Source organism: Leucopleurus acutus (assembly GCF_964270905.1).
Source record: "Leucopleurus acutus genome assembly, chromosome: 19".
Classification (NCBI taxonomy): domain Eukaryota; kingdom Metazoa; phylum Chordata; class Mammalia; order Artiodactyla; family Delphinidae; genus Leucopleurus; species Leucopleurus acutus.
In genome coordinates, this window is record NC_139161.1 from 21910888 (window position 1) to 22199245 (window position 288358).

At 44.1% G+C, this 288358-nt stretch overlaps 6 protein-coding genes and 1 long non-coding RNA gene across 10 annotated transcripts; 5 read left to right on the forward strand and 2 right to left on the reverse strand.

Moving 5' to 3' along the window:
• Window positions 1-2136: 2136 nt before the first annotated feature.
• Window positions 2137-17182, forward strand: GPR179 (G protein-coupled receptor 179; the record flags this gene model as incomplete). The annotated part of the gene is made up of 11 exons (XM_082859847.1): window positions 2137-2930; window positions 4268-4376; window positions 5974-6061; window positions 6501-6736; window positions 7536-7604; window positions 7991-8100; window positions 8389-8627; window positions 8798-8936; window positions 9585-9690; window positions 10475-10621; window positions 12095-17182. 11 exons carry the CDS (start codon window positions 2137-2139, stop codon window positions 17180-17182), a joined length of 7125 nt encoding a protein of 2374 aa, XP_082715973.1.
• Window positions 17183-20401: 3219 nt separating this feature from the next.
• MRPL45 (mitochondrial ribosomal protein L45) lies at window positions 20402-37709 on the reverse strand. Of its 2 annotated transcripts, XM_082860996.1 has the most exons (8): window positions 37609-37709; window positions 36539-36716; window positions 36023-36140; window positions 31965-32063; window positions 22821-22869; window positions 21782-21931; window positions 21262-21435; window positions 20402-21056 (listed from the first exon to the last, which is right to left on the reverse strand). In XM_082860996.1, exons 1-8 carry the CDS (start codon window positions 37672-37674, stop codon window positions 20970-20972), a joined length of 921 nt encoding a protein of 306 aa, XP_082717122.1. In that variant the 5' UTR covers window positions 37675-37709; the 3' UTR covers window positions 20402-20969. The 2 variants fall into 2 exon arrangements, with proteins under 2 accessions (XP_082717122.1, XP_082717123.1); XM_082860997.1 differs by lacking the exon at window positions 21782-21931 and having other exon boundaries at window positions 37609-37684.
• Window positions 37710-69192: 31483 nt separating this feature from the next.
• On the forward strand, window positions 69193-166696 carry NPEPPS (aminopeptidase puromycin sensitive; the record flags this gene model as incomplete). 2 transcript variants are annotated; one of them, XM_082861341.1, is made up of 23 exons in its annotated part: window positions 69193-69494; window positions 79917-80001; window positions 125345-125422; window positions 133751-133872; window positions 136467-136574; window positions 137835-138035; window positions 138489-138585; window positions 138698-138731; window positions 139573-139687; window positions 141814-141978; window positions 142790-142894; window positions 143322-143382; window positions 145245-145354; window positions 147710-147773; window positions 150135-150274; window positions 152104-152238; window positions 153492-153711; window positions 157709-157851; window positions 158985-159041; window positions 161873-161980; window positions 162469-162624; window positions 162895-162942; window positions 165189-165341. In XM_082861341.1, exons 1-23 carry the CDS (start codon window positions 69234-69236, stop codon window positions 165339-165341), a joined length of 2766 nt encoding a protein of 921 aa, XP_082717467.1. In that variant the 5' UTR covers window positions 69193-69233. The 2 variants fall into 2 exon arrangements, with proteins under 2 accessions (XP_082717467.1, XP_082717468.1); XM_082861342.1 differs by lacking the exons at window positions 69193-69494; window positions 79917-80001 and adding an exon at window positions 80071-82357 and having other exon boundaries at window positions 165189-166696.
• A 6495-nt stretch (window positions 166697-173191) lies between these two features.
• Window positions 173192-187505, reverse strand: LOC309975504. The gene is made up of 3 exons (XR_014326949.1): window positions 187305-187505; window positions 176481-176567; window positions 173192-175451 (listed from the first exon to the last, which is right to left on the reverse strand). It is a non-coding gene; the product is annotated as an uncharacterized lncRNA (long non-coding RNA).
• A 574-nt stretch (window positions 187506-188079) lies between these two features.
• KPNB1 (karyopherin subunit beta 1) lies at window positions 188080-212642 on the forward strand (the record flags this gene model as incomplete). 2 transcript variants are annotated; one of them, XM_082859910.1, is made up of 22 exons in its annotated part: window positions 188080-188422; window positions 188527-188585; window positions 190781-190963; window positions 193420-193620; window positions 194523-194675; window positions 196357-196416; window positions 197193-197282; window positions 197630-197740; window positions 198499-198600; window positions 199847-200071; window positions 201285-201476; window positions 202280-202410; window positions 203473-203620; window positions 203967-204038; window positions 205263-205407; window positions 206992-207074; window positions 207566-207673; window positions 208056-208199; window positions 208313-208418; window positions 209079-209193; window positions 209851-210012; window positions 210681-212642. In XM_082859910.1, coding segments are annotated over exons 1-22 (2631 nt in total). In that variant the 5' UTR covers window positions 188080-188382. The 2 variants fall into 2 exon arrangements, with proteins under 2 accessions (XP_082716036.1, XP_082716035.1); XM_082859909.1 differs by lacking the exon at window positions 210681-212642 and having other exon boundaries at window positions 209851-210016.
• A 10172-nt stretch (window positions 212643-222814) lies between these two features.
• TBKBP1 (TBK1 binding protein 1) lies at window positions 222815-237026 on the forward strand. The gene is made up of 9 exons (XM_082860230.1): window positions 222815-223054; window positions 223464-223586; window positions 223821-223925; window positions 224961-225141; window positions 225752-225924; window positions 226119-226180; window positions 234608-234726; window positions 234943-235679; window positions 236743-237026. Exons 1-9 carry the CDS (start codon window positions 222830-222832, stop codon window positions 236869-236871), a joined length of 1854 nt encoding a protein of 617 aa, XP_082716356.1. The 5' UTR covers window positions 222815-222829; the 3' UTR covers window positions 236872-237026.
• Window positions 237027-258920: 21894 nt separating this feature from the next.
• TBX21 (T-box transcription factor 21) lies at window positions 258921-268724 on the forward strand (the record flags this gene model as incomplete). Its single annotated transcript, XM_082860679.1, has 6 exons — window positions 258921-259411; window positions 266232-266386; window positions 266771-266892; window positions 267494-267652; window positions 267807-267868; window positions 268106-268724. The coding sequence occupies 6 exons, from the start codon at window positions 258921-258923 to the stop codon at window positions 268722-268724; spliced, it is 1608 nt and encodes a 535-aa protein (XP_082716805.1).
• Window positions 268725-288358: the final 19634 nt, after the last annotated feature.

Below are 288358 nucleotides of genomic sequence, written 5' to 3' on the forward strand. Positions count from 1 at the left end.
TGTCTTCACCCAAGGTGTTCTGTTGGCCCTGGGCTAACAGTAAACAGTAATAATACCAAGAACGTGGAACGGAGCACTTGCTCACCCCACCCCACCCCCTACCATCCCCCTTTCTGTTGGCACACAGGAATCAGAGAGGCAATGGATGTGTGGATGTGTGATAGAGGTCTGACCCCCCAGACCACTCGCTGGCTTTGTGGCCTTGAGGAGGTCACTTAGCTGACATTTGGTTTTAGTTTTCATTTCCTTCTCTATTAGAGAAAGGTCTGGGATATAGGCACTCTTAGTTCTGACATCATAGGGATTCTGTGGAGGTTTGTCCTCTAGCCCCCATCTCTTCCTCCACCCCTTACGTTCCCAGTGAAGGTTCCAAAGCAGAACTATTGCTTGCAGAGGCCACCAGTAAAGCAAGAGAAGTTTTTAGCCACCACCACCCAGCCCTCCCTACATAAACTCAGAGATCTGGGACATCAGAGGTTTTAGAAGCGGGGATGGGGGCAAAGTGAGAAGGAGAGAAACTAACAGATAGCACATGCACATGGGGCCAAATCACTGGGCAAGCGATCAGCGATGGGAAAGTGGTGGAAGAGGGAGGGAGAGGAAGGCAGGGGCTTTGTTCCGTGGCTGACTTCAAGAATCCACACCCTTCTGGATCCGAGGAGGCTGCCTCAGACGGTGCTAACTCTGAGCTTTCCAGTTATTGTGTCCGACAGAGGGAAGGATGTGAGGGGTAAGAAGACCTGGAAGAGCAAGAGAGGTTAGCCATGGTTTTCATGAAGAAAGGAAGAAGACAGGGCTTAGAATGACAAAATGAAGGGGGAAGAAGCAGAAGCAAAACTGTTCATTCTCTTCCCCCCTCCCCACCATGACCCCCTTACTCCGGGCAGTGGTTAACTCTGTGATGCAGGAGAAGGCGGGCTTCCCTGGCTGGGGAGGTGGAGACCTGGTGGAGGCTCCTGCTCTGTCAAGAGCAACAGTGTGGTCCTAGGGAAGTCCCTTTATCTCTCCGGGCTATAGTTAGGTCTTCTTGAGGTCTCTAAGGATGAATAACAGGGTGATGGTGGGGGTTTGATGGGGCAGTGTAGGGGAATCAGAGCTCTGGGTTTGAGTCTCAACTCAAATGAAGCAGCTATGTGATCTTGGGTGAGTCTCTGAGCCTCACTGTCTGCATCTGTGAAATGGGGATAAGAATATTCAGCATAGGTGGGTTGGGGAAGAGTCACTGAGATAACGCACATGAAAAACACTTTGTAAACTGCCACAGTCTGTACAAATATCAATTATGGTTCTATTGGGCTCTCTTGGGACTTCCCTGGTGGTCCAAAGGTTAAGACTCTGCACTCTCCATGCAGGGGTCCTGAGTTCAATCCCTGGTCAGGGAACTTGACCCCACGTGCCGCAACTAAGAGGCTGCATGCCGCAGCTAAGACCTGGCGCAGCCAGATAAATAACTAAATATATATATATTTAAAAACCTATACTTATTGGGCTCTGTTGCCCACCCCTCGCCAACCCCAATCTCAAATTCCAGTTCAGCAGCATGGTGTCGGGGGTACAGGCAGCTAGAGCAGATTGCCAGGAGCTGCAGCTTGGCCCTTTATCATGGCCGTGGAAATTGCTGCCAGGAGGCTGAGTGGAGCAGAGGGGTGGAGAGAGGGGCACAGGCTCATCTGCGGTTGCTATGGCGTCTCATCCCGGATTTGCCCATCTCTCCTAATGGAGCAAAGGGCAGAGGGAGGGAGGGAGGAAGAGAGAGAACGGCTGGTCCCTTCTATCTCTCCCTGGAGCAGATGTAGGGTGGGGAGTGAGGGGAGGGAGCCTAGATATTGGATAAGAGGGGGAGGGAAGAGTGGTGTGCCAGGATTAAAAGGGTTTGCGATGGGGGGCCACACTGAGAGAGCAGGGAACAGAGCCCTCATGCCTACGTCCAGAAGCCAGCTGATGACGTTAAAGAGAAGAAAAAAACAAGTAAGACAGCCTGAGCATGAGAGAGAGGAAGAGGGGAAGAGAGAAAGCCAGGATCGGAGGCGTGCAAGCAGGCAGCCCCAGACTGCGGCCAGCCTCTGCCTGGGATCTCCTGAACCTCCAATACCCCGGGCAGCCTGGACCCCAGGGTCCCTGAGAGCTGCCCCAAGGATGGGCACCAGGGCAGTGGTCATGCCTCCTCCTGTGTGGGGGCTGCTGAGTTGCTCTTTCCTCTGTGGCTGGGCTCTGGGGGGTCCAAGGCTCCTCCGCTCTCTTCCCGCGCTGTCCTCCCAAGTCAAGCCAGGATCTGTACCCATGTGGGTGCCCCCGGAGGGGGCTGAGGCAGCCCTAGCTTTTCTCTACTCTGGAGATGCCCAACAGCTATCGGGGGCTAATTGCAGTCAGCGCTACGAAGCCCATGGGGCAGGAGCCAGACCAGGGCTCCCCCCAATCCTATGGAGGGCAGCGGGCACCATTACGCAGGCTGCCAATTTCCTCAACATGCTGCTACAAGCCAACGACATCCGGGAGTCCAGTGTGGAGGAGGATGTGGAGTGGTACCAGGCACTGGTCCGCAGCGTGGCCGAGGGGGACCCAAGGGCATACCGGGCTTTGCTGACCTTTAACCCTCCACTGGGGGCCAGCCACCTGCAGCTGGCCCTGCAGGCCACCCGGATGGGGGAGAAGACCATCCTTCAGGATTTGTCCGGGAGCAGGGTGCAGAAGGAGAGCCCAACCGGGGCCCTAGACACCCCTGACCTGCAGAAGCGGGTGCTGACCAACGACCTAGGGAGCCTTGGCAGCCCCAAGTGGCCACAGGGGGATGGATATGTGGGGGACTTGCAGCACGTGAGGCTGTCTCCTCCCTTCCTGGAATGCCAGGAGGGCCGGCTCCGTCCGGGCTGGCTTATCACACTCTCAGCGGCCTTCTATGGACTCAAGCCAGACCTCAGCCCGGAGATCAGGTAAGTGGTTTTTGTGCAGGGTTTGACGCTGTTGTGGATTTGTGGGGTGGGGGGGCCCAAGTCCAGCCAGCTGTGCATAGGCCATTTGGTATGCACATGTGTGGGGGACACAGATGTGTGTACTTGCATTCAGCTGTGTATATCTGCAGTTGACCCTGGAAATCTGTAACTGTGTGTTAACATATACAGGTGTGTGTATGTACTACATATAAATCACTCCATTTACAAGTAGGCATACACGTGTGTGTGTACAGATGTGTGGACATAGCTGGGCATAGGTCCTGGCCTCCAGGTCTGAGTAGTGGGTACAAGGCAGGAGAAGGCTTGGTGCGGGAGACAGTGACAGTCCATGCACTGGCTTCTCAGAGGACTCAGATGGGCGCTTCGGGAGTGAAATGCGCTGCTCCCTAGCAATCTACAGCTGTAGAAGGCGGCTTCTGCAAAGGAAGGAGAACACTTGCAGGGAGGCTTGGCACCACTGCCCTTTCTGCCCAGGAGTTGGCCAGATCCCCAGGGTCACTCCCAATGGCTGTATTCTTATATCAAGTCCTGACCCCAATAGCCTATGATACTCCTCAAATAACTGACTGCCTCCCTCAGCTGGAGTAAAGAGGTGATTGGGAGCCATGATGGGAAGGAGGGAGCAGATGGATAGTGTACCGCAAGGCATTCAACAATCAACGTTGTTTTCCCAGCTCTGTGTCCCCATTCATTGTCCCTGGCAGAGTTCCTCTCCTGGCCACAGGCAGCCTGGCTCCTTGCCAGCTCTCTCCCCATTCAGCCCAGAGCAGGGGTTGAGAGCCCTTGGGCCAGGCAGCTCTGACTCTGGGCCCCTCTATTCCATATCTCCTTTGCTGTGATCAATTCAGACCTGGTTTGGGCAGAGTGAGGGGGTGGTTAATAGCTGCACTTTGAGCTTTGCGCGCGTGCACGTGTGTGTGTGTGTGTGTGTGTGTGTGTGTGTGTGTGTGTGTATACATGCAGTGGGGAAGTGTGAATATCCCTTTCAGAAAGATCATCAGAGCCGCAGCTTCTGTATGTCTCACCACCTCCCTTTCCCATTGATAGAAATCAAGAAATGCTAGGATGTTGAAAACCTGAGGGATGGCGGGGTGGGGGCAGGGAAAAACCTAGGGGGAGGAGGATTGTTGCTGCAGAGACAGCGAGGGTTAATAGCACTGGAGAAATGGCGTGCGTGTGTGCCCTCTCTCCTGGCACACTGCAGCCACTGTGCTAAAGTTTGTAGAGCTTGCATTGCCTCATAGTCTGGGGTCGAAGGACACACGTCCACCTTGGCATCCTTCACTGTACCCCTAACTGCCAATTCACTGCCTTAGGGGGCAGGTGCAGATGGACGTAGATCTTCAGAGTGTGGACATCAATCAGTGTGCCAGCGGCCCAGGCTGGTACTCTAACACACACCTGTGTGATCTCAACAGCACCCAGGTAAGGATACAGAGGGTGGGGGTTCTGGTGTCCTGCCTCCCTCCCCTTTCCCATCACTGCCATCAGGAGCAGCTGACAAAGGCACACCACCCTCTCCGGCTTCAAGGAAGTCCCTACTGATAAGATAGATAGAGATGAGATACCAGGCTTTTTAAGAGTGAGGACACATACAGCCTAGCCCCATCCCCCACCCGAGACAGCCACCTTCATTCCTTTGCATCCTCAGTGTGCTTCTCTGTCTGCTCTCCCTTCTGGTACTAGGTGCTCCAGGATCCCTTCCCAGGACCGCCTCCTGAGCCTCTATTAATTGTCCCCTTTCCTTCTCCTGAATCACATTCTCCATGTCAACAGAGCTCTGGGCTCCTTCTGACACACAAAGGATGCTCTGTTGGGTGTTTGTTGAAATAAGTAGAATTGCTGGTTGGGGTGTAGGAGGAGACTAACCAGAGAAGGAACTTGAAGAGCTCCGGGACTGGTAAAGGTGATGGAACCCAGGTGAGATGCTGGCAAAATCAAAGCCGTGGATGCAGGAGAATCTGGATAATGGAAAGCAATGGTTGATAATCCTGCAAGCCCAGTACTGGGAAACTGGCAGGTCAGTGAACTAATCCTCTCCACAGTTACACTGACTGCATGCTTGTTCCTGAGCTGAACCAAAGCCAAGGGGAGCCCTGCAGCCTGCTGGGAGGTGTGGTGGGTTTGGGCATCTGTTGCTCTTCAGGGCTCATGTGTTTGGAGCTATCAGTCCAGGGATGGATAAGGGCTCCCATTGTCCAGTGCACTTTTAAACACAGCCACATTCGTGTCTCTGGGTATGCATTTGTCTATGGCAGGAACAGAACGTTTTCCAGTGGTCTGAGTAAGAGGGGAAGCTGGGCCACGATTTCAGAAGCACCTTCTAGGGGCTGGATATGTAATCTTCCTTCCTTTGCCCCACTGCTGTCTGTTCCCAGCCACTCCCTACAGTAGGTCTGACCTCATCCAAGGGCTCATCTTCCCTGCCTGGCTCTGAGGTCTGCTCTGTCCCCTGCTGGGCAAACATCAATGGGTGGAGGTGGAATAAAGAGCTGGCCTTGGCACCCCACCAGCCTGGCATTAGCCTGGCATTAGGGCTGGGCAGAGCAGTCCTGCGCCGAAGCCAGATGGCCCTGATGGAGGAAGCTGCTCCTCCATGGGGGCCTTTTCAACCCACCTGTGTGCCAAAGAGGGCGGCTGATGGGGACCCTTGAAGCAGGATGTAGGCACACAGGTGTGGTTGAGCTCAGATGTCTCCCTGCTCCCACCTCCCCAGCACCTTGCTCTAGCATCAGCTGGGCACTGGGAAATGGGACCTGTGAAGCTCCTGTCAGGGCCAGTCTGAATAAAAGGGTGATCCGTCTCCATACTCTTTGCTTGGAGGTCTCTGAGAAGAGAGGCAATGGTGGGGGCAGAGTAGGGTTTCCAGGGATGGAAGGCTTCCCAAGGGCTGGGGTGGCTTTCTGGTGGGGCTCCCCGGTGTAGACCCAGGGGCCGTGGATAGGAAGGTAGAGGCACCCTCCATCTCTTCCCAGGAGGGAAAGCCTCATATAAATACCGAGTGTGTTTGTCATCCCCACAGTGTGTCCCCCTGGAGAGTCAGGGCTTTGTCCTTGGCCACTACCTCTGCCGCTGCCGACCCGGCTTCTATGGGACAAGCAGCTCCGGGGGTATGTAACTATGCGGAATGCCAGGAAGGTGTTTTACAGGCTGGGCTGATTGGAGGGGGGCATCTGGGGAAGAAAGGCAGGTTGGGGTGAGACACTGGGAGAAAACTCATGGAGCAAGGGAAGAATGTCGAGAGAAGCAGGAGAGGCAGGCAGGGTCCAATTTGGGGGTGTCTGTTCCTTCCGAGAATGAGCTTATAACATGCCAGTCTGATGCAAGCTGACCTCGCAGTGAGTCCTAGCCTGGCATCGCCTCTTCCTGTAACCCTGCCTTCCCCTGAAAGTACCCACTTCTTCATTCCTACCCATCCCGACGCTACCCCAGGGGCCACAGACCGTAAGAGGGCAGGGAGAGAGCTGTGGGGACCATTGGGAGAGAAGGCTGGGGTCTCAGGTTGTCCCAGCCATGCCCCTCTCCCTGCACACATCCTGTTCTTTATAGGCTCAGAGGAGAGGGCTGCCCAGCCTACCGGGCAATTCGGGTCCCCTCAAGGCAGCTCCGGGAGGCTGCTGCGGTGCCAACCATGTGCTGAGGGCTGCTCCAGCTGCCTGGATGCCACGCCGTGCCTGGTGGAGGAAGCCCCCGCGCTGCGGGCAGTGGTGCTGGCCTCTCAGACGTGCTGCATGCTGGCCGTCTTCCTGAGCATGCTGGTCTCCTATCGCTGCCGCCAGACCAAGGCAAGGAAGGCCCCACATCTCTCTTCTCACACGTGTCCTACCCATCCTGAGTCTCTAGCATCAACCGGAGACCACAGACTACCTAAGACCAGAACTTGAGAGAAATGGGTTCTGGCCCTGATTCTTAATCTAACTCACTATGTGACATGAGGCGAGTGACCTCACCATCTTAGACCTGTTTCCTCACCTGCTCAATGAAGGCATTGGGCTTGATTCAAAACACTGTGTAGGCACTAGGGGAAGTGATCTGCCCCCTCAGACATGTAAATAAAATGACAGCACAGCAAAACAGGGGCCAGGATAGAGGTGTCAGTTGCTGTGGCAGCTCAGAGAGGGGACCCAGTCACCCTGCCTGAGATGGCGTGGGAAGACTTTCTGGAGAACATGACATTTGAGCCAAAGTTGACGGTCAATTGACAGAGAAGCGAGTTTCCAGACAAGGAGGCAGTCTGACCCAAAGCTTGGAGGAAAGCCTGAGATCCCTTCTACCTCCAGCAACCTCTGATTCTAGCCCAGGTCTGCAGCAAGGCCCAGGCTGGGACTGGGAGGGGCATGGGCCTGCGGTGGCAGGAGCTATATGAAACCTTTGCCTTAGCCAGGCTTAGTGCCAGTGGAGCTAAGAGCCTATGGTGAGAGTGGCTGTGGATGGAGAGGGCAGAGCTAATGTTACAGGGTGAAGCTTTAGCTTCAGGGCCATGGGGTGACTCCTCAAACAGGCCTGAGACCCTCCTGTACCATCCTCCAGGCTCTGTCCTCTTGCTGCCCTGCTTACATACCTCTCTCTTTCCTGGGTTCACAGAGGATCCGGGCATCTGGAGTGGTACTGCTGGAAACCATCCTTTTTGGATCTCTGCTGCTCTACTTCCCTGTGAGTCTGTGGCCAGAGGCTGACCGCACCTCCCAGGATCCCCCATAGTCCCAACCTGGTACCCTCCAAGCCCCAGAATCCTTCCTCTCTGCCCTGTTGGGGGGATTCAGAGACCTCAAAATCCTCCAACTCATACCCACAAATGACAGGCTGGTCTAGTGAGCTCTGGAACCAAACAGCCAGGCTTAAAAGGAGCTCTATGACCTGCTGTGTGACTTAGGACAAGTTACCTAACCTCTCTGATAACAAAGCTACTCCTTTGCAGAATGGAGGTGATAATGCCTCTAGGAAAAGGCGGTTAGGAGGATCAGCAATGTGTTTAGCATAGGCCTGGCACCCAGTGGAAGTGCAGTGGAGAGCAACTGTTTTTGCCCCTTCCCCACCAGGTCTTCATCCTGTACTTCAAGCCCAGTGTATTTCGCTGCATCGCCCTCCGCTGGGTCCGGCTGCTGGGTTTTGCCACTGTCTACGGCACTATTATACTCAAGCTTTATAGGTAGGGTCTGGGGCAGAGCTTGCTCTCATGCTGCTCACTCCAGGCTACCCCAGCTCATTCATGGAATGAAGTTCTTCACAGCCAGACCCCTACCAGCTCTACTCCTCTGTGCCCCCAAGGCCTGCTCCCATCACTATGGCCCTCCCCTCCATGTAACGTTTTTGGGGGTAAGAGGAGGCGGTGAACCATGGAAGGGATGAGAGGACAGGGATGTGCGGCGGGGAGGGAAGCAATGGCCAGGGGCATCTCCCCTCCCTGCATCCACCAGCCACACTCTGACCCTTGTAGAGTGCTCCAGCTGTTTCTGTCTCGAACGGCCCAGCGGGGCCCTCACCTGAGCAGTGGGCGGCTGCTGCAGCGTCTGGGGCTGCTTCTGCTGCTGGTGCTGGGCTTCCTGGCTGTATGGACAGCGAGGATCCTGGAGCAAGGCAGTCAGCACGCGTCCCTGGTGGCGCGAGGCCACACCCACACAGGCCGCCACTTCTACCTCTGCCACCACGACCGCTGGGACTACATCATGGTTGTGGGTGAGCTGCTTCCACTGAGCCCAGCCTCACTCTGGTCCCCCTCCCTGTACCTCCAGGGGTCCTCCTGCCTTGTACCTGGACCCCTGGACCGGGGTCCCCCCAGCACGGCCTACAGAGAAAGGGGTGCATGGCTGCTGAGGTGGTACCCGGCTCTCCCTATTTCCCCGCAGCTGAGATGCTGCTCCTGTGCTGGGGCAGCTTCCTCTGCTACGCCACCCGGGCTGTTCCCTCAGCCTTGCATGAGCCGCGGTACATGGGCATCGCCCTGCACAACGAGCTGCTGCTTTCTGCTGCCTTCCACGCAGCCAGGTGAGGGCAGGCCCTCCTACCCACCACGGCTCCCACCCTAAGAACACTCCTCACCTCTCCCAGGGGAGGGTACCCCCATCCCACAGCCCTCCTTGCAACACCTACGACGCCTCAGCAAGGAGGAGGAGGCCCCCACCTGTAGCCCTCTCCCTACCCCACAGATACCCTTCCTGTAACCCATGTCTCACCCAACACCTGAGAAGAGGAAGCGTGCTCCACTCCTAACTCCTCTCCCATTCCACACGCCTCCCCCCACCCCGACTCTCCTCCACATACAGGCTCCATTCTCACTGCCTTCTTCCCCCTCACACCCCAACTGTCCTTGCAGTGGGCCTGCTATGAGTGTCCACAAGGATCTGGCCCTGTGGTGAAGGTAGAATCAACCCACAGGGTGGTCCATAACAGAGTTAAGTGCTATAAGCAGCCGGAGAAGGCAAGCTGGAGTAGTCTGGGAGGGCTTCTCAGAGGTGGAGATTAATGTGAGCCCTGAGGTGGGAGGGCAGGAAGAAGGAGGAGTGCCCTCCTCACTGCACGGAGCACCTCCAGGAGATCAGGGTGGGGGCTGGGGAGGACAGCCACTGAAACAGGTGAGAGGAAAGAGGCCACTCCCACCTGTAGCTAACCATCTCCTTCCCACCTCACCCTCAGGTTTGTACTGGTTCCCTCCCTGCACCCAGACTGGACGCTCCTCCTCTTCTTCTTTCACACCCACAGCACAGTCACCGCCACACTGGCTCTGATCTTCATCCCTAAGGTGAGGTCTTCCCCTGGTCTCAATGTGAGGGAGACACAGCCCCTTTGCCAGGGGCACTGTGGAGCTGCTATGCCCATAGCACCCTCTCCAGGCCAGGGTGAGAATGACACCCTGGGCCCTGAGGGATTTGGGCCCTAAGCAAGGAGCCCACTTAGGAGTCACAGAAGGAATCTCCGTCTCCAGCTAGAGCTGGGACTTCCCTGGTGGCACAGTGGTTAAGAACCCACTTGCCAATGCAGGGGACACGGGTTTGAGCCCTGGTCCCGGAGGATCCCACATGCTGCGGAGCAACTAAGCCCATGTGCCACAACTACTGAGACTGCGCTCTGAGAAGCCCACGCACCGCAACGGAGAGTAGCACCCGCTCTCCGCAACTAGAGAAAGCCCACACGCAGCAATGAAGACCCAACACAGCCAATAAATAAATCAATAATTTAAAAATAATAATAAAAAAACACTTGGAGTTTAAAAAAAAGAGCTAGAGCTGAAGGCAGTCCTTGTAATACAACTGGAAGGTTGGGAGACTCTGAAAATCAACTCAGAAGCAGTTACAGAAAGATAGGTGGGGGGGGGGGGTAGCCGAAGGACATGGCTAGGAATTGTGGGGGCAGGGCATTGAGACCCCTGGTCTCTGAGCTAGAGAAAATCAGGAAGGAGAGGGAACAATACTCCTTGGACCCCCAGAATCAGAGAGGGGGTGAAGATTTATGGAGTAAATACATATGCCACGGAGCAGGGAGCCAAGGTGAGTCTTTTTCCCGATCACGCCCACCACCATGGCCAGTTCCGGAAGCCAGGGGCTCCTCCCCGAGAGGAGATCTTGGATGAGGTGTACGAGGACGAGCTGGACCTGCAGCGCTCAGGCTCCTACCTGAACAGCAGCATCGCCTCAGCCTGGAGCGAGCACAGCCTGGACCCTGGAGACATTCGGGTAGGTGCTGCCCTCCCCACCTCCTCTTGATGCTACTTAGGGACTGGGCAGGGGGCACAGCTGCCCTGCCACCCGGGCTGTGTGCCACTGCAGGTCCCCTCTCCTCCCCATAGCTTTTCCTCTAAGACCCGGCTCCCTCTCTTCTCCACCACTGCCCTAAGCTGCTTCCCCTGACTCTACTCAAAGGAGGCCACACAGTGGATAGACCACCCCCACCCTGCAAAACCCCAGAACCCAGATTCCTGAGGCCCACTTGGCAAGGTAGAGGCAGAACCATGAGTGGAGCTCAAATCCCCTGTGTCTCCTGTGTCCTCCACTCCCACTCAGCAGGGCCACCATGAGGGGCAGCCTAAGAAGCCCCTCAGTCCCCAACATACCAGGTAGTTAGTGACCCTAGGGCCATTGGGGCTGGGTAATTCAGGCAGTGAGTGGCTACCAGGCATTTCCACACCAGGATCCCCTTTCCCTGGCCCCAGCAGTGTTAGAGAAAGGAAGTTCTTCCTGAGTCTTACATCAGGAGAGCATCCTTACCTTATTTTTCTGCTTAAGAATATCATTATAGTCACAGAAACCCTAATGAGAGGCTCAGAGAGTAGGAAATAAAGAGACCTGGCAGTAAAGCCCATTATCTTATAGAACCTGCATGTGGGAACAGTCCCAGGAAGCCATTTTGTCCATCCCTCCACCTCCCCTGGGGCCCCCTCCACACCTGACTTGTTTACATCCCCCAATTCCTTCCTTGTCTCAACTGCCTTTGCCTCTCTTTCCCCCGTATCCTCCTCATCCTCTGAGCTCTGCCTGCCCTGCCGCCTGCCCCCTGGGGATAGGCTGAACTGAGACCCCAATCCAGCAGGCAGGCCAAAGAGTGGAGGCACACTGCCACAGAGACACCATCCTTGACCCTCCAGTATGGGGAGCAGCAGCCCATGTACCTCCCCTATGCTGGCTGCGGGGAGAGATCCAAAGTACAAAAGACTTTCAAAGCCCCATTCCGTCACTTACACCTGAATACGGCAGTTTTCACGCCCACTGGTCCCACCACCAATCTCATATAAGCCTCTTAAGGAAGTGAACACTAGGCAGCCAGTTCTCCTTACTTTATTGAAGCAGAGGCTCAGAGAAGGCAAGAAAATAGCCTGAGGCACATGACGGGTCAGCAGCCTCAAACCCAGGTTTCCCGTCTCCCAAGCTGGAGACTTCCCACCAGACCACAGTGCCCAGAGAAGTCAGTGGTGCGCTGAGGCCTCGGAGCTAAGTGGGTCGGGCTCGGAAACTAGGTTGTTGGCCCTGCAGGACGGAGAGGTGAATTCTGAGTTTTAAAAGCTGGGAAGAGACACAGCTTGGTGGGAGAGAGATTCCCCCAGAGAAAATGGTCTGAGCAAGGGCTGAGAGGCAGAGCAGCGCCGCCAGGGGATGGAGAGCTTGGCCCTCACCGCCAGCTCTGCACCCCCGGCCCCCCCCCCCCCACCCCAGGACGAGCTGAAGAAGCTCTACGCCCAGCTCGAGGTCCACAAGACCAAGGAAATGGCCGCTAACAACCCGCACCTGCGCAAAAAGCAAGGCAGCTGGCGCCAGGCCCTGGGCCGCTCCTTCATGAAGTACCTGGCCGAGTTCCCCGAGGCCCTGACCCGCCAGCACTCCCGGGACTCGGGCTCCCCGGCCCGCGGCAGCCTGTCCGGGGGCTCCTCCCGCCGCCGGCTGCTCAGCGCCAGGCTGCCCAGCGCCAGCCTCCGGGAGCCCGCCGCGCCGCCGGGTCTGCGCAAGTCCCGTAGCACCTGCGAGCAGGACCGCGCTCCCCGCGGGGAGCAGTACCCGCCTCTGCTCGACTCGCTGCTGAGGAGGAAGCTGGCCAGGAAGGGCCCGCAATCCGAGAGCCGCGAGTCGGCGGCAGGGCTGCCCGCGCTGAGCTTCAGGTCGGCCAGCGCCCACAATCTGACGGTGGGAGAGCGGCTGCCCGGTGCCCGGCCCGCCTCGCTGCACAAGTCGCTGAGCGTCGTGGCTGACTCCAGGGAAAAGGCCCTGCTCGAGGCCAGCCAGGCCTACCTGGAGGAGACCTACCAGCGGGCGAGGGAGCGCGAGGAGAAAAGGAAGGCAGAGGCCGCCCTGGCCAGCCCGGCGCGGAGGCCCTCGGCCTGGAGGCTGGAGCGAGCCCGAGCGACTACCCTGTCGGCCCCACCTTCCCCGGCCAAGAGGAGCAGCGTGGACAGCTCCCACGCCTCCAGAAAGCTGCGCGAGGAGGCCGCGAGAAGGCTGCCTCACCCGCCCGTCCAGCACCAGGTCTCCACACCCATCATGGCCACGTCCGGGGTGGGCCTGGGGGAGCCAGGGATGCTGTCTCCCACCTCCACCTTATCTCTGGCTCTGCTGCCAGCTCCCGCCCCTGCCCTGGCACCCATCCCAGTACCCCCACAAAGCCCCAGCCTGCTCACCTACATCTGCCCCTGGGAGAATGCAGAACTGCCATCAAAGAAAGAAAACGTGGCTCAGGAAGGCCCCTCGGGGCCAGAGCGAGGCAACCACTCTCCCGCCCCAGGTCGGGCCAGGCTCTGGAGGGCCCTCTCTATAGCAGTAGACAAGAGGGGGGCTGGGGAGAATGGGATGGACACGGAGGACGGGTGTCTCCAGGGGGAAGCTGATGAGGATGAGGACAGGCCCAAGGTCTTCTCTAAATCTAAATCCCACAGCCTCAAGACCCCTGTTCAGCAGGGTTCCATGCGTAGTCTGGGACTGGCTATCAAAGCTCTGACCCGTTCTCGGAGCACATACAGAGAGAAGGAGAGCGGGGAAGGATGTCCTGAGAAGGAAGAGAAGGGCCGAGCTTTGGGAGAGGGTGTGGGGGCATGTCCCAGATCTCCCAGGTCAGGCCGCCCCAAGGCGGTGAGTAAGCAGGCCGCGCTTGCCCCCCGTGATGACGAGGAGTCCCTCCAGAACCAACAGAACGCTCACACAAGCAGAATGCTCCAAGTCTGTCACCAGGAGGGCAGCAGGGAACAAGCAGACAGAGGCAGGAGGCCATCCCAGGGTCTAGGGGAGGGGCAGGTTGCGAGAGCAGGTAAAACAGGGCCTGCCACACTGAGGCAAGTCAGGCAGGGCACCGTTAGGGACAAAAATGTTAAGCAAGCAAAAGAAGCCCCTGGGGGGTGGCGGGAACTGCCCAAAGCTGGCCTCCGGCCCCTGGGCAGTGCTGACCAGAGGGTGATAGATGTATGCCCCTGGGAAGTCACCGAGTCAGGAACGTGTCAGCCTGACAGTAGCAACAAGGCCGAAATCTGCCCCTGGGAGGTGAGTGGAGTCCCCGAGGAGGCGGCACTGAGGCAAGATCTAGAGGCCTCCCAAGATGAGAGGGGGAAAGCCTCAGAAAAATCAGAACCCAAAGATGTGGTTGCCATTGCTCAGAAAAAGCCAGAGAGACTGGTCAGGGGACAAGAGGCAGTATGTCCCTGGGAGAGTGCCGATCCTGGGGGTCTGTCCCCTCGGTCAGCCCCTCAGGACTCTGACAGAACCAAGGGCAGGTCTGAGACACTGGGCAGTGTGGAGCCTAGACAGGTAGAGACACGACCGTGGGAAGCCGCTGGCCCAGGAGCTTGTACATCTGACATCACCAAGGCAGGGCTCTGTCCCTGGGAGGCAAGTGAAGGAGGAGAGAATGAGAAACCGTCCCAGGAGGGAGTAAAGAAGCTCCCCCAGGCAAAGCAGAAAACTCCCAAGAAAGCAATCTTCTTGGAAGAACAGAAACTGGGTGAAGGGTTGGAATCTCTTTGTCAGTGGGAAAGGACAGATTTCCGGGGCCCCTCAGCAGTCTCTACTCAGGCCCCGGGAACCTCCGGGTGCTCGGGGAGTCTGGGCAGTAGCGTCACTGAGGCGTGTCCATGGGAGGCAGGAGATGCTCCTGCTATCGGGAAAGCAGAGATTTGTCCCTGGGAGCTGGGTGATGAGGTAGTAGGGAAGGAAATGATGAGTCAGAGGACAGGTGGAGAACCTCTCCAGGAAAAGGGAAAAACCTCCAGAAAAGGGAGCTTTGGAGAGACGTGGGAACAAACTGGGAAAGCAGTGCAGAAATGCAGTCAACAGCAGGAGTCCGTGTGTCCCTGGGAGAGCACAACCCCTGGGCACTCCAGCCCACATCTAGAAAACTCCTCATCCAAAGCTGATGGCCAACTCCTCAGCAAGGGAGGAAGCAGAGCAGTGCAGGTATGTCCACGGGAAGATCTCAGGTCAGAGGCAAAGGAAGCAACACCTGCCAAGGCAGAAATCTGTCCCTGGGAGGTGAATGAAAGAACGACAGAGGACTGGATGTCGGGACAGGCACCAAAAGGAGAATCTCAAAAGGACAAGAAGATGCCTGGAACATCAGGAATCAAAGATAGCACAACTTGGGAAAAGCCTGAGGGACAGATGCAAAAGCCGGAAGCAGTCTGTCCCTGGGAGAGGGTGGACCCTGGAAGCTTCTCCCCGCAACCTGGTCCTCGAGACACAGATAGACCCAAAGCCACTTTCCAGATGTCAGGCAGTACGGGAAGCAAAACTGCTGAGATCTGTCCCTGGGACGCGGAGGAAATCCTGCCTGCTGAGAAGGCAGAGATCTGTCCCTGGGAGGTGAGTGCTGGAGCAGGGGAGAAAAGGGCTTTGGGAATTGAGGCCATTAGGCAATTTCCAAATGATACAGGAAGGGCTTCTGCAGATTCTGGACCTGAAGAGATAGCTGTTACTGCTCCAAAGAAGCCAGAGAGGCAGGCCTGGGAGCGGGAGGTGGCCTGCCCCTGGGAGAGCTTGGATCTGGGGGGCTCCTCTCGGCATTCAGATACTCTGGGCACCGACAGACCAAAAGCTGGGCTCCAGGTGGACCGTGTGGGGTGCAGGCCAGCTGAGGTGTGTCCCTGGGAAGCAGAGGGAGCGCCTACCAGTGAAAAAGCCAAGATCTGTCCCTGGGAGGTGGATGAAGGAGCCCCCGGGAAGGAATCGGAACAAGAGATGGGGACTGATTCCATGGGGCAGAGGGAGAAAACTCTAGAAGAGGGGAGACTCACCTCCCTGGGAGAAGACATATCAAAATGGGAGACAAAACTGAGTCAAGAACAGGAAGCTATGTGTCCTTGGGAGAAGGACTTGAGGACACCCTCTGCTCAGGCCGAGGTCTCAGACTCGTCCAGCAGCGGGAGTAGCAGAGTGGCAGAGGGGCACTCCTTGGAAGTGAGTGATGAAACAGCACAGAAAGGGGACCTGACACAAGACCCAAAGATGGGCTCCTTCCCAAAACAAGCAGAAGTCACTGCTGAACATGGGGAGAAAGCAAGCAACGAGCTACGACCTATCTGTCTACAGGAGAGCGTGGCCCCGGCGGGCTCTTTCTCCCACCCAGACAGTCACTGCCCTGACCAACCGAAAGCCGGTGCTCAGACACTGCTCGGCGTCGGGGGCAGGCTTGCTGAGCTCTGCCCGTGGGATGCGCCTGCCATGGATGCTCCCAAACCTGACAGCGGCGCCAAAGCTGAGACCTGTCCCTGCGAGGTGACTGAAAGAATCCCTGAGGAAGGGGTGTCAAGACAGGATGGAGAAGGGGAGCCTCAAGAGGAGGAGAAAGCCCCAGAAAAACCAGAGCACAAAGTTGTGGCCGTTCAGGCAAACTCAGAGAGTGCAGATGGGAAACAGGAGGCTGTGTGTCCCCAGGAGAGTCAAGACTGTGGGGGTCTGTCTCCACAACCAGCCCCACAAGCTTCTGACAGAAGCAAAGAAAGTTCCGAGGCAGCAGGCAGCATGGGGGCCAGAGTAGCAGAAGTGTGTCCATGGGAAGCAGAAGAGTCTCCCTCTGATAAGAAAACAGAAATCTGCCCTTGGGAGGTGAGTCAAGGAGCAGCAGAGAAAGGGGGACTGGAACAAGAGTTGGACAGAGAATCTCAAGGGCAAGGAGAGATGTTCCTGCAAAAGGCAGGATCTGGAGGGACTGAAGAACACTTTTCAGAAGAAGTAAAAGTCAACAGAGAGCGAGAGACGGTCTGTCCTGGGGAAGGCACAAGGTCAGAAGGGCTCTCCCCCGAGCCAGATGCGCCAGACACGGATGAACCCAAAGTCGGTCCCCACAGAGCAAGCAGTATGGGGAGCAGGATGGCAGAGCTGTGTCAATGGGAAGTCACAGATCCAGAAGGAAATAAAATAAAGGGGACCATGGCAGACATCGATATATGTCTTTGGGAGGTAACTGGAGCCCCATCTGACGAATCTGGCCTCCTGGCTTTAACAGAAACTCAGACAGAAAAACTCTGCCCCACAGCCCCTGAGAACCCACCATGCCTTTTAGTCCACAGACCTCTGGGTGGCTTCCTTCCAGAAGGCAAAAGCCCCTGCCCCAAAGTGAGCAAGCCAGCCAGTACTTTTACTCCGGAAGGTGTCAGAGAACTCCAAGTACCTTCAGAACTTGGGCCGAGGACCAGCTTAGTCCCAGAGCCAACTCTCCAGGAAGCTAAGGCTCAGGAGTCTTCCTCCTTAACCGAAGACCAAGGAGAAGTAGCTTCTAAAGCTCAACACGAAGAACTCACCCCTCCAGCTGTCTATCCTTGGGACTAGGAGGAACAACTCCATCAGGTGAGGTGAAACATTGGGTGGCTATCTTTTCGAAGCCAAAGTCCTTTCCAAGTCCTAGGTGTTTCCAAAAAATGGAATCAAACACACTTGGCCACTTTCTCTCTCCAAGGTGGACAGAAGTCAACTCATTCCAAGACAAATTGTACAAAAAGGGTTTTGCTCGGACCGCAAAAGTTAATCCCATCCCCTCTTTACTTCCAACTCTTCTTCCTGCTCCAGAGAACAAGGGCCGGACCTTCCACTTCTAATGAATCCTCCCATCCAGCTAGAATACTCAACACAAGCTGTCTGTGACAGGACACTCACTTGTAAAGCCAATGTTAGCGATAAAGGCAAGTCAGCTGTGCCCAGCCCACATTTTCTCAAAAGGAGACCCATTCTTCTGTGAAGTCTACAAAGGACATTTTTTGGGAAGAAACTAAACCACGCAAGGCATTGGCAACATAGGGGCTGAGGAAGGTCACCATAGGAAGCTTAGAAGCCACTTATTCAAGTTCAAAGATAAATCAGGGGGAAAACTTAAATGGCTCAAAAGAGGTGCCTGAAATGCCTCAAAGATCCTGTCATTTTGACTTTGGATCTCCAGGTTCTGCTTTATTCTCTCGTACCTGCCCTGCTTGACTGCTGAAGTACAGAGAATCAAGCACACTTACGTCAACATCTGGCATCTAAAGCAACATCAGAGACGGAGAGCATAAAGGGAAAGGCAATTGCTCCAGTTGAAGCCCAGTTTAAGAAGTATGACTCTTACAAGCCTTTTCAGATGGCCTTCCCTCCTTCCTGCCCCATCTTTTGCCAATCTGCAGAGTTCACCCCACTGCCTCATTCTCCTAGCCTTTCAGTGCTGTCATCAAAGGGACCCCTCTCTGTTGTCAAATGCAACTGGAGCCAGGGGGAATTTCTGGTTCCAATGCAAGAACCACTCCAAATCACTTGCTCAGTAACAGGAGGCCCACATCAGTCTCTTTCCCGAGAAGCCCGAGAAAGAAAGGAGGTCCTGTTTACAGCCAGCACTTTAACTGCCCTCAGAAAGAGTAGTGCTATGAGGCACGTTAGAGGCCTGAGGGCCAGGGAAAGGGCATCGTGTAAATACAAAGCCTCCTTTCTTAGGGAGCTCTCTCTCGTTCTTAGCTCGGTTCAATTCTCTCAAGTCAATTCAGGCTACCCTTACTTAAGTGGTCCTAGATAACAGAGTGCTGGAATTAAGTGATACTACCAGAGGGGAATGAGGAAGGAGAAAAACGTTGGTCACAGACGTCCCAGGATCGGCAGGGGTGAGGTGGGGGTGGAAATAGGCAGACTAAACATGGCACAGGGGCCCACCCTCTAACTGGACAGATACTGATGCCATTCACCAGGAGGAAAAACACAAAAGGGAACCAAACACCCAATGGGGAAAATACCAGTCTGCATGTAAATACTCTGGGCAGCTACAGGGCTTCACAGAAATAGGAGCAAAGTGCTCCATTTCCAAAAAGAAGAAGGAATGGAGTAACCCACTTTCAGAGACCAGAGGCCCTTGTTCCGTATCTAGGCCTTCCCTCTTACCTAGGTCCCCTGCCCTAGGCTTCCAGAGCAGTAACTAAAGTGTGTTGTTTTTCTGGGCTCTAGCTAGTTAGCCTCACAGCTTGCGAGCCAATGCAAATTCTACACCTCAGAACAATCCCACTGGGTCTGGACTAGCTGGGAACAGAAAAGTTGTCTCTAACCACAGTTGTGAAATAAACCATGGGGAAAAAAATAAAGAATGCTTCTTCTTGACTATTGCAGTTGTTTCTAGCTTATTCATTATGGTGATTTTATTTTTTCAATGTTTCTAAATATTAATAGTAGATAGATAAGGAAAGAACAATGCCTGCTCTAAAGCCCAAGGTAGCCACATGGCAGCCTTCAGGACAATGGGACTGTGGCTAATTCTCAGCCAGTGCCCAGCTACATGGGTGGCACTGCAGATGGTCTCCGCCCGGCCCTTCAAGCCAATCCTGTACATCTGGGCCATTTGCTCAGCTGGATTTGATCCCAAGGGGAAATGAAAATTGCACTTATCCTCTGGCTCCCTGGCTTAGCTGCTATTTAGGATTATCTAGAGACCCCTGAGCCAGGGGAGTGAGGGGAGTGAGGTGGAGTGAGGTGGAGTGAGGTGAAACAGCTTATGTGAAACACTGTGTTTTAATATATTCAGAGAAATCAAGATGTCGTTTAGCCATTAAGTGTGCTTTGTGTCTGTTTCCCTACCCTCCCAGGATTGCCTCCCCTTACTCCATACTCCCCAGCTGTGGATCCTACTCAAAGCACTTCCCTTCTCATTTTGCCTTAATCCAGGGCTCAGGCAAATAGGATATGATCAAACCTCACTTGGGCAACAATGCTGGAAACTGATGTACATTTTAAGCCAAAAGGGTTGAAACTAAGTAGCACGATGAGGGTGGCTGCTGTGGATTGACCTACTAGTGCTGCCTCTTCCCTAAGCATACACATCTTGTGTCTATGGTCAGCACTCAGCAGCTGTAATTAAAACATCAGTTTTCCCCAGGGAGGCCTGGTCTGTTTGCTGCTTTGCTGAAATGGTAGCTTTACAGAGACTGAGGGGTCAGGTTATTCTCAACCTGATTCCAGTTTCTTTGGGCTCTACTCTCAAGACAAGGTCAGAACAGATTAATCCTTAACCCAGGTGATAAACTCCTTAAAAGAAAATACTAGATTTGAAAAACAGAAACACAAGAATTAAGGTCCTGATTTTTAAGGGGAGCCCTCATGGGCTGATCAAAGTAATAGTACTATAAACCGAGCTTGCTGCTGGGACAGTGATTTCCCTTGTCATACCTCAGATGACCCAGGACACGAGCATGAGAAGTCCCACATCCTCCCCCAGCTTGAGCTAAGGAACAAGAAGGGGCTGGGCTGTTTCACTCTACATGGGTCCATATTCTGGTATCTTTGCCTCCAAATTCGGGATGGAAAAAAAGTCACCATCTCCAAAAGGTGCTAGAAATCAGGGAACGAAGTCTTACTGATGGATTTCCCAAATGTATCCACACTACCATGGCCCCTTCCTCCTCTAACGCTTCCTGGGATCACACCAGGATGCAGCTGATAATTAAGAACAAAATCCAAAGGCTGAGGGCTAAATGATTTCTTTGGATTTACATTCATCTATGAAATACAAATATTGATTCAGTGAGTCAGTGTATGCGAAAAGACCCTCTTAAATGACGCCACTTTTATAAACACTAATTATTTTTCCCAAGTCTGGATTTCCTGTAAGTCACATCACTCACAATTAAGATAACTTCCACTTCTGCCCTCTGAAGGCTGGTCTACTTCCATCCTGAACCAGGAGAAATATACAGAACCCACCACATTTGTCCAATACCTGATAGTGTTTTATTTCAAACTCTGATCCTGCCCTGTAATTAGAAAGAAAGTTCTGCCAGTTTGCTCCTGACAGTTCTTGCTGCCGGAAAAGCTGGTATCAGATGTTCTCTGAAACATATTGTTTTTCATCTGGAGTTAGAAGCTAGATATAAGATTAAAAAAAGAAGAAGTAGGTCCACTGCTGTGCACAGGACCAACCCACTAGGGCCCAACCATCAGCAGTGGTTACTGAGGATGAGACTGCTAAAAAGACCCAAGCAGGGCAAGAGAGAACAAAGGTAGCTCTTTCTACAGCATGAAGAAAATGGATGACTTCACAGCTCCCAGACTCCCAGACTTCACAGCTTCCAGCCACATCACCACCCACGCTTCACCCGAGGAGTCACTTTTGCCATCACGCTAGCTGAGGCTTATGGGCCTCTCCTTGTGGCTCTTCATACTCTTCCCAAGGTTTCATCTGGGGGCCAGGGATCATCACCGTCTGAAAGAGCAGGATACTGAGTTATCTACTATCCAAGTTCATGGCTTACCTAAGAGCTTCACGCCCGCCTCCACGCCCACCTCCGTGCCCACCGCCAACAAGAGGACTCCTCTTCCTGGTGGTGCATCACCCTCTCTGTCCACTAGGTGGAGCCCAACAGGAGTGGCTTAGAATGCCATGTCTTAAACCATGCAAGCTGCTTTACCTTAAGGATAGGCTGCTTAGGGGGTGCCCATGGGGGAATGATCTTGCCATGCATTCTCCAGCTCCCATAGGGATTCACCAGATGCTTTTCAAAGACAACATACTCCAGGACATCCCTGGGCACATCTTCCTGTCCATACATCAACCGGCCAAACCGATCATAGATGGCCAGAGTCTGAAAATGAAAGCACATCTAGTCGGTTAGTCCTCAGAGTTGTTTAATTCTGAATCTAGACTAACAGATCAACCACTGACACTTTACTCTTAGAGGGTTTTTGACTGGGGGGCGGGGGGGCGGGGTGGTGGAAGGAGGTGGGAGGGAGTCCAGGAAGGGTGGGGAAGAATATCCCCACACCTGTTTTAGTACAGCTAACATCCAGCAGTGGGAAGGGTGCAGTGACAAGGTAAGACAGACCTTTCCTTAGAACTCAGAGTCCCGGGCAGCTGTACCCAGAAATCAGAGGGAGGTGCCCAACCTGAGAGTGAAGAAAGCTGGGAGGAAAGCAGACTGGTGCCTCTACCTGCCGGGTGTGCATGCGGATGGTGACCTGGCCATACGCGTTGCCCTGGTTCAGCAGACTTGAACAGCGAACCTGCACCACCTGGGGTGGCTCTAAAGATTCTACAAAGTTCCAGCGGACGGTCTTGTATTTGATGTCCCAGACCATGTCCTGAGGGCAGAGGAGAATAGTTCAACTGGATTTTTCCCTCCCTGTAGGGAAGTTGGAGCTTATTTCTACGCTTGCTCTTCTTGCAATACCACAGTCAACGTGCAACGTTTCACATCTCTGGTGCTTATTTTCTCTCACCTTAAGCTACTGCTCATGCTCACCTCACAACAACTCTCTTTCCATTTCTAAATCACAACTCAAGACCCACCTACCTCCTTGAGGACCCTTCTCCAAATCAACGAAGGCCACACTCCAACCTGCCAGCTTACCTAATACCCCATTATCCCTCCTACACACGTCCATAATCTGCTCATTATTGCATGCATTTCTGTTGACTGCACATGTTTGGTTTTTTTTCCTCTCACCTTTTGGCAATGAAAGGTGGGATTTTATAGGAATTTTATAGCCTTTTATAAAGGCTAACCCGCTAAGACTAGGATAGCGATACTTGTCCCTGGGGAGATGAAGCAAAACTGACAGAAACTGAAGTTCTTATTCTTGAACCTCTAACTGAACCACAAAGTCCTCATTGTTAGGGGTCTCCCAGAGTACCTAGCACCACTGTTACCACACAATGTAAGCCTCACGAACACTGGTTAAATCCTTTACTGTAGTATAGGTATGTGCAGGGCTGGCCTCATGTGACCATACCCTCACCTCAGGATCTGCAGTCTCAGTACTGCTTGCTGAGGGACTTCCTCTTTCTTCACCTGCATGGCCTTTACCAGAGTCCATATCAAGTCATTATCATTCAGCCAAAAATAATGGAACTTCAGCTTTTGCCTTAGACTTCCTGTATTCTCAAAACTGATCCTTAAGGAAATCAGAGGGGATAGCTAGAATCTGTCTACTCAGGGGTCCCACAGTTCTAAGGAAGATAAGAACCTACCGGAAAACAGTTTTCAGTTACCAAGGTATGAAGCCGGTCATGGTCTGAGCTAAAAAGGAAAGAGATATATATCACTGACTCCTCCTGCTTTTATGATACTGTGTATGAAAGCTGAAAATGGCCCTGAAAATAGAAAACAACTCCCTTCATTTTTATAAACATTTTCTGCACACCTACTATAAGCCAGGTAATATACTAAGTCCTGGTCCTAGTCCAAAGATGAAGAACAACATGATTTACCGGAAAACCATGAGATCTAAGAGCAGCGTAAAGTTATGTTTGAATCTCAGGAGCAGAAAGAAATTTCGCTGAAATTACTATACCTCCTTGAGACGGGCAAGAAACCCCCACTGGGATGTGGGGACTGATTTTTGTTCTAAGTTGGAACAAAATCCAACACAAATAACAATCAAAAGCTCAATTTATCTCCTCTTACCATGGACACATCATCAATACTGACTGCTTAGCCTTATTTCTTACACATTCATCTTTGAACCTAGCCAAAAGATAACCATCTGTTTTTTCTGGTCTTTTCTACACAAAACTGCCCCCCGCCCCATCTTTGTTGCTGCCAGAGTGATCTAGTTATGCTGATTCTATGCAGTAACAGTAAGAAAATAGTTGGCAAACCCCAGCTCCTGTACATATTTTAGGAGGGGTCCTAACTGAAGGGCTTCAAATAAACCTAAGACCACAGATTAGTTTCTTTCAGATACACATTCATGACTTTTCCCCACAATTTAATACTTTCTGAGCAGTTTAAGTCTTTGCCCTTTGAAAAATTGTGTCTCTAATCCCACAGTGGGTAATGGATTAGTTCTGTCTACCTGCTTCCCTTCCACTTCTATTCCAAATACAAAAGATTCCGAGTCATTTCCCCCACTGTAGCTCTAGACTAGACTAGACTGAGGTGTGGTGACAGCTACCACAACCACCACGCTTGCCACCTCAGAATAAATTCTTCCTCGTCACTGTCCTGGTCTAGAAATCTTCAGTAGAAATAAATTCCCCGTTTTATGAGTTCACTCAGTATTTTGCAATAGAACTTACCCTGAAAAATAAAAGGAGGACATCTGCTTTGGGCAACATAATAGACTGAGCTTATGTGAAACTGCTCCCACTATAAACATCCAGAAAGGTTGGAGAGAATATAATACACACAGACACACACACATTTTAAAATCTCTAGCCTAGTTCACAAGAAAGGAAGGTAAGTTCTTAGATGCCAGAAAGGAAGAGTGAGTTAAAAGCAGAATGGAAAGAATACAACCTGATACCACAACAGCACAGAGATGATTTAGGGATCTAGAAATAGGATCTGATGGCTAGAGCTTGACTTTTCCTAAAACCTTGGATGCTGGAAGGACAGGGAGTTGGAACTGAGATCCCTGCATAAAGCTATGACCCTCAAAAAGAGTTCTGAAAAAAAAATAAAAATAAAAAATAAAAATAAAAAAAATAGTCCACCAACCTAGATATAAAGTTTCTCTCACTCTAGGGCTTGGGGTGGGGGGGTCTAAAAAACAAATTTTAAAAACTCCCACAAAAAATTAAAGCCTTAAGTCCACATTATACCCAGAGGTGGACACAGAATTTATGGTATCTGTATGATGTAAGAATTCCTAAGCTAAGAAATTAACATAGAAACTGATACCTGGGCTTCCCTGGTGGCGCAGTGGTTGAGAGTCTGCCTGCCAATCCAGGGGACACGGGTTCGTGCCCCGGTCTGGGAGGATCCCACATGCCGCGGAGCGACTGGGCCCGTGAGCCATGGCCGCTGAGCCTGCACGTCCGGAGCCCGTGCTCCGCAGCGGGAGAGGCCGCAACAGTGAGAGGCCCACGTGCCACAAAAAAAAACAAAAAAAAAAAACCAAAAAAACAAACTGACACCTGGCCAATGATATCCCTAGAGTATCGGCAGAAACACCCCAAAAACCTCTCTGGGATCATATTCATAACTTAGGTTGTTTGGACTTCCCTCAGAAGAAAAACTCTCCATTGCAGATGAGCTCACAATGAAACATTACAAAACATCTGGAAGCCAGCAAAATCAACAGACACAGACATCAAGCAAAATGACAGAGGAGGAAGCACTAGGGTTGGGTCCCTCCATTGAAACAACTGATAAATTAGAAAAAATAACCAGAACCACAATTTCAGAACTCTGGATGTTGACTGGACAAGTATAACAACTAGGGAAGTGCTTGACGAAGGGAGAAGCCAGTGATCTTGAGTTTAAGAACATGTGCAAACCACCTACCCTCCTCTTTCCCTCAGCCCTGCCATTACTGGTGGGGATAGTAGCCTGTGTTCCTGGAGTGGATGGCTGGCGCAAGGGCAGGCAGTAGGGACCCCTCCCTCCAAAAATTTGAGTTGCACATTTTGGTCAGGCTGGTGGATTGCAGAGAGACCAGAGCAAATGATGTCATGGTTTCAGCCCTGCTGGCTGCAGCAGCTTTTCCCACCAACAGATTTAAAGGGATAAAGGACCAAGAACACCTGTTTTGTTTTTATTCAGCCAGACAATTTAGGAAATCTTTGTCAGGTCACTGGCTGATTGCAGAGATAATGGAACAGAAACTTCAACGACTACCCACAACAAAGAATACACACTTAGCAATACTAGTTTGGAAAAGTCACAAATGGATGGCAGTGGCACTGATGAGCAAAGTCAGCAATTCCTGAGAAGCAGAGGAATCTGATTTCCAGAGTTACCACATAATAATACTCAGAATGTCCAGTTCTCAACAAAAAAATTGCAAAGTATACAAAGAAACACAAAAGTATGGCCCATCCACAGGAAAAAAATTTTTTGACAGAAACCATCCCTGAGAAAGCCCAGACACTGGAATTATTAGCCAAAGACGTTAAATCAACTATCCTACTTACGCTCACTGAGATAAAGGTAAGCATGGACAAAGAACTAAAGGAAATCAGAAAACAATGTATGAAATAAGAACATCAATAGATCCACCAGAGGGCAGACAGCAGAAGCAAGAAGAACTACAATCCTGCAGCCTGTGGAACAAACACCACATTCACAGAAAGATAGACAAGACGGAAAGGCAGAGGGCTATGTAGCAGATGAAGGAACAAGATAAAACCCCAGAAAAACAACTAAATGAAGTGGAGGTAGGCAACCTTCCAGAAAAAGAATTCAGAATGATGATAGTGAAGATGATCCAGGACCTCGGAAAATGAATGGAGGCAAAGATCGAGAAGATGCAAGAAATGTTTAACAAAGACCTAGAAGAATTAAAGAACAAACAGAGATGAACAATGCAATAACTAAAATGAAAAACACACTAGAAGGAATCAATAGCAGAATAACTGAGGCCGAAGAACAGATAAGTGACCTGGAAGACAGAATGGTGGAATTCACTGCTGCGGAACAGAATATAGAAAAAAGAATGAAAAGAAATGAAGACAGCCTAAGAGACCTGTGGGACAACATTAAACACAACAACATTCACATTACAGGGGTCCCAGAAGGAGAAGAGACAGAGAAAGCACCCGAGAAAGTATCTGAAGAGAGTACAGCCGAAAACTTTCCTAACATGGAAAAGGAAATAGCCACCCAAGTCCAGGAAGTGCAGCGAGTTCCATACAGGATAAACCCAAGTAGAAACACACTGAGACACACAGTAATCAAATTGGCAAAAATTAAAGACAAAGAAAAATTATTGAAAGCAGCGAGGGAAAAATGACAAATAACATACAAGGGAACTCCCATAAGGTTAACAGCTGATTTCTCAGCAGAAACTCTACGAGCCAGAAGGGAGTGGCATGACATATTTAAAGTGATGAAAGGGAAGAACCTACAACCAAGATTACTCTACCCAGCAAGGATCTCATTCAGATTCGATGGAGAAATCAAAAGCTTTACAGACAAGCAAAAGCTAAGAGAATTCAGCATCGAACCAGCTCTACAACAAATGCTAAAGGAACTTCTCTAAGTGGGAAACACAAGAGAAGAAAAGGACCTACAAAAACAAACCCAAAACAATTAAGAAAATGGTAATAGGAACATATGTATCGATAATTACCTGAAATGTGAATGGATTAAATGCTCCAGCCAAAAGACACAGTCTCGCTGAATGGAAACAAAAACAAGACCCATATATATGCTGTCTACAAGAGACCCACTTCAGACCTAGGGACACATACAGACTGAAAGTTAGGGGATGGGAAAAGATATTCCATGCAAATGGAAATCAAAAGAAGGCTGGAGTAGCAATACTCACATCAGATAAAATAGACTTTAAAGAATGTTACAAGAGACAAGGAAGGACACTACCTAATGATCAAGGGATCAATCCAAGAAGAAGATATAACAATTATAAATATATATGCACCCAACATAGGAGCACCTCAACACATAAGACAACTGCTAACAGCTGTGAAAGAGGAAATCGACAGTAACACAATAATAGTGGGGGACTTTAACACCTCACTTACACCAAAGGACAGATCATCCAAAATGAAAATTAATAAGGACACACAAGCTTTAAATGACACAACAGACCAGATAGATTTAATTGATATTTATAGGACATCCCATCCAAAAACAGCAGATTACACTTTCTTCTCAAGCGTGCACGAATATTCTCCAGGATAGATCACATCTTGGGTCACAAATCAAGCCTCAGTAAATTTAAGAAAACTGAAATCATATCAAGCATCTTTTCTAACCACAACACTATGATATTAGAAATCAATTACAGGGAAAAAAAACATAAAAAACACAAACACATGGAGGTTAAACAATACATTACTAAATAACCAAGAAATCACTAAGGAAATCAAAGAGGAAATCAAAAAATATGTAGAGACAAATGACAATGAAAACACAACGATCCAAAACCTATGGGATGCAGCAAAAGCAGTTCTAAGAGGGAAGTTTACAGCTATACAAGCCTACCTCAAGAAACAAGAAAAATCTCAAATAAACAATCTAACCTTACACCTAAAGGAACTAGAGAAAGAAGAACAAACAAAACCCAAAGTTATCAGAAGGAAAGAAATCATAAAGAACAGAGCAGAAATAAATGAAACAGAAACAAAGAAAACAATAGCAAAGATCAATAAAACTAAAATCTGGTTCTTTGAGAAGATAAACAAAATTGATAAACCATTAGCCAGACTCATCAAGAAAAAGAGGGAGAAGACTCAAATCAATAAAATTAGAAATGAAAAAGGAGAAGTTACAACAGACACCGCAGAAATACAAAGCATCCTAGGAGACTACTACAAGCAACTCTATGCCAATAAAATGGACAACCTGGAAGAAATGGACAAATTCTTAGAAAGGTATAATCTTCCATGACTGAACCAGGAAGAAATCAAAATATGAACAGACCAATCACAAGTAATACAATTGAAACTGTGATTAAAAATCTTCCAACAAACAAAAGTCCAGGACCAGATGGCTTCACAGGTGAATTCTATCAAACATTTAGAGAAGAGCTAACACCCATCCTTCTCAAACTCTTCCAAAAATTGCAGAGGAAGGAACACTCCCAAACTCATTCTATGAGGCCACCATCTCCGTGATACCAAAACCAGACAAAGATACTACAAAAAAAAGAAAATTACAGACCAATATCACTGATGAATATAGATGCAAATATCCTCGACAAAATACTAGCAAACAGAATCCAACAGCACACTAAAAGGATCATACACCACGATCAAGTGGGATTTATCCCAGGGATGCAAGGATTCTTCAATATATGCAAATCAGTCAATGTGATAAACCATATTAACAAACTGAAGAATAAAACCCATATGATCATCTCAATCAATGCAGAAAAAGCTTTTGACAAAATTCAACACCCATTTATGATAAAAACTCTCCAGAGAAAGTGGGCATAGAGGGAACCTACCTCAACATAATAAAGGCCATATACGACAAACCCACAGCAAACATCATTCTCAATGGTGAAAAACTGAAAGCATTTCCTCTAAGATCAGGAACAAGACAAGGATGTCCACTCTCACCACTATTATTCAACATAGTTTTGGAAGTCTTAGCCACAGCAATCAGAGAAAAAAAAGAAATAAAAGGAATACAAATTGGAAAAGAAGAAGTAAAACTGTCACTGTTTGCAGATGACATGATACTATACATAGAGAATCCCAAATATGTCACCAGAAAACTACTAGAGCTAATCAATGAATCTGGTAAAGTTGCAGGATACAAAATTAATGCACAGAAATCTCTTGCATTCCTATACACTAATGATGAAAAATCTGAAAGAGAAATTAAGGAAACACTCCCATTTACCATTGCAACAAAAAGAACAAAATACTTAGGAATAAACCTACCTAGGGAGACAAAAGACCTGTATGCAGAAAACTATAAGGCACTGATGACTCCCTGACCTCACACTATACTACAAAGCTACAGTAATCAAGACAATATGGTACTGGCATAAAAACAGAAATATAGATCAATGGAACAGGATAGAAAGCCCAGAGATAAACCCATGCACCTATGGTCAACTAATCTACGACAAAGGAGGCAAGGATATACAATGGAGAAAAGACTCTTCAATAAGTGGTGCTGGGAAAACTGGACAGCTACATGTAAAAGAATGATATTAGAACACTCCCTAACACCATACACAAAAATAAACTCAAAGTGGATTAAAGACCTAAATGTAAGACCGGACACTATAAAACTCTTAGAGGAAAACATAGGCAGAACAGTCTATGACATAAATCACAGCAAGATCCTTTTTGACCCACCTCCTAGAGAAATGGAAATAAAAACAAAAATAAACAAATGGGACCTAATGAAACTTCAAAGCTTTTGCACAGCAAAGGAAACCATAAACAAGACCAAAAGACAACCCTCAGAATGGGAGAAAATATTTGCAAATGAAGCAACTGACAAAGGATTAATTTCCAAAATTTACAAGCAGCTCATGCAGCTCAATAACAAAAAAACAAACAACCCAATCCAAAAATGGGCAGAAGACCTAAACAGACATTTCTCCAAAGAAGATATACAGACTGCCAACAAACACATGAAAGAATGCTCAACATCATTAGTCATTAGGGAAATGCAAATCAAAACTACAATGAGGTATCACCTCACACCAGTCAGAATGGCCATCATCAAAAAATCTAGAAACAATAAATGCTGGAGAGGGTGTGGAGAAAAGGGAGCACTCCTGCACTGCTGGTGGGAATGTGAATTGGTACAGCCACTATGGAGAACAGTATGGAGGTTCCTTAAAAAACTACAAATAGAACTACCATACAACCCAGCAATCCCACTACTGGGCATATACCCTGAGAAAACCATAATTCAAAAAGAGTCATGTACCAAAATGTTCATTGCAGCTCTATTTACAATAGCCCCGAGATGGAAACAACCTAAGTGCCCATCATCAGATGAATGGATAAAGAAGATGTGGCACATATATACAATGGAATATTACTCAGCCATAGAAAGAAACGAAATTGAGCTATTTGTAATGAGGTGGATAGACCTAGAGTCTGTCATACAGAGTGAAGTAAGTCAGAAAGAGAAAGACAAATACCGTATGCTAACACATATGTATGGAATTTAAGAAAAAAAAAGTCATGAAGAACCTAGGGGTAAGACAGGAATAAAGACACAGACCTACTGGAGAATGGACTTGACGATATGGGGAGGGGGAAGGGTGAGCTGTGACAAAGCGAGAGAGAGGCATGGACATATATACACTACCAAACGTAAGGTAGATAGCTAGTGGGAAGCAGCCGCATAGCACAGGGAGATCAGCTCGGTGCTTTGTGACCGCCTGGAGGGGTGGGATAGGGAGGGTGGGAGGGAGGGAGACGCAAGAGGGAAGAGATATGGGAACATATGTATATGTATAACTGATTCACTTTGTTATAAAGCAGAAACTAACACACCATTGTAAAGCAATTATACCCCAATAAAGATGTTAAAAAAAAAATGCAAGTGAAATAACAACAAGGTAGAACTTAAAAAAACTAAATAACAATAACACAGGAGATGTATGAGGCAGTGACTGAAATTCAAGTGTTTGAAGCTTCTTGTGATATTGTCAACAATACATGCTAAACATTTTAACAATAACTATTATAAGAACAGAAGTAGAATGTAATAGTTCCAAACAAGTGGAAGGAATAAAAAAGTTAGAAGGAAATTATATCAATACCACAAATGAAAGGAAAAAAAGAAACAAAGAAAAATCATGGTAACTAGAATGCAAAAAATAATGTGGTAGAAAAAAAATATCAAATATAAAAAAACTACACTGAACAATAAACAGAGGTTTCAGAAAAATACATCATTCATGTAAATTTTCACAACACATTAAACAATACTGTACATTGTTTATACACATGTACATGTGGTGAGTATAAAAATGTGCATGAGAATAATAGGGAAGATAGTGGTTCTTTCTAGGAAGGAAAAGAATGGGGAGATGGGGCTTTAGCTGTATCTATAATGCTTTATCCCTGTCTCTTCCCCCAATTAGGCATTCAGAAGCAAATATGGCAAAATGTAAACATCTATTACCTTGCAAGGTATTTTTTTACATGTTTGAAATATTTCACAATTAAAAACTTTTTTTAAACAAATAAAAGTAAAAGGAAATAATTAATGGATTTGAGAGTATAGGTTTGGGATCCTACCTGAAGCCTAGCCACAGCAAGCTACAGTTCAAAGAATGTCGGCAACAGTCCAAGGACTAGTACTTAAGGTTATTCCAGGCCCCTCATGTTGATTTTTCATCTACCTAGCAGCCCTGACTTTTCTCCCTTGGTTGAATCAAGAAAAAGTTGGAAAATTTTTAAAGAAACTTATTCAAAATAATTAAGGAAAGGAAATGTACATATACAAGACAAACACACAAGAAGGGTCAGGATGAATTAGGGATCAGGCGGGTGAAAATAGCAGCCGTTCAGCAGAGTCTCAACACTTGCCAGTGGAGCTGAGCCAGACCAAATGGTGAAAACTCGCAGAAGCAGTGAGAGGAGTCAAGGACAGCTCCAGGCTCCAATTTCCCACAGAGGAACATCTCCCACTCTAGAACTCTTACCTGAAGAAAAAAAAAAGACCTGTGCCTAGAATAATAGCTGCTGAGAACATAACGGGTATAAGACAGGGAGTTCACGTACTTGTTTAGACACAGGTGAGCTTCAATGAAGATATCCTGGGCTTTTTCAGGGAAGTCCTTTATTTTAAAATTAGGATCACTTTCTCTTATCCTCCGGATTCTGTAAAATTAAGCATGAGAATCATTTCTAAAGAAGACTTCACACAATTTCCATAACTTACAGCTTACTTTACGTCCGTTAATGTCTGTCCATTTATTCAATAATTGATTTTTGAATGTGCCAAGTCCTGTAAATTCAACCTTCTAACTCGCACTTAAATCAATCATTCTAAAGAAAGGCCAAAGTTGGGACTTCCTGGTGGTGTAGTGGTTAAGAATCCACCTGCCGGGCTTCCCTGGTGGCGCAGTGGTTGAGAGTCCACCTGCCGATGCAGGGGACATGGGTTTGTGCCCCGGTCTGGGAGGATCCCACATGCCGCGGAGCGGCTGGGCCCGTGAGCCATGGCCGCTGAGCCTGCGCATCCGGAGCCTGTGCTCCGCAACGGGAGAGGCCACAACAGTGAGAGGCCCGCGTACCGCAAAAAAAAAAAAAAAAAAAAGAATCCATCTGCCGATGCAGGGGACACAGGTTCGATCCCTGGTCCGGGAAGATCCCATATGCCACAGAACAACTAAGCCCATGCGCCACAACTACTGAGCCTGCGCGCCACAACTACTGAAGACCGCGTGCCCTAGGGCCACGCACCACAACTACCGAAGCCCGCGTACTCTAGGGCCCGAGTGCCGCAACTACTGAGCCTGCATGCTGCAACTACTGAAGCCCACACGCCTAGAGCCTGTGCTCCGCAACAAGAGAAGCCACCCCAATGAGAAGCCCGCACACCACAACAAAGAGTAGCCCCCACTCACTGCAATTAGAGAAAGCCAGCGCGCAGCAACAAAGACACAATGCAGGCAAATATTAAAATTTAAATTTAAAAAAATAAATAAAAATAAAGACCAAAGCTTTTCATAGTGAAATTTCAGAATTTTGGCATCGAAGAAAAATCCTATAAGCACTAAGAAAAAAAAAACAGGTTTCATACAGAGGCTCAGGAGCCAGAAAGACACTGGGCTTCTAACTAGCAACATTAGAAGTTAGAAAGACGGGACTTCCCTGATGGTCCAGTGGTTAAAACTCTGTGCTCCCAATGCAGGGGGCCCGGGTTTAATCCCTGGTTGGGGAACTAGATCCTGCATACCGCAACTAAGAGCCCGCATAATGCAACTAAAAGAGCCCACATGCCGCAAGTAAAGATCCTGCACGCTGCAACAAAGATCCCTCGTGCTGCAACTAATACCTGGCACAGCCAAATACATAAAAAAAAAAAAAAAAAGGAAGTTAGAAAGACAATGGAGCAGTGCTTTTAATTGAGAAAACAATGACTCCCAGCCCAGAATTCTATACCTGGGAAAATTATAAATGAAGTGGGAGACTAAAAAGAGACTTTTCCTTAGCCTTGCAAGATCTCATTTATCTACCATCCACCCGTTCTCAGGAAGCTGCTGGGGACTGTGTGCCACCAAAATAACTGAATGAACCATGAGAGAGAGAGGTAAAATCCACGACACAGGGAGTACTTATGAGAGCAAGGCAAAAGGAGCATCAGGAGGATGATAAAAGTGGATCCCACGGTGCACAGTGAGCCGAAGGAGGGATCAATCCAGACTGAAATAGGTAAGAAGGCTCCAGGAGGGCTCTCTTCTTGAAGATGGGATTGATAAAATACTTAACGTTTTCTATGTACTGAGAGAAAATTAACACAACCAGGGGTTCCATAAGCAAATGAGAAAAAAAGACACGACACTAGAAAAAAAAACTATTATGCAGGAAATGTAATAATAATGTGCATGACTGCATGACTCTGCTGCATGACTCTGCTGTCAATGGCATTTTCGTAGTTATAATGTAAACAGGGAATTCTGATCTAATCAAAGTGTTACTATAACTATATTAAGAGGATGGGGGACACCATAACCCAGTGGAATTTATCCCAGGAATGTAGGATTGGTTTAACACTAAAAAAATCAATTAATGCAATATACCATATCAATAGAATAAAGGACAAATATCACATGATCATCTCAACAATCAGGGAAAAAGCATGTGATAAAATCCACTCCTTTGCACTTTTCACCTCAGAGCCTTGCCTGTACTGTTTTGTCTCCCTAGAATGCTATTCCTCACTATACCCCTCTACTCAGCTAACTCCAAGCAACCCTTTAGGTCCCAGCTTTAAATGTCATTTCCTTAGGGAAGCTTACCTTTAACTCCCAGACCAAGTTATCTTTCCCTGCCATATGTTCCCACAGCACTCATACTTCACCATATCTGTAATTATTTGTATACAATCAGTATTTAATAACTGGTTTCCTCTCCTAGATAATAACTCCATAATAAAACCACCTGTGTTCTGTTCATCATCATCACGAACCCTTCCACCAAACAGCTCTTAGGCTAGGAGAGAAATACATGAGAGGAAATCATCACAATACAGAGTTATCAGAAGTAGTAAGAATATGCATACAGTTACAATTATAACAAAGGCAGCTCCAAAAAGAGTCAGAGAAGGCTTAAAAGCAGACAGAGATTACCATACTTAGCGAAGTAAGTCAGAAAGAGAAAGACAAATACCATATGATATCACTTATATGTGGAATCTAAAATACAACACAGGGACTTCCCTGGCGGTCCAGTGGTTAAGACTTTGTGCTCCCACTGCAGAGGGCACAGGTTTGATCCCTGGTCAGCAAACTCAGATTCCACATGCTGCGTGGTGTAGCCAAAAAAAAAAAAAAAACACACACACAAATGAACATATCTCTGAAAGAGAAACAGACTCACAGACATAGAGAACAGACTCATGGTTGCCAAAGGGGCTGGGGGAGGGAAGGATTGGGAGTTTCTTATTAAAAAAAAAAGTGAGACTTCCCTGGTGGCGCAGTGGTTAAGAATCCACCTGCCAATGCAGGGGACACGGGTTCGAGCCCTGGTCCGGGAAGATCCCACATGCCATGGAGCAACTAAGCCCGTGCACCGCCAACCACTGAGCCCACGTGCCATAACTACTGAAGCCTGCACGCCTAGAGCCCACGCTCCGCAACACGAGAAGCAACCACAATGAGAAGCCCCCGCACCGCAACGAAGAGTAGCCCCTGCTCACCACAACTAGAGAAAGCCCGCGCACAGCAACAAAGACCCAAAACAGCCAAAAATAAAAATTAATTAATTAAAAAAAAAAAGCAGACACAATACTTGAGAGAAAAAGACATTTTTCAGGCAAAGGAAAGGATGTGCAAAGAGACACAGCACAACATTTGTCAAGGAACTGGCAATTAGTTTGGAAAGGTTAAAGTTTAGGATGAGAAAAATGGAATAAGGAGATGATGGTGGAGAGGAAGGCAAGAGACAAATTATAAAAAGCCCTGAATACCACTGAAGAAATTTGGATTTTATTCTTCAGATAACAGGGAGCCACAAAGGAGTCTGAGACAGAAGAGCTGATGTGATAAGATCTGTATTTAGAGAAATAGGTTATGGCCACATGAAGAATTAACACTGACTCAGTATACTTGTGCATAGAAATCTATATATGACCCTAAGAACCTATCATTTAGATACAGTTAGAGCTAGAGTGACAGATACTGAAAGTCTCTTTAAGAAGAAAGTTCTGGCTCTGCTCCTTAACTAAAGCCCAGTTAGCTCCCCAGAACACGTCTGTCTTTTTAAGCCTTTTTGGCTTTTCTTACTCTCTTAAGTTTAAACTCTAAGGTAGTTCTCATAAAAATATGCTCTCTCTTATTATTACTTTAAATTTTAAAATATGTGATCAAGAAAGTGTCCTACAAACTTCAATGTGAACTTCCTAAATGATGTGACAAAAACGAACAATCAAGGTTGAGATGCTACGATTCAGAATGCCCATATTATACATTAGCTCTATTACAGAGAAAGAATATACTGTCAAGTTATCAAGGGAGTTACAGGCAACGCAATTAACCCAAGATGACCTCTCTGGATTATGCAGCAACAAGAAATTTTTATTCTAATACTGACTCCCAGCTGTCTCAGACACCTACGATAATTGTGATGCCACATTCTTCTTCAATCGCTCAGTTCTCTGTGCCAGTCCTTCCTTAGAAAGAGATGACACTCGGGCATCACCCTCAGGAGGAACATAGGCGTCAAAGATACCAGCTGTAAAGAGAGACGGAGAAAACTAAAAAAGCATTGAAAGATTGAGAAAAAGTCATCCTGAGGTCATACAAAATTGGGAGGGCTCCTGGATACAAAATAGACTTCCATGTAAAGGGAATCGTGTTGCATTAGAAAAAGTAGAATAAGATCATTTCAGCCTTCTCTTAGAGCCTCAGCTTCTTCTTGTACAAAATGGAGAAATTTTACCCTGGTCTTCTAGGAACAGTGTGAAAACAAGATCAAAGATGACCTCATGAAATATAACGTATACAAATTATTGAGACTGAACCGATTTTATAGTTAATTAAATGCTATCATTCATACTCCAAATCATTCCACTTTCCAAGATCTCTGACAGAAGGGGATTGGGTCAGGGTCTCAGAAATACCATGTCTCACCTGTACAGGCCAGATGTATGGGACGCTCCAAACGTTCTGGAGGAATGACCAGTCCTGCTTTCCGGGCATATTCTACAAACTCCTTTTCTGATTTATATTTGGGTTGATAAGTAGGGGGTGTGAAACGTTTTTTAGTTCTCACTGGAAATACTGCTGTGGACTGAGTCACCAGGACTGGCTGGAGGATGGTAGAAAAAAGTTAGGTAACCCGGAAAAAAATCAAGCTTGTACAAACTGTAAGCAAAGATAGAATGGGCACATCCAAAGAATGACTTAGGAACAATTACAAAGCCACATATATCATGGGGGAAAATGCACAACTATCTTAACAATTATGGTGTCTCTTACTAAAAGCCAGTAAGCAACTTTTACTAACACCATTCAACGTTTACTAAAGGCTTTCCTTTATTTAGTACTTTCCATAGTATAGGACTGTGCCAACTCCTAGAGATGCAGAGTTAATGAAAGCAAGGCTTCTGCTTTCAAAGAACGCTCAGTCTGATGGGGAACTTAAACACCAACCCAATACTGAAATGAGCAGAAGAAAAGTCCTCTTCTTGGCATCTCCTCTACATTTACTCAGATTCCATTCTGCTCATTCTATTGGGAGCCTCAATGTAAACTTTATTCTGTCGTTCTAGCTCCCAACTGATCAATAAGCTCTTCAAAGGCCAGGTCTCTTTCTCTCTGACCACGAGGTTTGTTCAGGCAGGTACGAGACTCCCTTCTTTACAGCTACTGTTCAATTAAGGACATTTATAAAAATCAACGGGAAGCGAACGCACCTTCCAACCATAACTTCTTCCCCTTTAACACCCCCAGGCCAGTCAGACCCAGACCAAACCGGAGAAACTTAATCCCCGAGAACTTGCCCGCTCTCATGGCCCTAGCAAGGCTCTCCCCACTCAGCCACATAGTTAAGTAGTTATGTCTCGTCTACCTCAACTCTTCCCTAGCCTAGGTACGACCTGTAACGTCCAAGTTCACCAAGGACAACTGCAAAGCGAGTATTTCCCTCCACTCTTTTCCCCTCCAGCCCCTAGACTCCTATCTACCCCGTCCCTACCCACCTGCCGAGACCACCATCCTAAAGCCCTGGATAACCGAGACAAATCCCGCGGCAAGGGGACTGCCATTTTGCTCACGCAAAGGCAGCCGGGATGGAGACAGTAAAAAGCCTTGGGCCGGAAAGGAGGTGCATAGGGCGGAGCTAGCTCGGGAGTGGAATTTTCCAGGGCACGCGCCCGCCGCCGAAGTGTGAGCGGCGCGAACGCGCACGTACACGTCCGGGGTGGTGGTGGCGGTGTGGGGGGAGTTGGGCTGCACATGCGCAGTAAAACGGCGTTGGGGGTAGGGTGGAAGCATGGTTGTCACGCGCCAGGCGGGGCGTGCAGCCGAAGCTGCGCCTGCGCGCCGGGCTTCCTGGCTGCCAGGAGTTACCGCATTCGAGTAAGAGTGGGACATTGCTGCACCTTGTGAACGAAAAGATGTTTCCGTTCTGAGATGACTATTTTTCTTCAGTGCCTTCTTGGATCCTAGAAGGGGCAAAAATGACTAGTTTCTGGGTCTGTATCCGACCTCGATATTCTGGGTAACCTTAATCCGGAGGTCTAGTTTTACCAATCTGTACCGTATGAAGAATTCTTTCTTACTAGCAAATTAAGGAAATTAATGACTACTATGTTTATTGAAGCAAAAGACACGTGGACTGACAAAAGCATTTATCTGTTTGCCATTTTGGGACAGAGGCATAATAATATGAGGCACAATAATATTTTTATTAACAAAAAATAGCTTATACTTAGAAATTGTTTACCGGGTGCCAGGCATCTTTCTAAACTTTTTACATATATTAACTCAGTCTTCACCACAAACAAGCAATATGCTCCTTTTACATATGATGTTGCATAGAAATTAAGTACGTAATTTATTTAAGGTCGCACGGCTAATAACTGGCAGAACTGGGATTCAGGTTCAAGCAAACTCCAGAACCCATGCATTGAATACTACGCTGTATTGCTTCACATTAAGTGGTTAAAGGATTCATGTTGTTGGCGTCATCCTGGAAAATCCAGTGCTGTAATCATCGTTGAATGACAAACACTTTTCATACGTACCCTTGGGTTTTTCTCATTCTGTCAACGTTTATTGAGCATTTACCTGTGGTATTTTGCAGTGAGTTGAGAGCTATGGGCTGCACAGGTTGAAATAGAATAGCTACTAAGGTCCAAATAAAATGCTAAGGACTGTCAAAGGAAAGAGAGATTACTTTTGAGTTTAGGGATCTCATGTCTTAAATCTTGACTTTTTAACTATACTGTGTGTGTACACACACACACACACATTGATTTTTTTTTCCTTTTTTTTTTTTTTGGCTGCGCAGGGCATCATGTGGGATCTTAATTCCCCAACTGAGGATTGAACCTGCACCCCCTGTAGTGGGGGCACAGAGTCTTAACCACTGGACTGCCAGGGAAGTCCCTGTATATTCTTCAAGGGTAAGAATTCCCCCACAAGTCCTAGCCATAGCATAAAATCTATAGCATGATACATTAATAGTGACATGAAATTAGGTGTTATACATATGTGATAATTAAAGAATATATATTAAGCATTTAAATGAGATATATTTAATTATTTCTCTCTCTCTTTTTTTTTTTTTTTTTTTTGCACTACGCGGGCCTCTCACTGTTGTGCCCTCTCCCGTTGCGGAGCACAGGCTCCGGACGCGCAGGCTCAGCGGCCATGGCTCACGGGCCCAGCCGCTCCGCAGCACGTGGGATCTTTCTGGACTGGGGCACGAACCCGTGTCCCCTGCATCGGCAGGCGGACTCTCAACCACTGCGCCATCAGGGAAGCCCTCTCTTTTTTAAAAATTTTTACTTTTTTTAACATTTTCTTGGCCACCCTGTGCGACATGTGAGATCTTAGTTCCCCAACTGGGGATTGAACCCCGTGCCCTTTGCATTGCAAGTGCGGAATCTTCACCGCTGGACCACCAGGGAAGTCCCAAGATGTATCTAATTATTTCTTAACAGAGTCTTGTCAATCTACTCTATGCCCCAGAAAATAAAACATGAACTTTTTTTTTTACTGGTTTTCCTGACAAAGTGGGGAAACCCCAATCCATGATGAGTGGTTATTAATACAGAACATTGATATAGTCTTTCTGGGATTATCTGCTTCACTGTTGAGTTTTATGTTTGCCTCACATGGTAGCCAACACATCCCAGACCATCTCTGCCTGCCTTCTGGTCAGCTTCTCAGGGAATGCAAACTTGTTCCATATCAACCTGGATGAAATAATAAGGGAAGTCAATCTTGTTTAATTCATTCTGAGATGAATTATAAGTGGGTTTTATTAGCTGCTGTTTTGGAAAATTCGTATTATCTTCCTATCTCATTAACTCCATGGAAAATTGGGAGTTGTCTGCCTGGGGAAGTTAACACGAAAAGGATATTTCGTAATCCTACAACCCAAGTAGTTCACATTTCAGAAAAAGCAAAGTAAGAGTAAGAGAAGGAAACTCATTGTGTAACTAGAGGAAGGAATAAGGTGGTTAGGGGCTTAACCTTGCAAAAAAACAGTCTTGCACATAGTAGACACTCAAATATTTATTCAATAAGTGATCATGGGGGGAAAAAAATAAGTGGATCAGTAGAATCCCAGATAAAATATGATGAGGCAGAGGGCAAAGTTGATTTCCTGTTTCCCCAAATACGGGGGGTTCCTGGAATCACTCGTCTTATTGAAATTTCTAAATGGATCCAAAGAAAATGGGATATCCCATGAGCAGTGGGATATGTACTGTATTTGGATTTTTTTCCCTCTCAGTGGCAGATGATATCAAATATTGGAACTTCTGAAATTCTGCCTGGTAGTCTACATTCTAGGAGAAGCACTGTTGATTTGAACACGGAAGATCCTTCCGGAGAATTGGAAGAATCTGATTACAGTATGTTTATTGATTACCGTAAACAATATGATACTTCGATTGAAAGCTAGTGATAGGCTTGCCATGTGTTTATGTTGTACTTCCCTCCCTTGAGAGAGCGCGTGAAGAGCAAAGGAAGTGAAGTGAATTGTCCAAGATAAGGTGACATAGAAGAAACCAAGAATTCTGACTTTCTAAGAAATGTTCTCAACTGATCTTTAGCTAACAATGTTAGCAGAGCTTCTTTGTCACTAGGAGAGTTGACTATCTGTGACTCTCACATAGTGGTGCCTGAGTGTACATCTTAGCTCCACTTCTTTTCCTCACCATAGAGAAGGGGTAATTGAGTACCTAACTCATAGAATTGTTACTAAGTCATTAAATGAATTAATACATGTTCCCACTCTGGTTAGTTATGGTAACTGCTTCCAAGCCCCGTGATAGCCGTGGAAGGGATATATGGAGCCTAGCAGAGTCCTAGTGTCTGCTCTTTATGCCGGACACAGGTAACATTGGCAGTCCCAGAGTCCACCCCAGTGCAGTGTTCCTAAATAAAGCACAAGAGCCCATAACCTGGATATGAATTGGAGATCCTCAGGAAGCCCTATGTGTGTTAGCTCTTTTCCTCTAGGGAGCAGTTCTCAGCTCTGTTAAAGTTAAAACCATTGAAATGAAGGTTGTTTCCATGCCCAAAAGTGATTCCTTATTTCTGTGCTGCATGACTTTCTTCTAGCTGCTCTTCTGTCTCATCCATCCTTGCATTCATCCCTGCTGATGAAGACAAAGGCTTTTTCCTTTATCCTTTGCTGCCTGCTTCAGCCTCTTTATTTCTAAAGGTATGTTAAGGAAGAGATATTGCTCATCCTGGCTCAGCCAGAAAAGAAGCCCATGCACCCCGCTGTTCAAGCTAGGTCTAGAACTAATCCCTCCCCGCTTCTTGCGCTTTCGCCCCAGCTGGCTAAATCAAGTGATAATCCTAAAAGGGAATTTCAGGCTATTTGTGACTTCCCCTCTCCCTCACCCCGGGCCCTCCCCCACCCCACCACGTTCAGGGAGGAGAAAACAAAGCCCCTGGATCAGAGTAATCTGTTTCTAACCCACTTCCATTCCCAGGGATTACCTCTGCGGGAGGAGGGAGACAGAAATAAATCTGACATCTTGGCACTGGGAACTTGGGGAAGAAGCTCCAGGAATGCCTGCAGGGTTGTAGGCATGAGATTCAGGAGCCTGGGAGCTTGTTCTTATAGGCTGGGTTCCCAAAAAATGGGAAGTGTGAGACAATGGGAAGAACTCTGGTTTGGGAGGCAGGAGACATGGGTTCTAGTCTCACCATTGCTGACATTGACTTCCTTGTGGCCTTGGGAGTCACTTTGCATCTCTGATCACTAATTTCCCCCATTAAAAAAAAAAAATCACTCTCTTGAGCCCTAAAAACCGACAGCCCCCACTGATGTGTATTGAGCTCCTATTAATAATGCACAAAGGCCTAACAAGGACTCCCTTTGGGGAGCCTTGTGAACCAATGGCTCAGCACACCTTCCCTCTGGTCTGTATTCTTTCCTCTACCCTCCATGGGCCCTGACATACAAACATGTATCTTCCAGTTGGCCATTCTTTGGGGATGCTCTCCAGTGGCTGGGTGAGGGCTTCCTTTCCAGCTCTTCGCGGTTGAAGCCAGGAAAGCTGTGTGAATGCAGGAAGCTTCCACTAGAGGGTACCAAGGTTTCACTGGGATCTCAGATTGCATAGACGCCTGTGCAAACCCAGCAATTCCAGGGTTTTTAAGTACCTACGTTCAGAGATTTAGGGGTCTGCATTCATTGTTCCTTACCTGGTCTGCTCCTTACTGTTCCTGGCAGGCTTAAGAAGTCTCTACTATTTTGACATTATTTTGGTTTGATTTGACTTCAAATCAAAGGCAGCTTGGTACAGGGGAATCCAACTGGCCAGGTCCAAACTCTATGGGCAAATTCCTTAAGCCTTTTGAGGCCCAGTCTACCCATCTGTGAAATGGGATAATAAAACTTACCTTGTAGGACTGTTGTAAGCACTAAGTGAAATCCTATGTGAAAACATATGACTGGTACACGGTAGGTGCCTCAAATTGTTTTTTCGCTAGGGGAGACTTCTCAGAATTGCCACAAACTGGGAATGGTTTTGACGGATTTGTGAGAACTGAGTACCTCCACACAAGAAATGTGACTTTTTGCCATTTTGCTCTTGAGTCTTACAGGATTCCAGGCTAGTGCTGCTTGGTCCTGCTCAGCCTGTTCTCTGTGTCAGCCCAGCCATGGCACTCTTCTGCCCTTCCCTTATCCTGGTTTCCTCAGTGGTAAGTTCAGTTTCTACTTCCTCGTCACCTCCTTGACAAAAAGTCCTTTGTATTTTGCCCTGTGTTTTCTTTTTTAAATTTAATTTTTTTGTACAGCAGGTTCTTATTAGTTATCCATTTTATACATATTAGTGTATACATGTCAATCCCAATCTCCTGATCCATCCCACCCCCACCCCCCTGGCTTTTCCCCCTTGGTGTCCATACGTTAGTTCTCTGCATCTGTGTCTCTATTTCTGCCTTGCAAACCAGTTCATCTGTACCATTTTTCTAGATTCAACATATACGTGTTAATATACGATATTTGTTTTTCTCCTTCTGACTTACTTCACTCTGTATGACAGTTCTGAGACTGAGCAGAAGTTTGGGAAAGGGGGAGGACGAGCATGTCAGGGCTTGCGTGTCAGCAGACACGTTACAGCTGCAGGGCAAACCAGGGTGAAACCACGAGTCAGAGGCCCCAGGGCAGGCTGCTGTGAGGCCCGCCCCTCGGCTCCTCTCTCATCTCTGTCTCACCCCAGAGGTTTCCTGGCAGGAGTGGGAGAGGTTGGTATCGAGTCCTTGAGCCCTGACTCATTCCCTGACTTAGTTGGGTGTTACCCAGTTATCTCCCAGATCTCTCTCCAGAGGGCTTTACTACACAACAGTGTCATCCCAAAAGACAGAAGAGGCAGAAGAGGCAAGCAGACCACTTATTTATTCCATGCCCATGTGAGGATCTCAACAACAAATAAGACGTTTGCCACCTTCATGGCTTTATATACCACCCAGGAGGTTACACTGGTTATAAAATGAACAAAATCATCTCATAATGCTGCCCTAAGAGATCGGCTGTTTTCCAGATAGCTTTATAGAAATAATCATGGTTAACTTTCTCAAGAAAGAATAAAGTTGTGGTTTTATTTCTCTCAGGCAGGGAAAGGGCCCCGGGAAAGGGTGGACGGGGACTGGAACACTGAGCCAGGAAGTGACCAACCATTATCACATAGTGAGTCAGGGGCCTATCTAGGGACTAACTCAGGTTACCTAACCCCACCCCAAATTCCATTCTCTTTACCTCAGTCTAGTTGTGGACTATAGTAATGTTCCAAGTTTTCTGGACCTCACAAAAGTTCTTTTTTTTTTGCGGTACACGGGCCTCTCACTGTTGTGGCCTCCCCCGTTGTGGAGCACAGGCTCCGGACGCACAGGCTCAGTGGCCATGGCTCACGGGCCCAGCCGCTCCGCAGCATGTGGGATTTTCCCGGACCGGGGCACGAACCCGTGTCCCCTGCATCGGCAGACGGACTCTCAACCACTGCGCCACCAGGGAAGCCCTGGACCTCACAAAAGTTCTTAAAATCTCCAGATTCCTGAGGGCTCCATAGGAAGTGAATTGTATTATGCTTCTAGACCTCATACATGTCCCTTTCACTGTTTGTCCTGTGAAAATGTGAGCTGCATGTCTGTTGCCTCCCTGACAGATTGTTGAAAACACTTTAGAGTTATTTAAGATTCAAAGAAGCCCAATGTAGTAGTCTGTGTGAGCTTAGATCTTAGAGACAGGAGATTCCATTTTTAAATCATTTGTTGGTGGTCACATCCTACTATCCTTGTGTGTCACCATACTAGTGGATGCTGAAAATTATTTTCTTATCTCCCCTTTACGCAAAGGTCCCAGTTGCTCCCTAACTAGGGTCATGCTTCCTAAAGACATGAGCTGGTTTCCAAGAAAGCAGATTTCAGCTTTATCCCTTGGCAGAGAGAATGGAGTCATTGCACACAGGCCAAAACATTCTTTCTGCCAGAGCTTCCCATCTGGAAGAAAAGAGAAAAAGAGTTTCAGAGTTTCCATAAGGGCTGCCTAAAAATGGGAGGGAGGAATAGTGAGCCATAGGGAGGGAAGAAGAAAGCTACAGGGCTGGAACCCCAAGCTCCATTGTCTGGAAAGAATGTCAGATTCCACAGGCCTAAAACCCTGGCCTAGCAGCACCTACCTTTCCCTTCCTCCTAACCCTTAGCCAGGATTTATTTTGTACCCCATTCCTTTACCTTTCACACGTATTTATCTGTCTTGCCTATCCCATCTCAGAATTTCCCCTCTATTCTTTGTTCTTTATGTACCTCCCTTCCAATTTTTTGCTTTCTGTATGGACAACTCCGAAATGTTCCTAGACTACTTTAATGCGTCTCACAAAAATAAGATTGCAGTGTTAGAAGGAACTTTCTCATAACCTGTGATGTACAGAAGGACTTCAGTGGGTCCAGGAAGCCTCTGAAATTGAATGTCAGTTTAGTCCATATATGCATCTTTCTGGCAAGAAGGCCTGTAGCTTCTATCAAGTTCTCATATCTTCTGTTCAAATCCCTGCTGTTGACCCTGTAGTTCAGTGTGTTTCGGTGTAAGGCTGGGAACCCAAGTTAATTTTGGAACCTAGATCATGGCTTCCATTTTTTAAAATGAATAAAATAGAAAATATCAATGTGGGACTTTCCTGGTGGTGCAGTGGTTAAGAATCCGCCAGCCAGTGCAGGGGACATGGGTTTGAGCCCTGGTCCGGGGAGATCCCACATGCCGCAGAGCAACTAAGCCCGTGCGCCACAACTACTGAGACAGCGCTCTAGAGCCCGCGAGCCACAACTACTGAGCCTGTGTGCCACAACTACTGAAGCCCGTGCGCCTAGAGCCTGTGCTCTGCAACAGGAGAAGCCACCACAATGAGAAGCCTGCGCACCGCAACAAAGAGTAGCCCCCGCTCGCTGCAACTAGAGAAAGCCCGCGTGCAACAATGAAGACCCAATGAAGCCAAAAATAATAACTGAATAAATAAATTTATTAAAAATAAAATATCAATGTGTATTACACATAGTAAGGATGTTAGTTTTGATTAACATTTGATTCAAAATGCATATGTGTAATAATTTTTATTTTATGTATACATATATGTAAAATCCAAACATCCAGCCTCATTCATTTAGTGAATATTGAGCATCCAAAGACATTGCTCTAATCACTGGGAACATGGAAAAGGAAAGAGACTTGTTTCTGGCCCACAAGCAGCTCACATTCAGTAGGAAAGAGAGAAGTTCACAAAACATTTGCAAAAGAACAAGTCCCACTGTAGAAGTAAGCACAAGGTACAAGGTATAAAAGAGAGTATGACACACCATTTAGAGTTCAGGTGGAGCCACACTTGAGTTGCATCTGGAGAGATGAGTAGGAATTTGCAGGGTACATAGCAAGGAGATGTGCAGTTCTAGGCAAGGGACTGACATGCACAAAGACACAGCAATGTGAGAACACAGGATGGCCAGGGTGGCTGTCACAGTGGTCTCGTGTGTTGTCTCTGTACTGTAGAGAGGTTGGATGCTCAGGCCAGATCATGGAGGGTCTCCCACTTGAATGCAGAAAATGCTAAATATTCCTAACAGACTGTCACCCAGCTCTGCTTGGGCTCTCTCAATGAGACAGAACCTAGAACTCTGTGAGGCTGCTCATTCTGTTCTTGAGCATCTGATTGTGACAGATTCCTTCCTGTGCTGATGTAATATTTGCTTCCCTCTTTCAACCATTGATTCTCATTTGCCCTCTGCAGCATTACAAAAGGAGTTGACGTCGTCTTCTATTCGGTTGACCCAAATTAAATTGCATTTTTTTTTTTTTTTTTTTTGCGGTACGCGGGCTTCTCACTGTTGTGGCCTCTCCCGTTGCGGAGCACAGGCTCCGGACGGACGTGCAGGCTCAGCGGCCATGGCTCACGGGCCCAGCCGCTCTGCGGCATGTGGGATCCTCCCGGACCGGGGCACGAACCCGTGTCCCCTACATCGGCAGGCGGACTCTCAACCATTGCGCCACCAGAGAAGCCCGAAATTGCATTTTTATAGATCAAGATGGTTGGATACTGACAATTTCGTGTTGTTGGCCCGTACGTAAAAAAACAAAAAACAAAAACACAGCTAATTGAGGATATCAATTCTTTATCCACCTTAGTCTTTTCTTCCCAATATTTAATATCTTTTTTTTTTTTTTGCGGTACGCGGGCCTCTTACTGTTGCGGCCTCTCACGCTGCGGAGCACAGGCTCCGGACGCGCAGGCTCAGCGGCCATGGCTCATGGGCCTAGCCGCTCCGCGGCATGTGGGATCTTCCCGGACCGGGGCACGAACCCGTGTCCCCTGCATCAGCAGACGGACTCTCAACCACTGCACCACCAGGGAAGTCCCCAGTATTTAATATCTTTAAACTACATCAAATTATTCCTCACATAAGTTACTGGATCTTTTCCAACCTGATCTCTCCCCGGGCATACACTGGTTCATCAATATCTTTTTAAATATGAGGTACCCAGTGGATGGACCTAGAGTCTGTCATACAGAGTGAAGTAAGTCAGAAAGAGAAAAACAAATACCGTATGCTAACACATATATATGGATTCTTAAAAAAAAAAATGGTTATGAAGAACCTAGGGGCAGGACAGGAATAAAGATGCAGATGTAGAGAATGGACTTGAGGACACGGGGAAGGCGAAGGGTAAGCTGGGATGAAGTGAGAGAGTGGCATGGACTTATATATACTACCAAACGTGAAATAGATAGCTAGTGGGAAGCAGCCACATGGCACAGGGAGATCAGCTCAGTGCTTTGTGTCCACCTAGAGGGGTGGGATAGGGAGGGTGGGAGGGAGACGCAAGAGGGAGGAGATATGGGGATATATGTATATGTATAGCTGATTCACTTTGTTGTAAAGGAGAAACTAACACACCATTGTAAAGCAATTATAGTCCAATAAAGATGTTAAAAAAAAAAACTAAAAATTTTCTCCGCTCAAAAAAAAAAAAAAAGCCCATGGTAGGTGTTCATTAGAAGAAAATAATAAATTATAGTATTTGTCAAATAAATAAATATGAGGCACCCAGAATTGGTCAGTTTAAAGCACAGTGATGCTATTATCTCTTTTGATTTGACCTTGTGTCGTTTCATGAAACTGTGACTGCATTGGGTTTGGTGAGTCCTAAACCTTTTTCACGTAAAATGCCGTCAAGCCAGTCCCATGCCTTCCTTGTACAATTGATTTTTTTTTTTTAGCCTAAATGTGAGTCTTTACTTTATCCCTGTCAAATTTCATCATGTTGATTTTGGCACTTTGTTCTAATCTGTCATGATGATTTTGTTCTTTTTTTATTTATTTATTTTTTATTGAAGGATAGTTGATTTACAATGTTTCAGGTGTACAGCAATGATTCAGTTATACATATATATATTCTTTTTCAGATTCTTTTCCATTATAGGTTATTACAAGGTATTGAATATAGCTCCCTGTGCCATACAGTAGGTCCTTGTTGTTTATCTGTTTTATATATAGTAGTGTGTATCAGTTAATCCCACATTCCCAATTTATCTGTCCCCCATTTCCCCTTTAGTAACAATAAGTTTGTTTTCTATGTCTGAGTCTATTTCCATTTAGTAAATAAGTTCACATGTATCTTTTTTTTTTAGATTCCACATATAAGTAATGTCATATGATATTTGTCTTTCTCTGTCTAAGATGATTTTAAACCTTGCTTCTATCATCATCTAAGCTACTGATTTTAAAAATATCTAATACAACAGTGAGGCCCCTCTCTTTATTGATATCAACTTTTTTTTTTTTTGATATCAACTTTTTAAATCAATATCCTTTGAGGTCAGTTGAAAAGCTAGTTAAAAATCTACATAACTGTGATTATCCACCCACAACTCCCAGGCTCATTTTCTTAGCCCCATCTACCTGCTCCTTTACTACCTTGCTCTGATCTGTCCCTGGTCCATTAAGCAAACCAGACCCAGGCATCACACAACTACCGATTTCTGTGTGGGACCTACAAACACCAGCTGCTTTTAAAGGAATCATCAACGACCTGCCCGCTCGCTAATTCCCCACCTGCTCTCATGCTGCTCTTCCCTCCGTGCAACTCTGCAGAGCCTTTGTGATTCCCAACTCTCATTACTCCCACCAGCCACTCCAGGCATGATGTCCCTATTCTTCTAGGATGTAGACTCCAGCTTGGACTTGGGCATTGCTCCTCCAGTTGGCTCTTGGTGCTCTCCCTCTGCCTACAATAGAACTCTCTTCTTTTGCTCTTGGCTATTAACCATAAATAATATGTATAACTTTGCCTCAATCTTTTTAATGGCTACATAGTATTCCATTGCATAGATAGACTATGCTGATGGACACTTAGGTGGTTCCCCAAATTTTGGCATTACAAAGAGGCCATGAGTCTGTTTGCAAGTACCAAGGTAGGATAAATTCCTGGAAATAGAATTGAAGGATCAAAAGATATGTACCTTTTTATTTTGATAGTGCCAAACTGCTCTCCAAGTTGTACCATTTTACCTAGTGGTGGTTTAGAGCTCAGCAACATAAATAATTTCGAATTAAATATACCTATTCTTAAAAGATATCTTGCTGTTATACTATTGGAAACTTGAAATGGCTTTTAATTTTTCTCTTCTCCCTCATTTCTTCTCCTTACTGTCCCCTCTGATTTCTATCCCACCCTGAACTCCAAATTCTTCTCATTCATTTGTACAAAGTAATTCCACTGTCTCCAGACCGTAATGATTAACTCTCCCCATCCCTGCATTTGCACATACAAACCTCAGCATATTAAACCTGCTGCCATCCAAAGCCATCCTGTTTAGTAATAACAATGTTGAGCACGAACATGTATTAACTGATTTAATTCTTTTAACAACCTTGTCATGCAGGTACTATTACTATCCCTACTTCATGGGTGAGGAAATTGAGGTACAGAGAGGTTAAGTAGCTTGTCCAAGGTCACACAGTTTAAAAACTGCACTAATACTATTTGAACCTAGATTGCAGGTCTCTAGAGATCACACTCTTAACCCCTACAGACAGATATCTCTCTTCAGAGATTAGTCTACTTAGGTTCTTATCAAATTCTAACCTAACTTTCCTAGTGCTTCCTATGATATAATTCATAGGTCTCTACCCTGATGCCTATCTAGCCCACAGCATGTTCTATTAGTAGCTCTGCCCCACAAACGTGTCTGGAAAAAACAAGTTTCAGGATGGCCATATTTACAGAGGAAAAAGTGTGGGGTGGGATCACAGGCAGAGGGGGACATCAGTCAAGCCCTCTCTCTCCCTCTGCAGAGGTGCGGCCTCCTGTTCTGGTCTCTGGGTGGGTCTCCCCAGACAGGAAGGGAGCAGTTGGCTTAGTCAGTCTAATTTTCCCTAGAGCTCGGCACACTGTGAAATTCAGGAGGTGCCTGAGGCTAATTTAGGCAAATTCTATTCAACCAACATTCATTGAGTCCCAACAATGGGCCAGGCACTGTGCTGTGTAAGGGTGCAACATGAATAAGTCACAAGCTCTAGAGTGAGGATAAGCACTTCCATTACCAGTTACCTACAGTGTGATAAGTGTCTTAATAGTTAGAACCTTGACTGCATTGTTTGGAGTGGGGGAGGGCAAGAGGAGAAAGGGAAAAGGGAAAGTATGGATAAAGTCCGTATCCCTGGGTGTTTTAATTTTAAGGAAACGATCCAGATTAGGGAAAGAAATCATAACTCAGTCTCAGTAAGGATTTCTGACGGAAGGGCAGTAACTCTCAAGTACTGAGGTCTTCAAATGCAGGTGAGGTCAAATACCTCGCCTGTTTATCTGGACTGGTGTGGGAAGGAAGGTATGAGGGCAAAGAGTAGTCAGGAAAAGTTCCAAGATCCATAATGGTGGGGGGAGGGCGATCTGTGAAATGCTAATTCCTACTTTTTCCTGGCAGCTTTCCTGGAAATTGTGATGACAGCTGGTGGTAGGAAAAATGACGGAAATCACCAGTGACCACAACAATTTCCCTGCCCCTAAGTGGCTGGCTATCACCTGAGCCATTCCAGATGATGGCAGGCTGCTACGGATCCTTTCTTTTCTTCCTTCCTTTCTTTATTCCTTCCTTTCTCCCTCCCTCCTTTCTTTCTTTCTCTTTCTTTCTTCCTTTCCTTTCCTTTCCCTTCCTTTCTTTCCTTTTTTTTTTTTTTTTTTTTTTTTCTGCAGTGCAGCTGACAGGATCTTAGTTCCCTGACCAGGGATCGAACCCAGGCCCTGGCAGTGAAAGCGCCGAGTCCTAACCACTGGACTGCCAGAGAACTCCTCTTTCTTCTTTTCTCCCTCCCCCTCCTTCCTTCCTTTCTTCCGTTCTTTCTTTCTTTCTTTCTTTCAGGGAGGAACAGAAAAACAGGTTCATTTTCCAAGACCAATGAATAAGCAAGCCACATCTTCTACATTAACTAGACAGCTTCTTGTAGGATAAAAAGGCCTGGTCAAGAGACTCAATCAGCAGAGAGACCCAGTCTCTGGCTTCAGATCTGGTCCAACTTAATGAGAACTTTGGAAATTCACGACCTATCTGTACATCCATTTCTCATTTGTGCTGTGGGAATAATAAGTTCTTGTCTCTCAATGATATTGCAAAATAAGGAAAGAAAGGAATAATAGATAAACATTTAAAGGCCTCAGGAAGAGCTTCCCTGGTGGTGCAGTGGTTAAAAATCTGCCTGCCAATGCAGGAGACACGGATTCAAGCCCTGGTCCGGGAAGATCCCACATGCCACGGATCACCTAAGCCAGTGGGCCACAACTGCTGAGCCTGCACTCTAGAGCCCATGAGCCACAACTACTGAAGCTTGTGTGCCTAGAGCCCATGCTCCACAACAAGAGAAGTCACAGCAATAAGCCCGTGCACCACAAGGAAGAGTAGCCCCCGTTCGCTGCATCTAGAGAAAAGCCTGCGTGCAGCAATGAAGACCCAGTGCAGCCAAAAATAAATAAAATAAATAAATAAATAAATTTATTAAAAAATAAAGGCCTCAGGAAATAATACTCAACAGGGATATTTTTTATTGTTTTTAATAATTTCACAGATTGTTTCAGTAAAGTCAAAAGGCCATGGTTGATGTGCTGTTTTATTAAATGGGTGCTGAGAGTTGCTAAGGGGCCTCTCTTGAGTAACTTCCTCTTCTTAATTGGGACAGAAATTCTGGCTGTGGATAGAAACATAGAAGGGCCAAAATAAAACTCAACTGTTCTACAACTTGTGGTTCTCAATAGACTCCACTTAAGCATTTTGTTCTATTTCAAAGCTAAGTCATTAAAACAGGGGCCAGTTCTAATGAAGAGCATACTTATGAAGAAATATGGATAACACAAAGAGAAAGGAAAGGCAAGAAAAAAAATTCGCTAATGAACTACAAGTGGCCATAAATCTGGAAACGTGAGTGAATATACTTAAAAGATTTGTGAATATTACAATACGAAACATGCTATGTTCAGTAACGTTACACAATACGTTCCTCACTAGGGATGCCTTGTTCGATGCGATGGGCCAACGACCCACAGCACATGCAGTGCTAATGCATAGTTTCTACCATTCCTTGCAAATGAGTCTGTGATACCTTGTCTCGTATAATTTATCTTTGATTTTCATTTTCACTGTATAAACATACATACCCCAGAAGAAGTAAACAAGAGGGTTCAATCTGTAAAAATATAAACTGTTATCTATGTTTCCAGACTTTATGGCTATCTTGTAACTTCTACAGAGATGAACACAGAAAATAGATGCAAAGAGAATGGTAAAGAGTCTGGAGAAAAAGAGTCTAGGGTAAAAGTAGAAACATACAGAGTGTGACCATGGAAACAAAACTGGGGTGGGGAGGTGAAATATCCAAATCCAAGCAGGGAGAGACAGAGACAGAGAAGAGAGACAAAGAGATCCTTTGGAAAATAGGCAACATATCAAGGGGACAGGACAGTGAGAAGGACAGAAAAGCAGGTCAAAAAGGAAAAAAGCATTCTTAAAAGGAATTTCCTAAACTTCACAAACTGTCAGATGCAGCCTTCATTAGCCATAGCTGATGGATGGAAGCATACTTTTTACACAGAAAATTAGAAAAATATAATTTAAGAACTAGAAAGAAATTAAAAGTTTATCTAGTCCAACACCTAATTTTACAAATGAAGAAATTAAGGCACTGAGAGGTTCTAGAGACAGATTTGGGTGGCCCTGTTGGAAAGGTGGGAGAGTCTGATGACCATCAAGAGAAAATAATGGGGCTTCCCTGATGGCGCAGTGGTTAAGAATCTGCCTGCCAATGCAGGGGAAGCGGGTTCAAGCCCTGGTCCCGGAAAATCCCACATGCCGCGGAGCAACTAAGCCCGTGCACCACAACTACTGAGCCTGCGTTCTAGAGCCCGCGAGCCACAACTACTGAGCCCGCGTGTCACAACTACTGAAGCCTGCACGCCTAGAGCCCATGCTCCGCAACAAGAGAAGCCACTGCAATGAGAAGCCCGCGTGCCACAACGAAGAGTAGCCCCTGCTTGCTGCAACTAGAGAAAGCCTGTGCACAGCAACGAAGACCCAAAGCAGCCCAAAATAAATAAACTAAATAAAATAAAAAAGAGAAAATAATGTCTTTTCACAGTTCTCAATATTCATTCATTTATTTATTTATTTTATTGCAATATAGTTGATTTACAATGTTGTGGCAATCTCTGCTGTATAGCAAAGTGACTTAGTTTTACACATATACACATTCTTATTTAAATATTCTTTTCCATTATGGTTTATCAGAGGAGATTGTGTATAGTTCCCTGTGCTATACAGTAGGACCTTGGTGTTTATCCATTCTAAGTGTAATAGTTTGCATCTACCAACGCCAAATTCCCAGTCCATCCCTCTCCTCCCCCCACCCCCCGGCAACCATAAATCTGATCTCTATGTCTGTTCTGTAGATAGGTTCACTTGTGCTATATTTTAGATTCCACATGAGAGTGATATCATATGGTATTTGTCTTTCTCTTTCTGACTTACTTCACTTAGTATGATAATCTCTAGTTGCATCCATGTTACTGCAAATGTTATTATTTTGTTCTTTTTTATGGCTGAGTAGTATTCCATTGTATATCTGCACCACATCTTCTTTATCCATTCATCTGTCGCTGGACATTTAGGTTGTTTCCATGTTTTGGCTATTGTGAATATTGCTGCTATGCACAGTTCTCAATATTTAAATGAAATAGGTGATGGAAACTCATCTACTCTTTTTTAAAAATTAATTAATTTATTTATTATTTGGTTGCACCGGGTCTTAGTTGTGGCCTGCAGCCTCCTTAGTTGTGGCTCGTGGGCTCCTTAGTTGCGGCAGGTGAACTCTTAGTTGCAGCATGCATGCGGGATCTAGTTCCCTGGCCAAGGATCAAACCCGGGCCTCCTGCATTGGGAGTGTGGAGTCTTAACCGCTGTGTCACCTGGGAAGTCCCCTCATCTGCTCTTTTTTTGTTTTGTTTTGTTTTGTTTTTGTTTTTTTTGCAGTACGTGGGCCTCTCACCGCTGTGGCCTCTCCCATTGCGGAGCACAGGCCCCGGACGCGCAGGCTCAGCGGCCATGGCTCACGGGCCCAGCCGCTCCACGGCATGTGGAATCTTCCCGGACCGGGGCAAGAACCCGCGTCCCCTGCATTGGCAGGCAGACTCCCAACCACTGCACCACCAGGGAAGCCCCCCTCATCTGCTCTTGAGTGGGCCAATTTATGCACCATCTGTTAGGGAAGAACTAAATGGGAACTCAAGCTCTAGACTTGTCTTGTTCCAGCCATTCTTTAGGTTAAATTACATCAGCCCTGGAGTTTATGGAAAGAGATCATGGGAAGACTGAGTGTTGAGGTGGAAAGAGTGCCTGTCCTGTGTCAGGTTAACCTGGGTTCTTGCACTGGCTCTGCCAGTTACTAGCCACTGAGATCCCAGGCAAGTCAATTAATCCATGCATTTCTCAGTTTTCCAAAATGAGAATAATACCATGTGCTTCATGTGGCACTTGAGGAGATAAGTGAAGGAATACATAGTATAAAGTGCATAGCAATTCACCAAAGCAATAAAAGTGGCCAATGTTAAAAAAAAAAGTTCTTCCTAACTAGGAATCAAAGAAATACAAGTAAAGAGCAACGGGATACCACTTTCGCCTACCAAACTGACAGATTAAAAGAAAACAAAGCTAATAACATGATGCTGGAGGGTGTGGAAGCAGATATTCTCATATTTTGCTCAAAAGAATGTAAATTTGTACATTTCTGGAGATCAGTTTGGCAACATTTTTAAGAGCCTTAAAAATGTTCGTGCTGGGACTTCCTCATGGCGCAGTGGTTAAGAATCTGCCTGCCAATGCAGGGGACATGGGTTCGATCCCTAGTCTGGGAAGATCCCACATACCGCTGAGCAACAAAGCCTGTGAGCCACAGCTACTGAGTCTGTGCTCTAGAGCCTGCGAGCCATAACTACTGATACCGCTACCGAAGCCCTCGCGCCTAGAGTAGCCTAGAGCTACTGAAGTCCTCACGCCTAGAGCTCGTACTCCACAACAAGAGAAGCCACCGCGATGAGAAGCCCACGCACTGCAAGGAAGAGTAGTCCCCACTCGCTGCAACTAGAGAAAGCCTGCATGCAGCAACGAAGACACAATGCAGCCAAAAATAAATAAATAAACAAATTTAAATGTGGCATGTTTAAAAAACAAAAAAAGAGTACATAACTGGCGGGATTATATTTGCAGAAGAGAAAGTAAATATTATAAAAAATAATGTTCATGCTCTTTGATCCCTGATTTTACTTCTAGATATTGAGCCTAAGGAAATAATCACATGTAGGAGGAAAAAGATATTGTATATCTATAAATCTGTTCATATAAGTTCTTTATATCAGGGGTCCCCAACCCTGGGGCCACAGTCCGTGGCCTATTAGGAACCGGGCTGCACAGCAGGAGATGAGCGGCAGGTGAGCAAAACTTCATCTGCCGCTCCCCATCACTTGCATTACCACCTGAACCACCCCCACCCACCTTCTCTGTGGAAAAATTGTCTTCCATGAAACCGGTCCCTGGTGCCAATAGGGTTGGGGACCACTCCTTTATATGACAGAAAATAATATGGTAAGTATGAATTTTCACAACCTTCCTCTCTCCCACAAGGCAAAAAGAATGTTTTGCTGCTCGATTGGTAAAGTGAGGGTATTGGGTCCTGGAGAAAATGCAATAGAGCTTCAATTTAATTAACATTGAAAAAGGCAGATATTTATAGGAGAGTGGGAAGAATTTTATCAGACTGTGTGGCGTCAGGGACCAAAGAGATGATGGGAAAAGGAAGGAAGGAAATGGAGAAACCAGGAAAAGCCGAGCTATTTGGGAGGAAGTTTCAAACAACTGTCCTCTGCATGAAGTATTAAGAGAAGGAGGGAGAAGAGAAGAGAGGATTTTGAGAAGCTTTGCTATGTCTTATTAATGGAATCTCCCTTTGGTTTTGTTTTTTTAAATATATTTATTTATTTTATTTATTTATTTTTGGCTGCATTGGGTTTTCGTTGCTGCGTGCAGGCTTTCTCTAGTTACGGCGAGTGGGGGCTACTCTTCATTGTGGTGCGCAGGCTTCTCATTGCGGTGGCTTCTCGTGGCGGAGCACAGGCTATAGGCGCGCGGGCTTCAGTAGTTGTGGCACGCAGGGTCAGTAGTTGTGGCGCACGGACTCCGTAGTTGTGACACACGGGCTGAGTTGCTCCGCGGCATGTGGGATCTTCCCGGACCAGGGCTCGAACCCTTATCCCCTGCATTGGCAGGCAGATTCTCAACCACTGCACCACCAGGGAGGCCCCTCCCTTTGGTTTTATCTTGAGAAAGTGAAGATTTACTTTTCTTTTTCTTTTTATTCTCATTCTCCTCCTTTTTCCTTGATTCTTTCTTTTATTTTTAAATGCTGGAATGATGTTTCTGTAAAATCTTAGCTTGAGCTACCCGTCAGCTTGGTTTTATAGGGGTTATATTTAAAACAGTAAACATAATTAGACACACTCTGAATATCCAAGAATAGGAAATTAGTTAAATAAGTTAACTAGTTTATAAGTTAAATAAGTTAGCACATGTCTATAGCCATTGACATACTGAAGAATATTTAATAACATGAATACTTGAATAATATATTAAGTGAAACAGGTTATGATTCCAACATGGGGTGTGTGTGTGTGTGTGTGTGTGTGTGTGTATTGTTATGTATCATCAAAAAAGACGGGAGGTCAGTATACTAATTATTAACAGTGATATGTTTAGAATTAATGATTATTTTTATTTTCTTAATGCTCATCTAAATTTTCTGAATTCCCTACATTGATCAAGTAATACTTTTATAATCAGAAACCTCCTTACCTTAAACCTTATTTTTTAAAGTGAGTAGCACAAGAACTATACAGCTTCTAGATAAAGTACAGAAGAGTATCTTTGTGACCTTGAAGGAAGCAAAGATTTCTCAGCAGCACACAAAAAGCACTAGCCATAAAAGAAAAAATTGAAAACTTGGACTTCATCCAAATTATAAATATTTACTCATCACAAGACATCACTGGGACTTCCCTGGTGGCACAGTGGTTAAGAGTCTGCCTGCCGATGCAGGGGACACGGGTTTAATCCCTGCTCTGGGAAGATCCCACATGCTGCGGAGCAACTAAGCCTGTGTGCCACAACTACTGAGCCTGTGCTCTAGAGCCCGCGAGCCACAACTACTGAAGCCCGTGCACCCTAAAGCTATGCTCCACAACAAGAGAAGCCACCGCAATGAGAAGACCGCGCACCACAATGAAGAGTAGCCCCCACTTGCCACAACTAGAGAAAGCCCAGGCGCAGCAGTAAAGACCCAACGCAGCCAAAAAAAAAAAAGACATCATTAAGAAAATGAGTAGACAAATGATAGACTGGGAAAACAGTTTTCATTTTACATATACATGACCAAGGATTCATATCCAGATAATTTAAAGAGTGCTTATAAATTAACAACAAAAAGTTGAGCTACCCAATTAAAAAATGGGCAAAAGACTTGAAAAGATGCCTCACAAAAAAAGAGATATAAATGGCCAATAAGCCATGAAAAGTGCTTGTAGTAAATGCTATGATGTGCCACTCTGATTCTCCTTTTGGAATGAAGGACTTACTCCTCAGCTGTTGGAAAGGCTGCCAGCAGACAGCTTTCAATCAGTCCACTTCAGTGATTGCCTCTGCTGAAGAGCCCTGACTTTCCCAAGGTCAAAGCTTATACACACATACACACACAATGAATTGCTCTAGGCACTAAGTAAACGTTTAATAAACAAGAGCCTCTTCTCGCAGTGGTCTACATCCAGTGACTAATCAACATGGGGGTACAAAAGCCCAGCCACTTGTCCAAACTCAGAACATTTTTGACGGCTCATCCCAGTTTCAGCGCTTTCTGTAAGGTCAGCTGAGGCCTCTGACACTACATTGTATAATAGCTCAACTTCTTCCCTTGCTCAATCATGCTCTGTCTCTTCTCTTCCACAGATGTTGAGCCCAAGTGCACTCCCTAAAAAACCTGCCAACTAGTCTCCCAGTGAGTCTGCTTCCAAGGGAATTCAACCTGTGACAATGCTCAACATCAGTAATCATCAGAAAAATGCAAATTAAAACCATAAGGAGATGCCATTTTACATCCACTAGGAGGGCTAAAAAAAGACAACACCAAATGTTGGTGAAGATGTGGAAAAACTGGAACCCTCATATAGTGCTGGTGGGAGTGTAAAAAGGTACCACCATGTTGGAGAATTGTTTGGCTATTTCTTATAAAATTAAATATATGTTTAACCCGTGACAGCAATTCCATTCTTAAGTATGTAGCCAAGAGAAATGAAGACATATTTATATAAAATTGAACAAGAATACTCATAGGTAGCCTTAGTTATAGTAGCCCCAAACTGGAAATAATACAAATGTCTATCAATAAGAGAAGGAATAAATAAATTACAGTATAGTCCTACCATACTACTCAGCACTATAAAGGAATGGAGTACTGATACACACAACATGTGTAGATTAAAAACATTATGTTGGGGCTTCCCTGGTAGCGCAGTGGTTAAGAATCTGCCTGCCAATGCAGGGCACATGGGTTCAAGCCCTGGTCTGGGAAAATCCCACATGCCGCGGAGCAACTAAGCCCGTGCACCACAACTACTGAGTCTGTGCTCTAGAGCCCATGAGCCACAACTACTGAAGCCCGCGTGCCTAGAGCCCGTGCTCCGCAACAAGAGAAGCCACTGCAAAGAGAAGCCCACGCACCGCAACGAACAGTAGCCCCTGCTCGCTGCAACTAGAGGAAAGCCCGCGTGCAGCAACGAAGACCCAACGCAGCCAAAAATAAAAACAAATAAAATAAATAAATTTAAAAACAAACAAAATTATGTTGTATAAAGCCACACACGTACACACACATACACCCCCCCACACACACACACAACACATACTAAAAGATTCCATTGACATGAAGTACGGGAACAGGCGAAACAAATCTACAGTGACAGAAATCAGAAAGTAGTTGGGTTGCTCCGGTGAAGTGGGGGCAGGAATGGGGATTGACTGAAAAGGCCATGAGGAAACTTTCTGGGGTGATGAAAATATTCTATATCTTGTTTTGACTAGTAGTTACACGGTGGTTACAATTGTCAATATGCATTGACCTGAACATTTAAGATTTCTCCATTTTCATTGTATGAAAATTATATTTCAGTCAAAGCTTATACACACATACACACACAATGAATTGCTCTAGGCACTAAGTAAATGTTTAATAAACAAGTGAAGAGGAGATGACTTTTCTAAAGAGCCAAATTATTAATAATTATGGAAAAGATTTCCCTTTCCTGGGTTATAGTAAAATGTGATTCTCTTGGGATATTCCTTGATTAAAACTCTGAATATTTATTCTTCACAGTGGTGTTTTTCCCTTCTGCATTAAAATGGTTAAGCTTCGATCTCTCCCAAAATGGCAGAATCAGGTCTATAATGTCTGGCTGCATCATTTGCAGGTGAGTGGAAATGCTAAGAGGATATTAAGATAGTAACAGTGGTGAGAGAAAGAAATAAAAAACCATCATTGGTTTCCCAGTGCGGTAGATCAGCATTTGGCTACGATTCCACATAATCGGGCCAACATCACTCTCAAAGCAATTTCTCTTAAAAAATATGGCACAATCGCCACCCTATTTTGAACATGGGTATTTAATCTCAGAAAAACTATTTAAAGTATTTGAAATATTTGAAGAGACAAGTTGATTTTTATGGAGCTGGTTGATATCAACCTATGCTGTTTTCCGCTAAAGTTAATACCCTGGGGAATATGAAAATTAGAAGAAGAGAGTCAGAGGATCTTTTTAGGGGTTTCATAACCTAAAAAACTAAACATGACAGAATGCCAATGACTCTCAAGAGAAAGATTTTTGTAAACACACAAAGCTACTTTAAAATTCCCTTTAATAAAATCAAACAGTTCAAAAACCATTGTCTGCCATCTTCAAAATCTGAAAGACTACTGGTGGAGTTGCCAGATTTAACAGAATCTTCAATTAAATTTGAATTTCAGGTAAACAATGAATAGTTTTTAGTATAAGTATCCCCCCCAAATATTGCATATTTTAGTATTAGCAGGTCCCATGAAATATTTGAAACATATTTATACTAATAAACAATTTATTAAAAAAAATTTGTTGTTTATCTGGAAATCAAATTTAACTAGGCGTCCTGTACTTTATCTGGCAACCCTAGTACTGGGGAGAGTTATTTGGCCTCCTCTGCAGAACATGAGGCCCCACCTGGCTGATGAGAATGTGCCTTTAGGGTTACTACATGGAATTACAAGGTTAGCAATGGTCATGGTTAAAGGAAAAGAACTGAACCTTTCTTCTGCTCCATGGATTTCTACTCTCTCTTTCACACTGAAGAAATACTGTGAAAAGCATTTCAATGTATTTCTAATTATTTAGAGTGGTAATGGATTAGTTGTACTAAATAAAGAGTATACTTCATTTGGATCTCTAGGGTTTGTTTGCGTAGGGGCTAAGAGCCTAGGATTAACCGTATGGATTTATGAAACTAGAGAACTTGTTTCTCTTGCTAGGTTTGCTAGTCCTAGTGAGGAATGAACAGACCTGGTTTTGTAAAGCAGTTGGAAGACTTCGAAGTTGCTGCATGCAAATATTTTCTAATGAAGTTATTCTCACCACCTCTTTCCCTAAAGGATTACCCACATTCTTCTGGTTTTATAGGAATTGTTACTGTGGCAGATCTCCCTATTTGACAGATCTCATCCTCTTTAATGGAGGCTGGAGTACTAGTACTCCAGAGGTAGGTTGAAAACAGCAACATTGCTCTGAGTCTGTTTTGAACGCTCATGGAGGGAGCATTCTTTCTAGCAGCAGCTGATGCTCTGCAGCGTGGGATTCTATTACCTTCATTTGAGCTGCCTGGTTATTCTAGCAATCAGATCTTTCTGTCTCCTTCCTGTTACCTGGCCTTGACACCAGCTATCATGTGCCCACTTTGCCTTGACTCCGAGGCCCACAATTCTTCTTTCATTTTCTTTAAACTCATATGCCAGAATATTGGAATTTCTAGGACATTTACATGGCTATGACAACAGTGGAGAATATTTGAAATCAGGACTGTCCAGTAAAATCTAGGGCATGTAGTCCCCCTAATATTTCAACACTTGTCCTCTGACAGTTACTTAGGACAGCATGGGTATTTGGAAAGGAGACAGGACTGGGAATCAGAAATTCTTCTCTTCATGGCTTTTGTCACTGCTTTGCAGTTAATTTTAGGCAAATTACTGCGTCTATCTCTGTCACTTTCTGATCCTTTTTATTTGAAACCCCTTATAAAAATAATAAAAAAGAACAAAGCAAAAGGAACTCATTTTCAACTTACTCTGCCTATCCTTAAAATTTAAGTTTGAATCCTAGTGTTTGTAATACAGCATATTGGGCTTCTCTGTCCATTTACCATGAGGGTGGGGAAAGTTAGGGAAAACTAAGGCCTTAAAGACTTTACCATTTAATTTTAACTTCTTGTTTAGGAGGATAAAACGAGTGTCTGCTTTCAGGAGTGCAATTTGTAAACTTCAAGTCTGAACCCAAGCTGGATAGAACCATAGTATTCTAATTCCCGGAAAAAATAAAAGAGGCTTGTAAACTAAAGAAAGTGATTTACTCTGTCAGACAGTAAGAATGGCACAATCTGTAAAACAATGTCTCCTTTTTCTCTTTTCTGCCTTTTCAATTCCTTTGATCCTGTCAGCCTCCCCTCCACATATGATATCCTCTTAAATTGAGATAAGATAGTGATGAATCATGTTAGTAAAAGTACATAGGGCCAAACAAAGATGTCATATTTTGGCATCACTTGGCACTGAGACACATCAGGACAGGGCAGAAAGAGTTCAGGATTTCCTGATGCAAAGTTCCTAAAACTGTGGTTCCCACTAAGTGGTTAATGTAGGTTTGGGGCAAGAAAAATACAAATTTCTCCTGAATGTTGGAATTATGCCTTTTTGCCTAAAGAGTTTTGTCTTTTTTTTTTTTTTTTTTTTGGCCTGCCCTAATTCCTGATGTCAGGTCCCCAGGGTATCTGTGCTCTGCCTCATTCTCAGTGAATGTATATTTTATACAGTGTGATCACACTTTGAACTAAAATAGACCATATCTAGAAATCTGCTGGTACAGCTTCCCAAGGACTAAAGAATATGAACAGTTTGAATTGTTTTTTGTGTCTGTGGCTTCTTCTTGAGTCAATTCACAATACAGAGATGTTACCCTCTAGATTTTATTTCGGAAAAAAACTGCATCAGATCCCAAAGGCTAGCCTCCATACCAAGACTATTTTCCTAGTAAATGCAGAATATCTGCAAAGGAAAGGGGCCTAGATGACTACTTTTCAGTCTCTCTTCAGCTCTGGCATTTTTTTTTATTGAGGACAAGATAACTTTCAGTTCAGTCCTGTGCGTAAGCAGGCCACAAGCCAATTTCTATTTCCCCCTACGCTTTTCAAGTGTTTATTAATCTTGACTCCAATGCAAATCCTGTAGGGAGGCTGGCAGCAGCAGATTTTCATCCTCAGTTATTTAAGATGTGGCTAAAACTTCAAAGGCAAATTGCTCTCATAAAATCACATCCTGTAAGACGTGATTTCACCAGGTTGGCAGGCCTTAGTGTTTTGAGTATCTTTTCTTCACCCCACCCTTAACCTAGGGTTGGACAGAGGTGAGATTATTCTCTTTGCTAGGTATGGGGTCAGGTCTTGAAGGAAGACTAATTCTGATGTAAATTCTTTCTTGTCAGGGATTTAAAAAACAAATAGAAATAGAGCCAAGGGTGGAGAAACTGAGGCTATCTGACTGTTGCCAAATTGCTGAGACTAATCCTTTTGGCTACTTCACTGGTCTGGTTCAACCTAAGCCCTCACTATTTTTTTTTGGATTTGAAATCAAGGCAACACCATTGCTAAGTCAATTCCAGCATGCCAGCTCCAGAACACTGTAACCTTTAAAGTCTTGGGATTCCGTGGGAAATATAGCAGCATTCCAGAGACCTACGCATCAGACACAGACATATGCATTCTTCCCTGCAGCAGGGGCCGTTGGCCTTACTCCCTAAGTGATGTCCTCAGGAGTCCAGCCGCTGATCCTTCATAAGAGGACAGGGTCAAACAGGCTCATCTCAACTTGAAGATCACCAGCAAAGGGCCTGGGTTTAGTCATGTAGTTGCCCAGTCACTTGGGATTGGTAAATAATCCTGGAGTAGTAGTAGTAAAAAAGGAAGCAGAAGTACTGAAAAAAGGGGCGGGGGGAGGGTCTAGAAAGGAAGTAAGACAGGTGGAAATGCATGACTTTTTCAACTTCCTGATGGAAAGATCCAAGAGAAATAAAACTCTTTCCGACTCTGAGGACCTTTCTTTGGCTATATTTGGATGTATATAATGTCATATTGCCACTCTCAAATAAATAAATAAATGAACACATACAGATATATACACACATACATATATCACCTGTTACATCAAATATAGTTATTATCCATCAGTATAGTATACATTTTATTTTATTTTATTTTATTATTATTTTTTGCGGTACGCAGGCCTCTCACTGCTGTGGCCTCTCCCGTTGCGGAGCACAGGCTCCGTACGCGCAGGCTCAGCGGCCATGGCTCACGGGCAGCCGCTCCGCGGCACGTGGGATCTTCCCGTACCGGGGCACGAACCCGTGTCCCCTGCGTCGGCAGGCAGACTCGCAACCACTGCGCCACCAGGGAAGCCCAGTATACATTTTAAATAAAGCATATGGAATTAATCTACTCTCTTTCATGAAGAACACAGGAGGGGTAGGCAACATTCCATCTACTCCCCACATTTCCAACGGTCATTCCAACAGCCATTTTAAGTTAGAGAAAAGAGTGAAGCTGGGATCTCATGGCATCAGCTTCCTATGGATTACTCTCCAACTTTTTGTCTCCCTGGTTTTTGGAACTCCTTCACCATCTTCCACAGGTAAGACTCATGTTAGTGGAACTGGAGTTACACGCTTGAAACTGATGTTGAAGGCTATAGTTTCTAAGTGAGGCTAAATAGTAACAGTAATGCTTTGTTTTCATCTAATGTGGTGGGTTTTATAATGGCCTCCCAAACTCTTCGACCTGTTTCTCTTCCCCTTTCAATGTTCCATGGCCAGTGTGTCTCGCCCTTCTGCCTGAATATTTTGGCTTCCTAACCCGATTCCTTTATATTCTCTTTGCTTTGAAACATCTTCAATTTCTTACATTTGCTCTATACAGTTGACCCTTGAACAGCATGGAGGTTAGGGGCACTGACCACTCCCTCCAGTCAAAAAAAAAATCCATGTATAACTTTACAGTCAGTCTCTGCATCTGAGGATTCAATCAACCACAGATCATGTAGTCCTATAGTTTGTATTTTATTGAAAAAAACCCATGTATAAGTGGACTCGTGCAGTCCAAACCTGTGTTGTTCAAGGACCAACTGTATATCCTTTACTCCAACTTTTTATCTACAACTCATGCTGTGAAGATCATTCTGATATTAAGCACATGACAGGACAGTGAGAATTTGCCTGCTAATGCAGTGGACACGGGTTCGATCCCTGGTCTGGGAAGATCCCACATGCCGCGGAGCAAATAAGCCTGTGCACCACAACTATTGAGCCTGCGAACCACAACTACTGAGCCTGCGCACCACAACTGCTGAAGCCCACGCACCTAGAGCCCGTGCTCTGCAACAAGAGAAGCCACTGCAATAGGCCCGCACGCCGCAACGAAGAGTAGCCCCCGCTCGCCACAACTAGAGAAAGCCTACGCACAGCAATGAAGACCCAACGCGGCAAAAACAAAAAAGAACATGACAGACTTCTTTTTTTTAAAAGAAATTCCCAAGCCACAAGTAAAATAATAATACTTTTCTTTAAGAAGAGTATGTATTATGCACTTATCTGCTTTACAAATGTGGAAACTGAAGCAGGGAAATTATAAAACTTGCTCTAGGTCATATATAAAAATTGGGACTATGTCCTCAGACTCTCAGACTGGTGCTTTAAAACTAAAGACAAAAGGGACTAAGATGAAAATGAATTTGATTAGTTTTTTTTCTTTCTTTTTATTGAAGGATACAACTTGCATAGGTTTTTTTCATTTGCAGATTTTCAAGGGCTTTGTTAAACAGAGAAGCCGAGAAATCTTTTAGAAGTACTGCTAATGACCTTGAGATATTGCTGACTTCCCTACTCTTTCTGAAGCCCCATTGGAGGGAAATTAATTTCCAAGAGGCTTAAACTTCATTTAAACTATGCCAGAGAAGACTGCCTGGAGCATATGTTAGCTCCTTAGTCTTCTTAATGGGAACTATATCCTACCTTCCATTCCTCTATCCCAAGTAGGCCTGGGTTCAATCTTGACTTGCTGCATTGGAACCTCGTGGGTCATGGGACTAGGGATGTGGCCAAGTAAGAGTCTCCTCTTTATTACTGTTGCCATGAAGTCTATGGCCCTGGTAGGTTTTTTGTTTTGTTTTTTAAAACATTTCTGTGATTTTATAAAAGAGTTTGCTTCTAGCCTTAGGTTCACATAGGTTCTCTGTGGAGCACACAGCTTGTATACAAAGGAAAGGCTACAGACTGGGTAAAATATTCTCACTTGGTCAGTTGGTTAGTTGGGTCAATAAAAATTGAGATGTACTTTGTGCAGGGCTCAGTACTGACAGTTACAAAAGAATAAGAAGTCAAGCTTTTGCTAGTAGTACATCTTAAAAAGATATCCATATAAGACAAATTAAAAATACAATTACAGAAAAACAGAACAAGTCCAAATAAGTCAGCAAAAGCCAGTACTTGAGAGCTGATGGGAAATGGGTTACAGTTGGGTGGAGTTAGTCAATGAGGACTTTCTGGAAGAGGTGAGTTTTGAAGGAAGGGAGGGGCATGGGTTTGCGAAGAAGGATGAGGAGGCCTTTCCTAGCAATAATGCATGAGCAATGGTAGAGAAGAGAGTGAGCAAGCTCTAAGGACCAAGTGGTAAACAGCTTAGCTTGCTAAGACTGGAGAATCTATGTTAAAGGGTAAGGAGAAACAAGTCGGAGAAAATGGTAAGGACAGTGCATGAAGAGCCTTAAATGGTTATGTATCAAATTTGCTTTAACAGAAAAGAGGGAGCCTCAAAGGTTCTTGCATAATAAAAATTACTTTTTAAGAAGCTGAGGTACAGATGAATTAGAATAAAACAAAACTGGAGAAGTAGAAAACAGGGGAGATGCTGCAAAATTTTCCAGGAGAGAAAAAAAATGGCTGGGTCCTAATGCCAGCTCTGCCATTTATTAGCTATATGACCTTGGGCAAGTCACTAAATCTCTGTGTGCCTGTTTTCTCATCTGTAAAATGGGGATAATGGTGTCCACCTAACAGAATTGTTGAATGGATTAAATGAATTAATACATGAAAAGTGTTTAGTAAGCACTCAATATATTAGTATGCAATTATTAATTACATTATTAATATATTAGTATTATATTATTATTTTATGACCAAAAAGTGGGCATAGAAATGCATCCATGTAACAAAAGGCCCCATCTCACATCTTACTTTGAAATGATTGCAGCTTTTCAGTCTGTTCTAAAAGGTATGTAGGATTCAGAGGATAGGAGGGCAGGCCTAGTGTCCGAGACTGTGCTGATCAATATAATAGTCACTAGCCACATGGGGCTGTTGAAAACCCAAAATGTGCCTAGTCAAAACTGAGATGTGCTGTAAATTGAGATGTGCTGTAAATACACACTGGATTTCAAAGCCTTATTATGGAAAAAAAATCATATACATTTATTTTTTTGGTCACCCAGCTTGCGGGAACTCAGTTCCCCCACCTGGGATTGAATCCAGGCGGTGGCAGTGAAAGCCCAGAATCCTAACCACTAGGCCACCAGGAAACTCCCTCATTAAAACTTTTTTGTTGATTGCATGTTGAAATGATAATATTTTGGATATATGGGGTTAAATAAGATGTATCAGTTTCACCTTTTTCTCTTTTTTTTTGAATTTAAAGTTACGTAGCTGGCTTGCATTATATATATATATATTTAAAATAAATTTATTTATATAAATATTTGGGTCTTTGTTGAGGCGAGCAGGGGCTACTCTTAGTTGGGGTGTGCGGGCTTCTCACTGCCATGGCTTTTCTTGTTGCGGAACGTGGGCTGTAGGTGGGTGGGCTCAGTAGTTGTGGCTGGCGGGCTCTAGAGCGCAGGCTCAGTAGTTGTGGTGCACGGGCTTAGTTGCTCCGCGGCATGTGGGATCTTCCCAGACCAGGGATCGAACCCGTGTCCCCTGCACTGGCAGGCGGACTCCCAACCACTGCGCCACCAGGGAAGTCCCTTGCATTATATTTCTATTGAACAATAGTGGTCCAGTACAACTTTCAGCACTGAGTTTTAAAAATTAAGCGGTTCTACATGAGAAGGTTCTATAAAGGAATATGGGGAATTATAGACAAAATCTCCTTGTCCTTGACACTTTAAAACATATATTTAAATATACACACATTTATATGTAATTAATATATATTTATATTAAAAATATATATACCTCAATTTGCGAGATACCTACAAAACTGAGGGAGCCACAGCTAATTTACCTTTAAAGAGGCCACAATTGGTAAAAGGTCTTTTATTTTATTATTATTATTTTTTTTGGCCCCACCACGAGGCTTGCGTGATCTTAGTTCCCCAACCAGGAATCTAACCTAGGCCCTGGCAGTGAGAGCACAGAATCCTAACCACTGGACCGGCAGGGAATACCCAGGTCTTCTATTTTTTTAAAAAAAGCAGAAACAAAGACGAAAACAGAAAAAAAGGTGAAGCACATCTTACTTTTGAACATTAAATCATGAAAACAAAAATCTTCTAATTTCTGAAATCACACCCTCAAAGGTCCAAATCTTATTGGTTTAAGTAACCTGAATTATTAAAGGGTTTCTGACAAAATTTTTCATATCATCCCCTGAAGTTACTACTTAAAATAACAGAAATAATTACGGCCAAAGAGCCTCCCATCAGGGTTTTCTGCGGGTCTGGAGGTAAAAGTCTAGTTTGGGGTTTTGCTCTTAATTGATATTTCAACATTTTGCCCTGACTGCACTGACCAACTACATAGGCTTCTATTTCCAAAGATAGCCCGGGGGTTAGCGGGGTGGGGGGAAAGAGAGAGGGAGAGAGACAGAGTGAGAGAGAGGTAGGGGTGTGTGTGTGTGTGTGTGTGTGTGTGTGTGTGTGTGTGTGTGTGTGTGTGTGTGTGTGTGTGTGTGTGTGTGTGTAGGTAGGGGGTGGGGGGCCCTCACGCCTGTGTGTGTGTGAGAGGTAGGTGTGTGTGTGTGTGTGTGTGTGTGTGTGTGTGTGTGTGTAGGTAGGGGGTGGGGGGCCCTCACGCCTGTGTGTGTGTGTGTGTGTGTGTGTGTGTGTATGTAGGGGGTGGGGGGCCCTCACGCCTGTGTGTGTGTGTGTGTGTGTGTGTGTGTGTGTGTGTGTGTGTCTAGGTAGGGGGTGGCGGGCCCTCACGCCTTTTCTGTGCTTCTCAAACCCTTCCGGGCTTCTTCCAGCTCGCAGGCGGCCTGCTCCCCGCAGCGGCGGAGACAGGTGCAGCGCCGGCAGCCGCCTCCCACCCCCAGGGCTCGCCGGCGACCCTACATCCCGCCAAGCTGGCCGCGCCCTCGCCGCTCCGCCCCCTTCCCGGCGCGCGCGCGCACACCGGCGGAGGCGCGCCCGTCCGGCGGGGCCGCGCACGCAAAACTGTCGCTGCCGCCGCCGCCGCCTCCTCCCTCCCTCCCTCCCTCCCTCTCTCCCTCCCTCCCTGCTGGCCCTCCTCCCCTTCCCTCCCCTCCGCCCCCTTCCCTGTAGGCAGCCGGCCCGCCAGCCCGCGCGTCCGTACTGCCTGCCTCCCGGCCCCTGGCGATCGGGCTGGGTCTCTCCCCCGCCCCCAGGCTCCCCCGGTCGCTCTCCTCAGGCGGTCGCCGGCGCTCGGTGGATGTGGCTGGCAGCCGCCGCCCCCTCCCTCGCTCGCCGCCTGCTCTTCCTCGGCCCTCCGCCTCCTCCCCTCCTCCTTCTCCTCCTCAGCCGCTCCTCTCGCTGCCGCCGCCGCCTCCACAGCCTGGGCCTCGCCGCGATGCCGGAGAAGAGGCCTTTCGAGCGGCTGCCTGCCGACGTCTGCCCCATCAATTACAGCCTTTGCCTCAAGCCCGATTTGCTGGACTTCACCTTCGAGGGCAAGCTGGAGGCCTCCGCCCAGGTACGGCGACCCTCGGGTGCCGGGGGCGAGCTGCCGGGCAAGCAGGCCGCGCCCACGGGCTGGGCTGGGGGCCCGGTCGGCCGGGCGAGCGGGCGCGCGGGCCTGGGCGCTGCGGACCTGGGGCTGGGGGGGGCCGGCTCGGGGACGGGCGCGCCCCTCTGGGGCGGCCGCGGGGCGCCCGGCGGCTGTGCTCTGCCCTGCCGGCCTGGGGCCCGGGCCGTGCTGCAGGGAGCGCTGCGGGAACCGGCCGGCCCGGCCCGTGTGCCCCTCGGGGCCAGCACACCTGTGTGGAGCCTCCCCCAAACCCCGGCCCTTCCGGGCTTGGTCTTGGTCTGGGAGAGGCTGGAGGGTGTTGGGGAGGCCAGAGGGGTCATCGGAGTCCATGCGTAGCCTCCTGACTCAGTTCTTTTCTCTCGTTCTCCCTACGCCCCATGGAGGACACATTGGAAGGGGCAGTCATCTGGGACTCCGGCCGCCGCGCGTTAGCCAGGAGGGGAGATTCTAGAAGGGGGAAGAGGGTGAGAAGGAGAATGTTAATCCCGGGCAGCCTTGCTGAGTTCTCCCCGCCTGCTCCGGCCCAGGGGCTGGGTTTCTAAGATGATCCGCCCCCTCCCCCTTCTTTCCCTCAAGTGACAGTGCAGCATTGACTTTGTTCTCTCCTAACCTCTAAAGAAGCTGAAGGAGGACCCCCATCTCCGCTTTTCCTTCCATCTTCTTAGCTTTGCAGCCTTTAAAGCAGGTGGATTTATTGGTACAGCGATGGTTGCTTAGCAGTACCCTCCTCTGAAAGAAGCTATTGGTTTTAGCATACCACCGGTGAAAATATTCCATTACTCTTCATTGCAGTTTTTGGTGAATCATGCTCCCCCCGCCCCTCCCCCCGCAGATTATCTAAAGTATTGTTTGATTTTGGAGATCATTAGTATTGATGCCCTACAAAGATCTAGAACAATAGACATTTGTGATACCATGTTATATGATGTATTATGTGAAGTCTGTAATGAAAAATGGGAACTGTTTAGTAGTTACCTTTAAAAAGAATGATGGTAAATACATTTTGTTTCATTTCTTTTCCTACTGCAGTCAGGGGGAAAAAATCAGTAGGCCTCAACCTTAAAGATTAGGGTGTATGTAGCAGCGAAATGAAAGAAATGTAGACTACTGTAGCGTTCGAATGAATTGAAAGTTGGCAGTTGTTTTTGAAAGCCGAGTACTCAGATTGAAAATATGTCTAAAAGTGTAGAATTAAAAAGTATACTGTCAGATTTGGAGTGCTTGTACGAAAGCATGAGGGCTCTGTTGTCTGGCTGCATCAAAAGGCAAAACTTACCCCTGTGAAAGTCAGGTGATTTAAAAATTTTCCATTAAGAATATGAATCAGAATGAGTGCATCTTGGGTCTAAATTAGGATTTGAGAGGGTTATTTGGGAGAGACTGTTTATTTAAGCCAAGTGACTAGAGTGTTTGATATATATTGGCTGTGGGCAGATGGGAGGGATTGTAAACAGTAGTGTGTCTTGTGACTTGGCAGACCTGTGGGAAGAAGGACCTAGCAATGAATGAGTTTGCATTATGTGCAAAGACTAACATTAAAAAAAAAAATCATTTGTTTCTTTACCCCAATAGTTGGTGTACCCCATAATGCATTCATAATTTTGAGAGGTATACATATTTAGGGAAAAGTTTCAGAAAAAATATTATCAATAATAAAGATTTTCAAATGATTATTTTATTGGGAAATGATAGTTTTGTTTGTGTTAGGGTATAACAACAAGCAGTGACATGCTTGTCCTTACCCCTTTTCTACTTGCTTTTGGAAAGAAATGAGAAATAGTTGGTGGACTGGTTTGTGCCAATGAAGGAGCGTGTGGTAATGTACTAGGTATTAGCAGGGACTCATTAATTTGATACAAGGAAATAAATGAATCTTTTTTTTTTTTTTGTAACTAAGTTTTCAAAGCTTTTCAGAAAATTTTTTTCAGGCAAGGTGGCAACACAAATGAAAGATGGCACAATAGAGAATTCTAACAGGTTTTATTAAAGGATGATTGGACTTTTTAATTGTATGCTTTGCCACCTTTGGAAGTGTAAAGAGGAGTTAACATTAGTAAAAAGTTAACATTAGTAGTAAAAAGCATATATTGATGTTTTTGAAATCCATAGATTGGAGCAATAAGTTTAACTTGTGGCATTAGGTGGTATCTGATTGTGGAAATATAAAAATGTGGACAAAATTATATCTCTAGAAGCCTAGATTGATAATTGGTATTGTGTCAGTTCCCTAACAGTTTGGAATTACATTGCACAAAGTATGCAAGTTGCTTGGTTGCTTTAGTTGCAAAATTTTATGATAAGCTCAGAGTATTTGTACAGGTTACATATTAGAAACTTAGTGGATTTTTAACCTGGTCTGGGGTGTGGACTTCTGGAGAAGATGAAAATTAGTCAGTGTGCAGTGATTTAAAAGTAGTTGTCTTTTACGTAAGTGCGTGTGGTCTAATTCAGCAGGTTTTGAAAATGTGTTATCATGGGCCTAGAAAAATGGGACATTCCCTTTCCTCTCCTTTTACATTAGGATATTTGAGAGGAACAGACTTCGTAGCTATTTAAAATTCTGACTCTCTTGCTTTGTGGATAATTAATTTAAAAATAGATTACAAGTTTATGTGAGTGGCTACAGTTCCTGGTTATGAGTGTATAGTGGTTTATACAGTAATTCTCTTATGGAAATATTTCACCTGTGCCAGAGAAATTAACTTTATCCTTCAATGCCAGAAGTCAGGATATACTAAACAATCCCTGGCCTCCGCCAACAAAATATTCATGATGGTGATGACTAAATTGGCACGTAGAGGAGAGTTTCAGATACAGTAGATTGTTTGGCAGGCTACAACTTGGCGCCTAAATGGATGTTATTGTCACCCTGTGTTATGGAATTTTCTGCCCAAATTTTGCAGATATTCTATGCAGTCATTTTAGTAGTTTTTTATTACTTAAAACAGATAAAGTTAATTAATTTGTACAGCATTGTGCTAGATCACTAAATGGTCTTAAATTAAATTTGAAAGATTGGTCATAAGGAATTGAATTTGTTCAGATTTTCTATTCTGTTTCTTGAAATGTATCAATGAGGAAACACCTGGGTATAAGAAACTTTTGTATGGTAAGTCCAGTATCATCTGGCATTGAATTTTGCAGTGAATTTTCCAGATAAATGAAGCTTACCCTTTGAGGCACTCAGACTTTAAAAAATATGTAAATATTTTGATGGAAATGTTTATCTTTTTAAGCTCCATAATTCCTCATAATCTAGGTTTCTATCTTTTCTTCTTTTTCTAAATACTGGACAGCATTCTAACATGTCATTGATACTTATAACCATAGATTACCCAAAACTGTGTACTATAATTTATTAGTTTCATATCTTTTCTTTAAAGTTTGTTTTCCTTACTCTCAGGTTATTACTTGCTGCTTGTTGTGCCTTGTTGCTCCCTATTGTGCAATTTCTTCCCTCTTCTATTTTACTGAACTTGATCTGAAGAGGTCTAAGTAACCAAATAAACAAGCTTGTTTGAGCTTAAAATTTTTTTCTAAGTGAGGGTTTGATGGATTCTCTTCTGAGTGTAGGGTATGAGCTTTATTGTATGGACTTTGAATCATCTATTCTGGCTTCCATAAAGGCTTTTTTTTTTTTTAAACTTCCTGGTTCTTGATAATTGATATTGTCCAATACAACAATACAACCTGGATAAATGCAGTCTTGAGTAGTAAATTATCTATGAAACTTCTCTGAACTTTGCTACATAAATGAGCCTGTTCTTATTGTAAAGTAAATCTTATTCTAATCTGTATTTGAGTCTGTGGCAAAGGACTGAGTCTTCAGATAGCTGTTTTGTTGTTAATTGAGATTGGTTGTCTAGATCTTGGAGATTCCATTTTGAACACCATACAAGTATGTAGCTCTCAGTTTATTTGGCCATATGTAATCACTTTAAAATTTTATTTTAAATTAGGAAACATTTTAAATACAGAGAAAGTAACCACCACCCAGATTTAGCAGATATTAATGTTTTGCCCCATTTGTTTTAGCGTGTACATGATGTTTTTTGGAAAATAAAATGTCACAGAAACCACTAAAGTTCATTTCCATCTCTTCTCGCCCTCACCCTGAGAGGTAAATTCTCTTTTTTGGTAGGTATTATTCCTATGTATAGTTTTAAAGTTTTAGGGTGTACAAAAGTAGCTACAAACAATAAATAGTAATGTTCTGTATGTTCATGTGTTTATGTGTTATGTTTGACTTTCTGCAGCTTGCCCTTTTTAATGTCTCTTTTGTTAGAAAACTCAGCTCAATTTGTGTTTACTAATTATTTGCTCCTTATTGTCTTTAGAAATTATAGCCCTATTCCACAAAGGCAGTGATTATTACAAAATTTTAATGATGAAATCACTTTTTAGGCAAAGTGACTCAGGCTTCAGACTGACTGGTATTTAGAATTATCACACTGGAGATTTCCTTTTACTAAAATCGCAGGATTTTAGCAATCAGAAAAAAACCCTTTTGAGTCTTTCTAGTACATGTAATGTGTATTCCTGAGTGATTGTAGTAAAGACTTATTCAGGAAAAAATTGTCTCAGATTGCTGCTTTCCTAGCTCTTAGGAAACTTACATTGTAAAATTGTTACCAATGGTCAAGCTGTCTCTTCAGTAGAACCATTACTTAACATTTGGTTCAGTTGAAGTACAGTCTGTATGGGACGCAAAGAAGACTTAACTAACCCTGGGTTTGAATCAAAGAAAGGATATGCTAACGTTCCATTCATTAATAGCACCAAATGGAAAAGTTGAAAATAAGCTTGTTATCAACACAATTTATATGCCAGTTTTAACATTCTGCTTCTATTTTAAGTTTGGAAAGTGAAGATTTTTTTTTAAAGGATTTTTAAAATAAATTTATTTATTTATTTATATTTTATTTTTGGCTGTGTTGGGTCTTCGTTGCTGCGCGTGGGCTTTCTCTAGTTGTGGTGAGTGGCGGCTACTCTTCGTGGCGGTGCGCGGGCTTCTCATTGCAGTGGCTTCTCTTGTTGCAGAGCATGGGCTCTAGGTGCATGGGCTTCAGTAGTTGCGGCATGTGGGCTCAATAGTTGTGGCTTGCGGGCTCCAGAGCACAGGCTCAGTAGTTGTGGCACACAGGCTTAGTTGCTCCGTGGCATGTGGGATCTTCCTGGACCAGGGCTCGAACCTGTGTCCTCTGCATTGGCAGGCGGATTCTTAACCACTGCGCCACCAGGGAAGTCCAGTGAAGATGATAATGCTGAAATTCCTTTGATTTATTACCTGTTTTTTTTTTAAATTAAAGTATAGTTGACTTACATTATTACCTGTATTTTTGACAGTGGAACATACAGGTAGTATTCAATAACATGATGATGTTAGTGTGTGAGAAATCATATTGAATCATTAGTCAGTGCTCTTGTTGGGAAAGCATCAAAAAGATCAGTGTGGTGGTTGAATACTTAAGCATACGCTTAAGTCCACACGGATATTTTAAATTACATTCCTTGGTTGGTACATAGAGTATGCTGATATCCAATATAAGATATAATATGTGCTATATAATACAGCACATTGTTCTTAAATTTTATAGCATTTTGATTAGGTACTTTATAGACTGTTAGGTGCACATTTAGTCTTGGTCTCTGTGCATGGGTTTTTTTTTTTTTTAATTTATTTATTTTATTTATTTATTTTTGGCTGTGTTGGGTCTTCGTGGCTCTGCGCCGGCTTTCTCTAGTTGCCTCCAGTGGGGGGCTACTCTTCGTTGAGGTGTGCAGGCTTCTCATTTAGGTGGCTTCTCTTGTTGAGGAGCATGGGCTCTAGGCACGTGGACTTCAGTAGTTGTGGCATGTGGGCTCAGTAGTTGTGGCTTGTGGCTCTAGAGTGCAGGCTCAGTAGTTGTGGCGCACAGGCTTAGTTGCTCCGCGGCATGTGGGATCTTCCTGGACCAGTCATCGAACCCGTGTCCCCTGCGTTGGCAGGTGGATTCTTAACCGCTGTGCCACCAGAAAAGCCCTCTGTGCATGTGTCTTAATAATGTCATCTATTAAGTGATTACTATGTATCAGGCACTAAGTGGTAGAAGCCCTTTCTATGGATTATCCTGTTGTTTAAAATGCATCTCTAGGGGCTTCCCTGGTGGTCCAGTGGTTAAGACTCTACGCTTCCACTGCAGGGGGCACAGGTTTGATCCCTTGTCGGGGAAGTTCTGCATGCCGCGAGGTGCGGCCAAAAAAAAAAAAAAATCTCTAATAGGAGACAGAATATACTGTCTGTTTTTTAAAGTTTGAGTGGAGTTCTATTATTAAGATAAGTATTTTTGTTCCTTTAGTTCTCCCCTTCCACCCTTCCAGAAATGGCAATACCCTGAAAAAAAGAATTAATTGGGCTTCCTTGGTGGCGCAGTGGTTGAGAGTCCGCCTGCCGATGCAGGGGACACGGATTCGTGCCCCGGTCCGGGAAAATCCCACATGCTGCAGAGTGGCTAGGCCTGTGAGTCATGGCCGTTGAGCCTGCGCGTCCAGAGCCTGTGCTCCGCAACGGGAGAGGCCACAACACTGAGAGGCCCACGTACCACACACACAAAAAAAGAATTGCTGTTCAACAAGCAGCTTAATTCATTAGTATAAACAGGTGGGTTTTCCCTAAACCCAGGAAGAATTGGAATGTACTTGTAACTAGATGTTGTTGTGCCCTGTACCTTTCCAAAGTTAACGAACACTTTCCCTCAAAATGGTACAATAGTAGTGAGATAAATGTCATTTGGCATATGTAGTGTAGTACAGGTATCTTTTTTTTTTTTTTTTTTGCGGTACGCGGGCCTCTCACTGTTGTGGCCTCTCCCGTTGCGGAGCACAGGCTCCGGACGCGCAGGCTCAGCGGCCATGGCTCACGGGCCTAGCCGCTCCGCGGCACGCGGGATCCTCCCGGACCGGGGCACGAACCCGCGTCCCCTGCATCAGCAGGCAGACTCTCAACCACTGCGCCACCAGGGAAGCCCGGTACAGGTATCTTGACATGGTAGATTAACTGCTTGGCTACCATTAAATTCATTGTAGATGTTGGTGGATGAAAATAGGATTGCCTAGGTAAAGATTAAGACATGTAACTAGGGACTTCCCTGGTGGTCCAGTGGTTAAGACTCCGTGCTCCCAATGCAGGGGTCCTGGGTTCGATCCCTGGTCAGGGAACTAGATCCCGTGTGCCAGAACTAAGACCTGGCGTAGCCAAATAAATAAATAAATATTAAAAAAACCAAAACAAAACAACAAACATGTAACTAAGCCACTGTTAATGATTTTGTTGGCATAAACGTCAAACTCTGGAAGGTTTTTATTCATTTTACCCTTTGGAGCACACCCCAGTGCTTCATTTTTGTGTTTCTGAAAATTTTTTTAAAAGTCAGTTTGTGAATAGGCAAAGAGTTGTTCTTTTCTTTTTGTTCAAACATAGTGCTATAAACAGCCAGTTGAGATGTAAAAGTTTTAGTGCTGTTTAGGTATGTTCTGGTGAAGTAAACAGTGTGAAGGAATATTATCACTTACAAAAAAACCCCCAAAAAACAAAAACCCAAAAAACTGTTCACTAAATGGCATTTTTGTTTAGAAACAGGAAGATTTATGAGAAGAATTTTTTTTTTTTAAATGAGCCAAAATAGTTTCACTTTATGTGTTAGAGATTTTGACAGTCTGTTACAGGCTTAATAACATACTATCTGTAGTTTAGGTCAGGTAATTTTAGTTTAATATTAATCATTTATGTATTGGTTATTAATAAAATAATTACTCTTAGGTATAGCTTTTTCATACAGATTTTATATTACTCTGTGTCCTTACCTAGTTCTGTGGTCCGTTCAGTGACACTCAAGGCACTGTTGGGTTTTGTTTGGTCTATACAGTGTTTTAGAAAATTTTGAATTAGTTGTCATCAATTAGAAATTGGGAGATTGCACATGAAATCTGAATTTGTGGCTTTTTTAAATTGGAAGATCTGTCAACACTGAGTCTGTTTTTTATTGTATATAGCAATAATTGGTTAGCTCCAAGAAATGTCTACTTCCCCCTTCCTTTACACATAGCTTTCCTTTATGCATAGCCTTCACCTGGCCTACTGTACTCATCTGTTTCATTGGCCTCTGTAAGCATATGTGATTTAGGACATCTGTATTTTTGTTATTTTAGATTTAGACCATTAAAATGTCTGAAAATGAATTTGAGATTTTGTGTAATGCAACAGTTATAGAAAGACAAGGTTCCAACCAAATGGAAAATGAGCAAGGGTTGTGAATGAGCAAGTAGGAGAGGAAAAACTTAAGGGTCAAAAAAGAAAGAAAGAGAGAGGGAGGGAGGGAAGCAGGGGTGGGGGAGGCAGAGGAAGAGAAACAGAAAGGAGAAAGGGAAAGAAAGAGAAAAGAGGTAACTCATATTACTAGTAATCAGAGAAATTCTAATTAAAACAATAATGGAATACCATTTTTTAAAATAAATTTACTTATTTATTATTTATTTTTGGCTGCATTGGGTCTTTGTTGCCGTGCACAGGCTTTCTCTAGTTGTGGCGAGCGGGGACTACTCTTCCTTGCTGTGTGCAGGCTTCTCATTGTGGTGGCTTCTCTTGTTGCAGATCACAGCTCTAGGGCGCTCGGGCTTCAGTAGTTGTGGCACATGGGCCTAGTTGCTCCATGGCATGTGGGATCTTCCTGGACCAGGGGTCGAACCTGTGTCCCCTGCATTGGCAGGCGGATTCTTAACCACGGCGCCACCACGGAAGTCCCTGGTATACCATTTAATACCCACCAGACTGTCGAAAAATTAAGTTTTTTGCAGGTTGCTGAAACTGGGATTTCTTTATTCTTTGCTTATCGGAGCGTGCGTTGAAACTACTCTGGAGGATAATTTTAGCAATTCTTGGTAAAGAAAATGGGTGCACAAGAAGACATGGGCCAAGATGTTTATTATAGTACTCTTTTACATAACAAAAAAGTGGAAATAACCTAACTTCCTTCAGGAAGGAAATGGATAAATAACTGTGGTTTATTTATAGAATGGAATACTACTATGCAGAAGTAAAATTAATGAGTTAGATTTACATCTATCAGCATTTACCTATCTCAGAAACAATGTTAAATTAAAAAAGCAGGTTGCAAAAGGTTATACACACTTTTGATACCATTTGTGTAAGATTAAAAACAGTCTTTGCTGATCTTTATATATGTAACAAAAGTACTAAACATATATGAGAGAGATATACATTAGCCTTAGGATAGTGGTTATCTCTAGGGAATGAGGAAGAGAGGAATGGGCTTTCATTATATCTGTATTTTATTTTTTGGATCTAAATCAAGTAAGACAAAGTCTTAAAAGTTTATTTAATCTTGGTGGTGAGTCATTAGTGTCTGTTATATTCAAAATGTTTCTTCAGGAAAAGAAAAAATTTAGAGAGTGTTTTATGAAGTTCTGACATAGTTTATGATACCAGATTTCTTCCTTTATCCTTACAAAAAGAGGGGACCCTCATGATGGTTTTGATGTGCAGGTTGAAATACATGATTAATTGCAACATATAAGAAATGTTTCCTAATTAAAATTTTTTTGAAATTAAAAAGTTTAATTAAGAAGTTGTTTTAGGGCTTCCCTGGTGGCGCAGTGGTTGAGAGTCCGCCTGCCGATGCAGAGGACACGTGTTCGTGCCCCGGTCCGGGAAGATCCCACATGCCGCGGAGTGGCTGGGCCCGTGAGCCATGGCCTCTGAGCCTGCGCGTCCGGAGCCTGTGCTCCGCAGCGGGAGAGGCCACAACAGTGAGAGGCCTGCGTACAGAAAAAAAAAAAAAAAAAAAAAGTTGTTTTAAATCAAGTTTAAGTAGAAAAAAAAAGGCTTTTATTTAGCTCATTGGTTAGATCTTTGAATTCTGTGAAATACCTAAGTATTTATTATTGCTTTTAATATAATCCAGATATTATAATATCTATTCAGAACTAGTCATTAATTTATACCATTGATGCATATATATTTAGTATTGGTTTAAGTGGTGTTTGGCAAGGGTCCCCAACCCCCGAGCCTTGGACTGGTACCAGTCCGGCCTGTTAGGAACCAGGCTGTACAACAGGAGGTGAGCAGCGGATGAGGGAGTGAAGCTTCATCTGCTGCTCCCCATCGCTCCCATTACCGCCTGAAACCCGCACCCCCCCCATCCATAGAAAAATTGTCTTCCACGAAGCCGGTCCCTGGTGCCAAAAAGGTGGGAACCGCTGATGTATGGGTTTTTAAAAATTGCCTGTGACATATTTTAGGCTGAGATGAAGATGTACGTATTATTAACCTAGGCTATTTCTGACATTGCCGATTTTTTTTTTTCTCCTTAGGTGAGGCAGGCAACCAATCAGATTGTGATGAATTGTGCTGATATTGACATTATTACAGCTTCATATGTACCAGAAGGAGATGAAGGTAAGCGCTGTTTTCCCTTTTAATTTGCTGTCTCTGTGTTTATGTATAATATGTACTTGTATGTGCTTTTGTGTGTGTGTATACATAATATATACACTTGCAAATTAAGATATTAATGTTTGTTACTTTTGAAATAGGAAAATTCTTTAGATGTTCATAGGAGATATTTGAGTAATGTAAGATAAAGGAAATGTAACAATTTAAATTCTGCTTCAAACATTAACTTATTTTGTGACCCTAGGCAGATCACATTTCATGAGTGTAAAATAAATATAATATCAATCATGTAAAGCTGAAGAGTTATTTAAAAATTAAGTACTTTGGACATGAAAAGTTTCTCAGGCAGGCTTAGTTCATATGCGGTTTTCTTAAAGTTTTTTTTTTTCTCTTGAAAAATAGATTAAAATTGAGATAGTGTTACTCATAATTGGGAGAAAAATATTTGCTTTATGAGATCTAATGTGAAGGTTAGAAACTAGATGATGGAGTTAATTACAGGGGAAGAATATGTTTAAAAGAAACATGGTATAGAATGTGAGGGAACTCAATTAGCATCTTTAAAATAAGAAATATTTTGGACCTTGTAATTACAGTAAGAATTAAATTGAATAATCAGTTTTGGCCTGAATTCTTATTCCCACATAAACTGCATTTTAAAAAGTTATCAAGTTTGGTATAAACTCACAAGTGTATTAATATTGGATCTGAATTACTTTTTACTCTTGACTTCTTCACATTCCTTGTTAAAATGGCTTATTGGTTAGCCTCTACTACTCAGACTTTTCCTCTTAGAAAGTCTTCTCATTTGATATAAATTAAGTTAGAAATTTGACCTTTTAATTTACATTTTGTATTGCTATTTCCCTTCTTTACATTATACTGAAAATAAGCATACAAGTAATATTTTAAGGCCTGGCTATATTTATTTTGTGGATTTTTCTTAAAATATCTTGTCCATAGAAAGATTAAAAAATGCAAGTAGCAGTTGAGCGTATTATTGCCAAGAAGTACTTATGTTCAGTTGATCGTAATTGAGATCAGCTGCTGCCATTTTAAGTTAGAGGAACAGATCCTTCAAATGGACTTTGATTGAGTGCCAACTTTAAAAAAATTGTTTGGTAAATGAAAGAGAGACTGTTTAATTTCTTTAGCTGAAGAAAAATGGGAGCACCTTAGCTAGGCATATCAAGGCAAGCTTTCTTTGTTGTAGATAGAGAACATTTAAATTCAATATAGGGTTTTAAAATGTTGTCAAGTTTAGATAGGTAGAACTAGTAAAATAAGTGTGTAACCTCCAGCTGGCATGGTTTCAGCTCAGGTTTGTTTTTTTATCCTCCTCTACTGAAATGCCAGGAAAGAATTCAGAGAATTTAAATGTTTGAATATGCATAACTGAATGGTGCCAAGCTCATAATGATCTGAATCTTAAGGAAGCAGCGTTAGTGTTCTCAATGAAAATTCATACAGTAGAGAGGATTTGGAGAGTGATTCATATAAAACATTAAATTTTTTTACATACATAAAATATTTTCTTCAGAACTAGCTAAGGTACATTTCTCAATTTGTTCTCCTATAGCAGTAGGAAATACCTGGAGTCGTGTAAACCCGTTTAATTTTAGAGTATAAAAGAATGGGGAGTTGTATTAATTTCGTGTTTTAAGGAGCCAGAACAGATAGATTTGGCCTTCCAGATATATACATAGCTTAATTTTGCCCTTAGATAGAGAAGCATTTCTTGATTTTTATCTTATTTGGAGAGTATAATATTGTTTCTTTAGAAACTAATAGTTGTGAACTTGACTGTCAGCTCCTTCTAGGGCTGTATGCTGGTGACAGGGTGATAAATGGGTTAATAGGAGAGATACCATTTTTTAACCCAGCTAATCTCATCTAGTACCTATTTATGATTGCCTTCTAGAAGACTGTTTTACATATCTGTAGCCAAAATCTTGGTGCTTTCAGGTAAAATCAGAAAATGATTTGAAGGCGTGAAGTTGTTGCTTCTTTGTGTAAGTTTTTAATTGTTGAAAAAGGCCATCTTGTGATATGTGCAGTAACCCAGAAAGATCTATTGGCGTGTGTCTTTTTTAAACTAAAGCACTGCCTTTTAAACAGAAATAATTTATTTTAAAACCTATTTGAAATCTTTGTAATATTTTTTAAAATGAGAAATCAGTAAGAAAAACGGCTGAAAACTGTTTTTTTACTGTTCTGCACTTCAAGGGTTGGTGAAATCATTAGCACTTAAGCCAGTGCAAGGAATGCACCTCCCTACACAGTGCAGGGATTAGTATTGTCATCAGCTTCTGCAAGAGAAATACGAAACTTTTGAGTGCCTGAACTCAGGTCCTGACAGGTAAAGAGTCTTTTAATTTATCATTAATAGTTGATGGCTTGGGCATAACCACATAGAGAATGATCACTTGAAAGTTTTGTACCAACTTTTGCCTTAGTATACTCTGTCAGGTATGTGTTTGCAGAATTAGCTGTGTAAGAAAAAATTTTTCCATTGGTTACATCATATTTCATGCAGAGTTCTAATATATAGTTTCAGATCCACCAGCATCACTTTGGTTTATCCATAGAAGGCATGTAAATTTTAACACATTTATTCTTAAAGTAGGATTGTATATTTCAGTGTTACGCATATGTGCGTGTGTGTTTAATGGAAGGATAAAACAAACAGCTTAGAAATACTGCCAAATATTAATTTTGAGCAAAACTATTCACTTCAAAAATAGGAAACGTTCCTCACACTTGATCATAAGCTTTTATCCAACTGTTAGTAATCTATATTCTGTCACACAGTTATGTGTGGATTAGTGAAAACATTAATAAACCATCTTCTCTTTGCAATAGAATTGTTCATGGCATTGTTCTGAAAATACATATGTGACTAATTAAGTGCTAGCCCTCAAAGTCAGGAGGATTGAAAGAGAAGGGAATATATTCCTTTCTAATACAAATGTATTGAAATATATCGTATTTCATAAGGAAATTTTCAAAGAAGTCTGAGTATAACTTTAGTTACACAAATAACAATATAGGGTAGTGGCCTAAAACCAAAGTTACTGTGGGGTTAAGCAAATAACAACCTTGAATGAATTGGGCTGGATGTAGGAAAATAAGAATGTTGGGGCAGAGGCTGAACCAGAGTCCATGTCTCACGTAAATCTACTAACATTTTAAAGAACTTTTTCTGGCCAAACAGAACATTTTTGTGGGCCATATTGAGTTCTGTTGATTTTGCAACCTCTAAAGAGGGATTCCAGAGAACTGTGGTGTGTATGCATATTCTTATCACTTGGACATGAAGATAAGACTTGAACATAGTTAGATCCCTGGTTGGGGAACTAAGATCCCACATGCCACGCAGTGCGGCCCCCCCCCCCCCCAAAAAAGAAACGTCCCTGGTGGCGCAGTGGTCAAGCATCTGCCTGCCAATGCAGGGGACACGGGTTCGAGCCCTGGTCCGGGAAGATCCCACATGCCACAGAGCAACTAAGCCCGTGTGCCACAACTACTGAGCCTGTGCTCTAGAACCTGTGAGCTACAATACTGAGCCTGCGTGCCACAACTACTGAAGCCCACGTGACTAGAGCCCGTGCTCTGCAACAAGAGAAGCCACCACAATAAGAAGCCCACGCACCATAACGAAAAGTAGCCCCCACTCTCAGCAACTAGAGAAAGCCCGTGCATCAGCGAAGACCCAATGCAACCAAAAATAAAGAAAGAAAAAGGAAAACAGGGCTTCTCTGGTGGCACAGTGGTTGAGAGTCCGCCTGCCGATGCAGGGGACACGTGTTCGTGCCCCGGTCCGGGAAGATCCCACATGCCGTGGAGCAGCTGGGCCCGTGAGCCATGGCCACTGAGCCTGTGCGTCCGGAGCCTGTGCTCTGCAACGGGAGAGGCCACAACAGTGACAGGCCCGCGTCCAGGAAAAAAAAAAGAAAAAGTGTTTTTTTTAAAAAAAAAAAAAAGAGAAAAAACCCTTATGAGATTCTTCTAAGTTCTTAATTGAAACTGATATAAATTATGTATATTATGCCATATCACTATTAAATATGTTAAGCAAATTGTTTTAGTTTGCTATATGAGTTCCAGTGGTATGTACTTTAAAAAAATTCAGAATCTAGCATAATAGCTCTTTTAGGTAGCTTTTAGTTTTTCGAGCACTAAAATGGCATTGTTTTTGAGAACTTGTTTTTATTTTGTCTCTCGTTTATTTACTATTCCCAGGTGTATTGAGTTTGGGGATTTTATTTATTTGTTTGTTTATTTATTTTACTTAGAACTCCCAGATTCTCTGGGGTGTTCTTTTTTTCTTTGTTTTTTAAATCTTTTGGCCATGCTGCGCAGCATGTGGGATCTTAGTTCCCCAACCAGGGATCGAACTTGCATCCCTTGCATTGGCAGGGCAGAGTCTTAACCACTGGACTGCCAGGGAAGTCCCTGGGATTTTTTTTTTTTTTTTTTTTGGCCACACCGTGAGGCTTGTGGGATCTTATTTCCCTGACCAGGGATTGAGCCCAGGCCCATGGTAGTGAAAGTCCCAAGTCCTAACCACTGGACTGCCAGGGAACTCCCGAGTTTTGGGAATTTTGAAAGTAAAGTCTGTTATATGCTATTACTGTTCTGAAGAATAGATGAATTAATGCATAAGCTAACCATAGTGTCCAGGCTACATTGAGGAACCAAATATTTTCCCAGTTCTTTGGTAACTATCAGAGCTGCCTGTTTTCTGAATTAAATTTTGTTGATTTTATTTTTTTAATTAAAATCTTTATTTTTTAGGGTTTTAAGTTCAGTGCAAAATAGAGTAGAAAGTACAGAGATTTCTCATAGCCCCTGTCCCCACACATACAGCCTGTCCCACTATCAGCATCCCAAACCAGAGTGGTACATCTGTTACAGTCAATGAGCCTACATTGACCTCATTATCACCTAGAGTCCATAGTTTACCTTACAGTTCACTCTTGCTGTGATACATTCCATGGGTTTTGACAAATGTATAATGACATGTATCTACCATTATAGTCTTGTACAGAGTTTTTTTGTTTTGTTTTGTTTTTTTGCGGTACGCGGGCCTCTCACTGTTGTGGCCTCTCCCGTTGTGGAGCACAGGCTCCGGACACGCAGGCTCAGCAGCTATGACTCACGGGCCTAGCTGCTCCGCAGCATGTGGGATCTTCCCGGACCGGGGCACGAACCCGTGTCCCCTGCATTAGCAGGTGGACTCTCAACCACTGCGCCACCAGGGAAGCCCTGTACAGAGTTTTTCAGTACTCTAAAAATCTTCCGTGCTCTGCCTATTTACCAATCCCTCCCCTTGGCAATCACTAATCTTTTTACTATAGTTTTGTCTTTTCTAGAATTAGGTGGAGTCATGCCTTTTCAGATTGGCTTCTTTCACTTAGTAATATGCATTTCTTCCATGTCTTTTCATTGCTCAGTAGCTCACTTCTTTTTAGCTCTGAATAATATTCCCTTGTCTGTATGTGTCAGTTTTTTTTTCCATTCACCTGCTGAAGGTCCTCTTGGTTGTGTCCAAGATTTGGCAGTTATGAATAAAGGTGCTGTAAATATCCATGTATAGGGTTTTGTGAGGACATAAGCTTTGAACTCCTTTGGCTAAATATCAAGGAGCATGATTCCTGGATCCTATGATAGAAGAGTGTGTTTAGTTTTGTAAGAAACTGCCAAACTGTCCTCCAAAGTGACTGTCATTTTGGATTCCAATCAGCAATGAATGAGAGTTCCTGTTGCTCCACATACTCCCCAGCATTTGTTGTTGTGTCTTGGATTTTGGCTATTCTATAGGTGTGCAGTGGTATGCCATTATTTTAATTTGCAGGACCCTAATGACTTCATGTTGATCGTCTTTTCATATGCTTACTTGCCATCTGTATATCTTCTTTGGTTTAGATATCTGTTTAGGTCTTTTGCACAATATTAGTTGGATTGTTCTTTTTTTTATTGTTGAGTTTTAAGAATTCTTTGTACATTTTGGATAACCGTCCTTTATCAGGAGTGTCTTTCACAAATATTTTCTCCTACCCTGTAGCTTGAATTCTTATTCTCTGTAATGTTGTCCTTCTCAGAGCGGAAGTTCTTAATTTTAATGAAGTCCGGGTTGTCATTTATTTCTTTCATGGATTGTGTCTTTGGTGGTGTTGTATATGAAAAGTCATCACCATACCTAAGGTCAATTAGATTTTCTCCTATGTTATCTTCCAGGAGTTTTATGGTTTTGCATTTTACATTTAGGTCTATAATCCATTTTGAGTTAATTTTTATAAAAAGGGTAAGGTCTGTCTAGATTGATTTTTTTCTTTTTCATGTGGATGTCCAGTTTCCAGCACCATTTGTTGAAAAGATAGGTCCATTGTATTGCTTTTGCTCCTTTGTCAAGATCAGTTGACTATATCTATGTGGGTCTATTTCTAGGCTGTCTGTTTTGTTCCATTGATCTATTTTTCTCTTGTTTCTCCAGTACCACATCATCTTGATTACTGTAGCTTTATAATAAGTCTTGATATTGGGTAGTGTCCTCTGACTTTGTCTCCTTCAGTATTGAGTTGGGCATTCTGGATTGTTTGCCTCTCCATATAAACTTTAGTCAATTTAAAAATATCCACAAAATAACTTTCTGGGATTTTGATTGGGATTGGTATTGAGTCTGTAGATCAGGTTGGGAACAAGAAATATCTTGACAGTATTGAGTCTTCTTATCCATGAACATGAAATATCTTTTTATTCATTTACTTCTTTGGTATCTTTCATCAGATATGAGTCTTGTACATATTTTGTTAGAGTTATACCTAAGCATTTCATTTTGGGGGGTGATAATGTAAATGATAATTTTTTTTAAGTTGTTCATTTATTTTTGGCTGTGTTGGATCTTTGTTGCTGCATGTGGGCTTTCTCTAGTTGTGGCAGGTGGGGGCTACTCTTCTTTGTGATGCGTGGTCTTCTCACTGTGGTGGCTTCTCTTGTTGCAGAGCATGGGCTCTAGGCGTGCGGGCTTCAGTTGTTGTGGATCGCCGGCTCTAGAGCGCAGGCTCAGTAGTTGTGGCACATGGGCTTAGTTGCTCCGCGGCATGTGGGATCTTCCCGGACCAGGGCTCGAACCCGTGTCCCCTGCATTGGCAGGTGGATTCTTAACCACTGCGCCACCAAGGAAGTCCCTAAAATATAATTAAAAAAAATTTTCAGATACCGCTTATTCATTGCTGGTATATGGGAAAGCAATTGACTTTAATGTGTTAACCTTGTATCCTGCAACTTTGAACTTTGTATCCTGAAACCTTGCTTTAATCGCTTATTCGTAACAGGAGTTTTTTGTTGATTATTTTGAATTTTCTACATGACCATATCATCTGTGAACAAAGACAGTTTTATTTCTACCTTTCCAGTATGTATACCTTTTGTTTCCTGTCCTTTTCTTGTCTTGTTGCATTAGCTAGAACTTCCAGTATGATGTTGAAAAGTAGAAGTGAGAAGGGACATCCTCGCTTGTTCCTCATCTTAGCTGGATAGCTCAGAGTTTCTCATTAAGTATGATGTTAACTGTAGGGTTTTTGTAGATATTCTTTATCAAGTTGAAGAAGTTCATCTTTATTCCTAGTTTGCTGAGTGTTTTTATCATGAATGGTTGTTGGATTTTGTCAAATGTTTTTTCTGCATCTATTCATTTGATCGTGTGATTTTTCTTCTTTAGCCTGTTTCTGTGATGGAGTACATTAATTTAATTTTGAACATTGAAACCGCCTTGCATATTGGGATAAATTCCACTTGGTCATGGTATATAATTCTTTTTATATATTGTTGGATTTGATTGGCTAATATTTTGTTGAGAATTTTGCATCTATGTTTATAAGAGATATTTATTGGTCTGTAGTATTCTTGTAATGTCTTGTAATGTGTCTGATTTTGATATTAGGGTAATGGCTGGCCTAATAGAATGAGTTAGGAAGTGTTCCCTCTGCCTCTATCCTCTGGAAGAGATTGTAGAAAACGGGTATAATTTTTCTTAAATGTTTGGTAGAATTCATAAGTGGACCCATCTGGGCCTGGTGTTTTCTGTTCTGGAAGGTTATTTCTTCTTTGACCTGTGTCTTATCTAGACATGTGTTTAGTCTCCAAGTATTTTAGTATTTTTTCAAGCTATTTTTCTTTTATTGATTTCTAATTTAATTCCATTGTAGTCTGAGAGCAGACAGTTTATAAATTTTTATTCTTTTAAATTAGTTAATGTGTGTTTTATGACCCAGAGTGTGGTCTGTCTTGATGAATGTTCCATGTGAGCTTGAGTAGAATGTATAATGAGCTATTGTTTGATGAAATAGTCTATAGATGTCAATTATATCCAGTTGATGGATGGTGCTGTTTAGTTCAGCTGTAACCTTACTGAGTTACTGCTGCTGGATCTGCGTGTTTCTTACAGAAGGGTGTTAAAATCTCCAACTGTAATAGTAGATTCATATATTTCTCCTTGCTATTCTGTCAGCTTTTGCCTCATGTATTTTGACACTCTGCTGTTAGAGGCATACATATTAAGGATTGTTATGTCTTCTTGGAGTATTGCCCCTTTTATCATTATGTAATTCCCCTTTTTTATCCCTGATAAGTTTCCTTCTTCTGAAGTCTGTTCTGTCTGAAATTAATATAGTTACTTCCACTTTCTTTTGATTAATGTTAGCATAATATATCTTTTCCCCATCTGTTTATTTTTTTAATGAAACATATTTTAAAATTCTTTTATTTATTGTAAAAAAATTATTTATTTATTTATTTATTGGCTGTGTTGGGTCTTCATTGCTGCGTGCAGGCTTTCTCTAGTTGTGGCGAGCAGGGGCTACTCTTTGTTGTGGTGTGCGGGCTTCTCATTGCTGTGGCTTCTCTTGTTGTGGATCATGGGCTTCAGTAGTTGTGGCTCACGAGCTCTAGAGCGCAGGCTCAGTAGTTGTGGCACATAGGCTTAGTTGCTCCATGGGTTGTGGGATCTTCCTGGCCCAGGGATCGAACTCATGTCCCCTGCATTGGCAGGCAGATTCTTAACCACTGCACCACCTGGGAAGTCCCATCTCTTTATTTTTAATTTATATGTGACTTTATATTTAAAGTGGGTTTCTTGTGGACAGCATGTAGTTAGGTCTTGTTTTTTGATCTGCTCTGACAGTCTGTTGTTTCATTGGTGTATTTATACCATTGATACCTTTTATGTTTTGTTTTTTTTTTTTCTTTTGCGGTACGTGGGCCTCTCACTGCCGCGGCCTCTCCCGTTGCGGAGCACAGGCTCCGGACGCGCAGGCTCAGCGGTCATGGCTTACGGGCCCAGCCACTCCGCGGCATGTGGGATCTTCCCGGACCGGGGCACGAACCCGTGTCCCCTACATCGGCAGGTGGACTCGCAACCACAGCGCCACCAGGGAAGCCCCCTTTTATGGGTTTAATTGAACATTATATGATGCCATTTTCTCTCCTTTCTTAGCATATCAATTATATTCCTTTTTTTAAGTTTTTTTAGTGATTGCCTTAGAGTTTGCAGTATACATTTACTACTAATCTAGTCCACTTCCAAATAAAACTATACTGCTTCACAGGTAGTGTGAGTACCTTATAATAACAAAATATTCCTAATTCTTCTCTCCCATTCCTTGTGTCATTGCTGTCATTCATTTCCCTTACACATTTGCATCCACACAGAAGCCAACGTAATCAAATACATTGCTGCTGTTACTATTTTGAACAAACTATTATCTTCAAGATCAATTAGGAATAAGAGAAGTAAACATTTTTATTTTTCTCTCATTTACTCATTCTCTGATGCTCTTCCTTTCTTTATTGTAGATCTGAGTTTTTGACTTATATAATATTCCTTCTCTTTAAAGAACTTTTAACATTTCTTGTAAAGCATGTCTACTGGCAACAGATTCCCTCAATTTTTGTTTGCCTGAGAAAGTCTATTCTCACTTTGTAAAAAGACTTTATTTTTTAAGAGCAGTTTAGGTTCACAAAAAGATTGGTTTTCCTTCACTTTGAAGGACAGTTTTGAAAGGTACAGGATTCTAGGTTAGTAGTTTTTCTCTCTTGATACTTTAAAGATTTCCTTCCACTCTTTTCTTGCTAGTATGGTTTCTGAGAAGTTGAATGTAATTCTTATCTTTGGTCCTCTGTAGGTAAGGTGTTTTTCTTTTCCTCCAGCTTCTTTCAAGATTTTTTTTTTCTCTAGCTTTGATTTTCTAAATTTTGACTCTAATATGCCTAGGTGTAATTGTTGTTGTTTTTTTTTTCTTTCCCCTCCGTTATCCTTCTCTGAGCTTCCTGGATCTGTGGTTTGGTTTCTGACATTAATTTGGGGAAATTCTTAGTTATTGCTTTAAATATTGCTTCTGTTTCTTTCTCTTTTTCTTCTCCTTCTGGTATTCCTGTTACATGTACGTAACACCTCTTGTACTTTTCCCATAGTTCTTGGATATTTTGTTGTGTTTTTTTTTTTTCAGTCTTTTTTGTCTTTGCTTCTCAGTTTTGGAAGTTTCTAGTGTCAAGTCCTCAAGAGCAGAGATTCCTTTCCCAGCTGTGTCTAATAATGAGCCCATCAAAGATATTATTTATTTTCTGTTACAGTGTTTTTGATCTCTAGCATTTCTTTTTATTTCTCAGAATTTCCATGTCTCTGCTTTCATTATCCATTGTTAGATATTAATCGTACAGGTCTGATAATTCCAACATTCCTGCCATATCTGATTCTAGTCTTGATGCTTGTTCAGTGTCTTTAAGCGGTGTTTTCTGCCTTTTAGTGTGCCTTGCCATTTTTTGTTGAAAGGCAGACATGATGTACTAGGTAAAAGGAACTGCAATAAATAGGACTTTAATAATGCAGTGGTAAGGTAAGAGGGGAGCGGAAGCATTCTTTAGTCCTGTGATTAAATCTTAGTCTTTCCGTGAGCTTGTGCTCCTGGTCTGTGAGCTTCACTGGTGCTTCTCAGGTTTTGTTACCCCCTTAGGTAGAATATTTCTTACCCCCTTAGGTAGCCCCCTTAGGAGGAGCTGGAGTTGGGCATTTACTTTACCCCAGGTAGGTTAGGCTCTGATGGAACCCCAGCAGGTTAAACTCTGGTAAAATAGTTTCTTCTGAGGGCAGGTTTTGTTAAGAACAGAATATTCTAGCATATTTCAGAATGGTTTCTTTTCCCCTCCCCTTGCCGGAAGCATGAGAGGATTTTTCTCTGATATTTACCTTTAGGACCTGGTACAGCTCCTGAAGGTAAGACTCATAAAAAGCATGAGGGTCTCCCTATGACTGGGTCCTCCTGGAATTTTAAACTCTCAAGCTTGTCCACACTGAGCCTCCAGCACTTCATCAATTACAGTTCAGGTATTCCTACCCCAGCACTAGTTGCCAGGGGTGATTTCTTCTTGTGGGTTTCTGCCCAGGTATGTTGTGATTTTCTGTATCTGCCTGTCTCCAGTTTTTTCAGCAGTGGTTTGCTCTTTGTCCTCACTTCTCTGGTGGATCTAAGGAGAGTTGTTGATTTTTCAGTTTCTCCAGCTTTTTACTTGTGTTGTTAGGATAGAGTGGCAACTTCTAGGCTCCTTACATGTAAGACCAGATATCAGAAATCCTCCTAGTGATTTTAGTTTTATTTCCAATATAAAAGGTTGCATTCTTAAAATATAAAAGCAATATGTGCCCTTTTGTAGACATGTGCTTTCATTTCTCTTGGGTAAATACCTGGGAATAGGACTTCCCTGGTGGCACAGTGGTTAAGAATCTGCCTGCCAATGCAGGGGACACGGGTTCGATCCCTGGTCCGGGAAGATCCCACATGCCGCAGAGCAACTAAGCCCATGTGCCACAACTACTGAACCTGCACTTTAGAGCCCGCGAGTCACAACTACTGAAGCCTGCTCACTCTAGGGCCTGCATGCCGCAACTACTGAGCCCGCGTGCTACAGCTACTGAAGCCTCCGCGCCTAGAGCACGTGCTCCACAACAAGAGAAGCCACCGCAATGAGAAGCCCGCACACTGCAAAGAAGAGTAGCCCCTACTCACCACAGCTAGAGAAAGCCCACGCGCAGCAACGAAGACCCAATGCAGCCAAAAATAAATGAATGAATGAATGAATAAAAACACTTAAAAAAAATACCTGGGAATACAATGGCTGCATAATATGGTAAATGGAGAATTTTTAAAGAAACTGCCAGTTTTCTCAAATGGTTGTACATTTTATATCCCCATCAGCTGTGTGAGATCCAGTTGCTCCATATCCTTGCTAATGTTTCTTTTTTTTTTTTTGCGGTACGCGGGCCTCTCACTGTTGTGGCCTCTCCCGTTGCGGAGCACAGGCTCCAGACGCACAGGCTTAGCGGCCATGGCTCACGGGCCCAGCCGCTCCACGGCATGTGGGATCTTCCCGGACCGGGGCACGAACCCGTGTACCCTGCATCGGCAGGCGGACTCTCAACCACTGTGCCACCAGGGAAGCCCTCATGAAACTTTTGTATTTTCTTCTAAGAGTTTTATAGTGTTAGTTCCCACATTTAGGTCCCTTTTATAGTGTTAATTCCCACATTTTGATCCATTTTTGTATATGGTATAAGGGGTTCAACTTCATTCTTTTGCATGTGGATATCCAGTTTTCCAAATAGTATTTTTTGTTTGTTTGTTTTTTCAGTACGCAGGCTTCTCACTGCTGTGGCCTCTCCCGCCGTGGAGCACAGGCTCCGGACGCTCAGGCTCAGCAGCCATGGCTCACGGGCCCAGCTGCTCCGCGGCATGTGGGATCTTCCCGGACCGGGGCCCGAACCCGTGTCCCCTGCATCGGCAGGTGGACTCTCAACCACTGCGCCACCAGGGAAGCCCTCCAAATACTATTTTTTGAAGACTTCCCTTTTCCCCAATGAATGAATGGTTTTAGCACCCTTGTTGAAAATCGTTTGACTGTATGTGCAAGAGTTTATTTCCGGGCTCTCCACTCTATTCCATTGGTCTATATGTCTGTCTTGATGCCAGTACCACACTTTTTGGGGTTAGGGTAGCCTTGTAATCAGGAAATGTGAGACTTCCAACTTTGTTCTTTTTCCAGATTGTTTTGGCTCTCCAGGGTCCTTTGAGATTCTGTTTGAAGTTTTGGATGGGTTTTAAAATTTCTGCAAAAAACACTGTTGGGCTTTTGAGAGGGATTGCATTGAATCTACATATAGATCACCTTGGCTATTGTGGACATCAAACAATATTAAGTCTTCTAATCCATGAACAAGGAATATCTTTCCATTTATTTGTATCTTTAACTTCTTTGAGCAACATTTTGTAGTTTTTAGTGTACAAGTCTTTCACCTCTTTGGTTAAAGTTTTTCCCTAAGTATTTTATGTTAGTTTTGATGCTATTGTAAATAGAATGTTTTATTAATTTCCCTTTGAGATGGTTCATTATTTTTAAAATAACTTTATTTATTTATTTATGGCTGCATTGGGTCTTCGTTGCTGTGTGCAGGCTTTCTTTAGTTATGGCGAGGGGGGGCTACTCTTCATTGTGGTGTGCGAGCTTCTCATTGTGGTGGCTTCTCCTGTTGTGGAGCACGGGCTCTAGGCCCGTGGGCTTCAGTAGTTGTGGCACGTGGGCTCAGTAGTTGTGGCTCACGGGCTCTAGAGTGCAGGCTCTGTAGTTGTGGGGCACAGGCTTAGTTGCTCTGCGGCATGTGGGATCTTCCCAGACCAGGGCTCGAACCCATGTTCCCTGCATTGGCAGGTTGATTCTTTTTTTTTTAAAATAAATTTATTATTTATTTATTTATTTTATTTTTGGCTGCGTTGAGCCTCCGTTGCTGTGCACGGGCTTTCTCTAGTTGCAGCCAGTGGGGCTACTCTTTTTTGTGGTGTGTGGGCTTCTCATCGTGGTGGCTTCTCTTGTGGAGCACGGGCTCTAGGCGTGTGAACTTCAGTAGTTGTGGCACGCGGGCTCTGTAGTTGTGGCACGTGGGCTCAGTAGTTGTGGCTCACGGACTCTAGGGCGCAGGCTCAGTAGTTGTGGCGCATGGGCTTAGTTGCTCCGCGGCATGTGGGTTCTTCCCGAACCAGGGCTTGAACCCGTGTCCCCTGCATTGGCAGGTGGATTCTCAACCACTGTGCCACCAGGGAGGCCTGGCAGGTGGATTCTTAATCACTGCGCCTCCAGGGAAGTCTTGAGATTGTTCATTGTTAGAGTATGGAAAAGCAACTGATTTTTTTTTTTAAAGAAGGTTATCTCCCTTTTAAATTTATTATTTATTTATTTATTTATGGCCGCGTTGGGTCTTCGTTGCTGCGTGCAGGCTTTCTCTAGTTGCGACGAGAGGGAGCTACTCTTTGTTGCGGTGCGTGGGCTTCTCATTGCGGTGGTTTCTCTTGTTGCGGAGCATGGGCTGTAGGTACGTGGGCTTCAGTAATTGTGGCACGCAGGCCCAGTAGTTGTTCCTCACGGGCTCTAGAGCGCAGGCTCAGTAGTTGTGGTGCACAGGCTTAGTTGCTCCGCGGCATGTGGGATCTTCGCGGACCAGGGCTTGAACCCCTGTCCCCTGCATTTGCAGGCGGATTCTTAACTACTGCGCCATCAGGGAAGCCCCCTACAAAGCCATTTCTTAATGTTGCACATATTGGTTATCCCTTCCTTTTTTGGCTGTTATAAACAGTAGTGCAAAAGACGTCTTTTGTGAACCAGTGTGACAGGTTTTGAATAGCTGTATTGCCGGTTTACTGGATGTTATTATGAATCTTTCTATTTTTTCTCATCTGAGAAATGAAAAATATATTGTTTACATTTGAACTTTTTATTAATAGAGTTGAATATCATTTCATATACTATTGGCCTTTTAATTTTTTTGGTAACAATTTTATATTTGTAATTTTTTTTGGCCTATTTTTGTATTGCTTTGAACATACATGATATATATTGTAGGTACACCCTTTGTTATCTATCATTGCAAAATTTCATTGTGTCTGTCTTTTGTGTTTTAACTTTGCCGTATTAGTTAAATCTGTCAGTTGAGTGAATTTATTAAGTTAGCTTTCTCCCACCTTGCTAATCTGCAGCTAACTGAAAGGCGCATTTTGGTTTAGAATTCTCTTTTGTCGTGTCTTTCTAGATTTTTATATTCTAGCTAATGTTTCTGGACTTGATTCAGTCTGTGGTATTATGAGTCTACAAATTAAAATTTCTAATTAGCATCCTGTGACCATTCAGTCACTTGAGACTTATCCAGAAATCTTAGAACTTGCCTTAAAATAACGCATAATAGGATTTATATTACCTATACTGAGTATGAGTTGTCTACTCTTCTACCCGCTTTCCCTTGGAAAGAGGAAAGTGAGACCATTTCAAATAGAAACTAAAACTTTCTCATATCTTTTAATCCAGATATATTAACAGTTGATCCTTTTTTTTGTTTTTTTTTTTTTGGCCACACCGTGTGTCTTGTGAAATCTTAGTTCCCCGGCCAGGGATTGAACCCAGGCTCTTGTCAGTGAAAGCCCGGAGTCCTAACCACTGGACCGCCAGGGAATCCCCTACAGATTGTGTCTTTAGATGCTTTGACAACCGTAAACAATTCAGTGACAATTTTGGTGAGTAGGTTGTTTTTTTTTTCCTCCCCACATTTTCCTATTTTCCACTTTAATGGAACTTTACTCTGAAGGTATATATATTCTAACATTTAAGCACTGGTTCCAAAACCTACATTATTTGGCTGCTTTATAAACATTTAACATTTTGGTTTATTTAAGTCTTTTTTTTTTTTTTGGCTGGGCCACACAGCTTGCAGGATCTTAGTTCCGCGACCAGGGATTGAACCTGAGCCCACAGCAGTGAAAGCACCGAGTCCTAACCACTGGACCGCCAGGGAATTCCTTATTTAAGTCTTATTGATGTGTACATAAATAATTATTTATGTAAGCATCATAATTAATGTTAAAATCAAGTACCTTCGATTATTGTGGAACTGCAAGTAATATTGTACATAATGTTTCCCTCTATCTCCCAGGTTCTGCCTGTCTGCTCACTTTTCAGATAAATTAACTAAAGGAAGTTTAGTTTATTATTTATTTGAAGCCTTCCCCTCCCCATATCAAAGTTTTTTGTTTTGTTTTGTTTTGTTTGCTTAAGTGGTCATTTGTATAGTAATTCAAGGAGTTTTTATTTAATATCCATTTTAAAAAAGTTTTTTTTTTTTTCTTTTTGGCCACACTGCGTGGCACGTGGGACCTTAGTTGCCTGACCAGGGATCGAACCCATGTGCCCTGCAGTGGAAGCACGGAGTCTTTTTTGGCCACGCCAGGCGACATGTGGGATCTTAGTTCCCCGGTCAGGGATTGAACCCGTGCCCCCTGCATTGGGAGTGTGGAGTCTTAACCACTGGACCATCAGGGAAGTCCTGAAGCACAGAGTCTTAACCACTGAAACACCAGGGAAGTCCCAATATCCATTTTTAAGTAGTAGTTTGGTTAGTGTGAAAGCATGTCTGAAGTATCCTTTATGTACAAGAAACTTAAAACCAATTGCAAAGACAGTAGAGACAAACAGAAGACATATTTTTCAAGGGAAGAATTTATAAATAGTATTAACATTAAGATAAAACCTCACATTTTTAAAAAAAGATTTATTTATTATTTATTTATTTTATTTATTTTTGGCTGTGTCAGGTCTTAGTTGCGGCATGCAGGATCTTTCGTTACGGCACGCGGGCTCTTCGTTGTGGTGCACAGGCCTCTCTCTAGTTGTGGGGTGCAGGTTTTTCTCTTCTCTAATTGTGGTGTGCAGGCTCCAGAGCGCGTGGGCTCTGTAGTTTGTGGCACGCGGGCTGTAGTTGAGGCGTGCAAGCTCAGTAGTTGCGGCACGCAGGCTTAGTTGCCGCGCGGCATGTGGGATCTTACTTCCCTGGTTACTGATCGAACCTGCGTCCCCTGCATTGTAAGGTGGATTCTCTATCACTGGACCACCAGGGAAGTCCCAAAAGCTCACATTTTAAATTCCTGATCTTGTTGGGATTTCTGAGTTTATCTGTGAACTGTGTTCTGCTTTCTATGCAGAATGGATCCTTTTTTTAAAAAATTCTGGTCACACTGCGGCTTGTGGGATTTCAGCTCCCGACCAGGGATTGAACCTGGGCCACAGCAGTGAAAGCACCTAATCCTAACTACTAGACCACCAGGGAACTCCCGGAATGGATCCATTTTAAAATAAGTAATCTTCAGGAGTTCCCTGGTGGCCTAGTGGTTAGGATTCCAGGCTTTTACTGCCATGTTCCAGGTTCAATCCCTGGTTAGGGAACTGAGATCCCGCAAGATGTGAGTCATGGCCAAAAAAAAAAACTGGAGTCCCATTGAATAAATCCTTGCATTAGAAGGAACAAATGATAACAGTAGCCAACCTTTTTATTCCTTTTTAGTACAGGTCAGAGAGAAAGAACATGAACTTTGCAATTGTACATACTTACATTCTTTCACTTTCACTTTAGTTGGTTTTGAGTGATAGTGAAAGACTCGCTGATGAGGAATAGTTAAGTTTCCATATGGCTGTGTACAAATATAAAGTATATGAGTGTATAATGGTTTTCAAGTTTTATTTGTATTTGGCAAGTTTTAAAACATATTTAAACAGCTTTAAGCTGATATGGATTGCTCTAGTGACTGTTGTTTTAAGAATTTAGATGACTTATCATTTGATTATACAAGGTGTATTTGTCTTCCTAAGTTAGGTTTCCTAACCTTCAGACCAGATCCAACCAAGGGTATAATTTTTCTTAATAATGATAATGTTAATAGTGATGATAATAAAAAAAGTGAATTCATTGTTTAGTGTATGCTAGGCACTAAATGCATTACATAATCATATAGCTAACCCTAGGTACAGAGAGGTTATATAACCTACTATAGGTCATAAAATTGGTAACTGATTCAAACCTAGACAGTTCAGCTCCTTGGGTCCGTGCACATCATCACACAGTCTACTGCCTGTCATTAAAAACCGCACCATATATATATATATGTTTTTTAATAAATTTATTTTATTTTTGGCTGCATTGGGTCTTCGTTGCTGTGTGCGGGCTTTCTCTAGTTGCGGCAAGTGGGGGCTACTCTTTGTTGCGGTGCACGGGCTTCAGTAGTTGCAGTGCATGGGCTCAGTAACTGTGGCTCGTGGGTTCTAGAATGCAGGCTCAGTAGTTGTGGCGCATGGGCTTAGTTGCTCTGTGGCATGTAGGATCTTCCTGGACCAGGGATAGAACCCATGTCCCCTGCATTGGCAGGAGGATTCTTAACCATGGAGCCACCAGGGCAGTCTCCACACCATATTTTAATTATCTGTTTGTGTCTGTGCTACTTCTTATTAGAATCTAAGTTCCTTAAGGACTAAGAGCCATGATTCATTCTTTTTCACCTGTGGTCTTCCATGGTATCTGACGTATAGTAGGTGTTCAATAAATACGTATTGAGTGAACTAAAGCAAAATGTAAAGAAATGCAGTAATAAGTCTGTCATATTTTTTGGGCTTGAATTTCTTTTTTTTTTTTTAATTTATGTATTATTTATTTTGGACTGTGTTGGGTCTTCATTGCTGCACGCGGGCTTTCTCTAGTTGTGGTGAGTGGGGGCTACTCTTCGTTGTGGTGCACGGGCTTCTCATTGCAGTGGCTTCTTTTCTTGCAGAGCACGGGCTCTAGGCACGCGGGCTTCAGTAGTTGTGGCTTGTGGGCTCTAGGGCACAGGCTCAGTAGTTGTGGGGCACAGGATTAGTTGCTCCGCGGCACGTGGGATCTTCCTGGACTAGGGCTCGAATCCATGTCTTCTGCATTGGCAGGCGGATTCTTAACCACTGTGCCACCAGGGAAGTCCCCTGAATTTCTTCATATGCTTATTCTATTGACTTTATGTGTAACAAACAAAATTATATTTGGACTACTTTTCATTAGCTTTAATTTGTATTTTATTTCCCTTTGAGGAATACAATCAAGATATTTACTAATTGTAAAGATTCTGTACAGTGTTTTAAATATTAAGGAAATGCAGAGTGTAAAAATTGTAAATTACGTACTTTTTAGATTAAATGGAGAGAAAAACTGATTCCATAGCATTATATAATATTGTATTATATGCTATTGTTTTTTCCAGTTTTATTGAAATATAATTAACAAAAAATTATATATCTTTAAGATATACAACTTGATGTTTTGATATACATATACATTGTGAAATAATCATCACAAGCTAATTAACATGTCCATCACCTCACACATTTACCATTTTCTGTTTTTTTTGTTTTGTTTTTTGTGGTGAGAACACTTAAGATCTACCCTATTAGCAAATTTCAAGCATGCAGTACAGCAATAGATACATTGCTGTACATTAGATTTCCAGAACTTAGTCATCTTGTGTAACTGAAACTTTGTGCCCTTTGACCAATATCTCCCCGTTTCCCCTTCCCTCCAGTTCCTGGCAGCCAGCATTCTACTTTCTGCTTCTGTGAGTTTGATTATTTTAGATTCCACATATGTGATATCATGCAGTATTTGTCTTTCTGTGTCTGGCCTATTTCATTTAGTGTAATGTCCTCCAGATTCATCCATGTTGTCACAAATGGCAGGATTTCCTTCTTTTTAAAGACTGAATAGTATTCCATTGTGTGTATGTATATGTGTGTATATATATATATGTGTGTATATATATACACAGACATATATATATATATACATATATATGTCTGTGTGTATATATATATACGCACACACATAAGCATAACATATTTTCATATATATATATGTCTGTATATATATATACGCACACACACATAAACATAACATATTTTCATATATATATACATATATATACGTATATATATACATATTTGTATATGTCTGTGTATATATATGTATATGTATATATACACGTACACACATACACACATAAACATAACATATTTTCTTTATCCATTCATCCATCACTGACAGACATTTAGTTTGTTTCCATATCATAGCTATTGTGAGTAATGCTGCAATGAACATGGGAGATATAGATTTCATTCCTTTATGTTGTATACCCAAAAGTGAGATTGCTGGATCATAAAATAGTTGTTTTTAATTTTTTGAAGAATCTTCATGCTGTTTTCCATAATGGCTGTACCAATTTACATTCCCACCAACAGTATTTCAGAGGTTCCCTTTTCTCCATATCCTTGCCACCACTTGTTTAGTATGTTTTGTCTTTTTTCATAATACATATGCTTGTTCTTAAATGCTAAACTGAAGAGTTAGTTCTCCAAATCAGTGCTTCTTAACTTTTTTTTTTCCAAGATGTTAATAGAAAAGGATGTTTTCTTGGTGCACCAGAAAGAAGAGGCTCACACAAGGAGGGTGTCAGAGGCCTCTCATTGCTCAAGACCTGTTGGCTGCCCCAAGGGCCAAGGAAATCAATATTTTGGCAAACCTGTAATTCATATTTGGAACTGCCACAGAATATTGCTTGGATATTCTCTGCTGTAAATCGTTTCAAACTTTTAGAATTACAAGGGATCTTCTTTTCCAGATCCCTTATAATAAAATATTATTTTATTTTTCTATGTATATATTCTATTATAAATAATAATTTTATAAACATATTTATTTATATATTTTATTTATTTGTGTCTTCTCTTTTTCCTGCCCTTAATCCCCAGATATTTGTCCATTTTATTAGTCTTTTTTTAAACATTTAATTTAATTTATTTGGCATTGGGTCTTAGTTGCAGCACACAGGATCTTCATTGTGGTGTGCAGGCTTCTCTCTAGTTGTGGTGTGTGGGCTCCAGAGCACGTGGGCTCAGTAGTTGTGGTATGCGGGTTAGTTGCCCCCCGGCATGTGGGATCTTAGTTCCCTGACCAGGGAGCGAACCTGCATCCCCGCCTGCATCCCCAGCATTGGAAGGTGGATTCTTAACCACTGGACCATCAGGGAAGTCCCTTATTAGTTTTTTCAAAAAACTGACTTTCAATTTTTTAAATCCTCAACTGAATGTTTATTTTCTATTTCCTTAATTTCTGCTCTTATCTTCATTATTTCCTTCTACTTTCTTTGGGTTTATTTTGTAGTTTTTTTTTAACTTCTTGAGATGGATACTTGACTTATTAATTGCTTTTCTAGTATATTCACTTAAAGCTGTAAATTTTCCTCCTAAACATATATTGCTTTTAGCTGTATCCCCCACTTTTTTTGGTTTGTTTGTTTTGGGGGAAATTCTCCAGGCAGTGACTGTAGCTCTTGTTCCTCGCTGCTGCTGCTGCTCCTCCTCCTTCACTCCTGTCCTCCCCCCCCCACTCCCCTTAATAGCTTTGTGAAGGTGTATTCAATATTCACATACAATAATCAGCATATATTAAAATGTGTAATTTGGTACTTTTTGACCTATGAATGCAACAAGGGTAATGAACATATCCATCACCCCCACAGCATTTCCTCATATCCCTTTGTAATCCATTTCTCCCCTTCTCCTCATCCCCAGGCAACCACTGATCTGCCTCTACAGTTTTTGACATTTAGTGTTTTTTTCATTCAATTTAAAATATTTTGTGATTTTTGATCTGGAATGTTTAGATGTACCTGGAGATTTTCTAGTTTACTTGTATTATGGTCAGGAAACATATGATTTCAGTCCTTTAGACTTTTAAGACTTGCTTTATGACCCAAGATATGGTCAACTTTTAAAATGCTTGTGTGTGCTTCAAAAGAGTATAGCTGTTGGATGTAATGTTTTATGTATGTCTTACTAAGTCAAGTTTGTTAATTTTGTTTAAATCTTTCATTTTTACTGATTTTTTTTCTCTTGCTTGTTTTGGTCAACGTTTGCACGTAATTTTTTTCTCATTCTTTTTTTTTTTTTTTTTGCCGTACACGGGCCTCTCACCGCTGCGCCCTCTCCCATTGCGGAGCACAGGCTCCGGACGCGCAGGCCCAGCGGCCATGGCTCAGGAGCCCAGCCGCTCCATGGCATGTGGGATCCTCCCGGACCGGGGCACTAACCCGTGTCCCCTGCATCGGCAGGCGGACTCTCAACCACTGCGCCACCAGGGATGCCCTTTCTCATTCTTTACCTTCACTATTTTCAATCTTTATGTTTTAGGTATATCTCACATAAACAGCTCATTGTACTTTTTTTTTCTTTTTAAATCCAGTCTGAAGATCTTTGCCTTCTAAATAAAGCATTTATTAATCCATTTACGTTTAATGTAACTACTGTTATTTGGCTTTAAATCTACCATTTCTTATGTACATTCTCACATTCTCTTAATTAGAAAAGTTAAAAAAAAATTTTTTATTGTTGTTGTTTTTTGGATGTGTGTCAATACCCCAGGAACTATAACAGCCATCCCTGACTTAAAAAAAGATCCAGTGTTAATTGATCATTTACCCTTCTCCTGGATAATACAGGAATCTTAGAGCACTTAATCTCCATTTATCTCCCTCTGATTTACATGGTATTATTGTGGTGTAGTTTAATTTTCTTATGTATGTATGTGTATTTAGTTAAATACATTATTACTGTTATATAGTATAATGTTCATTTAGCTTTACCCAAATATTTACTGTTTTTGTTGTTCTTTATTCCAGTAATCCTTTTAGAATCATTCTTTTTGTGTTTGAAGAATACCCTTTGTAATGTTTAATGTAGGTCTGTTGATGGCAAAGTCTGTTTTTGTTTCTTTGAGCATATTTTTGCTTTACCTTATTTTTTTACCTTCGTTTGGAATCCCTACGTTGTTTTTTTAAATAAATTTATTTATTTATTTATTTATTTATTTATTTATATTTGGCTGAGTTGGGTCTTTGTTGCTGCACGCGGGCTTTCTCTAGTTGCGGTGAGTGGGAGCTACTCTTCATTGCGGTGCGCGGGCTTCTCATTGCGGTGGCTTCCCTTGTTGCGGAGCACGGGCTCTAGGTGCATAGGCTTCAGTAGTTGTGGCATGCAGGCTCTAGAGCGCAGGCTCAGTAGTTGTAGCACACAGGCTTAGTTGCTCCGCAGCATGTGGGATCTTCCCAGGCCAGGGCTCGAACCCGTGTCCCCTGCACTGGCAGGCGGATTCTTAACCACTGCACCACCAGGGAAGCCCTCCTACCTTGTTTTAATTGTAGTTGATTTACAGTATTAGTTTTAGGGGTACAGCATAGCAATTCAGCATTTTTACAGATAATACTCCATTTCAAGTTATTACAAAATAATGGCTCTATTTCTTTGTGCTATGCAAGATATCCTTGTTGCTTATCTACTTTATACATGGTAGTTTGTATTTCTTAATTCCATACCCCTGTCTTGCCCCTCACCCCTTCTCTCTGTCCATTGGCAATCACTAGTTCTTTATAACTGAGTTTTGTTACATAAATTCATTTGTTTTATTTATTTTTATTTTTATTTTTAAAATAAATTTATTTATTTTTTGGCCGCATTGGGTCTTCGTTGTTGCACGTGGGCTTTCTCTAATTGAGGTGAGTGGGGGCTACTCTTTGTTGCGGTGTGTGGGCTTCTCATTGCGGTGGTTTCTCTTGTTGCAGAGCACTGGCTCTAGGCGCACGGGCTTCAGTAGTTGTGGCACGTGGGCTCAGTAGTTGTGGCTCGCAGGCTCTAGAGCGCAGGCTCAGTAGTTGTGGCACATGAGCTTAGTTGCTCCGCGCCACGTGGGTTCTTCCCGGACCAGGGCTTGAACTCGTGTGCCCTGCATTGGCAGGTGGATTCTTAACCACTGAGCCACCAGGGAAGCCCTGTTTTATTTTTTAGAATTCCAAGTATAAGTGATAATGTACAGTATTTGTCTTTCTCTGACTCATCACATATTGCAAATGGAAGGGTTTTATTCTTTTTTATGGCTAAGTTTCTGTTGTATATAAATTACATCTTTCATTCATCTGTTGATGGACACTTGGGTTGCTCCCATATCTTGGCTATTGTAAATAATGCTGCTGTGAACATTGGGGTACATGTATCTTTTCAAACTAGTGTTTTCATTGTTTTTTTTTTTGATACATAACCCAGGAGTGGAATTGCTGGATCATATGGTAGTTCTATTTTTGTTTTTTTAAGGAGCCTCCATACTGTTTTCCATAGTGACTGCACCAATTTACATTCCCACCAACCGTGTACAAGGGTTCCCTTTTCTCTGCATCTTTGCCAGCATTTATTATTTGTAGACTTTTTGATGATAGCCATTCTGACAGGTGTGAGGTGATATCTCGTTGTTTTGATTTGTATTTCTCTAATAACTAGCAATTTGGGACATCTTTTCATGTGCTTGTTAGCCACCTGTATGTCTTTTTTGGAAAAATGTCTATTCTGGCTTTCTTCCCGTTTTTTGATTGGGTTATTTGTTCTTTTGATATTGAGTTGTAAGAGCTATTTATATATTTTGAATATTAATCCCTTGTTGCTCATGTCATTTGAAAATGTTTTCTCCCATTCCAAAGGTTGTCTTTTCATTTTATCGATGGTTTCCTTTGCTGTGCAAAAGCTTTTAAGTTTAATTAGGTCCCATTTGTTTATGTTTGCTTTTATTTCTTTTGCTTTGTGAGACAGACCCCCAAAAATATTGTTGTGATGTCAAAGAGTGTTCTGCCCATGTTCTTTTCTAGGAGTTTTACGGTTTTAAGTCTTACATTTAAGTCTTTAATCCATTTTGAGTTTATTTTTGTATATGGTTTAAGGAAATATTCTAATCTCATTGTTTTACATGTAGCTGTCCCATTTTCCTGGCACCACTTACTGAAGAGACTGTCTTTTCTCCATTGTATATTCTTTTTTTTTTTTTTTTTTTTTTTTTGCGGCACGCGGGCCTCTCACTGTCGTTGCGGAGCACAGGCTCAGTGGCCATGGCCCACGGGCCCAGCCGCTCCGCGGCATGTGGGATCTTCCCGGACTGGGGCACGAACCCGTGTCCCCTGCATCGGCAGGCGGACTCCCAACCACTGCGCCACCAGGGAAGCCCCATTGTATATTCTTTAAAAAAAAAAAAAATATATATATATATATATATATTTATTTATTTATTTATGGCTGTGCCAGGTCTTAGTTGCAGCATGCAGGATCTTTTAGTTGCAGCGTGTGGACTTCTTGGTTGCAGCATGCAGGCTTCTTAGTTGTGACATGCATGCGGGATCTTGTTCCCTGACCAGGGATTGAACCTGGGTGCCCTGTATTGGGAGTGTGGAGTCTTATGCACTGGACCACCTGGGAAGCCTCTCCATTGTATATCCTTGCCTCCTTTGTCATACATTAATTGACCATAGGTGCCTGGGTTATAAAGTTTATTTTCGAGGATTATTTTTTGCTGGCTGTAAAACTCTAGATTGCAATTATTTTCTTCCAGTACATTCACTCTTTTATTCAAGCTGTCCTCTTTCTTCCATTGTTGATCTTAAGAAGTCACCTCTCAGGCTGTTATTTCTTTAAAAATAGCCCTCCTCCAAACCTCCCTACCCCAGATGCTCATAGTCTTTGTTTTTCTGAAGTTTAACTATACTGTATGCACTTGGATTCCTTTTTATGTAGCCTGCTTGGGATTTGAAGGGCTTGGTGAATCTATGGCTTAATATCTTAAATTGGTTTTAGAATGGTCTTGGTCATTATCTCTTCAGATACTGCTTCTGCTCCATTCTGTCCTCTCATCTGCGCTCTTGGGATTCCAGTTAAATATGTTTGTTCTCCTAACAGATCCTCCATCTTTCTTATCCTTTCCCGTATTTTTTATTCTTTTGTTATTATGTGCCTTGTTTGGATCTTTTATTCTGGTTTATCTTCCAACTCATAAATTCTTTCCTCAGCTGTATCTAATCAGCTTTTTTAAAAAAAATAAATTTATTTATTTATGGCTGCATTGGTCTTTGTTGCTGCAACCACAGGCTTTGTCTAGTTGTGGCTAGTGGAGGCTACTCTTTGTTGCGGTGTGTGGGCATCTCATTGCGGTGGCTTCTCTTGTTGTGGAGCATGGGCTGTAGGCATGCAGGCTTCAGTAGTTGTGGCACGTGGGCTCAGTAGTTGTGGCACTAAGGATCAATAGTTGTGACTTGAAGGCTCTGGAGTGCAGGCTCAGTAGTTGTGGCGCATGGGCTTAGTTGCTCCATGGCATGTGGGATCTTCCCGGATGGGCTCGATCTCATGTCCCCTGCATTGGCAGGTGGATTCTTAACCATTTTGCTACCAGGGAAGTCCCTAGTCTGCTTTTAAGGTTGTCCATTGAAGGTGTTTTTCTTTGTGTTTTGTTTCAGTTTTTGTCATTGTATATTTTTGTTCCATAATTTATTTTTCCAAGTGTACAGGTTGTTTTTGTGGGTTTTTTTGGCGGGGGTAGCTTGTCATTCTCTGCCAGATTTTTCAAGCTTGGGCTTTTATCTTCTTGAACATAGTAAGAAAGTATATAAATATATCTGCTAATACCTGGGGACTCCTGTTTTATCATCCATTGTTTTAACTGTTTTCATTTAATTTGTCTTGTCCTCTGATGTGCCAGGGTTTATTTGATTATTGTATGTTAAATTAGGAAAATTATATGGTCAAAATAACATGATATTTTCTTTGTCTAGGGAAGATTTTTGTTTACTTCGTCTGGGGGTCACTAGTACTAGTCATAATCTTTTTCCAACATTAGGGCTTCAGATTTTCTGAAGTCTTATTGCATTCCATGTGTGGACTAGTTTTCTTCTTAGTCACCTTTACTATGAGGTTATCACCTTTTGAGGTTCAGGTCCAAAGGAGGAACTGGTTTGCCAAGACCCCTCCCCACCAGTCTTGATGGACCCTGAATTCCAACTTTTGTCCCAAGGGCCTACTAGACTCAGCCTCTAATGCATGTCTACCAAATCAACAAATGACTCTAGAACAACAGTGGCCTGGCATGGGATAGCTTCCTACTTTTGTAATCCTATTTCTTTTTCATCTTGACTTCCTTATCTGGTTGCTTTTTGATGCTTTTAAGAAGAGATTTTTCCCCCATCTAACTTTTTTAGTTTTGAGGGAGTTGGGTAAGTGAAAGGGAGAATTTGTTTACATTGTATACTACACCGTTACTTGAAATAAAGTTTCTAATTGTTTTATAGGTGAAGAAACTGAGATCCAAACAGGTTAAGTAATACTGTAAGACCACATAATCAGCGGCAGAACCAGGTCTACAATCTATGTCTTTGTGTTACTCTAGTACTTGTACTAATGATAAGTCATTTTAACTAAATATACAACAGTCATTTAGTTAAAATAGGTGTACTCTAGAAGGGATTTCTTCGTTCTCTTGGGCCTGATTTGTATTTGGTATATGTCTAATTCTCTTTAGAATTTTTAGATAGCCTAATGGGGTAGGATCATTACTATATTATATAACTCCATTTCAAAATATGGAACTGTGAATATAGTTACTGCTTGATCTGTAACTGTGCAATACACCAGAATGGTTTCTAAAACCACAGAAACAATATGGTAGGTAGGTTGCCAGAAAACAAAATAAAACCTCATCACATGTTTAATCTAGTACTGAACTATACAGGCGTATGTGGGCTATATAGAATTAGTGGGCTAGGTTTCCTGTTACTTACATACAGCAGTGGCTTGGAGGAAATGACATTCTGAGTTCCAAATAGACAATATATAAAGGAACTTTTAAAGTACAGTTGAACTGGAGCTTCTAATGTTGAGATTTTTAGAAGATTTTACATTTGAATCTCAATATAATATGAGAGCAGAATCCATTAGAGGCCTGTTTATATGACATAAGCAATGACAACTTTGGCTGACTTTCTGTATGTTTTTTCTATTTCAGTCTTAAAAAATGTGGCCTCCTGAGTGTACCACCTTATAGTTCTCTCTTTGTACTTCCTTTTCTGTGGTTAAATTTCACCATGTTTAAACATAAAGAGGGAGAAAAGTGTATCATGGCTCAACTAATGATTACCTTTCAATCCAAGATTATTATGCTCAAATATTTTATTTTATTTTTTTATTAATGAATCTATTTTTGGCTGTGCTGGTCTTCGTTTCTGTGTGAGGGCTTTCTCTAGTTGCGGCAAGCGGGGGCCACTCTTCATGGCGGTGCGCGGGCCTCTCACTATTGCGGCCTCTCTTGTTGCGGAGCACAAGCTCCAGACGCACAGGCTCAGTAGTTGTGGCTCATGGGCCCAGTTGCTGTGCGGCATGTGGGATCTTCCCAGACCAGGGCTCGAACCCGTGTCCCCTGCATTAGCAGGCAGATTCTCAACCACTGCACCACCAGGGAAGCCCTCAAATATTTTTAAAATAAATTTATTTATATATTTATTTTTGGCTGCATTGGGTCTTTGTTGCTGCATGCAGGCTTTCTCTAGTTATAGCGAGCGGGGGCTACTCTTCATTGTGGTGTGGGAGCTTCTCATTGTGGTGGCTTCTCCTGTTGCGGAGCACGGACTCTAGGTGTGTCGGCTTCAGTAGTTGTGGCACGTGGGCTCAGTAGTTGTGGTTCATGGGCTCTAGGGCGCAGGCTCAGTAGTTGTGGCACATGGGCTTAGTTTCTCCGTGGCATGTGAGATCTTCCCAGACCAGGGCTCAAACCCATGTCCCCTGCATTGGCAGACGGATTCTTAACCACTGCACCACCAGGGAAGTCCCAATCATGCTCAAATATTAATATAAGAAGGCTTTTTTGATGCAGCGAGAGGGAGAATTGTGTGTATATGTGTATATAGAGGGCTAACATTAAAATGTTAAATGAAGTGAGGAAGAAGAGGTGTTGTTCTAAACTTAAAACTTATTGCTTCTTCCAATAAAAATTAATTTAAAAAATCTGATTGCTTCTGCTAAATTTTACTGTTGAAATAACAACTTTAGTTAATTGTAAACTTCCTTCTTGATATAAATGTAGCATCTTCTGAAAAACTGTTCTGTACTTTGCTTATCTTGGAGCTTGTTATAAATCAGTACATAAAGAGCTTCCGGGGCTTCCCTGGTGGCACAGTCGTTAAGAATCTGCCTGCCAATGCAGGGGACATGGGTTCGATCCCTGGTCCAGGAAGATCCCACATGTGGCAGAACAACTAAGCCCGTATGCCACAGCTACTGAGCCTGTGCTCTGGAGTCTGCGAGCTACAACTACTGAAGCCCATGCACCGCAACTACTGAGCTCACGCACCGCAACTGCTGAACTCGCACATCACAACTACTGAAGTCCACGCGCTCTAGGGGCCTGCGTGCCGCAACTACTGAGCCTGCGTGGTGCAACTACTGAAGCCTCCGTGCCTGGAGCCCGTGCCCCGCAACAAGAGAAGCCACAGCAGTGAGAAGCCGGTGCATCGCAACGAAGAGTAGCCCCTGCTCGCCGCAACTAGAGAAAGCCTGTGCGCAGCAATGAACATGCAACGCAGCCAAAAAAAAAGTAGCATATTAAAAAAAAAAGAGCTTCCTCCTTTTTATGATTTTTTTAAATTTTTATATATTTATTTATTTATGTATTTATTTTTGGCTGTGTTGGGTCTTCATTGCTGCGCACAGGCTTTCTCTAGTTGCGGCGAGCAGGGGCTACTCTTTGTTGCGATGCACAGGCTTCTCACTGCGGTGGCTTCTCGTTGCAGAGCACAGGCTCTAGGCATGCAGGCTTCAGTAGTTGTGGCACGTGGGCTCAGTAGTTGTGGCTCACGGGCTCTAGAGCGCAGGCTCAGTAGCTGTGGCGCACGGGCTTATTGCTCCGCAGCATGTGGGATCTTCTCGGACCAGGGATCGAACCTGTGTCCCCTGCACTGGCAGGCAGATTCTTAACCACTGTGCTGCCAGGGAAGTCCCCTTTTTATAATTAAATGGAAAGAATTTATCATAAATCATTAAGAATCTATGCTGCAATGAATAGTATTGTACATATCTCACATCATTTATCTAGGATAAATTCCTGAAGTGGAATTGCTGGGTCAGAAGGTATTTATATTTGTGATTTTGATTGATATACTCAAATTGCACTTTATAGAAATTGTATCAACACCTACCAGCTTGCTAGTCAGACACCCTGCTCAGCAGCATATCTATATCTCAAATTTTTTGATCTTTGTTAATCTGATGGTAAAAAATGATTATTTTGCACTGCCTTTACTTTGCATTTCTTTATATTGTAAAATTTAAATCTTTCATATATTTAAAAAGCCATTTGTATTTCACTTTTCTGTAATCTGTTCAAGTCATTGTCCATTTTACTTGGGTGCTGCCCTTTTTTACTGATTTAACTTTTTCCATAATATGGGTTGTAGTATTTTTTCCCTGATTTGTTATATGTCTTTTGATTTTTGCTTATGGTTATTTTTATAATGCCAAGGTGTTTTGTATTAATGTATTTGTTTCTTTTATAACTTCTAGATCTTAAGACATTTAGTTATTAAAACTTTTAAAAATGTTAATTGAAGTAGAGTTGATTTGTAATCTTATGTTAGCTTCAGATGTACAGTATAATGATTCCGTATTTTTCAGATTATACTCCATTAAAAGTCATTACAAGATAATGGCTATAATTCCCTGTGCTATACAATATATCCTTGTTGCTGATCTATTTTATACATAGTAGTTTGTATCTGTTAGTCTCATACCCCTGTCTTGCCCCTCCTACCTCTGTCTCCCCTTTGGTAATCACTAGTTTTCTATATCTGTGAGTCTGTTTCTGTTTTGCATATACGTTCATTTGTATTATTTTTTAGATTCCATATATAAGTGATTATCATACAGTATTTGTCTTTCTCTGCCTGTCATATTTCACTAAGCATAATATTCTCTAGGTCCATCCACATTGCTGCAAATGGCAGAATTTCATTCCTTTTTATGGCTAATTTTCCATTGTGTGTGTGTGTGTGTGTGTGTGTGTGTGTGTGTGTGTGTGTGTGTGTGTGTGTATCAAACCCATGTCCCCTGCAGTGGAAGCATGGAGTCTTAACCAGTGGATCGCCAGGGAAGTCCCTGTAGCACATCTTTATTTGTTTGTCTCTTGGTGGGCACTTGGGCTGCTTCCGTGTCTTGGCTGTTGTAAATAGTGCTACTGTGAACATTGGGGTGCATGTATCTTTTTGAATGAGTGTTATTGCTTTTTCTGTATTCATACCCAGGAGTGGGATTGCTGGGTCGTATGGTAGTTCCATTTTTAGTTTTTTGAGGAACCTCCATACTGTTCCCCATAGTGGCTGCACCAATTTACATTCCCACCAACAGTGTACAAGAGCTCCCTTTTCTCCACATCCTTGCCAACATATATTATTTGTAGACCTTTTGGTGATAGCCATTCTGACATAGGTGTGAGGTGATAATCTCATTGTTGTTTTGATTTGCATTTCTCTAATAATTAGTGGTGTTGAGCATCTTTTCATGTGCTTAAGACATATTTAGAAAGGCTTTTGCCAGCCAGAGATTATTTTTTTAAATCACTATTTTAGTAGTTCCTGTTATTTAAATCTTTGTTCCATCTGGAATTTTCCTAATAGGTATAAGGTATGAATGCAACTTAGATTTTTGCTTCAACACCATTTATGGAATAATCCATCTTTTTCCCCACATCCAGTTGCCACCTTTATCATATACTAAATTATATATGTATTTGATTCTTCTTCTTACTCTTCGAATATGCTCTGTATTCGAGTTTAGTTCCATACTTATTATAGTTACTGTAACTTTGTAATATGTTCTAATGTCTGGTAGAGCAAGCCCTCTCGTTACACTTTATTTTTCTGAATTCATTTAGTTCCTCTTTTTTATTTTTGCATATGGACATTGGAATCAGATTGCATAATTATAAAATGAAAAAAATCCTGTTGGTATTTTTATTGGGATCATATGATATGTAACTTAAGAGAATTAACAATATTTAAGATATATCCCCAACTAAGAATATTATTTACCTTTACATTGTTTGTCTTCTGTGTCTTTAAGTAGTGTTAAAATTTTCTTCGTAAAGATTTTATATATTTCTTATTAAATATATTCCTAGGTGTTTTATACTTTTTGTTGCTATTATGAATGGGGTCTTATCTTCCATTATATCTCCTAGTTATGAGATATACGAGGTTCTTGATCCCTCTATATTAATTTTGTATCATGCTACCTTACTAAATTTTCTTTTTATTTCTAATAGTTTCTCAGTTGACTCTTTTAGATTTTCCTGACATATAGTCTTATCACTTGCAAGCATTGAACTTTTATCTATACCAATTTTATTAAGAGTTTCTATCAAGAGTGGCTACTGAACTTTTATTCTGTTTTCAGCATCTATGGAGTAAATTATATTCGTCTTTTAAATCTGTTTTACTGAATTGGTTTAGTTGTGTTTAAAACACTATAAGAAATGTTTTGGCGTTAAGGTAGATGGTATCCATCTGTTTTTAGTATGACCCCCCTCCTTAAAAATTATAAACTTTTTACTGTGAAAATTATCATTACCTCAGAAAAATGCATGTAACAGTTTTACAGCTTAGTACTATAACCCTAAGAACCTCTCACATGCCCCCTTCTTTTTTTTTTTTTGTGGTATGCGGGCCTCCCACCGCCGTGGCCTCTCTCGCTGCGGAGCACAGGCTCCGGACGCGCAGGCTCCGGATGCGCAGGCTCCGTGGCCATGGCTCACGGGCCCAGCCGCTCCGCGGCACGCGGGATCCTCCCGGACCGGGGCACGAACCCGTGTCCCCCGCATCGGCAGGCGGACTCTCAACCACTGCGCCACCAGGGAAGCCCTCATATGCCCCCTTCTGATCACATCCTCTCCTTCCCCAAAGAGACTACCTTACTTTGACTTTTGAGGTAGGAATTTTCTTTTTCTTTTTAAAAATATTTATTTATTTGGTTGTTCCAGGTCTTACTTGCAGCACGTGGGCTCCTTAGTTGCGGCAGGGGGCTCCTTAGTTGTGGCACAGGGCTCCTTAGTTGTGGCATGCGAACTCTTAGTTGTGGCATGCATGTGGGATCTAGTTCTCTGACCAGGAATCAAACCTGCGCCCCTGCATTGGGAGTGCAGAGTCTTATCTGCTGCGCCACCAGGGAAGTCCTCAATAATTTTCTTAATTTGCTTTATAGTGTGACGATGTAAGTGTGCATCCCTGAGCAATATAGCTTAATTTACCCTTTTTTTTTTGTATTTTATATAAATGGAATCACAGTAAATACTGTGTGGTTGCTTTCACTCAGTATTAAGTTTTAAAGATTTATCCATGTCATTTTGTGTAGCTGCAGTGCCCTGTATTCCATTATAGGAATATACTGAATGTATTTATCCATTCTCCCACTGGTGGACATTGATGAACATCTGGATTGTTTCAGTTTGGGGCTACTGTGCACAGTGCTGCTATGTACTTAATGTTCAGGCTGGTGCACATAAGCACACTTTTCCATAAAATATATGCCTAGGAGTGGTCTTGCTAGGTTATAGGGTATGCATATCTTTAGGTTATAGCAGTTACACTACTTCCAGGAGTGGGTACCATCTTTTCTTGTCCTCATTAACACTTGATATTTTCAGACTTCTTGCTGTTAGCTAACTTGGTGGGTATCTGATGGAGGTTTTAATTTTTATTTCCTGATTTTAATGAGGTTGGTTACCTTTTATATGTATATTGGACATATTTATTTCCTCTATTGTGATGTATCTGTTAAAAGTTTTTTGTACATTTTTCTACTGGGTTCTGTGTCTTTTTCTTAGAATTTAAAGGAATTCTTTTTATGTTCTGGATATAAGTTCTCTGCCCCTTGTGTGTTACAAATATCTTCTGCATTTTCACTTTCTTAACGGTGCCTCTTTTGTTTTTTTTACAAGTTACCTTGTTTTTGTTTGTTTTTATTTATTTTTGGCTGTGTTGGGTCTTCATTGCTACACTCGGGCTTTCTCAAGTTGCGTTGAGTAGGGGCTACACTTCGTTGCAGTGTGTGGGCTTCTCATTGTGGTAGCTTCTCTTGTTGCAGAGCACGGGCTCTAGGTGCGCGGGCAGCACGTGGGCTCTAGAGCACAGGTTCAGTAGTTGTGGCACACAGGCTTAGTTGCTCCGTGGCATTTGGGATCTTACCAGACCAGGGCTCGAACCCGTGTCCCCTGCATTGGCAGGCGGATTCTTAACCACTGCACCACCAGGGAAGTCCCTGACCTAGATTTTTTTTAATAAGGAGAGCAGGAGTTACCTCATAATTACTCATTGTGTTATTCATTGATAACACAAATTGGCTTTAACGGCAACAGTAGGTTCCCTTATAGCGGTGTAGGTGTTTACTAAATAAAAGGCATTGTATCCCTCTTGAGGCCTATTATGGCAGAAGAGAGAACCAGAATTAACATATTAAGTGACAAAGTGGGAAAGGCCAGCTGAGAGGGGGGAAATTACAATGAAGTAAAGCAGATTCACGAAGGGGCCTGAGGATCCTGGTATTCTTTGTGGAAGTAAGCAGGGTAATTTAAAGGAAAGGTATTGGACCAGATAGGATACCTGCACAAATATTGAACAAACTCTTTGTTCTAGAAGAACTCATGTGAGAGAGGTTCTCAGATTTTGTCAGAGACTAAGTGGTACAGTGATTAAGAGTGTCTGCCTTCTTTTGGTTATAGTTAGAGAGTTTTGCACTGGCTGATTGTACAAAGAAGATGAGCCACTTCACCTTTTGTGTTTTCTAAAGATGAATATGGTTTTTGAATTATGGTTGGCCAAAGTCCTAAAGACCTAGGCAAGAGTGCCTCCTTGTCAATAAGCCACACTTGGAAAACCCAGAATGAGAACACATATTCATTAGATTTTTTTGATAAATGGGCTTCCTATAAAAATTTGACCAGGATCTCAAAAGGAATATCTTTAAAAAGATTTTTTTAAACAATTAATTTTTTTTTCATAGTTAATATGTACACATGATGCCAAGTTCAAAAGATATGCAGTACTAAGTAAGCCTGCTAAGTAAGGCCTCTCCAGCCTTCCAGCTCTCCTGCCTGGAGACAAAGTTGTCAGGTTTGTATGTATCCTTCTTCAGATTGTTCTATGCATTTACAGACATATATGTGTATATACGTTCATGTGTGTGTGTCTGTATATCTACAGATATCTAAGAATATATGGATATGTGTGTGTCTATATTTCTATATATACATATGTAATGTGTGTGTGCTCATAAATGATAGCATCCTGTGTTCTGAAATTTTTTTTACTTAAGTCAAAATTATATCCTAATTGGTTTTTAAAAAGTGACATTTAAAATCCAATTTATAGGTCTATCTTGTTATGAACTTTGTAGGTATATATTGTCATGAGTAAACTTTTATAGTCAAAGTGAATATTGTTAGTAGTTTTGAGTATAAGATTTTTCTTGTTACAGTTTTATACATGCTATGGTTATATTCAAATTTTGCTTCTGTTTATTTGATTACTAAAATACATACTTAACACATGCATGCTTATTCCCAAATAGGTATGTTTATATCCATAGATTTGAAAATGCCAATTACATTTAATTTTTTTCTGAAATGTAGCACTCCATGATAAGTAATTTGTCATAACCAGACACTATGCTAAGCACTTTGCATAGAGTATATTATATAATCTTCAAATAACTAAGGAGTAGGTAATGATTTTAATTTTACAAGTATGACAATGAAGGCTCAGAGAGTTGAATAACCATATATGCCTGATTATAAGATTCCTACTCTCCCATTTAAAATATTTTTTAAAAAGCTTTTTAATCAAGGTTAAGTTTGATTAAGTTTAATTTTATTGTTTATACATGATGTAGGAAAGTGTCTACTTATAATGCTCAGTTTACATGTATACATTTTAAATTATAAATATGTTAATATAAACTGTTATTGATACATTAGTATTAAATTAATATGAACATTAATTTAGAAATATTACCTTTTCTTCTCTACTTCAATGAAGTATATTTATTCAGACTTTTCATATGTATTTTGGTATTAATGGCTTTCCACACTTTGAACAATCTAATTGTTCCAGAGCAAATATTATCTTCTAAGGTATTTGAGATAGATCCCTTTTTGAATCACTGTATTATGTTTTAATTGGAAAATTTCTCTCTAGCCATAAATCCCCATGCATATAACATTAGTAAAGGTTTTTTTTTTTAATATTTATTTATTTATTTGGTTGCACTGGCTCTTAGTTGTGGCAGGCAGTCTCCTTACTTGTGGCATGCATGTTGGGATCTAGTTCCCTGACCAGGGATCAAACCCAGGCCCCCAGCATTGGGAGCGTGGAGTCTTATCCACCTGCGCCAACTTATTCCCTGCACCACCAGGGAAGTCCCAGGGTTTTTTTATTAATGTATTTTGTATGGATGGTATTGATGATCTCTATGATATAATCACTTAGTCTGTTGCTTTTTAAAGTGATCTATTTGTGCTGCTAATATTTACTAAACCTACTATGTTCCAGAAACCATTCTAGCATTGGAGGTAGAATTGTGGACAAAACCAAGAATCAACATTCCAGATACATATATTCAATCTGGAAAGAAAGACAGTAACAAATATGTGGTGTAAAGTAGTGATAAGTACTCAGAAATCACATAAGAGGATATAGAGTGAAGATTGTTGTTTAAGGTGATAGAACAGATTTCTAAAGAAGTGATTTGAGCAGAGACCTGAATGACATAAAATGTGTAGGTAACTGGATAAAGAATTTTCCATGAAGTTGCAGAAACTCTGAGGTTGGAGAATGCTTACAGTCTTTGAGGAACAACAGTGAGGCACTAGCAGCAAAATATGAGTTCTAGTCATTGCTCTGTATCTTCAGTGACATTTTGTTATGTTTCATGTGTACAACATTATATTTCTACTTCTGTATACCATACAGTGTGCTCACCACCAAAAATTTCATTTCTGTTCATCACTATACAGTTGATCTCCTTTACCCATTTTGCCCTCTCCTGGGCACCCTCCACCCCCAGTAACCACTACTGTGTTCTCTGTATCTGCATGTTTGTTTTTGTTTGATTTAGTTTGTTCATTTATTTTGCTTTTTTAAAATTAATTTTGTTTTATATTCCACATATCAGTAATATCATATGGTATTTGTCTTTCTCTATCTGACTTATTTTACTTAGCATAATAACCTCAAGGTTCATCCGTGTTGTGGCAGATGGCAAGATTTCATCTTTTTATGGCTGAGTAATATTCCATTGTGTATATATCCCACATCTTTATCCATTTATCTGTTGATGGGTGCTTAGGTTGTTTCCATATCTTGGCTATTGTAAATGACGTTGTGATGAACATAGGGGTGCATATATCTTTTTGAATTAGTGTTTTCTTATTCTTTGGATAAATACCCAGAAGTGGGATAGCTGGATCATATGGTAATTCTATCCATTCATTCATTCATTCATTCATTCATTCATTTATGGCTGTGTTGGGTCTTCATTGCTGCACACGGGCTTTCTCTAGTTGTGGTGAGTGGGGGCTACTCTGTGTTGCGGTGCGTGGGCTTCTCATTGCAGTGGCTTCTCTTGTTGCAGAGCTCAGTAGTTGTGGCACTCGGGCTCAGTAGTTGTGGCACACAGGCTCAGTTGCTCTGCGGCATGTGGGATCTTCCCAGACCAGGGCTCAAACCCGTGTCCCCTGCATTGGCAGATGGATTCTTAAACCACTGCGCCACCAGGGGGAAGTCCCGGTAATTCTATTCTTAAATTTTTGAGGAATCTCCATACTGTCTTCCATAGTGGCTACACCAGTTTACGTTCCCACCAACAGTTTATGAGAGTTCCCTTTTCCCCAGATCCTTGCCAACACTTGTTATTTCTTGTCTTTTTGATAATAGCCAGTCTAACAGGCATGAGGGGATATCTCATTGTGGTTTTGATTTGCATTTCCCTAAAAATTAGTGATGTTGAACATCTTTTCATGTGCCTGTTGGCCATTTATATGTCTTCTTTGGAAAAAATGTCTATTTAGCTCCTCTGTCCATTTTAAAATCAGGGTTTTTTTGGTTGTTGGTTGTATGTGTTGTTTATATATTTTGGAGATTAACCCCTTTTCAAATACATCATTTGCAAATATCTTCTCCCATTTGGTAGGTTGTCTTTTTGTTTTATTGATGGTTTCCTTTGCTGTGCAGAAGCCTTTTAGTTTGATGTAATCCCATTTGTTTATTTTTGCTTTTGTTTCCCTTGCCAGAGGAAGCATATCTAGAAAGACATTGTATTGGTAAGACCAATGTGGAAGATTCTGCCCGTGTTTGGCCTCTCCCATTGCGGAGCACAGGCTCCAGACGTGCAGGCTCAAAGGCCATGGCTCACGGGCCCAGCCGCTCCGCGGCATGTGGGATCTTCCCGGACCGGGGCACGAACCCGTGTCCCCTGCATTGGCAGGAGGACTCTCAACCACTGCGCCACCAGGGAAGCCCTGGGGTTGTCTGTCTTTTTATTGAGTTGTAGAAGTTTTTATGTGTATTCTGGATACAAGTGTTTTGCATATATACAAAGTAAAATATTTTCTCCTGGTCTGTGGTTTGCCTGTGCATTTCCTTAATAGTGTCTTTTGATAATTACAAGTTAAAAAAATTTTTTTTACATATATGTATTCTTTTCCATTATGGTTTATCACAGGATATTGAATATAGTTCCCTGTGCCGTACAGTATGATATTAACGAAATTTGATCTATCAGTTTTTTTATTTTATGGTGAGTGCTTTTTTTGGTCCTCTCCAAGAAATAATTGCCCATCTTAAGCAGACTTAGCTTTTCATTCTGAATATTTGGGACTCTGTTAGAGGCTTAGATCTCAATGATTACTCTAGCTGCTGTGTGAAGACAAGATTATAAGGCAGCAAAAGTGGACCAGTTAACAATTTATTGACCGGGGACATATTAATACGTCTTTTGTTAGCCGATACAATTAACATCACCGTGAGACATTGTTAGAGCTTAAAATTGATCAAGGGTTCATTATACAACTTATGATTGTCGTTATCATTCACATTTTGCTCCATTAGGTTTTTGTTCCACCTTGTGTATATTATAAATGCAAGTTTATTACTGTAAAGTTTTCAAAAATGATGCATTGTGAAATTTTGAGTGAAGAATATTTCAGTGAATTTTGTCCAGATACTTTCACTGATTGTCTGAGCGACGTATATACTAGTGTTTCAGAAGATGATAGTTCTTCAGAACATAGTTCTGATTCAGACGAATGTGAATATTAGACCAACAAAAAGACAAAACACCTTAGTGATTGATTCTGATATGGAAAGTGAAAATGAAACCCATGATGCTGGAGAATGATCCTTTTCTTCGGCAGAAGAGTGGGTTGAAGACAACATTTCACAAAAATTAGAAGACTTTACAGGTGTGTCAGGTGTAACTTTTTTTTTAAATAAATAAATTTACTTATTTATTTATATTTTGGGCTGCGTTGGGTCTTTGTTGCTGTGTGCGGGCTTTCTCTGGTTGCAGCGAGCGGGGGCTACTGTTCGTTGCTGTGTGCGGGCTTCTCATTGCAGTGGCTTCTCTTGTTGCGGAGCATGGGCTATAGGCATGCAGTCTTCAGTAGTTGTGGCATGTGGGCTCAGTAGTTACACGAGCTTTAGAGCGCAGGCTCAGTAGTTGTGGCACACGGGCTTAGTTGCTCTGCGGCATGTGGGACCTTCCCGGGCCAGGGCTTGAACTCGTGTCCCCTGCATTGGCATACGGATTCTTAACCACTGCGCCACCAGGAAAGCCCAGGTTTAACTATTGAATGTAATAACCCGCAAAATGTTAGTGAAATAACAAATTTTGGTAACGACTTTTTTGAGTTGGTCACGTCTCAAACAAACTTGTATCATCAGCAGAATGAAAAATCATATAAAAAGTATGATGAGGCTTTAAAATGTTCTGATGTAACCAATAGTGACATGAAAAGTTTCTTGGATTAATAACTTTGATGGGACAAATAAGAAAGTCACACTGGAAAGAACATTGGTCGACTGATACCTTACTTGAAACACCTATCTTTCCAAAGATTATGACGAGAAGAAGGTTCCAACAAATAATGACATTTCTTCACTTTAATGATAACTCAGGAACTCCACTTCCTACAGACAGAATTTCAAAAGTTAAACCTCTTTTGGTTTATTTTCTACCAAAAATGTTTAATAAGTTTTAAAAATATTTATCTATTTATTTATTTATTTATCTATTATCTATCTATTTATGCGGGCTGCGCCGGGTCTTAGTTGCGGCATGCAAACTCTCGGTTGCAGCATGCATGCGGGATTTAGTTCCCCGACCAGGGATCGAACCTGGGCCCCCTGGATTTGGAGCATAGAGTCTTACCCAGTGGACCACCAAGGAAATCCCTCTACCAAAATTTCAATCAATCTATATAACCAGGCAAGAGCTGTCACTTGTGGAGGCAGTGATAAAGTAGAGAGGATGACTCAGATTCAAAACCTGTAACCCCAGAAAACTTACAAAATATGGAATTTTGGTCAGGATGGTTGGTGAAAGTGAAACTGGATATATGTGCAACCTTGAGATTTACATGGATGAAGGAAAGAAACTATAAGAAACAATATTATCGGTCCTACAACGTTATCTTGGTTCGTGGCACCATATTTACCAAGACAGTTATTACAACAGTGTGTCCACATCTGAAATATTGTTGAAAATAAAACCAGAGTTTGTGGGACTATAAGAGAGAATCGTGATCTACCAAACCAATTAAAGGAGAAATCTAAATATCTGCAGAGGGGAGAAATGACATTCTTACGGAAGGGAGAAGTGACTCTTCTTATATGGAAAGACAAGAGACTGGTCCCCATGGTGACAACTATTCATGACGCATCCATAGCCTCTCCATAGCATGGATCCATAACATCTACAGGAAGGAAGACAGGACTGGCCATCAGATAACTAAGCCCACTTACATACTAGAGCAGCTGTCCCCAACCTTTTTAGCACCAGGGACTGGTTTTGTGGAAGACAGTTTTTCCACGGATGGCGGGGGGATGGTTTGGGTGGTAATGCGAGCGATGGGGAGCGGCAGATGAAGCTTTGCTTGCTCTCCTGCCGCTCACCTACTGCTCTGCGGCCCAGTTCTTGACAGGCCACGGACCACTAGCGGTCCGTGGCCTGGGGGTTGGGGACCCCTGTATTAGAGTATAATAAATATATGAAAGGAGTTGATCAGTCTGATCAATATCTGGCAAACTTCAGTATCTTCCAGAAAACTTGAAAATGGTGTAAGAAAGTAAGTTTCTATTTGAGTAATTGAGGTTTATTCAGTGCATTTAAAATTTTACTGTAACCTTAATGCATAGAATAAAATGACTTACAAGCAATTTTTCTTAGCAGTAGCTAGAGAATGGGTAACTGGACATTCTGGTAAGTGTAGTGGTAGTCCCGAACCTGGTCCTTCTTGTGGCGTTTCGCAAAGATCCACCTTGTCGACTCTCAGGTAAAATAAAAGAATATATGGTAGAGGAAATAATATACACAGGACTAAAAAAAAAAATGCTACCAGAAAGCGTAGAGTCTGCTCTTAGGGGAAAGCGTAGTGAAACACGGTATATTTGTGATAGATGTTCTGTTCCCCTGCACAGAGGTGCCTGCTGTACTGCATATCACACTCTCACAAAATATTAGAATGCTTTAGTAAGACATGTACAAAGTTTCAAATAAGTACATTACGTGCAAAAAAAGTTGTTGGTATTTACTCAAACTTGGGTGTTTCAATATTCCCTTATGTAACAAATTGCCGGCCACAGTTTCTGCAAAAATCCCCTGGTCAGCAATGTTAAGAGGCTATTGTAGTGGTCGAAGAGAGAAAATAATGGTACTCTGGACTGGGCTGTAGTGGTGGAGACACTGAAAAGTTTGGGATTAAGGGTGTTGAATTTGCTTGTTGGATGTATGATATAAGAGACAGACAGACATGGAGGGGAGGCAGTTAGGATCATTTCGTATTTTTGACTTGAGCCACTGGATAAATGGTGGTGCCATATGCAAAATATACAAAACTACAACTGACTGAGGTTATTTCAAACTCTAATGTACATTTGCCAAGTAGTATGTTGTCCAATATAAAGTAATTGGAAGAGTATCCCATAATACAATAGACATTTAAAGAATTCAAATATATGGCTACTCCCTTTTTACTAAGAGAATTTTGGCGGAAATTTTACTCCTTTTTTGGTACACGTGTATAGTTGATATGTACATTTGGAAGCATATTTTGTAGAATGTAACCTAACAATACAGTGCTTGATTATTTCAATTTAAAAACTGCTATTCTTTTGTTTTTCTAGCTTCATTTCTTACCATTTTGAAGCTTTTTTGTGCATCTATAAAAACAAGTTAGCTTTAGTAAACTTTTATGGAGATGGTCTTTGATCATAGTACCTCAGAGGTATCATAATGCTACTTCATATGTTAGTTAGAAAGGTACATTCTTAAGCCTTGAAGTGCTTCTTAGCTTCCCTTTAGGCAAAGTAAGATTCTATTCTTGGGGATCAAGTTAGAGCAAATCTCAGATTTTTGCCAGCAAAAGTCATTGTTTCAGTAGAGATTTCATTAATATTGTATATATATACCAAGTCTTGAGTTTCTGTTCAAATTTAGGAGCTAGCTTATGATAGCAGAAAGAATTTTGGCAACAGGAATAGGAAGGGAACTGAGTTCTAGTCCAACTCTGTGACCTTAGGTGAATCATTAACTTTATATGCCTCATTTTCTTCATCTGTAAAATGAGGAATAATTGATTAAAGTTCTTTTAAAAACTGAAGTTATAGTTTCTTATTGGTTTTGTAAAGATTTTGGCTTTATAAAGACATGTTTGAACCATCGTATTAGAAACATTGGAGGGATTTCCCTTGTGGTCCAGTGGGTAAGACTCCATGCTCTCAGTGCAGGGGACCCGGGTTCGATCCCTTGTCAGGGAACTAGATCCCGCATGCATGCCACAACTAAGAGTCTGCATGCTGCAACTAAAAGTTTGCATGCTGCAACTAAGAAGTCCACATGCCACAACTAAGAATCTGCATGCCGCAACTAAGAATTCCGTACGCGGCAACTAAGATCCCACACGCCTTAACTAAAAGATCCTGCATGCCGCAACTAAGACCCAGCGCAACCTAAATAAATAAATAAATAAATAATTTTTTATAAAAGAAACATTGGAAATTTAATCTTTGGCTGACTCATTTGAAAAAAAAAGTGAATTGTGGGCATCTTGCTTGGTTCATAGAATGTTACTAAATTTGAATCACTGTTACCCATATCAAGCTTAAGCCTGTGACTGGTAAGGCTACCTCTCTTTTAATAATAGCTTATTGAGATATAATTCACACACCACACAGTTCAATTCAGTGGTTTTTAATATATTCACAGAGTTGTGCAATCATCGTCAGAATCAATTAGAGCATTTTCTTCCCCTTTTTTTTAAAAAAAATTTATTTATTTATTTGGCTGCGTCGGGTCTTAATTGCGGCATGTGGGCTCTTTGTTGCGGCATGCGAGCTTCTCTCTAGTTGCGGCACGGGGGCTTCTCTCTAGCTGTGGTGTGCAGGCTCCAGAGTGCATGTGCTCTGTAGTTGTGGCGCGTGGGCTCTGTATTTTGCGGCATGCAGGCTCTCTAGTTGAGGTGCACTGGCTCAGCGGTTGCAGTGCGCGGGCTTAGTTGCCCCGCGGCATGTGGGATCTTAGTTCCCGACCAGGGATTGAACCTGCGTCCCTGCATTGGAAGGTGGATTCTCAACCACTGGACCACCAGGGTAGTCCCTTAGAACATTTTCATCATCGCAAAAAGAAAGTACCCATGAGCAGTCACTTCCCATTTCTGCATGACCTTCCAGCCCTAGGCAACGGCTAGTCTACTTTCTGTCTCTATGGATTTGCCTAATCTGGACATTTCATATAAACATGTGGCCTTTTGTGTCTGGTTTCTTTCACTCAGCATAATATTTTCAAGGCATATCCATTTTGTAGCATATATCAGCGCTTCGTTTCTTTTTGTTGTAGCATAATATTCCATTGTATATTACGTTTTTTCTGTCCATCAATTGTTGGACATTTGGGTTGTTCCTACTTTTTGGCTACTAAGATCTCATTTGTGTATAAATTTTTGTATGGACATATGTATTCATTTCTCTTGGATACATACCTAAGAGTGGGATTTCTGGGTTATATGGTAACTCTGTATTTAATCTTTTGAGGAACTGCCAGACTGTTTCCCATAGCATTTGTTTTTGTTTGTTTTTTTGGCTGCACAGGGTCTTTGTCGCTGCACGTGGGCTTTCTCTAGTTGCAGCGAGTGGGGACTACTCTTCATTGCAGTGTGCGGACTTCTCCTTGCGGCGGCTTTTGTTGTGGCTCACGGGCTTAGTTGCTCCGTGGCACGTGGGATCTTCCCGGACCAGGGATCAAACCCCGTGTCCCCTGCATTGACAGGTGGATTCTTAACCACTGTGCCACCAGGGAAGTCCATCCCATAGCATTTGGAAACATTTTTACATTCCTATCAGCAATGTATGAGGGTTCCAAATTCTCTACATCCTCCCTTAAACCTTATTATTGTCTATCTTTTTGGTTATAGTCATCCTAGTGGGTGTTAAGTGGTATCTCATTGTGGGGATTTTTTTTTTTTTCCCATTGTGGTTTTGATTTGCATTTCCCTGATGGTTAAAGATGTTGAACATCTTTTCAAGTGCTTATTAAGGCTGCCTCTTTAGGCAGTTTTTCTTTTGGAATGGGGATATGATGTGGTTGGGAGTTGATCTACTTAGCTCTTTTCCTAAAGTGTCAACTAAGCATTCTGAAGTATCAGTTAAATAAGCAGACTCTTCTCACTCCTGGTAGGGAATAAATCAAAGTCTAAATTTAATCCACACACCTGTTTTCACCTTCTTTATTTCTGTAAAATGTAACAAAGAATTTCACTGGAAATATGATTTATATCTTGTTGGAATTGTTACCTATGTTTGGGTGGGGGACAGAACTTTTACTGATGTATCTTTAACACTGAAATCTTAGCAATCTGCTCAGTATTTCAAATGTTCATGAGTAAGACTGCAACGTGTAAAGCAGTATCATAGTCACACAAAGATGAGAATGAAGCGTGTCTGGGAATCTGGTAGAAAACCTTTTCATATTTATAGCAGCCCTATTTCCCTTATATCATAAAAGTTTTGTGAATTAATATAGGATGTGTAATTGTTTCTAAGGAGCATATTTAACTTAGGTTACATAGCCTAAAATAGGTTACTTTGAAATGATACTCTTGTTAATAGGAACTTAATTTATTAAATTAAGAATATTTAGTTTTAGTAGAGATTTTGCTCTTGAAAATGTTAATTGCTGCCATCTGGATTTGATCTTACCAGTCCAGTCAGATTTGTGAAGTAATTTTCTTTTTCCATTCCAGAAATACATGCTACAGGATTTAACTATCAGAATGAAGATGAAAAAGTCACCTTGTCTTTTCCTAGTACTCTCCAACCAGGTAGGAGAAATGGCTTTTGTAAAATCCTGTTATGAATAGTGACATCTTCTTCCAGAAAAATTTATCATATGCCCTTTTTTTTTTTTAACTCATTGTTTTAAGGAGATTAAGTATTAAGACAGAGCTTTAGACAGAGTCAGGTGCACTTCAACTTTTGGGCCACCAAAAAAAATTAAAAAACATAGAACATAATGCATTGTTTTCACCTTTTCGGTTTTTAAAAAATATATCTACCTAGCTCCATCTTCTACTAATTGAATCCAAATCTCTGAGATGAATGTCCCACAGATGATTCTGAGATACAACCAGAGATTAGGGAGCTATTATGCTAGTGAGGGCATGGATGAAAAGATTCGTTGGTATGTTACTATATGTGCTATATAAAAGCACAAAGAAACTAGATGTTCTGAGCTTAATATAATGGAAGAAATCATATACAAATCAATTGGTAAAGCACTAAGACTTCGAGTAGTGAGCAAATGAAAAGCCACAGATAATTTGTATGCAAGAAAATGCAAATAAATAATAAACATGTGAAAAGATATTTGCCCTCCTAGTAATGAGCAATATTAAAACAACAGCTACTGATATGTCAGTTTTTGCCTGTCATATAAGCTGAAGTAAAAAAACGATTCTCAATGATGTGACTGCCTCATATTACTGGTAAGAATGTAAATCCATGTAATTTATTTGGAAAGTGGTCTGGCAGTATGTATTAAGAGCCTAAACATGTTCATGTCTTTGACCCAGCAATTCTGGTAATAGGAATATATCCTAAAGAAAAATCATAAATACAGGAGACACTTTATGCCTAGAAATGTCTATTGAGACGTTACCTAAGGTAGTAAAAAATTAGAATTAATACATTTGTCCAACACTAAGGGAATAATTAAGCTAATTATGACATACATGTATGGTGGAATATATATAGCAATTAAAAGTGAGGTTTGTGAATTCTTAACACTCTAAAGTACTTATTATAATGTAAAATTGAAAAGCAGAATACAAAATTACATATACAAGGTGATGAATCAGATCTCTAAAATGGTACAAATGAAATTATATGTCTGGTTGTTGACATAATTGACGATTTTTATTCTTATTCATACCTTTCTCTGGTTTCCATAATTTTTATATTGAGAATATAGTCCCTTAATATAAAAGTATTTTAAGAAAAATTTTAAATTGGAGAAATTTTGTCTTTTATTTTGATACTCTTAAAGACCTTTCATTTTGTCTTTTTCTAAGTAAGATTATTTTTGTGTGAAATTATTATAAAAACAAATGCTTGCCATGAACATGTATTAAAAGGTACTGAAGAATATAACCTGAAAATTGAGATTCCCTCTCTCTGACCCCTTCTACTTCCATTGTCTACTAATCCTTCCAGAAATATTCTATTTCTTTCTAGAAATATTCCATAAGTGTGTATGTACATTTTAACCCACAGATGGGATCACAAATGTCAGTGGCTTGCAACAAATATTTCTTGTTTACACATGGCCCTGAGGACTGCTGATCATCTGCAGCCATATTGCCAACTTTACTGAGCACCACTAAGCTCACAAGTCTGCTCATTCTAGGCTCTGTAGTGAGTAGCTACTATCTGCAGCATGCTGTTCTCTTACATGGCAGAAGGCAGAAGCTCAGAGATGGGGACAGAGCCAAACCACAAAGACACATTTAAAGCTTCTGCGTGGATGGTGATGTCCATTCACATTTCATTGGCCAAAGCAAATAGCATGGCCAAGCGCAAAGTCACAATTACCAGACATTTGATAAAACTTCTAATATGAAACATAAAGCAAAAAGCAAAACAATAAGTATAATAGAAATATAGGAACTTGAAAGAAACAAAGACAAATGAAAAGAAAGCCTCAAAAAACCCAAATAGATTAATATTCTTAGAAGTATTATTAATATTACATTCATTAAATAAGGACAGTATGGAATAGAGTAAGAAAACTTTTGGAAATTATAATACATTAGAAGTAAAAAACCAAAATAAGTTGCAGAAGATGAAATAGAGGCATCTTCCAATTAGGAAAATTGGAAGACCAATCTAGCAGGACTGGATGTCCATCTAGTGAAAGAGAGGACAGAGAAGATGGTAAGGGGAAATGATGAAAGACACAAAACATGAACATTTCTCTGAACGGATGGGGCATGAGCCTTAGGTTTGAAAAAAATACACTACTGAGAGGGACTGACTCAAATGTAAAAAGTCTCACATCAGAGGAAATTTTAGAACTTTCAGGGGTAAAGTGAGACTCTCAAAGAGTTTCTACCCGAGGTGAGGGACTTGGGAGGAAGGAAGGAAGACTGACAGATTGCCTTCAAATTTCAGGAATCAGAATAGCAGTAGATTTTACCATCAGGAACAGTGGAAACTGGACTCTAGTATGGCCGTTCCTTCAAAATAATGAGTGAATCTGATTTTCAATCTAGAATTCTGTGCTTAGCCCAACTGTGAAGTTAAAGAGAATAAAATATTTTCAGATTTGGAAGGTTACAGAAAATTTAATTCTTTGTAAAAGATGTAGGAGTGGAGAAGTAGTTTAGCTACACTTCACTTTTTACTGTTTTTTTTTTAATGTATTTATTTTTATTATTTATTTTATTTTTGGCTGCGTTGGGTCTTCGTTGCTGCACGCAGGCTTTCTCTAGTTGTGGCGAGCAAGGGCTACTCTTTTTTTTTTTTTTTTTTTGCGAGGACTACTCTTCATTGCGGTGTGCGGGCTTCTCATTGCGGTGGCTTCCCTTGTTGCGGAGCATGGGCTCTAGATGTGTGGGCTTCAGTAGTTGTGGCTCGTGGGCTCTAGAGTTCAGGCTCAGTAGTTGTGGTGCACGGACTTAGTTGCTCTGCAGCATGTGGGATCCTCCCGGACCAGGGCTCGAACCCGTGTCCCTTGCATTGGCAGGCAGATTTGTAGCCACTGTGCCACCAGGGAAGCCCCGCTTCACTTTTTATAGTAAGAAGAAAAGAGTGTGTAAAATTGTAAAATGAAAAAATAGCTAAATAAACAAGGTATTTAGAAATCACAGAGTTGCTACTGAGGCAAGTGTAGGGAGTAAGTGGCATTGGGCAGGTGCCTGCAGCTTATATATGTAAGCCTGTAGAACTATATGAGGTTTTAAACTATGAAATATTATTTTGATAGAAGTAACATGAACTTTAAAAAAAATTTAAAATCTCTATCATTACAGACTATATTCTATGTTCACACTGTGAAAAGATAAAAAAGTTAGTTGCAAAAGAGAAACAAAAAAAATTCCTTCTTTGGAAAAATGATACCTCTGAAAATTAATGAGTCAAAGAATATTTGTTAGGGAAATTAGAAAATATTTAGAACTGAATAATGAAATTACTACTTACAAAGCATGTGGGATGCAGGTAAAACATTCTCAGAGAGTATATTTAGCTAAGAAGGAAGACTGAAAATTAATTAGCTAAGTAAGCATCAATATCAAAATTAGACAAAAAGAATAGGTAGCTTGAAGAAAGTAGAAGAGATAAAGATTTAAGGGCAGAAATTAATGAAATAAAAATGACTTACTAGCTATTGACCTTGGGCAAGTTATTTAAGTTAAATAAACTCAGGTGGAGTCTGAATTTGAACACCAGCAGTTTAACTAAAAACTTTGCACTTCTAACCACCACATTATGCTCTTTTTATTTTTTAAATTAAATATTAAAAAATATAATACATGGGCATGGTTTGAAATTCAAATGATATATAGTGATAATTTGTCATTCTGTCCTGTCTTCCTCTCTCAGCTCCACTTCTCAGAAGTGATCAGTTTCCTATGTATCCTTTCAAAACTGTTCTGTGCTTTTATAAGCATTTATGTATGTACCACTTAAGAACACAGAAGTTAGCATGTCATACATATTCTGTACCCTTCTTTTCCCCTTATATATATGAGTTCATTTATTATCAGTATATAAAAGCTGCGTCATTCTTGATAAGGACTGTTTACAGTAGACATGGTAAATTAAGTCAATTCTAATAAAAGCAGGAACAAGTCAGTGAAGGTTATGACCATTAGTATACTATCATTTGACAGAGTTTTGGAGATTTTTAGCTAATATAACAATATACATAAGTAATTGATATGAATATTAGAATTAAAAAATTATTTGCAGATGTGACTATTTTAAATTATTGAATATCTATAAATATCTGTTCAAAAATTACTGCCTTTCACATTTTCCCAAGATTCTCTGGGTCAAAGTTACCCAGTCATTCTTTGCTTTAAGAATAAAGTCCTTATTTTTTCAAATTTTAAGTGGTCTCTTCTGGTAATAGAGTAAATATTGAACATATATCAGGAGGATATTAGTAACCTTTGTGTTTAGCCTCTTCAAACTTAACAGTCATGCCGAATATTATATAGCTAAGTAAAATATCTTCTTTTCTGAAATTAGCACCATTCTAGAATAATGGTTAACTTACCATGATCATTGTAAGGCCTAACAGCCTCAGAATCGGTGGTTAAGGATCCTGTAGAGTGACGTTCATTTGGAGAAACACTAGAAGATGTTAACATTTTGAAGAGTGGAAAACAGGATCATAAGAAATGGTGACAGAAAGGCAGAGACCTTTATTTTCTCTTTATATAAAGTAATCTGTCTCAAATTTCATAGTGTTTGGTAGGCTTATTAAATTTTTAATAACTTAATTTTTAGTAATTTTATTACCTCAGGTTTTACAACAATTATTATACTCTCCTAAGCTTTAATAAACAAATAAGGTTTTTGGAGGAGGTCCCAATTTTTCAGTTGTTTAATTAATAAATGAGCTTATTGTATATTTTAAGAGGCTTAGTACCCCAAGCAGATAAATATTGCATACATTGGATATTCAAATAAGGTATCTAATTTGAGGAAGCAGTGTCAATTATGTGTGAAAATAGGTATAAAATCAGACTTTCTGGCAATTGGTTTGTCAATATGGTATAAATTTCATAAATGAAATTTATCGTGAAGTCCTTTTCCCTCCTGTTCTTGCCCTAAAATTCTACTATATCAATAGCAGATACTTTGTAATTAGTATTGTATAATGTGACACTAAAATATTAATATATTAAAAAAACTTAAACTTGTGTTTTGTTTGAATTCCCAATAATTTATATTTTGTTTAGTATGCCACTTTTTGGAAGTGGTCACTGTCAGTATCTTGCTATATAGTATGATGACCTTGGAGATTTAAAACCAATTAAAAGTGTAAGCAGCCTTTCTTATTTAGTTTTGAGTTTTAAATCCACTTTTATTCCAAATAAGAAAAGTCAGAAGTAGATTTACTGTGGTATATGAGTTATATAAAAGACATCTTAACAGCTGACTTAGGGAAAACAGACTGGCCAATTCCATTTATGGAATTGTAACATAAAGTTCCATCAAATAGTTATCTTTAAAGGGGTTTTTGTAATCTAATAGATATTCCTTGTAAACTTTATTAATGTGAACACATCTGCTTTTTAAAAAAAAAAAATCAGTGAGGGACTTCCCCGGTGGTCCAGTGGTAAAGAATCTGCCTTCCAATGCAGGGTTCGCAGGTTCGATCCCTGGTCAGGGAACTAAGATCCCACATGCCGTGGGGCAACTAGGCCCGCTCATCACAACTACTGAGCCCGCGCACCTCAATGAGAGAGCCCGTATGCCACAAACTACAGAGCCCACATGCTCTGGAGCCTGCGCACCACAACTAGAGAGAAGCCCACATGCAGCAACTGGAGAGAAGCCCGAGCGCCACAGCGAAGACCTGATGTAGCCAAAAAAATAAAGAAAATAAATGAATATTAAAAAAAAAAATCAGTGAATTCCTAATGAAAATAGAGAGAAATTTTTTATTATTTATAGCTAAACTCTTCAGTATCAATCATTTAGAATTCTTTCAGATTCTTTTACTGTATTCTTATTTCCTGTCCCAGTAATCTATCATTCTCTTTAAAAGTAAAAAGTATTGGGACTTCCTTGGTGGTCCAGTGGGTAAGACTCTGTGCTCCCAATGCAGGGGGTCTGGGTTTGATTCCTGGCCGGGGAACTAGATCCCACAAGCATGCTGCAACTGAGAGTTTGCATGCCGCAACTAAGACCTGGCACAGCCAAAATAAATAATAAATAAAATAAATAAATATAAAGAAAAAAGCATTTATTGACCCCTTCAGACAGAATGTCTGGTTTTAAAAAAAAACTATCACAAATGTCTATTCATTGGACCTTCAACTGAGTTGTTTTGTTTTATGTTCCCAGCACGATTAATTTAAGAATGTGGCACTTTCTTTAGTGGTGACTTTGCTGCAAAGTTCTGAAATTTTCACTTGAAATTATTTTCAGAGCCAGTTTGAGGCACATAAGAAAATCAGTTTAATTATTTCATAGACACAATTAGTGTTTTGTCTAGAAATAGATTGCAATTTGTCATTCACATATTCTGTAGACTTGAACTCTTCATGACTTGGACCTTTCCAAAAAGCAAGTTCAGTTTTGGAAGGTGAAGACATGACTTTGAGAACATCCAAAAGGATATGTCAGAGAGAGAGTAAGAACATTTTGAACAATGTCAGTGTCATTGCTCTACAGCATTCCAAAATGACAGTTTGAAACATTAGGATATAAAAGTTTTAATACAAGTGGCTAATTACTTTATAGTCATACTGTATCTGACTTGTTAGATTCCCATGCTCTAGATTCTTTTATAAATAGGCACTTTAAAGGAATCTATTACAAAGTCAACATTTTGGGGTTTTTTTTTTGTGACTGGATTTGTAAAATGTAGAATGGGATTATTGTTTTGTCATGCATCTGAATTTAGTAGACGACTACTAGATAATGGTGATAATTTTTTTCTGTTAGCGAAAGAGAGCATAGTTGATGCTTGAACAACACAGGTTTGAGCTGCATGGGTCCGCTTATACTCAGATATTTTTCAGTAGTAAATACTGTACCACATAGTCCAAGGATGGTTGAATTAGGAGATGTGGAGGAACTGTGGATATGGAGGGCCCTGTATAAGTTATAGGTGGATTAACCTCTGCATTATTCAAGGGTCAGCTGTATATATACTCATAAAAACTCACATTTTCTTCTCTCTCTCTCTTTTTTTAAATTAATTTATTTTATTTTTGGCTGTGTTGGGTCTTCATTGCTGTGTGCGGGCTTTCTCTAGTTGTGGTGAGCGGGGGCTACTTTTCGTTACAGTGCATGGGCTTCTCATTGTGGTGGCTTCTCTTGTTGCAGAGCATGGGCTCTTAGGCGCATGGGCTCAGTAGTTGTAGCTTGCAGGCTCAGTAGTTGTGGCGCATAGGCTTAGTTGCTCCGTGGCATGTGGGATCTTCCTGGACCAGGGCTCAAACCTGTGTCCCCTGCATTGGCAGGCGGATTCTTAACCACTGCACCACCAGGGAAGTCCAAAACTCACATTTTATATAAAAAAAAGAACATCTCTGTGTATAACTGAGTCACTTCGCTGTACAGCAGAGGTTGCCACAACATTGTAAATCAAATACACTTCGGTAAAAAACAAAACAGAAACTCCCATTTTGTCTAAATTGATTTTGCTCTTATATAACAATGGTATATGTATTCAGGTTTCATTTTTATTTGCATTTAATAATTATTGATTAAAATTTATTTCTTTAATATTATTAGATTTCAAATGACTGAGGTAACTGTAAAAGTTTGTTTTATGCCCTGTTGCTGATCAAATCATTGGTCTTCTCTATAGTTCCTTACAAATGTATGGAATCAGTGTTCCATTTGGATTGAACATCTGTGTCTTGTCTTAATAATAGAATAATTGGCATGAAGTCATCTAAAAGGACCAATTTACATGGTATAATTGGCAGAGGGCATGAACTTTGGATTAAACAGACCTAACTTTTTAATCTTATTCTTGCTACTTACTAATGGTGTGACCTTGGACAAGTTATTTAACTTTTCAGGCTCAGTTTCTTCATCTGAAAAAATGGAGACAATACCTACCCAACTAAATATTTTTAAAGCACCAATGCACAATAGCTTGTCATACATTTAATAATAAATGTTCATTTCTTTTCCTGCTTTTATCTTCATGTATTGGTAATTTGAGACTAAGTTAGTAAAATTAAAGAACTTTCTAAGTAGTCACCCTAAACATGAGATTAGTCTTGCCATTTACTTTAGTAAATACTGTATTCTCTCCATTGCCAGGAGGAGTATTTGAGAAAGGAAGGAATGATTTGAACATTGTCAATAGCCAGCTGAATTAGTGTTTTAGGGACATACTTTTGATAACTTGTACTTAATATCTCCATGAAAATGTTTTCATTTATCTTCAATCACAGGTACAGGAACTTTAAAGATAGATTTTGTTGGAGAGCTGAATGATAAAATGAAAGGTTTCTATAGAAGTAAATATACTACCCCTTCTGGAGAGGTGCGCTATGCTGCTGTCACACAGTTTGAGGTATGGTATTCTTTAATATATTATGACCTTAAATTAGACATTCTGACAAAGGTCTAATTCTATTATTTGCGTGATTATTTGAGGCTTAGGTGCCTTTGGCCATAATTGTATTATTGATTTTGGAATTTTTATTTTATACTCAGCCAGTTATCTCTCTTATACAAGAGAGAGAATTAGGGGTGTGGGCTGGGGAATGATTTTATTTATAACAGTACCTTTATTAATTTAGTAGGAAAAGCCACAGGTACAAAAAGAGGTACAAAGTATAAAAGGAATCCAGGTATTGAAATTTTGTTACCTGTATGTCTGTATATATAGTTATATATGGATATATATAGACCTATCAATTTAAATATAATTTTGTTACCTGTATGTGTGTGTGTATGAGTGTGAGTGTGATTCCAATGCTTATCTCTAGCCCTTTTGAGCACTTCTTCATCCTGGAATGGTTGGCTGGAGTGTGTCTCCAAATGATTTTTTTTTAAGAGAGGGTATGTGGGTGGTATACTTCCTGAGTCTTTGCATATCTGAAAATCTTTCATTTGCCTTTATACATGACCAGTTTTACTGAGCATGTAAGAGATTTGTTGGGGGGGAAAAGAAAAAAAGCAGCCCCTGACATCCAGAAGTTGTCCTAGCACTGAAAGCTAGTCCAAGTTGTTTTCCTGTTGGACATAAACAGTATCATAGAATGCCAACCTCAGACAAGGTCACTCCAAGACCATGATAAAGTGAGACAAAACAAGGGCACTTCATAATTTCATCCAAGCATAGACAAAAACAAGTTCACTTCGTTAATCACAAAAGACAACTCTCTCTCTTGGTTAAAATGAGTGACTGCTGCTTCTTTACCATTTGCAGTTTTAGGCTTGATGTAGTCTGCCCTCTCCATAGGTAAATAACAGTTATTGAGATACCCACTCATAAAATTGCCTCCACTTTCTGACAGCACCCAACTTAGAATGAATCCTTTCTTCTTAAATCCTCCTCCAAATCATTCAGCCAAATCCAAAATCACATAATTGTTTCTTTCTTAGACTCTTACTGAGATACCCCATGGTTTCTTTTGATGTGAGTTTTCCCTTGCTACAGTGAGTAATAAGCCCAACTTCTTCAGTGATAAGAGTGGTACAACTGGCTTACAATTTTTCTCTTTCAAAGGTGCATAAATATTGTTCTAAAGTCTTTCACGTCTCATTTTGTTGAAGGGGAGGAGTCAGACTAGAATGTTTCTTCTCCCTTTGTAGGGTAACACATTTTAAAATTTTGTTTTATTTTCTTCCTGATTGCTTGTTAAATTATTTCTTTGTACGTAAAAATTAAAAAATTTCACCAGGTGTTCACTTTTCATTAACTTTTAATAATTGGTGAACCCTATTGATGTTCATATTCAGAGCTTTCTTCAGTGTAGCAGTATTTTCTTCTATTGCGTCTTCATCATGGTTTCTGTTCTGATCTCTTCTTCAGGAACATCATTTAATAATAACTTTAGCTCTAGTGTCTATCCCCCAAATGTACCTTAGATTGCTTTTATCACTTTGTCCTTTGGATATTTTGGAAACTTAAATCTTACTATCTATGTCATTCATTTGATTTCCTCTAATATAAATACATTTATTTACTGCTGTTGCTCCTAATTTGAATTTTTCTGTGCATTTCTTTCTTTACACTCTACTTACTGTTCCAAATGTCTTATTTATTCTTTTTTTAAACATCTTTAGTCTTATTCTTTAGTAGAATTTATAATTTATTTAGTTTCTTTGAGAGTACAATCAGCCATCTAATGTTTTTCCTTGGAGAAATCCTTTTTCAGAAGTATGTGCTTCCTCTGCATATTTCGTTACTTCTTTTTAAGATACAGAATCTTGTCGATGGTTCTATTTCTATTTTATTAAAGATTTTTTCTTTTATAACTGGTATTCTACTGCACCACTAATCTTATTTTGCTTTAACAAGTTTGCTCTTTTTTATTTTTAAAGAAAGAATGAGATCTCTTTCAAAAGGTAGGTCAAATGGTGACAGTGTTATGTGTTGTATATGGAAGTGCCATTAAACAAATGACCTGTTTGGAACTGATACAGCATCTGTCTTTATTCCTGTTGCTACCATTCCAGATAAAGAACAAAGCACATCAAAAATTCTGGAGATATTTTGATTTTGATTTTGATTTTGAAATCAAAGCCAGAGAGGCAACCAGTCTTATTTTCCCATCGTTGAATCCTTACAGTAGTATACTGTTAACCTTCCTGTGCTCTGTGTTGTGTTGACATTATAGATAAAGCCATTTGCCTTTAATTTGAAATATTGAAATGTTTTAATAAAAACAAAAGTATAATTGTCAGTTATTCTAATACTATAAATTGTTAAGCTCTATAGCAGACCTAGTTCCTGGATAATTGCTGATGTGGCAATGATAGTAAACCTTGTGTTTTCTTTGTAGTCAGTGCCTAGCTTGTTGCCTGGCACTGAGTAGAAAATAAATATTTGAAAAAGTGAATGAACAAATGATAGAAAGAAAGAAATGTCTGTTATTTCATGAAATAGTCTGGTAGGTTAATTCTGTGATATTTTATATTTCATATTCTTTTCTTAAGGCTACTGATGCCCGGAGAGCTTTTCCTTGCTGGGATGAGCCTGCCATCAAAGCAACTTTTGATATCTCATTGGTTGTTCCTAAAGACAGAGTAGCTTTATCAAACATGGTACGTTTGTGTTTGTGAGTATGTTCATATTTTGAATAAGCGTTTAGCAGATTTAGTTTGCTGATTAGATGGGATAGCATGAAACCACCCAGCACAGTGCTTGACACATAATTGGAACACAAATGTTAGTTTTCTTAATTTCTGAAAAGCCTTCTTTTTCTTTATTGCCTTATTTGGGGAGTTTCCCCCCTCCTGGAAGAAATTCTTTATAAACTGTATTAACAAGATCATCTAATTCCTTCAATTTGGAAATCTAAATAAGAAATGAGTTTAATAAATATTACCTGAAAGAAAAAAAATCTGATATTCTTATTAAATGCTAAAAGATATAGCCACATAATGAAGTGTATTTAGGTTTTTGGCTGATTGTATTCTTGGAATATGCTCCCTTCACTGATGTCGTTGATCCTCATTCATAATAGAGTAAGCATTCACTACTTGAAGTGTATTGTCTGAGACTGCCTTACTTAAGACATAGAGTAGCTTGTAGCTTATAATAATAGGAGTCTAGGGAAATTGGAAATGCCTGCTGCACCTGAAAATAACTGGCTTTTGCCTCCTTTATTGGTGGAGAGAATTCCATAGGTTCTCTTCTCAAATATTCTCAGAGAGGAAGCTAATATATTACACTGAAATGTTCATTTACAATTTAGTATGAATGAATTTATCGGATCAATTCTTGAATAAGTCTTACTTGGAAGAAAGAATAGAGAGACCTTGAGGAAACTGAGAGCCTGAATAGGAAAAAGAGGGAGAACACCAAAGGGAAATTAGGGGACTCCAAAGGTAAAGTGGAGATTTTGTGACTAATTTGTTTAGAGCCAGCCTTTGTACAGAGAATGCTCTAAATCTAGAAATCTGTACCCTTTGAAATGTCTGATTACACAATTACATTTTATTTTCATTAATATTTGTTGTCTCCTATCCTTCCTTCACTTGAAAAGTATTGAGGTCTTAAAACATCCCAGTATCTGGCATATTAGTAGGTATTCAAGAAAAGTTGCTTCTTTTTTCTTACAAATCCTTGGAAGTTTTAACACTTTAGGCTCCAGTTTCTTAGTGTGAATGCTTTATCAGGTGACTTTCCTTCTTAATAGGAAAGATCTTGACAGCATAATAGCACTGGATGAATTAGGATAGAGAAGTAAGCAGTGCTGGAAAGGGGGAAGAAAAGGCCCCAAAGCCTAGAGTTTTTGGCTAGTGTTTGCTCTAAGGTATTTAATGTAAATCTGTTAAATTTTCCTTTTTTTTTTTTTAAAGAATGTAATTGATCGGAAACCATATCCTGATGATGAAAATGTAGTGGAAGTGAAGTTTGCTCGCACACCTGTCATGTCTACATATCTGGTGGCATTTGTTGTGGGTGAATATGACTTTGTAGAAACAAGGTCAAAAGATGGTGTGTGTGTCCGTGTTTACACCCCTGTTGGCAAAGCAGAGCAAGGAAAATTTGCGTTAGAGGTAAATGTACTTGAAGAGGATTGTTCCAACAGTCCATAACTCCAGGTTGGGGAATTTACATTTCTGATCAATTATTAGTACAATTATTTATAATTTAATCTGAAATTTCATGTACTACTTTGGTTTTACTTTTAATAGAATCTGGGAACTAGCAACTTTGGTGTTTTATTAACATTTTACAAGATAATGATTAAGAAAATATTAGAGTAGAATTTATTTACCCAGAGAGTGGGTGGGAAAATATGTAGTTATACTTTTCATTCTGAATTATAAATGGATTAAAGTTTGGCTGACATACAAAGCTTAGGGCTAAAGCACTCTTTGGAGGTGGGGCTCCCCAGGGTTGGTTTCTAGTAACTTGAGATATTTGGCTTGCAACAGGATTCCTTTGTGGATTTCTATATGAATGACAGTAAGATTTATCAGATGGTTCTTTTGTCTATACTTTTATAGGTTGCTGCTAAAACTCTGCCTTTTTATAAGGACTACTTCAATGTTCCTTATCCTCTACCTAAAATTGATCTCATTGCTATTGCAGACTTTGCAGCTGGTAAAGTAAATTTCATTTTATTGATGAATTGTAATAACTTTTTTGAATTTTATGATTTTTCAAGAAGAAGTATATATAAATATCAATAAATGTTTATATTTGTTTTATGAAGGTGCCATGGAGAACTGGGGCCTTGTTACTTATAGGTATGTTAATGATGTATTACCCTGCCTTATCTTTTTAAATCACTGATTTCATGAGAGCTTCACTCCTAAGTACAGTTCAGTAGCTTCTGCTTTATGATCTGTCATAAATTTTCCTACCTCCCCCCACTTCCTTGAACATTTCAAGAATGCAGATGAACACCCTCTGGAGTATAAGATTTTAAAGTGAGCATCTGGCATTAGTAGCATTTGTAGATGTATTTTTGGCTGAGTTTCTCATTTCAGTGCCTTCTCTTCCTTCTAGTAGTTACATAGTTATATATCCAGCTTGAAGAACTTTCCCTGATTTAATATCTTCTGGCCAAATTTTTGCATGTCTGTCACCACAATACAAACATGTAGGTTGTATAATTTTAAAAGCAGTGTCTGTAAACAAGTTTTTGTCTTCCACTTTCAGTTGCCTTCTTCAGTGAGCTAAGTTTTGGACAGCCTGCTCAGTGTTCTTTTTAGGACTGTGGAATGTATCTTCCCCCCACTTTCTGCTCCCCTTCTTTTAATGGAAGGACTGTCTTCTCTCTCTGTCTAGCACAATAATCCCTAATCCTTTAGACAAAGTTTTTCTGAAATTTCAGGCAGCTGTCCTATAAACAAACTGATAATTAAACTTGTGTCACATCTTTGATCTTCTGTTATGAATTCTATTGGAGTGGTGTCTTTAATCGTCCCAGAACTTTTTCTATCCTGTGTACTCTGAGGAAATGTTTTCTTGACATCTTTAAAGCCTAACTTGACCATCTTATTTACTGTTTGAATCTCCCTCCCCCACTTCTGCATGCCTGCTTTGGTTGTAATACTTAAAAAAAAATTTTTTTTTTAAACACAGGGAGACTGCATTGCTTATCGATCCAAAAAACTCCTGTTCTTCATCACGCCAGTGGGTTGCCCTGGTTGTGGGACATGAACTCGCCCATCAATGGTTTGGAAATCTTGTTACTATGGTATTTAATATTTTTAAGTGCTCAAATATATTTATTTTTTTCCTGCTGCACATTTTTTTGTCTACATAGTATTTCAGGTTTGGCTGGAATGTTGTACCAAAAAAGTAGTTTTTTGATTGAAAAACTTTATTTTAAAAGGTCCACTTTGAAGTGTTTATCAGAATATTCTTGTTGATCAAAAGCATGTAGATAGTCTTTATTCAACAGAAAATACTTCCTAAACTGTTCTAAATACTGCCTGCAAGCAGGGGGAGTCATGATACTAATTTGGGTGAAAGGAAGAGATTCCATTTAGGTAGAGAGATTCCATGCAGTGAGATTCAGACTAATTGTAGTTTCTTGTGTCATATATATTATGTAGCTCACTAGCTGTAAAGTAACCTGATAAATGACAAACTATCCTTGATTAGGTTGAAATGTTTTTAAGGGTCATTTTCTTCATTGCCTGAAATTTTAAGTTGAAATTTGACAGAAATGAAAGCAAAGAAACAATAACTGTGAAGTATATTAAAATTTCCAACTGTCCTATTGAAGTTCTTGTTTATTATAATGTTTGCAGTGAATGATCTCTGTCCTCTAGTCTTGACCTTTCCCTCTTACTCTGAATAAGTACTATCTATAGCAGCCAACTATGTTAGAGCTTGGGAGCCCAGCGTTTAATAAGTGAACTAGAAGTGCCTCTGCAAAGAAAGAACTGGAGATTCTGGAGCCAGCCAGATTCCCTGATGGCATTTTAGGCTGCCAAAGAGCAGAGCCCAATTTGGATATTAGTTGAGTCCACATGTCACAAAAATAAGCAAGAAAGGAAAACATTTAGCAACTCTTACATATTTGAAAGAGTTTCTAAAGAAAGTCAGCCATTGAAAGTAAATCCTTTCCTTTTTGCTTTGGATGTTTAAAATTTTGCTTAGGGGTAAAAAAAATTTATTTGAAATATAATTTTACGTGGAAGTAAGTATACTAGTACCTGTATTCAATATGTCAGAAACATTCTTTTCTCCTAATGCAGCAAGTTTGTTGCTGCCAAACAATTTTTTTGCTCAGAGTTGAGCAGACTTTATTTTTTATGATTTTATTTTTAAACTTCCAGTAATAAATTTTAGTAGGGGAAATGTGTGCATTCTCATTTTGCTTTTAAACAACTTTTTACTGGATTGGAGCAACTTCTAGTTATTAGATGTCACTTGTTTCATTAACCAAAATTCAAAGGCTTAGAGATAGTTGGAAAATTACTAGGTTTGTACCAGCTTATCTCAGTGGAGGCTTTTAGTTAAATAAGTGCACAAAGCATATAGACAGATAGCCATTTATCAGTTGATATTGAAAATATTTGATCTTTTCAGAATTTTAAAATGCCCTTTTGTTTTTCACCATTGCATTAGTCCTTTGTCCTGAATTCATATAGTATTGCTTTCTTTTCATAAGAGATTTAATCAACTTTAATGAAAATTAGATTGAAATCTCTTTCTAAAAAGTTGATTTTTCAAAAAGTTTATTTTGTCTGTGACCCATTATATTCTTTATCCACTCCACTGTTAATTCTTATTAACAGATGAGAATTTTATATTTCATAAATGTTTAAACACCAATTCGTTACTGAACTACTTACTGCCATGACATTTCTGTTAATTTCACATAATTCTTATATAAGCAGTACTGCTTTTCTGTTTATCTAGAAAGTTGAACTTTTCAATCAACAGTGATTTTTCCCTGTCATTGTGGAAGTAGTTTCCAGTTTTCCTTGTTTGGTCCTGATAAGCTTTCTGTTGTTTTTAAGAGAACTGTTTATTAAACTAAATTTTATATGACAGTGTAGGCTCTTGCCTATATTTATGCGCTCTCTTCCCCTTTTCCGTATTTAGGGTGTTTTTCATCCTCCTTCTTCCTCCTTTTCTACCTTCAGTACCAGAAAGTTACTTAGCAGTGGTGATAATGCTAGTGTCACCAGGTTGGCCTTTCTTGGCATTTCTTTTGTTCAGGGATGTGAGTTATTCACTAAATGTTTTGAAATGAATTTCAGTTCATTAAGAGCTTTAGAGTATAGTGGAAGGGACATATGAGTTTTTTAAATTAGTGGAGTGACAAGCATCTTGTTTTCTTAATATATTTCCATCTTTTGTTTTTAGGAATGGTGGACTCATCTTTGGTTAAATGAAGGCTTTGCATCATGGATTGAATATCTGTGTGTAGACCACTGCTTCCCAGAGTATGATATCTGGACTCAGTTTGTTTCTGCTGATTACACACGTGCCCAGGAGCTTGATGCCTTAGATAACAGCCATCCTATTGAAGTGAGACATAATTTTCAGTCATTGGCCTTTGCTCTCATTTTCAATAAAATATATAATTTGTTTATAGAGATACTTAGGACTCTGAAAAGAAAATTGCATGGGTGATGTCATTTACTTTTGTAGTTTATATTTCCATTCTTGAAATTCTAGCAATACTAAGTTCTAATTATGTTTCTTTTTAAACATCTATGGTCTTTGTAGAAGCAAGTGCTCTGTACCCATAAGCATTCACTAAATAGATTTTTATTGAATAGTGTGGGGGAACCATAGCTGTTGGGTAGTATGATTCAGTTGTTTCAGAGAAAATTCTGAACATACTTTTTATTGTTGTCATTGTCTGTTTTTATATAAATATTTTAATTCTTTTGACTTAGCCTGTCCTTATTTCAGCTAGTTTATCTGTATAAATTTTGCCTTTAAAGAGCTAGACTTAGAGTCTACTTGGACATATTTAACCAGGGTCCTGTGTAACTGTAAGCCATTACAATTAGTGCAAGACGTCAAATGTTTTTCATCTCTCCCTTCCTTACCCTCACTTCCCTACCCACAAAGAGATCAATAGTGACTTGCCTCCCAGCAAAGCAGTGCCAAGATTGGAACCCAGGTCCTAAGAGATGATGGGGATTGTGTTATATATTCTATTTTATTAGTATTAGTTATTAAACCCTTTTAAACAATTACACATTATGAGTCACCTAAAGGGAAAAAGTATCTTATGATTTAGAAGGGTTTTCCTAGAAAGCTTTTTATGTAATTCAGTATTACAGGCTGTCTGCTTCCTGTCATAACCTTGAATCACACTGTCTGCTAGGTCAGTGTGGGCCATCCTTCTGAAGTTGATGAGATATTTGACGCTATATCATATAGCAAAGGTGCATCTGTCATCCGAATGCTACATGACTACATTGGGGATAAGGTAAAAAAGCAATTTAAAAAATCTTCCATTCTTTTATGGTGAAGCCATAGAGTTTTGCATGAAAAAAAAAAAGTTTGATTTTATTTAGGTTAAGTTCCTAAGTAATTTTTCTAGAATTTATAAGGATAGTACTCTGGCTTGTCTTTATTTCTTTTTATGCTGATTATTTTGGTCTCTGAGATGAATGATGTTGCAGATATGTTTTGGGGGTTGGTGGAAGTCTGGTATAAAACTTAAAAGCAAAAGTAGAAGGCAAAGAGTATGCATTTTTAAACAGAAGGTAGTAGACATTAGGGGGATACATGTGTTTTAGTAAATCTAACAGTCAAGTAATTTGAGTAAATTAGTTTTTGAGTACTATATACTCAAAATATACTATAATTCTAAGTTCTGACTCTCCTGGATTTTAAAAATTGTGTTTTCTCAGGACTTTAAGAAAGGAATGAACATGTATTTAACCAAGTTTCAACAAAAGAATGCTGCCACAGGTAATCTTTAATAGCTTGAGATAGAAATGGAGAGAAAGTGTTGGCATACTATCTAGAGTGTGACATTTTATTTTTTCTAAATACTTAATTTTCCATGTGCTGGATAGGAAATAGAGTCGACGTATTTGAAGATGTGTTACATCATGGATCAACAACATGAATCAGGACCTATTATCCTTTTGGTCATCCTCCAGTAGTCTGCTTTCCACAGCTCAATGTTTTGTCACTTTAAAGAGTCTGAAAAGTTCTGTTTACTTTACCAGAGCTTGTTCTTTTTGATGATTTGTGGGTTTTGTTGCCCTTCATTGACCATTGGCCATTAAAATAGCTGCAAATTAACCATTTGTAGGAGTGAACTTGTGGAACTACAGATTTTCAATGAAGTAAATTCTTAAGATTTTATGATGGTCTATTAGATATTAGAGTCAAAAGGAAGAATAAAGGTGTAATAGTTGATTGACTGTGAAGCTGAGTTCCTTAGTGAACAAAAATAGTTTAAAATACAAGATTTGTGTAATGTCATTAGTATAGGTCTGGGGTGGGGCCTGAGAGTCTGCATTTCTAACAGACTCCCAGGTGAAGCCAGTGCTACTAGTTCATGGACCGTACTTTAGCTTACCAAAGTGTAACTGGTACAGGGTGTACCATGTAACTTTTTTTGGTTTGTTTTTGTTACTTATGAAAGACAATTGGCAGTTCAAATACATTCCCGTTAATCATCCATGATTTTTATCCTCTTGTAGCAGTTGTAGTGCTCTCTGTCTACTGTCTCCGCCCCACCCTTAATTTATGCTTTCTTAATCTCTCCCCTGGAATTCACTACTAATTTACTACTCGCCTTGTCCCACTCTCTTCAGTTTCATCTCTCACTCTGAGGCTAGCTAGGGTTATCTTTCTAAAGTGAATATCTAATTACATCACCCTACTGATTAAAAACACTTGAGATGCCACATTCCTTTCACGATAAAGTCTATACTTCTTTGTAAGCCATACAGTCTTGAACAGTTCAACCCCTGCCTACTTTTTTAGCCTCATGGCCTGTTGCTCCCACACATGCGCCTCTGTCTTCAGCTTATTGAATGTATTGCTGTACTGACATTTTCTGTCATTTCTTATACTTTCCTCTTTTTTTTTTTGGCCGTGCTGCATGGCTTATGGGATCTTAGTTCCCTGACCAGGGATCGAAGCTGGGCCCACGGCAGTGAAAGCTCAGAGGCCTAACCACTGGACGCCGGCGAATTCCTTTTTATTTTCCTCTTTGTACCTTTATTCTGTCTACCTGGAATGCTCTTTTTCCCACTGTCTAATGAACAACTCCTCTTCAAGCTGCAGACCAAAAGTTTACCTCTTGTGAAGCCTTTATTCTTTGGATTTTTCTTTCTCTGTTCTTGCCCCTGTTATAGTATGTACCACATTGTATTGTTGTTTTGCTTATTCTACCACCAGAGTTGTTTGACCATATGGGTCAAAAACAGCATCAGCATTGAGTATTTTTTAACTTCTGTTAATTGAATGGGTATAATAGTTTTAAGTTTGTGAATGATTGTTTAGTAGTGACCTTGAATATGTTTCCATTTGTTTGTTTCTGTTTCTTCTTGTTTGAACTCACCTGTTTGTCTTTTGTTTATAACGTGTAATTTTTTAATAAATTGGAACAATTAAGAACATCTTAGAATATAAGACCATAGATTTCACTTAATGGGAAGGCAAGGGGAACGTTAATTTGGCCCACTGTTCCTGAACCTGAAAGAACCACAAAATTGGTCAGTGTTGCAGTGTCAAGAGTTATATAAAATTTCTGGTTTGTTTAGGAAAATAAAAATGGAAACATTTTAGATTTTCATTGTTTGTATATCTTCTAGAGGATCTCTGGGAAAGTTTAGAAAATGCCAGTGGTAAACCTATAGCCGCTGTGATGAATACCTGGACCAAACAAATGGGATTCCCTCTCATTTATGTGGAAGCGGAACAGGTAAGCTTATAAAAGTCCTTCAATTTTTTTGATATTGTATTAAATGAAATTCAGTCAGTGTTATCAAATTTGCTTTTCTGTCCTTTAAGTATTCTAGGTAAGATTTAAGCCAGCCCTTATACTCTTTTCTCAATGATTTATTATGTCTATACCAAACAATTTACCCCCATGTCTTTAAAATTATACATGCTTATGGTAGAAAACAAAATATTGTCTGCCCTTACTGTCCCCAAGGAAAACACTGTAACCTTATTGATATAGTTCTAAAATCACCAAATGAGGTTTATTCTGAGAATGCAAGGTTGGTTTAATATTAAAAAACAGTCAATGTAGTGACTCATAGTCACTACATTAACAGAATCAAATTAGAAAAACCACATAATGACCTCACCTGTTGCATAAAAAGGATTTGGTAAAATTCAACACCTGTTTATAATATCATTCTTTAAAATTAGGGGGTTTTTTTGTTTTGTTTTGTTTTGTTTTTTGCGATACGCGGGCCTCTCACCTCTGCAGCCTCTCCCGTTGCGGAGCACAGGCTCCAGACGCGCAGGCTCAGCGGCCATGGCTCACGGGCCCAGCCGCTCTGCGGCATGTGGGATCCTCCCGGACCGGGGCATGAACCCGCATCCCCTGCATCGGCAGGCAGACTCCCAACCACTGCGCCACCAGGGAAGCCCTAAAATTAGTTTTTAATGTTGGATGGCATTGTGATTTTGATTAGAATTGCATTCATATTAGTTGAACTGTTATCTGAATTCAGACAGGTGTAGTTCAAAATGAGTTGTCCTCCAACAGTACTGAGAATTACACATCAACCTATAATGCATACCAGAAAGTTTGTCTTAACTTAGTTTAATTGTATGAAACTATGAAATCATTCTCTTAAATTTCTTTGCCATGGTTTTATAAGCTGCATAGGGAATTAATTCCATTCTTTTTTAGGGAGGAGGATTCATAGCTCTTTTTTAGGTATGTGTTTGTCCTTGTGGTTCTGCATTGTCCATGAAGCTAATATTTTACAAAGGCTCAATGTGGCAATAAAGTATATACATTGGAGAACCTCTCAGTTAGATTGGCTGCAAGCATTTGAAAAGGCAGTTTAGGGAACACAATTAATCATATTTGGTGAGAAAGGATATCTAAAACTTTAGTGAGCTGTCATTGTGACCATTCTGTTTCTTTCTAGTTTATCAGAAGAGAGGACACTAATACCCCACTTCCTCCCAATGTTATTGAGACTCAGCGAACTTTTCCATCAAGCTACTTTCAAGATCTTACTTTTTCTCTGCATTTTTTTTTGTCTCCAAGCACAGCCAAACTAATCCTCCATTTGACATTACAATAAAAAGCCTGTCTATGGCTCAGTTCTTTTATAAATAGGAGAACTCTGCAACATTGTATCTTGATTATGATCTGTATCTCACTTTATATTCCCTAAATTTAAATATGTTTGCTTTATTTCTGAATCAATTTAAAAGTCACCTAATAACTTTTTCAAGGAAATCTGTGTGATACATAATTAATCAGTGATGTAGTATCCGTATTTAAGTTCATTAGTAGTTTCTTTATGGCATCAAAGTGGCCATTGCTTCCTCACTCAAATTTTTTAGTTTTTCATTTCTGTCTCTTGCAGTTTATCCCTTTATAAAGGTCATTGACCCAATTTAGTGTTTGATTTAAGTGATCTTAAAATTGTTTTATCTTGCATTATTTAAAATGTCTAGGGCATAGTAACAAATGATAACTAAATAAAAGATTGCATATTGTTGAAGTAGTTTTTTAAAAATATGTACTTGCCTTTGTTCCTTCTGGCTTTTTAGTTTTTTGCAGTACCTCTCCCCGACTTTTTTTTGTGTTTCATTGCAAAGCTCATCCTTTGAAACAAGGTGTGTGCTGCTTTCATGTTTGTCAGTTGTTCTAAAAATGACTTTGGATTCCGAATTCAGAATTTGAATTCTGAATATTGAGTCCCCATGCTAATTTAATGTTGCCACTTTTTGGAAGTAGAAAAGGCTGAAGACATAACCTTCCTCCATAAAGGTTAACTATGTATCGTTTTTGAAAACTTTAACACTTTGAAGTTCTTATCTGGATATATATCTCTTCACATGAGCAATATTTCATAGCACCTGGCCTTTAATTTTTAGAGTATTGTTATTTTGAGGCCTTAATGTGAAATAGTGACTTTTCTACCATTCTGTGGTATCATGCTCTTTATCACCATTGCATTTTGTATATTCAGGAGCCATTTGGCTATATGGTTTCACCTCTGCTTTGTCACAGAGATGTCGTCCCCTCCAAAAAAAAAAGTGTTGTTGCTACTACAGCCTTTATTTTGTTTTGCTTCTTTAGATAGAAGATGACAGACTACTGAGGTTGTCCCAAAGGAAGTTCTGTGCCAGTGGACCATATGTTGGTAAGCAAATGGCCATGAGTGGGAGCTGATCAGTGAGTTTGGATACCATACCATAGTGTTCCAACTAATAAGAAATAATTATCCATTTAAAAATATTTTTAATAGAATTAAACAGAAACAAGGTAATGGTAATAGAATAAAAACGAAATCTAGGAAGTCAAAACAGGAGATTCATGGGGTATTTGTAGTATTGTCATATTCTTAGATTTTTGAAAGTCCATGTCTCTGTGTGTTATTGGGGGCTGTAATGAATGAAGAAGTATAGGAACACTCAAGGGATGTCTCTAACCTTAATCCCTAAAAGAAGACTTGGTATGCATTTGTGTACTAAGTCTTATGCACTCGTGTGCTAAGTACATTTGGTATATTTGTGTACCAAGTGTATACATTGTGGCTAATTTTTTTTTTTTAATTCTTGGGCGTAGTAAGTAACTAAGCAAATAAATAAAGCCCAATGATTATTTAGATTTATTATGTACCAGTCATTGTGCTAAGCACTATAACTGACCCTTATTTTATACTCTCAGCAACCCTACTAGGTAGGTCATATTATTTCTGTTTACAAATAGGGAAGCTGAGGCATAGCTAACTAAGTTAAATTGTGCAAGATAACCTATATAATAAGTCAAAGAGTAGGAATTCAAACAAAATAGTTGGATTATGTAAGTTTATAATCCTTAAGTTTATACCCTTAACTATCATTCAACTCTGCTTTTTCAAGTATTTCTACATGACATTAGACTTTTTTGTTGTTGTTTAATTATTTTCGGCTGTGTTGGGTCTTCGTTGCTGCACATGGGCTTTCTCTAGTTGTGGTAAGCGGGGGCTACTCTTTGTTGCGGTGCGTGGACTTCTCACTGCAGTGGCTTCTCGTTGCAGAGCACGGGCTCTAGGCGCGTGGTCTTCAGTAGATGTGGCACTTGGGCTCAGTAGTTGTGGCTTGCGGGCTGTAGAGTGCAGGCTCACTAGTTGTGGCGCACGGGCTTAGTTGCTCCACGGCGTGTGGGATCTTCCTGAACCAGGGCTCAAACCAGTGTCCCCTGCATTGTCAGGTGGATTCTTAACCACTGCATCACCAGGGAAGCCCGACAATAGACTCTTTTACCCAGGGAATGAAAGATGAATTGAAAAATCAAGAAGTAAACTGTTTTTCTGCACCTTTCTCACTTCTTTTAAAATAGCAGTTCCCAACAGGGGGAAGGGTATATCAGAATCACCAATGCCTTTTCATGTTCCACCCACCAAATGATGATGCACTCTACTAGGTTTAAGAGGTACAGCCTTCAACCCTTAGTCTTAGCATTGAGAGTTACTCTTAATAAATATATCTGACAAGTGAGGTGACATGTTTATTATCTAAATAAATAGTGTCACAGTTGCTGTTTTCTGCACATATCTGCAATCTGCATTGTAGGACTGACAGGTTTTGCAGGTCTTTCCAATACTCTGTGACCACTCTAGGCATTATTAAAACCTGAATTATCCCAGTGTCAGGAGGGAATTTTCATTTGTGGTTTAGCCTGATAGCATAAAGCTATATAATTTATTAAGATAGTTTCATTAATGTACTGGGCAATGACTCTCTTTTGTTTGGCATCTTAATGCAAAATCTGTTTTGCTGTATAATACCTAAGAGAGTGTATGTATTTGCCTTACAAAAGCTTTGGCTTTTAGATGTGACTCCTCAGTGTTCGAATCCAGCAGCTCCCAAGGTGTATCCTATCTGTCGCAGAAATAGAATCAGCCCTTCAGTTTCTCAGCAGTGTATATACCTGTTAAGAATTGCACCTTAGAATTTGTTGTTGTTGTACGCAAGCCTCTCACTGCTGTGGCCTCTCCTGTTGCGGAGCACAGGCTCCGGACGCAGCTCACAGGCCCAGCCGCTCCGCAGCATGTAGGGATCTTCCCGGACCGGGGCACGAACCCGTGTCCCCTGCATCGGCAGGCAGACTCTCAACCACTGCGCCACCAGGGAAGCCCTGCACCTTAGAATTTGTTTTTAAGTGCTATGTGAGAGCTTTAACCCACTCGAAATGTCTCTTACTAGCAAAATCATTATTTCTTTTGCTCTGAAAAGGGAAAACAACAATTAAATTAAAATTGTTGTATTTGTGATTCTACAAGTAAACACAGTGTTCTCTTTTTTATAGGCTATTGTGATTTCATTAGTAAATTCTCTCTTCCTTACTATTATTCAGGTTACCTGGAAGAGTTCATGTACCATTAAAAATGAGCTATTGGCTTCACAATTGGATTCAAACCCATGCATGGGACACCACTCCTCTCTCTCTACTTTACCTTCTGTTTCTCCCAGTGAGAAATTATTTTTCAAGTTTCCTCTTTGTTCTTCTCTTGCTTAAGGAGAAGACTGTCCCCAGTGGATGGTTCCTATCACAATCTCTACTAGTGAAGATTCCAGCCGTGCCAAAATGAAGATTCTCATGGACAAGCCAGAGATGAATGTAGTTTTAAAAGATGTCAAACAAGACCAGTGGGTGAAGGTGAGTCCAGAAATGACATGGCCATTTTTATCTTACCTAAATTGATTTATTTCTTTCATTTCCTTTATTCATTTTATGGCTGGCTCTAAATTCTACTGCTTCATTTTGGACTAGGACTTGAAAAGAAAAAAACATTTCTGAACTTTCTTGTGTGAAATTTAGGGCCAACTTTCAAATAGTATTGTCTAGATATTTGCCTTTATGTCAGGTAAGGGAGTGGTCAATAAGCAGTTACAAAGGGATAGGATTAAACAGGAAAAAACTAGTAGTCTATGTATAAAGTCACATTAACCAAAACATTTGTAGTCTTGCAACTTCAAACTGCCCTGTCATTGTAATGACATGTTAACTTCAGTGATGTGTTGTCATTGTGCATGTACAACTATAATCAAGTGAGATCAGACATATAATAATCAGTTTGTGTCACTGAAATGTGAAATTACTTTTAGCTGGTGTTTTAAAGCCATTTCACAACACTAAGAGTCAGTAAATATTATTTTTCATTATTCTGTACTCTGCCTTTCATAATGAAAGTGTCTGTTACAGACTTTTCTCCCAATTATAGGCTCCTAATAGGAATTATACATTGTCTCAGGCTTTTGTGCTTGCAGAACTACTTCTCCCTCTGTTTTAATTTTTTTAATATATTTTTATAATATACCCAGTGGAATACTATATTAGCATTTGAAATTACATTCTGGAACATATGTAGCAATATGAAATTTTTCTTATAAGAAAAAACACTATGATTGTTATTAGGTAAATAAAGGTGTTATTCCTATAGTAAAAGATAAAGGGAATCAATAAAATAATTACTGTATTAGAAATGTGAAGTGACTTAAATATATATAAATAGTAAAATATTTATATCTTTTTTAAAAAATTAATTTATTTTATTTTTGGCTGTGTTGGGTCTTCGTTGCTGTGCGTGGGCTTTCTTTAGTTGCAGCGAGTGAGGGCTACTCTTCGTTGCAGTGTGTGGGCTTCTTATTGCGGTGGCTTCCCTTGTTGCAGAGCAGGGGCTCTAGGCGCACGGGCTTTAGTAGTTGTGGCACGCGGGCTCCGTAGCTGTGGCTCACAGGCTCCAGAGCTGTGGCGCACAGGCTTAGTTGCTCTGAGGCATGTGGGATCTTCCCGGACCAGGGCTCGAACCCATGTCCCCTGCATTGGCAGGCGGATTCTTAACCACTGCACCACCAGGGAAGCCCAAAATATTTATATCTTATACTGTCATTTTATCATTAAAATACTTTGCATATAAATATTATCAAAAATATTTTTGACTGTTGGTAAATAGCCTATAGAAAATAATGATAGTCAATGATTACCTCACTCCAAAAATCATATGAAATTGCCTTTTAACTCCATGTAATTCTTTAAAATCTAGGACCTGACAGTTGTTATTCTATTGAGGCTCTAGGCTCATTAGATCAGTATTTGTAAAGGTTTAGTCTTCCTCAGAGATTTTATTGTCCAAGTATTTTTATTTTGTAGTAAATGTTTTCTGTAAACTGAAAACCATTCACTGAAATTAGAAATAGAAACTTAGCCGCATTATAGCCTCCTTTTCAGCCATGTTCTTTTCACTGTCGCTCACTTTGCCTCCCACTATGCCAAGTTTCTGTTTTCTTTTGCCTCTGTATTCATCTTTGACAACTGATTACTATCTTTATATGTTGTTTCATTTTAATAATTTGTCTGTTAGCATAAATGATCTTTGTTGTTTTTCATCCAGATATACTAAAACTAGAACTTCTTTCATACCTACAAAAAATTGATTTAAAAAATAAATGCAGCTCCTTAATAATACCTGTTGTATATCTTTTCAGTTAAACCTGGGAACAGTTGGGTTTTATCGGACCCAATACAGCTCAGCCATGCTGGAAAGTTTATTACCAGGCATTCGTGACCTTTCTCTGCCCCCTGTGGATCGACTTGGATTACAGAATGACCTCTTCTCCTTGGTGAGCCTCCAGTAGTATGATGGATTTTGCTGATTAAAGGATTTTGTTTTTCCTGGAGTGCCTGACTGCAACATAACTAGAAGAATATAGTTCTTCCTGAAGGTTGAATGCCTTTAGTACCAAAGCATATGACTAATTATTAATTAACATGACAAGATTGAACCTATATAATTTACCACAAACAAATCTCATTTTATTACTCCTAAGCCAGCTTTTTGCAACTATACTTAAACTATCCTTTGTAAGGCAAAAATTCTTTTCAACACACATAGATACGAACCTTGAAGAAATTTCTCTACTTATGTAGTTTTTAAAAATAATTCAGAGTGATTTATATTTTTCTAAAATAGTGGTTATACTTTGCAGGGAAAGTCTAGTAGAATTTTTTAACATTCCCTTACTATTCAAATTATAATATCCCATTAGCTTTAGAATTATATTTATATTTAGCTTTGTTCCAGAAAAAATTTTAAGGAGCAATTAGTAGTATTATCTTTATGACCCCAAAACATAGGTTAGATAATTTCTAGATGTCTCTGTGATAAAATTGTCAGATTCCTCCTAGTGTTCCTTTAATTGGACTTGAAATTTTCATTCCCCTCTGCAGTAACTGGTTTTGGATTCCTCCTTTGTATAAACACAGATTAGCATTGATGCACAAAACCTCACATCTGCTGATTTCATTGCTGAGAGAGACCTGTCCCAGGAGAGTGGTGTGTTTGTGCAGTTGGCTGCTGTAACAGAAGTTCTTTTTCCTAACTCTGTTAGTCAGTTCTGAAAGGACTGAATTTGTAGTGCCTTCCAGTTTGCCTTCTTTTAGAAATGAGTAAAGGACAGGCTGACGTTGACATAGTTTGCAGGTCTAGTTTTGAAAGCGCCTCTGTCAAAAACCAAAGCCCCAACTGTTTTTGCAACTTTTCTGAAAGTATGAAAATTTTCAAAATAAAAAACAATGCCAAGACCCCGGAAACTGAATAGAAATAGGACGTTAACTGTTTTCTTTCTTTTTCTAAATTGGTGGAATTCTAGCAATTTTTTAAAGTGGCTCTTCTATAAATAGCAAAAAAGTAAGGAATGGTGTCATAATACAGTTTTTATTTTATAAAATTCTGTAGTAGTCTGAGCTTATATAGTCTAGTCTCTTCCTTAAGGGATGGCTAACCAGCAGAAGATAATGCCAAAAATACATGCTTGTGTTTTTTGTTTTGCTTTTGTTTGAAGACTAGATTAATTTATGTTTTTTCCTATCCCAGGCTCGAGCTGGAATCATTAGCACTGTAGAGGTTCTAAAAGTCATGGAGGCTTTTGTGAATGAGCCCAATTATACTGTATGGAGCGACCTGAGCTGTAACCTGGGGATTCTCTCAACTCTCTTGTCCCACACAGACTTCTATGAGGAAATCCAGGAGTTTGTGAAAGATGTCTTTTCACCTATAGGGGAGAGACTGGGCTGGGACCCCAAGCCTGGAGAAGGTAATGGATGTACTGAATGGGGAAAGAATTGATCAGAAATTGGTCCTTTTTTTACTCAGCTGTGGTTAACAATAACAATAGCATCATCTTTGTGTCTGCTGGATGTTACTGTGTATTCAGCTAACTAGTAAGACTTAGGACTTTTAAGCCTCCTGGTGAAGTTACATAAAAACAGTGGTGGCTATGTGTATTTGTTGCTAAATATGATATATGCACAGAGCAAATGGTGGAAATAGAAGTCTTTCACAAAGTTCCAAAGGCCCATTTTTAGTAAAGAAAAGCTAAAGGGCATTCTGGATTATTTTATTTATTATTTTACCATAAATACCAGGCACCTTATGTACAGCTTGAAAAGGTGTTGAGAGACACAGGGGCCAGTTTTCTGAATTAAAGGAGTTATTTGCTTTCTACATGTATCCTGTCCTCTTTATTTCTGTAATCCTGTATTTACTCTTTTGCTGTCATTTAAATGTTGGGAATAGTGATTACAGGGCTTTAAATATAATTATTTTCTACTCTATGCTAATAACTGAAGGTGGTATTTCCTCCTGCCCTTCTTATTCTGGCAGTCTTTTACAATAAGAACAATAGTAACAATTATCTAGAGCTCTATGTCTTTCTTTTATTGATTCAACAATATTTATGTACCCAGTAAATGCCAGGTACCGTACTAGGAGATGGTGGTATAACAGTGAACAAAAAATCACCCTGTGTGGCTTACATTCTAGTGGAAGACACAGCAAACAGTTCAATAGATAATATTTTAGGTGGCAGCAAGTATCGTGAAGAAAAATAAAGTTAGGTAAGGTAGATCAGGAGTAAAAGGAGTAGTAAGCCACTGTTTTATGGAGAGTGGACAGGAAAATGCAGGAAAACTAGTGAGGTGATATTTGAGCATAAGCAGAGACCTGTAGGAGAGACCTGTGAGGATATCTAGTGGGAAAATGGTCCAAACAGGAAACAGCAAGTACAAAAGACCTGAGGCAGAGGCATGCTTAGATGTTCAAGGAATAACAAGGAGGCTGGTAAAGTCAGGACAGAGAAACTGAGGGAGAGAGGAGGGTGGAAGTATATCAGCTCCTATAGAACCCGTGGGACTTTCACATTTAGTGGTATGAGCAACTCATTTGAGAGTTTAAAGCAGAGGAACATGACTTATTTACTCAGCTGTGTGAAGAACAGACTGTAGCAGGGGAGGCAAAAGAGGAAGCAGGGAGACAAGTTAGAAAGCTATTTCGGTAATCCAGTTAGGTGTTGGTTGCAGGTAGCACTTGTAGGTAGTAAATTCTGGGTATGTTTTGAAGGTAGAACTGAAAATACTTGGTGGTGGCCTGTGTGGTGGAGAGAAAGAGGGGAGTCATCAAATTTTGGCCTGAAGAACTGAAAGAGTGAAGTTACCATATACAGGGACGGGGAAGACTGCTGTAGAAGCAGATTTGGGTACAAAAGGGAATCAGCAGTTTGGTTTTGGACATCTTAAATTTGAGGTCCTTTTAGACATCCAAGTGGGGAGTCCCATGCCTAGAGGTCCAGGCTGAATAGATACATTTAACGCATAGATGGTATTTACAGCCATAAGATTGGATGAGGGCATGGTCAGTCCAAGATTTAGAGATTGGGTAGAAGAGGAGGAATCAGCAAGGGAGATTGACTGGACAATAAGGTAGGAGAGACAGGAGGGAGAGGAGTGTCCCAGAAGCCTTAAAGAAGCAGTAGAGAGGGAGAAGTGATCGTCTGTGACAAATGCTGCTCTAAGTCGGGCAGAATGATGAAGAACTGATGATTGCATTGGCCAAGTTCTGTGGCGTGGTGATGAACAACACCAGAAAGGGAAGAGAGGAAAAGGAGACAGCACTTTTAGACAACTTTTTAAAGGAGTTTTGCTAAAAAGAGGATCAGATAAAAGGGGATAATCTGGAGAGAGATGTGAGGTCAAGGGGGCTTTTTTTTTTTTAAAGTGGGAGACTTTATGTTTTTGTGCTGATGAAAATGATGCAGTAATAGAAAAATTCATGATGTGAAAGAGAGGTAATTGCTGGAGTGATGGCTGAATAATCGAGAGGAGTCAGGATCCACTGCACAAGTGGAGGAGTTGGCTTTAGGTAGGAATACAGCAGATCCATAAGAACAAGACAGGAAGTATATGGACACAGATGCAGGTAAATTGGTGGATGTTGCACTTTCTTTCATGATGATAATATGTGAAACTTTGGGGGCTAAAAAATACCTTTTTGAAATAGGGAGAATGTCATTAGTTTCCCAGCTTTACAGATGGAAGAATCAAACATAGCAAAATAATAAAAATATTGCCTGTATCAACACAGCAAATCAGCACCAGAATTATAAATTGGTTCTTATAAGAACCTTCACTAGCATCGTGTTATCTATTGATTTCTTATGGTTTTCTTAAATGTATTTTTCATGGAGTTACTATTTAAATATGGCAAATTGTGCATGTTCAATTCAGTGACTTGACAAATGCATACAACATCTCCATCACCACAGGAGGTTGCCCTCAGGCCACTTCCCAGTCCCTGCCACTCTACCCACCCCACCAACCCTCACATCCCTTGCAGGCAAACACTATTCTGACTTCTTTCACCCTAGATTAATATGGTCTCTTCTAGAACTTTATATAAATGGAATCATATTATATAGTCTATTCTTTTATCTGGTTTGTCTCACTCAGTATAATGTTCTAGAGATACATCCTTTTTATCGCTGAGTGCTATTTCATTGTATGAATATACCACAATTTATTTGTCCATTGTGCTGTTGCAGTCCATCAGTTTGTATGCTAGGTTAACTATTTTTTTTTTGAGGTATAATCAATATACCACAAAATGCACTCTTTTAAATATACAATTCAGTCTTTTTTCACAGTGTTGTACAACCACCAGCACTATCTAATTCCAGAACAATTTCTTTACCCTCAAAAGAAACTCCATACCCATTGGCAGTCACTCTGTATTCCCTGGCAACTCAGTCCCAGGCAGCCACTAATCTGCTGTCTCATGGATTTGTCTGTTCTGGCATTTCATATAAATGGAATCATACCCTGTGTGGCCTTTTATATTTGGCTTCTTTCATTTAGTATGTTTTCAAGGTTCATCCATGTTGCAGCATGTATCAGTACTTCATTTCCTTTTATAGTCAAATAATATTCCATTGTATTATATGGATATACCACATTTTCTTTGTTCATTTATCAGTTTATGTATGTTTGGATTGTTTCTACTTTTTGACTTAGGAATACTGTTATGAACATATGTATACAAGTTTTTGTATAGACAAATACTTTCATTTCTCTTGGGTATATACTGAAGAGTGGAATTGCTGGGTCATACGGTAACTCTGTGTTTAACCTTTTGAGGAATTGCTGGACTGTTTTTCAAAGTGGCCACACCATTTTACATTCCTACCAGCAATGTATGAGGTTTCTAATTTCTCCCCATCCTTGCCAACACTTGTTATTGTCTCTTTTATTCTAGCCATCCTAATTGGTGTGAAGTGGTATCTTGTGGTTTTGATTTGCATTTCCCTAATGGCCAGTGATAGCTTATTGGCCATCTGCATATCTTTGGAGTAATCTATCAGATTCTGATTTAAAAAATCTAAGATTTCAATGTACTCAGCATACTAGTTCTATATGTGACCTTTCTCTAAATCTTGGGTCAAAATTGCATAATCTAAGTCTGTTCCTTTCACACATAATTCTTATTAGTGTAATTACCTAGATGGAGTGAACATTTAGTAAATCAAGTTGGCATTGTAACTATAGACAGAGGCACCATATTTGCTTGTCTAGTGTGTTAAGCACTTCATTTCATTCTTATTTGATAAATTTAAATCAAGTGTTCTCTAGAGTACTAAGGTAATTGATTTTGTTTGTTCAAGACTGTAGACACGGTATAACACAATTATAAGATATCCAGGTGGCGTATTTGTAAAAATAAGCTTTTTAAGTAGTTCTATATCTCTTTTACTTCTCAATCAGGTCATCTCGATGCACTCCTGAGGGGCTTGGTTCTGGGAAAACTAGGGAAGGCAGGACATAAGGCAACGTTAGAAGAAGCCCGTCGTCGGTTTAAGGACCATGTGGAAGGGAAACAGATTCTCTCCGCTGATTTGAGGAGTCCGGTAGGTTTTCATAATAAAGTACCTTGATTTCTAGGTGACTTCATCATTCTGTGTAGTGTGGAATGTATTTAATAGTAACCAAAAATGACCTAAGTATTGACTCACAAATCATGTCTGATTCTTTTATTTTTTTCCTTTATTTATTTATTTTTCTTATTTTTTTTTACTTTTTGGCTGTGTTGAGTCTTACTTGCGGCATACAGGATCTTCACTGAGGCACACAGTCTCTTCATTGCAACACTCAGGCTTCTCTCTAGTTGTGGCATGCGGGTTTTCTCTCTCTAGTTGTGGCACAGGGGCTCCAGAACACATGGGCTCTGTAGTTTGCAGCAGACTGGCTCCTTCGTTGACGCACGCGAGCTCAGTAGTTGTGGCACACAGGCATCTAACCTGCGTCTCCTGCATTGCAAGGTGGATTCTTCACCACTGGACCACCAGGGAAGTCCCCTGATTCTTTTATTGTTTTAAGATATTTTATTACAATTTTTTTTTTTTTTTTTGGCTTTACATGGGCTTTCTCTAGCTGCGGCGAGCTGGGATTACTCTTTGTTATGGTGCGCGGGCTTCTCATTGTGGTGGCTTCTCTTGTTGCGGAGCATGGGCTCTAGGCGCACAGGCTTAGTAGTTGTGGTGCATGGGCTCAGTAGTTGTGACTCGTGGGCTCTAGAGCATAGGCTCAGTAGTTGTGGTGCACAGGCTTAGTTGCTCCGCAGCATGTGGGATCTTCCCAGACCAGGGATCGAACCTGTGTCCCCTCCGTTGGCAGGCAGATTCTTAACCACTGTGACCAGGGAAGTCCCTACTGATTCTTTCAATATACACCACTTATGAGGTCTGTAGGCAGCTTCTCATTGATGTGAAGCTTCTCAGTCTGCACTAGGGTACTGAAAGGTGATTGACTGTCCGTGCACATTCTCCTGAAAGACTGGTGTGTTCTGCTGTTACTTACTACCTGCCATCTACCTTTCTGGTTGTTCATGTGGGCTCTTAGATCCTTGCCACAATTTGTATTAATATGTAATATCCACACAATTTTTTTTGACTTGCTTTCTGTCTTTTCTTAACGTTAGAATATTTGGAACAAGATACATTTAATCAGATGCCTTCTTTTTTGTTCCTGTATTCTCTTGTAGGTCTATCTGACTGTTTTGAAGCATGGTGATGGCACTACCTTAGACATTATGCTGAAGGTGAGTAAATTTAGAAAGGGCTCCCATTTTCTGCTTTTTAAGTTGAATTGACATAGAGTATGAGCTTGAGCGGTTAAAAAAAAGTCCTGGCAAAAGAAATACATGCTGATATGCATACTGTAGACATGCAAATATTAGGAAACTGTGAGAGAAATATATAATATCTGTTTATCTGTACTACCAATACAAGTGCCAAAAGTCATCTAATTTTTTCACTTTTTTTTTACTCACGAATTTATGCATCTTAAATCTTAATACCGAAATGTTAATTTTGATTAAAAAGTCAAGTTCTTAAAACTTTTCCCATCAATGCAAATTTACTTGGGGTTCTGCCCATTTTATACAAAAGGTTTGTTTCTGTGCTTAGAAAAGGGATAGATGATTAGGTGTCTCAAGGGTTTGGTCTATGCCAGTGCCTCTTATGAATGGACAGGAAATTAATTCACTTGCTTTCACAGCCTCTGTAGTTTCCCAGGGTGGTTGGCATATAATTAAACTCCGACTTAGAAAAATATAGGTAAAACTTTCCATGTCCTTATAATGGCAGTGATCTGTTTGAAAGTCCTAATGCTGTGGAACAAGTGCTATCTCCAGTCCTTGTCCATGCAGTTATTAGTCTAAGAAATAACTTGACAATCTGGTTGCATTAGAGGTGGAGAGAGCTGATTCTACTTATTACCATTAAATAAAATGTGCAAAATGTGCCTAAATACCCAAATCATCTATCAGACCCATTCATTAAATGATCTGCACTTAGGGAGACAAACAGGATAGGAATGGGATGTGCTTTAATACTTCTACCCTTAATCAGAATACTTTTCTTATCCCAAGTGGATCAGAATTGCAAATCTAATTTCTAGTATTTTAGTTCTAAACAAATCCTATTTAAATGATTAGAATGTTTTAAAAAATATATATTATAAACTTTATTTAAGAAACAACATCTCAAACTGTATTGCTAACTACCTATCTTGTATAAGGATTTCCTTTCTAATAACATAAAAAAATATACTTCGGGTTTACCTTTCAACTAAATGACATTAAGGTCCCTTCTCATTCTGAATATTCTGTGAACCTATGCACTATAAATCATGTATTTCTTTGCATATGAAATGAAGTACTTGGTATTTTTTGTCTATTCCATAAAGGTGTGGGAAAAATAGGGGTTCCGAAATTTTCATGAGAGGTACTGAGACATTTTCATGTCATGGCATATTTTTAACAATTTATACTAGTATGTTTATTTAATAAATGTTTGCATCTAACACAAGGGAGCTCACAGTGATTCAGCTTTACTATGGAAAGAGCTCTAATGAAGGCACAGTCAGGGTTCTTCAAGAAACCAGTCAGGGGAGGTTGCAGAGGGATGGATTGGGAGTTTGTGATTAGCAAATGCAAACTATTATTATGTATGTATAACTGAATCACTTGCTGTACATCAGAAACTAGCACAACAATGTAAATCAACTATACTTCAATAAAATAAATTAAAAAAAAAGAAAGAAACCAGTTGATGAGAGATGAGGAAGACAGTTTTCTGTTGGTAATTTAGGAATAATGAAGCAGGATAAATAACTTTAATTCAAAGTGTATTTGAAATGTGGTGTTATGATGCCATCTAGTGGACTCCTGTAACAGGTTCTCCAGGGGGTGGGGTGGGGAATGCTTCCTAAAAGCCAGAGTTCAGACCTTGAGTATTAGAGCTGAAAAGGACCTTAGAAATCATCTGTCCACCCCACTCATTTTACAGATGGGGAAACTGAGACCCGGAGAGGTTAAGGACTTAGTCAAGATCACACAGCTAGTTAGAGGCAAAACTGGGACTAGAACCCAGGTCTTCTGACCTCCTATCTATTTTACTACACTGCTGCTCAAAAGAGTCCAAAGGAAAGGAAGAGGAAACTGGGAGCTGTGATGGGGTCTCCAGACACTGGTCAGTGTTAAATCTTCAGAGGGGAAAAAAGGTCAAGAGAGTCTATAAATTAAGTTGTCCTAGAGAAGTATCTCATATACATTTGTAGTTCTAATTTTAAAAAATATATAATAATATTTTGTTTCTAATTACGAAAAAAGATTTTGGTGTACTCACTATGGAAGATTTAGAGACTAGAAAAGTATAAAGAAGAAAACAGAACTTACCTGTAATTTTTAAAACGTGACAAATATAGCATGTATAATATGATCTTATTCCTGATTTGTTTTTTCTTTATGCTTTTCTGTTTTCTTAATATTCTTCATTCAGCATGTGCTGCTTTTGCAGTTAAAAAATGTGATGATCCCACTGATCAGAGACCATTATTATTGTTAATATTTTGATGTGTTTTCAAGTGTTTTTTCCCCTTCACATTAACTTTTTAAAAATTTAGAATCATTTTGCTTTGTCTCTCTTCTTTCATTTAATATATCAAGAGCATGTTTATGTCATCAAACATTCTTAAAATATTACTTTCAATAATGCATCTTATATTTTTCACTATTGTAAATAGTGAAAAATATTATAAATTGAAGTGGTATTAGTAATTATTATTTTGCTCATCTAACATAGAACATTAGTCAGACATCAATGAGTAAAGAATTTGGTCATGACAGGTTGACCCCTTAGATCTTGATGTTGAACTGCTTAGAACTGATGACAAGCTATTCATACAGTAAGCACTTGCACCTAGTGTCTTACTATAGGGGCACACGACAAATTTAGTGCCCAAACATCTTGAAAAATATTCTTTTGTTAATTTCATATCCTGCAGTCTTAGCCAATGAGAATGTAGAGCAAAAGTTTCACCTTAATGGGGGAGAAGTTAATTATCTCTATCTGTATTTTTTCACTATAGCTTCACAAACAAGCAGATATGCAGGAAGAGAAAAACCGGATTGAAAGAGTCCTTGGGGCTACTCTTTCACCTGAATTGATTCAAAAAGTCCTCACGTTTGCACTTTCAGTAAGTTACCATGAAAACTGCTTTTAGAGGGAATTGTTACCCACTGATCTGTAGCAAGTGTCCTTGATTCAGTATTCTCTGCCTTAACCCTAGACGAAAGGCTCCCTCATTCTTGGAGGACTGGAATAAGCTTTTGTTACTAATCACTGTATCTCCCTCTAGTGGTGAGAATCAGAATAGTTGGGAGAGGAAATAAACTGGAAAGCTGACACATCCCTGTGCCTACTTTCTGTCTCTTCCTTTCTTTACCCTAGAGCAAGTATCTATTGAGCAGCCTGTTTGTACCCATCCCAGTGCTTCATTCTCAATTTGGCTGATCTTTAGGTTAAACATTCTCCTCTTTGTTAGAAGCTTCTGGTGCAAGTTATTCCTAAAACAATAAGTGTCTTCAGTGGGATTACTTGGGTATAGCTCAACAGCATTTGCCCTTTCTGGCAGCAGACGATGTTCTGGATATGGTAGACTTTTAGTTCTCTTCCTTTTTTTAGGAAGAGGTACGTCCACAGGACACTGTATCAGTAATTGGTGGAGTGGCTGGAGGCAGTAAGCATGGAAGGAAGGCTGCTTGGAAATTCATAAAAGACAACTGGGAAGAACTTTATAATCGATACCAGGGAGGATTCTTAATATCTAGACTAATAAAGGTAGGTGAAAATTTTTGAGTAGCTTGCTTATCATGGGTATTATTGAGAAACATCCATGATTCACTAGACCCATAGATTATGGCCTTTGCCTTTTAAGAGTTTCCTTAAGTAGTTATTAGCTTTACTAAAGAGTTTCTCCATAACCCATCCTGTACCCTCTAGAATAAACTGAAGTTGGGAAAGAATGGAATGATTTGTTTTTATGGTAAATGGAAGTTTGTTCCTAAACTCTTAGTTGTTCTTACTATTTATAAACCATTTTTTTTTCAGCTATCAGTTGAGGGATTTGCAGTTGATAAAATGGCTGGAGAAGTTAAGGTAAGGAAAGGACTGTTTACTTTTCACTTTTCAATCCAGTAAGTAAAAACACTAACCCAATTGTAATGATAGAGTGTTGGGGTAATGTTGTACTTTAGGGTCTCCATGTTCTTGCTTGGAGAAAGACAGGTTAGGTTGTATCTTTAATGCTTGAAGAATTTAGAGTTGGAATCATCTTTGGGGCATTGAAGCGTGGTTGAAAGAATGTGGAACTTGACATCAGTCGACCTGGGTATAAATAATCTGTGCTCTGCCCCTTGTTAGCTGTGTAACTTCAAGCAAGTTTTTTAACCTCTGTGAGCCCGGCTCCTCATCCATAAGATGGTGTTAAGATTGTCATTTAGATTAAGTAACACAGGGGGCCTGGAACGTAGTAGGTCCTTGATATTAGTTCTTTTTCCTTTTCTAAAACCTTCATAGGTCTTTTGTAGGCACAATGAGACAAGATGACTATGTAGGGACTCTCCTCTTAGCTCTTAGAAAGACTGATAATCAGTTTAGTGGCAGAGTTCAGCGTTTGGAGGACAAATCTACACTGATTAGGAAAATCTTAACTGTAAGCCTTTCATTGCATTTAATTGCAAAGTATTTCTTAAGTGTCACTTCCACCTTCATTCTTGAAAGCAAGGGGGTTATCAGGTGTGAATTTGGAAATTCTGAGAGCTATAATGTTTGATTCACTTTATGATCCATTGTTAGAAATAAGATTCATTTAGTTTACATTGCGTATTGTATTGTGTTAATAATTACTTTATTGTAAAGGTAATAAATACTCTGAAGGAGAAATATGTATAATTAGTTTGAGGGGAGGGCACTGGTTAAGCTAAGCCTGGTAAAGTAGGCAGAGGCCAGACCGAGGAGGGCCTTGTAGGCCATATTAAACTTTTCCTAAGAATGGGAAGCCCTTGAATGGCTTACAAACCAGATCAAGTCACTCCTTTGTTTATATGATAAAAATTTCACTCTGGCCACAGTGTGGAGAATGCATAATTTGGAAAGAAGAGAAGATGTCGGGAAGCTAACTCTCCAAGCAAAAATGATTTAGTAGCTTGGAGAAGATGGAGTAAGAAAGAAATTCAGGGGCTTGATTTTGTTAATCTTTAATTCAACCAGTATTTACTGAGTGGCTTCTCTGTGTTGTGAACGTATCTGGGGAGGAAGAACGAAGAGTCAAGGATAATTCCCAGGTTTCTGGTATGTAAATAGTGGTGCTGCTTCTCAAAGTGAAATGAGAGGAAGTCTTGTATCTTACTCAGGCCCTAAGAACCCAACTGTGATAGGAGCCTTGGAGCAGGAGCCATTGTCATCCACGTAAATAAAGTTTGATTTCTAAAAGGTCTAGACTTAATCTGATGAATTAGTCATTCTCTCTTATATACCTGTGGTGATGACTAGCTCAAAGGAAAGACCCGTGTCCTTTTGCTAGTTGGTATTTTCTATGGAACCAGGTGTACTTCATTAGAAAATGGTTTATTCAGCGTTTAATCAATAAGCATTGTGATAATTACAAGAAACTGAAGTAGTTTTACTGTGTGAAAAATGCGAGTCTATAAAATTTTAAATTATTAGGATATGGAAGCAATTTAAGCTTCTTAATTTTATCAACCCTTACAAATTAATCTTAATTTGAAGCAGCCAAAATGTGTTGAGTCCTTAACTACTCTGTGCCAAGTATTATGCTGTTTATATGGGTTGTCTCTTTAATCTTCTGGAGTAAATATTTTCTCATAGATGAGAAAACATACTTAGAGCAGTTAATTTACTCAGTCACAGGATAGTACATGATGGAGCCTAGATCAAGTCCCAAGTCTGATTCCAAAACCTAGACTTCAAGTAGGTTTTTTAACCCCTGTGAGCCAGTTTCATCTGTAAAATGAAGTGATAGATTGTCATTTAGATGAAGTAACTAACACAGGGGGCCTGGAACAGAGTAAGTCCTTGATATCAGTTCTTTTTTACTTTCTTTTGCTGGTTGGACAGTGAACTTAAAAGAAAGGCCGAAGGTTCTGTCTCTTTACTGTTAACTTTTGATTAGGTTGTAAGCATATAATATATTTGGAGGAGAATTCCTCTAGGCAGGTACAAGGAGCTGCTTGTTTTCTTTTAGCCTGGAGGTGGCAGTGGTAAATTTTCATGAGTGAAGCTTATGAACCCTTTATAGACAGTGGGTATTTTTTCAGAGCCTGTGATATTAGCTTCTTACTATTGCTGGTAATGATCCTACATTCTGGGTTGTTTTATACCAGGCTTTCTTCGAGAGTCACCCAGCTCCTTCAGCTGAGCGTACCATCCAGCAGTGTTGTGAAAATATCCTGCTGAATGCTGCCTGGCTAAAGCGTGATGCTGAGAGCATCCACCAGTACCTCCTTCAGCGAAAGGCCTCACCACCCACAGCATGAACCCGGAGCATGCCGCCACTGCGGTTCTGCTGCTTCATGCAGGGATAAGGTGGAGCGACCGAACAGCTGATTCATATGCCAAGAATTTGGAGTCTTCTTTCAAGCCAGTGGGGGTTGGACATTGAATGTAGTTAACTGGTTCCTGCTCACACTCCAGAATTAAATTCTATTGAAAAAGGAAAATCAGCAATTCAGCAAAAAAAATAAAAAATAAAAAAAATGTAAATATGATAGTAATAAAATAGAGCATAACGAAACTGTGAAACTTCCTGAAGCCTTGTCAGTGGTTAAAAGTATTTAACACTCTCCTGTTAATGACAGATGTTCTGTTTTTATAACCTACCAAAAGGAAACTAGAGGCTTCTGGGTAAAGAGGATTTTTGTGAAATGGGTTCTACAAGCAGCCTACAAACCAAGGGTAGTGTCCATTGCTGGGGATGTTAAACATGAAAGGCTGATAGCTGGTATAACATAGAGTCTGTGCATAATTTCAAGTGGGTTTTTTTTTTTTTTTTTTGGCATGGGGACTGATCAGGAAGATATATTTTCCTGCATAACTCAATCTGAACCAAGGATTGTAGTTTTCCTCCTTGCTTTCCCTTCTGTGTGACCCCTTGGCAAAAAAAAAAAAAAAAAAAAAAGTTTAAAAAAAAAACCTATCCTGGTCTGGGTTTTTTCCTCCCCTAGTTCCATCCCCAACCCACCACCCTGGTGTCCTTCTTAGAGATAAAGAAATAATAAGGAAACATCTTTTATAGCCACATTAAATAAGAGAAACTGATATACATTATTTTTTTCTTTCTTTTTTAAGATGACTTTTAAGAACCCTGAAATGCATATAGGTGAGACAATAGAAATGAAAGGTTTTCATCCAGGCCTTTCTGAAGGAGTTACTCTGCTGAAAATGGTCTTAGTTGTCTGACAGGCCAACTGTTGAATCTCTTTATGACAGTATCAACACTGGCTTCTTCTGGTTCATTTTGGGCATGTAAGAAGTCATTGGTAACTGCTGCAGGGCCTATATATTAGTGGTAACTGGTTTTAAAAACAACAAAGACTATAAGCCTGTGTGTGCCACTCTGCTTCCACAGTGTATCCTACTAACAAGCCTCACCAACCTAATCCAGTACATTTTAAGTCTAAATCTCATTCCTTTCCTCTTTCCCTACCTTTTTTCTTTTCTTTTTCTTAAAAAAAAATATTTTTGTGTGTTATTAACAGGAATTCATATTTGGTGTGGCTTAACTGTATTTCAGAAGGTCATCAGATTGTGAGACTGCTTCCTTGAAACATTTTTGTGCTATTGTTTTAAAAAAAATAATTAAAAAACAGTTGGCGTTAATAAAAATGTCAATGTGAAATTGATGTCCTGATGTCCTTTATTCTCTCTCATAAGCAACTAAAACCTTTCCTATCATTCAGTATGAGAAGTTTTACTACCATAGGATTTTTCTGAGTCTAAGAAAATCCAGTTGCTGAATTCCTAATGAAGAGTACCTAACCAGAAAAATCTTAAGATTCCTCCTAAATTAGTTCTGGGTTAACTCAAAAGTCTCTTAGAGTCAGCATTCAGGAGTCAACTTGAGCCTGCCAGTTCCCATTTATTGAGGCTTCCTTTTATCTAGGCATGTGCCACCGGCAAAGCAGGGGCATCAAAAAGACTGAAAGAAATTCTGCTTTAATTAAAGAACTCACAGTCAAATTCTGGAAAGAAGTTATTTTAGTTTCAGCATACATGCAAGTTTTGTGTATACTGGTTTAGCAGTTTGAATATGTTGGGGAAGAGGTTGCGCTAGGTATCTTCTGCTTCCTCTTTAGAACTGCTTTTCATCCTGCTCTGCATCCCAGGAGGTATTGACCCCCATGGACTGCATTAACAGGCTCCTTTGCCCTCTGACTTCAGGTTGTGTTGATCCAATTAGTAACACCCTCAGAAGATCAAAAGGCTGAGGAATGGATATTTAGAAGCTAGGGTGTTTATTCCCCTGGCTTCTAAATTGCCAGGTCACATAGGTTGTCTGAGACCCTCTACCAAGGACTGCGACTCCTATCAGGCAGCCTCTCTAGCTTCTAGCTCCTTCTCTTTGGCCCTTCAGATCTAGGGATAGAAAGGACCACTCATTTACTAGCTCTGGATAACTCCATTATTCCTTGTTAGTTTCTCTGAACTCTGCCCATGTCTTTGTAAACAGTCCCTTTATTAAACCTTTCTCAAATTACCCAGTTTTAGTGTATTCTGTTTTCTGCTAATATCTTGATTGATCTGGGCACCACAGTCCTGATGCTTTGCGTCTCTAGAGGTCTTAGTCCGACATTTTGCATGTCAGATATTTTTGTTTTGTTTGGCCACACCACAAGGCTTGCAAGATCTTAGTTCCCCGACCAGGGATTGAACCTGCACCCTGGGCAATGAAAGTGCATCAACCACTGGACCGGCGGGGAATTCCCTGTCAGATGTTTTAATTTGTCTTCCAAATAGCTCCCTATCCTAGGTAATATACTCATCTTACAGACGAGAAAGCAGGCACCGAAAAATTAGGCAAAGTAGTTAAACAGCAAATAACTCTCAGTACTAGTGATCAACGCAAGCTTGCCAGTCTGCAAAAACCTGTGTTCTCCCAGCTAACTGTTAGGTCTCCACAATTAGAAGATCATAGTCACACTGGACCCAGGCAATAGCTTTAAAGATATTCAGTCATTGTCCTTTTCCCTAATATTCTTCGGTTAAAATTTTTAGTGGAAATCAGAAGGTTGGAAAGAAAGATGAATGTGTTATTTCCTTACAGAGAATGTTATTTTATATTTTATTAATGGGAAGCAGTAAAGCCTTTTGGGACAGTGGGCAGTTGTGGGTGAATTCTTATCTTGCATTTTCTAAGGATGAATTTCAGGAAGCAAGGAACCCCTTTGAAAAGAATATCTCTGTAGTGTGCAATTTGGGGGGGTAGGAGGGGTTTTATAGCTTTAAATCAAGTTTTCAACTCTTATTATCCAAATGAGTCCTGGACTTGGAGCCACATTTGTAGGGTTAGTAATTTTTTTCTCAGCAAGAAAATAAAAAGCTTTGGGTAATAAATTTATAATTTTGAATCTATACTTACGGCATCATTTTTTTTATAAATTTATTTTTATTTTTGGCTGCATTGGGTCTTCATTGCTGCGCATGGGCTTTCTCTAGTTGCAGCGAGCGGAGGCTACTCTTCGTTGCGGTGCGCAGGCTTCTCATTGTGGTGGCTTCTCTTGTTGCAGAGCACAGGCTCTAGGCACACGGGCTTCAGTAGTTGTGGCTTGCGGGCTCTAGAGTGCAGGCTCAGTCATTGTGGTGCATGGGCTTAGTCGCTCCGCAGCATGTGGGATCTTCCCAGACCAGAACTCGTGTCTCCTGCATTGGCAGGCGGATTCTTAACCACTGCACCACCAGGGAAGCCCTACAGCATCATTTTTGACTGAATAATAAAATCAGCTGATGAGAATTTAATCTCTTCTTACTAAATACTAGTTTTAGGATCTCAGAGTTGTTGTTTTTAATAGGACTCTCTTTTGTGGTCATGGAAAATACCCACCCAAGACGGACCATGCCTTCTTGTACCAACCCGAGTGCAAGCAAAGTGGTTAAGGTGTTTGGTTTCCAATGCAAGACTGAGACAGGAGACCCTGAGGTTAATGAAACATTGGGCCAAACAACTGCTTTCCCTAGGAACCCAAATCAGGTTGCTCTAACAGTACGATTGATGGCAAACTGTGATAGATGGCAGTGTCAGGAAAGTCAATCGGGTTCTTACGGCATTTGTAAAGAACTCTGTTCCTCTGATTTACTTGCTGATATCTGGCAGCTGTAGCTTTCACTACTGAACTTCTGGTCCGACGCTGGGGTGGAATTAGCAAGAGAAGGAACATAGCTTACTATCATAATCTGTGCTTTCTCAGGAAGCTGCCAGCAGCTGCCAGCAGACATGTTATACACCAATTAAAATGACAACCAAGAAAGAAATAAAAATTAAATCTTGCCATGGTTTGGCTGATCATACCAGTATGGTCCTCTGAGACATCCGCCTCCTCTCACCCCAAAACAACCTTAACTTTTATCATAAATTTGACAAACTGTACAGGTATATTACATTACACTGCAATTTTAATCCACTCTAATTTATTAGGGGATTGATTATCTACCTTGTATAATATATACTAGTCTTATGGATATACTCTTAATGCTTATTAGACTGACAAAGAAATTAAGAAAACAGTATACTGAATGGCTGATGGTTTAATGGGAGAAGTCTAAAGACAACGTAGAATACAAGATAATGGAGGAGAGGTGAAAAGAAACAGCTTATAAGAAAAAAATACAAAACATTTAAAATATTTGAGATGAATGAGGATGGGTGAGATGATTGTTGCTTTTCTAATAGGTCAGTTCCTTCGTCTATCAATGGAGCAGTTAAACTCAGGAGAATGTGAATGGGTGTGGTAGGATGAAGTTAATGCTGTGGCCTTTACAAGTGTAAAGAAGTGTCTCCTCTATTCTTGTAACAATCCTAGAGTACATAGACTCTACTGGATAGACAGCATAACAGAACATGGCTTATAGAAGATCTCTTGGCTACCAAATCTGGTCTCTCCCTGCCCCTGCTGACAATCTTATTTCCTGTAAATGGAAAGTTGTAGACCTGTGTGTCCAAATGCAGTAGCCACTAGCCATATGCACTATTTAAGTTTAAATTAAATAAAAAATAAGTTCCTAAGCTGCGCTAGCCACATTTCAAGTGCCCAGTAGCCACCCATGGCTAGTGGCTACCATATTGGGCAGCACAGATATAGGTCATATCCATCACCAAAGAAAGTTCTATTTGAACTGTTCTATATCTAGTATGTGCAAGTGTATTTTTTGTGTATGGTAGAAAATAATTACAGTCTGTGGCTTTTCTTTACCAACCTCATTGTAACAATTTGCTATTCCTCTGAGAATACTGTATCCACTTAAAATTTTAATTCTGTTCACAAAATGTAATACAGATCCATTTTCCAAATTTTGAAGGGAAAAAAAAACCCCGTAGAAAGTGACTATCCCTTCTTATAAACCCACCTCCCAAAGACAATCATGATTAATAGATAAGTTTGGGGCATATTCTTCCAGCTATGTTTTTGTTGTTGTTGTTGTTTTGCGGTGCGCAGGCCTCTCACGGTTGTGGCCTCTCCCTCTCCCGTTGCGGAGCGCAGGCTCAGTGCCCATGGCTCACGGGCCCAGCCGCTCGCGGCATGTGGGATCCTCCCAGACCGGGGCACGAATCCGCGTCCCCTGCATCGGCAGGCGGACTCTCAACTACTGCGCCACCAGGGAAGCCCTCTTCCAGCTATGTTTTTATACTTTATGCACTTAATTATTTTTGGTAACAAAGACAGGCTGTGCCCCTTTTGCCTATTCCCCTTTGTAACCAGTGCCACACATCTTCAGTCTTTGCCTTGTGACGCCAAGTGTGCCAGGCTCAGACCTGCGACCCCTGATGTCATGCTTTAAGTCATGGAGCTCATCACCAAAGATGACTTGAGAACAAAGTAACATACGGCAAATGCATACCTTGAGAGCATTTCTTCCTTGTTTAGATTCTTTGGTTCACGACTGTTTTCCAGCCTGACTGCCTGACACTAAGTGCCAGTTTTGCGGAGTGCACATATTTGAGGAATGTGGCTTTAAGCTCTCAGGCTCAGTTAGTTTAAGCCGTTCATGTAATGAATTCGTTCAATGTTCTTTCCTTACTGGAGACGTGAACTGCACTATATTTGGAACTACCATTTGCAACCTTATACGCCACTGCCTGGGTATTTAGCCACAAGTTTTGATCACCGTGAACTGGACTGAGGAAGTTATATGGTGACAGATTTCATAAAGACTGTGCTGAGGAGAGATGTAGCTGGCTTGAAAACCTTCAGGGACTTCAGCTTGCTGCAGCTGTTGAAATGAGGCCATGCGCTCCTCCCACTGGACCCTGCTTACCTGCTTAATGCCTGCCTCGCCAGCTTGAGCGACTGTATTACTTCCACTCCTAGGCTTGCACCATTAATTTGGTAACTATACCTCACTGCTTCCAACAAGTAAAACAAATGTGCCATCCAACTATAAATGACCCAGGTGTGCACCAAACCAAGACCTGAGATGCGAATAGTCAGAATAGCTTTCGTTTTTTATTTTTTAAAAATAATCCTTTATTTTAAAAAAATTTTAATAGATTTTATTAATTTATTTATGGCTGCGTTAGGTCTTCGTTGCTGCACGCGGGCTTTCTCTAGTTGCGGCGAGCGGGGTCGGGGGTGGGGGGGCTACTCTTTGTTGTAGTGCGTGGGCTTCTCACTGCAGTGGCTTCTCTAGAGCTGTGCGGGTTTCAGTAGTTGTGGCTCGCGGGCTCTAGAGCGCAGGCTCAGTAGCTGTGGTGCACAGGCTTAGTCGCTCTGCGGCATGTGGGATCTTCCTGGACCAGGGCTCAAACCCGTGTCCCCTGCATTGGCAGGTGGATTCTTAACCACTGCGCCACCAGGGAAGCCATGAATAGCTGTTAATGTCCCTGTCATCTGTGATCCACCCTTGACTGCTCCAAAAGGATGCTGGGCAAAGGTTCTCATTGGTATGTGAGCATCACAGAAACAACAGAAGAGGTGAGAACAGCACCAGCCTTTTCTAGTCATTAATAAAGAATACAGTGTCGCTGTGTTCTAACCTTACAACCTGCTATTGGATGTGGGAGGTGTGCATTTTGGTCACTCATCAAAGGATGTTGGTTATTGAAATATCAGAAGAAGCCTGTCAGAAAAGCCCCACAGCACTGGACTTGAAGGCAAGGTTTTGATGCATTAGTTCCATGGCAATGGAATCCAGATAGCAGACTCATTACAAAAACTTTCAGAATGAAAGTATATTATACGAGGCACTGAGACTATAGAATCAATTAAGGCAGATTTGGTTTCTGCCTCATGGAGCTTACAGTCCAGCAGGAACAAGAATTATTGAATGAGTAACGTGAAGTGTGATGAGTCTTTGGAATGGGAAGTGCCGGGGGGTATAAGAGGATATTACTGGGGAGTCCAACATAGCCTCAATGTTCAGGAAAGGCTCCCGTGAAGAAATGGTCTTAAACTGAGACCCAAAAGATGAGTAGTTGCTAGCCAGGCAAAGAGGACAGGGAAAAGTGTCCTATGTGGGAGAAACGGCACATGCAACACAAGGCCTATGGCTGGAGAGAACCTGACCTACTTAAGGAACTCAAAAGAAACCCAGAATAGCTGGAACAAAGAGAGGTCTTGGGAAGGTAGTGAAAGAGGGATCTGGAGAGGTAGGCAAGGCCCAGACTAGGGAGGGACTTAGGTCACGTTGAAGATTCTAAACTTTAGCTAAATGACAATGGGAAACCATCAGTTTCCTTATCTGTAAAGTGAGAAATAATAATCTCAGAGTTACCAGGAAACAAAATGAGAAGAATGCAAGTGAAAGGTCTTGTAAGTTATAAAGCATGATAGGAATATTACTAACATTATGATAGTAGTAGTAGTAATAAGCAGTGCTGCTTTCTTAAGTAACAGAGGTAACAGTTCAAATCTCCTAAGAGGGAATATGAAATTTTTTTTTTTTTCTTTCTGACCGTGCCATGCAGCTTGCAGGATCTTAGTTCCCGGACCAGGGATCAAACCCGTGCCCCCTCCAGTGGAAGTGAGGAGTCTTAACTACTGGACCGCCAGGGAAGTCCCTGAAATAGTCTATAACATATAAAACTCTTACTGAAAGGAACTGATGGAAAGGTCAGAAGTTTATTGCAGTTGAAACTTCCAGTGTGAGGTTCACGAAGCCAGGCACGAGCTGAGCTGTTTGGAGCAGGGTCATGCCATTTATGGCCACATGTATGTCTCAACTCCGCACTGACTCTTCAATGCCACTTCCAGGAAAGATCAGTGTTCTGCCTCCTTCTCAAACCCACCAGAGCACAACGGCTGACACATTCTTTCCCCTTCATTTCTTCCAGCCACAGCTGGGGCCCAGCATCTCCTAGGTCAGCTTTTATAGAAGCTGTTCCCAAAACATTACACTCTTCTGAGCTCTTCACGACAAGATAATTATCCCAGTTAGCACCTGCATTACATTTTAGGAGAAATTCAACACCTTTCCAAATCTGTGATGTTTTATTCTACAGCGGTTCTGTGAAGTAGGCACAAATGAATCTCACAGAAATGATGCGAAATTGGGGGCCCTCCCCTCCTGTCTGACCGGCACAGATATGCTACCAGGAGAACTTAATGGTTCATTTTAGGCCATTTCCTCTCTGCCTGCAACACATTAAACTTTACCCAAGGACAGAAGGGCAGAGCTTGTGCAGGTGCAGGCATTTGATTTAGGCCCCATTAACCTCTTCCCAGCCCTGGCCAAACAAACCAGACACAATTCTTCCCCAGAGCTCACTACCTACCATAAATGCTCCACAGTACCACACACCAGAGGTTGCAAACTTGTATTTTGTCTTTGATTTACACAATGCCTTTTAAATCTTTTTGAAAATTTAAATGCCAGCTTTAAAAAATCATGGTATTTCACACAGAAATCCAGATTTTCAGCTTTTCTTTTTTTAAAAAAAATTTTATTGGAGTATAGTTGACTTATAATGTTGTGTTAGTTTCAGGTGTATCTAGTTTTTCTTGAAAAATCGTAAGATCTGACATCAATGTCTGGAGCTGAGTACAGACTTATGACCAGCACACTCTACCACAGTCCCCACTCTGACTAGATCCTTTATGAAGGTCCCATGACAGGCCCAGAATATCTGAGTTTGTGCACCCACCCCTGTACAGACCACGTACCATGAATACCGAATCCCTCCTTTGTGACCCTTTCATATGCACAGGGCGTACTCTGTTTGAATGCAACTTTGGGAATGCTCTGGAGACCTTTATGTAGATGAGAAAACAAGCCTTGGCCACTCCAGTCCATCTCTGGTGGATCTTAATTATTTGCAGCTATTTCCCGAGGGTAAAGGTAAAAAGCTTTATTCTATCAAACTTCTCATAGGCCACTCCTTTCTGCTGTCTCCTCTGTTCCATTCTGACCCCTTTGTTCATTCATTAGAAATTCAGAACTTTTTTTTTTTAATACTTATGAAGGTGCTGGGACAGTGGCCTCAAATCATTTTTGGAATGAGATGGAGAACTTAAAAGATGCATTACTGGGGCTTCCCTGGTGGCGCAGTGGTTGAGAATCTGCCTGCCAATGCAGGGGACACGGGTTCGAGCCCTGGTCTGGGAAGATCCCACATGCCGCGGAGCAACTAGGCCCGTGAGCCACAACTACTGAGCCTGCGCGTCTGGAGCCTGTGCTCCGCAACAAGAGAGGCCACGACAGTGAGAGGCCCGTGCACCGAGATGAAGAGTGGCACCCGCTCGCCGCAACTAGAGAAAGCCCTCGCACAGAAACGAAGACCAAACACAGCTGAAAATAAATAAATAAATAAATAAATATTTAAAAAAATGCATTACTGGAATCCCACTTCCAAGTATATATCCAAAAGGACTGAAAGCAATATCTCAAAGAGATACGTGTATACCCATGCTCAGAGCAGCATTATTCCTAATAGCTAAAAGGTGGAAGCAACCTAAGTGTCCGTTGATGGAAGAACGGATCAACAAAATGTGCTACAATGTAATACTGTTCAGCCTTAAGGGAGGAAATGTATCAACCTCGAGAACATATGCTAAGTGAAACGAGCCAATCACAAAGAGACACATACTGTGTGATTCCACTTACAGAAGGTATCTAGAGCACTCAAATTCACAGACAGAAAGTAGAATGGTGGTTGCCAGGGGCAGGGGTGAGGGGAAAGTAGAGAGTTGTTCAATGGATATAAAGTTTCAGTTTTGCAAGATGAGTAAGTTCTAGAGATTTGTTACACAACCATGTGACTATACTTAACACTACTGAACTATACACTTAAAAATGGTTGATGGTAATTTTTTTTAACCAGTTTTTTAAAAAGTATTTTAATGTGTCACTGGGTGTCAGGAGACCTGAGTTCTGCTAGAGGCTCCAATGCTGACTTGTGCGACCTTCGGCAAGGCACTCTCTGGAACGCAGGTCGTCGTCTGCAAAATGGGACGGTAGAAGAGAGAATACTGAAAACACCAACCTCAGTATGGGGCAGACGGATGTGACAGTGTGTGTGAGCAACGGAAGGCTCTGCAAGTATTAGATGTGGCCATCAACTCAAACTGTGGTCTCTTGTGGTGACTTAAAATTAGATTAAAAAAAAAAAATCGAAGGTCTGTGTCAAGTGCCAGAACCTTACAGACAAGAGCCTGCCCTCAAACTGCTCACTAGTGGAAAAAAACTAGAAAAAAATTTACAATATAATGTGTCACACGTCAGCCTAACATATGCCAGATTCAAATACATAGCACTTAACTTCCCTATTTAATGGGATGAAGGCTGGGTATACACTACATGTTGTTTGGGTAAATCAAAAGTCTCAAATTAGTTAGAACACAAGTTTAAAGCTTGATAATCTTTTCAAGGTGTTTAGTCTAAAAAAGAAAAAAAATGTGTGTGTGTATTGCTTAGACTCATTTTTTACTGATATTTTAATTCAACAATTAATTTAATCTATTAATATATTAATTTACTAATTGAATTTAATTAACTCAACTCCCATTTAAAGAAAAGCAGCCCTGGGTAGTTGGAACAAAGAGCACTCCTGCTGGCTGGAATGCAGTCTACAAAGGAAAGCCCACAAGTGCTGGGGTTGGTGGAGATCAACATCCATACTCCGCTGACACAATTACGCCTCCATAACTATTATCCACAGCCAAGCTAGTCTACTATCATTAAGCTTTGTTTCTTTCTCAGTTTTTTAAAACATTTTTTCCTGGAGTTAATCATTAATTCAAAACAAAAATTTTTTTTTTTGGCTTAGTTTTCCATGTCCCTATAATGAATTTATTCTCCACCATCACCAGAAGTGTAAATTTTTCCTCTATTCATTCCATCTGATTTCTTGGAGACGTCCCTTCTGTCCTCCTGCCCCAGTCCAGATTACTCTCAAAGGCCTGCAGCCAGGTTATGTCACCCTGGGATTTCCTTTCATCATCATCTTGAAGATTCTCTTCATTTCTCACCTCTGTTGAATATCCTGTTTCCAGGATCACGTCTTCCTGTTTCTTGATTTATTCTTGTTTTGGTGTACCACATCCTCCAGACGTTTCCTAAGAAAGGGTACATGGGTAGGAAGTAAAATTTTTTAAGATTTCACGCATCTGAAAATATGCTTACTTTACTGAATTCACAATTTGGCTAATTCATAAAGTTAGAGGTCATAAATAATTCGAAAGCATTCCTCCACCATCTTCCAGCATGGCTGATGGGAAGCATGGTACCATTCTGACGGCTGTTCCTTTGAACGTTAACTTTTTCTCTCAGAATTTTTTAGTAACCTTCCTCTACTTACTCAATGACCTGAAATTTCTGATTTTTTTCCCATCCATTATGTTGGGCACTCAGTGGGCTTCTCATTCTGGAGATGTAGGCCATTTAGTTTTGACTTGATTTCTTGAATTATTCCTTCAATGCTGCTTTCCCTCCACTTTTCTCTATTTCTCTGTAACTCCTCTTAGTTGAATGTTAATCCTCCTGGGCTACTTCTAGCTTTTAAAAATCTTTTCATGCCAATTTTCCAGGTTATTTTTTGGGGGAGGGCCAGGCTGCGCAGCCTGTGGAATCTTAGTTTCCCAACCAGGGATCGAACCCAGGCCCTTGGCAGTGAAAGTGCAGTCCTAACCACTGGACCGCCAGGGAATTCCCCAGTGTTTTTTTTAAAAACAGGATATTTTCTCAACTTTATCTTCCAACCCTTTGATTGAAGTTATTGGTTATCATATTAAGATCTGTTTTATTCTTTTAATATACATACCCTTCTGTTCTTATTTCTTGGATGTAACATCTCCATATCTAAGAATATTTATCATCCTTTTATAAATTTATTTTTATTTATTTACTTTGGCTGTGCTGGGTCTTCGCTGTGGCACATGGGCTTTTCATTATGGTGTGTGGGCTAAGTTGCGGTATCTGGGATCTTAGTTCCCCGACCAGGGATCGAACCCGGGCCCCCTGCATTGGGAATGTGGAGTCTTAGCCACTGGACCACCAGGGAAGTACCTATCTTTTTTTTTTTTTTTTTAATATTTATTTTTGGCTGCACCGGGTCTTAGTTGCAGCATGCAAACTCTTAGTTGTGGCATGCATGTGGGATCTAGTTCCCTGACCAGGGATTGAACCCGGGCCCCCTGCATTGGGAGCTCAGAGTCTTAGCCACTGGACCACCAGGGAAGTCCCCTATCATCTTTTTAAATTATACTTTGTTTTGTTCTGGTCTCTGTGCTGTTTCTGTATCCTCTAAGTTCCTTTGTTCTTGTTTGTTTGTTTGGTCTTTGTCTTTCATGTTAGAGATTTTCTTCAACTACCTGGTAATCTCTGACAGTCCATTCATGTTTAAGACTGAGGCACTAAAGTTTTCTGGAAGCTCTGTGTTCTGAGACAGGGCTTTGCAGTTGGGCATTACTATAGTGAGTTGACTTTCACTTGGGACTCTCAGCTCTTAGTGGGTTGAATAGCGTCCCCCCCAAAAGATATATCCACATCCTAATCCCCATAATCTGTGAATGTGACCTTATTTGGAAAAAGGGTCTTTGCAAATGTAACTAAGTTAAGGATTTTGAGATAAGACCACCCTGGATTATCTGGGTGGGCCCCAAACCCAATAACAAGTGTCTATAAGAGATAACACAGAGGAGAGACAGAGAGAAGAGGAGAAAGTTATGTGAAGATGGAGGCAGATTGGAGTGATGCTGCTACATGCCAAGGAACACCTGGAGCCACCAGAAGCTGGAAAAGGCAAAGAAATGCTCCCTAGAGCCTCCAGAGGGGACGCGGCCCTGCTGACATGTTTTCAGACTTGATTGATTTCAGACTTTTGACTTCCAGAACTGAGAGAGAATAAATTTATTTTGTTTTAAGCTACCAAGATTTTGGTAATTTGTTATAACAGCCCTAGGAGACTAATACAGTGTCTATAGGTATTTCTTCTTGAGCTGGTCAGTTTTCCCAAAGGATCCTCCAATCTACTGACTGTAGGGTAATATCCTGGCTAGGAGAATCTTAGGGCCAAGTGTGACAAGGGGGCCAGGTCGCACCATCTGTTATGTAGGCTTGTTTCAGCTATGCTTAGCATCCCAGAGTTCAGATTCTTTCTAGATTAGATTAACCTTTCTTTCTTTCTTTTTTTTTTTAAATAAATTTATTTATTTCTGGCTACACTGGGTCTTCATTTATGCACGTGGGCTTTCTCTAGTTGTGGCGAGCAGGGGCTACTCTTTGTTGTGGTGCACGGGCTTCTCATTGCGGTGGCTTCTCTTGTTGTGGAGCACCGGCTCTAGGTATGCAGGCTTCAGTAGTTGTGGCACGCGGCCTCAGTAGTTGTGTTGCATGGGCTTAATTGCTCTGCGGCATGTGGGATCTTCCTGGACCAGGGCTCGAACCTGTGTCCTCTGCATTGGTGGATTCTTAACCACTGCGCCACCAGGGAAGTCCCTAGATTAACCTTTCAACAAGGTGTATTAATCGTGTTTTAAAAAACTTTCTGTATTTGACATCTTGGGGCTTTGCTAGCCCTGGACAGACTGGCCCTCCCAACACTAGCCAATTCTTAGAGATAGTAAACCATTCTCCTGCCAGTGCACCTTTTATATATAAACAACCGATCCAAAACCCTTACTCCAACCACCTACTTTATCAGGCTCTCACAATTAGAGTCACTATTCCTCTGCCCTCATCACCCCAGGGCCAGATACCAGACAACTAGAGATAGTCCCTGTGCCCCAATGTCCACTGAAATTATTAAACTAGCCAATCCTAAGCCTGCTTACCCAGCTTCACCTGTTCCTTCCTGTGGAAACCAAAATAAAGGCTGTGGCCAAGTTGTATATCCATACAATGGAATACAACAAAAAGGAATGAACTATTGCTATGTGCAACAATGCTGATGAATCTCAAAAAAAAAAAAAAAACACTGAGCAAAAGAAGCTAGGCACAAAAGAGTATATGCTGCATGATTTATTTATAGAATTCTTTTTTTTTTTAATTTTTTGGCCACGCCGAGCAGCATGTGGGATCTTAGTTCCCTGACCAGGGATCAAACTTGTGCCCCCTGCATTGGAAGCATGGAGTCTTAACTACTGGACCACCAGGGAAGTCCCTAGAATCCTTTAAAAATGCAAAAGAAAGATGGCAGAAAGCAGACTGTGGTTGTAAGATGGAGGGTTGACTGCAAAGGGGCATAAGCTGTGGTACTGGTAAACTGGTTCTAAAAAAAATTTTTTTTTTTTTTTTTTTTGTGGTACGCGGGCCTCTCACTGTCGTGGCCTCTCCCGTTGCGGAGCACAGGCTACGGACACGCAGGCTCAGCGGCCATGGCTCACGGGCCTAGCCGCTCCGCAGCATGTGGGATCTTCCCAGACCGGGGCACAAACCCATGTCCCCTGCATCGGCAGGCGGACTCTCAACCACTGCGCCACCAGGGAAGCCCCCATACTAATTTTTAACACAACCTGACAATGAGTTGAACCAATTTAAAATTCTTGAAAGTACATTTTTTTTGGGGGGGGGGTGACAAAAATGTTACATAATAATACTTCAATTTTCATTTAAAATTGAACTACGTTGAGAAGTATGCCAATAATCCAGTGGTGGATATAATTTGGGATTACAGGTGATTTCTGCTTAACTCTTCATGCTTTTCAAACTTCTCCAGTGAGAAGCATGTATTACTTTGATAATTAGAAAAAGAACAAAGGAAGAAAATAAAGGAGGATTGAATAAATGAAAGGAGAAAACGGCTGAGGGTGTTTGGTCTGTCTCCAGACTCTGTGACAAACACAGAACCGGGCCGGGGTAAGACTAGACAATCTGCTCCACTTCCTTCACATCTCTTGGAGGCCCTCCTAACTCAGGATCCAGGAAGCTTTTATCTCTATATTCTTGCCTTTTTTCTTCTTCTTCTTCCTTCTCTCTATGTCCCCAGTACTGAGTCCGTTTCTGCTTTGGGGTGGGGGGGATACAGTGTTTTAAAAAACCACCTATTGGGACTTCCCTGGCAGTCCGGTGGTTAAGACTCCGCGCTTCCAATGCAGGGGGCAAGGATTCGATCCCGTGTCGGGTAACTAAGATCCCACATACCATGCAGCATGCCCCCGGTACCCCAGCCAAAATAAAATCACCTATTTTCAGATAATAGTTTATAGAGGCTTGGTTGTGCCAGGTGCTGCAGGGCCCTTGCCCTTGAGCTTGCAAATCATTCTCCAGACTTTCTCCCTACTCCTTTCCCTTGATTTTTAAAAACTAATTTTTTAAATATATTTTTTGATCAAAAAAGTAATACTTGTTCGCTGAAGAAAACTTGGAACACACAGAGAAGAATAAAAAATGAATATAGGGCTTCCCTGGTGGCGCAGTGGTTGGGGGTCCGCCTGCCGGTACGGGGGGTGCGGGTTCGTGCCCCGGTCCAGGGGGATCCCACGTGCCGTGGAGCGGCTGGGCCCGTGAGCCGTGGCCGCTGGGCCTGTGCGTCCGGAGCCTGTGCTCCGCGACAGGACGGGCCGCGGCAGCGAGAGGCCCGCGTACAGCAAAAAAAAAATAATAATAATAATATAAAAATCATCTGTAATCCTACCACCCAGAGACAGCCGTTATTAACATTTGGTTTATACATTCCCAGTCTTTTCCCTATTCATGAATACACAGGTATAATACATGCTTCCCTTCTTTGAACCAAACAGGACATCTATGTGCAATCTGCAAAACTTTTTGAGGTATACCATACAGTCAGTGCAAAAAATGCATGACTCTTAGGTGTACCTCTTGATGAATTTTCCACATAAATACCTACAATATTTTAACTTATTTTCTGTACTTCGCAATCTACTATGAACATCTCCCACACGATTAAATTATCTTCTACAGCATAATTTTTTTTTTTGCAGTACGCGGGCCTCTCACTGCTGTGGCCTCTCCTGCCATGGAGCACAGGCTCCGGACGTACAGGCTCAGCGGCCATGGCTCACGGGCCTAGCCGCTCCGCGGCATGTGGGATCTTCCCAGACCCGGGCACGAACCCATGTCCCCTGCATCGGCAGGCGGACTCTCAACCACTGCGCCACCAGGGAAGCCCTACTGCATAATTTTTAATGGCTAACTACAATTATAGTAGTCCATCATACTAATGTATTGTAACTTATTTAACCAATCCATCACTGTTAGGTATTTGGATTGTTTTCAGTTGTTAACCACTGCAGTAGTTTCCTGTCACTACTATAACAAATTACTACAATCTTAGTGCTTTGAGCAACACAAATTTATTCTCTTACAGTTCTGAAAGAAGTCTAAAATGGGTCAGCAGAACTGTGTTCCTTCTGGAAGCCCTAAGGCAGAATCTGTTCCTTGCCTCTTCCAGCTTCCAGAGGCTGCCAACATTCCCTGGCTCATGGCTCCACATCACTCAGGCTTTTACCTCTTGTCATCACATCTCCTTTTCTGACTCTTATCCTCCTGTCTCCTTCTAAGGACCTTTGTGACTACACTGGGTCCACCCAGACAATCCAGGATAATCTCCCCATCGCAAAATCCTTAATTTAACCACAGCTGCAAAGTCCCTTTTGCCAGGTAAAGTAACATATTCTTGGGTTCCAGGGATTAGCACATGGACATCTTTTGGGGAACATTATTCAGACCACCATAGCTATGAACAGTCCACTCTCCCACTTCTTTTTCTACCTCTGCTCTTCCTTCTTTTCTCCCTCTCACTTTTAGTGCCTACTAGTTTGTAACCCCATTTCCAGTTCCAAAATCTTTTCCTTTTCTTTCTCTCTTTATAGAATGTTAAGACATAATTTATCCTTGGGAGCTCAGTGACTGTTTCTGATCTATTGACTTCTAACTTCTTCTTTCCCAAGCACCAGCCTTTCTCCCAAATCCCAATCAAGAATGTACAGTTTCTGGGAATTCCCTGGTGGTCCACTGGTTAGGACCCAGAGCTTCCACTGCCGGGGGCCCGGGTTCAATCCCTGGTCAGGGAACTAAGATCCATTAAGCTGGACGGCCCAGCCAAAAAAAAAAAAAAAAAAAGTACAGTTTCCCTTAATTGTCCCCTTATGACATGAAAGACTAAATGTTTCTAAAACTGGATACACACGACCCCTCCCCTAACCTCTACCCCACCTTCCTACACCAACTCAGCTCCTACACATGATCTTGTTTTTAAAATGATTACTCTCAAAAATACTCAAGGCTGGAGACCTAGGACTCACCTTTCATTCTTCTCTCTCCTTTGTCTCTAATCAGCCGCTAAATCCCATCAATTATTTTGTGACTTAGCATTCCTCTAATACTCACCTAATATCTTGGCTGTTGCTAGAGTGTGTAATCAGAGAATTTTCTCCCCATCCAAACCATACTGGTTGTATGGGGGTGGATTATCCTCTCCTCCAGGAAGCCCTCTTTGACTGCCCCTTCCTGGGATACCATCTCCCCCTTCTAGAGAAAAAACCCATAATTAAGTGTCCACTATGTGCTCAGCTTTTCAACCATCTTAAAATTTAATCTTTAAAGTATGGTTTTAATGTTTACAAATGAGGAAACTGAGAAGCTAAGTAACTTATGCAAAGTAACAGAGCTAGTAGATGGCAGAACTTGAACCCCAGCCTGACCAACTCCAATGCCAAGCTTTTTGCCTCTATTCCACATGACCTCCCTGGAGTTAATGCCCATGGTTTAAAACTTGCCTGTTCATTAAAATCACCTGGCAGAGGGACTTCCCTGGCGGTCCAGTGGTTAAGACTTCACCTTCCAGTGCAGGGGGTGTGGGTTTGATCCCTGGTCGGAGAGCTAAGATCCCACGTGCCTTGTGACCAAAAACCCAAAACATAAAACAGAAGCAATATTGTAACAAATTCAATAAAGACTTTAAAAATGGTCCACATCAAAAAAAAAAAAAAAACCCTTAAATAAATAAATAAATAAAATCACCTGGGGGACTGATTCTGAAGCCCCACACCAGAGCTACTAAGATTCTCTGAAGGTGGAGCCCAAAAATCTATTTTTAAAAATTTCTATACTCATCATATGACATATTTTATTATTTATTACTAATTAGTATGCTTAAAATACATGCTTTATTCCACCAACTAGGGGAGGAAGTACTGTCCTATTCATCTTTGTGACCCATCCAGTGCCTTTATAGAACAGGCACTCAAAAATATCTGTTGGTTATTTAAATGCTAAATAAACTATGAGGTATACTGTGAGCTACACTGTAGTAAGAGTTCAGAGGATAATAACAATAATAACAGCTAGCACTTACTGAACCCCCATCATATGCCAGGCCCTCACTGTTCTAAGAAATTTACATGTATTAACTTCTTAGGACTTTGCAATAATCCTACAAGGCAAGATCAGGACACAATTTGCAGGGCCCCTTGTTCAAAAATTATTAAGAATTTCAACATGGTGACAGCAGAGCATTAAACCAAGTGAGGGGCCAGCATTTCTAAGCACCTGTGTGACTGTATAGGTCTCACACCTATAAGCCAACCCTGGCTAAAACTATTATCTCCATTTTACAGATGAGGAAACTGAGACACAAAGATATCAAATAAGCATTCCCAGTATCACACTGTTAGTAAGTGAAGATATAAATGTGCACTACCTTAGTTGTAGAAGGCTTCATTGCAAACTCTATATTTACAAAGTTCTCCAGTCCTTCAAGGTTCAGCTCAAAACCCCCTTGTCTACTAAGTACTCTCACGAGTCAGGAAAAAAATCTCTCCTCCTCCTCTGATATTTTAGCTCCATGACAGCATTTGGTTTGAAACTTTCTTATGGACTTTATCACATCCCCATGTTATACCTGACATAACCTGGGAGGTGGGGGGTACATCTAATAAATTCATGTAGTTGAATGAATGAACAAAGAAACAAACTTGTGCATGACCTGAAGACTGGGAGAGATGAGGAGGGAACCTAGGCAGGGGACAGGCCTAGGATAGTGCTGAGCACTTATGCAGGATGAAATTATATGACCGGCTTGATTGGACCAATGGTACACATGGGCCCTAGTGTGGATAACACTGGAAAAGACGGTGAAGTTTTACAAAGCTAGACCATCACTTCTCACGGGACATAAGGACGAGTTGCATGTACCCCTCTGAGGTCAGCCAGCTTTGCTCAGGAGGAAAAGGCATCAGGTCATAGAGTGATTGCTTCTCCCCTCGCAGCCAGTCTCCTCACACATAAGCACCATGGGTTAGTGGGGGGACTGAGCTGGAGAATGCCATCTGATCTCATCCATTCACCAATTCATTGTTTAACAGATACTGGTGAACAACTCCCGTCATAAGACACTTGCACCGAGCACTTTCCCAACTCCCATTCATGCTCAGATCACCCAATGGTATGGCAGAGATTCTCCCATTTCACAAGACTAAGACGTTAAGTAACTTGCTCAGGATCAGACAGCAAGAAGTGGCAGAGTAAGACTGAAATCCACTTTCTCTCTTTAATTTCAGAATTTGTTCATTGGACATGAATATTCCTGTTATAGAGAATAGCATATTAAAACCCATGGACTCCATACACAGCTCAAGAAATACAACCTGAAGCCCCTGTGTACCTCTCCACATTCACTAAACCACATGGCCTCCAATTCCTCCTACTTGGGAAACACTGCAAATGGCATCACCATCCGGAAATCTAGCAGGCACCAGTGACACCTCCCTCTCTTTCCAATCAATTACCAAGTTCAATACCTATCTCTATTTCCACTATTCCTTCTACCTTTCTCCTTTCTACAAGTATCAGCTCATATCTGGATTATTGCAATGGCCTAACTGGTTTCCTTGCATCTGCTCCTCTCTTTCCAGTCTTAATCTTCACATTGCAACCAAAGACCTTTTTAAAACCTTTGAGTAGCTGCCCTCTGGTCTTAGGATATAGACAAAAGCATTGGCATGTGAGGCTCTCACATGGTCTTTCCCTTACTCAACACTCTAGCTTTGTCTCAATCCCTTGTTCCCTGTATTTTGGGTGTGCCGGCTTTCTTGCAGTTTCTTATAATCTCTGAGCTCCCTCCCACCACAGGGCCTTTGCACATGTTTGTTCTTCCCTTCTCCACCTGAATTAACTCTTCCTTTCTCAAGTACGCTTTCCTTGAGCCTCCTGGCTGGGTCATTCTTTGGTATCTCTCACTTTTACAACTTTACATCTGTTTGTGAGATTAATTGATTAAAGTCTTTCTTCCCTAATAGGCCAAGGGCCAAGAACCACTCGCTTCGTACAAAATACATGCTAAATAGATAACAGCCAATGTATATACAACATATACAAGATGCCAGGCAGTGTTAGCTCTTAACATGTATCAACTCACTAAGACCTCCTAAAAGTTTTGTATGAGGCAGGTACAATTATTAGCCCCACTTTACATAAAGCAAAGAAAATCACACAAGCTTAGAAGTGACAGAGTTGGGTTATGAACTCAGGCAGTCAGTTTCTGGAATCTGAATGCTAAGCACTCACATTATCGCGCCCAGTAGCATCTGCTGAATGCATGACAGTGTTGGCTGGTTTTGATAGGGACTACAAAGCACCTATCTTAGCTCAACTAAAAAATCATTTCAGTTGGCTGTGGTAAGGACCTTATGTTTGACTGGAACTTTGCTGCAAAACATTTATCTTCCCAGCATTTTATTCCAGCTACTTTAAAAATCCATTTCCCCTCACTGGTAGTATCATGACTGATGTTGAGCTGATAAAAGGACAGGAGAAACTTGGCTTGGAGTGAAACAGAACTGCGGATCATTTGTAGTATGGGTAATACTCATAAAGACAATACAAAGATTTTGATGGACGTCATCCCAATCTTCATTGATTCCTAATAAAGTTACACACACAGGGCAGTTCTTCATCAGCTGATAGATGAAGCAAAAGGCTGAGATTAAAAGGACTGCTAAGCCACAGGAAATCAAATAGTCACAGGTAGGGTAAGGAACGGTGTCCCCACACTTCCAGCTTTAGAACTCCAGATATTTCTGGCAGAGAAAGATCTCGTCTTCCTTTAAGGAATAAAGGTAGCTGGCCAACCTTTCCTAATTCTTTTTTTGTGTGTGCGCTGCGTGGCTTGTGGAATATCAGTTCCCCAGCCAGGGGTTGAACCCAGGCCACGGCAGTGAAAGCACGGAATCCTAACCACTAGACCACCAGGAAACTTCCTAACTCTTGGTTGGAACTTCTCAACAAGGACAGAGTTGCTCTTAGGTTTTCCCAGTATGGCTAGAGTAGGGCAATTCTTCCACAAGCTGAAGCTATATGGCAAAGAGCTCTGTAAGCTAGCTGCATCCAATTAACCCTAGATCAATATGGTGAAAATGTAACAATTCTGGAAATTCTTCACCTGGAGCCCCTGTACCAATGTAAGGGGAAGTCAAGAAACTGTACGCACATTTTCTTTATGTTCATTTTGCTAAGAAAATCTTTCCTTAGTTTCTTTGAGGGCTTACAACTAAAAAGGCTAAGAACCACGATTCTTTATGCCTGTACACACATTCTTTCTGGTTCACGGTTGCGCCTTTATAAAAGTGCCACGTTCGCAAGATGAAACATTTCTATTCTTTCAAGTACCTAATAGCTATGAATGGGAGTGTAAGAGAAATCCAACTGTCCAAACCACATAAGTTAGACCTTATAACAGCACAGGCCTCAAATTATAAATAGGTCTAAAGTAACTGTATTAGCATTCACCTCCTTGGAGGAGATGCGTGTAAGGCCAAGAGCAGTCAGGAGCGCTTGAGTCCAGTCCCAGTAAGGCCACTAACCGGCTGAGTAACCTTGGACAAGGTGCATACCCTCTCTCGGCTTCAGTTTCCACATCTGCAAATTGGAAGTTGAACCGCATGGTCTTCAAGGTCCTTCCCAGCCGAAAACCTGGTACCAAGTAGGCCTAGCCATTAAAGCAGCTTCCTGTCGGCGCTGGGCAGGGTTTTAACGGTCCCCCCCCTCCCCCGCTCGAGCCCGCGAAACCCTCTTCAACACGCCCCTCGGAGTGACTGCGCTTTCCCAACCGCAGCCCGGACACGGCTCCGCCCCTTCCCGGGGGCGTCCCGTCGTGCACTGCGCCGGGCTTCTAAAGCAGTGGGGCACCTCCCGCCTTTCCGAGGCCCCGACCCCAAACTCCTCTCCCCAGTTTTTTAGGGTGCCCTATCCTATCAACGTCTAGTATCCCAGCCAATCAAGCAGGCCCGGAGTCTTACCTTCTGTCCACCCTCCTCCCAGAGCTCAGACGGCCTCAGCTCACGGCCTTTACCAGGCCAATCCAATCAGCGGCAGGCTCTGGCCGGCCTCACCCCAATCTCCCGCCCCTCGGCCAATCCGCGCCCCCATCCCGCTGCCCGCCCAGCCAACCCCGGGCCTTGAAACCAGCGAGCGAATGGGCGCAGGGCGGCCCTTCAACGCTGACCGCCGGGCCAATTGGGGATTCCGCGTGGCCACAGTGGCAGCCAATCGACATGTAGCGCGGTGCCGCCGCGGAGAGGTCCGGCCCGAATATCCCTCCGCCTTCCTCCCTCCCCCTCTCTCCCTCCCTGCGAGCCGCCGTTAACTCACAGCCTCCCTTCCCTTCTTTCTCCCTCCGCCACCCGAGCACCAGCCGCGCTCTGAGCTGCCCCCGGGGTCCCTCCCCCGCCGTCAGAGGAGCAGCTGCCGCCGCCGCCAGTAGCAAATTAGGAGGGAGGAAAGACGGAAAGGAGGAAGGAAGGGGAGCTGGAGCGACTACCAAGAGGGAGCCGGTGAATGGGCTTGTGGTGACCCCCGCCCCCCACCCCACCCTCCCTACCCACCCGACCCCCAACCCCCATCCCCAGTTAGAGCCGCCGCCCGAGAGGCCGGGCCGTCGTCCTAAGAGGAGTCGCCGCCACCACCTCCGCCATGGAGCTTATCACCATCCTCGAGAAGACCGTGTCTCCCGGTAGGACGCGGGGGCCGGGGGTCGAACTGAGGTGATTGGGTGGGGGGAGGGGAAGCCCTGGCCCCTCTGACCCTGTCCCCTTTTCCACTTTCCTTCCCCCCCAGATCGGCTGGAACTGGAAGCGGCGCAGAAGTTCCTGGAGCGTGCGGCCGTGGAGAACCTGGTGCGTGCCACCCCGCCGTCCCCCATCCCGCCGTCTCCCCATCCCCTGCATGCGGGCCTTCCCGCCCTCCCGGAGGCCCAGGCCTCGGGAACCCACCCCGCCCCATCCCGTCCCCCTCCCCCCCCGTCCAACCTAACCCCGCCATCGGGAAGCCGGTGGGTGTGTCCCGCCCCGGGCCCGGCATCTGGCCAATGGCGCGGCGCGCCGGGGTGACTGCCACCCAATCGGCGTGCAGCTTGAGGGCGGCGGTGCAGCAGGAGGGAGAAAGAGGGAGGGAGGGGAGGTTAGGTTGCGCGGCGCTGCGTGTTCAGCAAGGGTGGGGGTGGGGGAGCCGGGCCTAGGGGCCATGTGGAAGCTACGAACCCTGCCGCCCGCCTTATTCGTACCGGGGCCGGCTTCTCCTTCCTGTCCCGTGGCCCCTGTGATTGTTCGCCTACTTCCCAGAGCGCTACCGTTTCCAGTCTCCCTTGGTCTGTGCTCATGGCCAGGCCTGCACCCGAATGCCTCTTAACCCATTTCCGGCAGTGTTTCTCCCTTTTTTGACTGGGTATTTCTCACCCGGGTTTTTGTATTTCCCCCCCGCGTACCCCCGAATCAGTAGAGACTAAATCTGCACCCAGATAACAGGCTGAGGCTCATCCTTGAGATCGGGCCTGTTTCCAGAGGAAAGTTCCTCGTTTTTCATATTTTCAAATTTAAAGGGTACAGAACAAATGAATGTTAAGTCCCCTAGAGACTGGATCTCTGTGTAAAATTGTGAGATGTATTGGTTGAAACAACCTATGTGCCAGTAATGTTCCTCTTTGGATTCCCTCCTGTTGGGGGGATGGGGAGCAGAGAGAAGGGTGAATGATACTAGACATCTTTTAAAGGTAATAGTTCACTGTAACCAGATGTGTTCTTTTGTGTTACTTAGGCAAAATAACGCAAGAGAAAAAAGTGACAAGGTGTATTTTTATTTTATACAAACTGCCTTTGAATGGTTTTTGGGTTTTTTGTGTTTTGTGGAGTTTTCGTGTTTTTTGTGGGTTTTTTTGCCTTTCCATGTGTTAGTTTTTACTACTAATCTTTTTATCCTTAATTTTCCATAGAAAAGATTTTTATCCACTAGTATAGACTGATAATATTTCCATTTGGTATATATTCCTCTTTTCTTCTTTTGCTAAGTTTGCAAGGAGCCTTTTCTCTTATTCCTAACATTTTATCTTATTCCCAACATTCCTAACATTCTTTAGTGGTATATAATTAATAAAACCTTTAAGAATTATTTCCCACTGTGGTTGGAGGACTTGTTTGTGGTAAACTATCTGCTTCTAGTTTTTCCTGTTAGCTTTTCCATTGGAGAGAGCTGCTTGCAGGGAAGACTAGTGTGTGTTAAAATTTTTAAACCAAATTTTTAAACCAAATTGGGGACCTGAGCAGTACAAAAGATTGAGTATACTTTTCAAGAATCTACAGTAATGTTTAAACAACTCAAGAATAGGAACAACTCAAGGAATTGTTAATAACACACTTTTAGTGTGTTAACTCTTGCCTATTAAACATGAAGTCATTTTCCTTGACATTTTTATCTTTTCAGTTGCCCCCTATTTCTAAATATTTGTTATCACTTTTCCCTTATAAATCTTTTTTCACTGTTATTTTGCTGAAACACTGAAAACTAAACGAGAGAACACTAGCCTCCTAAGTCTATGTTTTACATTTAGAAGTACTTCCCTCTCTTATAACCTGCTTCCATGAGATCAAAAGCCACCCTGGGTGTCATTCTTTTTGGACCAAGATTTTTTTTAATCTAAATTTTAAAAGTAACAATTTTACTTTCTACCCTGTCATAACATATTCATTTAACAAATACAAATTACTGAGTACCGGGTTTTGTTCTAGGTATGAAGAAGAATCCTCTACCAGATTGTCAAGCTTACTTTAATTCTGGGGGATCTGATGTGAAGATTTGGGCACTCTTAGTTGATGTTGATAGGAAAACCTGTAACTCCTTGTTAAATGCTGAGTCTGTGTGAGAAGATGGATGACTTCCTCATGTACCAAATAACATTTTTATAGGAATCTTGAAGTAGATATTTTGGCATTTTCCGAAATATTATATGTCCTAAAAATTTTAGGTTTTCCCCTGTTTTTTGGTGCTATTCTCAATTGGTAAAATTCCTAAGAGGTATTATTCATTCACATCTTAACAGCCCACTTTCCTTGTGGAACTGTCCAGAGTGCTGGCAAATCCAGGAAACAGTCAGGTTGCCAGAGTTGCAGCTGGTCTACAAATCAAGAATTCTTTGACATCTAAAGATCCAGATATCAAGACACAGTACCAGCAGAGGTGGCTTGCTATTGATGCTAATGCTCGACGGGAAGTCAAAAATTATGTAAGTAGCTTTCATCTCCTTTTGGTCACACTAGCCTGGGGAGTGTCAGTTCTTTGGTCATCTACATGGGAAGGAGCTGACAGTGCAATAGATGTCTGGGATCTAAACTTAACTTGAAGGTAAAAAATGTATTTGATACAAGTCTTCTTTCTCAAACTGTCTTTATCCAAGTGATTTAGAGCTTAGTTAACTAACACTTAGCTCTTGCTGAACTTCTGCTGTAGATAGTTCCATTGTTTGGTGATTTAGGCATGGCACTGTGTGGAGTCAGAAGGGGAATTAAATAATCTCCTGGGCTTTCAAGCCCAAAGAGTTTGTGAAATAAGATTACGACATTAATCATGATTTTATCTACTTAGCAAATAATGAGAAACTTCTAGAGACATCTGGCTTTTTGTCAAGGTGTTTAAAAAGTGAGCTGATGGATTTTTAGTTATTTATTTTTTTGAGGAAAATTGAATGTCACTTGTTACGCTGCGTTATGGAGTTCTTGTGATTTGCTTGGTGAATTAGAAATCCATAATTCTTGCTACAGCAAAGAACTCAGAATATATGGACGTATATGCTTTTTTTTTTTTTTAATTGGGTTCTTTAGTGGCCTGTGTTACATGGATAAGGCACAGAGAGTAGTAAGTCAAACATCTGTGCAGTCATCAGTTGGTCCTTGGTATTTGAGGAGAAACCAGTGGGGGGATTTCTGCGTCTGTACTTGTGCTAGTCGTGGTTCTGCACATCAATCTTCTGTTTCCTGGTTCTGGGTGTCAGCATTAGGTAAATTAGTGCTCTTTACGGCAGTAACTTCTCTTTCTAATTATGTACCTCCTTCCCTCTTCACTCTTGCATGGAGGAACTCATGACAGGAAACTAGGTTACAAAAGCCAACTTATTTTGAATCTTCTTTGGAATATGTAGAGTTATTTCTGTCCACATTGGGTTTCCTTATATAATAACATTTTAATCCTTCTTTCAGTAATTTGATATAAATGAAGTTTATGCCATTAATCACTGGAAATCTTTTGTTGTTGTTTGTTTGTTTTTGTATTTTGTCCTCGCTGTGTGGCATGCGGCATCTTAGTTCCCCACCCAGGGATTGAACCCATGCCCCTGCAGTGGAAGGGTGGAGTCTTAACCACTGGACCACCAGGGAAGTCCCATAATCACTGGAAATCTTGGTACTTAACTGTATTCATTCAATTTCTCGTTTTCCTCAAATTATACAATAGTAAATGAGAGAAGACATGATTGGAACTGTAGTTGACTTTGGAGGGGGGCACATCAATCTTAACACCAAATTTAAAATTTTTGAGTAAGAATTTGTATAGACATTATTGAGCTTTCATGCATGAAAAAAATAGCAGTTATCTTGGGGTTTTTTCCCTTTCATAGCACATCTGGTAATACTTTTTCAGTGCTGGTGGTTATTTTTTAAAATGTGGGTCTGGACACAGTTGAGAGCTAATTTCTTACTCCTCTTATTTCTGATAATTGACTATTATCATTAGGGTCACCCCTAGTTTTAAAAAAATAACTTTCAGTAGTCAGGATTTAGACATTTGTAGTCTCTAAATCACCTCGAGTAATATTAATTAATGGTCTTCTAGAAGCAATTTAAAGGAGAAAAGCTAAAGATAGAATGGGATTCACGTATGTACTAGGAGATGGTGCAATACAGTATAAAGGCACCCTGGATTTCTTAGTCAGACTTGGATTAATACCTGTTCAACCCCTGCCCTTTTGGACAATTCATCTCATCCCTGCTCCCTGCCCCCTTCCCCATAACAGTCTTTCTTAAAGTCCAGTCTAGCTCCGGTAGCCCTAGGGAGCAAAACCTTCATTTAGAATCAATCAGAACTGTTATTGGGTAGAGCTGTTGGGAGTGGGCAGGGCTGATGATATACCGTATAAGGGGGAAGGATGGGGATTTCATTATTATTAGCTACAAAGCAGGATACTAAGTGACCTGACCTAGTCAGCAGAGCTGGCCTGAATATCTGGCAGCTACTCTTTGTCCTGCGTTCATGCCAGGAACAGTTAACTGTTTGCCTTTTGAGTGGACTGGTGATTCTTAGTGAGTTCATTGACAGAATTAGCTGATCATGGTAATGATTAACCCAGGGTCAGTTGTGGCTTCATTCTTTATCTGTACCTATGCCTTTGCTACTTTCTCACCTTGTGTTGAACACTGAGGTGAGGTATCTGGCTTTGGAGATTCCATTTGGAAGTAGGAGATAATTGGTTTCATTTCTAGCCTCTGGGGCAGTGTTGATTGTGCTGCTGTTGGTATTGAGGCTGGCTGTTTTCCCAACAGGTGGCCTATACTGTATATGCCTTTTCCTACTTTTCTGTATTATAGAAAATTCAGAGACTGATGTAAGAGGTATGCTGGTAGGCAAAATATATTCAAGTAGTATTAAAATTGATATCTTTTGTCTTTTTGTGTGTGTACCTGCGTACAGGTTTTGCAGACTTTGGGCACAGAAACTTACCGGCCTAGTTCTGCCTCGCAGTGTGTGGCTGGTATTGCTTGTGCAGAGATCCCAGTGAACCAATGGCCAGAACTCATTCCTCAGCTGGTGGCCAATGTCACAAACCCCAACAGCACAGAGCACATGAAAGAGTCGACATTGGAAGCTATTGGTTACATTTGTCAAGATATAGTAAGTGCTGTATCTAACTTATATACCTCTGATTCCATCTAGTTGTAACATGCATGGTATTAGAATTATTCTTTATCATCATGAAGAAAACCAAGCTATTGCAGAGTGTTTTGAAAGTAGGGCTGCTTTATTTGTTATTTTAGACTTCTATATTTAGATAGTTAATTTATCCTCATATTGCTAAGCATGCCCTAAAGGAAAGAGACTTAAGGTTTACAAACTCAAGATGGAAATCCCTGTATGGAGGGGCATAGATATTCTCTCCTCTCCTTGATCTGATCGCTTTCTGAAGATCCTCAATGTACCAAGGATGCTGTGTTACTTTTTCAGTTACTATTTTACAGAAACAGTTTGCCAGCTTTTGCTGTAGTGGTTTAACCACTGGAGCCACAACACAGTATGTTAAATGCAGCCCTCCTAGGACTGTTGTTGCTGCTGAGGTTACTACTCTTGGTGTCTGTTTTGATATACAGATTTGATGAAGCAAAGAAGTCCACAGCACTTGACCTGGACTTAGACTCCATAGATGTGCCCAGGTGTTGATCCTTGGTCCTCAGATGTTCTGAAGCTTTACTTCAGTTGGTACAGATGGCCTGGAAAAAAACACCAGACTGCCATCTCCATTTGCACAGAAGGGGAAAAAAAAAGCCAGCATTACTTCATGCCCAGAGTCATTATGCTAAGAAGCAGAGATGAAGTTGATGAGTTTAACTTGTTTCAGTTCAATTTTGGACTACCAGACCCTGGGATATTTTGCAGGTGGTTTGTCCCTAAATGGAAATGTGTGGGAAAAGATCAGGAAAGTCTCATGATACTCTCTCAAATAGATTTTACAGTTGAAAGGACTGCTGATTAGTCATGAGCTCAGTTATTATATTCACTGCACTTCTCTGCTGTTTCAGGACCCAGAGCAGCTACAGGATAAATCCAATGAGATTCTGACTGCCATAATCCAGGGGATGAGGAAAGAAGAGCCTAGCAATAATGTGAAGCTAGCGGCTACTAATGCACTCCTGAACTCACTGGAGTTCACCAAAGCAAACTTTGACAAAGAGGTAAGTGTCTCTTGATTAAAAGGTGTAGGTTCAGAGGGTGAGGCGTGAGAGTTAAATGAAAGTTTTGTTTTGTTTTGTTTTAAGTTTATGACTTAGAAGGTACCATCTTCTTTAGAAGCATTTATTTCCCATCTAGTTAAGATTTGTGTTGTGTGAAACGACCATGGAGTAGGTGTTTGCCATTTCTCATCAGGCTTTTGGGAATAATGTGATCTAAAATGTTTCTAGGTTTAGGTTTTCTCTTTTGCAGTCCAAAGTGTGAGTATGCTTTGGGATTTTTTTTTAAATATGCAAATTGGGCTGTTTCATACTTCCTTAGGAAAGTGCTTTTGAAAATTAATAAATAAAGTTTATTTTGCCTGAAAGTATTTCCCCCTATTATTTATTTGTAGTTGTGTTAAAATGTACAATAAAATGAAGTTTGCCATCTTAACCATTTTTAAGTGTAAAGCTCAGTAGTGTTAAGTATATGCACATCGTTTTGCAACCAATCTCCAGAACTTTTTCATCTTGCAAAACTGAAATTATATTAACTCGCCATTTTCCCCTTTACAATCCCTGGCAACCACCTTTATACTTTCTGATTCTATGAGTTTGTTTATTCTAGACAGTTTATGTTAGTAGAATCATGCAGTATTTGAATTGTCTTTTTGTGACTGGCTTATTTCACTTAGCATGATGTCTTGGGTTCATGCATGTTATAGCATGTGTCAGAATTCTCTTTTTAAGGCTGAATAATAATTCCATTATATTCGTTGGTTGATGGGCATTTGTTTTGCTTCCTTCCACCTTGTGACTGTTGTTAATAGTGTTGCTGTATACATGGGTGTACAAATATATCTTTGAGAAGTCGTTTTCAGTTCTTTTGGATATATACCCAGAAGTCGATTGCTGGGTGATATAGTCTGAAAGCATTTTTGCACGTTTGTTGATGCTTTAGTTGGGCTTTTTGCCTTTTCTTGGCCTTAGAGTGGACAAAGTAGGGAGGTCTAAGAAACGAAAGCAAACTGCAATTCTAATTGCTTGGAAAATGTAGTTCATTAGTCTTCTCCTGTATCTTACCACATTTGATCTGGGTTTGTTTGAATTCCCTTAAATTTTTTTTTTTTATTTTTAATTTTTTAAAAATATTTATTTATTTATTTGGTTGCATCGGGTCTTAGTTGCGGCATGTGGGATATTACTTGCGGCATGTGGGATATTACTTGCGGCATGCGTGATCTAGTTCCCTGACCAGGGATTGAAGCTGGGCCCCGTGCATTGGGAGCACGGAGTCTTAGCCACTGGACCACCAGGAAAGTCCCTCTCTTAAATTTTAAATACAAGGAAGGGGGTTTTCCTAATTGCAGGGGGGTTTTTTGTTTTGTTTTAGCCATCTTTATTTCAATCCTGTGACCTACATTTTCCTGTCTGCTTCCTTCCTCAAGTCTTGTTAGTGAAGGTCATTTGGGGGATTAAAAGATTCAGGACCTCCTTAGAGGGCAGGTCATATAGTAGACACTGGGGGCAAACTCTGTAGAGCCTTCACAGTCCCATTACTGTGTCGGGAAAACCTGCTTGATTGGTCCAGGGTTGTGTGGGTCCCTGAGGGAGTGAGAGTTTTCTTCAAAGGGATAGTCTAGTAATCTTCATATATGTGGTTTATACTCTTCTCATTTTCTTTATTTTTATTCTTTTGCAGTCCGAAAGGCACTTTATTATGCAGGTGGTCTGTGAAGCCACACAGTGTCCAGATACAAGGGTAAGTGAGAGGTCATGTGAAAAATTTGTCTTCTGTCTTTCCTAGGAAATGCTAACTCTAGCATAGTAGTTTGAAATGTTGGAATCTGGTGACTTCAGAAATAGGTTTAACTAATACTGTTATTAAATAAGAATTTTTCTTCACTGAATTGGAGAAGAGGGAAGAATAGTCCTTGGAAAGCTAACATGATGGAAGTTGTCACCTTCTTAAAAAAGATTTAAGGGAGAAATGGTTTTTGATCAGCCTTGCTGTTTTTTTTTTTTTTTTCCGCTACGCGGGCCTCTCACTGTTGTGGCCTCTCCCACTGCGGAGCACAGGCTCCGGACGCGCAGGCTCAGCAGCCATGGCTCACGGGCCCAGCCGCTCCGCGGCATGTGGGATCTTCCCAGACTGGGGCACGAACCCACGTCCCCTGCGTCGGCAGGCGGACTCTCAACCATTGCGCCACCAGGGAAGCCCAGCCTTGCTATTTAATTGCTGTAGGTTGTTCAAGTGATTGTTTTCCATTGTAGCCGTTGAAACAGCTTTCCTATTGCAGTAACCTAAACCTTGACCCTTGAAGCCGGTGGGAGTAACATCCAGTCTGAGGGCGTTAGTGAGTTTAGTCCTGCCAGGGGTTCCACAGATATCTTTAAAGTAAAAAAGAAGGAAAAGAAATACACTTCAATTGACACTATAGATTATTAACCCATTTGAGTGAAGTGGTTATTTCCCTTTTTCAGATTGCATTGTTATTAAACTAAATAGTAAACTGTTTAATCTGATGTTTGCAAAAGGTACGAGTGGCTGCCTTACAGAATCTGGTGAAGATAATGTCCTTATATTATCAGTACATGGAGACATATATGGGTCCTGCTCTTTTTGCAGTAAGTATTTTTATTTTATGTAGTTGAGCATAGAGCTGATTGCAAAAGTCCATTATTCTTAGTTGATGTTTCGTCAGTTCTGTAATTATTTAATGTTGTGAAATCAAGGAAATTCCCTGAGTCTGCGTATTAGATTTAAGTTCATCAGCAGTGTGCCAAGAAAACTTGTGCTACCTTTGTACTAATAAGAAGAGTATATTTTTAAAATCTCTTTTTCCTACCTTTCATTTCAGACCTAGCTTTCATAAATATACATTTTTGAAACTTGAGTATCTGTGATTATAGGAGGGGTCGAACTTGAACCAGCACTTATTTGGGACCTGGGGTGTTGTGTTTTCTCTCTTAAGATCACAATTGAAGCAATGAAAAGTGATATTGATGAGGTGGCCCTACAAGGGATAGAATTCTGGTCCAATGTCTGTGATGAGGAAATGGACTTGGCCATTGAAGCTTCAGAGGTGAGCCTGGGAGAGTCCATGTGGTGGGAGAGCTGTCATTCTGACTGGGCTTTGGGACTTACCTCTTTTGTGGATATTATTTTTCCTCTGGGAGAGCTTTATTATGACCGGGCTTAGAGGGTATCTCCATTTGTAGAGATTTGGGGTTTTCTGCTAGCCAAAGGCCCTCATGAGGGAGACAGATCAGGAATGAAGCATCTCCTGTTTTTACCAGTCAGGATTTGTTGAAAATACTAGTACTGTGAACACAAGGGGGCAGCAGGAAGTTGCATTTTAACCAGGTGACATCTGATGCTGAATTATTTTCTTTTGGAAGGCCTAATGCAAGCATGGGATGTATAACTGATAGCTTACTAACTCTGGTGAAGGAATTAGATACGGAGAAAGGGGTTAATTCTGCACTCGCAAATTCGAATTCAAGCTTTGTTTCCAACCTTGATTGTCTTTATGTCCTACAAAAAGCACAATCTTCGGCATCTTTATGTAAGCTTCATACATCTCTTCATCCAGAGGTCACTTAGTGAATAAAGAATATAATTCTTAAGGTTGCCTTGGTCCTTTAAGGTAGATTATATGTATGGCCTAAAAGAATCTCATTGAAGTAGCCCAAAAATGAGCGCCTCCAAAGAGCACACACACTGCATGTTACCATGTGCTCCATGTATTTCTGTACAGACCTGTGGGCAGCTCTCACTGTATGCCTTTAGTATCATAGCTTGTTTGCTGCTGTCCAGAATTTGCTTTATGTTTCTCCTCAGGCAGCAGAACAAGGACGGCCCCCTGAGCACACCAGCAAGTTTTATGCCAAGGGAGCACTACAATACCTGGTTCCAATCCTCACACAGACACTAACTAAACAGGTGAGTTACCTTCCAAATCTAGCCAGGTGAGCTGTGAAGCCTTGTTAACGGTTGGTTTGCTGTGGAACAGTTGCCACGAAGGAACTCAGCAACTCTTGAACTAGTTGATGTTCTGTTATAGATGCCTCGGGAAGAGCTGAGCTGGATCAGTAAGATCCTCTAGGCTCTGAGTAGTTTTTGATCAGCCTGACAAAATAACTGTAGCAAGACTTCATGAGGGATGTGGGTTTAATGAGTAAGTAGAGAAATTATCTTATAAGAAGTGTATCTTGGTTGCCATTGTTCCCTTTCAGCTTCATGCATCACAGTTTTTCTTGGTATGGTGTTTGGAAAGATTCTTTCTGTCACCTCATCTCTTCTGGTGCATGTGAAATATTATCAAAGAGCTGGCAGTGCTTTGAGGAAACAACGCTGTAACTTTGAGCACTGCAAAATTTCTTCGTACACAGGAATGTAATTTGTTTTTAGGGAAGTACATGACTCTTAATAGAGCAATCTTGAAAGATAAATAGAGATACACTTAGTTTGAAATGGACTGGGTGTTCCCTTAAATTTTCATCTCATCTGGTAGTTTTACAGTTGTTGTTTTTCTATCTTTGACCTTAGTATTTTCACTTTTGTATATTTTTGTTGTGCTTTTCTCATTTTGGGAACAAATCATTCTTTAGGTATATAATTTTCTGAAGTTGCATAAGCAGCCTACCTTAAATTACTCTGGTGTGAACAGCCACAATAAGAAGGATATACCTTGAATTCTAGTTTCAAGGGAGATCTGAATGGAATCTTTTTTAACTTTTTATTGAAATAATAATTACTAGCACACCAGAACCACACTCCCCACCCCCATCCCCCCAGTGTCTTCTTCCTGGTCATTAACTCCTCCCTCACCTTTAACTGCATAGATTTTGACTGATTTTGAACTTTATATAACTAGAATCAAGTAGCATATATTCTTTTGCCCTGCTTTTTACTTTATGTGTTCAAGATTCATCCTTATTGCATGTAGTTGGAGTTTGTTCATCTCATTGTATAGTGCTAAGAAGTATCTTCCCTCTATCTACATCTTGTTTAACAAAGGCTGTGCTGTGATGAATCTTTGTGGAAGGGATAAAGATATGAAGGTTTTATATTTTATTTACTTCCCCAAAACTTAAGTTGTAATGATATTTGAGAGTAGTCAGAGGACCTTTTGAGTTAAAGTGATTCTTTGAACAAAAACTTAATTAATGCCACATTCTTTCACTAGGATGAAAATGATGATGACGACGACTGGAACCCCTGCAAAGCAGCTGGGGTGTGCCTCATGCTCCTGGCCACCTGCTGTGAAGATGACATTGTCCCGCATGTCCTCCCCTTCATCAAGGAACACATCAAGAACCCTGATTGGCGGTACCGGGATGCAGCAGTGATGGCTTTCGGCTGTATCTTGGAAGGACCAGAGCCCAATCAGCTCAAACCACTAGTTATACAGGTGAAGCTGAGGGAGTTTGTGGGTGGAAAGTGGGATATTTATTGTTTATTTAAACTTCTTGCTTGAAGATTTGCCTTTGTTTTTTTTATTTTTTTGCGGTACGCCGGCCTCTCACTGTTGTGGCCTCTCCCATTGCGGAGCACAGGCTCCGGACGCGCAGGCTCAGCGGCCATGGCTCACGGGCCCAGCTGCTCCGCGGCACATGGGATCTTCTCGGACCGGGGCATGAACCCGTGTCCCCTGCATCGGCAGGCGGACTCCCAACCACTGCGCCACCAGGGAAGCCCTTGCCTTTATTTTAAAAACAAAGCTGTAAATAGTTATCCACAAAGATTACTTGTGGATAGCTATTCGCTGTCAATGAGGCATAAAATATATTTCTTTTTTTATTACAAAAATCATATGACTTGAAAAATGCAGAAAAGGCCAAAAAGAAAAAGCTACCTTTAATCCCATTGCCCAGTGATAACAGTGTGCATGTATGTGCAACAGGATGGAGATTTTACTGTACAAATAGTTTTAAAACTTGTTTTTTCACTAAATGCTATATCATAAACAATTCTCCATATTTTTTTTTAATTTATTTTTGGCTGCATTGGGTCTTCGTTGCTACACGTGGGCTTTCTCTAGTTGTGGTGAGCAGGGGCTACTCTTCGTTGTGGTGCGCGGGCTTCTCATTGCCGTGGCTTCTCCTGTTGTGGTGCATGGGATCTAGGCACGCAGGCTTCAGTAGTTGTGGCGCACGGGCTTAGTTGCTCCGCGATATGTGGGATCTTCCCAGACCAGGGACTGAACCCGTGTCCCCTACATTGGAAGGCGGATTCTCAACCACTGCACCACCAGGGAAGCCCAAGAGTACATTTTAATTGAGCTTAGTATATATAGACCTCAACCGTTCAGTAATAGCTAAATGCCATCACAGCTTCATCCTGGGATCTCTGCCTGAGTAATTCAATAAAGATTGCTGAAAGTATTCATACCAAACTCTTAATAAAACTGTGTATTGGGATTTGGTGAAGAGAGGAGGACTTTTTCACTTTTCCAGTTACTTTTATTATATTGTTGGATATTTGATAAGCATGTCTTATAAAATGACAAAACCATCTTGATACTTTGAGTTAAATTCCAAACATCAGTATTTCCTCTTCTGAGGTATCAGTCAGCATGAACTTTAATCTTTGTTTTGCTTTGCCAATAACTGTTGTATTTTCAGGCTATGCCCACCTTAATAGAATTAATGAAAGACCCCAGTGTAGTTGTTCGAGACACAACTGCATGGACTGTGGGCAGAATCTGTGAACTGCTTCCCGAAGCTGCCATCAATGATGTCTACTTGACTCCCCTGCTGCAGTGTCTGATTGAGGGCCTCAGTGCTGAACCCAGAGTGGCTTCAAATGTGTGCTGGGTGAGGGATTTTCTTCCTGGTGAGATAAGGAGGTTGGCCAAGCCATTGGCAAGGAAGTAGGAGGTGTGGGAGAGAAATGGGTCTACCTCACTAGAAGGCTTTTTCTGAATAGCATCTCCTTTCTAATTTCTTCAATTAAAATGTGGGGGAGATGTGAGCTGCATGACCCAGTGGGAACTGTTGTCTCATGGTGACTGGTTCCCGAGCCATTTAGAAGAGTCATGTTAAGCCAGCGGGAAAACTATCTGGACTTGGGTTTTTTTCTTCAGTTGCTTGGGGACAAGAAATTTTGATTAAGGTAGAGAGTTGCTGGCCATGAAAAGTAACCATTGCTGAGAAGGGGGTATGAGGGAAGGAAGGTAGGCAGCTCAGTGTTGAGTCAGTATAGGCTGAATGTAGTTTGTTAGGGACCTTTGGGGTTTGGGGGAGGAAGGTAAAACAAGGAAGGAGTGGGACAAAGAGGCTTTCTGTGAATGGAAAGAGAAGAAATGAAGTGGCAGGCATTCGTGGTAGGTGAAAATACTCTGCTGCTTAGAGAGTTGTGTGTAGATTATTAGGCAGCAGAAACAAAATATAAAGAAACATACGTACATACATACGTTTATTTAATTTTAAGGATAGGTGTACATGTTAAGTTGTCTTGAGATGACCTGGATAGGAAGAATTGAGGATTCACTGCCATTGGTTTATTCTTAGATCAGTTGGAAAGGAACTCTGCCCAAGGTATCTTAAGGGAAAATGAGGTAATCCTGGAGTGGGATTCTTTTGAAGTTTAATTAATATCTACTCTGTCTGGGTTTAAGGCTTTCTCCAGTCTGGCTGAAGCTGCTTATGAAGCTGCAGATGTAGCTGATGATCAGGAAGAACCAGCTACCTATTGCTTATCTTCTTCTTTTGAACTCATAGTTCAGAAGCTCTTGGAGACCACAGACAGGTAACTGATACTACACAGAAATGAGTGAAATGAGTGGTGTCTTTGCATCCAACTCCTTTTGCCTCTTGTGTAGGGACTGTTTAACCTAATCATAGAAACATTGCAATAGGAGAAATTAAAAGAATCCTGTTCTAGATTGTTTAAATAAGAGTGAGGAAAGAAATGTAGACTTTCGACTACCTTAGAATTGTACGGTTTATAACTAAGGTCAGAAAATAATCTCATTTCTCTACAGGTAGAGAGTAGTTGACCTAGAGAGGTGCCTTCATTTTGCAGTGTCTACAGTTAATAGGAGTATTTGATTATGGTATAAGAGAAATAGTAGCTCTCATTATGAATTTAGTTGCCATACCAGATTACTAAACACCATTTATGATATTGGGTGAGGAACTTGGCATTAAATACAGTTGTTTTATAAATGACCTTTGGAAATGTAGTTTGAAGGGGTTATAAGTTGGGGACAACCTTTAATTATTGTGATTTTGTGTAAGCTATACCTAAAGCCATGCTCAAAAGAAACCATTAGGAAGAGGGCTGGATATCAGTTCTTCATGCTTAACTAGTTCATTTCTTCATCTCGCAGATGAATGAAGACAATTGATATATCTTTTTTTTTTTTTCCTGACCACACCACGTGGCTTGTGGGATCTTAGTTCCCCGACCAGGGGTTGAACCCCAGGTCCTTGGCAGTGAGAGTACGGAGTCCTAACCGCTGGACCGCCAGGGAATTCGCAAGTTGTCTTTTTCATAGCTACTTGTGCAGCCTCTTCAATTATCCACATGGGTTCTTCAGCATTTTTAACTATTTTTCCTACAATTTTAGCCCATTTCCAAAAGGGCCATTCTAAAGTTTAAACAGGTCTGGAAACCATATTGAACGTAGTCATTGGCTCAGAGATTGAAAATTTGGTTCCAGGCTGTATTGTGTTTGCCAAACTCAGATCAAGTCTGCAACCATATCGGTTTCTGGGTTATTTTCAGTGAGAGAGTTTCTATATTATAACGACTTCTCTGTCCTTTCTCCGTTAAGGCTTTACGATTTTTGCTGTCTGTTCCTTACAGACCTGATGGACACCAGAACAACCTGAGGAGTTCTGCGTATGAATCTCTGATGGAAATTGTGAAAAACAGTGCCAAGGATTGTTACCCTGCAGTTCAGAAAACGACTCTAGTCATCATGGAACGACTACAGCAGGTGCTCCAGATGGAGGTGAGACTGAGGGCGTTCCTGGTTCCTGGTGGGAAGGGTGTGGTACTTAACACAGAGCTCTAGTTTCAAGACTCTTCTCTTTTTTTCAGTGCTTAAGCATATATGTTCTCAGAAAGATATAAGGCTTATACAAAAATTGTTGCAACTTAAAATTGTATTGCTTGCTACAGTTTATTCATACATGTGTAACACCATGTACGTATATAAGCTTATTTACTTTCCTGCATTAGCACCAGTAAAGATTATTTAGTGGTCCTGGCAAACCCAGCAAAAATGGAAGCATTGAGGGAGTTTAAAGCCCTTTCAGAAGGTGTTTATTCAGAACATGATCTTCTTTTTCTTGTAGTCGCATATCCAGAGCACATCGGATAGGATCCAGTTCAATGACCTTCAGTCTTTACTCTGCGCAACTCTTCAGGTATGATGGTGCCTTATCACTTAATAGCTCCAGGGAAGAGAATCATATCTCAGGATGACAAGTTCATGTACACACAGAACTCTGAAGATGATGCTATAGATGATGGTGGTCAGAAGCTCTTCTCAAAAGGCCTTAGTCTGATTGATTAGGAGAGTAATTTCCCATTTTCCTTTCTTGTCTGTCCGTAAAAATGCGGTTTGTCTTTTGTACAGTGTAGGGAAGGAAACTACTCCATTTGTGATGGTCCTCCCAGCTGTGCAGCTATTTTGTATTAGCAACTTTTAGTCTGGTTTTCATTGGGTTGTCCAAGTGTAGCCCAGTCAGATTTGGTTCCCAGCTATGGTTCACTGAGCTAAAAATACAGCCTTGTGTTTTTACCATCATCTTTTGAAACAATTGCTGTTGGAAACTTTATTATGATTTATAGTATTTGGTGTTCACAGTAGACTTTTTCTGAGGAGAGACTGGGAAAATTAAACTGTTAACTCCTTGCTCGTGACTGGAGTCATGGCGTGGCTGAGGAGCTATTCCCTTTTTTATCCAAGAACAGGAAAACCTTGGAACTTGTCTAGTGCTTAGGTGGGTACTAGGTTTTAGAATTGAGTGATGCTGACTAGGTCATCTTACCTATGACTCCGTTCTCTTTTTTACTCCAAACTTTATTTTTTAAAACATGACTGTTAAGAGGTCTTTCCTGATCCAGTAACATTAGTTGAAACAAATTAAAGGGTAGGGAGGGAGGTTTGACGAATATTGAATTGGGAAAAGTCAGATGGGTTTCAGTTTATCAAGACAGTTTCTTGACCATCATCTGTAAATGGGTTAGGCTATAGAAAGGGTTGCTCTTTTGTTTTATGAGTAAGAACTCTAATATGACGTGTCCTTATTCAAAGCTGAAATAATTTAACTGCCATTCCAGTACAACTAGATTATGGAGGCTGCTGACAAGGATTTGTCAGACTTAAATAAAACACAGAGGAGATGACTTTTTGCACTATGGAAGATCATCTTGTATTTGTTCTGAATTGGGAAATAGATGAGATATTTAAATGTATGTTTCATTGTAGATGATTTGCACTGTCAAAACTTCTGAGCATAAAAAGCCTTCCCCCCCCCCAAAAAAAAAAGAATTCTAGGGACTTAATTGATTTTAAAAAAAAAAGTATGGTGTTCTGATTGAAGGGTTTGGAATCAACAGATTCTGAACTCTTATTCATTTCACAGAATGTTCTCCGGAAAGTGCAACATCAAGATGCTTTGCAGATCTCTGATGTGGTCATGGCTTCCCTGTTAAGGATGTTCCAAAGCACAGCTGGGTCTGGGGGAGTGCAAGAGGATGCCCTAATGGCAGTTAGCACACTGGTGGAAGGTCAGTGAGCCAAAATTGGGCAGGGAATGTCTTTAGAATGCAAGAGTATCAATGGCCATGAAGAATTTTTGACTGCAAAAAAGCATAGTCCTGTCTTCTCACTTATTGGGGTATTGAGTCAGTTCAGAGCTGGATTGAACATAAGTGTAAATTTGTGTATAACTGCCTTGCCACTCTCCTTGAAGTGAATGGGGAGCCAATTTGCAACTCAAGATTGGCAACCTTTCTGGGGGTGGAGGGAACTGTTACCTACCTCAAATTCATCAGGTTCTTCTTTCCCCTAAAGTCTACTTGCTTTATTGAGGTTTGGCTCCTGTAAAGCATGGAGGAAGTAAAGGTTTCTATTTTCTTTCCTGGCACTTGGTGCCTTCTGGTTTGGGTTGTAATGCTTTGGATTCAGGTTGACGCAATATGGTGCCTGGTATGGAACGGAATGAAACATCGAGTTCTAGGAATTAATTGATTTTCTGGGTGTTACATGTCTAACTATGCAGAATTGCTTTGGGGAAGCCATATCTGACTTAAGGCTCCTTGAAAGGCCATTAAAAGCACATTAAAGAGCACTTCAGAAACCTGGAATGCTTCTTCAGTGGTGGTTTGTAAGGTGTTTTTTTTTTTTTTTTAAGAATTATTTATTTATTTATTTATTTATTTATTTTATTGGCTGCGTTGGGTCTTCGTTGATGCACGTGGGCCCCTCCCCAGCTGCGGCAAGCGGGGACCAGTCCTCGCTGCGGCGTGGGCTTCCCACTGCAATGGCCTCTCCTGCTTCAGAGCACGGGCTCTGCAGTGAGGCGCGTAGGCCCAGCAGCTGTGGCTCACAGGCCCAGCCACTTCACGGCATGTGGGATCCTCCCGGACCAGGGCCCAAACCCATGTCCCCCGCACTGGCAGGCAGATTCCCAGCCACTGCGCCACCAGGGAAGCCCTGTAAGGTGTATTATTAAGGCAGACCCATTTCTAGCATAAGGAGCCTATGTGCAACTGGTCTGGCAACATGTGATTACCCTGGCAGGGCACGGAAGTTGATTTTGGTTCCTGGAGTGGCTGATTTGGATATGAAACCCAGACAGCTTTTCTTGACTGGCTTATTAAGTAAGTCCTTGATGGAATTGGCTAGAGACCAAGCTGGCTTCCAGGAGTTCCCTGGTGGTCTCAGGTTCAATCCCTGGTTGGAACTGAGATCCCACAAGCTGCCCGGCGAGGCCAAAAAAATAGCTGGCTTCCAAAGAGGACATGTTATAATCAGATGAAGAGGTGGACAAGAGGCAATATCACTAGCTCAGGCAATTCATAATTAACCTTGGCATTCCTTGAGGGCCATACCACTTGGTAGTTTCAGCCAGAGTGAAATCCCACTCTTTGGAGATTTGGCATTATCTCCAGGGTATAAGAGTTAGGCCCTTTTAGCAGTTATGAATTTGGCTTGTCCAAGGCAGCCCTAAGTCTTTGTGATAGAATCTGTAATTAACTCACATTCTACCTAACTTTTGACTGGAGTGCATACATTTTGGGAGAGCTAGGATGGTTATTTTTGTTCTCTTCTGTGATATCCTGTGGTGCTAATAGTTTGTTTCTTTACAGTGTTGGGTGGTGAATTCTTAAAGTACATGGAGGCCTTTAAACCCTTCCTGGGCATTGGATTGAAAAATTATGCTGAGTACCAGGTAAGCTGTGCTTTTCACAATAATACATTTATATTCTCATTTATACCTGGTAGTCATTGTAGTACAAAAGTCTGGATCCTGTAGCCCAGGTAGTATTTCCCTGTGTATCACCCCAAGGGTTGAGCTACTTTGTTGCCCTGAGTGTCTGAACTAGAAATAGTCAGTGAAGGACAGGATATTAGACACATCAGAGTAGCACCCTAAGAAGGAGTTTTGTTTTGTTTTGTTTTCAGTAAACCATCCGCCTCTGCCACCACCATCCCTGGTGAATATTGTCTTTTCTGTCCTTTCTTAATGATAGATTAGATAGTCCTAGTTCTCTTCCTGCCATATTGGTTGTTAAAAAATGAACTAATGTGAGAGAGGAAGGGTCTTTTCTTCTTTGACTCTAGGTTCAAGTGATAAAGGACCAGTAGCTAGGTAAAAAATCATGCCTTACCCCTGCAGGCAGCCTTTTCTGTTCTAGAGGTCATTTTCTTGATTCTTGGCAGGTTTGTTTGGCGGCTGTGGGCTTAGTGGGAGACTTATGCCGTGCCCTGCAATCCAACATCTTACCTTTCTGTGATGAGGTGATGCAGCTCTTACTGGAGAACTTGGGGGTGAGTGTCTATACACACAATCTAATTTACCATTGGTTAGAAAGATAGTTAAACATCAAGACCCGTGACAGGGAATGCATATGTCCCAGAATGTTGGCTGTGGGCTTATGAAGGGAATTGTTCATTTTCGCAAGATGATTCTAACCTAAGAATGTGAAGTTAATTAAAGGAACGCATGGTCAATGCATGGAACTTGAGTGGGGCAGGTGGGGACCAGTAAAGTACAAAGGAAAAGTAAATATATAATCTATCTAGAGGTAAGCATTGCTAATTTTTGTGTATGTTCCTTAAGGTCTATACCAAACATATCAGTAGTTGGTTATTTTAAAAAGCTTTTTGAATCTTTGGACAGAACTAAATTTTTTTTTTTTCTCCTTGTCAGAATGAAAATGTCCACAGGTCTGTGAAGCCACAGATTCTGTCAGTGTTTGGTGATATTGCCCTTGCTATTGGTGGAGAGTTTAAAAAATATCTAGAGGTTGTATTGAATACTCTTCAGCAGGCCTCCCAAGCCCAGGTGGACAAGGTAAGTTTAAAGCTATCTTTAAGTCCAGCCCTGACTGGAGGAGCAGGACTTTTGACAAATATACAACTAAAGGCCATCGATATGATGGAGATTCTGTTCTTTTTCTCTTACAGTCAGACTATGACATGGTGGATTATCTGAATGAGCTAAGGGAAGGCTGCTTGGAAGCCTATACTGGAATTGTCCAGGGATTGAAGGGAGACCAGGAGAACGTACACCGTTGAGTATACAACCCAGTTGACTTAGTCCAGTGTGCACTTAGCCAAATGGGCTGTGTGTTCATTGTGTAGTTTACTTGTAAACTAACACCTATTGCTTAAAAGAAGAGGAGAAGGAGGAACAGTGCTCTAATGAAGGGAGTAGCTTTGAGGGAGGATACAGACTCTTCTGATCCCTGCTTCTTCAGCTACCTTGCTTCACATTTCTTGAGCATTGCAAGGGATGGGATCCAGCAAGGCTGTTGCTGCTGTTTGCATATGTGCCAACACTGAGTGGGAGTTCCCTAACCCCCACCATGCATCTGAATTGAAGGATTGGGGGCATTAGATTTCCTCTATCAACTGATGTTTTTGTTATTGATTGGGGAAATATTTGTACTTCACTCCTTTGATATTACAGGCTTAGAGGAAAGGTTCCATTTGTGTTTCTACAGATATATATATCTGCTTATAAGAATAGGAGTATCTGCCTCTTCTCTTGACTTGAAGAATGACATCTTAATCTGAGGAAGAACAATTTGGTATAACTGTATGCAACTAGTTCTCCAGCCCAAAACCTGCCTGATGGGAGTAGAGTATTTGGGAATTTTGAAACAGGGTGTAAACAGGGTATAGTCCTGCCAAATGTGGGACAATCTCATCAGACCTCTTTCTTTTATAGCGGATGTGATGCTGGTACAACCCAGAGTAGAATTTATTCTGTCTTTCATTGACCACATTGCTGGAGATGAGGATCATACAGACGGAGTAGTGGCTTGTGCTGCTGGACTGATCGGGTAGGTTATACCCTGCTTCTGATAGCTGAATAGAATGTGTCCGGAAAATGAGAAGACGTGTAGTGAAGAATATTGAGAGTAGCCTGGATGGCAATTACCCACCTTTTTGGTACAGAGGGGATTTCTTTCTTTAATAGAACCCATCATGTCCTGTTTTGAGTTCTCAGATAATAATTCATTCCAGAATTTAGCTCTAATCTCATTTCAGACCCTCCAGATTTCTAATTTCTCCCCACCAAACTCTTATGAAGTGAGCTCTCAGAGATTATAGAAGCAGCATCAGATCTATGTCCATCCCCTATTCTGATGTTGGTCAACAAATTGCCTCTGTTTAGCCTCCTCTACTGAGGGTTTCTGAGGTATCATTAGAAGAAAGAACATTGGTTTTGAGCAGCTCAAAGACCTGGAGTCTAGTTCTCATTTTACCATGAATTAGCTGTGGAACCTTGGGTAAGTTATTCTACTTTTTTAGACCTCATTTTTTTAATCTGTTGAGGGCAGGTGTTAGACTTACTTATCTTTAAATTTTCTGCCAGCTTTAAAAAGTAGGTAAATACCAAGAAACCCATAGCTAGCTTAGCACTGGTTCGGAAGGTTCTAAACAAGATATTGTTGTAGGGCCAGGAGCCCATTTTCAGGTGTGTTTACTTTGCACAGGGACTTGTGTACAGCATTTGGGAAGGATGTACTGAAATTAGTAGAAGCTAGGCCAATGATCCATGAACTGTTAACTGAAGGACGGAGATCGAAGACTAACAAAGCAAAAACCCTTGCTACATGGGCAACAAAAGAACTGAGGAAACTGAAGAACCAAGCTTGGTAAGAGCTTGTCTCCTCTGCCCTCTTTCTTCTTCTTTCTTGGGGAGGAGGCACATTTTCTTTAGACTGTTCTGACAAGGGCTTTCTTTAGGTGTTTTGTACTCTTTCCCATATAGTGCTTCTGAGCCAGGCCTTTGTTCCTCAGCCTTGTACTAGTGGAAGGGTCAGGCAGCCAATCTTTCCTTGAGCCACATTTTTGGTTCCTCATGGTGATAAAGAACAGAAATTACATAACTAGAATTCACTGAAGTCCCCAAATCATTTTGGACCTTAATAAAGTCATTGATAATGGCATTTTCCCAAAATTCTCTTTCTACTCTGTATTTCTTTCCTCATGTTCTTTTATTTCTTTACTGCAGTGCTTTGAGACATTGCTTTCTTTTACAGAAGATATCCAAAGTCGGAGTTGTCTGACCTCTGCTTTGAAATGTAGTTTTAATTTATTTTCCTCTCACTTAGTGAGTTATCTTACACCACAGATCTCAGTAAAATTGGCTATTTTGAGTTTTATCTTTTCAGTTTCCTACCCTTCATAAGTGCTAATGATTGAAAAGTTGACAAATTCCATTCAGGTCTATAGGCACTTAATTGTAGGAATCAGAGAGGTGTTTGGCTCTACTGGCTATATGGGATTTCAAAAATTGACCTTTTTTCCAATCTGTTTTTAGATCTGTTACCATTGGGATGATAACCTGAGACCCCCACTGGAAATCTCCAATCTTTTGAAAAACCCGGAAGTGAGGAGTGTGCACGGATGCTGAATGTTTGGGAATGAGAGGATGAGTGAGTGAGGCTTGAAAACACACCACATTGAAAATCCTGCCACAGCAGCAGCTGCAGCCATCAACAGCAGCGCTGCTAGTGAGCTAAGTAATCACTGACTTCGTAGAAAACCATAATGTCGGCCATCTTGGAAAAGAGAAAAATGGTGGATTTACTTAAAAAAAAAAAAGAAAGCTCTCTCTTCCCAGGAGAGGCTAGAACTAGCTTTTCTGTCTTTTGGCCGGTGCCGAGTGGAATGACTAGTTTGGGGGAGAGGAGGAGGGACTGGGTTCAGCTGTGGTGCTTTGTTGTAAAAGGCATCCTGGCCTTTGCTACTGATGAGAAAGATGGAGCCTGGGTCTCAAACCCACCTTTGGTGTACCTTTGCCACGTGGTACTGGTACTGTATGCGTGCTGGCTGAAAGGAGGGTGAGGGATTCTTTACAGTCTGAGAATGAGTGTGTGTGAGTGAGGCGGTATCCACATTCTCAACTTCAAGTCATTGCAGTTTCTTTTTCCCAGAAAAAAAGAGGTTAGGATGTTGCATTTCATGAAACTAACTGAAGTTCTGTCTACTGATGCAGCACAAGAGATATAAGACGAAAAAAAAGGAGAGACGCTCTTAGGTTTTGTTTTTTGGGTTTTTTTCTTTTTTTTTTTTTTTTTTTTTTTAATTCTAGGGAAAACACTGACGAATGGTCAGAGCTCCCACCCTGATCTTTTCATCAAGGCGCCTTTCCTAATAATATGGTTCAACTGTGAATGTAGAAGTGGGGTGGGGGGGAACTCTGGAGTTAGAGGATATAGAAAAAATAAAAATACAGTTGTTACAAATAAAGAATGCAGACTTCGAAAACAAAAGAAAGCCACAACCCAACAAACCAAAATTTAAATGCTCATAATTGGCAGCACAAAAGAAAAGTTCTCTCCTGACATGTATCTTGGCAGTCTGAACGCCCCCAGAAAATTGTGCCAAAGAGTTTAGAAAACAAACATACCATAAAAGTAAACACAAACAGCAAATTTCAGGTAACTATTTTGGATTGCAAACAAGGATAAATTTAATGTTTAAACAATCTGATAAAATAACCATTTGGAAACTGCTTGGCCTTCTGTTCTCTTTTATTTGATTGATTATAATGCGGTATTGGTCTCTTGCTGCACTTCAAAACCAAGTAATCAAAACAAAGGAATATATATGTGTGTATATATATATATATACACATATATATATATGCTAGAACTCTTGTGATGAAAATGGCACTTGAAAAAGGTTATATTTTTCCACTGAAGTTGAAGATTAATAAAATGGTGTCAAAACATTCCCCTGGTCACACGCTGTAATATTTTTTTTAAAGTGTGATGTGCTATGATGATAAATCAGACTTAATTATTTTCCCTTTTACAAGGAAACAGGGCACCCTGAATTTTGGTTTTAGACTTTTTCAGCAATAAGGAGGGATGTTGGTAAGCTTTGATCCCCTTTTGGTTCTGCAGTTATTAGGAGTTTTTGCTGGCATTTTGAATATGCTGCTTTCAAAAGCACCAAGAAAGATTTTTAAATTGCTTCCAGGTATTTGGAGGATTAAAAAGACCTTAATTTCCCACTTTCATTTCCATTCTAGCAAAAAATATGGGCTTACATGTTTCTCTTTGCCAACTCCCTGTTCAAGCCTTCCATTCATAAGCGGGATTGGCTCAGTTTTGCCCATCCATACGGCAGCATCTCTAATAGCTCTTGTACAGGGTATCAGATATTGTGCCTTTTGGTGCCAGGTTCAAAGTCAAGTGCCGATCTATGAACCAGTGTACAAAAAAAAAAAATCCAGGTGTTTGAAGGAAAGACACTCCATTGTGAATAAAGAGCTCACACCAGCTCCTGAGCCCTCTGAAGAGACCTGGCCCTATAATGCCTTGTTTAAATTTTAGTTGTTCTTGAGGGAAAGGGTGATATACTAACCATTCCTGATAAGGGTTGGTCAGGGCTTAGGGAGGGGGCAGGAATATTGGGGAGAAAAAAAAATCTGATCATTCCTCAGTGCTACCCATTTCTGTCCTGTGTGGGCTGCTTAGCTAGACAGCAGGAGAATAAAGTACACCGAGAACCATAATGAAAACAAAACCCGTGTGTTTTGTCATGTTTTGTTCCAGGGAAGCAGTTGACAAGTGCTGTTATTAATGCTTTCTCCCAGATCCACTCAGTGATGGAGAGGAGGAAAATGGGCTGGTTGGACTGTGGTCTTGGTGCCTCGCAGTTACTCTGCACTGGTTATGCATTTATTACCCTCTTTTCTAGTTACCTTTGGCTAGTGGGTCTTCCCACTAGGTATTTGTCCTTAATTGTACCACCTAAGGCAAATGGATGCAAAATGCATTCTGCCCACTCACTGTCTGGGCCTTCCCCACTCTAGTCTTGGCACATTCCTTCAAGAATGTAGTTACCGTCTGGTAAGATGGCAGTGCAAATGTGAAGAAAATAGGCATCGGACTAGGCTTTGGTTTGCCACAAGTGGCAGCTGCCTATATCAATTACAATTACATTTATTAATTTTGCTTTTCATTTTCCCAGTTCCTCTTAGCTCCCCTGTTGAAATGTTGAGATTTTGGCTGTCAGAGGCAACTGCAACATTGCCTTACGGACTTGTGGAGGAGGGGAACTGCTCAGTGTAGTGTTTTCATTTTCAGAACCAAGTAATCTAGTCACTCATATATAAGAAATGTGTCAGTCCAACTTTAAGAAAAACATCCAAATCCAAGCTCCATCATCAGATTTTGACAGCATCTTGGATTTTGAAACAACTTCAGTCTGTAATTGGCATTCAGAATGCCCTTGGCATGCCAGTCTGTGATGGCAGTAAAGACCTGTTAAAACACTTGAGCCCAACTTTATTAACCAAAACTGATAACACCACCTTTATCTTCTAAATAAAGTCCGCTTTATTTTTATTTTCAACATTTTGCCGCTTCATTTTTGGTTCCAGACGGTGTCACCTCCTTGGAGGTGAAATGAGTTGTTTGAAAGAAGCTGGTGCGTGTGGTGATAGATGTGTGAGTTGGGGAGAGGAAGGACACATCTGTCTTAAAAATTAGCTCTACGTAGTACAATGGGATATGAATGAAAGTTTTCTACAAATGAGGTAGTGAAAAATGACTACGTGGAGGAGGTTTCCTGTCCAGAGAGATCTGAAGCTGCTGGAGATTGTCCTCTGTCTTGTGCATATTTTGCAGGCTAATGATCTCGTCTATTTAATGGCTTATCCAAAGGTTGGATTTTTACTTAGTTTGCAGCGTGTATTTAATTTCTGCTTCCACTTTTCCCCCCCTAGAGACTTGTAGAGGATAGAACACTGACTTGAGATTAAGAAACTGGGTCCTTTCCTTCACCCTGCTGTTTATTAGTGCAGCGAGATGCCTGCAGGCTACTTTATGAAAAAATGCACTTTCTTAGTTTATGTTGGGCAAGTAAAATGAGGGCAGACCTTCATTTTCCTACCTTAGCCTCCATGTGGCCTTTCACCATTTCTAATTGCACACCCCTGCAGTAAGGAATTTTTGATCATGCGTACCCCCATGTGTTGATAAATTATATACCTGTACTACTGTACCCATATATTGTGTAACAAGGCACAAAAATAGATAATTAAAAAGCAATTATATGAAAAATAAATATAAATAGGAGTTCTAATATTTTCTTTCTGTACCCAGATTTGGAGATTACTGGGTTATAGAGGGTAACTTGTAATTCTTGACTAGACTGCGTTAAATATTTCTCCATTGAAGGTATACTTAGAGGAAAGAATGGTATTGGTTCGAATTTTTTTTCCAGCAGCCCTCCAGGTCATTCCCCGTTCCCATATACCCGCCTCCTCAACAAACACTGAAAAAGTACATACAGTACAAGGCTACAGTTCCACCTGGCCTCATCAAGGATTCCAGCTTGACCTGTCTGATGTGAAAAAACAGTAAACACTGAAAAGATTTTATGTTTATTATATCTTAATTCCCACAGCAACCTTAACAGAGTTCTGTATAGGGGAATATATAGGAATGAGGAGCAGAAAGATTAATTTATCAGACCAAGGTCACATGGAGCTCGAATTCAAACCCAGTTCTGTCATACCAAAACCCAAGCTTTCCTCAACATTTGTCCTGGACAGATGCTGTCGGTATCTTAGTAATACAAAACAAGGATCCATGCTGTACATATTTATGCTGTGCCATGCATTTCCTTCACAACACTGTCTAAAGGTATATTTGTTGCTTATTTATTGCCAGTTTTCCCAACTATAATGAAAGCTCCCAAATTTGGTGACCTTGACTGTCTTTCCCCAGCTTAGAGCAGTGCCTGACATACAGTAGACCCTCAGTAAGTATTTGTTGAACTAATGACATGTCAGTACAGTTCAGGGAGTTTCTGAAATAGCATCAGTTAGCCTTTGAGGGGCAGAACATCCAGAAACCTGGGAATGGCAGAGCCTCAAGACACTTGGGCACCTAACTCTTACCCTCGTTTGCTGGGTGACTTCAGGCTAGCCTCTTAACCTTGGGTTAACTGGAGGAATGGGAATAGGATTAATCAATAATTAGACGTACAGTGTTGATTTTATGCATTACCAGATGCCAGGCTTGTAATAAGCATCTTATATAGGATAATGAAAGTAACCCTCATCAACCCTTTAACAAGAGCACCATTTTAGTCCCAGTTGACAGATGAGGGAGGAGAAGCACAGAAGGGGCAAGAATCTTGCCAAAATCACGTGGGCTAGCCAAGCAGTCCCGACTCCATAGGCTGTGCTTGTCCTGCTGGGCTGCTGCAGACTGTGTGCTATGCAGGGTTAGAGGATGAGCAGATGAGCCTCTGCTCCCAGCAAGCTTCCAGGTAACAAGCAGGGAGAGCCCTGGATGAAGGGGCTTTGGAATTAAATGGCAAAGTCATTTTTGCGGTAATTCTATAGTGACGTCCATTGTTAACCTTTGTCAACTATCAGACTCAATTCAAGGATTGGTGGGAGGTGGCATACTTCCCTAAAGCCAACTTTCCTCCCAGCTGGGATTTGAATCATCTCCCTGCACTTCTGCTTCATCTTCCCTCTGAGCTAGAAGCTTTTGGGAACCAGGGCTGAGGGGCAGGGTGGATGTTGGTGCCTAGTGGCCCAAAAGGCCACAGGCTGCTGAGTAAGCTCCATGTCTGAATTACCCCTGCGCTGTCAGCCGACCCTGAGCAGTGCAGTGCGGGTAGGAGGCCTGAACTGTTTCATCTCACAGGTGCTCCTAAGCCATAAGTTCCTGAGCTTAGCTGTGTGTGTGAAACATACCTTCTTGTTTGAAAGCAAAGTACGTCTCGGCTTTGGTGCCCAGCCTGAGCTCTGGATGCAGAGGGGCAGCCTATCACCATCCTGAGGAAAAGAATTAAGACATGGCTTTGGGGCTTCCCTGGTGGCGCAGTGGTTAAGAATCCACCTGCCAATGCAGGGGACACTGGTTCAAGCCCTGACCCGGGAAGATCCCACATGCCTCGGAGCAACTAAGCCCATGCGCCCCAACTACTGAGCCTGCGCTCTAGAATCCATGTGCCACAACTAGTGAGCTCGCGAGCCACAACTACTGAAGCCCACACGACTAGAGCCGGTGCTCCACAGCAAGAGAAGCCACTGCAATAAGAAGCCCGCGCACTGCAATGAAGAGTAGGCCCCTGCTCACGCAACTAGAGAAAGCCCGCACACAGCAATGAATGAAGACCCAACGAAGCCAAAAATAAATTTATTTAAAAAAAAATTCAATACAGGCATACCTACCTCAGAGATACTGCAGGTTCCATTGCAGACCACCACAATAAAGTGAATATCTTGATAAAGTGAGTCATGCCAATATTTTGGTTTCCCCTGTGCATAGAAAAAGTTATATTTAGGGACTTCCCTGGCAGTCCAGTGGTTAAGACTCCGCGCTTCCAACGCAGGGGCCGCAAGTTCAATCCCTGGTCAGGAAACTAAGATCCTACATGCCTCGTGGCGTGGCCAAATTAAAAAAAAAAAAAAAAAAAAAGATATTTACTATAGTCTATTAAGTGTGCAAAAGCAGTATGTGTGAAAAAACAATGTACATACCTTAATTTAAAAATAATGCTGTTGGGGGACTTCCCTCGTGGTCCAGTGGCTAAGACTCTGCACTCCCAATGCAGGGGGCCCAGATTCGATCCCTGGTCAGGGAACTAGATCCCACATGCTGCAACTAAGAGTTTGCATGCCACAGCTAAAGATTCCATGTGCCACAACTAAGACCCAGAGCAACCAAATAAATGTTTAAAAAAATAATAATAATGCTGTTGGAAAAATGGTCCCAATAGACTTGCACAATGTAGGGTTGCCACAAAATTGCCATTTGTAAAAAACCTAGGGGTGAGACAGGAATAAAGACACAGACCTACTAGAGCATAGACTTGAGGATATGGGGAGGGGGAGGGGTAAGCTGTGACAAAGTGAGAGAGTGGCATGGACATATATACACTACTAAACGTAAAATAGATAGCTAGTGGGAAGCAGCCGCATAGCACAGGGAGATCAGCTCGGTGGTTTGTGACCACCTAGAGGGGTGGGATAGGGAGGGTGGGAGGGAGGGAGACGCAAGAGGGAAGAGATGGGAACATATGCATATGTATAGCTGATTCACTTTGTTATACAGCAGAAACTAACACACCATTGTAAAGCAATTATACTCCAATGAAGATGTTAAAAAACAAAACAAAACCCATGCAGTATCTGAGAAGTGCAATAAAGTGAAGCACAATAAAACAAGATGCCTGTAGACTAATTTTTAGTTGTTTGGGAGAGAGCAGAAATGAACACAGTCGTGGAGAATATGAAGCACAAATAGTTATAAACTTTCCACCCAAACCTTGCAAATTTGATTGGAGGATGTGCATTACCTCCACAGAAATTGGAGGATCTGGGGAAGGAATGAGACTTTCCACCACTGCCCAAACCTCTGATTTGATGGAAGACTAGCAGCTACAGTTGGAATCCCAGGATGGTTCTGCAGCAAACCCTAATTTTCTAGGATCTAGAACTGAAGGGCTAAGGTGGCAACCGGATCCTGCATTGTCACATGTGTCTAATCAACTTTTCTGCCAGCCTGATTCTATCTGAGTCATCTGCGTTTTATTTTGATTCAATTTTTTGCCAGCTGCTAACGCCACCTCTTCCTACTCTTTTCAGGCAAGAATGGGACAGGAAGGTTAAAGTGTTTCTCCAAAGCAAGGGTCCTGGGAGTGGGAAACAGTCTCCCCCTGATGGTTTCCAAGGAGGAAACATGCAGGGGTGACTTGGCTCCTGCTTCTGCACTGTCTCTCCTACCAGTAACTACTGGAGACAGGTCCTCTCACAGCACCTGTGAATGCCATTTACAAATGTCGCACAACTCGAGCCTGACCAGTTGTCCACCACATTCCCTCTTCTCCTCTCACTTCCCTCTACCACCCTTCCCCTTTCACCAGGACCCTGGGTTTTACCTTTTTCTGTCTCTATCATGATGAGCCCTGATAATATCATGGGTTCTTAGAAGGAATTCAGACCAATCTCCAGTTTTCTCAGATGAAGAAACAGGCCTACAGAGGTGAGAGTAACTCATCCAAAGTTACACAACTTCATTCACTTATTCATTCAACCAGGAACACTCCTTCCTACCCCTTAAGATTTAGCTTAAACATTACCTCATCAGGGAGAACTTCTCTACTTTATCTAAAGCAGATACCCCCCTCCAATTCTTCCCTATTGTTGCCCCTTGTGTCTTTTTACTCTTTATCACAATTTATAATTGTTTCATTTATTAATCTTTCTTTTTTTGTCTGACTCCTCTACTAGAACATAAGCTCCAAGAGGGCAGGAGATACATGTTTGTCCTTCAGAGACATGCTCATCACTGTATTCTCAGCATCCAGCACATACTATGTGTTCAAGAAATCTTTGTTGAATAAGTAAGTGTATAGTGAGCAGATACTATCTGGGCACCTAGGGCTATGAAGACAGATGGGATACAGTTTCTGTTCTCAGAACTGTCTGTCCAATATGAGCAACAGAACCAGAAAACAGGGAGAATGCAATGAGATCAGGTCTAGATTCCAGGGAGGTATTTTGGGGGCACCTGAACCAGGCATAATCTCTGTTGGGCTTTTGCTACCAACTGCTTAGAATCCCAGATAAACCACTGGGCTGTGCCCGGCTGGGTGACTCAGGCCTGTACCCTGAGCAGCCCAGCAGCATCAGGACCTGACAACTCATCCTGTAGAGTGTGTGCTTAGACGGTACCTGGACCCATTACCCTTTTCAGTGAGGGAAGGCTTGCCAGTCAGTTTCAGGCCAGTTGATGGCCAAATCCACACTCATTGAGGCCTCAGAGACAGCCCCACTACCTTTAAGCCCAGCCTCCAATCTTTTGCCTGGTCTTCTAAGTTTTAGAAGAGAACCTGTGCAGCCTTAAGGGAGATGACACCTGTGGGTAGCCTTTATATCTAAAGGGCAGGTGGGTTGTCCCACATGGCTCAGAGAAAGCTAGTGTTCTGGACCGTAAAAGGCTAGCAGGAGCAACTGGAAGGGAACCCAGCAGGAGGAGGAGGAGGAAGGGAGCCAGTGAGAATCCCTTTCTTTGAAAATAAAGACTACACAGCCCCCGCTGGCTCTCCTAGGAGGAGGAGCTCACCCTCCAGCCCAATCTTCTCCCTACAGTGGGACAAAATGGGAACTGCTGCTGCTGCTTCTCAAAGCTCACAGCAAGCAAGAAACCTTTTCTCCTGCCCCTTCCAGATTCACCACCCACCTCCTCCAGGAGCCAAAAAGATAGGCTCAGGTTCCCAGCAGCCTGAACCCTCTCTCCAGATGGGAGGCTTCAAGCTAAATTCTGAGCCTACCAAAAGCCCCCTCCTTAGCCTATACTCTCTTTCCAGGGTTGGCTTGGTAGGGGTTAGCCAGAGTCCTCCAGAGTTTCCCTTGATCATTCCCTACCTGCAACAAGGTTGACCATGCCTCTGCCCATGGTTTTTTAATCCATCAGGGAATAACCAAAATGACTTATTAACACCCCCCTAAGGATTCACAGAGCACCTTTAGTTCTGGTCCCCATTCCTCTCCTACAGTTGCCCAGGTCAGGAATTAACTCCAATTTAATTCAGAGAGGTTAAGTAACTTGCCCAAGGTCACACAGTGGGAAAGTGGCAAAAACTTGTGACTCCTGCCCAGCAGTTTGGCCGGTGCTCAAATAATCTTTGTGGAAGGGTGAAATCTGTTGTTTGTTCACTTCGCTGGCCTGTGGGTGCGTCTGTGTGTTGGGGGGAGGGGGCTGTGTGTGGGAGAGGAAAGCTGTCCCCCTTCCTAATGAACTTTGATCTTCTTAGCTCACTCTCAATTCCAAAAAAGTTACTGATTTAACTCTAATCTCTCCGACTGGACCCTAAGGTCATTGTATTCATTATCATTGCAATGCCCCCTCTCCCAAGAGCTATGAAGAGTAGGTCTAATATTTTCCTTCTCAAAAGATCAAAGACCAAAACAATCCAAATAAAGAACTTCACTTTCCCCAAAACATACAGCCCCAAAGCAAATTCCAAAGCACCTCCTGAGCCCCGGCGCCGTCCGCAAACTCCCCCACACACGCCGCCAAGCCACAGTGCGATGGGAGGCGTCTGGGAGGGGGCGCGGAGCATGGGCCGCGCAGCAGGGAGCTGGTGGGCGCCGGGCGCGCTGCCAGGCGGGGCCGCACGCCGGGGGCCGGCCGCCCCTTGCCACGTGGTGGTGGCCGCGGCGGGGTCCGGGGCGCCTTCCCAGCCGGAGAAACCCGGAGCAGCCGGGGGGAGGAGGAGGAGGAAGAGGAGGAGGCGGCGGCGGCGGCGGCGGCAGCGGCGGCGGCGGAGGAGGAGGAGCGGGGCGGGAGCGAGGGAGGGGGTTGGGGGGAGGGGGTGGGGGGTGGGGAGAGACCCGGCGGCGACAGGGCGAGAGCAGAGCGCGGTGCCAGGGGGGTGGGGGCACCGGTCTGGGGAGGGAGCAGGCGGAGGGGGTAAGCTGCGATTACCAGCAGGAACCCGCAGCAGCTGTGAGTCCCGGCTGGGCTGGGCGGGGGGAGGGGAACGGCGTCCAGGGCCGGCCCCTGTGGGTCGCGGGGTGGACCGGAGGAGGGGGCGGGAGGTTGGCCCGCAGCTGGCCCAGGGTGGCGGGGAGGGAAGGGTCCGGCGTCGGCAGTCCGCATTCCCCCTTTCCCCCTCCTCCGCCGCTCCTCAGGCCGCACCGCATCCGGAGCCCCTTCCCCGGCCCGGCGACGGCGGACTGGGGCCCCGGGGCTCGGCCGGCTGTGGGGGAGGGGGCTGCCTGGTCTCGGCCCCTGAGAGGGGAGGGGCGACAGTTTCTGTCCGCCGAGCTAAAGGGGTTTAAAGGGCGGCTCTTAAAGGGACCGCAGAAGGGGCCCGGGGCCGAGGAGGCACCCCCTCCCCATCCGCCTGCTGTCGCTCTCGCGCGGGGTCGCTGGGTCGAGGGTGGGGGGGGGGATGCAGAGGAAGCGAACACTGGTCGCGGCCGCTAAGGGGCCAGAGCCCTGGCTAGTGGAGTTGGGCCCGAGGTGGCCGGCCAGCCGGGGGTCTGGGCGGGTGTGGTGAGCGCGGACAGCGGAGTTTGGGGAGAGGGGATGGGCCTGGGGAGGAGAGGGTTAAAGGTGGGGCCAGCCGTACAAATACGCGCGCACACACTCCTTACTCAGACCCGGTCACACGCGTTTCCCTGGCACTTAAGGCGGGGCAGTGTCGGGGCCTGGGCCTGGGCCCTCTTCACCCCAGGCTCCTGCTGCCCGATTTTGGGATGTCGCGGACCCCACTGCCTCAACTCACACCTCGGGAGCCCCCTCTCCACACACGCTCTGGCGCGCGCGCGCGCACACACCTCGGACATTCCCATAGTGCCTCACGTGACACACGGCCCCGAACGTGCCCACCCTTCACACACGCTCACGCACGCGTGCACACACAAACACACACGGCCTCCTGGCCACTTCCCCACTCCCTCCGACCCCCCCCCCCCACCGCCCGCAGCCCCGCTAAGGCACTCATTGACTGTGATACACCTACACTCATTCACAGACACACACATTCCCCCCACACATGCCAACCACAGACACACATTCATAAACAGGGCCAGGAAAAGTACACACGCACCCCCTCGCCTACTCTTTCGGGAGCCCTGAGTCATTCCTGCCCCCTCTCAGGGCTCCCCATTTCCCTCTGTGCAGGCACACAGGCCAGGCTTCAGAATTCTCTGTCAGCCCTCTCCACCTGCGCCGGGCCCTCTCCCAGAGCCCCCTTCCCCACTGTGTACCCTCAGACACTCAGCCGATGACCTCCTGTGGGTCCCAGGTCAGGGGTGTGGAGGGCCTGGAGGGTTGCCACAGCCGCCCGGCCTGGTGTGAGTGGGGGAAGCACTTCCTTTTCCTGAACTCTGGGTTCCTAGAGGAGGAAGCCGGGGAGCTGGGCGGGGGCCCAGCAGAGGATGTTCTGACAGTGGTGGGGCTGACCCTCCCAGAAGCACTGGGCCTTCCTTAGGGAGGAGCCAGGGGTGCCAGAGGCCTGGCATGAGGAGCTTGGAAGAAAGGTATTTGGGGAAGTGAAGCCTGGGGTGGAGAAGGGGCTGAGGAGTGAGTCAAGGCAGTCCCCATCTGGGCCCTGTGTGCTGGGAAGGCCGCCCTCTCCTGTCCACAGTTCTCCCTGGGTTCCAGAAGGAGCCCTTCCCTGCTGCTGGCGTCGCTTCCTTGTCCCTATTTGTCACTGCTCCACCCCCCCCACCCCCACCCCCGCCACCTCTGTCTGGTCCTAGCTCCTTCCCCCAAAGGCAGCAGAGAAGAGAAGATGGGTCTGGGAGGGGGCTGCGAGACCCGGGGGCAGGACCAGGCTGCATCTCAGCTGGCCGCAGGGCTCCTCAGGCCAGGACAAGGGGTATTAGGGACAAGCTCTGGGCCACCCTCTCCAGCGTTGCTCGTTGCTCCTGCTCTCCCAGGAGGCCCAGGGTGGGCTGTGGCCCAGGCCCTTGCCATGGAGTCCATGTTTGAGGATGACATCAGCCTCCTGACCCAGGAGGCCCTGGGGCCCAGTGAGGTGTGGCTGGATGCCCCTGGAGACCCCTCGCTGGGGGGGGACATGTGCTCCGCCTCCCACTTTGCCCTGATCACGGCCTACGGAGACATCAAAGAGCGGCTGGGGGGCCTGGAGAGGGAGAATGCCACCCTCCGCCGCCGCCTCAAAGTCTACGAGATTAAGGTCAGAACCTGGAGATGACGGGGGTCTGGCTGTGTGTGTGACAGGGGAGGGGGCTGCTGGGTGGCAGGAACTGGGGATCCGGCAGAGATTCCAGGGATCCAAAAGAGGGGTCAGGGTACAGACTCTTGGGAACTTGAGGATCCCTCATGAGGGATGTGGCTGCTCTGGACGGATGGGAACTCTGGAGACCCCAGCACCAATCAGGAAAGGATCAGGAGGGATCCGCTTTGGAATGCTGGACCTTGGATCTAAAAAAGATCTGGTTGGTGGGAGACGCCTACAGGGCCATGGGAATCAGGATGTACAGATCCCACTGGAGTGGGGAGGGAGAGGCGAGGATTCTGACGCAGGTTGTGGGATGGGGACACAGCAAGGCTGAAGCTCTTCTGAGGGCCTGCCCCACCCGCAGTACCCACTGATCAATGACTTTGGAGAGGAGCACGGCTTCTCTTTGTATGAAATCAAGGATGGCTCCCTGCTGGAGGTGGAGAAAGTCAGCCTGCAGCAACGGCTCAACCAGTTCCAGCACGAGGTGAGCCCTCCCTGAGCTCTTTGCTCCAGTCCATTTCTGATAACCTCCCCAGCCTCTGACCTTCCATCTCCTTGATCAGAGATGGCCATGGACCTCCCTAGAACCAGCTGCAGCTCCTCCTACCCCTCCACTGGGTGCTGGGAGTGGGGGTGGGAGGCACAGGGTGCTGCTCTGCCCCCAAGTCAAGATGGGCCTGACTCTGGCTGCACTCCACCCCCTCCGGGCCCCATCCAGTTGCAGAAGAATAAGGAGCAGGAAGAACAGCTCGGGGAGATGATCCAGGCTTACGAGAAGCTCTGCGTGGAGAAGAGTGACCTGGAGACGGAGCTGGGGGAGATGGTGAGGTCCAGGGAGCCCGGGTGCTTGAGGGTGTGACCTTGGCTGTGTGCTTGTGGAATGCACCCCACCGTGTTTGTGTCTGTCTGTGAGTGAGTGCCCGTTTGGCCTGGTGAGTGGGGTTGTGTGTATCATACAGGTTGTGAGTGACTCTGTGTACATCCTGGCCATGCAGTGACAGGAGGTGACTGTGAGTAGCCCTGTAGAACACTGTGAATCTGTGTGTATGTTTGGTGCTCACGCTGCGTCGACCCTGCACCTATAGCACTGAGCTGGAAGGCTGTGTGGGTGAGGGCAGAGGTGACTGAAAGTGTTCGTGGCTGCTGGGATGGGCCTTGGCCTGTGTGTGATTCTGAGTCAGGGTATAGCCATGCGTGTGAGCAGGTGGGCAGGTGTTGGAATCAGGAGGCATGGTCTCTTGCTGACTCCTAGCTGTGAGCTGGGTCAAGTCACTTAGCCTCTGTCCTGCCTGTGAAAAGTGGGGCAAATAATAACAACGTTGCTGAGCTGTTGGGCATTTGTGTAAAAAATGCTTTGACTTAACAATCACAAACACTTAATGGCACTTAACTGTGCCAGGCATCGTTCTTATCTCTTTAGATATATTTACTCATTCTAATCCTCGTAACAAACTTACTTAAGAGGTAGGTGTGGTTAGCTCCGTGTTATAGGTGAGGTAGGTGAAGCCCAGAGTGGTTAAGTGACATATGAAAATGGAAATTATTATGCTCCTGAGGGTGTGGTGGTGTCTGGACAGGAGGCTGAGTGTTCTTATAAGTGTGTCTGCATGTTAGTGACAAGGAAGAGGCATTAACTCTGACCTTGCAAGGGGCAGTAGCCAGAAACACCTGCATTGCAGTTGCTGGGAGAGGAGACTCATGGCCACTTGGAGAGTGGAGTTGAGATATGTGACCTGGGGTCTCTGCTCAGTTTAGGGGGGTGATGGATACCCAGACATGGAGAAGTTCTGGGTTTGGGCGGCCCACAGGTGTGCCCTGACCTGATGCAGATCCTCACCCCTTTGTTTCCCCCCCATAGCGGGCCCTGGTGGAGACCCACCTGCGGCAGATCTGTGGTTTGGAGCAGCAGCTGCGGCAGCAACAAGGCCTCCGGGATGCAGCCTTCCCCAGCCTGAGCCCCCCACCTGCCCCTGCCCCGCCCTGTGCTGATCTGGACCTGCACTACTTGGCACTAAGAGGCGGATCTGGCTTGAGTCACGGTGAGATCTCAGCCACCCCTGCTTTCCATGCTCTGAAGTTCCCAAGCCAGCCCCCCATTTCAACACTATTGGACACCTCCAGTGTTTCAGACTGATAGTCAGCACCCCATTACAATGTCTTAAACTTCTCCCATAATCACCTCATCCCTCCTTACCAACTGTCCCCTCACCTCATCAACTATTACCCCAGTTTCTCCCACTGGCATCCCCCGCCCTTAACTCCTTCATTCCCAGGCTCTCCCATGCAATTCCTGTATGTGCCAGCAGAGGGCGGCCCCACCCAGAGTCCCCTCCGCCTGTCTTCCGTTGTGATTAGGAGAGGCCCCTGAGGATGCTTTCAGACTTGAGTCTGGCTGGGGAAACCGTTCCAGAGCCCGTCTTATTTCTCCCCTGGCCACCAGAAAGATTAGAAAAAGCAGCTCAGCCCACTGTTCCCCTCTGCCCTCAGTAGAGGTCTCTCTCTCATCCTGGGATATCTACCCTCTGGATGTCTCTCTTGGATCCTTCACGCTGCAGTTCTCACCTGTTTCACTTTGTATTGATCTGGGAGTGGGTGGAGGGTGTCCAGCAGCTGGTTCCAGCCTGACATTGTCCTTTCCTCTACCGGCAGGCTGGCCAGGCCCCACGCCGAGTATGAGTGAGCTGGAGCGGCGGCAGCTAGAAGAGGCTCTGGAGGCTGCCCAGGGAGAGGCCCGGGGGGCTCAGCTTCGGGAGGAGCAGCTCCAGGCTGAGTGTGAGCGGCTGCAGGGGGAGCTGAAGCAGCTGCAGGAGACCCGGGCCCAGGTAAAAAGGGGGGGGTGCTGACCTGGGGTCCCTGCTCTGGCACCTGCAGAGCTCCTTGAAGGTCTGGGGGCTGCTGGAAACGACTTTAGAGATCTGGGACTTCCTCACTGAGTACAGACCAGCCCTGGGAATGGTAAAGAAGGGAAGTTCAGGCAAGGTGAGGTTGGGGTCTGACTGCTCGATCTTTCCCTTAGGATCTGGCCTCCAACCAGTCAGAGCGCGACATGGCGTGGGTGAAAAGAGTTGGGGATGATCAGTAAGTCACTCTGTAATCCTCTTCTTAACCTCTGCACCCCCGGGGACGGCATTTTCCAGGTTCCCCCTTTGATTCTCTCCTCCCCCTGCACATTGTTTGGGGGACCTCTCTTCCACGCTGTCGGGTTGCTTGTGTGGCTCTGCGCCCTTCACAGGAAGAAGGCGAGCTTCTGGAGGTGCTCAGGTTCTGGGAGGTACCCTTTGCTTTCCTCTGGCACCCAGGCCTGTGTCTTCTTGAGGTGTCAGGTGTTGAGAGAGACTTTCTCAGAAGCTTTGCTGCTATGTTCAGTGTCCCCTGGTGAGTTTGGGGGCCTCTCTGGAGCCCATTTTCTATCCCAGTAACAAGGCCCAGCCGCTTGGGTTAACCCTCTCCTCCCTGACAAGGAGGAAGGAGATGGTCTCTTTTAGGATTTGTGGTGCCTCGTCTCCTATCTCAGGAGAGAGAAAGCTGAGGCTTAGGAGAGGATGGCCTTCCTTGAGTTCATACAGCAGCATGCAGGGAATTAGAACGTATTATGCTGGGGTGTCCCTTGGGGATCCTGCCATTAAAGAGAGGCAGCAGTAGGTGGGGAGGGAGCTATGTCAGGTTGAAGCCTAGTAGCGGGGCCTCCGGGGCAGCATTGAGCAGCCAGGGAGAGGGTGAGCGCAGCCTGGCAGCAGTGAGCCTGATGCCTTTCACATCCGCACCCGAACTCGTCCTCTCCCACTTTCTGAGAAATAGAGCACAAACCTCCTTCCGCCTAAGCCTTCTCCCCTAAGATGAGACGTGTGGCACAGACTCCCTACTTTTATCAGAGGGGAAGACTGAGGCCCAGCAAGGGCAGGAGCTAACCCTCTACCATACCACACACCCAGCCCCAGGACCCCCGGTCCTCCTCCCAGCAGGCTCCCTCCTCACCTTCCTCCTGGCTTCTGGCCGGTTGGGGGTACCTCTCACCTCTCTCTGCACCCTGGGGTGAGGGCCTGGGTGGGGCTGTGATAGCTGGGGAGTGAGAACCCAGTGTGTGGGACTGATGGGCGGGACCCCTCAGCTGTTAGGGGCCTCTGCAGAGAGGGTCCACCCTAGCTTGTGGCTGGGGCTCAGGGTCCATCCTAGCCTGTGTACCCAGACCCGGAAAGCGCACACACACACACACACACACACACACACACACACACACACACACACGTTCTAGAATCATAGCTTGCCCCTAAAGTCACACCGTGGGGCCCTTTATGGCTCACTGAATCCAACTCCCTCTTAGAAGACCAGCAGTGAAGCCTCCCTCAATTGGTTGAACCCAGAGAGAGGATTTTTTTTGGCTGGAGTCCGAACAGCCAGGTTTCGAATCTCAGGGACCCCTCTTGGGATGCCGAGTGGCTTAGCTTTGTCCACTTCACCTAATCTGGCCCCAGGTTTCCCTCATGGCCTCAGAGGTCCGTCGTTGCTGGGAGAAGTGGCAGAAGGTGATGTGGGGGAGGCAGAGAAGGGGGGGTGGGTCCCAAGGGGCCACGTGAGCGAGTGAGTAGAAGAGAACCCCTCCCACAGATGCTTTTGGAGGTCATATCGTCTATGCCACTAATTCTGGCCCGGACAGCCGCTTTTCCTTCGCACCCCAAGGCACCCCCACCCGCCCCGACCCTGTCCCTTTGGCCAGAGGGAGCTGGGCTCTGCTCCAGGGCTGCTCCTACCTGAGGTGACCTCCAGCTCCTCCCCTCGGTCTCCATGGCTTGGGCTCTGCATCAGGGCCTCCTGGACGTCTAGCCGTAGAGCCGGCTGGGCCCTGCCTGCCCAGCTTCACACTTCCTTTCAGGCCAAGCATCTCTGGATAGCCTCAGCTTGGCAAGAGTTAATTCTCAGAGGAAGTCCTCACTCCCCCGGTAGTTTTATTTTCTTATAAACTCAGCTCCTTTTGGTAATAAGCCGTTTCCCGAGTGCTCCCTCCCCGTCCTCCCACCTGAGGAGGCCTCAGTCATCTACTCCAGCTCCTTTCCCCCCACCAGCCCCTGATTTTCTTTCTACTTCTGCCTAAGCCTCCAGGCTAGTGGGAATTTTATATGTGGACCTTCCTGGGAGAGGATTGCTGGGGTGGGTTATCCAGATGGAGGTGTGAAGGCTAAAGAGGGAGCCACAGAGCTTCCTGAGTCCAGCCGAGTCCTCTGTGGGAACCCTGTGTACCCCCGAGAGGTGCTCCCCCGTCTCTGTGTGGATGCCTCCAGGTGGCCAGTTTCACCGTGGGAGTCCTGGCTGTTCACACGCCCTCACTTGTACTGCCACCACCTCTATTAATTCCCCTCAGTGAGTCCCCCAGGTGCTGAGGGGGCAGTCCTGGGACGCAGCCCCAGCCCCAAGGCTTCCAGTCCCTCCCATCCCAGCCCCTGGCTCACAGGTCCAGGTCATCAATGTTCCTCTGAAAATGGGCGCCCAGACCGGACTGCCACCCTCCAGGTCTGACCTCCGGTCAAGATTTCCCTGCTGTTCGGTCAGCCCAGCATCTGGTGGTCGGTGCCCAGGGGGACAAATTGCCCCAGAGGAGGAGCCGCTGAGGGTGACTCGCAGGCCGAAGGCAATAATGAAGGAGGAGGTAGGAGTGGAGACCACCTGCTCCTGAGGATGTGCAGGGAGCTGAGGACCCCAGGAGGGTCCCAGCCAAGTGAGAGGTGCAGAACCCATGGCCTCCTTCCCTCTGGGCCGCACTCGGGGTCACAGGTCCTGAGTGCGGCCTTCCCGAGGGTGTGGCCAGCGCTGAGGGTGGAAGGGAGATTGTGGAGAGGGGGCTCCTTGAGGGGGCTCCGTCAGGGGAATGAGGGCCAGTGAGGGAGGGGGTTCATCCATGAGGGGAGCACCCTGTGAGAAGATGGGGATTCAGTATGAGTGATGGGGGGGACTAGAGGCCTTTCTCCCCAACGTGGGGGGCTCAGTGTTGTAGCCTGGGCGCTTTTCCGCCCACCCCCCACCCCTCTCTCCACCCACAAGCCTCTGCGTGGGCTGCGGTTAGTGGTGGGGGAGAAGTGTGAACTCGGAGAGAGAGGATGGAAACTCTGCACGGAGGTCAAGGGCAGAGTTGTGGGGGGGAGTCAGGACGGAAGTCGGAGACCCCCGTGTACCCTGAGCTTAGTCTCATGCCCCAGAACCAGCGGGCCCAGGGCCTCCCCCTTCACGCTTCTCACCCTCCCTACTTCCTTTCTTTCAAATTTCCTTCAGCCTGGGTACCCGGCCCACAGGAATTAAGCCCTGAGCACTTGCAGCCTCGGGGCTCCCCAAGGGTGGGGAGGGGTTCTGAAGTAGGGGCCCACCACGCCAACCTAATTGTGGTCTGAGGGGTTGGTGGGCTTTGAACTGTCTCTGACCCTTTCCCTGCCAGGGAGGCAGAGAGCAGCTCTTACCCATGCTCTCTCCCTCGATGGGGAACTCCACGTCCTCCCCTCATTCAAACCAAACTCACTGATCTGGTATCTCTAGAAAAGGATCAAAACTGGTTTCCCCCTTTCTCCACCCGTCTCCTAGGTGCTTCCCTGAGCCTTCATCCACAGCAGACACTCTGCGAGGCAGTTTACCTACAAAATCTCATTTGTTTCTCACCAAAATGTGACAGTGTTGTCCCCTTTTACATCTGAGCAAACCAAGGTTACAAAGAAGTAATCAGAGAAGTTCAGTGCAAATTCCAAACAGGTCCTGAGCAGATGGGGTGACGGTACCTTGTGGTGTTTTTCTGGTTCACATTCTTATCCAAGTAGAAGGCCCTTATATGAGGGGCAGCCAGATGATCTGTTGACTAAACCTGATCATTTTTAAAAGTGAAAGGGGGCCCTATTAATAATTATGCCAGGTGACTCCTGTGAACCAGGACAGCCCTGGGCAAACTGGGATGTGTGGGCCCCCCCAACCGAAATGGGGACCCTGGTTCCTAGCCCTGCTGTGAGCCTCTCGGTTTGGTTGTATCTGAGGAGGCTTTCTAGACACAGAGAACATCTGGCTGAGCTGGAAGCATGGCAGGGGCTGCCATGAAGAGCTGGGCTCTGTGGACCGCAAGTCATAGCTGGCCGAGGAGAGTGAAGGGGCTCAAGGCGCCTGAAAGGAAGTGGTGGAGCGCTGGGTTGTTGCATGCGACTTCCTCCTCCCCCGGCCCGCAACCTCAAGTCCCTCCACGGCCCGGTGCCTGTGGTCCCCTCCCTGAGGGTCGGGCCGGGTGGGAAGACTAATGCTGGGTGTGCCTGTGGGTGGTGGAAAGTTGGGTCCCTCAATTCCCCCGCGGGGGTGAGGTGGCTGGGGGCAGCAGGGGGCAGCTATGGGCAAGGATGGAGGGGGTGGGGATGCTGGATTTCTGTTTTCCTGCTGATTCTGTCAGCCAGGGATTCTGACCACATGACCAGCTCTGATCCTTACCCCGGTCGTATCCCTAATACTGATCCCATCCCTCCCTGTAACCCTATCCCTCATCCTGCCCCCAGCTCCATCTACAATCCTGACTGAAAATGAACTAATCTGACCCCGACCCCAGCCTTAATCCTGACCTTAAGCCCATCCATCCCTAGTTCTAATCCCATGACCCAGTGCTGGTCTGAATTTCGACCCTGCCACATCTGCGTCTGCATCCAAATCCGCATCCTCACAGAGGCTGCAGCGCAGCACAGGGCACCCAAGTGAACTTCCCTGGGGAAGACATTGCACTCGGACGTGTCTCCCAGCTGGTTTGGGGCAGAAAGAGGCCTTTTACAGAGGCAGACGCTTAGGTCTCTAACCTTTCTCATCTCAGTTGCTTTGTCAATAACAGTGAAGATGATTGTTTCCAGATGAATTTTTGAGCCCCCTCAATTATTCGTGGAAAGAATGAATGAAAGGATAAGTCAACAAAGGGTGGAAAGGTTTGCAGTGGTGGGAGCCCTCTTTCCTGCCAACGCTGCCATTTGCACTGTGGCTCTTCCGAAGGTGCCAGCGCAGCAGGCTGAGGTGCCAAGAGCCTGTTTGCATCCCTACTCTGTGCCACCACTGCTCTGTGACCTTGACCCGGCCTCTTAATATAAACTCTGTCCTTCCACTTCCACACGTGTCTAGCGCCTTCCTCTCCCCTCCCAGGGCAGGGCTGGTGATGCTCAGGGCTCCCAGGCCACTTTGCAGGTCCCCAGCCTCTTCCTCCTCCTCCTCATCTTTCCCTCTGCTGCCTTCCTACCTCTCCTTTCCCCCGTTCCCTGATCCTTTTGGAAGGCAGTAGATAGCTTAGTGGTCAGTAGCCTCGACTTTGGAGTCCAGGAGACGGGAGCTCCCATTCCAGCAACTCCACTATTACTGGGCTTTATGGCTTTGGTCAAGTGACTTAACCTCTGTAAGCTTCAGTTTTCTCATCTGTTCAGATGGAGATAATAAGAGTGGTCACACTGTAGGGTTGTTGTGAAGATTAAATTCTTAGTACAATGCCTGGCCCATAAGGGCTCATACAGATTATTTATGACTCTTTTCTCCCTGAGTCCTTCCCAAGTTCTGAGAGACTCAGACAGGATTTTCCCCCATAATTTAAGCAATGAAGAAGCACCCAAATGCAGCCATCTGCTGCCGTTCACCTGACCCATCCTTCCCAGACAGCTGTGATGGTGGAAAATAGCACTCAGGTGTGGGCCAGGAAGCCAGGAAGTGGAATGTGTATTCAGGTGCACGTGTGCGACTCTTGGTTGTGTTGTGAAGTGAGATTTTTTTCCACTGAATTGGCAGTGTTTTCTAATGGGAGTCATTCGGGTTGTTAGAACATTTAGCAGCCTGGGCCTGAGCATCTTGAGGTGGGAAGAGACAGAGACGCCCGATGAAGGGGGAGGTCCCACAGGGCCATGGGGCATCAGGTGGTCAGGTCCCCCCACCTTGCCCGGGGTCTCAGAGGTCGTTGCAAGGGCTGCCTGGAGCTCCAGGAGGACACAGGGTCAGAGCTGGAAGAGGGGCTGGGCATTTTGGGCCAGGGCCTTCTCCATTCCATTTCCTCTTGCCCTGTTTTGCTGCGAGGAGGGTGCCAGGAGCTGGGCGGTGGAAACTGGGGTAGCTCCTGATATGCGGAAGAAGGCAAGCGGGGAGAGATGGAGCTTGGCAACTGAGTGTGGCAGGTGAGATCGCTAAGGCAGGGTGTGAAGGCGACAGCCTGTATCTGTCACCTGAGATACAGCAGTGAAGGCGGACAGGGAGAGAAACTGTGGTTGCTCGGTCAGAGAGGATGTTCCATCAGTGCCCTGCCCAGGGCTCCCTCCTGCCCCCACCACTGAGGGGCTAGCACAGTCCTCCAAAAGCCCCCAGTCTGAGCGGGGGAGACGCAGCTCCTGCCCTCAGATTCCCTCGGTTTGAAGAGGGGAGCCTCCTGCTGGGAAGTCCCCAATTTAATGTGGGACACAGACTGGCCTCCCAGTCTGATGAAGGCAATGCCATTTCTCCCCACAGACCCATGCTGAAGAAGAGCGTGGGGGAACATAGGACACACGACGGCTGAGATGTGGTGGGATAGAGGCTGCAGCACCTTGGCCAGGGCTCCCAAAAGGACTCCCTCCTCTCTGCTCCTGTCCATCCCTGTCCACCATCAGACTGGTAGAGGGCACTCTCCCGCCTTTAGAAGTGGGCTTGTCCCCCAGAATCCCAGCCTGTTTGCAAGAATTTGGCTTTGGTCCAAATGGGTTAAAAATAGCTTTGTTGTGGGAGGGGCTCCCCCTTCCACCCAGCTCTGCCCCAGGATTGGCGCGAGAGAGCCCGCCAGTGAGTAGAGAGCGAGGGAGTTCAGTCATCATCTACCCTCTGCACCTCGGCTTTTCCTGCCCTCTGAAGCCCTAACCTCATGACTTCCCCTCCTTTTCTCCGGGGTCACACACACACACTCTCTCACCCTGTTCCTCACACCCATCACAGTGGTCTCACACCTCCCTTCATTCCCTCCCATTCACATACATCCTCTCTCACACGTCCATTACCATGGGATGAGGACAGGGCCCTCAGGGTCTGGAGAACTGCCTCCACCCTCCTCTCCTTGCTGCCCAGGGCCCTTCAGCTACTGGGGCAATAGGGCCTCCCCTGTGAGGAAATCCCTCTGGACTGGCCAAGCCTCTGCCTGCCACTTCCCTCCAGCTCCAACTTCCACAAAGTTCCAGAGTCCCTTCTGGATTGAGGAGGCAAGATCTGAGGAAACAAAATCCCCTGCTTCCCAGGATTGGTCCAACCCCAGATCAGAGATGAAAGCAGTGACCCAAGGCCATGGCAGAGCCTCATGTGACATCAAGACAGGCTCCCTGGAGGTGTGCGGGCTGGGGTGGGAGAGAGGGGAGGGTCAGTGTTGAGAATGATAACCTTCAGTGATTCTGGGTCACAGGGACCCAAAGAGAAAGGAAGAGAAAAGGAAGTGGTTGAAGTCTTTGCTAAGTCTGTTCCAGCTCCATGAGGGTGGGTGCCCAGGAGGCCTGAGCATGAAGTGCGAGGAAAAAAAAGGGAAGAGAGAAAAATGGATAGAGAGGCTCAATTCAATATTCACTTACTGAACAGCTCCTGGGTACCAGACCCTGGACAAGATGCTGGGAATACGAATACAGTGATATAGACCCCAACTTTGAGGAACTCCCAGTGAAGTTCCAGAACAAGGCAACTTTTGTTAGGTGCTTAATGTGAGTGGCGCCCCCTGGAGGTGTTCAGTGCACAACAGCTCCATGTAAAGGGTTCCCTGATGATCCTGGGAGTTGCAAGGCTGAATCGAGCTCAGAGGCAGCTTTGAGGTGGAAGCAAGAGCAGTGGACCTGGAAATAGGCAGACTTGGGTTCAAGTTTATCAGTTGGCACCTCTGCCAAGCTAGAAGGCCATGTCTTCACTTATGGAATGGGGCTCTTCATAGGCTGTGCAGCAGTGATCCCTGATCTTTCAAAGGTGAGGACTCCTCAGGCAGCCCCTGCCCCCAATACACAGATTGCACTTAAACTATTACCATGAGCTCTTTGAGAAAATTCACAGGGACAAAACCTGCTATAAATTCAGTGCAGCTCTTTGATGAATCTGTGTTTTATTTGTCACCACACCTTCTGCACAGATTAGAAAAACATTCACACATACCTGTATGAGGTGTGTTCAGGCCACAGACAAGGCTCAGTGAATACACAATCTCAGGGATCCCTTGAAATCACTGAGCTCTCTATCCCCAGCCCATAGTCTGGGAACCACTGCCCTAAACCAAGGTAAGGCTCGGGGGAGGGGGAGGGCTCCCTGGAAGAAGTTCCGTTTGAGGTGGCCCTCAAAGCCCAAGAGAATTTCTGCAGCGGGGCTAGGAGGGCCTGGGAGGGGAGGGGAGGGGAGGGGAGGGCCAGATGTGGGGCAGACGCAGTTCTCCACAGCTGTGGCAGTGAACCCATTTCCCTTCTCCTCTCCCCCACTCCCTGCCCTCTGACCTCAGGGTCAGGGCAGGCTGGGGTCAAGCCTTGACCTGGGTGACTGGGTGTCCTTCAGGGTGAATTTGGCGCTGGCTTACACGGAGCTGACAGAGGAGCTGGGCCGGCTTCGGGAGTTGAGTTCCCTGCAGGGGAGGATCCTGAGGACTCTGCTGCAGGAGCAGGCTCGGAGTGGCGGTGAGATGAGGCAGGGGAGGCCTGGAGCTGGACCCGGAAGGAGGGGATAGCTATGGCCACCGTCCTGCGTCCGGGGACCACCCTTCACTTCCTTCCCCCGTGCCCAGGCCTTTTCCACTCCCGTTCGGAGAGTGGATGGGCACTGGTCGCCGGCAAGGCCCTGTTTCCCCAGTTCTGACGTCTTCTCTCCGCACCACTGTCCCCCTTCTCTTCTAGGCCAGAGGCACTCGCCGCTGTCGCAGCGCCACTCCCCGGCCCCCCAGTGTCCCTCGCACTCCCCGCCGGCCCGAGCGGCGCCCCCTTGCCCCCCGTGCCAGTCCCCCGTCCCCCAGCGCCGCTCTCCCGGGCCCCCCTGCCCTTCGCCCCAGCAGCGCCGCTCGCCGGCCTCGCCCTCCTGCCCGTCGCCCGTCCCGCAGCGCCGCTCGCCGGTGCCGCCGCCATGCCAGTCCCCCAGCCCGCAGTGCCGCTCCCCAGGGCCTCCCGCCTGCCCGGCCCCGCAGCCCCGGCCCCCACCACCCCCGCCGCCCGGGGAGAGGACACTGGCCGAGCGAGCCTACGCCAAGCCGCCCAGCCACCACGTGAAGGCCGGCTTCCAGGGCCGGCGCAGCTACTCGGAGATGGCGGAGGGCGCGGGCTACGCGGGCGCCTCCCCGCCCTGGCTGCAGGCCGAGGCGGCCACGCTGCCCAAGCCGCGGGCCTACGGCAGCGAGCTCTACGGCCCCGGCCGGCCCCTCAGCCCACGGCGCGCCTTCGAGGGCATCCGCCTGCGCTTCGAGAAGCAGCCGTCGGAGGAGGAGGAGTGGGCCGTGCCCGCCAGCCCGCCCAGCCCGCCCAGCCCGGAGGCTGGCGCCATCCGCTGCGCCTCGTTCTGCGCTGGCTTCCCCATCCCGGAGTCGCCCGCCGCCACCGCCTACACCCACGCCGAGCACGCGCAGTCCTGGCCGTCCATCAACGTGAGTGGGCACGTGCGCGGGCACGTGCGCACGTGCCTCAGACCCGGCGTGGGGTGGGGGGCCGCGTGGTGGGGGCCCGCCGCCCTCTTCACGCCTGATTGATGGGCGGAGCTCCCTTCCTTTGTTACCGCCCCCTTCCCGGGGCGCAGCAACCCCTCTCTCTCCAGTGGCCTTTTGTTGGCATGAATTGGGGCCCGCACCATTAAAACTTGTTCAGTTTCACGGTTAAAGGCCCCGGTCTTTAGAGTGACAGTCCTGGCTTTGATTCTGGATTCCACCACTTAGTAGCTTTGGGACCTCCGGCAAGTTACTTATCTTCTTGGCCTTCAGTTTTCTCATCTGCAAAAATGAGGTCAATGATTTATTATCTAATTCCATTAGAGAGTTCTTAAGAGGGAGGCAGTGAGCCCAAAGCACTCTTGCACAGGGCCTGGCTCAGTAGTAAACATCTGCTGTTACTTGGTGATGGAGGCTATGCTGATGCCATGGGTCTTGGTTCCGGACAGGGACAGGCCTGCTCATCCAGTTCTGTCCATCAGGCCTCAGAGCCCCTGCCCCTTTCTGTCTGTCCTAGAAGACCGCCTTATCTCACGGCTGTATCGTTTCACTGAAATAATGAGTTTCCTGGATGTCAGAGCCAACTCTTGCCACCTGAAAGGACCAAAATATATTCCAAAACCAAACAGAAAATTATTTGGGGTTGTACATTGTTTAGGATTATCCATTGCTTTGAGTTACCTGAGAGCTGTGTCTTAGTCAGTCTGAGGGCATATCTGGGTCTTGGCTTCCCTCATTACCGCAGATGCCTTGGGGGGCTGAGCATACCCACCTCCCCATTCACACCTCCTGGGGACACTATGCCCGGGGTCAGGGCAGTGGGTGCTGAACTGGTAGAAGGTGGTCAGGGAGGGGGAGGAAGGGGGTGGTACAGGAGAAGGGGTGCCCAGATGCCTTCTGCATGCTGCAGCCATCCCAGCCTCAGGTCCCAGGGAAGGGCAGGTTGGGATGTGGGGACCATAAGGGAGGATTGTGGACCATAAATGACTCCCTTCTCTCCCCACAGCTGCTGATGGAGACAGTGGGCTCTGATATCCGCAGCTGCCCCCTCTGCCAACTGGGTTTCCCTGTCGGGTACCCCGATGATGCCCTCATCAAACACATTGACTCTCACCTGGAGAACAGCAAGATCTAGGGTGCCTCCCCCACCCACTGGCTGTTTCTTCACCTTCTCCCATCACCCCCAAACTCTCACTCACTTTGAATGCTGCATGAATCTCGTAGGGGGCCCCTGCCCCTTGCGACCCCCAGATACCTCCACTAGCTATCGAGTCAACGTGTGCGCCATCTTCCCTGGTCCAGGCACCACTCAGCCCTGGCTTTTCCCAGGTCAGCTGAGGCTCTCCCCAGCTCCCTGGCTTCTGCTGGGGAGGTGGGGATCAGGGCTGGGGTGGGAAGGGGCATATCCCACCCAGCCTCTCCCTCTGCCTTTCTGTTTTCAAACGGTTGGATCCAAGAAGGTGTCTAGTGCTTGGGCCTGGGGGAGAGGAGGGTATCAAAAGACTCCAGGAGCTCCCCTAGCACCTCCCCAGATGTCCGTCTTTCTCAGGCTGTGCTCTGTCCAGGGAATGCCTCCCTGTGGGGTCTCAGAGCCTCCCCTGCACACTGACGCCAGTTCCTCCATCCTATGGCCAGGTCGGGACTCGCCGTTCCCTGCAGGCCAACCCTGTTCTCCCCCTCTGCCCATCCTGGAGAGGAGAGGGAGGACCCTGGAGGACTGGGAGCATCCAGCCTAAAGAGGCTGCCCTGAGGCGCCATGACCGTCAGGCTAGGGAACTATCTGTGCCAGCCTCCCAGGCCTATGCCCTCCTCCTGGAGCCCCCAGCACCAAGGCACAGATTGTTAAGGCAGATGCTTCCCTCCGCCCTGACCCCACTCAAGCCCCGACACCACAGGTGCCCTGGAGCCCGGGTGTGACTCAGCCTCTGTTAGCTGGGTGGGTGTCATCAGCCCCGCCTCCCAATCCAGAACCTGAGGATGGGCCCAGGGTGCTGTGGAGATCAACTTCAAAAGAGCTAACCCCCTTCCCACACCCCAGAGCCCCACATTCCCTCTGTGAAATCTACCTCAGAGTCGAACCCTCAGAAGGACGGGTAAGCAGGAGGCCAGGGGGTCCCCAGGGCTGAGGTGTGGAGCTTGCTATGGCAAGAGCCTGCCGCCCCACGATGAGTCCGCCCCCCTCCGCTGCAAGCCCCTCCCGGGTCCCAGCCCGGTGCGGGCAGTGGACGCCACTGTCAGTGCATGTACCTTTCTGATCCAACTCTTCCAGGTCCTCCACCTCCTCACACCCCTCCCCCCCTCCTCAGTGCAGGGGAGTGAGGGGGTGTGTGGGGCAGGGAAGGGGCTGAGGACTCCAGAGGCACATGGCCTTGTACCTTGAGTGTCCCCCTAGGGAGGGGGAATGGGGAAGGGGGACTGGAGAGGGGAGTGGGGCCCCTGAGCTCTCTGAACAAGTTGGAAGTCCAAATAAAACTTACCTGTTCCATCTGCGCTTGGTCTGTGCCCTCTGTGGCTGTGGTGGGGAGGAAACCCTTGTAGCGGAAGGTCTTGGAAACTGTCTCAGGTAACCACAACCATGGGAGGATGGGCATTGGGCAAGTAGGGGATGCACGGGGCACCCATGTTCCAAGGTGATTCTGGAGATGCAGGCATGTGAGTGGCTACAGGTGACCTGTGACGTGGACTTTATTTGGAACAGGTAGGGAGCAGCAGAGGGTGTCTTTGCGACCAGCCCTGAGCAGATGTCAGGGACTCATGAATTTTCCCTTCCAGCAGGTCTGGCAGGTAGAGGTTCTGTAGCCTGGGGATTCATTTATCAGTAGCACGATTTTTTCATCAAATGATTTCTTGTGCCGCGAACCTCAAAGAGGAGGCGCCTCAAAGAGGAGGGAACATTTGGATCTATGTCCTTATGGGTCAGAGAGCAGGGAGGGGCTGGGCTCCAGGCTCAGCAGCTGCCTTGAAAAGTCCCATAGCCTGGGAGGTCAGAGCCAGGTCATGAACCCATGACTTCTGCCTCAGCTGGGGCTGTGCCCTCTTGCCTGCAGAAAGGGCCTGAGTTACTTATTCATCAACACTGGTTGCCTTTCATTTCCACGTGACCCTTTTGGCCAAGGATTCACTTAAAAACAAAAGGCAGGGGCAGTTGCTCATTGAAGGCCCAAGGCTCAGCTCCAGACCCACGGCTAACATCCCTTTCCATTCAGTGCCAAGGTGCAGACCCCCATGGGGAGATGTCCCAGTCTCCCCTGCTCTTCTGTTGCAGTTGGCAACTATAGCTGGCCTCTAAAAGTTTATCCAACCTGGATTCCATCTGCAGCTGAGTCCTGAGTGCCAGGGAAGGTGAGAACAGACATCCCTATGGGACATGGTTTCTCACAAGCTCTGGGAAAGAAGCTTACGGGACCTCTGGCACATGGGTTCCCCTGGTTTTTTCCCACCTTCGTGAATTCCCATGGAGGAAGGTAGCACCCAGGCTTCTGGGTCTGGGTTGGTTTGGCTCTCTGGAAGCATTTGCTAGAAGGGCATTAGTAAATTAGGGACGGTAAAGAGACACAAAGCCAAGAGAAATCCTAGCCATAGATAAAAAATGCAAAGGATGACCTGGGAGTGAGCTACAGGAGGGGGCGTGACCTGAGTAACCACATCTGGTCCTTGAGCGCGTTTGAGGGGGGAGGGCACCCAGGTATCCTGCAACCTGGACATTTCCCCTGTCACCAGGGTGAGGGGAGCATGGCAACATAGGGTGCAGATTCTGGCAGCTTGTCTCCTTGATTTCTGGGGACCCGGGAAAGGGCTCAAGTGTAAGGTGGGAAGCTGGGTGGAGCTGGGAGGGAAGGGGAGGAAGGGAGAAAAAGCTAGTGTTTCCGCAGCCCAGGTCCTCCAGAACCACAGCCTTTAACTTAATGCCTGCCCAGAAGAGAAGACATCAGGGGTGGGGGGGCTGGAGGAGGGGCTGGGGAGCCCAGCCAACACTCATCCTCCTCTTCCCAACCAGGGCTGTGATCAGATGGAAGGACTCTGTGGGAGTGATTCAGGAACACCAGGGCCTGAGAGAGCGTGGGGCAGAGGGGTCTGGATCTCTAAGCTCCTGGAAGGGTGAGGAGGGCGGGAGAACTTGCGCAGGAGCAAAGTGGGGGGAAGATCCTGCTAAGGCTGGAGGAGACACCCAAGAACCCATTCACTGTCATCAGCACAGACCCAGAGCTGGACGGCTGGTGGTGTGGGGGAATTCACAGACACCAAGCTGTCCATGAGCTCATCCCCGAGTGCCCGGTGAAAGGCCAACACCCAACATCCCAGCTCCGGCCCCACTGCCCTCTGTCTCTCCTTCAACCACCAGCTGCCCCTCAGGCCTCCCTGCCTCATCTCTGATTTCACAGCCAGAGCTATCAGGCCGTGGCGACCCCTGGCCCTCTCCTGGGTCCCCGTAGAGGCTGTGCCAGGCGATCAGCTGAGGAGAGCAAGAGCTCCTTTCAGAAACTGTAGTGGTGAAGGTGATGGTGGTGTGTGTGTGTGTGTGTGTGCGTGCACGCTGGGGGGGAGTGGAGGGGTGGGAAGCTGACAGCTAGCAAACGGGAGGGTGTGTGGGTGAGTCAGCCGTGTTAATGAGAAACACCACACCCCGCTGATTAGGACTAATGAAGAAGATCAGGGAGGGTGGGGTTTCAGTCGGTGATATCTTTATAGGGCCAGGGGAGCAGGACTGCACCCCCAGTCGCATTTCTTCCTTAGCAAGGGCACGAACAGAGCCACTTTGGCTACTGCAGGAAGCATGGAGGTTAGACACAAGGATGAACCGTCCAGGTCAAGGGAGTCCTGCCTGGGAAGGGGTGGAACCAGGAGTCTGGGCAGAGACCACGCATGGGGGCAAGTGGTGTGAGATCCTGCAGCACCTGCTCCCATTCCTGCCCTTCCTCTGATTTCTCTATGTTGACACACTCCAGAGACATTCCTGCCACTCGGAGCTGTACCCCGCAGTGGCCTAAGTGCCTTTTGAAATCTAACTGACATCTGAAGAGGACCTGATGGAGGGGATGCTGTGGAGAAGGCTCCAGGCTGTGTCCCTCCCATCGGCAGCCTGGAGGGGAGGCTCTGGTTTGAGGCATTGATGGTCTATGCAGATGTTCACGACCCAGGGGGGCCTGGCAGGGCTGAGGGCAGAAGGGAGATGGGGTGGGGGAAGGCCTGGGCATCGCCGAAGGCCCTCTTTGTGGCTGCCCTGTCCTCATGGCAGAGACAGAGGCCCCCCAAGAACCCGCAGTGTCGCCCACCCTCCATGCCAACTCAGCCAGGGGCAAAGGCACCAGGCGCGCCTCGCAGATGTTCCAGTCTGCTGTGTGTGCGGGCCTGCAGGGAGGGAGGGCAGAGGCTGGGAGGGGGGACAGGATGGGTGTAGGCAGCACCTCCAACACCTAATTTGCATTACCGCTGACACCCTTCTGGACCAAGAAAATGGAGCCCGAAATAACAAAGGGGGAGGTGATTCCCTGAGGGGGCCTCTGAGGTTCTCTTTCCTTGCCTCCAAGCTCCCGGTGCTGAGGGCAAGAGGGCAGCCCCACAGCCGGCCCCTGGTTAGGGAAATGCACCTACTGCTGCTCCAGACACCCCATCCCAGCCTCCCACTTCCCTTGGCCCCAGACCCCCCAGCCCTGCCCCTTTCCTTCCTGGGAGCCTATTCCACCCACCCTTCCTTCCTCTGGGAACCCTCTCCTTGAAGCCCCCCCTCACACCTTCGCTGACCCCAGCTCTGCCCAGCTGGGGAGTTGTTCTCTCCAGACCCTCCTGCCTCCCCCTTCAGACTAGGCATTTCCCAGGGCAGGGCCCAAACAGCCCCTGCCAACCTGGGAGCTGCTCAAGAGAACATTCTGCATGAGAAATAATCCAAACAATAGCAGGGGAGCTTATGAGTAGATTCTAGAAATGGTGCGAGGTGGACCAGGGTCCAGCGTGAGACCCCGGCCCTAGGGCTACGGGGTGGGAGGGAGAGGGGACTCCCAGCTCCACTGGAAGAGGACTCTGTCCATCGGAGGTATTGCTAGATGTCAGGTCTCTGCCCTGTAAGATCCTTGGAGAAAAGGACCAGGACTGTTCCATTCTGACATATGTCTTCTCTGCCCCAGGGACTACCGCACCGACCCCCAGCAACACATTTGGTGCTCGATTTATATGCACTGAATTTACTTCTATCCCAAAGAGGGCAGGGAATGATGTGGCAGCCAAGGCTTGGAGGCGGGAGGCGGCGAGTGTGATGGGCTGAGGAGAGGGAGATGGGACCCTCTGCCGGAGGGTCCTGGAACCCGGACGAGCCAACGGTGAGGGTGGAGGCAGAGCAGAAGGACCTGGCAGGGAAACCAGGTCGTGAGAGACAGCCGAGAGAGCTGGGAACACGCTGTGGGGAGGAGCGAAGGATGAGCTGAGAACTTCCCCCACTCCCCTCCAGAGATGCTATTTTGGAGGGAGAGAATATATGCAGTGCAGGGGGCAGGGTGGGGGGAGTATGGCAGCTTCCACAGGGTCAGCGGGACCCCCCCTCTGCCTCCACTCTCCCCGGTCAGCCAGCTTCACTGGCCTTGAGACCCCGCCCCCGCCCAGCACTTCCCTCCTCATTGGGAAAATCTTGCTCTCTTGAGCGCAGGAGGAGAAAGAGCTTGGAGATTTGCAAGTGGCTTCTTGGCACCCGCCTGAGGGTCCCCTGGGTCCTCAGACCTAGGGAGAAGCTTCTATTTCCATGACTGCCTTGGAATGAAAAGGTGGAGGGTACCATGGGGCACAGGGTGAGACAGGCACCGAGTACGGCTTGGGGGGCCTGAGCACTTCTTGTCCCCAGCTCCATACTTAGGCACTCAGCATGGATCCCCCTCTGGCATCAAACAGGGAGGGAATTTGGTGTTAAAAGAGACCAGGGCAGAGGCTGCTTCCAGGGCCCGCTGGGTTCACCCACAGGAGGTCCAGCCCCTCCGGGTGGAAGCCCATCTTGCCCCTTTGGGCCAAGGAGGCTGGACAGAGGTCAGTGTGAAGTAGAGCCTTGCTTGGCATGAAGGGAAATTCCTGTGCCCCAGCTCAACCCTTCTGAGGGGCCCTGACTCATTTTGGGATGAAGGCTCCAATGCCCTGTGGGTTTCTGTGGTAGCTGGGGCAGGGGGCGGGCAGAGTGTGTAGAGAGCACTGGGGACGAGGGGAGACTTTTGTTTTCGTTTTTGGAGCTTGGCTGTTCACTGCCTGAGAGCTCAGCTTCATCTGAAGGAGCAAAGGTTGGCTGAGATGGGAAGAAGGTGCTGGGCATGGCTGCAGTAGAAGGAATGTTAGGTTAGACTTTAGGCAGAACTTCCTGTGAAGACGCTGGGACACATTTCCCAGATGAACCGAGGGATCTGGTTCCCTGCATATTTTCCACAGTGAATCCCTCCCTCTCTCTAAGGCTGGGCGTTTGGGCTGCCATTGAGGCAGTGCAGGCCAGAGGCAGACAGATGAGCGGAATGACCCAGTGCAGGCAGCGGGGGTCGGAAGGGTCCAGGGAGGAAGGATGAGAGTGGGTGCCGGTGTCAGAAGACATATGTCCCCACCCCAGACATGGGTGAGGGATCTGAGTTAGAAGACCACAGGTGAGAAAGCCTGTCTCACCTCATTCCCTCTCCCACTGTCCTAGCGTCATGCTTTTCTTCTTCTGGCCCTTATAGACCAGGGAGGGAAGGAGAGGGGGGAGAGCAGCCACAGTGAACGGGCTCCTTCCCCTGTGCCTGGAGCAAGAGGCCTGCAGGACCTCTTGGCGGGGGAAATGGGGACACTGGAGCCAAATTCCCTGTGGTAGAGGAGCTGGGGGGGTGATCAGCAGAGGGGCAGGGGGAATGCAGGAGCCCGTGTTATTCCGTCCAGGGCCCCCTGCTCCAGAAGGATGCCCAGTCCAGGCTTTCAGCCCACGGTGAGTAAGGGGATGGGGCCAATTGAATGATGATCACATCCCTCCCCCTTCCTGGGGCCCGTGGCCTTGTGGGTGTTGCAGGAGCTGAACTCTCCCATTCCCCAGCCCCCAACAGCAAAAGCAATCTGTGGATGGAAGGTGGGGGAGGATCAGGGGATGGTGTGAAGGAGATAGGTCACCCAGAGAGGCATGGGTGAGGGGCAGGGAAGAGGACAGTGCCCCCTGGTGCTGGCCTTTATGGTGGGCCCAGCACACACAGGAACTTACCTGGGGGATCAGAGGGCCCCTTGCCTGCCCTGGCGTCCCACTCCCTCCTGGACTGACAGGTGGTTAAGCCTGAGGACAGAGGAGGGACTGAACAGGACTTGGCACGGGGGTCTCCGAGCTCAGGGATTTGTGTGTCTCGGGTCTCAGGCGTGGCCCTAGTCCCCCACAGTGAGCACATGTGGGTCTTTTCCCCACGGTGGTCCTCCAGACTCATCCTGTCACACATAGCCCCAGATGCACAAAGCACACACACATCCTTCCAAAGTCCCGGTTGTGTGTATACACACACACACACACACACCCTTCCTCGCTTACCAGGCTCCCAGTGACACCCACCTGCAGAGACACACTCCTCCCAACACGTATGGCCCACACGCACAGTCTCAAACAACCAGGAGCAGAGTGCCACACAGTATGTCCCAGGTGCCTCAGGGACATGGGCACGCACTGCCATTCATTCGCACATGACCCCACGTGGACCCCAGGAACAGTGCACACCAACACATGCGTGAAGTCCCACGTGCATGTGCTCCTGGCTTTGAAGTTGACCCCGTTATCCAGTGGTGTGCTGGTAAATGTTCAACAACGGGCTCTCCGATTTGAGCTGCCACTAGGATAGCACTGAGCATTGGGAAGAGACACACATAATCAGCTCTTGCGAGCTGGTGTAAGCCAGCTCTAGCCCACCACTCCACTATCCTTTGTAGAAATCACATGATAAACCTTAACCGCAGACGGGCAGCCCCCAGGAGGGCTGCCCCTGGGCAGCAGTGACTCATTAAGGCAGCTTTTTCCCCATGGGGGTGCCTCCCCTTCCCTAGCTTCTCCACCCCACACACCCCGCTCCTGTCCAGACCCCACTTCCCGTCCCAGGTATGGAGGGTGACAGACCCAAAGCTACTTCAGGCAGGCTTCCAGGAGGAGGAGGACAAGGAGATGCCGCATGTTCTCAGAAAAATGCAAAACCTCTCTGTGCCCAGCTGCTGATGCTCTGTATCTGCCCCCTTGTGCCTGGCCCACCCCTCGTTTCCTGATTCTTCTCCCTGATCATTAGGACCTGAAGTCTGGTCAACATTAAAAGCTGAGAAGGGGAGAAATTTGCACCTTGTAGGGCAGTGACGGGAGGTGCTCAGAGCCTGTTCTGAGAGTGAGGACCTCTCGTCCTACCCAAGCTCTGAGAATGTTGCATCACTTCTCAGAGATTCTGCTCCTCAATTAGAAAAAAAAGGGAAGGGACTGGACTGGGTTGTTTTAATTTCCCTCTCGGCGCTGACCTTTTGGCATTCTATATTTCTGAGATTCTTCTAAAATCGACTCCCTTATTGCTAATCTGGATCCCTTCTCATCTCACGAGGGAAGTGAACAGATGTGGTTTGGGGACTGGGGGCAGTGAGTGCCGTAGCCAAAGGAGCTGGAGGCTAGGCCTGGGCGTCTGGATCTGGGGCCTGACAGCCCGTTCTCATTTGGAGGACCTTCCAGCAGCCTCTGTTCTCTTCGCTGTGGCTCCTGAATTATTCCTGCCACACACACATATTAGAGGAAAAGGGGAGGGGAGGGAGAGAGAGGAGAGAGGGAGGGAAGAAGGAAGAGAAAAAGGAAGGAAGGGAGGAAAAAAGAAAGAAAGAAAGAAAAAGAAAGGAGAGAGAATGAAAGGAAGGAAAAGGAAAGGGAATGAAAGAAAGGAAAGAAAAAATGAAACCAAAAGGAAGGAAAAGAAAAGTGTTCACCCTGGATCCAGGAAGCAGCCAACCTAACCAGTCAAGTTGCTGGGGGGACATGGAGAGGATGGGGGAGAGCGGTGTTCTTGGTTGTTACAAACTCTTCCCTGTGAATCTGTGAGGTGGGGGCAGTTCCGGGCCTTCCTGAGCTTGGGCTGAGTCGTGCCAGGGCAGAGTTGAGTGCCCCCAACTGCCCCATCAGTGCCCCGGGCAGGGGCTGGGGTCCAGGAGGCAGCCCACTCCTCTGCCCACAGCCTCCTGCTGCTGCATTGCTGCTCCTTCTGAAAACAACTGAAACCACAAAATTGGCTTGTGGTTGGGTGAATATCAGTCACTGCTCTTCAGCTTGGCTTCCTAGGATGACTAAGGGGGTTGGAAGCCCCTCCTATTAGCCCCCCAGATTTTCAGAGGAATCAGAGGCAGACATGGAAAAGTGGTTTCTTTTGGAGGCTTTTGCTGGAATCTGAGCTCCCAGATGGCAAGGCTGCAGGCACTGTATTGCAGCATGTCTGTGGGCCCAAGGGTTTGGGAGGTCACCAAGGTGGAGGGTGACATTATTCCTGGGCTACCTCACCCAACAGCTTGGAGAGGGAGGGGGAAAGGATGAGGACACTTAGGTCTCCAACGAGTCTCCTTTCAATCTGCCTCTTCCAATTCCAGTCCTCAAGGGAGCCAGGAGCCGAGCTGCTGCAGAGGGCGTGACTGGGCATGGTGGGTCCCACGGGCAGGGCCTGGGTATCAGCTTGGCAGCCCAGCTGGTGCCTGGGCCTGGGGTCAGTGTCCTCAGCGGGCACCTCCCTCCCAGATTGCTGCGTGACCTGGAGACAGTCCCCTCCCCTCTCTGGTCTAAATTGTGCTGGTGGTCTTTCAGGCAGGGTGCTGCAAATGGGAGAAGCCAGGCTGCACTGTGAACGCCCAGACACCGGTCAGTGTCACCTAGAGTTTGATAGTCTGGGGTTTGACAGGGCCTAACTCTCCATCCTTCCCAGAGTCAGGAAGAGACAATCGAGGTGATCCTGAGTTTGGGATGGAGGTGGCATGGGTGAAAGAGACACTTGCTTTCTTTCTTCTGGATATTGAACCACTCTTGGCCCCTTTTCCTATCTCCTCCTTCCTGTGCATCGGTGGTAGCCAGCGCCAAGGGAGAAGGCTGCATCCCCTCCTCTCAATGTCATGTTATGTAAAGTGGAGTAAAGCATCCTTTAGAAAGTTTTGCTATTTTTATTGATCTGTAACATCTCAAAGGAGGAAGTGCGCTTGCCATACAAATACACGTCAAGACCAACCTCCTTCCCCCTTGCCACCCCCAAGCCCCGCCATAGAAAATGTGGGAAGTGTCAGCTGAGCCTGATCCTCCGGCTGCCTGATCCTCCGAACCCGTCTGGGCTTTGAAAACGAGCTCGGTCTGGGAGGCAGGAGGGTGGGTTCTCCCCGGCTCGGTTTTCCCTTTTAAGTGACTCTATCACTAAGCCTCGATTTTCCCTTCTTGACCTGAAAGACTTGCATTCTCTCAGCGCTGACCGCTTGTGCGTCTGTGATGCTGGTGGAGAAAGGGGAAAGGCAACCCTTCCCTTGACCCCTGCTGCCCGCGCCCCCCGCCCCCCCACCCTCGCCGCCCGCCGCAGTTCTGCTCCCAGTGGCACCCTCCCTTCCCAGTTCTGCCCTTCGATCTCTTTCTGACTCTGATCTCTTTCTGTCCATCGTCTCAGTTTCTCTCTCCAGCTTTCGTTCTCTGTCTCTCCATCTCTCTTCCTGTTTCACTCCCTCGTTCTCCCCGCCCCGCCCCCAGGCTGCGGGTGGGCGCACGTGAGTTCTAGATTGCCGACTCAGGCTTTTCTAACTGCCCCCTCCCCGGGATTCAATTTCCCCACACTCGCCTGCTCTCATCCAGGGTCCGGGAGTGGGGTTCATGGGGTTCACATCTCTTTGAGCCTTTGACCAGGTGGGAAGGTTGAGGGTCTACCTGACCTATCTGTGACCTGCCCCGACCAGCTGAGGGTTGGGAGTCCCCTGGTTGGAGGAAGAAGGGTCATTTTTCTGTGAAGGGATGGGCCTACCTCCTCACTGATCCCTGAATTCCCCAAACTTTGGGGAGGCCCAAGGCGGGGCTTCTCACTTAAGGAGAGGGAGGGACTCTGTTGAATACCGCAGGCTGCGAGCAGTAGGACACACACGGAGCATTCCAGGAGGGATGGAGAGTACATATGCACAAGGAACATATGAATAACGTATGTGGGGAGAAAACCTGTGACACTCAAAGACACACCAAAGGCATGACATCTCCCCTCCTCCACCCCACTTTCACCTTTGGGGGTTAGGGGGCTCACCCCTAATACCAACCATACGTGTGTGTTAAGCGCACACACACACACACACACACACACACACACACACATTATGCTCCTGCACTCGCGCACACATGAGCTAGAAGAGCAGGACTGGGGAGCTGGGCTGAATGAGGGGAGGGGAGGGGCAGGAAGGCAGGGTAGCCCCACCCCCATCCCATGCCCCATGCCCACTATCCGCCTCCCGGTAATTGGCCAGGTCTCTGCCCCCTTGACTTTTCCCAGCTTCGAGGAAATACCTCCCTTTAGGGGAAAGCGAGATCGTGAGGGGAAGCAGGGGAAGCACTGACTCGGGCAGAGGCATGAGCCTGATTTTCCAGTCTGAGGTGGGGCGGAGCAAGGTGGCACTGGGGACGCCCGGGCGACGGGGCCTGACTCAGAGCCAGAACCACAGAGCTCGTCCGCTGTATTGTCGTCGGGGAACAAGAAGCCACCAGGTTTATAAGAAACTGCGATTCATCTCTGCCCCCTTCCACCCCTCTGCAGGGGATCACAGTTAGGCTCGAGGAAGAACTTACAGTCCAGGCAAGGAAAGGACTGTGTCTCAGATGATCTTTTTGGAAGTCTTCCCTGGGTTTGTTAAGGAAGGATGGTATGTTTCAGGGAGTTTAAGTCTTGAGAAGAGTCTCGGGCCAGAGGATGGGGCCCTTGATTTCCCCACATAAGCTGTCAGAGAAAGCCCCTTCCTACCTCCCAGACAAGAACAGGAGCTCTTAAGCCCACTTGCTGTCCCAGAGCTACTGAGGCTGCAGCAGGGGCATACAGGGGTCCCCAGAATCACAGGCAGTTGGGTTGGCATGGAGAGGGGTGGGGCAGCTGGCCCTGGCTCTGCTGGTTCCCTCTTGGCCACTGGCTCACATGTCCCAAGGTGAGAAGCAAGATGGGGAGCGAGTGCAGGTTCTGTTAGCAGAAGGGCAGAGCTGAAGGTGTGATGAACCTTGGAGTGCGCAGAGAGAGGGAGGCAACACTGCCTGGCAGGGAGCATGCCCAGCGGCGTCCTCCTCCTATTTCTGAGAGCTGCTGAGGCCCCTCCCCACTCACACAGAAACACCAAACCGCTTGGATGTGTGGCAGTGGGCCCAGTTTTCAGGGGTGGGGAGTTCAAAAAAGTGAGGAATGCCTCTGCCCCCACCCCTACACCTGGAAACAGGACTCCTGCACTCCTGGGTTCTTCTGTCTGGACCTGTTTTCCTCCACTGCCGCCATGCTCAGTGCAGCCTGGGCTGTACGTCTGAGCCAGTCCCTGCCCCTTTTAGTTCCTCAGTCCTGCTTCCCCCGCCACCGCTCTCCGCCCCCCCCACCCCGGCGTTTTGCCCCATAAGTGGGATGGGTTTTGCTGAGTAATGGAGCTCAATTCTGCAGGGTCGTCAGACAGAAAAGGACACTAGGAATGACTTCCCAAAGTACAGGGGACACACACCAGGGGTGACCTGGGGAGGCCTTAAGGTCTTGCCTTTCTCCAGAGGGAGGGGAAGGGCTCTGAGCCGGAACTGGGGTGGGTAGGATACTTAGTGAGCAGACAGGGATAGGGGATAAAAATAACTGAGAGCCTGGGGAAATAAAGCCACCCTCTGAGCTTTATTTATTCAGTTTCCTCATCTGTAAAATGAAGAACGGATAGTATCCTCTTTACAGGTAGGGTCATGGCAAGGGCACAGTGCAAACATAAGGGTTCAGTACAGGGTCACCAGCTTGACAAGGTACTTAACTTCTCTATACCTCAGTTTCCTTCTCTGCAAAACGGGTACAGTGGTCCCCGCCCCACTGACCTGCGGCCTTGTGGAGCCTAATGAAATCAAGGGTATGAATTGCCTGGGAGTGTTCTGTTTTCTCATCCTCTCTGCCCTTAAGCAGCAGTAGGAGCACCAGGAAGAACTCAGGTTTTTCCAGTTTCCAAACTCACTGGGAGTCAAGGGATGAGACAAAGTACAAACTGGACTCAGCAATACGTCCAGGGTAGTGGGAGCCTGAGAACCCTGGTACACAGCCTACTCCTGGGGCCCTGAGCCTTGGGTGGTGAGTCCAGGTCAGTGTGCCTATGTGTGTATCTGTGAAATGCGAAGACCCTGGGCCCAGTATCTCAATCCCCAGCCACTGGTCCAGTTGCTAAGAACTTGCCTAACCATAGCCATCCCTCCCCAACCCACAGAACATGTCAGGTTCTGGTGCCAGTGACTGGAAAGAAACAGAGGCAGGCACGAGGTGGGGAGGCTATGGGCAGCCACACCAGCTTCACGACCCCTGTGGCTGGAGATGAGGGTCCAGGGGCTGCCAGCTGCCCGTGGCTCTGGTGGAAAGAGGTTGGCAGGTCGCCTTGTGACACTTCCTGGGTAACTGAGGGGGGTGGGCAGCAGACAACAGGCTCCCAGGGAAATCTCAGACTTGTGTGTTAGAGCGGATCTGTGTCTGGTATGGTAAGTGGGGTTAAACTCAAGGTCAGACCGAACCAATATATTTCCACGCCTACCTGGCCTTGGGTGCCCTCCGTTGCAGTGGCTGGGACCCAGGTGTCCACTCAGCAGGAGATGGCACTGCTAATGCCTGCTCTGTCCCTCTGCCCAGACGCTGCTTGTCTGCCTGATTTCTGCCTGTGCCTGGGATTCATGAGGAACGGAGCACAGCATATAGGGCCTGGGCCTCCATTCCACTCCCAAATTGGGGGTGTTAATCTCTCCATAGGTTTGGGGGATCTCAGGAAAGGAAATGAGATTGAGCTGTAGTAGGAAGGGCTGAGGGAAGACAACTTCTTAGCCTTAAGTGGATGAGGTGGGAGGTGGCTCTAAACTGCTTAAACGGAGGGAACACTACCGGGTGTCTCAGAGTTCTGTACAATCCGGATGCGATCACTTAGCCTCCACCTATGAAGTGCCAGGAGATCAACCTGCCCCAGGCTCCTGGGTCTCCTGCGTCACTCCGCCTTGCTCTCTGCCTTATGCCATTCCCAGGCCACTGTTACCTTTCATGGAGTTGAGAGGGAGGAAAAGGAGGGAAGGAGGGAAAAGGAAGCCCTGAGTACGATCTGGAGGGCCAAAGTGGACCCCAAGCCGGATGCAGAGCTGGCAAGATGACAAAGAGGATTGTTCAGACGGGCAAGAAATGTAGGATAAGTCGGCAAGCTGCCTTTGCAGCAGGGGGACCTGAGGTGGAAGGTAAGAAGGGTTTCCAAAGCGGGCAGTAGTCTCGGTGTTTCTGGAACAGGATTTGTATGTATATTGTGGGTGGGGTAGGGCTGGACAGAGGGAGAGCTGCATCTTCCTGCCCTTGAGGAGGAGCTGGCACAGCAGGAAGGCCAGAAGGGGGACTGCAGGTAGAATTCCAAAGTGCCCCATGAGATAGGGATGAGGGAGACAGAGGGCCAGCTTCTGGGCCTGCAGCCTCGCTGTCCCCACTCCTAGCACAGCTCCCCCACCCCATCTTGGCCCACAGCCCTGGGGAAGCTACATGGCGTTCTCACCACGGACCCCATGCCGGCTGCGGCTTCTTCCCTCTGACCTACTTTTTAATCATCTGATGGGATCCCCACCCCCCCACCAAACCTAAGCCCTGGCCCCCTGGGCCCGTCAGCTTCACCGCGTGTCAAAACTGCCCCTGTCACTTTGCGTTGGTTTCTCAGTCCAGCCGGCCCCTCCCCCAGGGCCTGAGAGCGATGGCTAATTCCCCAGCTGCTGAGCCTACACCCCCAGCCCCAATGGAGGTGCCCCAGGACCGCTGGGAGGAGAATCTGGGGCCTCCTCACCCTCCTGCTGTGTGGCAGGAAGTCCTTCCTGCTATCTAACCCCCATTCTTCCCTCTAAGCCGGCTGGGAGCTGAATCATAGACACAGAGGATGTTGGTACTGGAAGGGACCTTGGGATACCTCTCAAGGGACAGAAGAGGGCAACCAGCCTCCTGCCCTGGGTTTAGGGAAGTCTGCTGCCCCCTTGGCTCTCTCACAGAATTCAAGAGGATGGTCTCTACTGACTGTTTCATTTTACAGAGCGGAAAACTGAGGCACAGTGAGGGAAAGCACCTAGCCCAAGGTCATGCGGGGCTAGTGGTGGAGCCAGGGTCAGAACCCAGAGCTCCCTTTCTGTATTTCCATTTGCTTCTGGGTCCTCCCCATTTGATGTCTGTTTCAGTTTCTGTGCAACTCTACCCTTGACCCTGACCAGAAGTGTTCCCTGCCATGTCCCTCTCTCCCTTGCCCACTGGCCTGGAAGAGCTTCATCCTGGTTTTCTGGGGCTATCCAGCTTGCTTCAGGCAACGTTTAGGAATGGGATTTGTCCCTTCATCTCCTCCCCCCCTACCGCCTGTGTCCCCTTTGTCCCTTCCTCTTTGGTCCATCCCTGGTCCACTCCATAAGTTTGCCCCATCTAGTCCCCACCCCACAGTGTTAACCAGATGCACAAGCCAAAGGGCCTCAGGCCAGAGACAGGCCCAGAGCAGACTCACAGATGGGGGCCCAGTCCCAGACAGACAGGCAGACAGACAGACATGCAGCAGGCACACTGAGACCTAGAGAGAGCTCAAGGCACCGACAGAGACATGGAGACGTTTGCAGACTCAGCCCCAGAGAAAAGCAGATGGACAGACACAGAGAGGCTGACACGGAACCTACACTCGGGACAAGCACGCTAAGATTTTACAGATCCCAGAGATAGAGGTGGGTGTAAAGAATACTCACAGCCAGGCAGGCAGAAGCACCGGGGACCCTGAGAGACACAGAATCAGACACACAGTAGAGAAACACAGAGACTCAGAGCCCTAAGAGACCGGCAGAGTCACGGGGCAAACGGATACATACAGCTCACAGGAAGCCAGGCGAGGGCCTTGGAGAGCGAGGGAACCAGGCAGAGGCTGTTTGGCTGCACTGTGCCCAGAGGCCCCGGGGAATGGCCTTCCATGGTGGCCTGGCCTGGCGGAGCCTGACTGTGCCAGGTGGTTGTGCAGTCTCCAAGAGCACAGGATGGGGAGAAGAGAGGAGCCTGCCTGTGGAGGGGTCAACCCTTGGCCTGCATCCCACTACTCAGCTCTTCTTTTCCTCCCTGCCCCCTACCCCAGCTCCCTTTACCCAAAGCCCTGGGTATTCCCCCCACCCCCACTCCTGGTAACCGGACCCTGCTTCCTGCCTGAGATTAAGGGTCTGTATGCTGAGATTCCCCAGGAAGGGGAGGGACACAGTCTCTCCTCGGCCTCCCTGGAGCTCAGGCTTGCCCACCCATAGCCTGGCATACCCCCAAGACTACAGGTTGCTCAAGTACCCAACATCTTAAGGTCCCTTCAGGAGGGGGCAGGGACCCTAGCCCGGGAACACAGTGGGGGTGGGGTGCTCTGCGCACGTGTGTGTGTGTGTGTGTGTGTGTGTGTGTGTGTGTGTGTGTGTGTTTTGGGGGGTGGGGGGGGTGGGGGTCTAGTGTGAAGAGCTGAGGCTGGGGTGACCGTGGTTAGAGAAAGAGAGAAAAGCTGATCTGAGATAGGATGCCCATGGAGGGAGGACTGAAATGCAGGAGCCAGGCATGGCCTGGAGCCAAAGGGTAAGGCTGCCCAGCCTTGAAAGGTGTAGGGGGTGGGGAAGGGGAACCAGCCTGGGGGTGAGAACCCGGAGCCCTTGACCTTGGGATGAGGCCACACTGACCACCTGGTGCTGGGTGCCGGGGACTTGGAACTCCTCCAGCTGTCATGGGGGGAGGGGCTTCTACAGGTGCTTGTCACTCCCCTTCTGCCCTCTCTGGCTGTTAAGCCGATGGTTCCGGCCTCGCTCTCTGAAGGACAGGCAGTCTGGGCCCAGAACCGGAGGGGGTTCAGGGCGGGTGGGGGTGAGCAGAGCATATGCCCAAGGAGCTCAGGGAGGTTGCATGTGGGACAAGAGAAGGGGTGTGGCTGCAAGAACTGGATCACAGGGATTTGTCTAGCATCGCTCTGTGGGCCGTGTGTGTGTGTGTGTGTGTGTGTGTGTGTGTGTGTGTGCGCGCGCGCATGTGCTTGGGCTCTTGTGTACACGTGGGTGTCATTCGTTGTAGGTGCACAGGCTGCTGTGTTTCAAGTCTGCATCTGAAGGACAAGTGCCCTGAGGGGAGAACTCTGGCCCCGAGGTCACCTTGCTAGGAGTTCTTTGAGCGCAGAGGCTGAGCCTAATTTATCTCTGTGATCCCAGAGTCCCCAGGGGCTGGCCTATCCCAGTCCCCAGGAATGGTGTATGGGCGTCAGGAGGGGAAGGCTGTCCTTTCTGAGATGGGGTCTTACAAACAGAGAGGTTCTCTTTGGGCCCAAGGCCCTTAGTGGAGTCTGGAGTCTGGATTTGAAGGACCCTTTGTGGGGAACATGGATGCCAGAGGGAGGAAGGGGAAGCCACAGGCAGCTTGGAGGAGGGGAAGAGGAGGCACTTCAGCATAGCCTGTGCCTCTCCTCTGTTCCTGCCTTGGGGCAGACCCCCTCAGCCTTTACACTACCTTACACCTCACTTGAGACCTGGCTTGTCCTGGCAGAATGTCTGTTAGCATCATTTACTGTCAAGGAAACCAGAGCTGTGAAGATACTTGAACAGGCCACACAGACAGTTGGAATTGGGGTTCCAAGCCTGTTACCCCATTTCCCTCTGACCCAGCCTCCAGTCCCCACAGGTGTCTCCACCTCTCCCTGGCCCATCTCCCTCTTTTCTTCTTTCTTGCATCCCCCTTTTCCTGGCCTGAGATTTTCTCACTGAGCCACAGTCTGGGTTTCTGACTTTGTGGTGCCTGTCCCTCTCCATCTCTGAATCATTCAGAAACTCAGCCCAGGCCCCTTGTACTGTGCTCTCTCTTTCCTGTCCTGCTTCATCCCCAACATGCCACCCCCGCTTCACTCACCTACCCTCTCACAGCCTCTCAGGCTGTGCCCAGCAGGGTGAAGGGCAGAAATCCTTGGCCCTGGTGTCTTCATGTGCTGGGTCTCCACAAATAGCCACCCCTCCCCAACTCCTCCACGGGCCGCTCAGTCCTCCCTGCATCTTACAGTATAAGCCCATTCAAGAGCCTTCCAGTACCGTACTGTCTTGATTACTGTAGCTTTGTAGTATAGTCTGAAGTCAGGGAGACTGATTCCTCCAACTCCGTTTTTCTTTCTCAAGATTGAAATAAGTAGCTAATGGGAAGCAGCTGCATAGCACAGGGAGATCAGCTCGTTGCTTTGTGACCACCTAGAGGGGTGGGATAGGGAGGGCGGGAGGGAATGGATATGGGGATATATGTATACATATAGCTGATTCACTTTGTCATACATCAGAAACTAACACAACATTGTAAAGCAATTATACTCCAATAAATATGTTTTTTAAAAAAAGAGCCTTCCGGGTCCCAAGAGGGGCTCAGCACCCACACATTTTAAGGAGAGGACCCAGGTGACTGTTAGATTCTGGGGTGAGGAATTGACTGATCCTGGAGCTTCAATAAGAAAATCTTCTCAATGCCTGTAGCGGCCGTCCTCAGCCATTACACAGTCTTCCAGGTGCCGAGGAGCACACAGCAAGCAGGGTCAGGGCACAGGCTCTCAGGCTGGGACATAACTTGGAGGTGGAATAGCAAAGTGGGAGGGGGCCTGAGAGTGGGATACATGGACTCTGTGGGGCTCAGAATCACCTGGAGTCCTTCAACATACAGATTCCGGGGGAAGCCGCCATAGGCCTGGGAATCAGAATCTCTAGAGGCCCATCCCAGGAATCCACATTGTAACAGCTTCCTGGCACCATCTGCGACCCACAGGTGTGGCAGGTGCCGTGTGGCATCAGGTGAGCCAAGCTCAATTTGAGTCTTGATAAGAAATGGCTTGAAAAGAAGGCTTGGATACAGGCAGAGGACAACAGGGTGAAGAAAATCGCTGTCCAGGCTGGGGGAGGGCGGCAATTTTCTTTTCTGTTTTCCAAACCTTTTCTGGTGTGATCATATGACTTTTCATTTATTACGATTGTTCTCCCTCAAAATGGGAAGGCAAACACTGTTGTGGGAAGAGTGCTGGATCAGGAGTCAAGAGACCGGGCTTGCAGCCCTGGTTCTGCTACGAATGGGATGTGAGAGTTTGGTAAGTCGTTCGTCTTCCCATATTTACCATCCAGCCTGTCTCGTAATATTTGATGTCTGCTGAAGGTGGTGTCTCTCCCATCCTGGACACATAGCTTGCGTATCTTTGCTTCTGCTTCACCAGGGCCAGCTTTCTCGATGCTCAGTGGGTCGATCCATGAGGTAGGGGGGAAGGGCAGCGATGGGAAGTGAGGGAATCCCAGGAGTCTTCTCCACCTTCCGCACCTCTCCAGCCCTGGGGCCTGGGAAGAGGGTGAGGTGGCAACAGGAGGAGGAGGTGTCAGTGCCAGAGTTCTTCTTCTCACCCAAGCTGGCAGAGGGGCAGGGCTGGCACTGGTGACACCAGGGCCACTCAGCCCCCGCTTTTCACAAGTCCTTTCTTTTTTGGGTGGAAGGAATTGGAGGGAGTGGGTGAGGAATCTGGGGTTGATGAGCCAGGCTGTAAGACCCTCTAACAGCCCATCAAGTTACGAAAGACTGCCCCCAGCCACACTCTTCCCCCAGGGACAAGTCCCCAGGTCCACCTGATTCCAAGATTCATAATCCCTCCTGCCCCCAAAGCTGGGTAGGAGCTCAGGTCCTTCTGTTCAGAGGTAGGGGGATGGATCCCTTGACGTGAGGATTAGCATGGAGAAGAGGAGTGGGGAGATAGAGGGAGGAACAAGGCTCCGCTCGGCCCTCCAGAGCCAAGCACTTAGCGAAAATGTCTCCCAAAAGAGATGTCAGCATTCAACAGTCTCATGTCTCCTGGGGAAATCAGTCATTCAGGGAAGACTTACTAAAATCTTTCACGTTTCCCCAAAAGTAGCCAAGGGTCCCAAGGTTACCCTCTCTTTCAAGCAATGCTGCCCGGTTGCAAGAGCAGGTAGAAACTTCCCCCTTCCGTAAGAATGGGGAATGGCAGGTAAAGGGCCAGGAGGAGGCCAGTCCCCGGTTCTGGTGCTGTTGTGTGCTGGCCTCCGTGCTCAGGGGATGCACTGATTCTCTCTCCTCCCTCCCTGGGTCATGCCCGCCTCCTGGGGTGCCCAGCTTTGCCTTCACCTGCCAACCTGCCTCTCGGTTCAGCTCTAGGTGGGAGCAGAGAGTCCCCATGGGCCCCTAAGGGTGAAGCCCTGTTGGACTGGAGCAAGGATGCAGAGATGGGGCCAGCCCCCAGGGGAGAATTGAGGAGGGCTGGGGTGAAAGGGGGGAGAGAAGAGGTTAACTTTTAACATGGTGAAAATGTTACAGTATTTCTCAAAACACTCTTACAAATGTAAAGATTTATCTATATATGGACATGCAAAAAATTCCACGACACCTTGTTGAGTGAAAAAAATATATTACAAAGCAGCACGTGTGGTGTTTATACAAAATTATATATATATATATATATACACGCACACATATATATATGGTGTGTGTGTGTGCGCATGTGCAAAAGATAGAGGGGGTGTGTGCAAGGAGTGATGTCTGGAAGCGTGTTCACTGAAATCTTAATCCTGTTTGCCTCTGGGGGGTAGAATTTGGCATGATTTATACAGTCCTATTTTTACTTTTTTCTACTGCTGAAATTTTCTACATGAGTATGTTTTATCTTTATACACAGGAAAACTCCCAATGATGATATTTTCAACCTGGGGGAAAAAGGATTGTTTTCATGATAAAAGGAATATAACTACATTAGTCAGCAGAAAAGGAAAATAGAGAAAGAAAAGCTCCCGTAGTCCTATCACCAAGGCGGCCCTTCAGAACATGTGGTGGTTTTCCTTCCTGTCAGCCGGCTCTGAATCTGTTCAAATCTGAATCTGTTCAATCTGGCTTTTCCATCCAGGTATAACAATAGACTGGGAAGTGCTGCCCAGGTGTGCCCTCTCATGTAAGGCTCATAGCCCCTCTGAAAAGTACATCAGTTTGTTTTCTCTAGCCTAGGGGACTTGAGGCACTTGAGGCTGACTTTCACGCAAGGGAAGTGACTTGCCCAGGTCACATATACCTGAGTGAGGGGAAGAGCCAGTGCTGGGATTCTGAGCACTGGCAGCCCAGTGCTACTTCCAGTGCGCATGGCTGCCAGGCCCCGGTGGTGGAGCTTTTGTGGGCCTGGACCAGCCCAGGACCCTGCAAACCCTCAGCTGTTGCGATGCAATTCGTTTGAAGGAACTCTGCTTGCTGCCCACCAGGTCCCAGGTCTGCCCTGCGGCTGAAGGAACAAGATGCATCGGACACAGTCCACTTGGGTCTCTGGCAAAGAGAAAGAATGCAAACCCTTCACACAAGGCCACTCAGCACGGAGCCTGGGCACAGAGTGAGCATCAGTGAACATCCGTCACATGCCCACGGGCGAAGCGGCTCGGAGCCTGCGAGTAAGCCCATCTGGGCCATCACCGAAGGCTTCCCGTAGGAGGGGGCCTTTGAGCTGAGCCTTCAAGAATGGGTGGAATTTCCAGAGGGTCCAGAGAAGAGAAACAGTCTGCATTTCAGGTGGAGGGGTTGACTCTCTCAGAAGGCAAAGTATGCGAACTACAAAGCGCGCGGGGACTCGCTGGTCTACACGGTTGGGGGCCCTGCAGTCCTCACCAACCGCGTAGAATTTGCCGAGTATTAGCCACGAGGGGCGGGGTGAGGCGGGGCGGGGCCGAGGTGTGGGGGTGGGGGTGGGGGTGGGAGGCCCAGAGAGCTTCATAAAGCCACAGCAAAGGCGCCGCGAAGCTAGTGACAGCGGCCCGCTGAAGACGGAGCCCGGGAGCTGCCGCGCGCCCGCCAAACGCGGGCGCAGGACCCAGGCGTCCGAACCCGGGCTCCGGTGGGGCCCCCGCCCCCGCCCCACCCCCGCCACCCTCCGCCCAGCCGACCCCCCGCGCCCGCCCCCGCGCGGAGAAGGGCCGGTCCTCGACGGCCGCGGGAAAGTGCCAGCCCGCCCCGGATGGGCATCTTGGAGCCAAGCTGCCGAGACATGCTGACGGGCACCGACCCGATGCCGGCGAGCGACGAGGGCCGGGCGCCAGGCGCCGACTCGCAGAACCGCTACTTCTACCCGGAGCCGGGCGCGCAGGACGCGGCCGACCGTCGCGTGGGCGCCAGCCTGGGGGCGCCCTACGCCGGGGGCGCCCTGGTGCCTGCCCCGCCGGGCCGCTTCCTCGGAGCCTACGCCTACCCGCCCCGACACCAGGCCACCGGCTTCCCTGGGGCGGGCGAGCCCTTCCCGCCGACGCCGGGCGCCGAGGGCTACCAGCCGGGGGATGCCTACACCGCCCCGGACCCGCGCGCCACACTCTACCCGGGCCCGCGCGAGGACTGTGCGCTGCCGGCGGGGCTGGAGGTATCCGGGAAGCTGAGAGTCGCGCTCAACAACCACCTGTTGTGGTCCAAGTTTAATCAGCACCAGACGGAGATGATCATCACCAAGCAGGGGCGGTAAGTGAGGCGCGCTGGGAGCGCCGAGCTGTGTCCGCCGGCCCGGACAGGGACGCGCTTTTCTTTCTTTCTTTTTTTTCTGTCTAGACTTTGCTAGTGTCTCTGTGTCCCTCACAGTTTTGGCTCAGGCTTTGGGAGGAAAGAGGAGTTGAGTTTCGGACAGGAAAGTTCTGGGGGTTGTTTACTCTCAGGACCAACAGGTACAACTCAAAAGGGAGATGGAGGAGAGGGGCGCAGTGAGCCGTCATCCTGGTTTAGGGGGAGGGTGCCTATGGTTTCACCCAGCATTGGGGTGCGGTCCCTGCCTGGTGGGAGGCGCGGAGGGCGCAGGGGGAGTGTGTGCTGTGGGTCTGACAGAGCAGGGTGCCTCTTAGCCCCTGTGTGTGGGGAAACGGAGCGGAGGGCAGAGTCTTACAGCGGGGTGGACAGCAATCCAGCCCTCATCTCCGGGGCCCCTTGTGCCCACCTCTCCCAGCCCCCTTGCTGCTGTTGTGTACAGGTCAACTCTGGGGGAGGGGGTGTGTGTGTGGTAAAACTGGGATTTGGTGACATGGAGAAGTGGTCGCCAAGTTTCCTTTCCGGTAGTACTTTGAGATCATATGTCTGGTGTGCGCATGTGTTGGGAGGGGGGTGGTGGTAAAGTGGGAGGGGGCATAGATTCCTTCCAGACACAGTCCCCTCCCCGAGGGCACAGATGTCCATGGGCCTGAGCAGGTGAACCTAACCCATGGGTCCCAGCTGGCAGCCAGTCCCACACCCTGTACTCTTCAAGGCTTGTCCCTGAAAGCCTGCCCCACCTTTATCCAGATACTCACCAGTCCATCCTTGGGAACCCATGGTTCCATGGTTCAGGGTCCCCTGAGCTCCGTGCATGTGGGGTAGGGTTTGGGGCCAAGGGTGCTGCTTCCGGAGAGAGTCTCCTACAAGGGGAAAGAAAGAGAAACTTGCAACTTGTGTGGTATTTGTTTAGTAAGCAACACTCTGAGTGGGCCCTGCCTGTGTCTGGTGTGTGAGTGTGCACCCACCCTTCCCGGTGGGGGCCCATATGGGCAGGGGACCAGCGAGGGCCTCTGTGTGGAGGGGCTATGTCATCAGTGGACCTGGGAGGTGTTGAAGAGCAGATACCAAGGGTTGGGCTTGGGGAGGGAGAAGGGAGAGGCCATGCTGGGCCTGAGGGTTGGCATTCAATCTGGGCATTGCTGGATGGATGATTTCTATGGGGTGGCTTGGGACTGAGGGACCTGTCTACCAACCACAACTGGCTTCAAGTTGCTGAACTGTTCCTCTTTCTCGGGGATGAACCCGAGAAAGTTGGCATTTTCTTTCGCGGCACGGCCTTCATCTTCTATGCCTTCTGATAATTGCTCTCTGCTCCCCCAGCCCTAGTCCCTGTCTGGGTGCACCCAGGCATATAGCCTAGGCTTCTAGGCTATCGTGTCTGAATTGGAGGAGACCCAGAAGATCCTGTCCCATCTTCTCCCTGGACAGAGAGGGAAATGGACCCAGAGACAGTAAGAGACTTTTCTGAGGTTACACAGCACATTCATCGCTGGCAGAACTGGCACCAGCATGCAGAAGTTATGTACCTGGGTTTCTTTCTCTGGTGCCCCACGACCAGGAGTAAAAACAGCCACCCACACTGTCCGAAGGCCTTGATGCATTCAGAGTGCTTTCACTTCCATTATTTCACTGTGTGCTAGGTAGGCCAAGCGGCCTCCCCATTTACAGCTGAGGGCACTGAGGCCCAGGGGAGCTGGTGGCTTTCACTGGGTTACACGGCAGACCTGAACTCAGGCTCAGGCCTGAACTCTCTTGAGTGGTCAGGAAGCCTTCCCACCCTGGGGCCTGGTGGGGGTCTCCCCACAGCCTTGCAGCCAGGCCCCAGCCCCTCCAGTCTTGAGGGATGAGGTAGATGGAACTTCAGCAGAACCTCAGGGCTCTGGGGGTGAAGGGCTAGCTGGGGGTCTTAGGCGGATGCGTCTTTCTGTACTGGTTGCCTCCTTTACGCCTACAGCCTCCTTCTTTCCTTTATTTTCCTGCTGAATAATCCTCTCTGGACTAGTTTTGTTGTCTCTCTTTTAGATCCACACACTTAATTTCCTCTATTATGAAAAATTCCAATATATACAAAAGTGAAGAGAAACATGTAACGGGTCTCCATCTACCCGTTATCCAGCTTCAATAGCTGTCAGTACTGGTCCAATCTTGTTTCTGCTTTATCCTCGCTCACTTAACTTGTGGTCTGAAACTATATTAGCGATAGCGTAAGTAATTAGTAAGTAAATCCTAGACACTGTATGACTTTATCCTTAAGTAGTTCTCCGTGCACCTCTAAAAATGGCTTTTTAAAAATAAACACAATGCCATTAGCAAACCTGAAAAGAAACTCGTAAATATCGTCAGATTTCCCCGATTGTTTTGTGTGTGCGCACACACGCACGTTTTACAATCCTCACACTTTCAATCCATTCTAATGGACTGCTTCGGACACTGCGGGCTGTGGGGCCGTTAGAAGCGGGCGGTGGCCCTTCACCACTTCCTCTGAGGCCTCCTCTTGGATCAGGCCTTGGGGGCCCCATGGCGGGGTGGAGAGGACGGAGGACACACCGCCCCCGATTCAGCACCCCTGACTGTGAGCTTGGGCTCCAGTGATCTGGGAAGTCGGCGGCCATTTCCTTCTGCTACTGGCTTCTGAAAAGGAAGACTTGGGCTCAGAGAACAGCTCCCATTCTGTCCTCCTGCTTTGGTGGGCTGGCCTGTCCTTCCATGGTTTCCAGGGACCCACCAGTCACCACCACATCACCCACGGCTTTCTTCCTTTTTGAAAAATCCTTCCAGCCCGGGCCCACCCACAGCCCCGTAGCCTTTCGCCTTGGGCTGACTCACTCCCTCCCAGATCCTCCCTCTTCCACCCACCCTAGACCCATTCCTCAGTGTGCACACAGTGATGCCCTCCTCCATGGGCAAGAATGGGTTGGGGAGCAGGGGGTGATTCCAGGGCCCAGAGACTGATCCAGGCAGCTCAGATGGGGCTGGGAGGGGAAACGGAGGACAAGAAGATGGACTGGCCAGCTGGAAGGCTGAGAGTTCAAGTTTGTGTGTTTGTGGAGGTTCATGGCCTGATAGACCCCCTCATGTTGCCCGGCCTCGTGTCGTTTCTGGGAGGCAGTCTGTGTGCTGCGCCCAAGTCGGCCGGTGTATGATAGTCGACGGTAGACTTTATCAGTAGAGGAAGAGAGAGGCGGCTGTCTCGTGTGTGGGTGTGTGGGTGTGCAGTAATTGCCGGCAATCCCCACTTTTCTGGGTGTAATTAGTTGATTATTGTAATTAAGATAACTCTGTTGTTAAGTAGCTCAGTTTGCATTTGTGTATGTGTGTGCGAAGTTAGGGCTTGATAAATCAATTTCAGTCCCGTACCATCCTCGATCACCGGCCTCAGCCCTTTTGGTTTTCTCTTCTCTACCTTCCAACTCCAAGAACTTTTTAGATTTTTTATTTTTTATTTTATTTTATTTTTTTTTTTTAGCTTTAAGCCTGCTTTAATTTGGGCTGACTGGCTTTATTTCTTCTGGAGCAGGTGAAAATGGCTTTGCTTTCTCTTCTGCCGTTTGCTGGTGGCTGTCTATCTATTCAGTGGATCCGAGGTTGGTGGGAAGAGGCGATCCCTTGACGCCTGAGCGCTTTTTGCGTTTGGATCGGTACAAGGCATTGTCAGAATACCCTCCTCAAAGGTGGTACCGATCTACACCCCCACCAATAGTGGCCGAGAGGACCCATTATCCCACAGGTTCATCAGCATTAGCTATTGTCAATTTTGAAACATTTGGCCAACATGACTGATAAAAACCATGTTTTAATTTGTACTTAACGATGGTGAGTTGGAGCACTGTCAGAGGCGTACAGGATGGGGACGGGATATGAGGACTTTGTGAATCATTTCAGACTGGATGGTCCTTAGAGGTCCCCAGAGGACCTTGGGGTCTTGAACCCTGTCCTCTGAGGGCTGAGTGAGTGGTGAGCGGTCTTTCCTAGGGGCTCAGTTTGGCACCAGACCCATCTTCACTCCTGGTTCCTTCCCAGCAAAGTGTCGTGTAAATCAGAGGCTATTTTGGGATCCCAGCTGGTGGTGATTCTAGACTTTTAGGGTGAAGTTGAGACCTCCCTTCTCCTCTCCCTCTTCCCCACAGTCTTCCTGTGTCTCCTGCCTTTCGCTCTACCAGCGATAAGCAGGATGGGGTGATGGAGACGGTAGCATGCGCTCTGCCATCAGGAGACCCCATTTCTGCTCTCCCGCCGTGGAGCCGTCGCCAAACCTCTCTGAGCGTCATTTTCTTCAAGTATAAATTGGAAATAACATTTTATATCTCAAAGGACTGGTTCAGTGAACTGGCTGCTGCATAAGCAGTGGCACTTGAATTAATATGTTCCCTTCTCTCTATTACTACATGTTTAGATAGGAACTGGTTACAATATAGGACCCATGAATGACCTGACCACTGTTGTAGAATGAGCTGGTGGTAGAAATGGGTTGAAAGTATTCTCCCACCCTAGATTGCCCAGTCTCATCCCTAACCTTTGACTCCTCCAGTTGACTGGCATACCGAGCTCCTGGGACGGAGGGCCTCAGACCGGAACTCTGGACTCTTGCTTGGGGCTCTTCAGCCAGGCCAGAGGGCTTTGACAGTTCTCGGTCTGGGAGAAGGTGGGATGGGGGTGGGATGGGAGAGACGGTGAGCTGAGTTTCACATCCTTCAAACTCCTTAACAGCTCTCAAAGGAAAGAGGGACAGGAGCTATTATCTCCATTTACGGGTGAAGAAAGTGAGGTTTGGCTTGGGAATTAACTTATCCAAGGCCATAGGGCCACTAAGTCTCTTTTTCTCAGCCCAGGAGAGTCTGGGGAAGACAGGAATGTGACAGTACCCTCCCGGGAGATCTTTCCAAGGTTATTAGCGATGTTGATCTGGGACCCTCTGGGGACTAGAATCCACCCCAAAGTGCTCCTAAGGGGGCTTCCCTGGTGGTGCAGTGGTTGAGAGTCCGCCTGCTGATGCAGGGGACACGGGTTCGTGCCCCGGTCCAGGAAGATCCCACATGCCGCGGAGCGGCTGGGCCCGTGAGCCATGGCCGCTGAGCCTGCGCGTCCGGAGCCTGTGCTCCTCAACGGGAGAGGCCACAACAGTGAGAGGCCCATGTACCGAAAAAAAAAAAAAAAAGTGCTCCTAGGCCCCTAGAACTCTCCCTCCCCCAGGTTTCCTCACTCATGAACCAGTGCCTTTCTTCCCAACCTGCAGGGCTTCTTGTAGGGGAAGGGAGAAGTGTGTGGGAATGAAAAGTAATTCTGATGAGGAGTTGACTCTGCCAGCTTAGAAACTCTGCTCTTCCTGCTTGGGTTAGAAGAGAAAGACTAAGCCATAGATGTGCTGGTTGTAGTGATGGTGGTGATGGGGTGGTGGTGGTTGTAGTGGTGGTGAGGGGGTAGTGATGGTGGAGGTGTTGGTTGTAGTGGTGGTGCTGATGGTGGAGGTGTTGGTTGTAGTGGTGGTGGTGATGGTGGAGGTGTTGGTTGTAGTGGTGGTGGTGATGGTGGAGGTGATGGTGGTGATGGGCTGGTGTGGGTTGTAGTGGTGGTGGTGATGGGCTGGTGGTGGTTGTAGTGGTGGTGGTGATGGGCTGGTGGTGGTTGTAGTGGTGGTGGTGGTGGTGGGGATAGTGATGGTGGAGGTGCTGGTTGTAGTGATGGTGGTGATGGGCTGGTGGTGGTTGTAGTGGTGGTGAGCAGGTAGTGATGGTGGAGGTGTTGGTTGTAGTGATGGCAGTAATGGCTGTGGTGTTGGTTGTAGTAATGCTGATGGTTTTAGTGGTGGTGGTGATGGTGGAGGTGGTGGAGATGATTGTGGTATGGTAGTGCTTCTTCCTCTGAATCTATTGCTCAGCACAATAGCACAGCATCCCAAATCCAACTTCCTCCACTTTTCCTGGGAACCAGGACTTTGAACATGAGGACGGTGCTCAATAGAGTCCCTCTTCCAGGTGGATGGGAAGCTCCAGCTAGGACTTCAGTTACTTCTCTGAAGACCCTGGAGCAGGCTGTGCTACAGACATCAGGCCCAGGAGGATGGGGCAGGGAGAGCCTGTGGATGGGTGCTCTGGAGCTAGGTGCATGTTAGCACCGTGAGAGCCATGATGGAGAGGATGGATGACAGACTAAGGCCAGACCAGGGTTCAGGGAACTGAGAGATGAGGACCTACTAGGAACTGCTTGTGTGGGGCTGGCTTGTGGCTTTGCTCCCCCTCTAGGGAGCACGCTAAGGCTTGCAGCTAATGTCTAGCAACTGACCCTCTGAAAGAAAAACATTTTTAAAAGTCCCGATTCATAGTGTTTGCTGATTTCCGTGGTAAATACCCCTATAATGGCTGCTCGTAAGCTGCCCATGTGATAATCACTGAATGCGGAGTTGGGAAGACACATGTGTTAGTGCACATAACCTGGTATCTCCACCGGACAGGTACAATAGATGTAAACAGTCTCAAGAGCAGAGATAATAGTAAACTGGAGTAAAAAGAACTGAGAAGTGATTTTTTTTGAGTATTTATTACCTTGGCTTGTAATGTAATATATTTAATTGTAAATTTATGTGATTTAATTTTTAATCGTGGCTGTTTAACAACTGGCTGGCAGACTTCCTGGACTTCTCCAGCTGGCTCTGGTGAGGGCTGGGAGCCGGCTCCAGCATACCAGCGACGGACAGCCTTTGCGCAGGGCACGGCTGTCCGGGGGGCTGGGGGCTGATGGGTATTGATGGGTCTCTCCTCCCCAGGCGGATGTTCCCATTCCTCTCATTTACTGTGGCTGGGCTGGAGCCCACCAGCCATTACCGGATATTTGTGGACGTGGTCTTGGTGGACCAGCATCACTGGCGGTATCAGAGCGGCAAGTGGGTGCCGTGTGGAAAGGCTGGGGGCAACGTGCCAGGTACGCGCCTCCTTGGGAACTGGGGGGCATGCTTTTTGTCTAATACTGGGCGCCCCCTGGTGGATCCAAGAGGAACCCCCAAGCCCCTGGCCCTGACTCCTAGGATTTCATTCTCTGTTCCATCCCTCCCATCCCATCCCACCCCACCCCACTCCACCCAACCCCATCCCCTCCCACTTCTCACTTCCGTTCTGTTTGTCATCTCTTCTACTTTGCTCTAGCCTGTCTTCGGCTCAGTCCTCTGCCCACAGCTCCCCCTGTCCTGCCCCGTCTGTCCTCCCCCTGCATCCTTCTTGCCATTCCCCTCAGAACAGGCAAAGAAGCCCCACGTCACCAGGGGTCTGGTCCCAAGGGCTGCATGCCAAAGAGATTAACTGTCCACAGGGAACCGCCTGTACGTCCACCCAGATTCTCCCAACACTGGAGCCCACTGGATGCGCCAGGAAGTTTCATTTGGGAAACTAAAGCTCACGAACAACAAAGGGGCCTCCAACAATGTGACCCAGGTGGGACTCCTCCCCATGGGATAGCCCCGCACCCCTCCCTGTCCCCGAGGTCGCAGGGGGTCCTGCAGGCTGCTTCTGTTCTGGAAGAGCGACTTTTCTCCCTCTCTGACTCTGGTTCTTTTCCACCCACCTTGGGAGGAAGCTGAATCTCAGGGCAGACAGGCGTCACATTTGGGCCAACACGGACCAAACCAGCCAGGGGGTTTCTTCACTGAATCCTGGGCTACCATCACTCGTGTACCATATTGGGTATAGAGTTGGTACCGGTGGTCCCAGGGAATGGATGCAAAGTTTCTTTGAGTTGAGCAATTCTATTAAAAGTGCCCTTATCCCTGAAAAGCCCTGTTTGTGCTAATACCTTGGTCACAGTGGACATCTGGGGATAGGTAAAGGGGCAAGAGAATAGAATTAGTGCCCTGAAGAGGCCAGGGACTGGGGTTGGAAGCCTGGGAGAAGTTATGTGGTGGCAGGGCAGAGGAATGGGCACGATGACCTCAGGGTCCTTTCTAGCTTGGCCGTGGGGCTGGCCATAGGTGGGGCTGGGAGAGGGTTCCTTTGAACTGCCTCCTCCCACCCTCACGGCCGTCCTACCCTCTCTCAGATGATCGTGCTCCAGTCCCTCCATAAGTACCAGCCCCGGCTGCACATCGTCGAGGTCAGCGATGGAGAGCCAGAGGCGGCCTGCAACGCTCCCAACACACACATCTTTACTTTCCAAGAAACCCAGTTCATCGCCGTGACCGCCTACCAGAACGCCGAGGTGAGGGCTCCCTGGGCGAGGGTGGGCTGAGCCTGTGGCAGGGCGGGGGGACGACGAGGGGGAGAATGGAGCCCCCAGTCTTCCTGGGAGCGATTTTGGAAGTTCCCTGGCCTCAGACTCAGGACTCAGGTGACTCTGTTTCACTTCTCTCTAGATTACTCAGCTGAAAATTGATAATAACCCTTTTGCCAAAGGATTCCGGGAGAACTTTGAGTCGTAAGTGCCACTGGGTTCATCTCATGTTTGCAGAGGGCTCCTCTTGTCCCTCTGAGACCAGACGAGTGCTCAGCACGTCCCCTCTCTGCCTCTGCGGTGGGGAAGTGTGGGCTGGGTACTGGAGGGTGGCAGGCAAGTCAGGAAAGAGGGTCTGGGGAGGGATGTGAGACAGGCAGGCTCCTAAGTGACCAGTTCCGTTCGTGACCCCTGTCTTTTGCTTCCTGTTTTTTTTTTTAGCATGTATGCATCTGTCGACACCAGTGTCCTCTCCCCACCTGGACCCAACTGTCAGTTGCTTGGGGGAGACCACTACTCTCCTCTGCTCCCCAACCAGTATCCCGTTCCCAGCTGTTTCTACCCCAGCCTTCCCAGCCAGGCCAAGGATGTGGTTCCCCAGCCTTACTGGCTGGGGGCCCCTCGGGACCACAGCTACGAGGCCGAGTTTCGAGCTGTCAGCATGAAGCCTTCATTCCTGCCCTCCGCCTCTGGGTCCACTATGTCCTACTACCGAAGCCAGGAGGTCCTGGCGCCTGGAGCTGGCTGGCCTGTTACCCCCCAGTACCCTCCCAAGATGGGCCCAACCAGCTGGTTCCGCTCCACGCGAACTCTGCCCATGGAACCTGGCCCTGGAGCCTCAGAGGGGCGGGGGCCGGAAGACCAGGGCTCCCCGTCCTTGTGGACTGAGATCACGCCCATCCGGCCAGAGTCCAGCGACTCAGGACTGGGTGAAGGAGACTCTAAGAGGAGGCGTGTGTCCCCCTATCCTTCTAGTGGCGATAGCTCCTCCCCTGCGGGGGCCCCTTCTCCTTTTGATAAGGAAACCGAAGGCCAGTTTTATAACTATTTTCCCAATTGAGCAGTTGACATGGTGAAAGGAGCAGAAAGAGTGTCATCAGGTTGGTGACACCAACTAACGTAGCCCACAGACCCAGGACTGAGCCGTCCCCAGCTCCCTCTGTCCCATCTCCTTCTGTAGCTGGTTGAGGAAGAGGGGGTCCAAGAAGGATTCTGGGGTTCACTTGCTGCCTCCTGGCCCACAATGAAACCTGCGAGGAGTGTTCTCTGCCCCTTCCTCTGTCCCAACTACACTCATTAACCTGGTGCTGCTTCTGGTTGTGGGTTCCCAGCTGGAGAACAGAAAACAGACAATGGAAGGTCTGGGACACAAAGGAGCTTCCTCCCTTCTGCGGGGTGTAGGGGTGGGAGTGGGGGGTCAGGATTAGGTGGGACAGCCAGACTGGAGACTCAGATCTCTTCCTCTGCAGAGTAACTTTCAACATTTGTGTGTGTGTGTTAATCCCTGATCTGGAAATAAAGACACATGAATTTTATAACAGCCAGCCAGCCACAGTCAGGGGAGAGGACCCAATGACTTTGGGCAGCTGGCTTGGGCCGCACCCTCTTAGAGGCAGTGGGGTCCCAAGGAAGGGGCTGGAAAGGGGGGGGATTGAGCACGACTCAAGAAGCAAGGTCTTGGGGGGGGGTGAGGGTGCATTTTTCTTTTTTATTTTTTGGGAACGGGGGAGGCTATTTATTGTACAGAGAGTGGTGTCCGGATATATTGCTTTTGTCTTCATCACTTTCTGAAAATAAACATGAAACTGTCAAGTGTGTCCTGCTTTAGTGCCTGGGTGGGGGACATGGGCGGGGACTCTACCGGGAACTGCAAGTGCACCAAAGCTGTTCTCTCTGCTGTAGAACAGAACTTGAAGTTCCGAAGACCATGTACCTCCTAGAAACCAGAGGTGACTTCATTCAGGGGATAAACTGAGTTAGAGCAATGCTGCGTGTCCTGCCTTTGGTGCTCAGGTTAATGGCTGATGCCACCTCTTAAGGTGTCTTGGGATACCCTGACCTGTAGAGCAGGGTGTGAGGGCAAGACCAGAGGATGGGGGCTGGATCGGGGCGGGTGGGTCTGAGGAGAAGAATGACACTTGATTTCTCTTTGCATTTCTAGCAGCTTTGGATCCTCCATCTTCATCTTAGGGTTGTTCAAGGATTAAAGGAGTAAATGTAAATAGAACTACATGAAATTGCTGTTTTTGTAGGTCAAAGACAGCCAAATATTGGCAATTTCATATATTTTACCCTAGTACATGTAAAGGGTTTAGAACAGTGCCAGATAAACAGTAAGCACTCAGAGTGTAAACTATCATCATTGTCATTATTATTATTCTCTAGCTGTTTCTCTCTCTCCTTATACACATACTGAATTGCATTTGTAAAAGGATACATGGTTCTTTTAAAGAACTGAAGCAATGCAGAAAACTGTAAAGACAACAATAAATTATCCTAAATCTTACCACCCGTCAATAATTACCATTAACATTAGATGGATTGGAGAGACAGAAACATTTTTATAATATTGGAATCATACTGAAAATTCTTTTTCTTAATGAAACCTATTGAATTTTCATTAACAGAAGTTAATAATAATAATAACCCACCAAACCATCAAAACCCCCAAGAATCTCAAGTGAATGAGGACAATTGCTGAAGTCAAATCTTCCTTCACGATAAGAGATATTTCCTGAAAGAGCACTCTAAGGTTAAAAAAGGAGCTTATGAGAAACATTAAGAGGTTGGAGTTACTATATTTGCCTCACCCCAGTCCAGAGTATACCCCATTCTAATGTGGGAACATCATTATAGGCTGTATAGGTGTTCTTCCAATTCTTTTTAGAGCCTGGAAAACTTCACTAATGTCTCACAGTTCACATTCCCTCTTTTACTGGCCTCTGCCCAGAGGTAATTTTCATCACCATCTAGTCAGAAGAAGGAAAAGATAAGGAGACATACATATTTGGTTCCATACTCTGGATTTGGAAGCTCATCTTCTTAAAATGACAAGAGGAGTTCAGCCATATTTCACTCTGTGAATGTAGATTAATCCTCCCCATGCCCCACCCCTTGGCTGTCACTCCTTGGAGTTAATGATATTAAACTGAGCCTATTTCCTTTCTTGGGAACTGTTGTGAGTAATTACAATACTCTTCTTAAAAAAAATTTTTTTTAATTAATTTATTTTATTTATTTATTTTTGGCTGTGTTGGGTCTTTGTTGCTGCACGTGGGCTTTCTCTAGTTGCAGTGAGCGGGGGCTACTCTTTGTTGGGGGGCGCAGGCTTCTCATTGTCATGGCTTCTCTTGTTGTGGAGCACGGGCTCTAGGCACTCGGGCTTCAGTAGCTGTGGCACACGGGCTCAGTAGTTGTGGCTCGCGGGCTCTAGAGTGCAGGCTCAGTAGCTGTGGCCCCCAGGCTTAGTTGCTCCACGGCATGTGGGGTCTTCCTGGACCAGGGCTCGAACCCGTGTCCCCTGCATCGGCAGGCAGACCCTCAACTACTGCGCCATCAGGGAAGCCCAGGTATTAAGTTTTTTTCTCTATAAAAGGTATCTTTTAAAAATATATATTTCATAATTGTTACTAGTATATAGAATTACAATTAATTTTGTATGCTAATCATAAGATCCAGGCACCTTGCTAAATTCTCTTATTATTTTTCTGTGGTTTGCTATAAATTCATTACTTTCTCTATGGCCAATCAGGTTATTTCAAATAACGAGAGTTTTATTTCCTCCTTTTGAATCATTATGCTTCTAATTTCCTCTTTATTTTTTAAATTTTTATTGGAATATAGTTGATTTACAATGTTGTGTTAGTTTCAGGTGTACAGCAAAGTGAATCAGTTACACATATACATATATCCACTCTTTTTTTAGATTCTTTTCCCATATAGGCCATTACAGAATATTGAGTAGAGTTCCCTGTGCTATGCAGTAGGTTCTTATTAGTTATCGATTTTATATATAGTAACATGTATATGTCAATCCCAATCTCCCAATTTATCCCTCTCCTACCCTTATCCCCTGTAACCAAAAGTTTGTTTTCTACATCTGTGACTCTACTTGTTTTGTAAATAAGTTCATTTGTACCCTTTTTAAAGATTCCATCTAATTTCTTCTTTCTTCTTCTTATCGTATTGTAGGGGCCAGAACTTCAAGTGCTAGTTTCTTGCCCTTGGAGGGATGATTTTCGCCTATTTATTCCACTTTCCCCCTTATGCTGGTTTGGTATTTCTGTAACCTATTTCTCTTATTTTAGTGGTATCTCTATACAGTTTATATGCACATTTGACCTAACAACGTTGTAATGTTGAATGATATTTTGCCCTCCATTCCGGTCAGTAGAACAATTTTAGATCACTTTAGCTCTGCTCTAACCCCTCCTGACTCACTATTGCTTTCCCCCAACTTACTGATTTTGAACATTTCAGCTCTGTTTTTTTTTTTGTTTTTTTGTTTTAATCCCACAGATTAGACTCCTGTATTATTTTACTGAGACAGAACTTGTTTGGGCTTACTTTTTTTTTTTGCGGTACACGGGCCTCTCACTGTTGTGGCGTCTCCCGTTGCGGAGCACAGGCTCCGGACGTGCAGGCTCAGCGGCCATGGCTCACGGGCCCAGCCGCTCCGCGGCATGTGGGATCTTCCCGGACCGGGGCATGAACCCGTGTCCCCTGCATCGGCAGGCGGACTCTCAACCACTGCGCCACCAGGGAAGCCCTGGGCTTGCTTTTATGTTACCATTCGTTTTGTTCACTTTTCCTTTTTGCATTTCTACTTTTTTCTGGGATCATTTTCCTATTTCTTTTTAAAATTTTGTATTTTATTTTATTTTATTATTTGGCTGCATCAGGTCTTAGTTGCAGCATGTGGAATCTTTTGCAGCACGCTGGCTTCTCTCTAGCTGCAGTGCACGGGCTCTAGAGCGAGCGGGCTTAGTTGCCCTGTGGCATGTGGGATATTAGTTCCCCGATCAGGGATCAAGCCCGCGTCCTTGCATTGGAAGGCGGATTCTTAACCACTGGACCACCAGGGAAGTCCCCATTTTCCTACTTCTTGAACTAAATCCTTTATATGCTCTTTTAGAGAGGATCTCTTTGTAAACTCCACATTTCCAGATCTTCTGTTTATATTTGATGTCCAACAGACTCAGTATGATGTGACAAGGTATGAATTGATTTTTCTTGCTCATTTTGGGATATTCTGTGCTTCCTGGATCTGTGTATTCATGGTTTTCATCAGTTCTGAAAATTCTCAGTCAATTATCTTTTAATTTTTTAATTGAAGTATAGTTATTTATAATATTATATTAGTTAATTACTTTTTAAAAATATTGCTTCTTTCCATTCTCTTTAATTTCACCCTTTGGGACTCCAATCAGATGGATGTAAGAAATTGTTATTCTATTATTATTCATGTCTCACAACTCTCTATTATATTTTCCCCCTTGCCTTTCTTTGCTGCATTCTGGATAAATTCCTGGGATACATGTTTTAGTTAAATTCTACTTTCAACTGTATCAAGTAGGCTGATTGATTAGCCCATCCATTGAGGGTTTTTTCCACAGTTTACAAAACAGTTTTCATAAGTATTTTATATCTCCATTAAGTTTTATTTCAAGGTTATGCTTTGCATTTTTATAAGTTCTATTTTTTCCAATTTGTACAATCCTGATGATTTCTTATTGTATGTTTTCCCTTATACTTGCATTCTTTGTTTCTGTAAACATTCTAGATGCAACCATTCTGTATTTTGTATTTGACATTTCCAACGTCTGCTGTCTTTGTGGGGGTGGTGGTAGGGGTATTGTCTAAACATGTTGTTTCTTCTGGTCCTCACTTATAGTGGGTTTGCCTTCTTGCACATTTGATAGTCTCTGTAAGGCCATGTTTGACTTTTAACCCATACAAGTCCGATAAGACTAACTTGGGGAAACTTTCTTCCACAGATGCTGCCTCTGATTCAAAAGATGTGGAACACCAAGTAGTGGCTGGACTTTTTTTTTCCAGCACTAAAGTTTGATTTCTTGGCTAAGGGCTTCAAAAGAGTGAGACAGAAGCTTCCAGACCGCTAACGGCCAGGCCTGGGACTGGGACAGCATCACTCCCACTACATTCTATTGGTCAAAGCCAAACCATATACAAGGGGAGGAGAAATTATTTCCTCTCTGAATGGAAGAGTGGCATGTGCTGCCTAGCCATTGTCCTGGGATCTTTCCTTCACCATCAGCCTGGGGATTACTTTCATGTCTCTCTTGTGTTGGATCTCCTGTTTCCTGGATCACATCTTTCTGTTTCTTTGTTTATTCTCTTATTTTACTGAAGGACATTTTTTTTTTTCTGAAGGAGTTTTATGGTGCACAGAAGGTAAAACTAAGTTTTCAACATGTCTGAAAATGTCTTTATTTCACTTGGACATCTGATTGATGGCTTGACTGGGTATAAAAGCCTCAGCTGGGAATAATTTTCTCTTGAAATTTCCAAGATATTTTTCCATTGTATTTTAGTTTTCAGTATTGCTCTTAAGAAGTCTGATGCCATTTTGATTCATGTTCCTTTGTGTTAGGTTTTTGGATCCTCTCTTTATCCCCAGTGTTTTGAACATTCTAGATTATATGCATTGGTTGGAAGTCTTTTTTTTTTTGGTCTATTTATTATTCTGCGGCACTCAATGAGACCTACCAATTCAGAGACTATGTTCTTTAGTCTTAGAAAGTTTTCCTTTTATCCATTCTTTTTTGTTTATTTCTCAACTTCTTTTAATCATGTGGTAGATGTCCAAGGTGATTCTCTAACTTTATTTCCTAACTTTAAAAAAAAATTTTTTTAATAAATTTATTTATTATATTTATTTTTGGCTGCGTTGGGTCTCCGTTGCTGCGTGCAGGCTTTCTCTAGTTGCAGCGAGCAGGGGCTACTCTTCGTTGCAGTGCGAGGGCTTCTCATTGCAGTGGCTTCTCTTGTTCCAGAGCATGGGCTCTAGGCACGTGGGCTTCAGTAGTTGTGGCTCACGGGCTCTAGAGCGCAGGCTCAGTAGTTGTGGCGCACGGGCTGAGTTGCTCCGAGGCATGTGGGATCTTCCCGGACCAGGGCTCTAATCTGTGTCCCCTGCGTTGGCAGGCGGATTCTTAACCACTGCGCCACCAGGGAAGTCCTATTTCCTAACTTTAATCCTTTTTCTTTTTATTATTCTAAAAGAGTTTCTTTCTTTTTTTAAGGTTCTTTTTAAAAATTATTTGTTTATTTATTTGGCTGTGCCGGATCTTAGTTGCAGCATGTGGGATCTTTCAGTTATAGCATGTGGTATCTTTTAGTTGCAGCATGCAGGCTCTTAGTTGCAGCATGTGGGATCTAGTTCCCTGAGCAGGAATCAAACCCAGGCCCCCTGCATTGGGAACATGGAGTCTTAACCGCCAGGGAAGTCCCTTTAAGAGAGTTTCTAGTCTTTATCATCTGCTTCTGTTATGGACTGTAAAATTTCTCCTAACTTGTTTTTAATTCTACAAACTCTTTCTTGTCCTCCAAATGTTTTTATAGCACCCTGTGCCTCTATTATGGATGAAATATCTTCTCATATCTCTAAATATATTAATTGGAAGAGGGAGTTTTTATTTTGCTTCTTGCAATATATCTGTTTTCTCAAAGTTCCTTTTTCCTGCTTGTTTATTTTAGACTCTTTTTCATACTGGAGGCTTTGCTCAAATATTTAGTAATCCTTGACTGTTCATGTTTGAGAACAAACCACTACAAAAATAATAATTTAAAAAAGAACAAGGCACTAAAGCTTACATAAAAGCTCTTGTGTGTTCATGGGTGAGGGGTTAATCAACCAGTGGGCTTCATTTCAAAGTGATATCAAAGGATGGTCAGGTTGAGGACCTGGCAATGATGTGCTGGAGCTGGCTGACACCAGCTTGCAGAAGGTGAATGGGCACATATATCCCAACTCTGCATTCAGTGGCATCGTGTTTGTAGCTTGAAATTGTCCGTGGGAATATTTACACCAGGGAAATCAGCAAATGCTACAAGCAAGGGTACACTTCCTCCCAAATTGTTGGTTGTTAAACATTTACTGCCACATCACTGGGAGCTGGTATATTAGGTTGGGAAACTCACAATGAAACGTGAGAGGAGTGTATAGAGGTCTTTTCTCCTAAGATATTATTCAGTTCTCCTAAGGAGACTTTCAAATTTTCCCTGGTTGACAGCATTCTAGGAGTAGAATATGAGAAGAGAAATTGGGGGTCCCATTTTTTCTTTTATAAACTTTCAATTAAATTTTCTGCTTTCAGCTTTGCCTCACCCTTCTCAGCCACTGACTTTGGTATCCCCAAGTCCCATGTCTGTTCTCCTTTTCTTCAGAGAATAACACTCTGCTCTTTTAGGTGGTGGTAGACATCTTGATACCCATGATTTCAGTCTTTTAGCCCATCCACCAATTTTCAATACCATGCCTTAATTGCCACTGTGCCTGATACTCCCAAGTCCTGAGCCTCTTAGGGGTTATTGGTTGGTAAATCAGTTCACTTATTGTTGATCCTGTTTGCAGGCATTTCAGATGTGGCTACATTTTAGTTTGTTGCTCCATCCTGCTTAATCAGATACTATTCCTTCATCTGTTTTCTATATTCCAAAAATTTGTTGAAATTTATTGTCTGCTTCCTTTACCTCTGTTGCTTCTGTGGTTCTATACATTAAGAAATTTCTTGGGCTTCCCTGGTGGTGCAGTGGTTAAGAATCCGCCTTCCAATGCAGAGGACATGGGTTCGAGCCCTGGTCCGGGAAGATCCCACATGCCACAGAGCAACTAAGCCTGTGCGCCACAACTACTGAATCTGTGCTCTAAAACCCACGAGCCACAACTACTGAGCCCATGTGCCACAACTACTGAATCCTGCACACCTAGAGCCTGTGCTCTGCAGCAAGAGAGGCTACTGCAATGAGAAGCCCGCGCACTGCAATGAAGAGTATCCTCGGCTCGCAGCAACTGGAGAAAGCCCACATGCAGCAACGAAGACCCAACACAGCCAAAAATAAAAAATAATTAAGAAAATTCTTATATTATCATTTTTGTAACCAATATACAATTTTAATTGAAATACAGTTGCTGTACAATATTATGTTAGTTTCAGGTGTACTACATAATGATTTAACATTTGCATACATTATGAAATGATCACCACAATAAATCTAGTAATCGTCTGTCCCCAAAGTTATTACAATATTATTGACCATATTCCTGTGCCATATATTACATCTCCATGACTTGTCTATTATATAATTGGAGATTTGTACCTCTTAACCCCCTTCACTGAGTTTCTCTTCTCCCTACCCTCCTCCCTTCTGGCAACGACCTGCTTTTTCTCTGTATCTGAGTCTGTTTTTGCTTTGCTTTATTTTGTTTGTTTTGTTTTTTAGTTTCCACATATGAGTGAGATAATTCAGTATTTGCCTTTCTCTGTCTGACTTATTTCACTTCGCATAATACCCTCTAGATCCATACATGTTGTCAGAAATGGCAAGATTTCATTTTTAATGGCTGAGTAGTATTCGATTGCATATATATATATATATATATATATATATATATATATATATACACCACATTGTCTTTATCCATTCATTTATTGATGGACACTTAGGTTGCTTCCATATCTTGGTTATTGTAAATAATGTTGCAATGAACATTGGAGTTCATATATCTTTTCAAATTAGTGTTGTTGTTTTCTTTGGGTAAATATCCAAAAGTGAAATTGCTGACTCCTATGGAAGTTCTATTTTTAATTTTTTGAAGAACCTCCATACTGTTTTCCATAGTGGCTGCACCAATTAACAATATCACCAACAGTGCACAAGTTCTTTTTTCTCCACATCCTCACCAACACTAGTTATTTGTTATCTTTTTGATGAAAGCCATTCTGACACGTGTGAGATGGTACCTCACTGTGGTTTTGATTTGCATTTCTCTGATGATTAGTGATGTTGAGCATCTTTTTACATGTCTGTTGCCTGTTTGTACGCCTTCTTTGGAAAAATGTCTATTCAAATCTCTGCCCATTTTTAAATTGGGTTGTTTGTTTTATTGATGTTGAGTTGTATGAGTTCTTTGCATATTTTGAGTATTAACCCCTTATCAGATATATCATTTATAAATATCTTCTCCCATTCAGTAGTCTTCCTTTTTGTTTGTTGATAGTTTCCTTTGCTGTGCAAAAGCTTTTTAATTTGATGTAGTACCATTTGTTTATTTTTGCTTTTGTTTCTCTTGCCTGAGGAGACATATCCAAAAAAAATAATACTAAGAAAGATGTCAAAAAGCATACTGCCTATGTTTTCTTCTAGGATATTTATGGTTTCAGGTTTTACATTTAAGTCTTTAATCTATTTTGAGGGTTTTTTTGGTATATTGTGTGAGAAAGTAGTCCAGTTTGTTTCTTTTGCATGTAGCTGTCCAGTTTTCCCAACACAGTTTATTGAGGAGGCTGTCTTTTCTGCATTGTATATTCTTGCCTCCTTTGTCATATATTAATTGACCATATAAGTGTGGGTTTATTTCTGGACTCTCAAGTCTGTTCCCTTGATCTATGTGTCTGTTTTGTGCCAGTTCCATACTGTTTTGATTACTGTAGCTTTGTAATATAGTTTGAAATCAGGGAGCATGATACCTCCAACTTTGTTCTTCTTTCTCAATATTGTTTTGGCTATTCATGGTCTTTTGTATTTCCATACAAATTTTAGAATTATTCTAATTTTGTGAAAAATACCACTGGTATTTTGATAGGAATTGCATTGAATCTGTAGATAGCCTTGTGGAGTGGCATTTTAACAATATTAATTCTTCCAATCCATGAACATGGTATACCTTTCCATTTGTTTGTGTAGTCTTCAGTTTCTTTCATCAATGTCTTATAGTTTTCTGAGTACAAATCTTTTACTTCCTAGGTTAGATTTATTCCTAGGTATTTTATTCTTTTTATTGCAGTTGTAAGTGGGATTGTTTTCTTAACTTCCCTCTCTGATAATTCATTGTTACATGTATAGAAATGCAATAGATTTCTGTATATTAATCTTGAATCCTGCAACTTTACTGAAATCTTTTATTAGTTCTAATAGTTTTTTTGGTGGGGTCTTTAGGATTTTCTCTAAATGATATGTCATCTTCACACAGTGGCAATTTCACTTCTTCCTTTCCAATTTGGATTCTTTCTCTTACTTTATCTTGTCTGATTGCTAAGCCTAGGACTTCCAATACTATATTGAATGAAAGTGGCATCCTTGTCTTGTTCCTGATCTTAAACGAAATGCTTTCAGCTTTTTACCATTGAGTATGATGTTGGCTGTAGTTTTGTCTTGTATGGCCTTTATTATGTTAAGGTATGTTCCCTCTATACCCACTTTGTTGAGAGTTTTTGTCATAAATGGATGTTGAATTTTGTCAAAAGCTTTTCCTTCATCTATTAAGATGATCATATAATTTTTATTCTTTAATTTGTTAGTGTGGTGTATCACATTGATTAATTTGCATATATTGAACCATCTTTGCATCATATACCATGGTCAAGTGGATAATCCCACTTGACCATGGTGTATGATCCTTTTAATGTATTGTTGAATTTGGGTTGTTAATAATTTCTTGAGGATTTTTACATCTATGTTCATCAGTGATACTGGCCTGCAATTTTCTTTTTTTGTGTGGTGTCTTTGTCTGGTTATGGTGTCAGGGTAATGCTGGCCTTGTAGAGTGAGTTTGGAAATATTCTTTCCTCTTCAAATTTTTGTAATAGTTTGAGGGTAGGTGTTAACTCTTTAAATGTTTGGTAGAATTTATTTATGAAACTGTCTGGTCCTGGACTTTTGTTTGCTGGGTGTTATTTTATTACTAATTCAATTTCATAGCTGGTAGTTGGCTGTTCATATTTTCTATTTCTTCCTAATTCAGTCTTGGGAGATCGTTGATTTCTAGGAATTTATCCATTACTTCTAGGTTGTCCATTTTATGGCATATAATTGTTTGCAGTAATCTCTTTGATCCTTTGTATTTCTGTGGTGTTGGTTGTAACTTCTCTTTCGTTTCTGATTTTATTTATTTGGGCCCTCTCTCTTTTTTTCTTGATGAGTTAGGTAAAGGTTTGTGAATTTGTTTATCTTTTCAAAGAACCTGCTCTTAGTTTCATTGATCATTTCTACTTTTTTTTTTAATAAATTTATTTATTTTTGTCTGTGTTGGGTCTTCGTTGCTGCATGCGGGCTTTCTCTAGCTGTGGAGAGCGGGGGCTACTCTTTGTTGTGGTGCACAGGCTTCTCATTGCAGTGGCTTCTCTTGTTGTGGAACATGGGGTCTAGGCACACGGTCTTCAGTAGTTGTGGCTCATGGGCTCTAGAGCGCAGGCTCAATAGTTGTGGCGCACAGGCTTAGTTGTTCCACGGGACTTGGAATCTTCCCAGACCAGGGATCGAACATGTGCCCCTGCCTTGGCAGGAGGATTCCTAACCACTGCGCCACCAGGGAAGCCCCACTGATTCATTTCTCCCACAGTTCAATTGTGCTCTTTAGAGCTTCACTGAGAGTTTAAATTCTGATATTGTATTTTAGTTTCCTTTTTAATTTTGTCTTATCCCATCTATCTCTCCTTCATCCTGGCCTACTTATCCGTGGATAACAATTCTTTCCTAATAGATTTCTTTTACTTAATTGAGCATGCTGAATAGTTCCCTGGAATTTTCTTTTGGATCTTGAAATTGCAAGATAGTTGAGTGAAGCAGCTTACAAATTGGGATTATTGGCTACAAATCAGTTAAATGAATAATTGAACAATAGCAGTTTTGGGGAAAATAATAGATATGTGTCTTAGGACCATACTCCTTCGTGCAAACTCTAACGACACCCCCTTCCTTCCAGGGGTAAGACCCTTGAAGCTTATATAGTGTGACTTATATAATGCTTATATAGTGTGACTCTGCCCTGCCTCATACCCCATCATAGCTGGTTGGAAGACGTATTGATGCATGAAGGAATTGGGGTTGAGAGTTATTAGTTACTTTGGGGTATTGCTTGAGTTTAGATTGTGCAAACTGTGGTTCAACAGGGCAGCCAAGTATATGAAAACAAAGAATGCAGTTTGCAGATACCGGAGCAGAAGAAGATGTGCAAAGAGATATAGGAATAGAGTATGAGAGAGGAGGGAGTGAGTGATAGCCAGAGCAAGAGTGACAGTGAGAAGCACTTCCTTGTTCCAGTTCCTCTTAAGGTCCTATTGAAATTCATCTCTTTGTCCTCTGAGCCACATCCCTGTGCTAACAACAATTTCCCTTTAGTTTGGAGGAGGAGTCTGAGACGACTAAGAGAACATTGATTAAGGCATCCCTTCCTGGCCATAATCAGCAAATCGTATCATTGTGAGTAAGAGGTTGAAAAAGATGTTTCACATTCTGTCCCAATAGTGGGAGGATATGTATCCAGCTCATCCCAAAGTAATATCAGAGGGTTAGGAAACAAGGTGAAAAAGTGTGGGTGTGGGTTAGGATGAGGGAACAGAGACCACAGCCTCATTTTACCTCTGTGGAAATTATTTTCTGATCCCTCAGAAGGTAGACCCCCCCCCCTTTCCTAGGTCTTGCTGAAGTACTGAGCTATGGGTTCCACATGAGCAGCAAAAGCTTGTGAAGCTTAGCTCATAGCCAATTCCTGATCATGGAATTGAAGGCGAGTGAGAGCTTTTAGCTTGGTGGTGAGGACCCCAAGCATAGGCTGAAGTGGAGGGTCATATCCAAGGCTTGCCTGCTTCTCATGTTCAATATTAGCCAGAGAGACCTAGCGCTGCAGGTCAGTGCAAAAGCAGTGGGCACACATTTCTGATGGATGCTGTGACTTTAGAGGCACAGCAGGTTGCCTTTTCAAAAGAAAGAAGACAGTGAGATTCATCTAGATGGGAATCAAGCCTTTGGGACTGACAGCAGGTTGGCAGGGATCGAGGGCATTCTCCAAGGTGGCCCTTGAACATCACCAGGGCCAGGGGGTTCTTGGATGCTATATTCAGTGACAGCTTTCTTCGTTTGAAACATTTTATGAAAAATTTCAAACATACCAAAGACGCCTCAGATTTAACAACTGTTGATATTTTTCCACATTGTTTCATCTTTTCTTTCCAGATGTATTTAAAATTATGAACATTATGGTATTTCATCTCCAGATATTTCAGTCTGCATCTCTTAAAAATAAGGACACTTACAGGACTTCCTGGTTGTCCAGTGGGTAAGACTCTGCGCTCCCAATGCAGGGGGCCTGGGTTCGATCCCTGATTGGGGAACTAGATCCCGCTTGCCTGCCTCAACTCAAGAAGTCTGCATGCCGCAGCCTAGGATCCCACGTGCCGCAATGAAGACCCAGTGCAGCCAAAATAAATAAATAAATATTTAAAAAAATAAGGACACGTTCTTACATAACAGCAATGCCATTATCACACTGACAAAAATCGACAATTCCTAATATGTTCCCATGCTAAGTCCTTATTCGCATTTACAAAACTGTCCCCCAAATGTATTTCACTATTGATTTGTCTGTACAGCCCCCAAAGGCCACAGCTTTCATTTGGTTGTTATTCCTCTTAAACATATTTTAATATGGAACAGTCCCCCACCTTTTCTTTCATGCTGTTGACTTTCTAAGAAGCCAGATCAGCTGCTCTGCTGTTCTGCAGAGGAGTATCTCACCTTCTGGATCTGATTGCTCTTTTTTTTTAATATTTATTTATTTATTTGTTTGTTTTTATTTTTGGCTGCGTTGGGTCGTCATTGCTGTGTACAGGCTTTCTCTAGTTGCGGTGAGCAGGGGCTACACTTCATTGCAGTGAGCGGGCTTCTCATTGCAGTGGCTTCTCTTGTTGCAGAGCATGGGCTCTAGGCACATGAGCTTCAGTAGTTGTGGCATGCAGGCTCAGTAGTTGTGGGTCGTGGGCTCTAGAGCGCAGGCTCAGTAGTTGTGGCGCATAGGCTTAGTTGCTCCGTGGCATGTGGGATCTTCTTGGACCAGGGCTCGAACCCGTGTCCCCTGCATTGTCAGGTGGATTCTTAACCACTGTGCCACCAGGGAAATCCCGCCATCATTTCTTTGAGTACTTTTTTAACCCTGCCTCCTTTCTCCTTTCTTTGAGACTCTGATGACAGGAGTGTTAGAGATATTTTGTTATAGTCTTACTAGTCCCTGAGGCTCTGTTCACTTTTTAATATTTATTAATTTATGTATTTATTTATTTGGTTGTGCTGGGTCTTAATTGTGGCAAGTGGGTTCCTTAGTTGCAGCATATGAATGCGTAGTTGTGGCATGCATGTGGGATCTAGTTCCCTGACCAGGGATCGAACCTGGGCCCCCTGCACTGGGAGCGCAGAGTCTTACCCACTGAGACACTAAGGAAGTCCCTGAGGCTCTGTTCATTTTTGTTTTCTCTCTGCTGTACAGTTGGGTAATTTCTAATTTTCATTCCTCTAGTTCACTGATTTTTCCCTCTATCCCTTCCATTTTGCTAATTGAACTCATCCACCGAGTTTTTAAATTTCTGTTATTACATTTCTCAATTTTAACATTCTATTGGTTCTTCTTTAAGTCTTCTGTTTCTTTGCTGAAGCTCTATTTCTTTGATAAGACTTCCTTTTTTTTTTATTTGTTTCAAGCGTTTTTATTGAAGCATTTTAAAAATCATGGCTGCGTTGCCATCAATGTCACATAGTGTTAATGTACCTGTCATGTGTGTTGGCATATATTTTCTTTTTTCATTCAGTTTGAGAACTTCTGGCTCTTGATATGACAAGTGACTTTTTACTGAAATCTGTACATTTCGAGTATTGTGTTATAATACTCTGGATCTTATTTAAACCTCCTGTTTTAGCTGACTTCATCTGACACTGATCAGGCAATGAAAGTGTTGGCACCCCTCCTTACTGCCAAGTGGAGGTGGAAGTCCAGATTCTTCATCTCTATGGACACTGCAGAGAGGAGACTGCCCGCAGTGGTGATGAAAGTCCTGACTCCTTATTCAGCCTTTCCTTGACACCACTTGAGTGGGTTTGTGGGAGGAAGGGTCAGTTGCCTCCTTACAGCCTGGCAAGCATGGATCTTGACTCCCACTTGGTCTTTGCTGGCATGTATGGGGATTAGGTCAGTTTTTTTGTTGTTCTTTTGTTTTGTTTTTTGGGGGATTTTTTTTTTGGTAGTGTTTGGCTGTAGTAAAGTGGCTATTGTTCAAAAATTTTCTATATTGCTAAGTTGCCCTTTTCCTGATCCTTTAGCTAGAGAGAGTAGACTTTCATAGGGTTTGTTTGTTTGCCTGTTGGTGTTTCAAGATTGCTGGCTTCTCCAAGACCCAGTCTGGGATATATGGGACAAAAAGAAAACCCACAGAACTCACCTCTGTGTCATTTTTCAGGTCACAAGGTCCCTATGCCAGTCCACCTTCCTCTCTCCATCTTTCAGAGTTTTCTTGTTGTCTTATGTAAAAGATTCAGGGCTTTTAGTTGTACTTAGCAATAGGAATAGGGGAAAGTATGTCTACTCCATCTACCTGGAAACTGAACCATCCCCAAGAATACACTTTTTAAAAATATATATATAAATTTATTTAGTTTTGGCTGTGTTTGGTCTTCGTTGCCGTGTGTGGGCTTTCTCTAGTTGCGGCGAGCAGGGGCTACTCTTTGTTGCAGTGCTCGTGTTTCTTGGCTTCTCTTGTTGCAAAGCACAGGCTCTAGGCAACGGGCTTCAGTAGCTGCAGCATGCAAGCTCAGTAGTTGTGGCGCACGGGCTCTAGAGCACAGGCTCAGTAGCTGTGGCACACGGGGTTAGTTGCTCTGCAGCATGTGGGATCTTCCTGGACCAGGGCTCGAACCCGTGTCTCCTGCATTGGCAGGTGGATTCTTAACCACTGTGCCACCAGGGAAGCCCAAGAATACACTTTTTTTTTTTTTAAGAATACACTTTTAATTACTGTAGTTTTATATTATGTTTTGACATTTGGTAGCAACACCTCCTTCATTATTTTTCTTTTTAAAAAGTTGTCTTGGTTATACTCATCCACTTCCAGGTTAACCTTATTTTTATTTATTTATTTTAAAATATTTATTTATTTATTTTATTTTTGGCTGTGTTGGGTCTTCGTTGCTGCATGCAGGCTTTCTCTAGTTGTGGCAAGTGGGGGCTACTCTTCATTGTGGTGCACGGGCTTCCCATTGTGGTGCCTTCTCTTGTTGTGGAGCATGGGTTCTCGGCACATGGGCTTCAGTAGTTGTGGCACTTGAGCTTCAGTAGTTGTGGCATGTGGGCTCAGTAGTTGTGGCTCGCGGGCTCTAGAGCACAGGCTCAGTAGCTGTGATGCATGAGCTTAGTTGTTCCGTGGTATGTGGGATCTTCCCAGACCAGGGCTCGAACCCATGTCCCCTGCATTGGCAGGCAGATTCATAACCACTGTGCCACCAGGGAAGCCCTATTTTTATTTTTTTAAATTATTTATTTATTTATTTATCTGGCTGCACTGTTCTTAGTTGTGGCATGCGGGATCTCTTGTTGTGTCACGGGGGCTTCTCCCTAGTTGTGGCACACAGGTTCCAGGGCATGCAGGCTCAGTAGTTGAGGCACACAGTCTCTCTAGTTGTGGCGTGTGGGCTCTCTAGTTGTGGCACGTGGACTCTCTAATTCTGGCACGCAGGCTTAGGTGCCCTGCAGCATGTGGGATCTTAGTTCCCTGACCAGGGATGAAATCCATGTCCCCTGCATTGGAAGGTGGATTCTTAACCACTGGACCACTAGGAAAGTCCCTCCAGGTTAACTTTAGAATTAGCACTTCAAATTCCCTTTTTAAAAACCCCACTAGAATTTTGACTGGGATTATATTAAATTTACAGAGGAGAGGGTATCCACTGTATTAGAATATTAAGTTGTTCCATCTAAGATCAAAATCTCTTTATTTTCATTCATGCTGTATTTTATGCTCTTTATTGAAGATCCATAGTTTTCCTGAACACTTTTCATTAGATTTATTCTTACAGTTACAGGGTTTTTTTAATTGTAAATGGGATATTACTAACTAGCACTTTATAACTGGTAATTGTGAATGTATATAGAGTCATTGTTTTCTATATATTTCTCTTGTACCTGGACGCTTTACTCAGTCTTTTCATAAATTCTTTCAGTGGCTTTTTTTTCTCTTCTAAGCATCCCCTTCCCCATTTCTTCTGGTAACTGTTGCAGGAGTACATATATAATCCAGTACAAGTCAATCACAGCATCTTAAGCTCCTGGATGATAGGTGTACACATGACCCAAGATAAACCAATCAAAACGCTTCCTGGGATTTTTTATGGTTGTTGTTGACAGGCAGGAGGTTTGTTTCTTTTCTGGTCATGGAGTTGTCAGGTACAATGCTGGATGCCACTGGTGGCCAATGTTCTCTAATTTGCTTACAGAAACCCACCCTAACTTGGAAGACAATTAAGCTGAAACAGAATATGAAAGCAAGACAACTGAGAGAAAGTGAGAGTGAGTGCGCAAGCAGTATTTTGTCCCTATTTTCAATATACCCCTGCCTTTCCCATCCCATGAGCCAAAAAGCCCCCTCTTCTTTAAATTATTTTGAGTGAGGTTGCTTTATTTGCAGCTAAAAGAATCTTGACCAAGAAGATCTGGTACGAGAAGTGGGGCGTTGTATGTCACAGAATTTAAAACGTGGACCTGGCCAAGTGGTATGGAAAGCAGTAATAAAGACATTCTTTCCAATTTTATTATCCTCACGGAAACGGATTCGCTCATCTAACCATTTCCTGTTGTACTTTAGGGCTCAGACTATGTGCCCAATGCTGGTGGAATTATTGGAGGTTTCATAGAAAAATATTACATATTTTTATAAGATATTGAAGGTGATGTACTACTTGTGGTCTTCATATGGTGCTACAAGATAACAAAAATCTTTCCTTTAAGCTGGACCATGAGAGGAGGTTGGACAATTAGCTTTGTTAATAAAGATCTAACCAATGATCTAAGACCAATCATCTAAGACCACTGAGAGACAATTGTGAGTTACCTGTAATTGCAAAAGCTGAATTTTATTTTCTATGCTAAAGTTAAGAGGAGCCAGAGGAAACGATCCATTGTAATCATAACCTAGTTTCTTTTTTCATCTTTTTATTCTGCTTCTTCAGTGTTGGATAACTCCCCTTATCGTCCCAATAGTCTTCATGGCTGACAGCAGCTCCTTGTTCGAGATCAAGATCATCAAGAAAGAACAAGTCCGTGTCCCAGCATTTTCAGCTAAAGTCCTGTAATTAATTCTGATTGGGCTGCCATAGATCATGTGCCCATCCCTCAACCATCATTTTGGCGAGGGAGATGGGGACGTACTGACTGGCACATCCCTGGACTTCGGGGTAGAAAACAACCCCAGATTAAATCTATTGGCTGAGAATGAGAGGATGAAAGTTGGTTCCCCAAAAGAAATTCGGTCTCAGTCACAAAAAGGATGCTGGTCTGTGAACCCCAGATGCCCATATACATACCAAGGAAGAATCTTAACCTAAGGCCTAGAAGGATAGTCGGAACCCCAAGCCTGTTGCTAAGAGACAAACCACAAGAAGTGGGCTCAGAATCGAGTTTCCTGACTGGGCAAGATTTCTGGCATTGCTTACTTGCATGTGGCATCCCTAGGAACTGCAATGGCAGACAGCCAACTAGGATTTAAGGGAGTTGTGTCACTAGAGAAACCACAAGCCTTGCAAACAGAGGCTTCTGATTGTTCAGCCCTGAGATAATTCCAACTCTAATTATGCCAGCGGGAAGTGGAGCATTTGAGCAGGACACCTCCCGAGAGGGGAATACTCTTTAAACTCCTCTCAGGTCTGGCCATAGAGCACAGTGGACGAGATAAATCCAGGCAGTGGGCAAAATCGGAGGCTATCAGACTTGCTAAGAGAAACCTGATTTCACTGCCAGGGAAGTGAGACATTGCAGATCCCGTCCTTCTGCCTGTGGTATTTTCCAGACTGTAGACCACTGTCTGTTATTCCCCCTTATTCTTTAAAAAATATATACAGTAAAAGTTTTTTATGAAAATAATAAGTGCTCACTTTTTTTTTTTTTTTTTTTTGGCGATACGCGGGCCTGTCACTGCTGTGGCCTCTCCCGTTGCGGAGCACAGGCTCCGACGCGTAGGCTCAGCGGCCATGGCTCACAGGCCCAGCCGCTCCGCGGCATGTGGGATCCTCCTGGACAGGGGCACAAACCCGTGTCCCCTGCATCGGCAGGCGGACTCTCAACCACTGCGCCACCAGGGAAGCCCGTGCTCACTTTTATAACACCAAATAATATCGAAGGTTATGAAGTGAAACACTAATCTGTCTCCAGAGCCTCCTCCTCTGGGAGTTCCTACGCCCTGAGGTTTACACTGTTAAGAGTTAGGTCTGTATCCTTCAGAGGTTTTCCTATGTACATCTAAAGTGTACATAGTAAAACTGAAAAATTAAAGTTTTCCTCCATCAATTCTGAGGCCCATTCCCCTGAAGTAATCATCTTCAACCATTTCTCCTTCTAACCTTCCTGATAGTACTTCCATGATGCCAGAAAATATGCTAATATCTCTGTACCTAATTCATCAAGTTTAAACAATATCTCCT

Excerpts from the sequence above, each read along its gene's own strand:
- TBKBP1 (XM_082860230.1), top strand. The coding sequence starts at position 222,830 with ATGGAGTCCATGTTTGAGGATGACATCAGCCTCCTGACCCAGGAGGCC. Across the intron at positions 223,055-223,463 it reads TCAAAGTCTACGAGATTAAG|TACCCACTGATCAATGACTT; the intron begins GTCAGAACCTGG and ends CCCCACCCGCAG. Across the intron at positions 226,181-234,607 it reads AAAAGAGTTGGGGATGATCA|GGTGAATTTGGCGCTGGCTT; the intron begins GTAAGTCACTCT and ends GGTGTCCTTCAG.
- MRPL45 (XM_082860996.1), bottom strand. The coding sequence starts at position 37,674 with ATGGCAGTCCCCTTGCCGCGGGATTTGTCTCGGTTATCCAGGGCTTTA. Across the intron at positions 22,870-31,964 it reads GCTCACCTGTGTCTAAACAA|CTCAGACCATGACCGGCTTC; the intron begins GTACGTGAACTC and ends TTTCCTTTTTAG. Across the intron at positions 21,436-21,781 it reads TCCGCATGCACACCCGGCAG|ACTCTGGCCATCTATGATCG; the intron begins GTAGAGGCACCA and ends TTTCATTTTCAG.